Here is a 288,358-nt window from a genome sequence, read left to right as displayed (position 1 = left end):
GAAAATGTTTCCACTATGGGAGTATTTCTCTTTTTTCAATAATTAATTAATTAACATCCTCATTATCACCCCTCCCTCCTCTCCTCCCAGTCCCACCCTCACAAACCCCTCTTCTCTTCATTCTTCTCCTCAGAGAAAGGGAAAGCCCCCTTAGGTGCCACCTGGAACAACAAGTCACAGAAGACTTAGGTGTATCCTCTCCCACTGAGGCCAGACAAGGCACTCCAGCTAGGGATCCAATAGCAGGCAACAGAATCAGAGACAGCTCCCACTCCAGTTGTTAGGGGACCCACATGAAGACCAAGCTGCACATCTGCTACATATGTGTAGGGGGGCTGGGTGTTTTATTTCTGCAGCCAAGAGCTTGCTACTCACTTGTGTGTTCCAGGCACTTACTGACGGAAAAGGAGATGTGATGCTGAGCAGTTTTTGAAGGGAAAGGTTCAGATCAAGCATGGTTGTCATATTTAATATCTCCATAGTGAATGGCTCCAGAGGAGATGGAATGGATATGTTGTGATTTATTCCTTTTTAATCAGACTTTGCATCAATTATCTTTTGCTCTAAACTGCCTACCCCGAACCTTGGGGAGTTAATGAAACAACTATTTTGCTGGCTGCTACGGCACATCCCTCTATGCACTACATTAGAAGTTGAGAAAGAGGATCACAAGTTTGAAGGCAGTCAGTGGCACATCAAGAATCCCAGACTTGGGAGGCAGAGGCAGGTGGATTTTTTGAGTTCGGGGCCAGCCTGGTCTACAAAGTAAGTTCCAGGACAGCCAGAGCTATACAGAGAAACCCTATCTCAAAAAACAAACAAAAACAAAAAAACAAAAACAAAAACAAAACAAAAAAAAGAATCCCAGTCAGAAATAGAAGAGGAGACAAGGAGGTAAACGAAAGGGGGAGGAGGAAGAAGAGGAACAATTTATCTTGCTCCACTTCCTTGTGACTGGGCTCACTGGTGACATCTGGCTAACCTCGAACGGTGAAAGAAAAGGGCAAATGGTTCACATGCATCCATCATTGTAAACGTCCAGGTTCAAATGGCACTCTCAATGTCCCCATAAACACAGCAGACTGAATACACACGGTGTGTTCAGAAACTGTGAGTGCTGGATGGTGAATCTTTGACACTCTTTGCACTCCAATGAATCCTTAACCAGCCTTTGCTGAGGTCACACAGTCAGTATACCATATTGAGAACACAGTTCACTGCTCTCTGCTTAATGCTGTGTTCTTTCCATCAGAGCAAATGAACACAAGAATCAGTGAATCTCTTGGAGGTAGGGTAGGGAGATTGTACAAGGGGAAAACACTTAGGGACTGGAAGAATAAATCAGATCACAGAACAAGCTCTGCAATCTGAATTTTTTTTAGTGAATGTAGTCACGGTGGTGAATTCTACTGGGGATAAAACCCAATTTGCTTTGTTTTGTGCAGTGCTAATCATTTGCAGGATTCAGCTCGTCTACAAAGTCAAGGTTGAAGAAGACACCCATTTTGTCTTCTTACAGCTTTTCTTCTTCCTGCTCTGACACCCATCATGACCATCTATTCTACTTTGCTTCTCTGTTGCTGGGAGAAAGAATTCTGACAAAAAGGCAGCTTCTCAGAGGAAAAAGTTCATTTGGCTTACATTTCCAGGTCACAGCCCATCCACAGAGATAAATCAGGGCAAGAACTCAAGCAGAAGCCATGGAGAAACGTTGCTTACTCTCTCATATTCCCTGACTTGTGTTCAGTTAGCTTCTTCACCAGTCCAGGCCCATCTGCCTACACATGCTGCTGCTCACAGCAGGCTGGGACCTTTCTTACCAATCATCAGTAAGGACACTATCACAGACATGGCCAAGGCCAGTCTTATGGAGGAAGCAACATTTCAGTTGAGCTTCCCTTGTCCCTGGTGACTCTAGTTTGTGACAAATTAACAACAAAAAACAGGCATCTCAATACAACTTCCCAGATGTCAGAGAGTAATCCTAACACACATGCACACAAAATAGTAAACTGGTTTCTAGGAATGTAACTCAGTGGTAGAGTGGTTCCCTAGCATGTACAGGGACCTGAGTTTGCACCACCCCCAGCACCACAGAAAGATGGAGGGAGGGAGGGGACTGGGTTGGGAAGTAGTGGAGATGGGAACAAGAGGGATCAAGTTAGGGGATGGTGGAGGAAGAGAGAACTAGGAGAGAGAACTGGAATGAGGGGGCATCTCTGGGACAAGCTGAAAACCTAGGACAAGAGAAACTCCCAGGAATCTATGAGGGTGACTCTAGCTAAGACTCCTAGCAATAAGGGATATAGAATATAAAACAGCTACATCCTGTAACCTCACAAGACTTCCAATGGAGAGATGGGAACATCAAAGGAGAAAGAAAGAAAGAGAGAAAGAAAGAAAGAAAGAAAGAGAGAGAGAGAGAGAGAGAGAGAGAGGAAGGAAGGAAGGAAGGAAGGAAGGAAGGAAGGAAGGAAGGAAGGAAGGAAGGAAGGAAGGGGAAGAGAGAGAGAAAAAAGGAAGGAAGGAAGGAAGGATGGAAGAAAGAAAGAAAGAAAGAAAGAAAGAAAGAAAGAAAGAAAGAAAGAAAGAAAGAAAGAGAAAGAAAAGAGGCAGAGAGACAGAGAGAGAGAGAGAGACTGAGAGAGAGAGAAAGACAGAGGGGGCACCTATAATAAAGAAATAGAAAGAAAGGAAAGGAAAGGAAAAATATAAAGCACACTGTTCCCTCTGAGGACATTTGCTTTATTACAAGAGTTTGTACTGCAAAGAGTGTTCTGTCACAGCAGGATCAACAGGATCCTCATTTAATACCTTCAGCCTTCCATCACTCTTATGCCATGTGCAAACTGTGACAGCTCCAGCCACAAGTTTGGGAAGGCCAAGAATACAAACAATAAAGAAGGTCACAGAGCCAGGCCCACATAGTGTGCAGGCTTGTGTATACTCAAGGGTCAGTGTTCACATCTGTAAAGTGTAAATCAGAGCTCTAACAGGAAAGTAACATGAAGGTCTGGACGGAATCAGTATCTGAATAGGATTTGACATACAGCTGCTTGTGGTGTTCCTTAAATAATTGACCTTGCTGTGGTTAGTTATGTTATCATAATGCAAATCATTTGGAGGGATTGGTTCACAGACTGAAATAGTAGGGGGGAGATCTGGAAGACCAACCTCTAAGGAATTCTATGGTAGTCTTTTTTGTTTGTTTTCTAAACTTCATCAAATCTAGTTTACAACAAGCCAGCACTATTTCCTGGTGTCCTCTGATGCATTAATTAGTTTTCCCTGTGGCTCCCCTCCCCCTACTCACAGGGTAGATGTTATTGACCCCATTCACAGCCACCAGGAAGCCGCATAGCCTTCCTCACAGCCCCTGATGATCCTTCTACAGAGTTTTAAAAACACCACAGGGATAAAAAATTGGGCTGATAAAAATGCAGCCTAGTGCTTTGTTCTAAACAGTCCTATTTCTGAATGAAGATGAGAGAGTTCTGTACTAATATCCTTGTTGAAAAAAGTTATGTTTTTTCTATAGATCTAAGAAACAGAAAGCAAAGCTTCAGCAAGGGGCAAGCAAAGTTTCAGCAAGGGGCAAGTCCCATTTCTCTTTGGGTCTCCATTGTCTTTTAAGCAATACCATGCACACACTGAAAGGAAGATCTCTCCCTGAAACAATAAATATTCCCTGAAGAACTCAAAGACCACTGAGGAAATAACTATTAATTTGTTTTCATTCTTTGTGTGAGCAATAAAGGTCTCAGATTCACAGAATTACAAAATCTCTGGAGTCAGGTGACAACTGCATAGGAAAAGGCCCCAAGGGTCTACTTCCTAATAATATCTTGGTTATCATCATGAAGGGTTATTTTTAAAAATAAATACCAACAGTTCAGAAACTTTCTAAGATATTCTGAAGAAAAGCTTCCAAAGAATATAGACAATTTTGATTTCTTTAGGTGGTTACTCCAAACTTGAAAATGTATGGGTATCTTAGTTACTTTCCTATTGCTCAGATGGCATACCATCACCAAGACTTATAAAAGAAAGCACTTAACATAGGGCTCACAGTTGCAGAGGTTTAGTCTATGGCCCTCATGGCAGGGGGCATGGCAACAGGCAGGCAGGCATGATACTGGAGCAATAGTGGCAAGCTCACATCTTGTAGGAGACAGAGAAAGTTAACTGAGAATATCATGGGCTTCTAAACTCTCAAAGCCTACCCACAGAGGCACAGGTCCTTCAACAATGTCATGCCTTCTAATCCTTCCCAAGAAGTTCCACAAACTGGGGATCAAGTATTCAACCACAGGAGCCATTTTTGCTCAAACAACTATAATGGGCCAGAGAGAAAATGCTGAAGAAATAAAGCAAAAGACATTTAAGAAATAAACAAGATCCAAGTTCAGATCCCAGCACCTTCTCTGAGGAGGTTGTGAGCTGCCCAAAACTGTAACCTTAGTACTAGGGAATCTATCACCCATATCTGTCATCTTCAAACACTGCACTCACATGTACAAATGCACACACCAACATATATAGTTACATACAAAAGCTTTAATTTAAAGAGAAAGAACAATAGGTTATAGCTAATTTTGTCCTTCTAACAGAGAAGCAACAGATATTGCATAAATTAGAGATCATCTATATAAAAGTGATTAAGTGATTGAGGTTATAATAAAAAGTATTTTCTCCATCAACTCCCCTTCCAATTTTAATTTACAAACTCCTATATAAGTATCTGTGGAAAAGATATCACAAGTCATTGTTAATAAAATCTAATTTGTTATGAATTGAATTATCCAAAGAAAAACATTAATTCTTTTTCTTCAAGGAAAGAGTGAAGACACACAGATTCAGAGTGTATCTGCTGAGATGTCATAGTGATGAGTCTTAAGCAAGAAAGAGACGGTAAAGGACATGAGCACAGTCAATATCACATGATATCAACCACTCAGAACTTCCTCAGAGCCTCAACTTCCCCCTTCACAATACAGGTATAATTCTGCTGATCTTAGTTCAGGAAGTCACTGTGAAGATTATATGCAAACATATTATTGAAAAATGCTACCATCTCGTTCAAATTGAAGAATTAAGGAATGTTTCCAACAGGTGAAACAAAAGGTCACAATGACAAAAAAAAGTGCATTACTATAGGAATAGTCATATAAATAAACAAATACAAAGATAATAGAAGAAAATCAAGAATAATGGTGCCAACCCCTGTAATCCCAGCACTAAAGAGGTGGAGACAAGATGAGTAGTTCAAGGCCAGCCTCATTTATATGGAGAATTTCAGGCCAGCCTGGGCTACCTGAGACTCTTTTTCAAAAGTAAAACCTTTAGAAAACAAAGTTAAAATATAGATTGGTAGTAGAGAGATGGCTCAGGAGTGAGGAGGACTGACAGTTCCTCCACAGAACATGGGTTGGGTTTCCAGCACCCACATGATGATTCATAGCTGCCTGTAACGTCAATTCTAGGGGTTAGAATAAACAACCAGGTAATTGGTTCTGTGTTTCCTGGAGCGTGTTGTGTTTTTCTAATTTGTATGTAACTATATGTGTCTATGTGTGTGTTTGTACATGTGAGTTCAGTGTTTGAAGATGACAGATTAGGGTGATAGATTCCCTGGTACTAAAAATTCCCTGGTTAGTAAAAATATTAATTTTTAAAAATATAGTAAACACCAGTTACATATATCCTCTGAAGCCAAAAGAGAGCATAAAATCTCCTGAACTTGAGTGACAGACAGTTGTAGGGCACCTGATGTGGGTTCTAAGACCTGAACCCAGGTCCTCTGCAAGAGCAGCATATGCTCCTAACCACTGAGCCATCTCTCTAGCCCCATGCTATGAGCAATTTTCCTCACTCACGTTGACCTGCACCTTAATCAATAAAGTTGTAGATCTGATTAACTCTTTTCTAGTCAGCTTTAATTAGAAATGTAGTGCAACTCCAGTTATTTGGAAGCGTGCGGTTAGTGTTGATGACCTCTCAGATACCCCCATTAGAAAAACACAACACGCTCCAGGAAACACAGAACCAATTGCCTCCAATTCCCTAACTCTGTAAGTCTGTAATATTTAGTCACAACTTTGCTTTGAACAGAACCCTGCTGTTACAGGTTGTGATGGCTAATCTCAGTTATCAACTTGACTACATCTGGAGTCAGTTAACTCCCAAACATCTGGGGATGCCTCTGAGGAATCTTCATTGGATCATTTGAGGTGGGAAGTCTCATGCTAAATTTGGGCCATACATTCTGGGGGCAACCAACATGAAAAGAGGAAGCTTTTACTCTTTGCCTGTTTGCCCTCACTTCCACTGTCACTTCTATCTTGTTGATGACATGTTCCTGGGCTGGAGTTGGGACCTACTTATTTATGTGTCCAATGCAGACAAAAGATCAGCAGCTCTCTGGGAATCTTCCAGGACTCCAGCAACAGAATGGAACTGCGAAAACATCCAGTCTCATGGAATGAACAACTCCAGGATTGTTGGCCTGTCCATCAAGAGACAGTCATTATTGGACTCCCTAAACCACAGCCTATAAACCACTCTAATCAGTCCTAAAAGTATATTCACTTGTTCTGTCAGTTCTGTTCTTTCATAGAATGCTAACGGACTGATGATCTGCCCACGCCCACGCCTAGGCCACAGATGCTTTTCACATCAGGTCTGTTGGCTACACTGATCACCTGTTAAGTGCTGCAAAAGCTCATGCCCTAGAGTCAGAAATTCCAGAGAATACTCGTTTGATCCTCCATGCAAGGTCCCATGTGACTCTGAGTTCCCAAATTGTGAGACCCGCTGATTTAAAACCATGACACGGAGCAGCCAGCACTAAGTCATGCAGGAGACCCCACTGTGACCATTTTCCATGCCCTGACAATGATTTCTGTTATCAAGATTTATCTGATGCACTTCAAAACTCATACAGAGTTCATAAGGAAGGCTCATGAAGATTAAAGACATCTGGTTTTCTGAATCTCTGATGTACCATTTATCAAACTCTGATCACTCTCATTCCCTAGTTACCCCCTGCATGATTCTTCTTCACGTGTACAGCCTCTGTTGTGCACCCAAAGTTTTTCTTTAAATAACTTGGTTTGTTTACTCTAAGAAATGTGCTTATTTATTAGTTTTATACTTTTTAATATTTATTTTTATTTAATTGTATGAGTGCTTTGCTTGCGCATGTATATGTGCACTACATGTGTGCCTGGTACCCAAGGAGGTCCAGAAGAGATCCCCTGGAACTGGAGTGTGAATGGTTGTGAACCACCATGTGGGTGTTGGGAACTAAACCTAGGTCCTCAGCAAGAGTCACAAACACTGGTAATTGCTAAGCCATCTTTCTGGCCCCCCAAAACATGGTGTGTTGAAATAACATTAACTACCTCACGTTTTCTGTAGGACAGAAATTTGTCCATGACTTGTGTTGGACCTGTGTTTCATGATCTCTCACAAAGCTACACTCAGAGTGCTTGCAATAAACTTGTGCTCTCCTCTGAAGTTCCCATCCTGAAGATCCATGTGCTTCTCCAGAAAGTCTGCCATCCCTGGAAGTTTCTCTGCCGCCTCTGGGATTGACAGTTTCCTTTGGAGGCAGCCCTTTACTTCCTATTTATGGATTCCCCAACTTAGCATCTTGCTTTATCAACATGCATAAGCCAAGAAAACCAAGCATATAAGCTAGGAGGGGAAATTACCAATATTTTATAGTCTCATGATGAAAGTAACATGCTTTCCTCAGTGTTACCATGGATAGAAAGAGGTGGAGATTGCTGGCAGCTGTTCCAGAGGCTGCCTGTGTGCTCAAATGTAGCTAGAGTCTGAAACTCTGTGCGAGCTCCTCAATCTGCAGATGAAGAAACAGGCTCAGAATGGTTGCATTCTCCCCTGCAAGTTAATGCTGATCATCATGGTCCTCTGAGCATGGCTTCAATATTCTGGGTGTCTGAACGGATGGGGGCCAGAGGTTTTATTTTTCGGAAATGCCACACCCTCCGAGACATGCCTTTTATTACCTGGGAGCTCCCTGAGTAGGCTAGCCTAGCTGACCAGTGAATACAGGGCTCAGTTCTAGGATTACAAGTTCATTCCACCATGCTTGGCTTTTTCAATGTAGGTTCTGAAGATCAAACTCAGGCCTTCCTGTTTCCACACCAAGAACATTTCTGATTGTGCTATCTTCTCAGCTCAGTTTCAGTCTTCTTTATTCCACACATCAGTGTGGAATAAATCATTACTGCACATAGCCCTGCCATGAGGATTCAACAATACCAGGAAGTTTCTATATCACCTGTATGGTGTTTGATCAAAGAGCAATTCATGTTCTGGGGTGGGTATCTTATCTCTTCCCCCGCAACTCCCAACTCTGCTCACAGCAAGAACTGTATCTTATGCATCTTTATTTCACTTTAAATTCAGGGAGCTTCCTGTCCATGGAAGAAACTTGGTGAACATTGTGCTGACAGACAAAAGCTTAAAAACTGCAAGGAAGCATAAATGTTAGAGGAAGAAAAATGGTGTAGTTTGCTATTGAGAGTTCTCTAATACCCCCACAGTGTCAAATAAAAATTCCTTAAGTAATGTTTTATGGACTACTATGGGGTCAATGAATTCACAGGAGCAAAGGTCAGCATTGCTCATCTCATAAAGTTCAATAGGAGGAAATGTGGGAACCAAGCTAATTCCCACCCGCCAGTCTCGGGCTCTAGGCTGGTTAACATTTCTACTACTCTATTCCTTCATTTGCATGAGGAAAACCTTAGCTACTTTGTAGGAGAATAAAAGATATGTGAGTGACAGAAAGATATGCTTAGCATGTTTAGAACAATAAAAAAATCTGAATTAAAGTTTGATGCTTGAAAAGAAAATAATCACTATTTCTTTTTCTTGCCTGCCCTAATCCACTCCCCTGTGGTAAAATTTTATTTTATACAAAATAAAACAGATCCCTAAATACCCTGGAATATTATGACAAGTACTTGCAGACACCTCAGCAAAAACGTCGAGAGCATTATGTCTTCCTCCACCTTTTAACGTTGCATCTACAAGGAAATAGAAAGTTAGGTTTTATGAAGAAGCTGTTTCATTTTTGTAACACCTAGGAGTAAAGGAAAATATAATTTAAATCTTCTTTGAATTCAATCTTAAAGGAAATGGTCTACGGTCATAACACCCTGAGCACAACCAATCCCATAAAACTTAAAGGAGATATTGTAACAGCTGTAGTTACTAACTGGTAGACCAAATCTCCTAAACAATTGGTATAATAATTTGTTGCTGTTAAAATAAGTCATTTTAACATGGGCAGGCTAGTTGAGAGAATAACCGTATAGCAATATATAAGCAATTTAATTGTGCTATTTCTAGAGAAGACCAAGAAAACATCAGTGATATACCCAAAAATCTTTAGAATATTTCTACTTTTCTTTTTTAAAAGCTCTTTCTCATATTTTCTATACACCCAATTATCAACTGGAGCCTACATTTTTACTCAATGAAATGGACTTGTTCTCACACACTTTATAAGACCTGTACATGTAGTCTCTAGCTGCATATGTAGCAGAGGATGGTTTAGTTGGCCATCAATGGGAGGAGAGGCCCTTGGTCTTGCGAAGAGCATATGCCCCAGTACAGGGGAATGCCAGGGCCAGGAAGCAGGAGTGGGTGGGCTGGGGAGCAGGGCGGGAGATGGTATAGGGGACTTTCTGGATAGCATTTGAAATGTAAATGAAGAAAATATCTAATAAAAAATTGTTTTTGAAAAAAAATTAACCTTAAAAAAAGATCTGTACATGTCTTTCCTTTCTTCTTTCTTTTCTTCTCTCCTGCAGTAGCATATTTACAATAATGAGCAGATGTGTGATTAGCTTGGCAGCACAGTGACCAAACACACCCTTCCTCCCCTTGGGTTAATATAGTTCTTGACATATCTCTGAACATTTGAATTCTTCATTTCCATAAAAGCTTCAGGAAGAGAACATGGGAAACTACCATCAATGCCGGGCTTCTTACTTCCCCAGGCTTTATCCTTCCCATTCAAAATAAGGGAACAGAAATTCTGATCCCTTCACTTCATGGGTGCCTGAGCCAAGGCAAATCAGAGACTGGAGAGAAAATGTGACACTTTGAAAAATCCTTTATGACCAGGGATGGAGAGATGGCTCAAAAGTTAAGAGCACTGACCCCTCTTCCAAAGGTCCTGAGTTCAATTCCCAGCAACCACATGGTGGCTCACAACCATTCGTAACAGGATCTGATGCCCTCTTCTGGTGTGTCTGAAGACAGCAACAGTGTAGTCCCATACATAAGATAAATAAATCTTTAAAAAGAGAAAGAAAGAAAGAAAGAAAGAAAGAAAGAGAGAGAGAGGGAGGGAGGGAGGGAGGGAGGGAGGGAGAGGGAGGGAGGGAGGGAGGGAGGGAGGGAGGGAGGGAGGGAGGGAGGGAGGGAGGGAGGAAGGAAGGAAGGAAGGAAAGGAAAGGAAAAGAAAAGAAAAATCCTTTACATAAATAAAAATCTAAGTTTATCAGGATTGTTTTCATTAATATATGTTCACTGTACGAAATGGTGGTGTCCCTAGAACATTTTCACATGTGCATAACATGTGCTGAGCTTGTTGTATCAGGATTTAAATATCCCTATCTCATCAAACACAAATAACCAACCGCACAAAGTTCATGTGTTGGAAACATAATCTCCAATGTGGTGATGGTATGAGGTGGGACCTTTAAAAGGTAGTTATCATGAGAGATTTTTAATATTATGAAATTTAAGATTATGCCACCATCATGTGAGTGGGTACTTATTGCAAAAAAAAAAAAAAAGGAAAAAGTATCTCTCCCTCTTTCCCTTTCTCCCACACATCCTCTCCCTTCTCCTCTTCCTTCTTTCCTTCCTCCTCCCCACTACCCTCTCTGTCTCTCTGACTCTCTCTCTCTCTTCCCTTCTCTCCTTTTAGCACATTATGACACAGAAAGGAGGCCAGCATAAGGTTTTGTCACTCCATCATGGACATACTGGTCTCTAAAACTGTGAAAAATAAATTCATTTTCTTTATAAATGTTTCAAACCTGAGAATTCTGTTATAGAAACATAAAACTGACTAAGACATCAAGCTAAATTTATCTTATAAAATTTTCACACATTGATTCCCTAGGGTGGAATAGTTCAAGTTAACAGTCATAATAGTGGTCTTTTACAATACTAGATCTAAGACAAGTTTATTTTCCTCATCAGTAATAACATAAATGATATATCTAAGACTTAAAATAAAGTAATCCTCACTATATTACCCATAATAATATTGCAAAAACTCAAGAATAATTAAGAAAAGTTTTCTAGCCAATTAAACAACATTAATAGAGATCTTGGTTTTTCTTGTGGGGTGTGTAGGGTGGTTGGGTTTGGGTTTTTGTTGTTGTTTTGTTTTGTTTTGTTTGTTTGTTGGTTTTTTGGTTTGTTATGGGTTTGGGAGTTTTTTGTTTTTTGTTTTTGGGGATGGGGGGCTTTGTTGTTGGTGGTGGTTTTTTGTTTTTGTGTTTGTTTCTTTGTTTGTTTCTTTGTGAGACTGGATTTCTCTGTATAGCCCTGGCTGTCCTGGATCTCTTTGTAAATCAAGCTGGTTTCAAACTCACAAACTTCCACCTGCCTCTGCCTTCTGAAGTGCAGATTAAATACTTAATCCTGCTGGAATTAAAGATGTGCACCTGTGGAGGAGTTATGGGGAGAAACAACTAAAATTAAGGGTCATTTGAGAAGTAGTATGGAAACTTTATAGAGTAGAAACTTTTTAAAAATATGAACATATATGAAGGCAACCTAAATAAAATCACCAAATAATGAAGGAGACAGAGTTTCAACTGGCCATCCCCTGTCATCAAATGAAGCTGCCAGTACTGGGGTTGGGTTACATCTGATTGCGTTGTTAGCCAAAGGTTCCATGGGAACCCCCAAACAACCCATACTGTTGCCAAAACAGTTGCTCTCTACAAACTAAGAGCAAAACTCCATTGCTGATTACAAAACCTGCACAACTCATTGAACATGAAGAAGTCAACCTGGTGCCTACAAAGAGCCTTCACCCCTACTTTCTAGTGTCTTTGGTACAGGAAGGTACTCAGCTGCTACCAAAAGAGAAACATAAATACCAAGCCAATCATGAAACTTTTGATCTACAATGGTGAGCTGCCTTCAAGATATGCTAGGGTAACAGTATTTCAAAGATTGTAGGAGTAACCAACCAATAACTGATTTGACTTAAGGCTAACTCCTTAAGATGGAACTCGTACCCAACACTGCTTGAGTGACCATGAACCTGAGGCTAGATAGCCCAGGGATCTAGAGTAAATACAAGTACTACTGTTCTACTCCAAGAAGGCAACAATAAAATGGTTCTTAAAGACATTCTGCTATAGTCATAGATCCATGCCTTGCCCTGACATGATCAGAAACTTCCTCCTATAGAAAATAAAAACAGACTCACAGCCAGACAATATGCAAGGTCTCTCAGCCTTAGAACACTCAGCATTAAGTGGTATGTCTCCATCAAATCCCTCCCCTCATCGATCAGGGAACCCTGTGGGAGTGGAGTTGCACAGTGTAAGAGCCAGAGAGGATGGACAACACCAAAAGAGCAGGGCCCTCTAAATCAACAAGATTAAGGTATAGGAACTCACAGAGACTAAGGCGACATACACAGGGCCTGCATAGGCCTGCACAGGTCCTCTGTATATATGGTACAGTTTTCAGTTTTGAGATTTTATAGGATCCCTGAAAGTGAATGAGTGACTCTATGATTCTTCTGTCTTCTCTTGGGCCCTTTTCCATCTGCTTGTTTGTTTTACCCTACATTGTCAATTCTAGGTCTGTGAGAGCCTTATCTCACAAATGAATGAATAAATAAATAATAAATAAATAAATAGTGTGTAGCACCTGAGGAATAACACTCAAGGTTGTCCTTGTAAAAGTGCAAGGACACTTGTGTGCATACACACATAGAGAGAGACATATTCAAATAGTAGGTGATTTAAAAAAAAAAGATAATCTTAACTGAGTGGAAAGAAGAAACAAAAATGCATGGCACAGGACTGCTTCTGAGCCCAAGATACCCTGATGTGCACTTCCAACTCCTATTGAGTTTTTGGTTGGTTGGTTGGTTGATTTTGTTTCTGAGATTGAGTGTTACTGTGTATCTGAGGCTGGCCTCATTCATGATCATCCTGCCTCCACCTCCTAAGTGCTGAGGTCACAAGCATGCACACACATACACACACACACACACACATACACACACACACACACACACACACACACACGATGATTCCTATGTGATCTCAATGTTACTCTGGATAGAGCATGACCTCTGCTTAACTCCCTCTAGAACATCAAATAGTAGCTTCTCCTACATTCATCTCATTGGTTCTGCAATCAAAGAAATGCAAAGCAGATAAAAAATTTCTTGATGAAAAATTGACTCTCAAGAAATAAAAAGGTTGCACAATAGAGGCATATCAACTTTTTAAATTCAAGTTTGTGGTCTTGAGCCTGGTTCTCTAACTGAAAATACTCTCTTCCATTGTGAGGAATTGACTGTATGTTGATTGGTTCTGGCCAGCATTGGATCAGGGACTCTAGGTTGTAGGTTAGGGCTGGCTGCTATGCATGTGTCCTAGCTCATCTTACAGAAGTTCATGAATAATCCTATAAAAGGTTTTACTTGTCTCTTATTTCATTCCAGTTAATGAAGCAACCAAAGACTCTTCTCAAGAGATCAATGGAATCAGGATGTTAGAACAAGTGCCCTTGGCTAGATCTCCATGATAAAGATGTATGACCATTCAATAGATGTGGCATATATTTTATTCTAGTATCTGACCAGTTATGCTGCTAATAAATGTTAAGTAGTCCTAGAAACATCTTCTTTTATGTCAGAGAAGATAACTAGAATTTTCCGGGTCCTGTATGTGTCAGGCACTGTGCTAAGTGCTTTGAGGTTTGACATGCTATTTAATTTAGCCTTTGTAACCCTATAGGGTAGGTATTTCATTCTAGTTTTGCATACGGAAAACTCAAGCCTCCGAGAAGGGCAAAAGCCAGAAGCTTGGTGATAATTTCTCAAGTCAGATTATGAATAAGGCATGAGCTTCTCCTCACCAACACCTACAAAGGCAGCCGCTCTAAATGTGAATAAAATAAATGCATTTCTCTTTTTAGATGAAACAGTGCAAGTTTTAAACACTACTTAACAAATACAGAATAAATGAACTAGATGTGCTTTAATCTAGAGATACAACTAACAACTCCAAATATTCAGTGAGTTTTAACTCAAATAACAGAAGCCTTGTTCAGTATTTCTTCAAAAAGCTAAACTTGAACAAAGAGATAAATTTAATCAACCAACAGGCTAGAGAATCATTGTACAAAATACATCGCTTTTCTTAATGGCCTCAGCCCCTGTAATGCATTTCACATTAAGCTGTTCCCTTCTTCTGAGAGGGAGCATTGCTTCCTCACAGTTCATAAAAGCCTCAAATAACTTATATTTTCACCATAAGTCCTCTGTTGACAGCCATAGATGTGCTCAGACTATTGGAAGCAAAAAATAAATAAAAGGTAAACTTGGCAAACTGGTTTACTATGAAAATAGTGCATTTGGTCCTTCCAAATATCTTAGGACTCTATGTTAGGAAATCTCTTAGGTGGAAAGAAAAGGAAGCCCATACCTCAAAATGGGTGAAGCAAATCTCCAGCATCAGCCATGGGGACAATGCTTAGCAAGCCCCTAACAAATCACCTCAACCATCAGGCAATGGCACAAGTGGAAGTCAAGTTGGCAGTGTGCTGCGACAGGCAAAGGCAACTAATCCACATGAGGTAGGGAAATATAAATGAACCACACCACACTGACAGGTTCCACCCAAGTCACTAAACAGTACAATGAGAAAATGGCTTCAAGTTCCTAGTATAGTATTTAAGGACAACATCCATATACAATATTTTATCTTATACACACTTCTATCGATATCCAATGTCTGTCTCTTCTCTCCCATCATTGTATCAAATAGCAATAGAAATCTGCCTTACAACAAAAATGTAAACAAGATATAAATTCTACTGCAATAAATGATGAAAATCAGAGAATCCACATGTATAAGGGAGTACTTAGAGTGTGTCAGAATGCATAAAACATTGTCCCTTGCCAACCAGAATTAATCTGCTGCTTACAGAGCACCCTTCCCAGCAGTATTCAGTTAAAAGTAATAACGCAGTATCCCACTGAAAAGAGGGACTCCAGTGACACAAAATTCCTGTGCTTTGTACTTGGTAAGGAAGTCTGGCCTGCTCTTATACTGATGCTCACGCAAACAAGCACCCCTGACCTTTCAATTCATATGTGAGCATGCACTCAGGTTGGGGAAGCTGGCTGTTGGGAGTTAGTGAAGGAGACCTCTGCTCCTTTACCTGTGCTCATGGCTCCCTGTACCTCTTCCATTCTCCTTAAGTGATCCTGATACTTCTGCAATGCAATTCACCCAACTGGGCACCTTAATTTCTTTCAGCAATTTTCCTTTTGACATTTCATCAGTGGTGCTGCCAAAAATAGGTCTGTCCCCAGTAACAATATAGCCTGTGGCACACTGAATATCGCCACAAATCCCTTCCCCTTCCCTTGCGTGCAGTGTCAGTAATGCCCACAGCACCTTCAAAGGCCAAGTAATTGACAAGGAAGAAGGAAGAGCCATCAGTTGCTTGTGTAGTGACTCTTTCTTAAAGCCTCCATAACATAAAACCTGTGAACATTTCTCAGAACACTAAAAGTGAAATTTATATAAGTAATTTTTAAAGAAAGAAGCCTATGGATATTTTCATCACATGCTTTTGGTATAAACCTGGCATAAGGCTGTACATTAAGTTAATGATTAATGTAACAACTGTTTATCACAACCAAGATAGGGCTAATAGAGTGGCTGATTAGAGTATGAAATAAGTTCATTACATCTTTTGTCATTTCTGCATTGTTCGTTGAGTGGCAAAGAAGATTACCAGTGAGGTGCTGCCATATAACACTTCATGGAATGAGCTTATAAGACTGGAAGTCCAGCATTGCAAGGTAGATGACTAAAACTGAACAGAGAGCAAAGTCACATTGAGCTCTTTAATAATGAAATGGTGACTGATCATAAAGGCAGGCAGCAATAATCAAGATCAGTTTGCCAGTGAAGGAAAACCCAACATTTCCTCTTATTCCACTAGCCTATATCCATCACTTTATTTAAAACCCAAGTCAATGATGCAAAACTACATTTTCAACCTGTAACTCACACCAGGCATCTCTTCCAAATTTAGCAGAAATAATATCTGAGTGTTTGCAACCTTCTATAGTATTTAATATGAAAGTAAATTTTAATTAAAGAAATACTTCACTGGGCATGGTTTTATGTGTCTGTCTGTATTCCCACAATTTGGGAGATGGAGGCAGGAGGATCAAAGACTCAAGGTCATCTTCAGTTATGTAGCCAATTCAAGACCATCTTTCCATCATTCCTATCTGCAACAGTGTACCTATGAAAGAATAGACTCAATTCTTCCTCATGGTCACTCTGAATTCAGTCCACATGTAATTAATTCATACGGTATTTGCACTTTTGTGTCCAGTATCTTTCACAAAGCATCATGCTTTCATTTTTTAAATAGCCAGAGGTGCTTGGGAAAAAAATCTCTACATATTGCAATTAATAGTAGTTAGGGGGAAAAAAAGTCAACCAATACAAATCTAAATGTACAGCAAAGGATAAAAGGACAATGAAATTTTCCTCAAGGGGTAATCTTCCAATTTAAAAAGAGGTGAAAACATAAAGATCTTAAGATATATCTTCCCTGTGATGTCATTCCTTGGGAGCTGTGTCTGTCATTTTCTGAAAACTAATCAACATTAGACAAGGCTTTCCAAAGGCTTTGCTTATGTTTAAATATCAGGAGTATGCCAAACATCACAGAAGCCATTGATGCTACTGTATAAGATCTACTGAAACAAGAGCTTAGACAGAGGAGCGATGCTTTCAGGTGTCCGTCCCAGCTGGCCACTTTTCAAGTCCTAAGCAGCGGAACCATAGCCTGATTGGTATTCGAATATCCAAGGGAAAGGCTATCTTGCTTGCTGTTCAGGAAAGCCCTTGAGAAAGGAGCAGAATAGAAAGAAGAGTGCTTGAAACAAGGAAGAAAAACCAAGGAGGATGGAGATATCAGGGTGGGCTACTTTTTCAGAACAAGCTTACATCATTCCATTTCTTGACCAGTTATAAAAGCAGTCCTAATTGGTCTCCTGCCTTGGCCGGAACACCCTAACTTTGATTCACTCTTTCTTGTCTCTAAACCATCCTACATGGGGTAGCCAAATAATCACCACAAGTTACATATCACCATGGTAGTTTTCCTTTGTCAACATCCTTATATTCTAAAAGATACTGTGATCTATAGATCCAAAGTCCTCAATCATTCCACTCCTTTACACAGGGTTTATACACAGGGTTTTTAAAACAGGTCTTGCTGTGTAATTCCCTCTGGCCTGGAACTGACAGGAATCCTTCTGCTTCAACTTCCTAAATAACCAGATTTCAGGCCTGCATTGCCATGCCCACCCCTCTCATTTGTGCAACAGCTCAAATTCCTGGAAATCAGCCATAGCATCTTCTGCCTTTCCACTGCCTACTCCCTGATTGTCACAAGTTGCTACTGGATGCAGACATTTACAAGTGCTACCTTTTAAGAAGATAGATGAGCTGAAAAAGCCATTCTACTTACTGTCTGTATGACAGAGGGCTGGTTGTTAAGTCTCTCTGTTTCTCGGTCTCTTCCCTCAGAAACACGGAGAAATGACAGTGTTCCTGTCACTGAATGTGCATGTAAATTACACAAATTAATCTGAATGAAATATTTAGAACAAGCTTGAGTGCTCTTGACAATGCTGAACTCAGTGCTGTGTGTGTCATGCATGTGTCATGCATGTGTCATGTATGTGTCAAGCATCATACAACACTCTACAGAACACTAACAGGTCTTTTGACTGCAATTGTCAGCTAGAATTAAACAATAATGTGGCCAAATGGCAGGGGCTTGTAATCAGCACCTTCCTTATTAAATATTTTTTAATTACTTACTTGTTTTGTTTGTGTGTATATGTGAGAGGGCATGAATGTGTATATGTAAAGGTGAAGGGTTCTCTCCTTCTACCATATGAACCCCCAAAGTCAGGTCAGATTTGGTAGCAAGAGCTTTTACCCTCAGAGCCACCACACCAGCCTGCAAACTTTCTGAACTAGTAAAGGATACTTACTTTTTAAATTATCATGTCCAGAAACTAAATTCTCATCTGTTTTTTTTTAACTCACCTAAATAAAAGAAAAATAAAACAATCTGACAGGAAAGAAACAGCTGCCATAAATGGTTCTCTCTTGTACTTCCTTGGAGTGTTATGCAAGCCCTACATGCCTTCTGATTGATCCAATCTTCTCAGAATTATGAAGAACAATCCTCCAGATAATCAGTCACTTGGCTTTCTCACCACTGGGAAATTCCAATTTATTCCTAGGGACAAATATCACTCTCAAACTTTTCTAATGGAAGAAGGCATCAAATAATAAAAATGGGTTAATATACACATTGGCCCCCCAGTGTTAGCAATTAATTACCTTTCCCTGGCCATCCCCAACTTGAGTGACTGCTGTCTGCAGCTGCTACTGTAAATCTAGATAAATCTATCTCATCCTGATTGTTCTTTTGGCTCTGACATTTTTTATTAGTTCTTTGAGAGATCATACAATGTGTTTTGATCCTACTCACTTCCTCCCCAGCTCTTCCCATATTCATCCCACCTTCCCCACTCAGCCAATTGTGTATACTTTTTTAAGCCTCCAAGAGCAATCTGTACTGCCTAAATACTCCTAACTGTGTGATCTTCCGATGGAGAGTCATTGACTTACCAAGGGTTCTATATATTCACTGATCTCTAGACTTCTTGCTTGGCTTCCAGCATCTATAATGAGTATATCCAATACAACTACTGCTTGTTATCCTTGGGCTAAATTCATATATTTAAATCTATACTTTTGAACTTGGAAATAAAGATAAGTGACCTACAGTAAAGAAAGTAAAAGAGATTCATAGTAGGGCATGTTGTCTGTTACATTCTGTTCCCTTCCATACTCCTCAGAGGCAATGAAGACTCCCTGCTAACCCTAGCATCCTCTCAAGTAACTTAGCTTGGTTCAAATTTGGTTGCTTTTCAAATAGCATGACTATTTTTAGGTATTTTTATGTCTAAAAGTAAAAAATGACATCCCCCATGGTAAAGGCACTTGTTGACCTGATGTGATTCCTGGGAAACAAGGTGAAAGGAGACAGCCAACTCCTACACATTGTCCTGTGATCTCCATATGTACACCATGGTGCATGAACCATATAAAAGCACCCACCATAAATAAATGGAATTATATTTTATAGCCATGTCCTATATCTACAGACAGCACAACTGACCTATCAGCATCATGCATCTTTAAGAAGAAAATGCAGTCAACTTCCTACTGTGTGACAAGATCTGCTCTCGAGTCCAAACAGTCCCACTGATATCAGATCCAAGTTTGATACTCTCCTTCCCCTAACTCTGTTACAAACATTAGAAGAACCCAGTGATTATCCAAGCATCTCAAACTAAAGATGGAAATAACTAAAATTAAGTAAGTGTTAAATATTACCAACCAAAGTAATTGAGTACCCTTAACCTGAACTACCTTGTCAATCCTGATGCCAGATAGGCAGATATCTTTTCAATGCCTTTACCAATGACTTTCTATTCTTTCCAATCCTTGATGTATGAATCTTTTTTTCTTCTGTCAAATCTGGCTATCAATCTTCATTCTCTAGCACATATATACTTATTTCAGCACCTGACCTGACAGGTGCTAAAAACCAAAAAGTCACTGCAAGAGCAGGATGAAATCTTAACCACTGAGCTACTTCTCTCTCTCTCTCTCTCTCTCTCTCTCTCTCTCTCTCTCTCTCTCTCTCTCTCTCTCTCTTTCTCTCTCTCTCTCTCTCTCTCTCTCTCTCTCTCTGTGTGTGTGTGTGTGTGTGTGTGTGTGTGTGTGTGTGTGTGTGTGTACATGTTCAGGTTGTATGCCTGTGCATGCTCTCCATGCTTACGTAGCAAGCATTTAACTTTAGCAAGCAGAACATGAATAAGCCATAGTCCCAGCCCTCTCCTTCAGAACTCCATGCATCCCTTTGCTTTCTACAAAATAAGAAACTTTTATAATAGTTCCACTTCAACTACCTTTTAAAAAGTAGGAGATATAAAACTCCAGTCTCTTTTCATGGCTTGATCTCAAATTTGACAGAAAGATAAGCCAATCCCTCACTTCAAGAAAAAAAAATCCAACACATCACTCTCACCAAAAAATAAAAATTGGGTGTGAATTTTTATAGCCAACCAAATCAAATTAAACATTTGTGTCCTATCTCTCTGATTTATCTCCCAAGAAAGATCTAGCAGTCTTAATAAAAACAGCCACTAACTTGGATTTCATATGATTTGAGTGTGTCCACATAGCTCCCAAGTGACAAAGATATATGATTTGGAGATATTTGTTCTAAAAGGAAAAATACACCATGAAAAAGAACACTGAATGTGCTTGAGGCAAGACCCACGGTCAGCTAGATGGTGGGAGATGTATACCATCAGGATCCACGCTCACCCCCTCTCTTATTGATATAAGACTCCTACGAACTTGCCCCTTCCAATTTCACTCATGTTCTATGTCCCCCTGTGAGCAGCCATGTTGGCTAAAACTAAAACGTCACAATGATGGATCACAACTAGATGCTCCATCTGGGGTCGCCTAGATGCCTGTGATCTATCATTATGTGAAAAATTCCCTTCTCCCTGGACCTGGGAAAGATAAAGAAGATAAAAGTCACACATTATTGTATGTCCTGTTTTAGCTAAAGAAACATGTAGCCTTCTTTAAGGCATCATGGGACTCAGTGGGGGCATGTGAGCCCATGAAATGAGCAAACTAAAATCTTCTCAGCCCTAGGGCTGGTTCCTCTTTTGTCTGGCTTTTCAGGTATACAATTGTGCCCCAAAAAAGAAACACCTAACACCATTTAACTTAAACTCTACTTCATATCTGTTCCCTTTGTGCTTGAACTCTTCCCACATTCCTCCTCTTCCGCCAGAATCACCCAGATCCTAATCCACAATGATCCCTTGGGTTCCTTGCAAATGGTTCCATTTCATTTCCAGCAGGAGCCCTGGGGAAAGGCTCAACTCTATTGCTTTATCTCCAGTGAATATCAAATCACATTTCACCACATAAAACTTAGAGAGACTTTTATCGGCTTTATTAAAGCCGTAAATTTTTATTTTAAAGCCTGCCAAAGCCTGTGCTCCTGGAATCCTCTAAGAACAAATTAACTTCTTGTCCTTGATGCTCAGCTTAGTCTTCCCCAGCCAGTCAGACAAACAGGATGCTCCAGGAGCAGCATGTGGGGAATTGGCCTGTACTTCCAGATAGCTCAGTGATATTTCTCTTTATACTATCTAGGTTCAGACTGAGCAACATGGTACAAATCAAAGTAGAGAAGCAAACAGCATGTCTAAAAGCTGTAGGTCACGCAACATTGTTGGAGGCTCTGGTCTCATAAACATAGAATAGCTACTTTAGATTGCTTGCAGTTTTCTACCCAGGAACTCCAGCTACATGCCTGCCACTCCTGTTCCTTGTTCTGATCTCTCCTACCTTGTTGTAACATAGGCAGACCCATTCTGGACTGGATTCCCCGATGCCTCGCTCCTTCTTACCCTTAGGTCTTCTTGCAGGGTCTTTCCCAGCCAATGAGACTCCTGAACACAGAAGGACATACTTTTTTGAAGGTATTTTCTTACCTTTTGAGTCTATCATAATTTATTCTCTTTATCTTCTTTTCTGTCTTCTGAAATTCAATTTTTTTTTAATTTCAATTTCTCTTCTTTGGGGCTGGACAACTGAAGAGATGTGGTTGAGATCACTTGCTGCTCTTTCAGAGGCCCTGTGTTAGGTACACACAGCACCCATATCAGGTAGCTTACAACCACTGGTAACTCTAGTTCTGAGAAATCAGATGCCCTCTTCCATCCTCCATTAGATACCCACACACATGTGGTATACACTCACAAAGACAAATACATATACCCATAAACAAATATCAAAATAAATCTTAGCCAGGCAGTGTTGGTGCTCACCTTTAATCCCATCACTCAGGAGGCAGAGGCAGGTGAATCTCTAAGTTCAAGGCCAGCCTGGTCTACAGAGTTCCAGGACGGCCAGGGCTACATAGTGGGACCCTGTCTCAAAGTACAAAAAAGACAAGACAAGACAAGACAAGACAAGACAAGACAAGACAAGACAAGACAAGACAAGACAAGAAAATTTTTAAAGAAAAATTTAAAAGTCTAAAAACTTTTAAAAAGATTTCTTTCACTCCTGTTTCAGTGTGTGAGTGTCTGTGTGTGTGTGTGTGTGTCTGTGTGTGTGTCTGTGTGTGTGTGTGTGTGTGTGTGTGTGTGTGTGTGTGTGTGTGTTGCATGTGGATGTAATCCATGAGTGTACCCACTGAAATCAGAAGAGCGTTTCATCTCCTGAGACTGCAGTTAGTGGTGGTTGTGAGCCATCTGCTGTGGGTTCTGGGAACTGAACTTAGCTCTTCTACAAATGCAGCAAGTACTCTTCACCACACCCACTTCTCTGGGCCAAGTCTCTCTTTCTCTCTCTCTCTCTCTCTCTCTCTCTCTCTCTCTCTCTCTCTCTCTCTCTCACACACACACACACACACACACACACACACACACACACACACACATCCTGGTCTCAATGGACCCTAACCTTCTTATCCCCTTCAAACTTTGCGCTCTCCTTCTTTGCCTCCATCTCACCAGCAGATGATGCTCACCATCTTCATCCTCGTGCCCTGGCACCTGCCCTGGCCTTCTGACCCTGAGAAGGAATCGCTAAGGCAGCTCACACTGAGAACAAAGTGATAGCAAGTTACCAGGAAAGGCAGAGTGTGTGTGCTATGGTGGTGTTCTAAGGTAGCCAAACAATAGCTGTGTGGCTATCATAACCCGCCTGTCCCACCCATATATTATCCGTCAGCCTCTTATTCCATTTATTCAACTAGCTAGCCAACATTTTAGAAAACTGAAGCAATTTTTTAAAAATCTAGATAAAATGTACTCCTAGTTGACATTACAAAACCAGAGTTCTTTTTATTTTTTTATTATGTCTATTTACTGATTGTGTGTGTGTGTGTGTGAAAGAGAGAGAGAGAGAGAGAGAGAGAGAGAGAGAGAGAGAGAGAGAGAGAGAGAGAGAGCACCACAATACATCTGTGGCAATCAAAGGACAACCCCCAGGAGTTGTTTCTCTTCTTTCTAGGTGTCAAACTCAGACCATCACGCTTGATAACAAGCATTCCTCCCTAAGGAGAATTACCATTCTCCCTACCCCCAAAAAAAAACTATAGTTATGAAGCCTAAATAAAAATCCCAAATGCATGCAATTTCTTAGTATTACTAAAGAAATAGACTATGTCATCAGCATGGCCAGCTGGTGATGATGAGAATGCCCAACATGGAGATACTTTCTTCTTTGCTAGTTGTAGATGCTAACACTGAGAGCACAGAGCAGTGGGGTTATGTGTGTATCCCCTAAGCCTTTGCTTAGGTGCTGTCGGTACCCAGACACCACACGAAATCTGTGAGTAGAAAACATTCTAAACTATCAGTTGAAGCTGGGCATGATGACTTCTTCCTGTAACCCGTTCAAGAAGAGGCAGGAAGATCAGGAATCCAAGGCTAGCCTTGATTACAACCACGAGTTCAAGGCCAGCTGGAGCTACATGAGGCCCTGAATCAAAACTAAAATGAGTTAACCAGTATATAATGCACAACAAGCCATGTTTTGAATTACATTTAAAAGAAAAGTGTGGGCGGCAGAGCTGCTGGCCTGCTTTCTTCATTGTCATACATTACAGCAGAGAGCGACTGAGCCAACTCTCACTAGATAGTTCCGAGTAAATTATTAAATGGAATGAAATCCTGGAGGTCCTCAAAACCAGGTTAAATTTGGGACTCTGTCTTGCTATTAATCAGAAGTCATTGCGAGGCTTTCAGCCAGAAAGCTATATGATTTGGTTCCGTTTAAAAGCCCATCTGGTGGCAGAATAAGGAAATACAAAAGCATGCTGGGCGAGTACAAAGCTGTGTCGCGTCGCTACGAAAATAGAGCAACTCTTCTGGCTGGAGTAGCAGCCACCGGGTTTGCAGGGAGGAGGGCTGATTTCACAGGAGTTTTCCAGGGAAAGCTGCTTTTAAACTTGGTGCAGATGACAACAAACGTTGACAAGCTGTGCACATGTGAAATATTTATGTGTGGCACAGTATAGAAAAGATTTCAGTTCTTGTTTTTTAAAGACTTCATGAAATTGTACAGTGTTTGTGAAGCTTGGCAGCTCCACCCACTTTAGGTGCTAGTAATAACACAATGTTCCTTTTATGGGTCGATCTACACTGTGTGTTCCAGTGTCTTCTTTGTGTATGTCTCGGGGGTTAGGGGAAAGGAGAGGACTTTAACATTTACCCTTTAATAGGTCACAACAAGGAGATGACTTGGTACTTGGACAAGAACACTGAGTTGTCAAAGGAGCTGAGAGGGTTAGAGCAAGGGATCCGGTGGTCAAGACATCGATTAGGCAAAGGAGTGGGTTTCACAGCAAAGACTGTGTGTGGGGTTTTCTGTGTGTTGATGGTGATCTGCAATACTGACGTAGATGTCTAGCAGGAATCTGGCTACTGAGGTAAGGCACTATAAGGAGAAATTGTTCCTAGAAGTTAAGACATAGGTTAGCAGTAGTTACAGGCTAACAGCCCAAGAGCCAAGTCTTGCCCTCGGGATACTTTTTAGCCAATGGGGAATTTTGAAATACTTTTTGGCTTAGCTGAAAACGTTTTCAAATGAGAGGATATCACATTTTAAAATTTAAAAATAAAATTTTATTTCAATGCCTCATGACAGTTGGAGATCTGGTAAGATGAAACCCGTGATCTCTCAAGCTAGTCAAGAGCAAGGTGAGTCTGATAGGAATGGTCCCAAGGTAGAACATTCTCTACCGGTCCCCACAAGGCCCTCATTCGGAGCTGTGCTCTCCGCACTGATGTTTACACTGGCTTCACGGCTATGTGGTTGCTCTCCTTGGAGAAGAACTAGGGGGAAATGAAATCTCTCTCACACTGCTCCCTCTATGGGGAGTCAGTTGGGAGTCAGAAAATTAAAGCTACTGAAGGATGAAGCCGTTCAAGGATCCTCCACTGCCGCATACCCTCCCTGTGTATCTGTCTGGTTCCTAGAAGCTGTTGGCTTTGGAGCCTCTGGCACAGTTTCAAAGTATAATCTGGACCACCCTTGTGATGATCAGCTGTGAGATTCACTGCCCAGAAGCGCAGCACAGATGGCTCTGTCTTGTAAGCTGACAGTGTTCCAGGGTCAAGCTAAGCTCTTCTTTCATCGTTTTCTTTAAGGCCATAGAAAGCTATGCCTTACATTGCACCAAATTGGTAGAAAGTAATTTATAATAAAAGTATATTGCTTGTATGCATCTACGCTAATGTCTATGATGATTAAGCTGTCTCCTGGCTGGTGAGGTGGTCGAGTGGGTTACAGCACTTGCCACAAGCCTGCGACAGCTAAATTCCATCCCCAGAGAACCCACAGTGTTGAAGGAGAGAACAGACTCTCCCAAGTGGTCCATGGAACTCCAACATACACTCTGCAATGCACATATGCCTGTACATGATAGATAGATAGATAGATAGATAGATAGATAGATAGATAGATAGATAGATAGATAGATGATAGATAGATAGATGATAGATAGATGATAGATAGATAGATAGATAGATAGATAGATAGATAGATAGATAGATGATAGATAGATGATAGATAGATAGATAGATAGATAGATAGATAGATAGATAGATAGATAGATGATAGATAGATAGATAGATAGATGATAGATAGATGATAGATAGATAGATAGATAGATAGATAGATAGATAGATAGATAGATGATAGATAGATAGATAGATAGATAGATAGATAGATAATAGATAGATAGATAGATGATAGAGAGATAGATAGATAGATAGATAGATAGATAGATAGATAGATAGATAGATAATAGATAGATAGATAATAGATAGATAGATAGATAGATAGATAGATAGATAGATAGATGATAGATAGATAGATAGATAGATAGATAGATAGATAGATGATAGGTAGGTAGGTAGGTAGGTAGATAGATAGATAGATAGATAGATAGATAGATAGATAGATAGATAGATAGTAAATTCCCTTAACAGTTTACCTGTAAGAAAGAATTCTAACTACTTGGGAAGCTGAAGCAGAAGTATCATAGTTTCAAGTTCTACATGGGCTTTATAGGATGAATTCAAGGTCATTCTTGGAAACTTAGTGAGATAATGTAGGGTAATTGGGGCCTATGTCCCGCTAGGGACCTCTCCTGGAGGTGTGACCTGGGAGTTTTACCCCACACTGGCATCAGGTGCTTATCAGGCTATGGCAAGTCGTTGGACACTGCTTGTGGGTGGAGGAGCATGGTCTGAGGTTCCCGGGGGACTGCCGGAGCTAGCTTGTGAGTCCCTGTTCCTGCAGGGAGGTTAGGTCATCTGGTTCTCAAGCTCTTGGGCACCCAGGCATCTCAGGGAGCCCCGGAAGAGCTGAGAACAGAGTGGGGCTCTGCAGGATGGATCTAGCCCCGAGTGGAAGGGGAAAAGAGGGGTGAGCTGCAGCTGGATCCCGCGGGGAGCAGTCATTGGTTTGTTCAGAGGGTGTCTTGGCTTGGTGGAGGGCGTAGCTGGGACTCTGAGAGGCCTTCTGCAGGAGATTAGAAGGTCAGCTCTTTAGGTGAAGGCCTACTGCATTGCTCCTCATGGCAGATCTCGATGAAAAGAGGCAGTCTTTGGTTTTAAGACATTTATTGTCATGGTGGAAAGTAGATGAGTAAAACCGGACCCCACTATCTCAGGGTAGGCCTAAGGTTAAATACCTTTTGCAGGTAGGAGTGCCTGGGAAGGAAAAGTTAATTGGCTAAGCCCTTCAGGCCTTTAGGTACCTTACTAAAATGGAGATCTGTCTTGAGCCTACATTAACTCTACATGTAGAGTTCACATCCTCTACATGTGGAGGGGCTTTGGACATTGTCTTTATGTGACTGAGAGCCACAAATGTATGGAGGGCTGCAGCCTTGTGTCAGGAGACTGGTGTCCAGGAACATAGCAAATCACCTTCCATCCCTCAGGGTCGCCGGGGTTTCCAGCCCGTGTTCAACCAAAAACCAGGCTGCCTTTTACGATCCTACAAGATAATGAAACCATCTTTCAAATATTAAGTGAAGGGGTGCTGGGGATACAGCCCAGTGGTAGTGCCCCTGTCTAGTAGACACAAGACCCTAGATTCAATTCAGAGTGACAGACAGACAGACAGACAGACAGAGACAGAGACAGAGACAGAGATAGAGACAGAGACAGAGAAGCAAGGGAAAAGACGGAGACAGGGACAGACAACTTGGGTAAGCTGACTAATCCTCCTGTATCACATGGTTAAATACCTAGAAAATCTATTTCTTGGATTTCAGGAAATTAATATGTAAAGCGCTTTAGAAAACGTTGTAAGGCAAAATGGAGTGGGGGGTGGGGTGGGGTTAACAAATGATTTTCATTGTTTTCTGGAGATAGCAAATAACCTAAGTTGAGTTGAAATGGTATCATCCAGAAAAATGCTCATCAGCTTCCTTCTGTGTGTTAATATTCTATTATAAACAGTTTAACATCGGTATTTAATAAGAACCTATTGTATAGGAAACTATTTCTGTGCTCAACTGCCCCTTCAGAGCTTTGTTTATTTTGCGTAAGTGTCCCATGGGGGGTGGGGGGAGCAGCCACAATTTTGACATGTTTTCCTGAAGAGCCTGTCCCTGAGATGCTAGGTGCATCTCATGGAAACTAGCTAACAATTCAAACACCATGTGTGTAACCCAAGTACTACAAATCCACCCACCAGCCATAAAAGTATTTTCATTGCTATTTCATAACTGTAATTTTGCCACTGTAATGAACTGTAATATAAACATCTGGTATACAGCATGCTCTTAGGTAAAACAAGGTCTTTCCAACCTCCCCACCCCCACCCCCACCACACACACAATGGTTTGAGACCCACAGGTTGAGAACCACTGTTTTAGAGGGTGTCTTTAGCCCAGGTAGAGCTGGCTGAATTCTTTTGTTAAGTGAGCTCTCAAGTGTGGGACTATCTGATGGTGATTCTATTATTTAACCAACATAGCAATTAGAAATTGCCCTACCACACTTTATGTTCATGGACATATCAAAACCTTGTTAGGAGACAGAATTTTTTTTAAATTTTATTATTTACTCACTTTACATCCTGCTCACTGCCCCACCTTTTCAATCACCCTCCTAAATCCTTCCCCCTTTCCCCCCACCCCCTCCCCCCTCCCCTTCTCCTCTGAGTGGGTGGAAGTCCTGACTATCCCCCAACTCTGCCACTCCAAGGGAGACAAGTTGTATCTTGATTCGATATTTATTTGTTTAATAAGTCATCAGAAATCATTGAGTGAAGATGAGATTGAGCCATCTGACTGCAAGAAAATGAACATTATGAGACGTTTTTAATGTAATTTAATCATATACTAATCAGACTGGGGAGGGGGTTTAAAGAGACCTGGTTTTACTGTGTTAGCCCAGACTCGCCCAAAAACTTCCAGGCTCTAGAGATCTTCACAGCTCAGATTTCAGAGCGCTTTGGCAACAAGCAAATGTTACCACACACAGCTTGGTATGACTGACTGGACATTAACTACATTTTTATGTGTGAGGAAAATTGGGGCTCAGAGAAATTAATACTGTGGTGTCAGGGAAATATTGGTGATCCCCAAAAACACAGACAGGAGCCAATCTGATCAACTCACAACAGGGTCTTTATTCTATTCAATCTAGGTCGCCTCCCCCCATTCACTGCTGTCATGAAGGATAGTTTTGGTGCTAGGGGAGCCCCAAATATCTATCAGGGCAAGGTTTTGTAGTAAGCAGCAAGCAAGGGCTAACTGTGCAAGCATCTAATTGGAAAGCTACTGTGGCCTTTAACATAATTGGCTGGTGCTGGGAGTCATATCATAAACTTAATTTTGCTCCCCTCTTCATTGGTGATCATTAGGCTTGTAACATGGGGGTGCAGGTTTGGTGGGGGAATAACCTGGAGACTCTGGTCTTGTTGAGGGTGCAACCTGGAGATGCTGGTCTTATTGGGGATTAGCCCAGAGACTGGAGTTAGGCTTGGATTTTTTGGGGAGGAGGGGGCAACTTGGAAACTTTTTCTAGGTACCATCCTGTTAGTTTACCTGAGTTCAAACTTAGGTTAGATTCTCTAAAACAGAATGTGAACTTAAAAGATTTGGCCTCTCATTTCTCCTCTTTCTCTTGTGACTAGAAGTCCCAATCGTGTGACTTCCTGAGGCTTCATGAAAACAATAACAGGGTTGTGTCTTTGTGGTGTCCCTGGCTCTTGGGTAGGGACCCATCAGTGGGAGACAGGAGGGAGTCTTGAGGCTGAATTCTCCTCCTGCTGGCCAGGGTCTTCTTCAATTGTAAATGGATGTGTGGTGGATCTGTGCTACAACTCTGAAGCACAGGGACCCTTTCAGGAAGCTCTAGTGACCCCTGGCAGTGTCTCTTGACCAGGGCCTGATCTCCAGGCTAAAGTTGGTGGAGCTCCAGAGATGGCTTTGTTTTATGGAAAGCACAAAGTTTAAGCCAAACATATTTGCATACCCATTGGACACCCTCGAGATCCTGTAATAACTTCTGTCAGTAAGTGAACCAAACATAACTTTAAAAGGTGTGAGTCCCATCTGGTATGAGGAGTTCCATACTCTATAAAGGATGAAGAGGAGAAGAGTCACCCAGCCATCATTAGTCTCTAAGGACAATTTAGTTAAGGTCTCTTTTAGGGTTTTATTTATCTTTTCTACCTGTCCTAACTCTGGGGTCTGTAAGCACAGTGAAGTTTCCGATCAATCCCCATAATATTACCTAATCTCTAATTTATCTGGGATACAAATGTAGGTTCATTGTCTGACTATATAAACTTAGAAAAAAAACAATACCTTGGAAGAATTTATTTTAGTAGTTTCTTTGTTCCTGTCTCCACAGTCTCATGATTAGTTGGGAAAGTTTCACTCCATCCTGAAAGGTATCTATGAGCACCAGCAAGTATCTGTATCTAAATTTTCTTGGTTTTATCTCTTTGAGGTCCATTAGTCTGTTTCCTGATAAACTCCTGGCTTGATGCTCTGGTATTGAGTACCGGGGTTCATCACTTAGAGGTGCAGCAGCGCTTGCCTACATAGTGAGTTCCAGGATAAGGTCCATTCTCAAAGTAAGTAACTGATCTGCAGCCAGGAAACCAAAATGCCAGCATGTTGATGGCTGTGGTGGTGCACACCTTTAATCCCAGAACTTGGGTGGCAGGAGCAGGCAGATCTCAGTGAGTTGGAGCCAGCCTGATCTACAGAGTGAGTTTCAGCACAGCCATGGATACAAAAAGAAATCCTATCTTGGAAAAAAACCATCTCAACATGTTGTAGTTACTGACATGTAGACCAAAGCACAGAAGCCCTGATCCAGAAGATGCTTTCTCTCAAGGATGACCCCAGAACACAGGTATACCACAGGGGCGGGAGAAGGAGGAGATCCTCCTTTCTCAGACCAAACTTCATCGAACTCCAGCTTCATCCTACTCACATAACTGAATTGAAATTCAAATTAAGAATTAGAAGCTGGGCTGGAGAGAGATGGCTCAGCGGTTAAGAGCACTGACTGCTCTTCCTGGAGGTCCTGAGTTCAAATCCCAGAAACCACATGGTGGCTCACAACCATCTGTAATGAGATTGGATGCCCTCTTCTGCTGTGTCTGAAAACAGCTACAGTGTACTTACATATAATAAATAAATAAATATTTTTAAAAATTTTTTTAAAAAAGGAAGTAGAAGCCTAGGTGCAGGAAAAGCAGCTCAGCAATCAGGAGCACTTGCTGTCCTTGAGGAGGAGCCGGGTTTAGTTTCCAGCACCCACACTGGACAATACAAAAATCACCCATAACTCCAGCTCCAGGGGGCCCAACACATTACTCTGGCTTCAAGAGAAACACGCACATACACTATAAACTCTGTGTCATTGTCACAAAATGGCTGGCATCTTATAGGAGGATTTATTTTACTTTATGTTTTCAACTACTTCAATCCATAGCCTTCCTTGCCCTGTTGATCCTGGCCAATAGAGAAGAATGGTACTTATCACATGGCTGAAGGGGGAAGAGGATGCAGGGACAAGACACTCTCAAGGGACCCTCCCACACACACACACCAGTGACCTCCCAATAACAGTTACCTCCCGTACAGTACCAGAATCTGGGCAGCAAGTCTTCAGTACGTGGGCTTTTAGGGAAAGAACGTTCTCGATCTGGACTGCACACCCTCCTCCTCCCACTGTGTCAAGATGGCCACATTAGGAAAAGAAAGAAAGAAAAACATGTCTGCACCTTTTCAAGGCACTGGGTTTTTGGTTTTGGTTTTGTTTTTTTATCATTTTATTGACCAGACATGCACATAAAGCTATGCCACAGAGCTGCAGGAGTGGCTGGGATTGTACTATTCCACAGTACAATGGATAAAGTTAAAAAGCAGAGAACCGGAAAAAAAGTGGCCTAAAGTAGAAACTCCTGGTTTCTTTGGAGACTCGTTTGTGTCATGTGATTTTTTTTTTTTTCTGGAAACTGTCTTATGAGAGAATGTTTTTCCTGAAGCACACACACGGAAGGATGTTTTGCTGAGAACAGACATGTGTTTTTTTCTGGAAGCCGCCTGGAAAGGGGGCTTGTGATGTCTTGCTAGAGTGGATGTTGAGAGAGCACGTGATGTTTGGAAGAGGTAGAAACATAACCCAACAGACGGTGGACAGTACTGAATGGTATTGGTATGCCTTGCCATTCTTTGCTGGTCATTGTAAGGCTTTGCTGATGCTGCTCTTAGCTGACAACACTGTATGGTATTGGCTCACCTTGCCATTCTTTGCAGGTCATCATTTGTGGTGACTTCACAGAGAGAAATGTTCATGAGCTGATTGGTAGAATCTCAGTTTCTTCTAGATCGAATTGCCATTGCTGATTCGTGAATAGTGTTTGTGATTGGATCGAGATACTACTGTTGATTCATGTTTACCAAACTGTTGATGTTCTGATAATGCAGACTGGATTTGCTCCAAAGAACTATTTCTAAACAGGTTAACATCCTCCTTTGCCCTATTCACCTTTTGTTTCCACTACCTCTTCTGGGTGGTGGGCTAGAAAGGTGGTTAAAACATTTTACTACTCTTGCTAAAAGTGGGTTTTGAAAAATCTAAACCTACAGTGGCTCAGCAAGAAAAAGTTCTTGCTACCAACTTGGGCAACCTGAGTCTGACTCCTTAGAGCTCACAATGAAAGGAGAAAACTGACTCCCACAATCTGTCATCTGACCTACACACATAAACTATCACACACATACACACATATACACACACACATAAACTATCATACACATACAAATAAATTAAATACATAAACCTAAAGGAAAATTACGACAAGATCTGGCATGTGGGTGTACACTCCTACCATCTTAGCACTAGGGAGGAGGAAGTAGAAGGACTAGAAATTCATGGAGCTGGACTCCACCTGCCATATGTCAGAATAAAGCAGGTTTTCTTCTCTCCCATGGTGCTTGAGAGAATCTACTAGAAGTTCCTCCCAGATTTTATGCCCCAAGTTTTTTATAAATAGTTTTATTCTACTAGTAAAATGTTTTAGGTAAAGCACCATCATCATCAATAACAAGATCAATGAATTATATCAAATAAAAGTTGAAGAACTAAATGGTCAAATGAAATATTACTGGAAAGAAGCTTAGAATATCTTTTTTTTCCCCATTACTAAGAGCATCATTTTAGCCCCTGGAGAATTTTGCCTAAAACTATTCTCTCATCAAACAGCATGTTTTCTCTTATGGAACCTAAATGTAAGTCTCTCTCTCTCTCTCTCTCTCTCTCTCTCTCTCTCTCTCTCTCTCTCTCTCTCTCTCCTTCCCTCCCTCTCTCTGTGTGTATATGTGTGTGTATGTGTGTTCAAATATCTATAAGTCATGAAACTGGAAAGGGGGTCATGAGAGGAGAGAGAAGAAGTTCTTTTTCAAAAGTGGTCATTTTAAAAGGTAAAGAAATATATGGAGTAAGAAAGCAGAAGTTGGGCATGAGAGGTGGTTTAGCCAGTAAAGGCGATTGCCACAAAGTCTGAGAATCTGCGTTCAATTCCCAGGATACACATAGTAGGGGGAGGCCTGATTCTCACTGTGTGTTCAGTGACCTCCACTGCTGCACTATGGCACATGTGTATACAATGAAAGAAGGGAGACTAGTCCAGAGAAATTGGAAGAACAGGAGAGGACCTGAAACAGGCAGTGGGGTAGGGGAGAAGTGAAAACATGATATAATGACATATGGATAAAGATGGTGTGATGAAGTCCATTGCTTTGTATAACTTAAAAATTAGTTTTAAAGCACTGTTTCTTAAACAATATGGATTCATTAGTAAGCAAGACAGCCTTCATTGCTTAATACAAGTAAATCTCTATTTGAGCAGATTAGTGGATATGTACTAAGGACACATCAAGTCACTGGCAACAGCCTCAGAACCAACAGTTCAGGTCGCTACAGCTGTTTACTTTAAAACACCGTTATAGTCACATTTTTCCCTCTTTCTAAGAGCATACAGGCTTTGCTGGGTCATGGTAATGACTTAAAAGCATGGGTGACTTCCAGCACCCTTTGTGTGTGCTCACCTGTGCATATCTGTAGGGAAGCCAGAGATCATGGTCTTCCTGAATTCTGTTCCACCTCTCACTGAACCTAGAGCTCACCAATTGGTCTAGAGGGGCTGGCAAGGCAGCCAACACCCACCTTCCTGTCTAACCACAAGCCCTGGAGTGAAAGACACTTGCCTGGTTTTTACTGCGACTCCCAACTCAGGTACTCATGCTTGAGAGGCAAGCACATAGTGCTAAGCAATCTCCCCCAAATCTGAAGCTCCCTTTAAGTCATATAAGTATATGAGAAGCTCTAACTGAAAAACCCAGACACACTGGAAATTTGTCCAAGAAAATATATTTACACTCCAAAAAGAACCTACTGCTAAGTCATCTTTGAAGTTCAATTATGGCCAAACCACCAAATCTGAAGAAAGACACACACATACTAAATGTGTAAACATTTAATCCACTAACGCTGGCAAAGCTGCCTGCAGGGAGTCTAGAGTCTGTTTCCCATAGTCTGAAGCTCTGAATGCAGCCTTGCTCCCTGGGCAAGGACCTACAGCCACATCCTGGCTGTGCTCAGCTGGAGATAGAGTTCCTCCTCCGCTCAGTCTTTCCTCCTGGAAGGCATGCTTACTAGGTAGCCTGTGAAGTAAGTCACTGGAAAGTTTTATTTTTGTTAGCAAAACAAAAACGCTTATTCCTTTTCTATTGCTGGTTAAAAAAAAAAAAATACCAGAAGCATGACTATGTTGGGTCCCATTTTGGCCCTGATTTGGGCCTTGAGGACAAATCCGAGCCTGGCTCGATTTTTGAGTTTTGAGACCTGCCTCAGTCACTTCCATATCAGGATGACTCAGCAAGACCTGTTTGGCCCTGACTCTGCCCAGGCTGTTGCTGATGTAGAGCTTTGCCATTGGCCCTGTCAGTCACTCCATACCCTCCATCACCCTTCCCCGACTCCTATGTCATCTTACCCCACCAAAAATCCCCCTCCCTATGTTCTGAACTTATATAAGCAAAACACTGATGCCATAAAGTTGAGTTCCTGCTTTGACAGACTCCTAGCCCTAGTGTATTTCTTGTCAGCACTCACCATCCTGCTCAGCCCCCGAGAGACCCCAACAGAATTGGGGCCTCTAGCCTGGACCTGCTGTCAAGGAGATGGCATGGTTGCATAAAGCAATACAGATTGAGTAGCTCACAGGAACAAGCCAGAAATTGTGTCCATGGCCACGTTCTATAGTCAGGCTGATTGATAGCTTTTCAGGAGGGGTTTCGTACACATGATGATTAACATCTATAATACAAGTGCTTGTGGTGTAGGAGCAAAAGACTGGGAGTTCAAGGTCATACTCAGCTATCTAGTGAGTTTGAAAACAGCCAGGGCTACATGAAGCCCTGCCTCAAAGACAGTGTGAAAAATAAGAGGTTCTAGATTTGTGTGAGTTAGGGAACTATACTGGCTAGTTTTGTGTGTCAACTTGACACAAGCTGGAGTTGTCACAGGGAACGGAGCTCCAGTTGAGGAAATGCCTCCATGAGATCCAGATGTAAGGCATTTTCTCAATTAGTGATGAAGGGGGAAGGGCCCCTTGTGGGTGGTACCATCCCTGGACTGGTAGTCTTGGGTTATATAAGAAAGCAAGCTGAGCAAGCCAGGAGAAGCAAGCCAGTAAGTAATATTCCTCCATGGCCTCTGCATCGGCTCCTGCTTCCTGACCTGCTTGAGTTCCAGTCCTGACTTCTTTTGGTGATGAACAGAAATTTGAAAATGTAAGCTGAATAAACCCTTTCCTCTCCAATTTGCTTCTTGGTCATGATGTTTGTACTCACCTAACATCTGAATCAGACCTGCCAGCAGTGGCTTCCCTAGGGAAATGAAAGTTAAGAACTCACTACAAAAGTTAGAATTTTCACCTGTCTCCCAGCCTCCCCTGCCTGAGTTACATTCATAATGAATGTAATGATGCTGGCCATGATTTTCTACTCTACTAGTGTAAATGTGCGGAATGGCCCATCCTTTAAAAGTTTAAAGGTTATAGATGTGGTTGGGGCCATGACATGAGGCTGTGATGTTAGCTTTTGCTGCCAAGCCAGATGACCTGAGTTCAATTCCTGTAACCCCCATGTGGGAGATAGGATCTGACTCCTACAAGTTGTCCTCTGACCTCTACGTGTGTATGTGTGCCACCTGGGTTTATGTGTACCACCCTTGTGCAGGAAGCCAAAGGATCAAAAGAGGTCTCCAGGACCCTGAAACTGGAGTTACTGGAGTTACATGTAGGCAGCCATTCTATGTGGGTCTGGGGGACCAAATCCAAGTCCTCTACAAGAGCAGTACGTGCTCTTAAGTGTCAAGCCATCCTCGCCCCCAAATCAAGTTGTTTTGTTTTGTTTTTTGTTTCTAATTCTTGGTATTTAGTTTAAATTATTTGGTCTGTAGCCTGTTGTATTTGATTCTGAGCCAAGTAGTACTTATGTTGTTTTGCAAGAGAGAACTTCAGGGATTTGTTTTAGCTATTGGCTTGCTCTTCATATAGAAAAAGAAATAATCTAATGGAAAATAAGAAAAGAAAAAGATTGAAACCAAATAAATGAGGAAAAAATACACCAAGGCAGTTTCTAAGAGTGACTGTTCAGGGCATCATTCCCAGCACTTAGCTAACAACTCTCTGTAACACTACTTCAGTGTATCTAGTGACTTTTCCTGTCCTCTGTGGACACAGCACTCATGTGATATGTAAACATACATACAAGCAAAACACCTGTCCACATAAAATAAAAGTAAATCTTTTAAAAAAATAAAAAGAAACAAAATGTGTTTGCTTTACCTCAGAAAGACCCCAAAAGTTAAGGCACAAAACACAAAGGACAACAGAAATGCAGGGCTATTTGTCAAGCTCCTATTTATCACACACATTCTGTTAGATATAGAGATGAAAATGTGTGTCTGGATAGAACTTTTCTTCAGATAGATAATTTGCACTCTATTATACCATCAGTATATAGAAGATAGATGATGATAATAAAGAGGAGATAGATAGATAGATACATAGATAGATACATAGATACATAGCTACATAGCTACATACATAGATACATACATAGACGAACAGATAGATGATAGAAAGATGGTAGAAAGATAGAAAGAAAGAAACAAAGAAATATAGATAGATAACAGACAGACAAATGTTAGAGAGATGGTAGATAGGTATAGTGATATAGATACATAATAGATGATAGAGAGAGATGATAACAAATAGATGATAGGTGACAGATATAGTAGATAGATGACATAGATAGATAGATAGATAGATAGATAGATAGATAGATAGATAGATAGATGACAGATAGACAGATAATAGATAGACAGACAGGCAGGCAGGCAGGCAGACAGACAGATAATACACAAATTAGATACAGGATAGCAAGCTGTCACATAGTAACAAAGTTGTAGGAAAGAAAGCATAAGTGCATAAAGAGAGGTGGCAGAGGTACGAACTTTCTGGAAACCCAGAAAGTGTCGTCTGAGCAGAGACTGAAAAAGTACGAGGTGCTGACCAACTATTAGATATCCTGTATGCACATACAAAGCCCCTGGGAGTGGGACCTCACTGCCCTTGCTGTGTCAGAGGCCAGTGTGGTGGAGATTAGACTCAAAAAAGAATATTTATTTTTATAGAGGTAAGCACAAGGGGCTGGAGAGATGGCTCAGTGATTAAGTATATACACTGTTCTTACAGAGGTCCTGAGTTCAGTTCCCAGTCCATAGGTTACAACACTTCCATCCACTTCTAGCTTCAGAGGATCTGATGCATCCACTGGCACCTTCGCTCCTGTGTACATACCCCCCTACATACACACACACACACACACACACACACACACGATTGAATATATGTTTAGTCCTTTCTTAAGGTAGGTGTGAGAAAGAAAAGTCAGAAGTTAACAAGGACAACTTGGAAGCTGTGTTAAGGACCTTGGGCTAAGAGAAGGAAGTGTTGGAGCATTTGAATCAGAAAGCTGGAGAGTTGGTTAAATGTCATGAGAGTGTGGTGCGCAGTGACTCTTGTCTAATTGTGAGGCAGGAAGGTCATGTGGTCAAGACTAGACCAGGTTACACAGTGAGACCAGAAAGGGAAGGAGAGAGGGAAGGGGAGGAAGGAAGCAGGGAGAGAGCAGATCAGAGCAAATGGTTTGAATAGAACTGGGAATCAGAACAGCATGTTGAGACATCCGGGCACCTTCCCTGCCAGAGGATAGGTGTCCGCCTGGCCCGGGAGGGTTTTGCCTGAGCATCTGAGGGAGACATCTTGACTCCCGGACTCCACCGAGACTAGTCTGCACAGGTGAGAGTGTGGACTACAGAAGCTAAGAGCTTCTGGGACAGGTCCTGTTTTGGGCCTTCATCGTCTGCCAGGAAGCAAGTCTAAATGCCAGATATCTGTGCACCTTCCCTGATAGAGGAGAGCCTGCCTGCAGAGAGTGCTCTGACCACTGAAACTCAGGAGAGAGCTAGTCTCCCTGGTCTGCTGGTAGAGAATAACAGAATCATGAGAGGAATAAGCTGTAACCAGAGACAACTATAACAACTGACTCCAGAGTTTACCAGATGGCGAAAGGCAGACGTAATAATCTTACTAACAAAAACCAAGACCACTCATCATCATCAGAACCCAGTACTCCCACCTCAGCCAGTCCAGGGCACCCCAACACACCCGAAAACCTAAACCCGGATTTAAAGGCATATCTCATGATGATGGTAGAAGACATCAAGAAGGTCTTTAGTAACTTACTTAAAGAAATACAGGAGAACACTGGTAAAGAGTTGCAAGTCCTTATAGAAAAACAGGAAAACACATCCAAACAGATGATGGAAATGAACAAAACCATACTAGACCTAAAAAGGGAAGTAGACAAAATAAAGAAAACTCAAAGTGAGGCAACACTGGAGATAGAAATCCTAGGAAAGAAATCTGGAACCATAGATGCCAGCATCAGCAACAGAATACAAGAGGTGGAAGAGAGAATCTCAGGAGCAAAAGATTCCATAGAAAACATCGGCACAACAATCAAAGAAAATGGAAAATGCAAAAAGATCCTAACTCAAAACATCAAGGAAATCCAGGACACAATGAGAAGACCAAACCTGCGGATAATAGGAGTGGATGAGAATGAAGATTTTCAACTCAAAGGGCCAGCAAATGTCTTCAACAAAGTTATAGAGGAAAACTTCCCAAATCTAAAGAAAGAGATGCCCATGAACATACAAGAAGCCTACAGAACTCCAAATAGACTGGACCAGAAAAGAAATTCCTCCCGACACATAATAATCAGAACAACAAATGCACTAAATAAAGATAGAATATTAAAAATAGTAAGGGAAAACGGTCCAGTAACATATAAAGGCAAGACTATAAGAATTACACCAGATGTTTCACCAGAGACTATGAAAGCCTGAAGAGCCTGGACAGATGTTATACAGACACTAAGAGAACACAAATGCCAGCCCAAGCTACTATACCCAGCCAAACTCTCAATTACCATAGATGGAGAAACCAAAGTATTCCACGACCGAACCAAATTCACATATTATCTTTCCACGAACCCAGCCCTTCAAAGGATAATAACAGAAAAAAACCACTACAAGGACAGAAACCACGTCCTAGATAAAAAACAAGAAAGTAATCCTTCAACTAACCTAAAAGAAGACAGCCACAAGAACAGAATGCCAACTTCAACAACAAAAATAATAGGAAGCAACAATTACTTTTCATTAATATCTCTTAATATCAATGGTCTCAACTCCTTAATAAAAAGACATAGACTAACAGACTGGCTACACAAACAGAACCCAACATTCTGCTGCTTACAGCAAACCCATCTCAGGGGAAAAGATAGACACTACCTCAGAATGAAAGGCTGGAAAACAATTTTACAAGCAAATAGTCTGAAGAAACAAGCTGGAGTAGCCATTCTAATATCTAATAAAATCGACTTCCAACCCAAAGTCATCAAAAAAGAAAAGGAGGGGCACTTCATACTCATCAAAGGTAAAAACTTCCAAGAGGAACTCTCAATTCTGAATATCTATACTCCAAACACAAGGGCAGTCACATTCATTAAAGAAACTTTAGTAAAGCTCAAAGCACACATTGCACCTCACACAATAATAGTGGGAGACTTCAACACACCACTTTCACCAATGGACAGATCATGGAAACAAAAGCTAAACAGGGACACAGTGAAACTAACAGAAGTTATGAAACAAACGGATCTAACAGATATCTACAGAACAATTTATCCAAAAACAAAAGGATATACCTTCTTCTTAGCACCTCATGATACCTTCTCCAAAATTGACTACATAATTGGTCACAAAACAAGCCTCAACAGATACAAAAATATTGAAATTGTCCCATGCATCCTATCAGATCACCATGGATTAAGGCTGATCTTCAATAACAAAATAAATAATAGAAAGCCAAAATTCACGTGGAAACTAAACAACACTCTTCTCAATGATACCTTTGTCAAGGAAGGAATAAAGAAAGAAATTAAGGACTTTTTCTAGTTTAATGAAAATGAAGCCACAACATACCCAAACTTATGGGACACAATGAAAGCATTTCTCAGAGGAAAACTCATAGCTCTGAGTGCATCCAAAAAGAAACTAGAGAGAGCACACACTAGCGGCTTGACAACACACCTAAAAGCTCTAGACAAACAGGAAGCAAATTCACCCAAGAGGAGTAAACAGCAGGAAATAATCAAACTCAGGGGCAAAATCAACCAAGTGGAAACAAGAAGAACTATTCAAAGAATCAACCAAACGAGGAGCTGGTTCTTTGAGAAAATCAACAAGATAGATAAACCCTTAGCCAGACTCACTAGAGGGCACAGGGAGTGCATCCTAATTAACAAAATCAGAAATGAAAAGGGAGACATAACAACAGATCCTGAAGAAATCCAAAACTCCATCAGATCCTTCTACAAAAGGCTATACTCAACAAAACTGGAAAACCTGGATGAAATGGACAAGTTTCTAGACAGATACTAGGTACCAAAGTTAAATCAAGATCAGGTTAATGATCTAAACAGTCCTATATCACCTAAAGAAATAGAAGCAGTCATTAATAGTCTCCCAACCAAAAAAAGCTCAGGACCAGATGGGTTTAGTGCAGAGTTCTACCAGTCCTTCAAAGAAGATCTAATCCCAGTTCTTCACAAACTATTCCACAAAATAGAAGCAGAAGGTACTCTACCCAACTCATTCTATGAAGCCACAATTACTCTGATACCTAAACCACAAAAAGACCCAACAAAGATAGAGAACTTCAGACCAATTTCCCTTATGAATATCAATGCAAAAATCCTCAATAAAGTTCTTGCTAACCGAATCCAAGAACACATCAAAACAATCATCCATCCTGACCAAGTAGGTTTCATTCCAGGGATGCAGGGATGGTTTAATATACAAAAATCCATCAACGTAATCCACTATATAAACAAACTCAAAGACAAAAACCACATGATCATCTCGTTAGATACGGAGAAAGCATTTGACAAAATCCAACATCCATTCATTATAAAAATGTTGGAAAGATCAGGAATTCAAGGCCCATACCTAAACATGATAAAATCAATCTACAGCAAACCAGTAGCCAACATCAAAGTAGATGGTGAGAAGCTAGAAGCAATCCCACTAAAATCAGGGACTAGACAAGGCTGCCCACTTTCTCCCTACCTATTCAACATTGTACTTGAAGTTCTAGCCAGAACAATTCGACAACAAAAGGATATCAAGGGGATACAAATTGGAAAGGAAGAAGTCAAGATATCACTTTTTGCAGATAATATGATAGTATATATGAGTGACCCTAAAAATTCCACCAGAGGGCTGGTGAGATGGCTCACCCGACTGCTCTTCCGAAGGTCCGAAGTTCAAATCCCAGCAACCACATGGTGGCTCACAACCACCCGTAATGAGATCTGATGCCCTCTTCTGGTGCGTCTAAAGACAGCTACAGTGTACTTACATATAATAAATAAATAAATAAATCAAAAAAAAAATTCCACCAGAGAACTCCTAAGCCTGATAAACAGCTTCAATGAAGTAGCTGGATATAAAATTAACTCAAACAAGTCAATGGCCTTTCTCTACACAAAGGATAAACAGGCTGAGAAAGAAATTAGGGAAACAACACTCTTCACAATAGTCACAAGTAATATAAAATACCTTGTCGTGACTCTAACTAAGGAAGCGAAAGATCTCTATGATAAGAACTTCAAGTTTCCGAGGCAAATGGATGGACCTGGAGGGCATCATCCTGAGTGAGGTAACCCAATCACAAAACAACTCACATAATATGTACTCACTGATAAGTGGATTTTAGCCCAGGAACTTAGAATACCCAAGATATAAGATACAATTTGCTAAACACATGGAATTCAAGAAGAATGAAGACCAAAGTGTGGACACTTTGCCCCTTCTTAGAATTGGGAACAAAACACCCATGGAAGGAGTTACAGAGACACAGTTTGGAGCTGAGACGAAAGGATGGACCATCTAGAGACTGCCATACCCAGGGAACCATCCCATAATCAGCCTCCAAACGCTGACACCATTACATACACTAGCAAGATTTTGCTGAAAGGACCCAGATATAGCTGTCTTTTGTGAGGCTATGCCGGGGCCTAGCAAACACAGAAGTGGATGCTCACAGTCAGCTATTGGATGGATCACAGGGCCCCCAATGGAGGAGCTAGAGAAAGTACCCAAGACGCTAAAGGGATCTGCAACCCTATAGGTGGAACATCAATATGAACTACCCAGTACCCACCAGAGCTCATGTCTCTAGCTGCATATGTAGCAGAAGATGGCCTAGTCAGCCATCATTGGAAAGAAAGGGCCATTGGACAGGCAAACTTTATATGCCTAAGTACAGGGGAACGCCAGGGCCAAAAAGTGGGAGTGGGTGGGTAGGGGAGTGGGTGGGGGAGCGGGTGGGGACTTTTGGGATAGCATTGGAAATGTAAATGAAATAAATACCTAATAAAAAAAACAAAAATAAAAAAAAAGAGAAAACTGAAAAAAAATAAAAAGAACAGCATGTTAACACATCAACTGCCTTGCTAGGAGCTTGACTTCTACATCATGCCTTTAAAGATGAGACAGTGATGTCCGATATAAACATCTATACCTGGTGCACCAGGACTGTTCTATTAGGGTATCTCTTAGTAACTTAATAGATACCTGGTGGTATCTTGCCTTATGTTAATTTTGGTATAAGCCAGATCCCAAACACAACATAATTATTGCTCTCAGAGATAAAATAAAGTATGGTGAACTTATAACATCCTTACAATTTGTTTTTGTTGTTTTGGTGGTGGTGGTGGTGGTCTTGCTATCTTGGAACTCACTATGAAGACCAAGCCGGCCTCAAACTCACAGAAGCAGATGTCTCTGTCAACTGGGTACTGGGATTAAAGGTGTTGCCACTACGCCCTACCCTCCTCACAATTTAAAATTATTCATTCAACAAATGTTATGAACAATTCTAATTACGTATTAGAATTTCTTTTTCAAATTCTAAGTAAGAGTTGGCTGTAATTTAGTTAGTAAAATGTTTGCCCACCATGTATAAAGCCCTGAGTTCCATCCCATGAACTGCATAAAACTGAGCATAGTGGCACACCCCTGTAACCCCAGCACCTGTAACCCCAGCACCTGTAACCCCAGCACCTGTAACCCCAGGTGAAACCAGGAGGATCACAAGTTATCCTTGGATAACAATGAACTTATGGTCACCCTGTGCTACGTGAGATCCTGGGTATTGTTGTTGTTAGTGGTAGTGGTAGTTTGGGGTTGTTTTTTGTTTGTGTTGTTTTATTTTGTTTTGTTTTTTGAGACAGGGTTTCTCTGTGTGGCCCTGTCTGTCCTGGAATTTTCTTTGTAGACCAGACTGGCCTCAAACTCAGAGATCCACTTGCCCTTGCCTCCCAAGATCTTGTTTTTAAAAGTTCTAGATAGTAATTCACAGTATAAGGGAATTTTTATGAAAGGATGCATATATACATATAAATAACACATAAAATAGCTAGGAAGAGAAAAGTCATCACATCTTTGGAGAGCAATGCCCAGGCAGTCAGACAGAGACAGAAAGAGAGGAGAGAGCAAGAGAGAGGGGGGGAGAGAGAAAGAGAGAGAGAGAGAGAGAGAGAGAGAGAGAGAGAGAGAGAGAGAGAGAGAAATATCTACTTCAGTTCTCTGTGAAGGTAGCACCATCTAGTGGTCTATGCTAGCTTGGCTTTTTAAAGATATTTCTTTAACTTTAAAATGATTTCACAACTATTCAAAACACAGAGTTGTAGAGCCCCATCCCAATGCATATATCTACAATACACCTCCTGTACCTAAGGTTCAAGAGTCATTGCAGAAGAGGAGCGAGGAAGATTGTCAGCTCCAGAGAATCAGGGAATCTGTTATGAGACTATGCCTCCTATGTCAGACACTACACCAATACAGCTCACCAACATGACTGCACATACATGACTGGAACAAAGATGACAACACTAGGCATGCCGAAGTGGATGGGGAAAGCCCACAAGACCGAAACCCTACACAAAGAACTACAGACAACTAAGGAGTGCTGGGAGTGGGAGGGGCTTCTGCTGGGAGGAGCACAGCAGCTGGTTATCAATATGTAATGGTCATCCCTGAAGACATGTGCAGGTAACATTACACATGCTGAGCAGGTTAAAAATTAAGGAACATGAGCCCATGAGTCTGAAAGAGATCAAAAATGCAGGACATGGGAGGGTTTGGAAGGAGAAAAGGGAAGGTAAAATGATCTAATTATAATCCAATTTTTGAATATGTTAAAGAATAGAAATGATGTGATTGTCAATATTTTAGTATGACAATAAAGGTAAACAACCACATCAGGTGGGCTGAGAGCAGTGTATCTAAAGTGTAGCAACTTAAAAGAACATCTCATTGGAATAGCAGCTCAATAGAATAAGAACATATCTCAAAACAGACGTAAATATCAAAGATTTCAAACTAATATGCCTTCATAACTATGTAAAGTGTTCATGGCATAGGATAATCTCCAAGATGTAGAAAACGGAAGTTTTAAATATTAAAAATTACGAGTTATAACATCCCTACTGTGCCTTTTTAAGGCACACTATTAGATTATATGCATAGAATCTCTGTGGATGGGTACACTGGCCAAGAACACTACTTCTCTTCAGTGAGAATAGCGGAACCACCTTTAAAATAGGAATGAAAACAAGAAACTTTTCTCCTGTGACATTTTCTGAATTTTAGCATTATTACTATGAAGTAAAAAGTTTTAGATTTTTGCTGGGGCAATATAGGTGCAGAGCATGTGAGAGTGGCCAACCAGTATTTGGTTTAACTGAAACCCATCCCAAGAGAGGGAGCCCCTGCCCTGCACTGCCTGGATGATAGAGACTGGATGTTGGATACCTAGTGTTACGATAAAACAACGCATGACAGAGACGGGGAAAGGGTCAATGAAATGTCTCCTAATGATACTCTCCACACTAACAGGTCAGTGCCTGGTCCAATCGTCATTTGAGAGGCTTCCTGCAGCAGCCTATGAGAGCAGGAACAGAGACCCACAGGCAGATATTATGGGGAGAGAAAGTCTAAATAGAAGGTCTCTGTCAGGTGCCTCCCCTCAGAGATCAGGGAACCCAGGGGCAAAGGTGAAGGAAAGACAGCAGGAGTCAGGGGAGATGGATAACAGCAGGAGAACGTTTTCCCACTGAATCGTCAAAGCAGGGCTAACATGGGCTCACAGAGACTGAGACAGCAAGCCCAGGACCAGCATGGACCTGTACCAGGTCATCTCCGTATGTCACAGCTGTTATAGTTCAGTGGGGCTTGTGGGATTCCTAACAGTAGAGTGGCTATGTCTTTGGCTCCTTTGTCTGCTCCTGAGACTCTTCCTCCTACTGGGTTGCCTTATCCAACCTCATCCTGTGTTATTGTATCCTGTGGTGTCCTGTTTGGCATTCCTTTCTTAGGAACCTGCCCCTTTCTGAAGAGGAAATGGACAGCGAGTGGATCTGGGGAGGAGAGGAGGCTGGAGGGAGCTGGGGGTGGGGGGTGGGGGGCGGTGGTTGGGATGTATTATGCGAGAGATGACTCTATTTCCGAGTTTTAAAGGTTTTATACTTTTATGTATATGTTTTCCCTGACTCTATGTATATGCCTGGTGCTGGGGAGATGAGACGAGCGTGTCAGATACCTCGGAACAGGAGTTGCAGGTGATTGTGAGCCACCATGCAAGTTGGAAACCCAACTGAGTTCTCTGCAAGAGCAGCAAGTGCTCTTAACCACTGATAAATTCTCTACTCCCCAAAAGATTTGTTTATTTTCCATGAATGTATATGCATCACATGTGCATAGTGCTGTGGAGATCAGGCTGTTGGATCCACTAGAACTGGAGTTATATGGGTCTGGGTCTCACCCAGAACCTCTGCAGGAGGAGTAAGTGCTCTTAACTGCTGAGTCGTCTCTGCAGCCCTGGAGTAAAAAAGCTCTAAATACATAAAAAGTGAGGGAATTTTCCTGTGCTGCTGTCAGAACCTAGTGTTATGTATCTCCTATTCACTAGATGTAGTATCTGACCACAGGTTAAAGTGGGCTTTTTCTCTTTAGGGCGCTAGTCTAAAAACTATTCCAACTACCCTGAGACAAACCAAACAGACAGTACTCTACTATTTAAAAAAAAAAAAAAAAAAAAAGCAACAACACAAAATATCCACATACCAACGGCATTAGACCATCCCTCCATCATACACTGACTACTGAAATAGTGTGCCTGGCTGTCATCAAGCCCTCATCATGACCTAATCAGAGATGCTTCAGTGGGTGGCAATGTCCATGCAAAGACTAGGAGCTGTGTGGAAAATACAACCAACAGGAATAATGATCAAAAGGTTTTAAGTAAGGTGGTAGGTTTTTTGTTTGTTTGTTTGTTTTTTTTGCTTTGTTTGTTTGATGGTTTGTTTATTTGTTTGTTTGAGACAAGGTTTCTCTGTGTTGCCCTGGCTGTTCAGGAACTCACTTTGTAGACCTGAATTCACAGAGATCCATCACACTGTGGGTGCTGGGATTAAAGGCATACACCACCACACCCAGTGTATGTTCTATTTTCTTCATTTAATCATTTTTGGACATGATCTCAAGTAGCCCAGGTCAAAGACTCTACCATATGAAGGGTGACTTTGAACTCACGATCCTCATGTCTTCTCCTCCCTAGTGCTGGTGTGCACCACTCAGTCTGTTTTATGCAATGCTGGGAATTGGAGCCAGGTCTTTGTGCATGTCGGGCAAGCATTCGACCTACTGTGCTGCAATCCCAGCTCCTGTAATGGTACCTTCATCCCATGGTTTTCAACAGCTTTCACAGTAACTTGACACTTAACCAAGTCTGTAAAAGACACAAAGCCATGAGTGAGATGGTTACAGGGACCCAAAATGCTGGAAAAACTAATAAAAAATGAATTGGAAGAAAGAAGAACCCTACATTTATTTTCAAGTGAAGTTATTGTTCCTGGAAAAGGGAAGAGAGGCCTGGGTTACTTGCAACAGGATTTTAAAGGATTGGGAATGTTAATTTTCTTAGTTACTTTTCCTATTGCTATGATTAAAAAAAAAAAAAATACCCTGACCAAAAGCAACTCACCCTGGCTCTCAGGTGCACTCCATTATGGCTAAGTAGCCCTGGAGGCAGGAGCTGGGGAAGCCTCTCAGCCAGGAAGCAGAGTCATGAGCTGGTGTTCAGCCAGCTTCCCCATCTTTATGCAGACTAAGACCCAAGTCCACAGAATGCTGCTGCCTACTTTCAGGGTGGATCTCCCTCCTCAATTAGCCTAATCTAGATGATCCTCTCAGTTAACCCCAAGATTTGTCTCCAAGGTGATTTCAGATCCTAGGACATTGGCAATATTAACCATTATAATAAGTCACTGTGTAAGTGAATTAAACATTTAAATGTATTTTGGAAGTAAATTATATAATATATATTGGTAAAATGATATTTTATGTTTCCTGATTAAGGAGATAGTCACCCTCTAGAGTGGAGAGGAAGCATCAAGGCTCGCTACTGGCACACTCCAGCAGTCCCCACATGAGAGACAGCACTGATGTTTTCTTGTGTGCTGAGCATAGGCCCTGTAGATCCCCCAGAGTCTTCGGGATGCTGTACTTTCTCAGTAGACACTGAGCATCCTAGAATACCTTAGAATATTCTTACCATGCTAGAATAGTTTTAAATTATAAGAACCAGAGATTTGGCCAGTTGTGATGACTCATGAATTCTACCCTAACATTCAGGAGCTAGAGGCAGGAAGATCAGGAGTGTGAGCTCATACTCAGATATGGTGGGAGTTCAAGGCTGGAGTGGTAGGAAGTCTTGACTCAAATAAGCAAACCAAACAAAAAGCAGAAGAACTACAATTTTTGAATGCTTTGATTTTATGGCAAACAAAAGTAAGAATGCTTTAACTGTCATCTGGACGGCACAACTGCTCTCTGGTGGAAAATATGGTAAAGTGTATGTGCCTCAAAGCTTGAAAATAAGCTGTTGTTAGCAAATGTGCTTGAAGTGGATACTATGTCCTCCGGGGAACAACATTCAATGTTTCACCCTTAGGATGGTATAAACAGTAGGGTTTTTTTTTTTTATACTCCTTCTGTTCCTAATTCACTGAGGGGTTTTTTTACATAGAAGTGCATTGAGAGGTTGGACATCGGACTCATATAACCACACAATGTCCTGACCAGCCTGAGCTCTGAAAGGCCTTGAAGAGTCCCAATCTCAGCTGCCAGGAGCTGCTTTTTCAGACGGAGGCAATGTTCCCAGTGTGAGGGCGTGAGAGAGATTTACATGCTCCAGATTTTGCCAACTAAAGACCTTCCCAGACCAATCCCATTATACATTCAGAGTGTGTGGAGATTGCTTATTTTTCCTCACAAAGAGTTTTTCCCCCTCAAGATAGGTTCTCATATATCCCGTATTGCTCAGACTAGCCTCAAACTCAATATGGAGCCAAGGATGAGTGACACTGAACTTTTGTTTTTAATAGAAGAAAGAGTTTACTTTGGCATTTGGCTCAAGGGGGCATGAATCCGTGATGGCAGAGTAGAGACATGGTAGCTAAAGCAGAAAATTAAGATATCATATCTTCAAACTGAAAGCATGAAGCAGAGAGAGTGAACTAAGAGTGGCTGATGGCTTTGAAGTCCATCCCGATCTGATGATGACTACATGCCAACGTGTATGGAAATCTGTGATAGCAGCAGAAATTGGCCTTGATGTAGGGGGGAGGACCAAATCTGGGTGCATGAAGAATGGGGTGGATCTTGAAAGAGTAAGTAAGGTGAGGTATGGTGAATAGAATTAAAATATAAGGGGCTAAAGAGATGGTTTATAGAATGTAAGATTATATATATTACATTCATGTGTGTGTGTGTGTTTTATTAGAGTGACTTACAGGGTGTGGTCCAGCTATTCCAACAATGGCTACCTATAAATGGAAGGTCAAAGAATCGAGTAGTTTTTCAGTCCATGAGGCTGGATGTCTCATTAGTCTTCAGTATGAGCCAGAACCCTGAAGAAGTTGGCTCTATTGCCAGTGAAGGAGTGGACTTGCTAGTGAGGATGAGAGCAAACAGGCAAAAAAAGAAAGCTTTCTTCCTTTGTATCCTTTTATATAGGCCACTATCTGAAGGTGTGTCCCAGATTAAAGATGTATATACTCTCCTGAAAAGATCTGGATTAAAGGTGTATTTTCTTGCCAAAGGACTAGATTACAAGTGAGTCTTCCTGCTTCAAAAGGTTTAATTAAGAAAAAAAAAATCCCTCAGTGGTGTGACCAGCCATTTAAATTTTAGTTAATTACATTTGTTATTAAGTTGAAAACCAACAATAGTCATCACACTGTCCATGAATTAAACAGACAGAAGTCCAAACAACAAGGTGTACACAAAGCAAGTAGTGTTTGATAATTAAAAGACAAAGCTTTTAAAAGTCTGCCAAATAATGTCATCGCAGAAAGACACTGAGCAACCAAGCAATTCGAGTCAAAGGGGAAGTTGTAAACCTCTACCATTTGTGTTTATGGAGAAATTCTTGTGATGAAGCCATATCCCAAAAATGAGCTCCCGCTGGGCCAAGTGAACATTAGAACTGACTGTATTCGTATATAGTATTGATGATGAGATTGCAAAAGGCATATAGGGTACTGTTCTCCAGAGCTCAGGATCAGTTAGCAACTAGCCATCTTGCCAAAGGAGTGACTCTGACAATGAGTCAGAAGTTTCTCTTACCTGTTCTCCAACCTCACTTGACTCTCTACTGTTGGCTTAACTCCAAGACATAGAAGATACACAACAGAATCTTTTGAAATTTCTAAAACTCTAAATACATTCTTGTACAGTAGAAGGAAGGAAGGAAGGAAGGAAGGAAGGAAGGAAGGAAGGAAGGAAGGAAGGAAGAAAGGAAGGAAGGAAGGAAGGAAGGAAGGAAGGAAGGAAGGAAGGAAGGAAGGAAGATAAAAAGTCATACTTTTAAGAGTTAAGGGTGCAGCTTGCTACTAGAGCATGCATTTAATATGTGGAAAGCCCTTGGCTTGTTCCCAGCAACAGATCAAATTTTCTGTTTCTCTGGAATGTGTAAAGATAGAGCTCTCTAGCATCTGAAAGTGTGTCCCAAAAGAGAATGAATGGTTAATGGTGTTTCACTTCCTAACTTGTCTGGAGACATCGAGGATATTTGGCCAAGACTTAGTTAAAGAGGGAAAGCCTTTGATTCTATCGATATGACTGTAACAGTGAAGGTCTCTAGCGGGCCCAAGCAGAGCAAACATGGTACCAACAGCTTTTTCTGTTTACCATTCTCTCTCCTTTCCTAACAGTAGATTACATTCCTAAAGTTAGGCCCCAAGGTTTCCTTATTTCACCACTGATTGACTCTGAAACAAAACATCAAAGTCCAATAATCAAAAGTCATTGTTTACCTAATATATCCACTCAGGACTTACCAACTTGCCCTAGCACAGAATCCCTTTTTTCTCTTTAACAACCAACTTCTGTCGGGTTACTTACCTCAACTCTTAGTTGTCGGTAACAGTAACTGGGACCCAGTGTCACCCTTGCCCTCTAACCCTTAGCTATCATACACGAGTGCATCTCCATCCATATTTACCAGGCCAGTGTCCAGATCAGCAGTGACTGCTGGGAGCTCTACTGCCTGGAACATGGCATCCAGCCTGATGGCCAGATAGCAAGTGACAAGACCTTTGGGGGAGGAGACGGTTCCTTCAACACTTTCCTCAGTGAGACAGGGACTGCCAAGCATGTTCTCTGGGCAGTGTTTGTAAACCTGGAACCTACAGGTATTAATGAAGTTCACACTGGTACCTACCCTGAACAGTTCATCACAGGCAAGGAAGATACTGCTAATAACTATACCCTTGGCCACTACATCACTAGCAAGAAGATCATTGACTTTGTCTTGGACAGAATTTGCTAAGTGGCTGACCAATGCACCAGTCTTTAGGACTTCTTGGTTTTCCACAGCTTTGGTGGGGGAACTGGCTCTGGGTTCACTTCCCTGCTGATGGAATGGCTCTCTGTTGATGATGGAAAGAAGTCCAAGCTAGAATTATCCATTTACCCAGGCCCCAGGCCTACAATTCTATCCTCACCATCCATAACCACCCTGGAGCACTCTGATTGTGCCTTCATGGTAGAAAACGAGGCCCTCTATGACATCTATCATAGAAACATCAACATTGAGCACCCAACCTACACTAAGCTTAACCACCCTATTAGCCAGATTGTGTCTTCCATCATTGTTTTTCCCAGACTTCATGGGGGCAAGAGTGTTGATTTGACAGAATTTCAGACCAACCTGGTGCCTACCCTATCATCCACTTCCCTGTGTCCACTTATGCCCATGTCATCTCTGCTGAGAAAAGCCTACGATGAGCTTTCTGTAGCAGAGATCAATGCATGCCTTTGAGCCAGCCAACCAGATGATGAAATGGTAAATACATGGTTTGCTGCCTGTTATACCGTGCTGATGTGGTTCCCAAAGACGTCAATGCTGCTATTGCCACCATCAAGACCAAGTGCAGCATCCAGCTTGTGGAGTGGTGCCCTGCTGGCTTTAAGGTTGGCATTTATTACCAGCCTCCCATTATGGTAGCTGGTGGTGACCTGGCCAAGGTGCAGAGAGCTGTGTGCATGCTGAGCCATTGCTGAAGCCTGGTCTCACCAAGATCACAAGTTTGATCTGATGTATGCCAAGTGTGCCTTTGTATACTGGTATGTGGGTGAGGGCATGGAGGAGGTGGGGTTCTCTGAGGACCATGAGGACATGGCTGGCCTAGAGAAAGATTATGATGAGGATGCTGTGGATTCTACTGAAGGTGAGGGTGAGGAAGAAGGAGAGGAATACTAGTCCATCCTCCAGTCCCTGTATCATGCCAAACTCGGACCATCAGCTCCAGCATTAGCTGCAGGCATTGATTCTTCTGTGTCATTTCCATGTCTACTCCATGTGTAAGTTTTCCATGATGTCTCAAAGTAAAAGCTTTAAGAAAAGGGAAAAATACTGACTCCTGCAAAAAAACAAACAAACAAACAAACACACCTGCTTGGTGTCTGGGTGTGTCCTGTACTGACACTGAGGGGCCAACCCGACCCCAATCCCTTCAGTCAACCTTCAAATTGATTGAGCTCACGTAGAGCACACTTCTACCAAGGCTGGATGTGGCAGCCTGTGCTTCATACCCCACACCCTGTTGTTTTCATTCCAGCTGTTTCAGGTGCCATCAAAACAGTTCCATTGAGTATTTAACTTGAGGTCCTACCTACATTTTCTGAAACTCTTTTTGCTTTTAAATTGTGTGGTGTGGTGTGGTGTGTGTGTGTGTGTGTGTGTGTGTGTGTGTGTGTGTGTGTGCATGTGGAGGGCAAAGGTCAACTTGCAGGAGTTAGCTCTCCCCTCCTGCCTTGGAGGTCTTAGGGATGGAAGTCAGGTCATCAGGCTTGGCAGAAAGTACCTTTACCTACAGAGCCATCATCATCACCAGCCCATCTTTATTTGTCTTCAGTTTATTCTAAGTTTAGCTTGATGTTCTTGTGTGGCATTGGCAACTCTTCCCATTACATTAATAATTTATTTCATAAGATCTGACTGGTCTTTCCCGGGACCTTTTCCTTCCTCCCTTCCTTTCTTCCTTCCTTCCTTTCTCACTTAGGCTTTACCCACATTTTCACTTGGATTTTGTTTTTGTTTTTGTTTTTTTGTTTGTTTGTTTGATGAGTTGATTGTTTTTTGAGACAGGGTTTTTCTGTGTAGCCCTGGCTGTCCTGGAACTCACTCTGTAGACCAGGTTGGCCTCAAACTCAGAAATTCGACTGTCTCTGCCTCCCAAGTGCTGGGATTAAAGGCATGAGCCACCACTGCCCCCACTTCACTTGTTTATATACTTATGTATTTACTGTTTATACACTACAAGTTAAGATCTTCATATGAAAAAGATATGCATTTTTTGTCTGAGTTTAGGTCACCTTAATTAATATAATACTTTCCAGATCTATCCAAATACTTTTCATAGCCTGCAGATTCCACTAATAGAAAATAAATATGATGGACAGTCGGGGAGCTCCTCACTGTGAGACAATCACAGAAAACACTGAGAATATCCTGGAGAAGACAAAATCCAAACTCAGTAAGTAGCAACAAAGTCTGAAAGTTGCCTGTTCCCGAAATTCTAATCATCCCAGCCAGGCTGTGTCCTTAAAGTTAATGAATTGACCACAGGCACATACGTCATGCCTCTAAGTTGCTTGCGTTCCTGCTCATGGGTAGTGTTTGCTCGCTCCGGGTTGTATATATTAGTGCTGTTTGCAGATAGGTGTGTGGTAGAAAGAGCAAACATCTGAATGTTCATACCACTTCCTGGTTCCTTGTCGATCCTTCACAAGGAAATGAGTTTTTAATTTATTTATTCTTTGCCTTGAGAGTACAGATTCACCTTGAGGGAGTCCTGCTTCAAAGCCGGCAAGATTAGTGAGCTTAGGACGGTGAACTAGCACCGTGAAGTCAGCATTTGCAGGACCTGGAAGAGAGCAAAAGAGAATGCTTACTAACTGCGCAACCTAGTCCTGACCCAACACGAGAAAGACTGTCTAACCAGCCTCACGGGCTCCGTCCTGGCTTCTCTCGGGAGAGGAATGTTTCTGGTGAGTGTTTACAAGATTCCAGTACTTTCTTTGCCTCGGAATGAAACTTTTCTTTTTTACTCATTCATGTTGACTGTTAAGATGTTTCCCTTATCCAGATACAAGAGCCTATTGCTTGTGCCTTCCTGGATGGTTTCCTCCTGAATATTTTAGCTGTAAAAGAAATATGGCTCAAAATGAAGGAGGCGAGTGCATGCTTTGTTAGAAATGCCTCCTGGAAGGACTTTCCTTCTCCTTTGCTAAGTTTCTCTTGCTCTTCCTGATTTTTCTTCCCCCAAGTTAGAGAATATGTATTTTTATTTAAGTCATGAGCAGTTAGGCAAAGTAAACTGAACCACAAACCTTTATTCAGTGCTTATGAATAAATAAGGCCCTTCTTATTTCAATATTACAGTAAAATCAAATAAATGGTAGCATTCCTTTTTGAATATGTCTGTTACCTTTTATAACAAACAGCTAGTAAACATTATTTTTTTTCTTCATATTCAACCTAGAAATTTTAGGGAAGATGCGAAGGCATGCACGTGTCTCCAAGATTAAAACTGACATATCAGATTTGTACACTATGTGATAAGTGTGGAAATTTTGTTTGCATCAGAACAGAGTGGAAAAAAATATATTTTTAACATTTTTTAAAGGCCCTTTGGGAAGAAATACTTAAAGTAAAATATCTCTGTGTGTGTGTGTGTGTGTGTGTGTGTGTGTGTGTGTGTTCACTGATAATGCTATTTTTTGCTACCTAGAAGTCTAGCCTTGGGTCAGTTATTTAGGCCTTCAGTAGTAATGCCTTTGTGTTCCCAATATTTCATTTTGAAAATTATTTAAGCATGGAAAAAATGAGATGACTGCACCAAGACTGTGGTTAGCACAATGCCACGCTAGCTGCCTCGCCTGCTGTCTCCATCTGTCTAGCCGTGCATCCATCACTTTATTGTGCTTATTTCTCTGATGTATTATAAAGTTAACAACCTCAGGAAACTTCAGTCTGAGTATTGATGAAGGGAGGTATATCACTAGAGTTCATCGCATTACCTTTCTCCTGGAATAAAAGTTCCTGCCCACTGGCATTAGAAAGGAGACATGGTGAGGGGGGTCTAGAAGGAGTTTCAAGGAGTGGAGAGGTATGATCAAAACATCCATAAAATTCTCAAAGAAGAAATTGTTAAAGGCCCTTCAAAAACTTCATGACTAGTCAGGCATAGTGGTATACACCTTTAATCCTAACACTCAGAAGGCCACGATCGGTAGTTTTCTAGGAGTTTGAGGCCAACCTGGTGTATATAGTAATACCCTCCCCTTCCCCAAAAGCAACTCACATCCATTTTAATGCACAAACATTTAATGTAGCAATTGGTGTTTTGACCAATGTAATACAAACTTGTGTCAAGATATAGAATGTCACTCTCACTCTGTGTCTAGAAAGTTCTTCACTTTCCTATCTAGTCAGTCATTGCTCATTCCCTAATGGCAAACACTGTTTTCTTCACTATATTGTACACACACACACACACACACACACACACACACACACAGTGTTTTAAAGACTTATGTTGTATCAGTATTTATTTCTTTTTTATTGTTGAATGGTATTGCATTATGTGAATACATGACAGTCTGTATGTGAATTTTCTGGCTGATAGGCACCTGAGTATAATTCAGTTTTGGCTATTGTGAATAGCCTGTTATGAATCTATGAAATGAATGCATATGAATCTATGTATTTCTCTGGATGTGTTTTCAGCCTCTTGTGCAAATATATAGGAATAGAATTGCTAGGCTCTAAGGTAACTGTCATTTTGATTATACAAGACACTTTGCATAATTTTAGCACCCTCAAAAACATTGAGGGTGCTAAGCACAGTAGCACACATCTTTTTTTTAAATTTTTTTTAAATTTACTTACATTTCAAGTGTTATCCCTTTACTCAGTTTGCCTCCTCCCAGAAGCCCCCTATCCCATTCCCCTCCCCCTGCTTCTATGAGGGTGTTCCTCTACCCACCCACCCACTCCCACCTCTCAGCCCTGGATTTCCCTACACTGGGGCATCCATCAAGCCTTCACAGGACCAAGGACCTCTCCTCCCATTGATGCCTGACAAGGCTGTTCTCTGAGTAACACATATCTTTAATCAGGCAGGCTAATCTCTGTGAGTTTAAAGCCAGCCTAGCCTGGTCTGCAGTGAGATTCACACTAGCCATGGCTACATAGTTAGGCCCTAAATAATAATAATAGTAATAATAATAACTAGTAATTGGAGTTCAGGACACAGTATAAGTAGAATACTCTCATCACTAAAACTACTACAAAAAAGTAAACAAGCAATTTCATCTTAGAAGCTACAGGTAACAAAAAGAATGGTTTAATGAATTTCTCTCCTTCACATAATTCCACATTAAGTCCATCATTAAACCCATCATTACCATGAAACAATTACGTGCAATCTACTTTTGAACTTCAGCAGGGCTTACTTATCACATCGATTTACAAAGCTAGGATGCCCTTTGGAATTTAGTAATCTAGTCTTAACACACTGATATGCACACTGAGAGGAGTCATGGGTAATTTTCATACCTGTATAATCTGTAACTACAAGGAGGTGGGTCAGTACAGACTCTGTCAGCCAGCAGTGCCAAGTACAGGAGGCAGGCTGCACATCAAACTCAAGACTCAAGTAAATAAGATGTCTATTCCTTTGCTTTGGCTCTGTCCCCCAACCTCCAACCCCATGAACCATTTCCACGGTTTTAGAAAGTAGTGTCTATAAGAGAAACAAAAATACAGCCCTCCTTCAGACCCTGCACAGCTCCTGACTGTCGGAGAGTTGGACACAGGTCAGGAAGTCATGAGATGAGAGACTCAGAAGCACTCAGGAGGCAGAGAAGCAAGTAGATCTCTGTGACATTGAAGCCAGCTAGGTCTACACAGCAAATTACAAGCCAGCCAGGTCTACACAGTGAGACCTGGGCTCAAAAGAAAAAAAAAAAAAAAAAAAAAGCTTAGGGCACTCCAACATCAACCTGGACTCTGGAATCCCGGTCTAATGTCCTAAATAAACAGTGCTTCTGTATTGGGTGTGGTCCTGCACTCCTCCTGTCTTTAACAGTCTGATTCCTGTGAGATACCTGAATGAATACCTAATCTCATTAAAATGACTAAACACATACTTTTAACAACCCTTAAAGAGAGCCAGGCCCAGTAGTCCACAAAGTTTAAAGTCAACCTGCCTCAAAACAAACAAATAAAAAGTTCCCAGGAGCTAGAAGCAGGAGGATCAGAAGGTGTACTGGCTGGTTTTGTGTGTCAACTTGACACAAGCTGTAGTTATCACAGAGAAAGGAGCTTCAGTTGGGGAAGTGCCTCCATGAGATCCAGCTGTAAGGCATTTTCTCAATTAGTGATCAAGGGGGGAGGGCCCCTTGTGGGTGGTGCCATCCCTGGGATGGTAGTCTTGGGTTCTATAAGAGAGCAGGCTGAGCAAGCCAGGGGAAGCAAGCCAGTAAGTAACATCCCTCCATGGCTTCTGCATCAGCTCCTGCTTCCTGACCTGCTTGAGTTCCAGTCCTGACTTCCTTTGGTGATGAACAGCAGGATGGAAGTGTAAGCCGAATAAATCCTTTCCTCCCCAACTGCTTCTTGGTCATGATGTTTGTGCAGGAATAGAAACCCTGACTAAGACAAATTGGTACCAGCATAGTGGGGTATGCCTGTGACAACCTGACTATGTTTTGGGGAGGACTATGGAAGGACTTTGGAACTTTGGGCCAAAAGATCCATTCGGTGTTAAGAGCTCTGTCGAATGTTGTGTAGGAGCTTGGAAGATAATGTTGAGAACAGTGCAGGAGATGGAGGCCTGGCTTGTGAAATTTCAGAGGGAAGATTAAAGACTCTTTTCAGGGCCATTGCTATTTGGATTGTGAAGATTCTGTGGTTCTGGTTAGCTGGGACTGAAGAATCGGCTGTGATTAACAAGGTACCAGAACTATTAAAGCAAAAAATTTGCATTACTGGGACTATTGATGCTGGTTAGCTGGAGCTAAGAAATTAGCAGTGATTGAGAAGAGACCAGCATCATTGAGGTGATATCTTCGGGAAAGTGTTTTCTGAGAGCACAGAGGCTATGTTCCAGAGATAGCCAAGGTTGTACCTTGTGCTGTGGCTGGACTTGGTAATGTGTAAGAGTTACCCAGGTGGTACTGGTTTTGAAGGCATGAAGGGGTCATGCAGAGCAGCTGAGGCTCTGCACTGTGAGAGGCCATGGAAGGCCATTGGTGAAGGTGCAGCCTCAGTTGCAATTGATGGCCCAGGACTGAAGGGATCATGGAAAGGAGATGAGGCTTGGCACCATGAAGAGAGCCGATGAGAGGCTATTGGTGAAGCCTAGTTACAGTGGAAGACAGCAGCGCTTTGGAGATGCCAGTACCATGAGATGACCACCAAGAACAGCAGCAGTAGTGGAGTACAGGCAGCTGGAGCCTAGAAGACAAGGTGTGTGCTACAAAGGGCATAGCTGGAGGAGCCCAGAAGATCGTGAGTTGGATCCCAGACATTGGACGGTTGGAGATTGATTTTGCTTTTGATTGTGACTGTGCCCTGATATTTTTCCCTCTTGAAGAAAGTTTTTTAGTGAAGCCCACAGTTGAGAGACTTTGAATTTTAAAATACTTTGAATTTTATAAGATATTGGATATTTTAAGATGATTGAACTTTTAATATGTAAAGACTGTGGAACTTTTAAAGTTATTTAGCTCTTGGGGATGAATAAGAAAGTAAGGGTTGAGGCTTAATAGTGATGTGTTTGTGTGTCAAGTTGACAAGGGGTCAATTGTACTGGCTGGTTTTGTGTGTCAACTTGACACAAGCTGTAGTTATCACAGAGAAAGGAGCTTCAGTTGGGGAAGTGCCTCCATGAGATCCAGCTGTGGGGCATTTTCTCAATTAGTGATCAAGGGGGAAGGGTCCCTTGTCGGTGGTACCATCCCTGGGCTGGTAGTCTTGGGTTCTATAAGAGAGCAGGCTGAGCAAGCCAGGGGAAGCAAGCCAGTAAGTAACATCCCTCCATGGCCTCTGCATCAGCTCTGCTCCCTGACCCACTTGAGTTCCAGTCCTGACTTCCTTTGGTGATGAACAGCAGCATGGAAGTGTAAGCCGAATAAACCCTTTCCTCCCCAACTGCTTCTTGGTCATGATGTTTGTGAAGGAATAGAAACCCTGACTAAGACAGAAGGCCAAGGTCATTATATATATATATATATATATATATATATATATAAGTCCAAGGCTAGCCTGGGCTATAGGATAAAAAGCATTTCTTCATGTGTGGCCTACAATTCACCTCAATCCTGTCAGACTAAAGAGCACAGGGGCTGCTAGGCTCTGGAGAGAGATGATTCTACCCTGCCAAAAGAATGACTGACTGCTCTGAGGGTTGGAGAGATGGCTCAGTGGCTAAGAGCACTCACTGTTCTTCCAAATGTCCTGAGTTCAATTTCCTGCATTCACAGTTCACAATTGTCTGACACCATCTTCTAGTATGCAGATATATATGCAAACAAAAAAATATATAAATAATGTATAATGTGTACGATAGTAATAACTTATTATATAATATACTACTGGTTATATATACTATTAACATTATATATACAATATATTATTTATATATTTAATATTTTTTAAATGAGCACTCTGAAAAGTTTGTAAAAGGGCAATTCTGCAGATCCCTGCTTTCATGCTCAAGACTGAGTTCCAATGACTCTAAGTTAAAAAAGCCCACGGAGAGCAATTACTTTTCGTTACAGAAGCATTCTGATGATTTCCCTTAAGGTATGACTGGTACCTAGAGTTAAAGGGGTTTAGAAAAAGAAAAGCAACGTTACCCTTCCCAGCATGAACCTGAGTACAGTGAGTGTACACCTAGGAAGAAAGCCATGAAGATCTAGGAATGCATACCTTGGAGAATTGCAAGCTGCTGAGACTTCTTTCAACAGAATAAATGTCTACTGCCTGAAGACTTTTGTGAGAACAGCCAATGAGAAGCACAAAACGCTTGCCTGATTTTTAATTCTTCCAAGTTTTTATTTGCCAAGATTCTCCAACAATTGTTCCATCTCTTATAACTATAAATAATTTGAAAAGGCAGGTTTAAAACAAACAAAAAAAAAGAACAGCAACAACAACAAACAAAACTATAATAACAATGTAGGAATTAATAATAAACTGAAAATCAGCCAAGTATGGCAGCACAAGCTTTGAATCCAATTATTCAGGGTCACTCAATTATAAGCCAGCCAGAGCTACATATGGAGACTGTCTCAAAAAAAAAAAAAAAAGTATTAGTAAGTAAATAAACTGAAAGTCAGTATACTCTGTAAAGGTTTTGCTAGGCAAAGTGGCACAGGCCTGGAATCCAAGTACTTAAGAGTCAGAGGCAGGAGGATGGCAAGTTCGACAGGCATGCATGTAAATCTGTAAATCAGCACTTGGAAAAAATGTGTGTGTGTGTGTCTGTCTGTGTGTGTATGTGTGTGTGTGTGTCTGTCCGTGTATGTCTGTGTGTGTCTGTGTACCTGTGTGTGTCTGTGTCTATGTGTGTGTCTGTGTCTGTGTATGTGTGTGTGTGTGTGTCTGTATCTGTGTCTGTGAGTCTGTGTGTGTCTGTGTGTGTGTGTGTGTGTGTGTGTGTGTGTCTCCATGCACATACGAATGGGTACCACAAAGTCTAGAAGAGGGAATTGGATCCCCTGTTGAGAGCATATCACTCGAAGGTCCTTGTGCCCACAGATCTCCAGAGAAATCAGGAATGTCCCTCCAGACTGACAGTGTGTTTGAGGACAACCTGGTATACAGTATGAGATCCTGTCTCAGTAAATAATAATAATAACAATAATGATGATGATGACAATAATAATAATATAAAATATTGGAATAAAACACAATATGTACACGGGTGAGAATACTTTTTTTTTCATTCTTACTTTATTTTGGAGACAGGGCCTCACAATGTAGCCCTGGCTAGCCTGTAACTCAATATATAGACCAGGCTAGTCTCAAACTCATAGAAATCTTTCTGCCTGTCTCTCCAGTCTAGGACTAAAAGTGTGTATCACCAAAACCATCCTGTCACTTTTAAAATGACCATGTAGGGGGCTGGAGAGATGACACAGTTCTTAGAACAGCTCGCAGCTCTCTCAGAGAACCTGAGTTCAGTTTCTAGCACGACTGCCTATGACTCTAACTCCAGGAGATCTGACTCCCTCTCTCAGCCTCCTAGGACAGTCACAGCCGCGTGCACGTACAAACAGACGCACACATACACATAAAATAGAATGTGTCTTTAAAATCAAGTAAGCCGGGCTGGAGAGATGGCTCAGTGTTTAAGAGCCATCTCACTGCTCTTCCAGAGGTCCCGAGTTCAATTCCCAACAACCACATGGTGGCTCACAACCATCTGTAATGGGATCTGATGCCCTCTTCTGGTGTGTCTGAAGAGAGTGACAGTGTACTCACATACATAAAATAATAAATAAATCTTTAAAAACTGTAATTTAAAAAAAATTCCAAGCCTAAAATCCAGTAAGCAGAGCTGAAGTTTCCTCGGTGATTAAGAATACCTGTTGCAAGCCAGGCGTGGTGTCACATGTCTTTAATCCCAGCACTCGGGAGGCAGAGGAAGGCGGATTTCTGAGTTCAAGGCCAGCCTGGTCTACAAAGTGAGTTCCAGGACAGCCAGGACTATACAGAGAAACCCTGTCTTGTAAAACCAAAAAAAGAAAAAGGAAAAGAAAAAGAAAAAGAAAAAGAAAAAGAAAAAGAAAAAGAATACCTGTTGCTCTTGTAGAAGACCTACTTTGGTTTTAGAACCCCTGTCAGGTTCTAAAACCAAATATTACATACATATTACAAATACATATAATTACAAATACAAAATCACAAATATATGTAATTTCAGCTCTAGGGGACTGTGGGGGTCCCTGCACACATCAATGCAGGCAGTGATCCAAAAAGAGATAAGAATGAAAACTCAGTACAGACTGACTTTCCTCACCCTGGATCAAACTAGGGAGTCTAATGCCAAGTGGTTTATTCACAATGTACTTAAGCCTAGTATAATTGGGAGGTGAGGAGTGGGGAGTCCCTGGTGTAAACCAATCACTGGTCCTAAGGAGTCCAATTACACTGAAACTCAACTCACAGAACATGGCATTTCTTCCAAGAAGGCGGGTTCTTGAGATATGCTCTCTGTACAGGCTTAAGTGCCTTAGAGTCTGGTCTGATCTCAGTTGTACAGATACAGAATAGCCTCTAGCTATAAGAATCATTTGGATGACCAGGTTTCTCAGGTCCTAATGTGGGAGCTTGCTATGGCCCGGTCCAACAGATAACACGGATGCCAAGCTAGTAATCACCTCCACTTCTCAGTTTTCAGGGTGGAAGAATAGGGTTTTCATCTTTCTCACTGGAAGGACAAGCCTGGGCGCTTAACATTCCTCACTTCTCTGGAGATCTGTGGGCACAAGGATCTGTGTGTGCTATGCTCACAACAGGGGATCCAATGCCATCTTCTGGACTCTGTGGACCTCATGGAGACACAGACATATATATACATTCGTGTGTGCATAGAGATGCACACACACACTAATTCGTTAATTAATCAATCAAGTAGACTAAATGTGACAGCACACTTATTGTCCTAGCACTCAGAAGGCAGAGGCCAAAAGATCAGGAATTCAAGTCAATCCTGGACTTGGTTTTATAGTAGGCTCAGAGCCAGCCTGAGCTATATAACAAACTGTCTCAAGAATGTAATAAAAATAAACACACACACACACACACCAAGGGATAAATTCATAGAGCGAAAAGAAAATGTTAAAATAGACCAAATACAAATTGAGACTAAATTTAAAAGAATCACTTAAAATGCAAATCTGCAATTCTTGGCAGGCACTGGAAGATAAATGAATGTCAATGACTATGTTTATTGAGACCTAACAAATGTAGGTGCCATTCCACATGTCTCATTTCATATGACCCTCCCTAGAACTCTAAAAGCTGACTTTCTAAACTTCCTGAGTAAACAGGCCCACTAATAACAGTGTATGGTGCTCCTATAGAACAGAGAATCTTATTCCAGGCAACGTTTTTAGCATAACAAAAGTGAAGGCAAAAAAGGCTTGCTCAGTAAGCATGTGGGTGTATATGTATAGGAAAGCATCAACAAGGTCCCTTAAATATGTACAACTTTTATATGTAATTATACTTCAATAGAGCCAAAAAGAATTTTGTGGGTAGTATAAATCTCAAAAAAAAAAAAAAAAAAAAAAAAAAAAAAAAAAGATCTGAAGCTATGGGATAATTAAAGAATAATACAGAAAGGCATTACATGGGTAGGATAGGTAGCTTTCGGCCTGGAGATATGAAATTAAGTGGATGTGAAAACTCTGGGTGATGGTGACACCTGCCTTTAATCCCAGCACTCAGGAGGCAGTGGGGAGGGGTCATATCTCTGAGTTTGAGGCCAGGCACTTCTACAGAGCAAGTCCCAAGACAGCCAGGGCTACACAGGGAAAAATTACAAAAATAAAAACAAACAAAAAAAGATACTAGGGATTAGAGAGTTGGCTTGGCAATTAAAAGCATATTGCTTTTATAGAGGACTCAAGTTTGATTCCCATAACTCATGCCGGTAACTCCTCAGGGATTCGACACTCTGGCTTAACCAGGACCTGAACATACCCACATGTAACATGCATAAATATACATACATCATAGTTAGCATTATTATTGCTGTGACAAGGTGCCATGACCAAAAACAACTCAGGAAGGGAAAGGTTTATTCTACTTCCATACCTACATCACAGTCCCACCACAAAGGAAGTCCAGGTAGGAACCAAAGCAAAGACCACTCAGAAATGCTGCTCTCTGGCTTGCTCAGCTGCCTTTCTTAATACAGCCAAAGCCCACCTGCCCAGGGAGCACACTACCTATGGTAAGTTCACCCCTTCTTCATTCATTAGCAATAAGGAAATGTCCTCTGCGCATGGTGCCCACACTATCACCAGTGCCAGGAGGATTTCTGAGTTCAAGGCCAATCAGACCCTGTCCCCCACAAAAAGAAAAAAAAACAAAAAAACAAAAAAAAACCACCCTCATAGACATGCCAACAGGCTAACCTAACAAAGATAATTCCACAATAGTTAATATTCTCATCATCCTAGGTGTGTCAAGTTAACAACAAAACCAGCCAAGGCACAAACAATTTCAGTCCCAAGAGATCTGATGATGTTTTAATTAGGATTACTATTGCTGTGATGAAACACCATGACCAAAGCAACTTGGGGAGGGAAGGGTTTATTTGCTGTATGCTTCCATATCACTGTTCCATGACTGAAGTTCATCTGAGCAAGAACATGGAGACAGGAAGTGATGGAGAGGCCATGCAGGGGTACTGCTTACTGGTTGGCTCCTCATGGATTGTTCTGCCTGCCTTCATATAGAACCTGGAACTACCAGTTCAGAGATAATAGCACCCACAGTGGGCTGGGCCTTTAACCACTAATCAATAATTAAGAAAATGTGCTATAAAGCAATCCCACTAAAAGCAGAGACTAGACAAGGCTGCCCACTTTCTCCCTACCTATTCAACATAGTACTTGAAGTCCTAGCCAGAGCAATTCGACAACAAAAGGAGATCAAGGGGATACAAATTGGAGAGGAAGAAGTCAAAATATCACTATTTGCAGATGGTAAGATAGTATATATAAGTGACCCTAAAAATTCCACCAGAGAACTACTAAACCTAATAAACAGCTTCAGAGAAGTAGCTGGATATAAAATTAACTCAAACAAGTCAATGGCCTTCCTCTACACAAAGGATAAACAGGCTGAGAAAGAAATTAGGGAAACACCACCCTTCACAATAGTCACAAATAATATAAAATACTTTGGCGTGACTCTAGCTAAGGAAGTGAAAGATCTGTATGATAAGAACTTCAAGTCTCTGAAGAAAGAAGTCAAAGAAGATCTCAGAAGATGGAAAGATCTCCCATGCTCATGGATGGCAGGATCAATATAGTAAAAATGGCTATCTTGCCAAAAGCAATCTACAGATTCAATGCAATCCCCATCAAAATTCCAACTCAATTCTTCAACAAATTAGAAAGGGCAATTTGCAAATTCATCTGGAATAACAAAAAAACTAGGATAGCAAAACTCTTCTCAACGATAAAAGAACCTCTGGAGGAATCACCATGCCTGACCTCAAGCTGTACTATAGAGCAGTTGTGATTAAAAACTGATGGCACTGGTATAGGGACAGACAAGTAGACCAATGGAATAGAATTGAAGACCCAGAAATGAACCCACACACCTATGGTCACTTGATCTTTGACAAGGGAGCAAAAACCATCCAGTGGAAAAAAGACAGCATTTTCAACAAATGGTGCTGGCACAACTGGCGGTTATCATGTAGAAGAATGTGAATTGATCCATTCCTATCTCCTTGTACTAAGGTCAAATCTAAGTGGATCAAGGAACTCCACAGAAAACCAGAGACAGTGAAACTTATAGAGGAGAAAGTGGGGAAAAGCCTCGAAGATATGGGCACGGGGGGAAAATTCCTGAATAGAACAGCAATGGCTTGTGCTGTAAGATCGAGAATCGACAAATAGGACCTCATAAAATTGCAAAGCTTCTGTAAGGCAAAAGATACTGTCAATAAGACAAAAAGGTCACCAATAGATTGGGAAAGGATCTTTACCAATCCTAAATCAGATAGGGGACTAATATCTAATATATATAAAGAACTCAAGAAGGTGGACTCCAGAAAATCAAATAACCCCATTAAAAAATGGGGCTCAGAACTGAACAAAGAATTCTCACCTGAGGAATACCAAATGGCTGAGAAGCACCTGAAAAAATGTTCAGCATCCTTAATCATCAGGGAAATGCAAATCAAACAACGCTGATATTCCACCTCACACAAGTCAGATTGGCTAAGATCAAAAATTCAGGTGACAGCAGATGCTGGCAAGGATGTGGAGAAAGAGGAATACTCCTCCATTGTTGGTGGGATTGCAGGCTTGTACAACCACTCTGGAAATCAGTCTGGCAGTTCCTCAGAAAATTGGACATAGTACTTCTGGAGGATCCCGCACTACCTCTACTGGGCATATATCCAGAAGATGTTCCAACCGATAAGAAGGGCACATGCTCCACTATGTTCATAGCAGCCTTATTTATAATAGCTAGACGCTGGAAAGAACCCAGATGTTCCTCAACAGAGGAATGGATATAGAAAATGTGGTACATTTACACAATGGAGTACTACTCAGCTATTGAAAACAATGAATTTATGAAATTCCTAGGCAAATGGATGGACCTGGAGGGCATCATCCTGAGTGAGGTAACCCAATCACAAAAGAACTCATATGATACGTACTCACTGGTAAGTGAATATTAGCCCAGAAACCTAGAATACCCAAGATATAAGATACAATTTGCAAACCACATGAAACTCAAGAAGAGCGAAGGCCAAAGTGTGGACACTTTGCCCCTTAGAATTGGGAACAAAACACCCATGGAAGGAGTTACAGAGACAAAGTTTGGAGCTGAGTCAAAAGGATGGACCATGTAGAGACTGTGACATCCAGGGATCCATCCCATAATCAGCCTCCAAATGCTGACACCATTGCATACACCAGCAAGATTTTGCTGAAAGGACCCTGATATAGCTGTCTCTTGTGAGACTATGCCAGTGCCTGGCAAACACAGAAGTGGATGCTCACAGTCAGCTATTGGATGGAACACAGGGCCCCCAATGGAGGAGCTAGAGAAAATACCCAAGGAGCTAAAGGGGTCTGCAACCCTATAGGTGGAACAACAATATGAACTAACCAGTATCCCAAAGCTCGTGTCTCTAGCTGCATATGTGTCAGAAGATGGCCTAGTCGACCATCATTGGGAAGAGAGGCCCCTTGGTCTTGCAAACTCAGTACAGGGGAACGCCAGAGCCAAGAAGTGGGAGTGGGTAGGTAGGGGAGTTGGGGGGAGGGTATAGGGGACTTTTGAGATAGCATTTGAAATGTAAATGAAGAAAATACCTAATTAAAAAAATACTTCTGTTCTGAATAGATAGATAGATAGATAGATAGATAGATAGATAGATAGATAAATAGATAGATAGATAGATAGAATGATAGATAGAAAAGAAAGGGAAAGGAAAGGAAAGGAAAGGAAAGGAAGGGAAGGGAAGGGAAGGGAAGGGAAGGGAAGGGAAGGGAAGGGAAGGGAAGGGAAGGGAAGGGAAGGGAAGGGAAGGGAAGGGAAGGGAAGGGAAGGGAAGGGAAGAGAAGAGAAGAGAAGAGAAGAGAAGAGAAGAGAAGAGAAGAGAAGAGAAGAGAAGAGAAGAGAAGAGAAGAGAAAAAAGAAAAGAAAAGAAAAGAAAAGAAAAGAAAAGAAAAGAAAAGAAAAGAAAAGAAAAGAAAAGAAAAGAAAAGAAAAGAAAAGAAAAGAAAATGTGCTATAGTCTTGCCTACAGTCTACTCTTAGAAAGCCATTTTCTTTTTTTTTTTTTCTTTTTTTTTTTTGTTGTTTTGTTTTTTTTGTTTGTTTGTTTTTCCAGACAGGGGTTCTCTGTAAAGCCCTGGCTGTCCTGGAACTCACTTTTGTAGACCAGGCTGGCCTCAAACTCAGAAATCCACCTGTTTTTTCCTCCCAAGTTCTGGGATTAAAGGCATGCGCCACCACCTCCCAGCAGAAATTCTTGACAAGTAACCATACTAGTTTTGCATTAATATATGCACTGTGATAAAATAAACTGTACACAACATCCCCAAAAGTGGAGAGGAAGCTTTAAACAAACTAACAATTACTGATTGCTGAGTAGCAGAAAGCAGTATTAATCTCTATCTTTAAAAGTTCCTGTTAGACAAAAGATGTCCACTATAAAACAGGGACATGTGCTCAACTATGTTCACAGCAGCCAGAAACTGGAAACAATCTAGAGGCCCCTCAACTGAAGGATAAAGAAAATGTGGTAGTATTCACAATGGAATACTACTCAGCTTATAAAAAGAAAGACATCATGAATTTTGGTGGCAAATGGATAGAACTTGAGATTGTCATCCTGAGTGAGATAACCGGATGGACACATCTGGTATGTACTTATAAGTGCACATTAGCCATAAAGTGCAGGATAACCATGCTACAATTCACAGACCCCAACATAGTTAAGAAGAAGGTTCTAAGGGAGGATCCTCGACTTTAAATCCGAATAAGAGGAAGCTAAATAGTCATTGGAGGTGGATGGAAAGACCATAGGGATTTAGTTTCATTTCTCTGTATGTGAATATAAAATTTGTTTTAGAGACTTTAGTTCTTCTTTTTTTTTCCATTTTTATTAGGTATTTAGCTCATTTACATTTCCAATGCTATACCAAAAGTCCCCCATACCCACCCACCCCCACTCCCCTACCCACCCACTCCCCCTTTTTGGCCCTGGCGTTCCCCTGTACTGGGGCATACAAAGTTTGCGTGTCCAATGGGCCTCTCTTTCCAGTGATGGCCGATTAGGCCATCTTTTGATACATATGCAACTAGAGTCAAGAGCTCCGGGGTACTGGTTAGTTCATAATGTTGTTCCACCTATAGGGTTGCAGATCCCTTTAGCTCCTTGGGTTCTTTCTCTAGCTCCTCCATTGGGAGCCCTGTGATCCAGTTTCTTAACTGAGACTTCCTCCTCTCAGATGTTTTTAGCTTGTATAAATCTGAGCAGGCAAACCACAAATACAAATAAATAATTTTTTAATTAAAAAAAAACGGAGGCTAAGGTGTAGCATAGTTGGTAGAGTACTTGCTTAATATTCATAAAGCTTAAGGTAAATTTCCAACACTGCATAAACCTGGCATAGGAGAGCACACCTATAATCATGCCAGAGGTGGAGCAAGAGGATTGTGAGTTTAAGGTCTCCCTCAGAACACAGCCAAGTTCAAGGCCAGCCTGTAATATCTGGAAAAGTAAACTGGGGGCTAAAGAGACGTCTCTGTGATTAAGAGCACTGGCTGATTTTCTAGAGGACCTGGGTTCAGTTCCCAACACCCACATGGCTGCTCACAACCAATTGAAACTTTAGTTCTAAGGAATCAGATACCCCTTGCTGGCCTCTGCAGCTACCAGTAAAGTACGAGGTATGCAAGCATGCAGGCAGACAAAACACCCTTGCGTAGGGAGGACGATGATGATGACGATGACGATGACGATGACGACGATGATGATGATGATGATGATGATGATAACAATTTAACAGACATTTATGAGGCTTTATTGGGAATCAGGCTATGGACAGAAAGAGAAACTATGAGAATGTAACTTTCTACCTCCATACTGGGGAACCAAATGGTACTAGCTGCTTAGAGAAGGATTTCTGCTCATCTGAAGAAAGTTCTGATGTGCATTTTAGTGATTTGCCTCCACTGATGAGGAATCCCTGGTCACTAGGGAAACTCAAGCACAAGAAGTGTATTGATAAAATCTCTAAGAGACAATTCAATGATTGCATGACATTGGAGATAACTGTGTTATGTAATGGGTTAGTGCCAGTCTCTGCTTTAACCAAAGTCTGTGGGAATATCTGTGCACAATACAACTTCCTTCCCAAGACCCTTGAAGCTGAGGAAGAGGGCTGGGCAGTAGGAGGCAGAGACAGGGGTAGGACAGCCAGGGCTGCACAGAGAAACCTTGTCTCAAAGTGAGAGGTGGGGGTGTGTAGGGAGAAGAAGGGGGAGTAGTGTCACATGGGATTGAGGGCAAGGGGTGTTGGTCATTTTTTGAGGTAGCCAACCATTAGAATTCCAATACCAAAACTATTCCTTGGTAACCAGAAAGTTTACTTATTTGCCCTGGGTTGTGAACGAGCCCTTTATTTGAACTCTGGCAGATGTCTTCTTCAGGTGAAGGCATTCATTTTACCAGGGACTCCAGCCCTCAGTGCATACACACAGCCCTCACACAAAGAAGGACAAGAAGGATCTGCTGGACATCAGAGAGAGGCAGAGAGAACAGGAGAGTGCCAAAGGAGAAGGGCACTCCCTCTGATGAGAGGACAAGGGTGGGAAGGAGAGCCAAGCCCTCCCTGCACATCACCGGTACTGTTGAAACTGTGAGGCCTTTTCCAAATTTCTGTCTTATTCTCTGGCTGAGGTGCTAACAGGCCACTGACTGCCTGATCTTGCTGACATTTCTGGACATATCTACAGCACACATTTTCCATCCCCGTGAAATTCAGATTTTTACACTGAGTTGCATGTCCCTGGACTTCTTTCATCGATGACCAATCAAATCAAGGAATACTCAAAGAATTATTTATTATAGGCTGTGTATGTAGCTCAGTGGATAGTGTGACCAGGATTTGAGCTCCAGAGTCCCACACACCAAATATAGTTGTGTAGACCATGACCACAGACAGCACCCAGGGAATGGAGGCAGGAGAATCCGCAGTTCAAGGTCATACGCCCTATATAGAAAGCTTGAGGCCAGCCTGGGCTACATGAGATGCTATCTCAAAAGAAGAGACAAAGAAAGAAATTTTTGCTACAAAGAAGTCATTTTTTTAAGCCCTCCCAACATGGAGGTGAACAACAGAGAGCTGTTTGTGGGGCTGGACAGACAAATAACAAAATCTAGTGGATCAGTTCTTAAGGCCAGTAAAGTAGGGTGGTGGAGAAGTTGGTTTGGCTTGTCAAGTGCTCTTGTAGCCCAAGCTAGTCTTCTATTACTAAATACGCAGGTAGCCCTCACCCTTAAGAGAAGCTGCAGGGAACTCGTGGTTCATTCTGCATCAAGTATCCTGATTTGCAAACTGTGTAAAGGCATGTGTTTCTCTAGTAAGCAAGGAGACTGATAAGATGGGCACATGGGCACAGGCCCTTGAGCACTCCTAAGAAGCCCCGCCCTCCTCCGGGCGTGTCTGACCCATACTGCTTTGCTTTTGCATCAAGTTTCCTTACTACTTTGCAAAAGAGAAAAGAGAAAACTAAAGATTCCACAGAACCAGTGTGGGTGGTACGCAATCCAAGAAAAAAAAAGCCACTGTTTTTCAAGTGTGCCTAAAAGAATTTCAAAAATGTGGAATGATAAGGAAACACCAGAAATAATACAGTGTGTGTGTGTGTGTGTGTGTGTGTGTGTGTGCATGTGGTGTGTTTGTGTATATATGTGTGTGGTGTGGTATGTGTTTTTGTGTGTATATGTGGTATGTATATGTGTGTGGTATGAGTGTATGGTATATTTTATCCTGTGTATGTGGAATGTATATGTGGTATATGTGGTATGTGGAGTGCGTGAGTGTACGTGTGTGTAGTAGGTATATATATATATTGTGGTGTGTGTATGTAGTATGTGTATGGGGTGTGTGTTTATGTATTTGTATGTGGCATGTGTATGTGGTGTATGTAGTGTGTGATGTATATATGATGTGTGTGTATGTGTGGTATGTGTGTTGTATGTGTGATATATGTTTATTGTGTGTATATGGAACATGCATGTGACATATGTGAATGTATGTGTTTGTGTATGTAAGTGGTATGGTGTGTGGGTGTTATGATATGTGTTTATGTGTGTATGTAGGGTGTGTGTGAATAAACACACTGGAAACTGAACCCAGGACAGCAGGTATGCTAACTATACATTCTACCACTGAACTGTGCCTCCCCCCCCCCCCAGCCTGAAGACAATACATGTTGACTAGTTCTCACATCCAGATGATGGTGGTAAGAGCTTCTTTTGTGGAATTAAGGTCATGGTGGTAGAGAGTGCCTGTTCATGGGCTCTTTGCCCTCAAACCTCCAACAGACCTAAAGGTTCCTCCTTGAGAAGTCAAAAGCGTCTGACAGTATCACCCACCTACTGTGTCTTTTCACCCAGATTTTCCCTTCTCAACAGAAACAATGCTACTTTTGTGTATTGTTACTAGAATGACAGCCTGAGGGATGCTGGCACAGAAAGAGCCCACTGTATGTGACCTATGTCCAGAAAACATCCGTGATTCCCTCCATCCTGAACGCCTACACTAACATCAGTGTTTCACCTAAGGCTACAACTCAGCTGTAAAGCACCTGCCCAATAGACACAAGGTTCAGCCCCCTAGCCACTAAGTAAGCAAATAGATAGACAAGTAGAAGGTTATATAAAGCCAGGCATGGAAGCACAAACCTAGCACGGGGAAAGCTGGGGCAGGACAAACATAACCAGTTAAAGGCGGGCCTGGGCTATGTGACACGACCCTGACTCAAAACAAACAAGCTAAAGTGGGTTTTTATTTTGCTTTTGTTTCAGGGTTTTGCTTTTTTTTGGGGGGAGTGGGGGGGTTGTTTGTTTGTTTACTTTGAAACAAGGATTCACTCTGTAGCCCAGGCTGGCCTAGAACTCACAGAGATCCACCTACCTCTGTCTCCTGAAGCTAGGATTAAAGTCCTGCACCACCACACTCAAGCAAGAGTGTTGTTCCAGGCATGGAATGAAGCTGGGGGGTCTGTAAGGTCATTTTACACTAGTACGTGGTATCACACAGGCAATCATGTGGCATCCCTGAATTCAGTCCTTCAGTCACTTCCATCTCTAACCACCTGCATGCAGATGCCAGCAGGTGGCGCCAGACTTCTCTTTTCTTGCCTCCTCTGTTTTCCTGGACAGTGGCAATCAAAATAAATTCTGGTTTCTAGGGCTCCATAGCAGGATTAACAATCTTCACAGTCCGTGAAAAACAGATGTGATCCATCTCATTTCAAAATATTAATAAGTTACAAGATGTGCATGACCGTGTTTCTCTGCTGACCGTGGGATTGACATTCTCCACACTCAATTCACACAAGTCTGTGAGATGGTTTTAGTGGTGAGCCTCATATCCTTCCCGCTTGAATGAGCCTTGGGGTCCCCTCTGCTCCCTCACTTAGCCAATAAAAAGCCCTCATTCTCCTGTATGCCCTTCAAAATGAATCCTGTGATATTTCCCAATTACAATTTTTCCTTCGATCTTCACTTTCTTACCAGGGGTCAGGGAAATGACTCAGCAGTAAAACACTGCCCAAGACTCATGGCCTGGGTTCCATCCCCAGAACTCACAGAAAGATGGAAAAAGAGAACAGAACCCACAAAGTTGTCCTGGGACCTTCATACACACACTGTGGCTTGCACACATGCACACACACACATACACACACACACACACATACACACACATACACACACACACACGCACACGCACACACACACACATACACACGCACATACACACACATACACACACACACACATGCACACACACACACATGCACACACACACACACACATACACACACACGCACACGCACACACACACATACACACACACAAGGGGTGGAGGGAGAGGGATGAACAGACAAACAGGCAGAGACAGAGAGACAGACGGGCAGACAGATAGACCTAGCCCAGAATTCCACCTAGAGAATGTGTTGAGATCATTTGAATACCACACTCAGAGGAACCTGAGGCCTTAAGAAAGAGACTGACAATTACTTCCTCACAGAGCAGATGAAGGACTTGAAGTGAGTTGTGGTAGGAAGATGTGGCCACTCTTTCTGTGTCTTCAAAATTCTTCTAGGCTCTTGGCAGTGTTTCAAATAGTTGGCACTTGTCTAAAAGACATAAAAAGATAGTCAGCAATTGTTCCAAGCAAGATACTGCAGCTTTGTGTGTGTGTATGTACATGTGTGTGCACACACGCACCTGTGTATACTAAGGTGTGTGTGCATGAGCTCTGACAGATCAAGGACACTGAGTCCTCCTCTATCACCTGCCTCCTGCTGCATTTACAGTGCATCTCACTGCACCTGGGGATAGACTGTCAACCAGCAAGCTCCATTGCCCCTCCTGTCTATAGCCACAATACCGCTGGTGTGTGCACAGCCACATTAGGCTTTTTTCTTTTTTTAAGATTTTATTATTTTCAATTGTTCGTGTGTGTGTGTGTGTGTGTGTGTGTGTGTGTGTGTGTGTGTACAGGAAAAGACAGAAAAGTCGGGCCCTGAAGCTGAAGTCACAGGCAATTAAGAGTCACTCCACTAGGTGGATGCTAGGAATCACCTCAATGCATACTCTTAACCACGGAGCCATCTCTCCAGCCCCAACATGTGGCTTCTTGCAAGGATTCTGGGATCAAAGCTCAGATTCTCGTGCATGTTTGCCGAGTGCTTTTACCTCCAACCCTAGTACTATAGTAATCTTTCTGTTTCTTTTTAACATTTATTTATCTTGATTTTATGTATGAGTGTTTTGTCTCTGTGTATGTATGTGTACCATGTGCAAACCTGGTGCCTGAGGAGGCAGAAGAGGGCCTGGGATCCCCTAGAATGACGTTAAAGACAGTTGTGAGTTGCCATGAACGTGCTAGGAACCAAATCCAGGTCATCTGTAAGAAAAGCCTGTGCTCTTATCCACTGCGTCATCTCTCCAGCTCCCTTGTCTTGGCTTTTGTTTATACACTTGTTTGGGGGTTGGGCTGGGCTGGGTTTCTTAGACAGAATGTTGGCTCTATAGACTATACTGGCCTCAGCTCACACTTGTCCTACCCTGGCCTCCCTAATACTGAAATAACAGCCATGTGCCACCACACCTCGTCATACTTCATTTTTACCAAGGCAAAGTACATTGCGCTGGGTACATGGGTATTTGGGTAAAGCCTTACTGCACATGTGTTTGATTCTAAAGTAAATATTGCTGGGCAGTTCACTGGATCACCGTGTTCTAAGCCAATGTTTGTTTCCTACTGTAGGTGAAAACACCGTTAGTCTTCCATGGAGCTACCATTCACCAACTTGGAGGTGGCGTTCATTTTACTGGCTTTCTTCATCTTTTCCTTGTTTACTCTGGCTTCCATCTACACCAGCCCTAATGAGAGGAATGAAGGTAAAAAGAAAGGGGGGGGGGGGTGCTTCCTGGATGCTGGTTTTTTTCTTCACAATCATCTTTCTGTACAGCTGGATTTGGTTTCATTTCTACTCTGCGTATGAGAATGAGTCTGCTGGGTGATGTGCGCACGTGTGCGTGCGTGCGTGCGTGTGCGTGTGCGCGTGCGCGTGCGTGCGTGCGTGCGTGCGTGCGTGAGGGTTCATTTGGGAAGGATCAGCATTAGGAGTCTTAAAACAGCTTCTTCTCAGGTTCTGAAAATGTAGCTTAGTCGCTGCTAGGGCTGCAGGCCCAGCTGATGTGGTGCCTACCTAGCATATAGGAAGCCCTTAGAAGTTCATACGCTCTGTGCAGTGGCATAGATCTCTAATCCAGCCCTCTGAAGGTAGAAGCAGGAGGACCAAAAGTTCAAGATCTAGCCTGAAACACAAAAAACTCTGTCTTAAAAATTAATTAATTTTCATCAAAGCTCAAACATGCAAAAAAATGTATTTTAAACCCAGTATCATGTTTTTGGCAGTAACAGCAAAAAAAAATTTTTTTGGTTTGGTTTGGTTTGGTTTTGGGTTTGGTTTTGGTTTTTCAAGACAGGGTTTCTCTGTGTAGCCCTGGCTGACCTGGAACTCACTTTGTAGACCAGGCTGGCCTCGAACTGCCCAGCTGTAACAGCAAATGTTAAGACAGAGGCGTATCATCTAACTAGTATGCTAGGTAGCCTAGGTCCCACCAAGATTTATGCAGAATCAATGATAAATTATACATGTATATATAAACACATCCCAAGGACATTTTCCATATTTATAGGGAATAAAATAAACTCATAAACAAACAGTGCTTGTAGATTTTCGTTTTTGTTTGTGGTGGAGACAAGGTCTCACTATGTGGCTTTGACTGGCCTATAACTTATTATATAGACCAGGATGGCTTTGAACCCTCAGTGTTCTTTACCTCCCAAGTGCTGAGATTAAAGGCATGAGCCAATAAGCCTGTCTGTCTTTGTGGTGATTTGTTTTGTTTTAATTTTTTACGTTTTGTTTATTAACGTTTTTCCAGCATGTATGTAGGTATTCACATGCAAGCCTGGTGCCTGAGAAGGTCCAAAGGGGCATTGCACTCCCTTGAACTGAAATTACGGATGGTTCTAGGACCCTGAATGGGAACTAGAAACCAAGCCCAGGTTCCCTGCCCCACAAGAACAGCAATTGCATTTAAATTCTGGGCTATCTCTACTCCTCCTCCCCTTGTTTGTGTGTGGGTTGTTTGTTTGTTCATTTGTTTTATTTTATTTTTTTAGTGGTTTGATAATTCTTTTTTTATTAGATATTTTCTTCATTTACATAAACCAAACCTTCCTCATAGGTTCTTGTCTTTAAGAAGTGCTGGCTATGAAATACATTATGTCTCGGAGACATGCAGTGTTTACATAACCAAGTAGAAACACAACAGACAGCGATTAGAACTCAAAACCCCCATTAAATTGATACTCGGATGACGGCTGACACCCAGAGTGGGAAGCCTAATTGGAACCTATGTAGCCTTGTTCCTGGTTCACAGATTGTTTCAACTATACTGTTTAAAATGAACTTGGCTGACAGACAGGAAAGCCGCACTTACTCTAACCAGATAACAATGTATTTTCTTTACGAGGTGGTAAACTTGGGGCTGGCACAGCCTTCCTGGTATCTTGAACCAAGACTGTTTCTACATTGATTTTCTGTGACCACTATCCTCTTACTCCATGTTATGATCCAATCCAGAAGACTGAAATCAAATTTTGGTCTCAGAAGTCAAACACCAAGTCAAAATTTTGAGTTTACATTTGTGAAGCAATAAAGGTAAAACCACTAATGCTTGGTTGTATATGTATTTATATATACACATCTGTGTGTGTGTGTGTGTATGTGTGTGTGTGTGTGTGTGTGTTCACATGCATGTATGTCTCCATGTGCACACATGTGCACATGTATTTAATTTTTGTTTTATTTATTTATTTGTTGAGGCAGGATCTTATGATGCTATACCCTGTCAGGCCTGGAACTCACTACATAAACCAAGTTAGACTTGAACTCACAGAGATCTGCTTCCTCTGCCTTCTAACTACTGTAATTAATGCTGTGCACCACAGAGATCTGCTTCCTCTGACTTCTAACTACTGAAATTAATGGTGTGCACCACTCCCAGCTTACTTATTACTTTTCAAAATAGTACTTTATACTTTGAGAATTTCACATGTGTGTACAACATCCTTAGAGCACATCCATCCCTTGCTTTCCTCTTCAACTCCCCGACATCTCTCCAACAGGCTCTCTCCCAGCTCATGTCTTCCTCTTCCTTCCTTCCTTCCTTCCTCCCTCCCTCCCTCCATCCCTTCTCTCTCTCTCTCTCTCTCTCTCTCTCTCTCTCTCTCTTCTTCTTCTTCTTCTTCTTCTTCTTCTTCTACTTCTTCTCTTTTCTTTTCTTTCTTTCTTTCACCACTGAGTTTAGCTATATTGCCTATATGTGGATGTAGGGTCATTCAGTGGAGCATGTTCAACTACCAGGGGCCACACCCTAAAAGAAATATTCTTCCCCTGCTCCCAGCAACCACCAACTGTCCACAGTGTTTCTGTTAAAGGTGGGGCCTCAAAAGCCAAAACAAAACCCATCACTTTGTACGCTAAATTTAAAAACTAGTTTTAAAAAAATGCATTTTGAGGCCGGTGGTATATCCCAGTTGGTAGAGTGCTTGCTAGGAAGCACTAAGTTCTAAATTAATCTTCAGTATATAAAACCAGGTGTATTGGTGGAACCAGTAATCTCACTACAGGGGAGGTAGAGGCCAGAAGACCAAGAATATCCTGAGCTTTCTGGGGAGTTTGAGACTAGCCTGTGCCAGAGATCCTGCCTCGAAAAATAAAGACATAGGGGAAAAAAAAGTACACTTCCTCTTACAGAATTATATAGAGAGTGATCATTTACCATCTGAGAAACCTGCAGACACACATGTAAATATACCCACAGTGACTTCCTTAAACCTAACCCAGGTAGACATCTGAAACGCCCCTCAGACACTGCACCCAGCCTTCTGTTTTAGGGACCCCCCACTCTCATGTTTCACAGCAGGCTTTATCAGGAAGAACTGTGTACCCCACTCTTGCTAAGGCTATTAGCTTTTGTTATGGGCTCTGAGAGCCGCTGGAGGACCTCGTTTACCTGATGCAGGACAAACAGAGGCCGCTCCAGCTTGTCTCTAGCAGTTGACACAGACTCTCACACACTCCAACTCTTTGTCTTGCGGTTGTTTTCACTGAGATTAGAACTGTTTGTCCTTCTGAAGCTAGCTGGAGAAGGATATAAATGTTTCCTGTAAAGACCAATGATTGCAGGGGTCCCAGGACTCAGTCACTCACCTGCACCTCCAATACTCTTCCCTGTACCAGGATGAAGGAAAGCCACCCTGCTGAGACCAGGCAGCTCTGCATTTGGCATATGGCCTACACAACACTGGGTTGACTCAAGCCAATCTCTTTATTTGTTCATTCTTCTTTTTCTCTTCTCTTTTTCACAAAAAGAAATAGGGTATACTTCCTAAGGATGATCCTCTCCAATGGGTCAGATGCAAGATCACATAGTCTCAGGTGAATATAACTATTGCTTTTCTGGAAGAAAGAGGGGAATGTTTAGTATAAGAACCTCACTAGGAAGAGGCCAGTGTGGTGGCTAAAGCCTCCTGCTATCAAGCCTCAAGACATGCATTCAATCCATGGAACCCACATGGTAGGAGAGAGCTGATTCTCATGGCATATATAGTTATTCACAGTGCACACATTCACTGGCTTTCTCTCTCTCTCTCTCTCTCTCTCTCTCTCTCTCTCTCTCTCTCTCTCACACACACACACACACACACACACAAACACACACACAAATAAATAAACAACGTGTAATTTTTTAAAATAATCTCCCTTAAAACTATAACTCAGTGAAAACAGAATTTAGGGACTAAAGTCCACCTCCAGAGAGCTGCTGCTTACCACAATTCATGCATCGTGATTAATGTCTCCTGGAAGAGGGACAACAGGAAAGAACAAGATGAATCACATCCACATAAGACGAGCTGGTAAGATGGTACTTGCTGCCAAGCGTGTTAACTTGAATTCAAATCCCAGGGTGCTCATGCTGAATAGATAACATCAACTCCTGCAAGTTGCTCTGCTGTGCCACATACTTACATAAGTAAATAAATGTAATCAAATTTTTAAAACTTCAATGCTTTAACTCCACTGAACCATTTCCTTGGGGTGGGGGTGGGGTCAATAAAAAACAAACCAGGTAAAGCAATATTTTACACAAAGTAAGATAAAGCTCGGTGCACGCATACCACTGAGAACGTTCTATTATGTGTAGAATTGGTTGGTTTTAGTGTGTGCTCCAGCCAGCTCTTAGAACACTGCCTGGTATAGAGCTCATCACTGAATGTCACAGCGAATACACTCAGCTTATTTCTTTAGGCAATTTCACTGTGCGCTTTCCGAATTCATTAGCATGATGTATTCTTTTCTCTCTCACGCTGTAGCTCTGCCTCCTAACTCTTCCATAATAATACTTTATAGCTACTTAATCTTTTAAGCCTGTCTAAATCTATGAAGCAGATAATGTTATTATATCTAAAAACCCTAGACATACTCACTGTATGTCTTTTTATAACATTCCATGTCCTCATGAAGGAGCAGAAACCATGATAGGCTGGTGTGCACACAGAGACATCACCCAGTATGAGTTAGGCTGGTGGCTTGCCCCTGTAGTCCTGGCTCTAAGGAGATGAAGACAAGATGATCAGGACTTCCAGGTCAGCCTGGGCTATATAAGACCCAATCTCAAAACAGGGGTGCAGTTGGAGAGATGACTCTGTGGCTAAGAGCACTTACTGCTCTTGCAAAGAGACCCAAGTTTTATTCCCAAGTGGTGACTCTATCACCTATAACTCTAATTCCAGGGACTCTGACACCATCGCCTGGCCTCCTCAGGCACGAGGCATGTACATGATATGAATACATACATGCAGGAAAACACTCATACATATAAAATAAAAACAAATAAGCCTTTAAAAATAAGAAGAACTGGATATATTGGTACTTGCCTTTAATCCCAGCACTCAAGAGGCAGAGCCTGATGAATTTGTGAGTTTAAGGCCAACATGATCTACACAGCAAGTTTCAGAACAGCCAAGGCCACACAGAGAAACCATGTCTCTAAAAAATATAATGATAATAATAATAAATAAAGTTTTAAGAAGATATTATCTGAGTTAGCAATAAACACCCTCCAGTAAACAGTGTCACACAGATCATATTAACTCAGAACAGTACAAATCTATACAGATAAGCATTGAATGCTCACCATCAATGTACATTTGATGACCCATCTACAGCATTCACAAACAATATGCTCATGAACGACATATTCTAAACTCAAATAAAATATCAGGAGCATGAGCATATGTGCTTGACAGAAGAAATCATGTCATGAATGCCGGAGTCAAATGCAGATAGGTCTGGAGGTGGGATGTAAGCAAGTGAAGGAGTATTCACCCAGTGCAGCACGGGGCCCTGCGCATCATGCAAAGCATCTGTGCATGGATAGGTTTGTAGCTCTCCATTGTTGGTGCTGTGCAGAGCACTGTGGACTTTCTTGAGTCATAAAGAACCATTTCCATCTGTTTCTACCCTTGGTTTTCTGAACCTCATGCTGCAAAGCTACAGCATCAGTTTAGGAGAGACCAGAGTCATGGCAGGTGTCTCCTTCAGAGACTACTAACCCACTGGGTAGCAGGTAGGAGCCATTTCCTGCCTGGGTTATATTGTCATCCACCTACCTTTGAAAGCTGTCTTGTCTAACGAGCAGGAGGAAGTGATAAATTGTAAGTGGCCCAGGAGGGAATTATAAGGATATTCTAGATAAGTAATGATCCTCCATCAAAGGTGTGTGCACAGCCTCCCGACAAACAGAAGCCACCCACATCCCCATGTCAGACACTCCCTTCCAGGGGAGCTGTGGGAACTGCCAGGTAGAGTCTTTGTTACTTCACCCATGACGCTTAGAACACCAGGTGAGCAAGGAAGCCAGAAGCTGCAGGTCATGTGTCACCAACTCAGATTAAGAGGAAACTTAAATTATCTTAGGGTTCTTTAGCTAGAATTGAAAGCTTTTCATACATTAAGAATTCACTTGAAGTCTATTATAGTGGTGCACATCTTTAGTCCTAGCACTCCAAAGGCAGAGGCAGCCTGGACTACATAGAGTTTCAGGACAGCTAACTCTTAACTAAAGAGACCCTGTCCCTACAACAACAACAACAACAACAATATAAACTTATAGAGCTAGAGAGATTGCTTGGTGGTTAAGAGCACTGGCTGCTCTTCCAGAAGACCAAGGCTTGGTACAAAGTACCTACCAGGCAGCTCACAGCTCCAAGTCTAGAGGACTAGCACTCTCTCTGACCTCCAAAGGCACACACACACTTGATATATATATACTACATGCAGGCAAAAATACCCATGTGTATTAAATAAATAAATAAATAAATCCTTAAAGAATTGATTTATAAGGCAGGGGAGATGGCTTAGCAGTTAAAAGCACTGCATACTGCTCTTCTAAAGGACCCGAATTTCATTCTCTGTACCTCTTCACAAACTGCCTGTAACTCCAGCTTCAGAGGTACCTGATGCCTTTGGCACCTATTTACACACACACACACACACACACACACACACACACACACACTAAAGAGAGAGAGAGAGAAGTAGACCTTTAAAAATCATTTTGAGCCCTTGGTGATAGTATACGGCTATAACCACATCCATCGTTTGAGAAGCAGAGACAGTAGGATTATGAGTTCAAGGCCAACCTAGGCTACAATACATGGCAGGGAGGAGACCAAACAAGTTACTTATGTGTTTCAACTGCTGTTGTTATGCTGTCCCAATATGACCAGAAAGATAAATTGCCCCCACAGAGCCGCTGTGTGACCGAGTAAAACATGATCCCATGTTTAAAGCACAGCGTCCCTTTTTCAAATTGCCTGACTTTAGTGTTGGTATCTCATTCTCGCTCAGGTCATCTGTGGCCTTCGATCTTTTCTGTAGTGTGTTCTTGTCCGTGTCTCTGTGTTACAGAGTCTGTGGCCTCTTGAGCAGACTGATGTCTTTGGTGTTTTCAACTGAATTTTCTTTGGGCATTTATCTTACACACACATACACACACACACATAACATAACACACTCCACAACACACATACACACATACCACACTACACACACTACACACACTACACACACACACACACACACACACACACACACACACACATACACACTCCTCACCATACAGACACACTACAAAACGCACATACACACACATACACTACACTACACACACAAACTATACACATACTACACACACACACATACATATACACACACACTACACATACATATACATACTATACACACACTACATACACGCACCACACCAAACACACACACACATACATACTATACACATACTACACACATACTACACACATGCACCACACTAAACACACACATTATATATACACACACCACACTACATACACTACTCACACACACACATCACATACACACTACACAACACACATATATACACATACACACTACACACATACTATACACACACATACACACTACACACACACCACACCAAACACACACATATACACACACACTACACATACATATACACACACACACACACACACACACACACACATACACTTTTCTCAACTCCCAACAGGTTGAAATGGTTGTAATGAGTTTCACATTTGTAGTAGTTTTTCTAAGCTTTTCTGGTTTGGTTATGTTAGGTTAGGGGTTGGGGTTTTTCAGGGGGCTTAGGGAGTGGTGTTGTTTTGAAGGGGAGTATGCTATTCAGCTTTGGTTTTAAGAAAACCTTTTGTAACACCAAATGCAACTTGATGGCAAGAAATATTAGTGGAGAGTATGCTCGTAGCTATCATAGTTCAAATATTTGTTGAGAACCTCTCATAGATAGTATAGTTTTTCCAAAGAAACAACACTTGCTTTGATCTGGAAGGACTGGCTAATTAATACCAACAACAACAAAAAAAAGTTCCAAAACACGCGTATGAATTCTAGAATCTGGGTGGTCATATCCTTAAAGGAATATTGACAAAGACAGACCAGCTTTGAACAAACAATTGCTCTGCCTCCATCCCGACTGACTCAGACTGTCTTCTTATAAGGCCTGTAAATACCTGCATAGTTATGTTCACTCAACAGTTGGCCACCAGGTCCCTCTGTTGACTGATGGGTTCACTGGCCTGACCACAAGCTTTTAAATATTCATGAGGCAAAATTCCTGCAACAAGCCAGTGAGCACGTCATCTTTCAGTGCTGACATGATGCCAGACAATCATATTGGCCTCTCTCATAGGAAGATTTTATGCACCTTGAACCACGTGTCACATTACCCTCTCCAGTGTCTGTGCCCTCTGACAGCCATCATTGTAGATTACCATGTAAACACTACTGTAGCAGAAGTCAGATTTGTTTTGTTTTGTTTTTTCTGTTTTGTTTTGTTTGAGACATGGCTTGAAATTTGTTAAATAGACAAAAATGGCTTCAAACTAACAAGAGATCTACCTGTTTCTACTTCCCCAAGCACTAAGATTAAAGGTGCGCACTACACCCAACCCTGCAAACATTTGTATAGTAATCAATGTCTAGAGGGACATTTCTGAAGGCAGTGTACCATAGAGCACCTGTTATCTATCATTACTGTTGATTGTCATCATTGATAAGTAAAGAATCAGTAAAGAAATCTTGCACTGGGTATGGTGGGACACACCTTTAATCTAAAGAAAAGAGAAAGTTGGGGGAGGAGGGAGAAGGAGGGAGACCTTGCAAAATATTCCTATCTGCATTTATTTCTGGTTGTTTTGGTAGTCATGGTACCAATTCAATAATAGTTGAAAATAATTACCTTATGACATCAAAAAATGTACACTGGGAGAAAGGGGGGAATAGAGGTAACCCACATATGAAGAACATGATTTCCAACAGAAGGCTTCTTCAATCTTGTTTTGTTTCATTACATTGTATTTAGTGACTGTGGGGGATGGGGTAGGGTGGGGATAGGTATGTGTGTAAGTGTGTATTTGGGGGATTTAGGTGTGTAGGTTGGGTGTGTGTGTGTGTGTGTGTGTGTGTGTGCGTGCCTGTAGGTAAGAATACCAAAGAACACTTGTGAAGGCCAAAGAAAACTTTTGAGAATCTGTTCTCTCCTAACGCCATGTGAGACAAAAACTTACCTCAGACTGTCAGGCTTGGCAGGAGGTACCTTTACCCTGTGAGCCATCATGGCCTCCCAACAAGTCTCTGTATTCTTCTCTATGAACTTCTCAGTGTTGTATTTGGGATGAACTGGGTTTGGTTAAATATAAATGACACGTCTTTGGTAGCAGAGGAAATCATCACTAGGAAATGTACAGCTAAGAGGGCATGATCTTAAAGACGTAGGGAGAAGTGTACTTCTCAGCATTCATACTACCTGGAGGTAGGCTTGGGTTTCTGTCACCCCTGGTATTTCCATACTGGGTAGTGACTGCTGGGTTTGCTGAGTGAAGGCTTCCAAGCATAGTTCTGTAAATACCAGAGGCCAAAAGGCTCAGTGGTTTCCAGTGTTAGAAATAGACTGCCAGACTGCCTGGACCCCAAATTAGCATTCCCCAATTTACTGCATAAAAATGAGGAAAACTCATATTAAGAAAAGACTAAATGGCCCCTACTGGCTAATTTGTAGATGTTTTTACTAATACACACATTGTTAAAACTTGTTGTATTTTCCTGCAATGTTTCTGCTTTTCACTGGACCTGACCTGCCTTCCGCCTTTATGAACAGAAAGAATTATGAAACTGAGGCCATAAATGGTACCAATTCGTCTTATCAGTTCACTCACCCAGAAGCCATTAACTTAATAGAAAAGAGATAAGGCATAAGGCTGCCTTGGCTTATTTCTGAAGCTAAGCTTCAAGTTTGTTTTAGATACAATCAAGACATCAGCACTCCTGACACGCCTGTTTGGGGGAGACAGGGTGATCAGTAAAGTTCTACGCATACAGGGTTATCAGCACAGTTAATTGCAGACTGATAGATGTGCAGACACAGCACATTTTTGAAAGCTGGTGACATATCATTCCTCCACGTATATTCCAGAATGCAACCGTAGCATCCAGCCAGTAAACAGAAATGTCTGCCAACAAAATCCAGGAAAAACAAGTCATTCCTGCTGTGTTCAGTGAACCCTCTCTGGAACTAAAGTCCCAGCAAATACCGTGCAAGCCCACATGCATGCACCAGCTCCCAGGAGTCCCTTTTCAATATGTATGATGCAGATAATTTCTTTCTTTGTTCAAAATCTTGAGTGTGGTCTGGGGCTGAGTAAGGTATGTCTTAAGGGATTAGGTTAAATGATGTCCCTGGTAACCTGGGTTCTTTTAAATGGAGGCTTTTTTTTTTTTTTTTTTTTTTGATCATTAAAGAACTCCTTTATCTTTTTTTTTTTTCCATTTTTATTAGGTATTTAGCTCATTTACATTTCCAATGCTATACTAAAAGTCCCCCATACCCACCCACCCCCACTCCCCTACCCACCCACTCCCCCTTTTTGGCCCTGGTGTTCCCCTGTACTGGGGCATATAAAGTTTGCGTGTCCAATGGGCCTCTCTTTGCAGTGATGGCCGACTAGGCCATCTTTTGATACATATGCAGCTAGAGTCAAGAGCTCCAGGGTACTGGTTAGCTCATAATGTTGTTCCACCTATAGGGTTGCAGATCCGGTTAGCTCCTTGGGTTCTTTCTCTAGCTCCTCCATTGGGAGCCCTGTGATCCATCCAATAGCTGACTGTGAGCATCCACTTCTGTGTTTGCTAGGCCCCGGCATAGTCTCACAAGAGACAGCTACATCTGGATCCTTTCGATAAAATCTTGCTAGTATATGCAATGGTGTCAGCGTTTGGATGCTGATTATGGGGTGGATCCCTGGATATGGCAGTCTCTACATGGTCCATCCTTTCATCTCAGCTCCAAACTTTGTCTTTGTAACTCCTTCCATGGGTGTTTTGTTCCCAATTCTAAGGAGGGGCATAGTGTCCACACTTCAGTCTTCATTCTTCTTGAGTTTCATGTGTTTAGCAAATTGTACCTTATATCTTGGGAATCCTAGGTTTGGGGCTAATATCCACTTATCAGTGAGTACATATTGTGTGAGTTCCTTTGTGAATGTGTTACGTCACTCAGGATGATTCCCTCTAGGTCCATCCATTTGCCTAGGAATTTCATAAATTCATTCTTTTTAATAGCTGAGTAGTACTCCATTGTGTAGATGTACCACATTTTCTGTATCCATTCCTCTGTTGAGGGGCATCTGGGTTCTTTCCAGCTTCTGGCTATTATAAATAAGGCTGCTATGAACATAGTGGAGCATGTGTCCTTCTTACCAGTTGGGGCATCTTCTGGATATATGCCCAGGAGAGGTATTGCTGGATCCTCTTGTAGTACTATGTCCAATTTTCTGAGGAACCGCCAGACTGATTTCCAGAGTGGTTGTACAAGCCTGCAATCCCACCAACAATGGAGGAGTGTTCCTCTTTCTCCACATCCACGCCAGCATCTGCTGTCACCTGAATTTTTGATCTTAGCCATTCTGACTGGTGTGAGGTGGAATCTCAGGGTTGTTTTGATTTGCATTTCCCTGATGATTAAGGATGTTGAACATTTTTTTCAGGTGCTTCTGCGCCATTCAGTATTCCTCAGGTGAGAATTCTTTGTTCAGTTCTGAGCCCCATTTTTTAATGGGGTTATTTGATTTTCTGAAGTCTACCTTCTTGAGTTCTGGATCAATAATGCTACAGCTAGAAAAAGAATCTTGAAGCTACAGAGGTGACAAGAGCTACTGGGTCTGGTGGCAAAGGCCAATACCCCACAGCTACTGGGATAGCCAAGGAAGGAAGATCATTAATTCAAGGTCTACTGGGGTCATAGAGTGAGTTCAAGGGTGTAAAAAGAAATAGACTAAGAATGTAGCTCACTTAAATTTTTTTTAAATATTCTTTTTAAAAACCATTTTAAGAATATAATTCACTGATGAGCTCTTGCCTAGCTAAAACTCCCATAGCACATGCAGACACGGAATTAGATTTATTAAATGTGTTATACAATACAGACAATGTACATTAAAGTTGGTGAGATGGCTGAGTGAGGGTGCTTGCTGCCAAGCCTGAGGTCCTGAGTCCTCCGGGCACACGTAGAAGGAGAAAACAAACTCCCAAAGTCACGTTGTCCCCTTACCTATATACACACCACACATGCCTCTTAAAATATAGTTTCTTTTTAGAGTGAAACATTGGTACATATTTCCAACATTTAGGAGAAGGCAAGAACACCAGTTTAAGGTCAGCTTGGGCTACAAAATAAGAGTCTGTCTTGAGAAGAAAAAAAAGTAAACAATTATCATATGCCCAAGAAACTCTTTATGCCCAGTAGTTATATTCACACAAAAATATATACCGCTTTTTCTACCATTATCTATAACTGTTGTGGATGGGCCTGGCACTGGTCTTGTGAACCAATCTCCTATTGAATAAAGGAGCCAATCACTGGGCAAGTGGGAGGGACTTCCGGTTGGACAGAGGAAGAGAGGAAACAGGAGAGAGTTAGGTCCTTTTTTGGATAGGGATAGAGTGAGGACAAAATGTAATTACAAGTGTCTCCTGGTTTCAATGGCAGATCCATCAGGACTTGCCACCAGAGGATTGAGGCTTACAAGTTAGGATTTTAATTGCTGCATCCAGTGGTTAGTTACTGTTGTTTCTGAACTAAGTTTGTGTTGCATTTTCCTTTACACAGTGGCTCGTCTGGGTTCAAGAGAGAACGGTACAGTGGTGGCAAAGCAGTTATATTACAAAAGTCTCTAGGGAAGGGGAGAGGAGGATGTTGAAGCATGGGATGGCATGGTAACAACCTGCCAGTGGGAACCTAGCAAGCTGGGTGGAGAGATTTTGGAGCTCTGAGTCAGAGATAAAAACATGTCAGCCATTGCCCACCAGTGCATGGCTGGCCAGACCGCCAGGGCAGAGAAGTGCCCGATTTGTTTTTTGTTTTTTGTTTTGTTTTGTTTTTAATATGTCCCACAACATATAACTACTGAATGGCAAACAAAAGCAAAACAACAACAACAACAACAACAACAACAACAACAGACATGGGATGAATATGATCAAAATACTTTATGCATAACTAAGAAAATGTCATACTGAAACTCGTTTTTGTGTAAAGTTTCCATATGCTTATATAAAATACTTTTCTAATGTTTCCCTTTTATTGTAAATATACTTTTCTCATGAAGCATATGCTATTTAAAATTTCCCCTCCCTCTACTCCTTCCAGTTCCTTCCACCTCCCCACCTCCTTGGGGTCCACTTCCTGTCTGTCTCTCATTAGAAAACAAGAGGCTTCTAATGAATAACAACCAAACATGACAAAATAAAAATATAATAAGATAAACCCAAAACTTTCACATCAAAGTTGGAAAGGACAAGCCAACAGAAGGAAAAGAGCCCAACAGAAGGCACAAGGCTCAGAGACCCAATCCTGCTCCAGGAGTCCCATAAAAACACTCAGCTGAAAGCCATAATATATACAAGGAAGACCTGGTGCAGAACCACGCAGGTTCTGTGCTCTTCTGTCTTGGTGAGATATAAAACATTTCTTAAAACTGGAAACAAGCCAAATACTTTTCACAAGGCACAGAGATAATTACAGGTAAGGAGGCTAAGATGCAGCCATTCTTGATTGTTATCGTTTTAAGACAGTTGTACTGCACAGCTCAGACTATCCTGGAACTCACAATGATTCTCCCATGCCAGCCTTCCGAGTGCTAGGATTACAAGCAGTTGCCACTATACAGCACTCTAGCCTCCCCTCAGCCCTGCCAATCGACACTGGCAGTCTCCTGAAAGGCCAGGTTTCGGTCCATGTCTGCAATTGCAGCATTTGGTTGATAAAAGAAAAGGGTTGCGAGTTGGAGACTAGCCTGGGCTAATTAAGGAGATCCACACCCCTGCCCACAAACCCCCCACACCCACCCTGTCCTCAAACAACTCAAGGCAACTGTCAAATATTCCCTCTGGGACCAGTTATTTCTGATGAACTGTACCATGCTCAATAAAAGAAGTGCTAAAATGAGCATCATCTTCCTCCTTGGAGAAAAATTATGAGCTGCCTGACAGGCAGGTGATCACCATCGGCAATGAGCAGTTCCAGTGTCCGGAGGCACTCTTTCAGCCTTCCTTCCTGGGCATGGAGTCCTGTGGCATCCATGAGACCACCTTCAACTCAATCATGAAGTGTGATGTGGGCATCAGTAAAGACCTGTATGCCAATACAGTGCTCCCTGGTGGTACCACATGTACTCAGGCATTGCTGACAGAATGCAGAAGGAGATCACAGCCCTAGTATCCATCCAGCCTGATGAAGATTAAGACCATTGCTCCCCCTGAGCGCAAGTACTTACTCTGGATTGGCGGCTCCATCCTGGCCTCACTGCCCACCTTCCAGCAGATGTGGATCAGCAAACAGGAGTATGACAAGTCAGGCCCCTCCATCATCCTCCGCGGATGCTTCTGGATAGACTGAGCAAGTGCCAGGCATCTGTTGCTGGTTCTAAAGTATCGATTTGCCCTGGCAAGTGTACACACCTCATGCTAGCCTCATGAAACTGGAATAAGCCTTCAGAAAAGAAACTGAAGCTTGTATCTTGATATCAGCACTGGATCGTAGAGCTTGTTGCTAATTTTTGCCCTTGTGTTCAAGTTAACTGTTCCCTGGGTATATGTTTAATGCCCTGAGCATATCTTGACTTAGTCCTTAGTTCATGTGGCTCTGTCACTTGGTGGCTGGGGACAGCACAATGTGGAAGAGAAATCCCCAGCCTGGTGATCTCTGTGAGTACCACGTGCAGGGTATTAACTGACAGCAGACTTCCAGGATTTCCCGAGGCTGGCAAGGATTCCCACACCAGTTACCACTTCCTTCTTGCCAGTCTAATATGGTGGGAAAGTTCGAACCGTAGGACCCAGTTTCCGTTCTGGTTTTTTTCCCTCCTGACCGCCATGTTGTTATTTGCTTTGATTTGAGAACATTTTATCGGCACCTGTAAATGTATCCATCCTTCTAATCTATGGAAGGGGTCTTTTTGTACTCAATTCTTTAAGAAATGACAAATTTTGGTTTTCTCCTGCTCAGTGAGAACATTAGGCCCTAGCAAGCCGTCATTGTGTAAAGAAAAATGAAAGTGCTACAGTAACAAAAAGAAAAGAAAAAAAAAAAAAGATTGCATTGTGGATGCTTGTGTTTACATGGAAATTGACCAGCAGCTGCCAAGCAGAAAGGTTAACTAGAAAGGAGCAGGGGAATTCTGGGAGGAGAGTCTTGTTCCCATCCCGATGCTAAAGATGAATTCTTCACTGTGTATGTCTCAGGACTCATGGACCCTGCTGCCTACAAAACCAGCTTTCCCTTATATAAAAGATAAGTTAAAAACACATTTTCAAGCACACAAAATACTGAACATTATAAAAACAAACTCTGGAGTGAGCTTCTCCTCTCAGTGGTCGGGACCAGCCGAGCGTGCAGAGCCCTCACCACGCCCCTGGCTAGAGAACTATTACACCCTTCCTTGGAAGAGGAGAAGAAAAAACAAGAAGAAATGGCTGGTTCAGAGCCCAAATTCTTACTTCATGGATGTGAAATGTCCAGGTTGCTACAAGATTACTACAGTTTTCGGCCATGCACAGACAGTAGTTCTCTCGTGAGGGTTGCTCAACTGTGCTGTGCCAGCTCACAGGAGGAAAAGCCAGGCTCACGGAACGCTGTTCATTTCAAAGAAAGCAACACTAATCGTCTATATAAGTTCCTGAATTTGTGTTTTTCACAGGAAGCCTTATCAACTTCAGATACCTTACCAAGACAATGTAATTATTGTTTGATTTTATAAAGTCTTCAACAACGATCTCCTGTTTTGGTGTCAGTTTTTCAATAAAGTTTTAATTATGGACAGGTTTGTCTCTCAAAAAATAAATAAATAAAAACAAATTCTGAGGTTGAGATGTACGGCTTCAAGGGAATACTTTCTAATCCCACACTAACTGGTGAGTTCTCATATCAATATCAAATCAATTCACCTGAAATGACAATAAAACAAAAACAGGGGCCAGTGAGCTGAGTCAGTACGTAAAGTCCCACTAAGACTGACCACAGTGTTTGATCAGCAGGATTGACACGGAGGAAGCAGAGAACCAACTCCCCAAGTTTTCCTCTGACCTCCACATGGGAGCTGAAGGAGAGACACAAGCATCACACATGCCACATACAGTGAGACCGTGTGTGTGTGTGTGTGTGTGTGTGTGTGTGTGTGTGTGTGTGTGTGTGGTCTAATTGAATTTATCTGTGAACAAAGTTTAACTGAGGTCTGGAGAGATGGCTCAGCGGTTAAGAGCACTGACTGCTCTGCCAGAGGTCCTGAGTTCAATTCCCAGCAACCACATGGTGGCTCACAATCATCTGTAATGGAATCCAATGGACTCTTCTAGTGTGTGTCTGAAGATAGCTGCAGTATACTCATATAAATAAAAAAAATTTATTAGGTATTTTCTTCATTTACATTTCTAACGCTATCCCAAAAGTCCCCCATACCCTCCCCCCCCCACTTCCCTACCCACCCACTCCCACTTCTTGGCCCTGGCGTTCCCCTGTACTGAGGCATATAGAGTTTGCAAGACCAATGGGCCTCATTTTTTTAAAAGAATTTAACTGAATTTATCTTTGAGCAAACATAGGTATTGTCATAATAGATATAAATATAATCAGGAGATTCTACTCCATCTTAGATCAGTCGGTTCCCAGATAGAAGACACAAAACCTTTATACTTATAATGAGCCTCTAAAGCACTAGAGCTGGAGAGATATCCACGCTCTAAGCTCTTAGTATGTACTCCCCTATCAATAACCCCGAGTTGTAACCTGCCACGTTCCATCTGAGCCACTCAACTCCAATTGGCCAGCCCTCATGGCCGTGTTTTCATGACTCACCTACCCCATGGCATCTTCACTTCTCTCTACCTTCTCTCTCTCTTCTCCTCTCCTGGTCTTACCTCTAACCCAAGTCCAGGAACCAAAATTCTGCCTAACTCTCTTCTGCCCAGCTATAGGCTGCAGGCATCTTTATTCAACTAATAGCTTTAAATTAAGGACCAAGGTTACATAGCATCACTTGGTGTGTGTGAGGATTTTCTTGTCCCTAGGGACAACCAGATCTTGGGAGCCAGTGTTTAGCACCACATTATACTTATTACAACAGGGTATCAGTACATAGAGGGTTCCTCTGTAGACTAGACTGCCCTTTAACTCAGAGATCCCAAGTGCTGGGTTAAAGGTTTGTGCCACCCCTGTACCTCCTGAAAGTAATCTTATAGCAAACAGTCAATGAAATAAATTTAGAGAGATCTCTTTTGTTTCATTTTGTTTTACTTTTGCCTTTTTAAGACAGGATTTCTCTGTGTAGCCCTGACTCTCCTGGAACTCACTCTGTTGACCAGGCTGGTCTTGAACCCCAAAGATGCCTGCCTCTGCTTCCTCAATGCTGGGATTAAAGGTGCCACCACCACCCAGCAAATTTATAGATTTTCATTTCTATAATTTCATGAGATTGCATGTCAATAGAAAAGAATCTACTCCTTGGATATTTTAGGAAATATAATATATATCTTGCTTCAGGGGGAAAATCAGTATGTACAAGTACTTCCTTTTTATTTATATGAACCTACTCAGAAAAACTTCAAAACTGCAAAATAGAGAAGCAGCTTTCTTGACTTTAGGTGAGCTGGGAGTATTGCTTGTTGACAGGACATATGCTTTAACATAGGGGAAAGCACTGCGCTCCCTTCCCACAATCAAAAATATGAGTTTTTTTAAAATTAACCCTCAAAGTACAGCTTTAGAGACAGGAATAACTAGAATTCCAGACATGACTTCCCCTCAATCTTCCATAGTAAACCCTTCTGCCCACAGTCTGCTAACAGGCAAAGCACGGTGGCCCTAAAAGCAAGCAGGGGGTGCCAAGCTAGCTACAAAGAGAGCTGGGGTCAGAAGACCAGCTGGGAAATAGGCCTAAGACTGTAGGAGCTGTAACTAGGCCGAACTTTCTCACTGTTCCCTGGAGAGAGGTAAGATATATGGCTGGTGGACAAAAGACATTCCAAGCTAGACACCAAGACCACCCGCCTCTGAGTCCTCCTTTCTCAAGCTCTGCGCGTACGTCAGAACAATGAACAGTTTTATTTATCTTTGGTAAATAAAAAACATTAAATTACCACTGGATCTTGATATTTTTGTAGAACATGTTACATGTCCAGATAAAGTATTCCTTTCGACTCAGAAAACACCATTTGCTAAGCATAAAAAAGCTTTTGAAACGTAGCTTAATGATTATAAACAGGAAGTTAGATACTTGATAATGAATTTCATAGAAATAGCAAATAGCTACTAGGCCAAAAGGCAGAGGAACAAAGCTTGTGCAGGCTACAGGATGCGATGCTTTGAATGAGATCTGTAAATGTTTCCCTTCCCAGGGGACTGAGGTGCAAGGAAGACTAGCTTGGCAGTCTCATGTTTCCCAGAAGTACCTGGGAACGAGGATGATAGTCACTGTTGGACTGCTGAGAGGGGTGTGCCACAGCTGACTAAACTGCATTGATGGTGTGTCGCTTTGGAGTCCTGGCATGCTCAAAATGAAGCCATCTCTACCACCATCCGCTGTTCTGTAGTCATTGCCTATATGGGGGCTTTTGTCTTGGTTTTAATTCTCTGTATATTACAAATACTTTTTTTTTTTTTTTGGTTTTTTGAGACAGGGTTTCTCTGTGTAGCCCTGGCTGTCCTGGCACTCACTCTGTAGACCAGGCTGGCCTCGAACTCAGAAATCTGCCTGCCAATGCCTCCTGAGTGCTGGGATTAAAGGCGTGCACCACCACACCCAGCTACAAATGCTTTTTTAATTCTTTAAGACAGTGGCTCACTCTGTAGCTCTGGCTGGCCTGGAACTCGTGGAAATCTGCCTCCCAAGTGCTGGGCTGAAAGGCAGGCACCACTATGTCTGGCATACATTTTTATTTAGTTTTGGTTGTGTGTGTACACGCGCGTGTGTGCTCGCATGCGCAGGTGCAGGTGCAAGCATACCACAATGAGAGAGTGAGGTTGGAGGACAGCTATCAGGAGCTTCCCTCCCTCCTTCCTTGCTAAGGTAGGTCTGTCTTCTTGTTTCTGCCATGCTGTGGAAACCCACCACATCCATGTTATCAGTTCACTTCTCCCAGGGCAAGGCATCTTGCTGGCCTCCAAGAGCTAGTTTGTTAGAGTGGAACACGCCTTTAATCCCAGCAGTCGGGGAGGCAGAGGCAGATGGATCTCTGAGTTCGAGGCCAGCCTGATGTACAACGTGAGTTCCAGGACAGCTAAGACTACAGAAAACCCCTGTCTTGAAAAGCAAAAGAGAGGGGCTGGAGAGATTCCTCGGTACATCTAACTGCTCTGCATTTGCACACACACACACACACACACACACACACACACACACACAAGCTAAGTCTTCTTCTGATTAACAATACTCAAAGTGGAACTACTGAGACAGTTCATCAGGGAAGGGCACTTGCAGCCAAATCTGAGAACCTGCGTTCAGTCCCCGTGGGACCCGCATAGTGAAAGAAGAGAAACAACTCCTCTAACTTCTACGTGCGTGTGGGGCAAGTTGAACGGTTTCGCCAGACAGATCAGATTAAGGAACCCTGGCAATTCTCACAATTGAGAACGGTAGGTGTTTGAATCTGCTCCCAACCTGGTTCTTGTCCTAGAGCACGTGACCACAACACGCTAAGAGAGGACTATGACAACTAGTCACGTAGCAGAGAGCCCAGAGTGCTCCATGCTAATGAGGCATCTAGATGGGCCCCGAGGGTTTAGCCAATGAGCTTCCCTTTCTGGACTTTCCTTCCTGCAAAAGGTATTTAATCTCTGGTCTGCCCTGGGTATGTTGTATGCACCATGTTCATCAGTTTGGACAAGCAAGGACTATCTCTCTTATTAAGAACCACGGAGGGGACAGCCTTTGTTATTGAGCTACACTGCCTAAGTCTCCTACATACGGCCCCTGCGTGCTCCTGACATTCACCTCTCAACTAAGCCAGATTCACTCCTCAAGTTTCCCAGCACGCTGGCTGGGTGCCCAGGAGTGTGGGAACCCCAGCCGAGCTCAGCTTCAGTCTGTGCCCTTTCTCACCCGGGCTGGGCTCCCATCTTAGGCGTCTTCTGCTGGCCTTGAGGGGTTGTCAGCAGGTTCTAGAGTTTAAGGTCATTCCCAGTTATACAGTAAGTACCAGACTAGGCTGGACTACGTGAAACTCTGTCTCAGCAACAACAAAAATGATAATTTGAGGATTTCTCCCAAACATCTGCATGGGGCTGGAGAGATGGCTCAGCAGATGAGAGTCCTGGCGGCTCCTCCTGAGGACCTGGGTTCTAGTCCCCATATACATATATGATGGCTCACGGCATTTTATAACTCTAGTTCCAGGGTCTCCCATGCCTTCTTGTGCCCTCCTTAGGCAACAACAGGCACACAAGTGGTACACAGACATGCATTCAGGCAAAACAATCATACACATAAAAATAAATAAGTAAAACATGTGGTGCCATGTGACTGATACTACAAATGGAAATCTGAAATCGTATGAGCTGAACAGACACTTCACCTGGCATTACGCCGAATGACTCTATATCTAAAAGTTCTTTTTAAATGGATTACTCTTCAAGCATTAACTCAAATTCTAAAATTAAATTATTTACACATTGTACAGATTGCAAAATCCCAATTAAAGTAATCTAATAAATGGTGCCATACAAGTAAGTTGCTTTAAGTAACTTCACATGAACTTGTAAATTCTTAAGGCTACAAATAAAGTTAATTAGCATCAGTTTTGACTCTCATTACTCTCGTAACCATGGTTTCTAAAAAACAAAAGAAAACCTCAATGAGAACAAAGTCAAACTTTAACAAGAAAAATAAAAATGCCCAGGGCTAGTATTTTCCAGTTAAATAAGAAATAACTTTATTCATTGGTTTGGAGTGAGTAAAAGTGTGTGTGTGCATGTGTGTGTGTGCATGTGTGTGTGTGTGTGTGTGTGTGTGTGTGTGTGTGTGTGTGTGTGTGGAACTTACTATGTAGCTCAGTCTGGCCTCAAACTCATAAAAGTCCTCTTGCCTCATTGTCCTAAGTGCTGGGATTGCTCACCAGCCTGACTAGATCTTCTAGCCTCTGTGAAATGCACACAGTCTGCAGTCCAGGGATTCACCACCACAGCCCCACTCTGTCTTCTTTCTGTCAAAGGGTAAAGCTACATTGTACCCAAGTCCTCCAATAACTAAAGTCAGTTTCTACTTGTTTTCTCAGTGGTTAACTTTGTTTGTTTGTTTGTTTGTTTGTTTGTTTGTTATAGACGATGACTTCCACCTAAAGGAAAAGAGAAGGAAAAGAAAAGAGTTTAAAGGGAAGAAAAATTGCTCAGATGAAGAACACAAAATTGAAACAATGCAACCATGACCTCAGCCACCTGTGAGTGCACAGTCGCTCCCCTAAGAATGCCTGCTGGGATTGCTCGCAAGACCAAGGACATTAAAACAGCCTTCAGATCATAATCGCTAGGACTCAACACAGGGAATGGGGCTTCATACTCTTTTTTTGACATCCTTGTTTATAAGACCAATTATGAGCACTAGCTGTAATAAAAAGGAATACAGTCAAAGTAAGATCTTTCAAGAAAGAGAAAATACATAAGTATTATAATCTAGTTAAAGAAAACAGCAGTCTCTGGGACTGTGGCTCAGTGGTAGAGTGCTTGCCTAACATGCTTAAGGCTCTGTGTTTGATTGCTAGCTCTGACAAAAAAAAGGGAGGTAGATAAATAAATAAATAAATAAATAAATAAGGTGCTGGTGAGATGGCTCAGTGGTTAAGAGCACCTACTGTTCCTCCAGAGGTCCTGAGTTCAATTCCTAACAACCACACGGTGGCTCACAACCATCTATAAAGGGATCTGATGCCCTCTTCTGGCATACAGCTGTACACACAGAGCACTTATTCATTTAAAATTAATGAATAAATGAGTGAATGAATGAATGAATGAATGTACAATGACATTTTAAAATCACATACATATGTATGTATCCATACGTAAATATGTTCACATGAGTGCAGATGCCCACAAAGGCCAGAGGAGGGCACCAGACCCTCAGAGCCACAGAGGGCTGAGTCACCAGGATTTTGACAACTGAACTCAGGTCCTCTGCAACAGCAAACGCCCTTAACTACTGAGCCACTGCTCCAGCTCCAAGAACAATGCATTTTTACTGTTTTTCTTTCACTTGGTTATGCAAAGTGTGACTTAGAAGCTACAATTCTTCTGTTGTAAAACTACAACTAACCATGTCTCTGCTGCTTCTATAATAAGGACTTAATAAGGACTTCTGAAATAAATACTAAAGACAAAACCCTATTTTCACTGCCCAAATGTAGAAATTTGAAGTGTTCCTATCAAATAGAAATATTATCATTGCTTCAAAATTTTTAAGATTTAAAGTGATACAGTTTACAGACATAAGGGTCTTGGGGGAGAGGGCTTTTTAAAGTGTTTATTACATTTCTTTCCTTGCTTACGTTGTGTGCATGCACATGCGACTCAATCTGTGTATGGAGATCAGAGGACATCTTGCTGGAGTGGGAGACTGAACTCAGGTCGGCAGGCTTCATGGCAAACGCTTCTAGCCTCAGTTCCATCTCAGCTGTCCCATAGGAGCTGCTGCAAACATATGATTCTAACCCTACGCAGAGCAAAGTTCATAAGCATGGAGTGGAGCCTGTCATTCTTCACCCTTCTAATTCCTGAAATTTCAATTTCTATGTTCATCATGATGGTGGATATTAAGTGTCGGCAGTACCACAGAGACAGAAAGAAGGCATGAGATTGCCAATCGTTAGCCAACTGTCCTGAAGTGAGAATCATAAAATCACAGGTACAGATCTCCATTGCTGACCACAGAGTTCCAGCAGTGTGAGACCCACCCGCCTGTGTCCCTCTCTGCTCTGTGCTTCTTGTACTCAGGCAGGATTTAATACAAATGGAACCCTACCATACATTGATAGACAGAAGAACTGTGGACCAACTATTTAACAGACTTAGCCAATTACTTCTCAGGTCCGAATCCCAAAAATTTAAAGGCACTCACTATATAGAAAAAAGTAGTGGAGGAAGGGGGCATTGCATCGTTTTTTAAGGCAAGCAGAAAATAGCACAGTGGTGCATGCCCATAATCCTGGTATTCAGAAAGTGGAGGCAGAAGGGTCAGGAATTCAAGCTCACCTTTAATACATACAGAGTTTGAGGCTAGCAGAGGTGAAATGAGACTCTGTCTCAAATAACAAACAGAGCAGACAAGCGTAGATAAGGCTGGGTGTTTTCTACCTTATCTAGCTGCTACAGAATTGATTCACTTAATTTCAATGTTCCCCCTAAAGACTAGGGTAGGAGAGACCTTGGCAGGGTTCTTAAATAAATAAGAGATAGCATGTTAGTCATTGCTGGGGACAAGTGCTGCTAAACAAGACTGCAAACTTCGAATGCATTTATGTTCCCTTTAAGTCTATCAAGTATGACTATCTGGGAAAGCAGAATGACCTAGAACAAAACACGTGGCCACTGACCGATCCACTCGAGTCACCTCATCTTATGTCATTCTGTGTTGATTGGAATGCGAAGCTCTTGGCAATTCTTGAAGAACACCATCTGGATAGATTTGAAGAGAGAGATAAGAGGTCTTTCTAACATTCTACAGGATGGCAGCTAAAACCTTGGGTTAAGCTGGGAGTAGTGGAACATGCCTGAAATCCCAGCATTCTAGATGTGGGGGCAGGAGGGGCAGAAGAGCAAGTCATCTTCAGCTATAGGGGAAGTTAAAGGACAGCCTGGATTAGAGACCCAACACACACCACACATGTGCACACTTCTAGAAAAATCCAAATTTTAAAAAAGTCCCACTATGGAGTTTGGTGTTTATTGTCACTCTCAGGCCTTAGGGAGTCTACATCACAAATGCTTCCTGTTTCACTGTGTACAAAACTCTCGGTTCCAGCATGCTTCTCCTTGCAATTCGCTTATAAATGTGAAGTTACAGCATGTGATCTTTCCCTGTGTAAGAGAACATTAGAAATAGAAATCCTCTTTGAATTTAATCACTCCTAATAAAAAAATAAAAATAAAAATAAAAGTCCTCCTGACTTGAGAGCCAAATGGTCAAATGGTCAAATACGAAACCATGAAACTGCTGCTCAGTTTAACTAGCCACCACCCCAGGGGACGAGCACTTATTATTCTCTCATCCTGTGAAGCATTTCAGAGGCAGTAAACAAAAGCTAAGAATTGGAGAAATATGATGGCTAGGCATTGTATTTAATCAGTGGCCTCTCTCACATCCATACAGAGAGTGAGCATCAAAGACAGAAAAAAAATGTTTACACAGATAAGAGAAAGATCGCACCAGGGACAATGAGACCACAAGCTAGGAATGAGCCAGGGACAGACTCTGAGTAGGTGTCGTGTTCCCAGTAGGTAAACACTTTATTTGTGCTTTACAATAGACAGAAAAGCATTCTGCTGTGTGCTCTGCTCATTCCTCACTATCAGAGATTTAACTGAGTAAAGGCATGCTCGCCCTAATTGGGGAAGAGAGGTCAAAAGCAGAGCTTACAGATTAGCCTTTGTCCTCCAAGTCTTTGTATGCCAGGTATCTGTGACCTAATGAAACATTGAAATATGCAGAGGGCTCCATACTGACTCTTCAGTGCCCACTGGAACACAGTGGACAGTGACCAACCGTGACAACAGCAGCAAGTTTGAAGCAGAGTAAAGCTGCCTATTCCTTGTTCGTGGTGCCTGAACACAGAAAAAGAAGAAACTTCGTGGGCTGACACAATGGCTCAGCAGGTAAAGGGGCTTGCTGCCAAGCCTGATGACTTGAATCTGATCTAGAAAGAGCCACGTGGTGAAGAGAACTGACACATGACCACACACACACACACACACACACACAATCTTCCAGTCTCCCACTGTTATTAGAAGGCACCACATGAACTCGCTGAATTTTCACAGTGATGTCATTCTCATTTGTATCTTTCTCCTGGCATTTCTTTTTTTCCTGAAGTATTAAGTCTTAGCTTACTTATGCAGGGTCTCAAAGACCTTCCCCCACCAAGATTCCTCCTTCATTTATAGCAGCCAAATGTGGCTTCAAGGACCAGAGAGCAAGTGCAAACCACTTTGCTGTTGTTTTGACACAGGATAGGATTGCTCTACATAGCTCCGAATGTACTGGGACCATGTAGACCTGGCCAGCCTTAAACTCAGAAGAGATCTGCCTCTGCCTCCTAAGTGTTGAGATTAACAATCAGCATTGCCATACCTAGCTACATACTACTTTTAAAAGGCAGAAACATACTGAACTCAGTGAAGTTTTATTACAGAAAACAATACTCACACTTTTCGTCCCAAGGCAGGCTTACATGTACTGCTGACTTGGTCTATACGTGCCTGATGTCCTTCATGAAATGGTGTCTTACAGAAAACAAGGTTTTTCCTTCCAGCAACAGCATTTAGTTCCTTGATGTCTAATTAACATGCAGTTAAGATTAGTTAATTGACTGATTTAGTAGTATCTGTCTCAAAAGACCTTTTTCTTCTAGGTTATATATCTCCCCCTCCTCCCCCTCTTCCCTTTCCTCCTCCCTTTCCTCCTCCTCCTCCTCTTCATTTTTCACGGATTTGTTCTGTTTTTGCTGTTTTGAGGCCAGGCCTCACATAGTTCATGCTGGCTTTCAACTTCTATGTAGTTAAGGATGACTCCTCAAACTTCTGAGCCTCCTGTCTCCATCCACCCTGGATACTGGGATTACAGGAGGCTCTTACATACCTGGCTCTCTCTCCACCCACCCTGGATACTGGGATTACAGGAGGCTCTTACATACCTGGCTCTCTCCACCCACCCTGGATACTGGAACTACAGGAGGCTCTTTCTTACTTACCTGACTCTCTAGGTTACACTCCATATTTACTCTCATCACATTTTATTCTAAAATATGAGGAAAACCAGATTACATTCATCTTTGTTATAGATCTACCCATTAAAGATGTACTGCTCCCAACATGCGCCAGAAATTGTGTAGGCAAATAGCTGTGCAACCTAAGGGACACAAACAGGCTGGCCTTAAGGGATGCTGGTCTTCAGGGGAAATGCTTCATAAACACATAACACACTATGGTAAACACATATAATGTCAGAAGTACAGTGAGCCTGGGATGATCTGGAACAATAAAAGGAGAGAGTAGAGAAACAGGATCAGCAAATGTTCCACTAGAAATAACAACACATACATACATACATACAACACACACACACCCCACATTCTCCTGTCATTTTTTATTTCCGGTCTTCATACTTGCTAAATGCACTGGGTGTGATTACCTTCAACAAATAAGGAGAATAAAGGGAATGATACTTTAAAAAAAAATGATTTTAAAGTGGTTTAATAATTTTTCCAAAGATTTGTTTTATTTTTAATTGTATGTATATGCGTGTGTTTATCTGCAAGGGAGCACACATGAGTGAGGTACCCTTGAAGTCCACAAGAGGGAATTATGTCCTCTAGACCTAGAGTTACAGGTATTTGTGAGCCCCCTCACATGTGTGCTGAGAACTGAACACAGGTCCTCTGCACGAACAGCAACCTCTGTTAGCCGCTGAGTCTCCCGTCAGCCCTCCTGGCAGTCCTCCCTGCAGTCCTCCCTCCTGTCCTCCCTGCAGTCCTCCCTCCTGCCCTTCCTTCCCTCTTCCTCGTGCCCCTCCCCCAGCCCAGGGTCAATAAAGTTTTTAACAGATAACTTTAGGACACATTTTAAATAAAAGTCTAGAAAAGACAGGATGACCCTGGGCTATGCTGGAAAGAAATAGAACACGCTTTCTTGTCGACTCGCATGTCTACAGCCTGGAACTCTTCCCATACAGGAAACCCAATGTGTCAAAGCTGAGTGATGACTAAAACCTCACCAGCCCTTGACAGCCATAGAAAATGTCCTTCAACAATGAAAGCGTTCTCTTGTGCTTGGGCGAAAACACACAGCACGAGTGCTTTGCTTTTGTTGTGATTTGTTGTGGTTTACATGACGTAACTGGGCCACAGCCATGTGGAAAGCACATTTCAACATGTTGAAGATCCAGTTATTCAGACTCTCTCCACTGTGTGCATCCATCAGTGCTGAATCGGATGGCAACACTGTTATCAACTGCCTCAAAGCTTCATCGTCTAAGAAATGGATCCTGGCCAGGGAGCGATCTGTTTTGTTTAGATTTTCAAGGCCGGGTTTCTCTGTGTAGCCCTGGCTGTCCTGGAACTCATTCTGTAGACCAGGCTGGTCTTAAATCCAGCAATCCACCTGCCTTTAATTCGACAGAGCTGGGATTAAAGACATGTGCCACCATGCATGGTCTAACGTATAGTAATTTTTATTTAGTATACAATTTATCACCCTTAATACTAGACTATGTCTTCTGTGACCTATTCACACAAGGAAGTTTAAATCAATATTGAAAAATGCCTGAATTAATTAACTTTAATTTCCTTAATTTCTTGATATATTTTGTTGCATGTTAAAAAAAAACAGTGTCTTAGTCATAATTTCTATTGCTACACAAAACATCATAACCAAGAAACAAGTTGAGGAAGAAAGGTTTTATTCAACTTCCATTTCCACATTGCTGTTGGTCACTAAAGGATGTCAGGACTGGAACTCAAGCAGGTCAGGAAGCAGGAGCTTATGCAGAGGCCATGAAGGAATGTTACTTATTGTCTTTGCTTCCTCTGGCTTGCTCAGCCTGCTTTCTTATAGAACCCAAGACTACCAGCCCAGAGATGACAGCACCCACAATGGGCCCTCCCACCGGATCACTAATTGAGAAAATGCCTTACAGCTGGATCTCATGAAGGCATTTCCTCAAGGGAGGTTCCTTTCTACATGATAACTCCAGCTGTGTCAGGTTGACACACAAAACCAGCAGTACAGTTTGAGTTAGTTTTCTATGTTTTGAGCTGGGTATCCACATCTTTAATACCAGAACTCAGGAAGTGGAGACAGGCAGATCTCTGTGAGTTCAAAGTCAGCCTGGTCCCACAGAGCAAATTTCAGGGCAGAGAAACCCTGTCTTAAAACACCAAAAAAGAAAAAAAATTTTTTTTCTATTTATTCCAGTTTTCCTAAAATGATTTCTATTTTGTCCCTTCAACACTATAGACTCCAAAGATCATATCAAAGATCAAGCGACAGCAAGGGAAGATGACTTATACCTTTAATCCCAGCACCCAAGAGGCAGAGGCAGTGTCATAGTTAGGGATTTACTGCTGTGAACAAACACCATGGCGAAGGCAACTCTTATAAGGACAACATTTAATTGGGGCTGGCTTACAGGTTTAGGGATTCAGTCCATTATCATCAAGGTGGGACCATGGCAACATCCAGGCAGGCATGGTGCAGGCAGAGCTGAGAGTTCTACATCTTCATCTGAAGGCAGCTAGGAGATGACTGACTCCCATATGGCTAGGAGGAGGGTCTCTAAGACCAACCCTAACATAACATACTTCTTCCAACAAGGCTCTCTTCCATTTGCTGGCTGCCAGTGACCTTTGCCAAACATCTGTTCTTGGGTCTAGAGAATTGGCTCAGAGGTTAAGAGCACTTGTTGTTTCTTTCAAAGGATTCAGTCCTTACCATTCACGTGGTGGTTCACAACCATATCTAATTCCATGTCCCAAGGGATTCCTGGTCCTTTTCTGTCCTCTGCAGGCATCAGGCGAACACAAGAGACACAGACATACAATCAGACAAACCGTCAATCATATACAACAAAAATAAATCTTTTTCTTTCTCATCTGCTCAATAGTCAGCTAACCCCCAGTCACCCTCTCTACCCCTCCTGCACACCTTATCCTACCAGGTACCCTCCTGCCTTGACGGTCAAGTTAATCCCTGAAAGCCACCAACAAGATCCTGAAAATAAATCTGATATCTCTGAGATGGCCACACACATCTCAGGCTGGGCTCATCTTCACAGGCTTGGCCACATTGGCATTCAAATCCCTTACACTGTACCAGGCCTGCCCTGTAACCACTCTGGAGGATGGCTAAGAAGACAGCCCAGAAGAGAGTTTATAACACTAGAGGGATATGGTTGCTCTGGATTGTTTAATTGTTTTTTGTTTTTTGTTTTTTGTTTTTTGTTTTTTGTTTTTTGTTTTTGTATTGGGTTTTTTGTTTTGTTTTGTTCTGATTTTTGGTTTTTTCGAGACAGGGTTTCTCTGTGTAGCTCTGGCTGTCCTGGAACTCACTCTGTAGACCAGGCTTGGCCTTGAATTCAGAAATCTGCCTGCCTCTGCCTCCCAAGTGCCAGGTTTAAAGGTGTGTGCCACCACTGCCCAGCTGTTTAATTGTTTTGTAACACAATTGCTCATGTTGATGATTTGCTTTAGGGGTGTGTGTGTGTGTGTGTGTGTGTGTGTGTGTGTGTTCCCTACATGTATGTATGCCTGGTGCCCATTCAAGTTAGAAGGTGTCATTATTTGAATATGCTTGGTCCAGGGAGTGGCACTATTTGGATATGTGACCTTGTTGGATTAGGTGTGTTGCGGGGGGGGGGGGGGGGGGGCTTTAAGACCCTCATCCTAGCTTCCTTGAAGCCAGTATTCTTCTAGCAGCCTTTTGATGAAGATGTAGAGCTCTCAGCTCCTTGTGCACCATGCCTGCCTGGATGCTACCATGCTCCCACCTTGATGATAATAGACTGAACCTCTAAACCTATAAGTCACAATTAAATGTCATCCTTTATAAGAGTCATGGTATCTGTTCACAGCAATAAAACCTAACTAAGACAAAGGGATATGTGGAAATTCCCTGTGACTGTAGTTGTAGAAGATTGTGAGCCACCATACAAGTGCTAGGAACTGAACCCAGCTCTATTCTCCAAGATCAGTTAAGAGCTCTTAACTGCCAAGCCATCTCCCCAGCCCTGATGACAGTTTCTTAACATGAACTCTGTAAACACTAAAGGCCTGGGAAACAGCTCAGTCAGTAGAGCACTCACAGCTCAAGCATGGAACTGGGTTCGATTCTCAGCATACTTGTCAAGGGCTGGTCCAGTGGCCACACTTGCAATCTCAGAGTGCTGGGCGGATGGAGACATCACTGGATGGAGGCAGACAGGATAGAGGGTCCTGTGGGACTGCTGGCCAGCCAGGCTATTCTAATAAGGGTACATCAGGCCAAAGGAGGTCCATAGCATTTCCAAAGATAATAACCAAGTTTGTCCTTTGGCTCTACATACATACACTGTCATGCTTACACAAGCACATGTACACACAGGCATTGAAGAAAAAGGTGGAGCCGAGCAGTGGTGGTGCACACCTTTAAACCCAGAACTTGGGAGGCAGAGGCAGGTAGATTTCTGAGTTCCAGACCACCCTGGTCTACAGAGTGAGTTCCAAGACAGCCAGAGCTACACAGAGAAACCCTGTCTCGAGAAAAAAAAAACAAAAAGAAAAGAAAAAAAGGAAAAGGCAGAAAGGCTGGGTAGGCTGCTGGACTTTTGACTTACGCTTTCATAGGCCTGAAATGTTCTTGTCTACCTGAGTGACTCAGCTCTTTAATTTTTTAACGTTTTCATATTTGCGATATATGTGTATGAGTGTGTTATGTGTGTGTTCATATATTTGTATCTATGTTGTGTATATGTTACAAAACATAAACATTTAAATAACACAGAGCACCCACTGTCACCCTATTGTGCTGTAAGTTCTCTTCTGGCTGTATTCATAGAGAGCATGGGTGCTATAACACATAGGTGCCACAACACATGTGTGGAGGTCAGAGGTTATCTTTCCAGGGACCTAATTCAGTCCATTAGGCTTCTGGGCAAGCACTTCTACCTGAGGAGCCATCGCAAAACAAGCCTGGTTCTACTTTTTTCTTTCTTCAAAATGTTTTGTTTTGTATTTTCCTTGTTTTGGTTTGGGAGACCAGGGCTCACCAAGTAGCCCAGGATGGCTTTGAACGCATTATTTAACTCAGACTAGCCTAGAACACATGCTAATCCTCTTGCCGGCCTCCAAGGACTGGGAGTGTAAGTGTGGGCTCTCACAACCAGCACTGATTCCTTTGGAGCTCATTTCCACAGACCCCAGTGCTCTGTGCTTTTAATACATCTCTAGTAGATTCGGGGTGGTTTTCTGCAGTCCTGTGGTTTGAACCTAGGGCTCTGTCCTACATATCCACTCTACCACTGAACCATCCCCTGCGGACTCCTTCAAATTCCAGCTGACAAGTCTGTCTTCGCAAACTTTTCTCCCTCTCCCCTCCCCCCTTCTCTTTCATATAATCTCATATGACCCTGGATGGCCTACAACTCCTATATAACTGAGACTAGCCTTGAACTCCTGTTCCTTGGATCTCTACCCACAAGAACTGGGCTAACAGGTCCATGTCACCATGCCCAGGAAAGCCCTTACTTCTGCCGCCTTTGTTGATGCAATCTATGAAGCGCATTTGAAGCTCAATTGTACTCAACAGTGCTTTATTTGGTTCTGCTTCTGAAAGCGTGAGATGAGACCCACTTTGGAGGAAAGCAAAGCTGGAGCTCGTGGGCAGGCTCTCTCTAACTTGCCGTTCTCACGAACCTCTCTATGATCAAAAGAAACAGAAACATGAAGGCAAACGAAATGAGCAGCTAACTCGGGGAGTTGGGGGGGGGGAGCCCACCACTCACGTGCCATAATAAAGACCTGAATGTCCCCAAGTGTGGGGAGGGCTTATCTGGACCTCACCTTATAAGACCATCCTGCATTAGTTAAATGGCTCCCCAAGAGGAAACGGACCTTGAATTATCTAAAGAAACTAAGTCCACCATTAACCTGAGCTTTTGATGATCTGGCGCGCTACTGGGTGGGGATCCGAGCAATGGAGGGGGCAGGGGAGATCTTTTTCTCTCTCTTCCTGAAGAATGAGGGCCTGAAGCTTTTCCAAGAGCTAAAACATTGCAGAAGGCCCTCTGATGTCTTATCAGTGTTTACTCGCCTCTGCTGGTTAATGGTGGTCACAGGGAGGACGGCCAGATAAACTCTCATGATTGTTTCAGTGTCTCTAATGTGAGCGGCAGGAGGTCTGAGCATGTAAGTCAAAAGACAGCTAAGTGATTGGACGGAGACAGTATACAGAGGCTACAGAGACCAAAAGTCCCTCCATGTGCATATTAACTGAGAGTTTCTGAGTAGTGCTTTAGGATCATATCAAATAATGAACTCTGTGGCAAACTGTTCACATTCATTGTGTTTTGTTGATGGAATGGCTGTCATGATTTACTTCCTCTTTTAAATCATGATCAGTAAAACATGATTGAAAAAGTGAGGTCTTCTGGATCTAGAAACATATTCTCCTTTGACATATAAGATGTATGTGCCATGAAGATGTTCCAGTATAAATGGCACCCGCACCTTGAGACGCTCCTGTGTAAAAGGCACACGCGCCATGCGATGCTCCAGTGTGAAAGGCGCATGCGCCATGCGCAAGTGGTACTGGGTTATACTCCTTTCAAAGCTCACTGAGAAAAGTCTTTCTTTCCAATTCTGGTGATACCTCTTTAATTTATAAACTCTGGTGGTTCATCAAATAAAACAGTAGTGTTCTTTTTTATCTGAAAATTATCCTTTTGAAAGTGAATCTAACTAGGTGTGATAGCTCAGTCATATAATTACAGAACTCTGGAGACAGAGGCTCAGCTACAGGCTGCAGACCATTGTGATCTATGTTATTGAATTCTGGGCCAGCCAGCACTAAATAACATTTAGCCTGGTCTTTGAAGAGGAAAAAAAAGCAGATACCCTGATAGAAAGTGAGGACATCCAAGATTGCCCTGTGACTGCCACGCATGCGCCTTCACACATAAATACACACACACACACACAGATTAGTAAACTCTAGCTCAGTAAGGGAAGGTTTCAAACTATATATTTCAGATGATTATGGCAAAGACAAGTCTAAAAAATTGTACTTTATATTTTACTTAGCTGTATAGTAGTGTTTAATAAAAAAATATAAACCATTCTGTTATTTGTCTCTTTTTCCAGAAAGGGTTTCTCTGTGTAGCTCTGGTTATCCTGGAACTCATTCTGTAGACCAGGCTGCCCTCAAACTCAGAGATATGCCTGCCTCCAGAACTCTGGGATCAAAGGCACACACTACTACATCCAGCTAAAACTTTGATATATTAGTAAAGCAATAATGTATACACATATAATTTAATCTGGAATACAATTTCCAGGGTATTTCCTAGTTTGGTTTATGGTTTATTACATTAAAAAAAAAAAATCTTGTACAAGGTCTTAAATTTAACCTCCATTCAAAACCACCATGAGTAACATAATGAAATATACACATCTTAAAATAAAGATAAAAATAAATATTTTTATAGATTTGTATATCTTGAGTTTTATAACGAAAGATGGTGATTATAATGGGGAAATCTTGTTTTCACTTATTCAATAACTCAACACACACTAGCAATTTCAGGAAATGGAGTCGGCAAACGCCATAGTTGCCGTGATGTCCTAACTCATGACTTTTGTTGTACATTGATAGACTAACAGAGTTCTGGGCTCATTATTCTGCCCCATGGTAAAAGTGGACTACTTCATTTGTCATCTCTCTGCATTATGCCTTAAGCTCACAGAAGACATGGATCACGCTTGAACATTCACAGCAACCATTTACACATGACATCAAACAGCATTCAGAAAAATAGTAGTTCTCCAACTTAACAATATTTTTATATTTTTTATTTTCTCCTAAGTGTGTGTGTGTGTGTGTGTGTGTGTGTGCGCGCGCGCGCGGGCGCGCGCATATGGGAATGCAAGTGCTTAAGCTACAGCTGTTTGTGGAAGACAGTTCCTTTTTTCTACTATATAAAAGGTTAAACAGGGTCCTCAGGATTGGTAGTGAGCACCTTTAGCTCCTGGGATAGCTCAGTACCTCATTACACCATTAACATTACTTATATTGTCAAGAAACCTTCACAAGATGCTGGGCCTAGGGACCTCTCAGTTCTTCTCTGAATCCTATCAGAGTCTGGTTGCAGGAAGGGGATATTTTATGATGCACCAAATCTTACAGAAGTAACTAAAGGCATAAGGATAGTTAAAACGTTTCTCCCAAAATTAGGTTTAATATTTAAAAAAGGAAGAACTCAGTCCAGAGTAGAGGTAAAATTGATTTGAATATATTGGGTCATGAAGAGATTATTCGCTGATTATCTAGGAGACCTCCAAGTGCCTGTGGAGACATAAGAAAACACTAAAGACTCTGATGCTTCTAGGGGTCTAATTTCTTCCCAGAGACTGCATCACAATCTAAAGATATAAAACAGTCGAGGGGTGTAACTCAGCTGGAAGAGTGCTTGCCTGCCTTGTACAAACCCCTGGGTTTATCCCAGTATTGTATAAAAACAGGGCAAGGGGGCTGGAGAGATGGCTCAGTGGTTAAGAGCACAGACTTCTCTACCAGAGGTCCTGAGTTCAATTCCCAGCAACCACATGGTAACTCAAAACCATCTGTAATGAGATTTGATGCCCTCTTCTGGTGTTTCTGAAGAAAGCAATGGTGTATTCATATACATAAAATAAATAAATAAATTTTTTAAAAAACAAACAAACAAAAAAAAAAAAAAAAAAAAAAAAAACAGGGCAAGGTAACACCGCTCTGGAAACCTGACAGTGAAAGTTAGAGGTAGGAGGACCAAGAATTCAAGGTTATCCTCAGTTACACAGCAAGTTTGGGGTTAGCTGGGGCTACATGAAACCTTGTGTCAGAAAGAAAGAGGAAAGGAAGGAAGAAGGGAGGGAGGGAAACTAGTTGATTGATTTTAAGGTATATAATACTTCTTCTAGAGACTAAAGAGATGTCTTCATGCTTAAGAGCACAAAACCAAAACCCAAATGTAGTTCCCAGCACTCACATCAGGCAGCTTACAATCACATTCCAAACTCCAGCTCCAGGGCTCTGGTATTCTCTTCTGACCTTCCCATGGGCATCTTTACTTACATACATGTACACCCACACAGAAACATGCCTGCACATAAATACAAAATAAATCCTCTTCATAATCTTTAAAATAGGGGGCTGGAGACATAGCTTAGTGGCTAAGAGCACTTGTTCTTGCAGAGGACCTACCTGAATTCCATTCCCAGCACCCACATGGTGGCCCACAACAATCTATAACTCCAGTCCCAGGGGACCTAATAATCTCTTCTAACCCTCATGAGCACAAGCTATGATAGTGAGGCACAGATATACATTCAGGCAAAATGTCCACACACATCAATAAAATAAACCAACCTTCTCTCTCTCTCTCTCTCTCTCTTAAATATTTACTTACTTATTTATTTATTTATTTATTTATTTATTTATTTATTTATTTATTTATTGCATATGAGTACACTATAGCTGTCTTCAGACACACCAGAAGAGGACATCAGAATCCATTATAGATGGTTATGAGCCACCATGCGGTTGCTGGGAATTGAACTCAGGACCTCTGGAAGAATAATCAGCATTCTTAATTGCTGAGCCAACCCTCCAGTCCTCTCTCTCTCTCTCTCTCTCAAATACTTGTTATTAAAGTGGCCATTTTCCAATGTGGTATTTGGGGGAAACCCCAAAGATTGTTCTTCCCTTCCGGAAAAGCATCCTTTAGTAGAATGCTACCTCAGGTTGAGGATAGGACCCGAGTTTAACCCCCAGCCCTGCCAAAATAAAGCAACAAAGCTCAGACTGAACCATCCCATCCTCTCTTTCCTGTACTGTCCTTTAGTGGCAACGTTTATGCTTTCAGCTATTATCACAATCCCCAAATTCAAGAAGTCTGAACATCAAGCTTCATCTTCCTTCATAAGACCTGGGACTCTGGCCACAGACTAATAAGGTCTGACTTGAAGCCATTCATAGTCTTTCCTCAGCCAAAGGACTACTAGAACTGTGATCCTCTAATCAACACGGTCAGCAGGGCGGTGGGCAGTTAAGAGTTCACGCCAACTCTGCCACTCCCTTTAAGACCACAGACAAGCTATCCCACCTCTCCTGGGCTATCTGTGTTTCTCCCTTCCTAGAAAGCACAGAGACCTCAACTCACAGGTATCCCTGAAATGGCCTAAAAATGTAAAACCTGTAATACACATGTACAAAGCATAGCAACAGGCACACAAGGAAAGCTGTGTAAATGGTCAGTCCCATCTCAGGAACTATTTTGATAATCTCCCTGTAGCCTCTAGTCAACTTGAGTCTCCATGGCGGTTTTGTTATTTAAATTCATCATTTTCATTTAAAAATAAACAAACTACATAAATGAATACAGTTTGTGTTGGACTGCATATATCCTAATTTATGATTGTTTTTCTTCTTCAGAACTATTCCTTCATTCCACCATTAAACAGACTTTCTTCCATTTATGTCATCCGCTGTCTGTGTGCATCATAGATAAACAAAGGGACTTCTGAGGATCATCCAGATGCAAACAACAAAAGCCCCTTTCCTCCTTCCCATACAGTCAGAGCAACAGGGAGATCGTCCCTCTAAAACTGGGGAATAGAGAAGCGCCTAAAAGCACTGTGTAAGCAAACCCTACAGCTAACAACCCTATGCACCAATACCAATCCTAGTCACATTTCATGCATTTAATTGGCAAGACTGTGCTGGAATGGGGGGGGGGTGGTATTAGGTGCCTTTCAATGGCCAAATTGCACATCACGTGACAGGAAGAGAAGGGAGCAATGTGTCTTTGTAACAAGTTTGCAAACTGCCCCGCTAAACTATTGGAATGCGGTTTTATAGAAGCTGTGATCACTCAGCCTCACAGGACATGGCAATCATTCTGTTTACTTGGAGTTGTTTTCCTGCTTTCTCCTCAGTGCTATTATTCTTTTTAAAAAAACTTTAAAAAAAAAGAAAAAAGAAAAAAATCTTTTTCTAATTTTACTCAGTGTCTTCTAGACAATAAGGGCAAGATGGATAGCTTCTGAATTCCTCTCAGAGTGAAATCCCTGCAGTATTCTCTTAGCTGGAATGCTGTCAAAGAAAATTCACCTGGAGAGTTTGGGAAGACTAAAAAAGAAAAAGAAAAAAAGGAGCACCTGTAATCTACCTTAGCCTGAAAACAAAGCACTGTGGATATAGCTGAGAGGGAGACTGTTTACCCAGCATATGTGAGGCCGGGGTTCAATCCTCAGTTCTGTAAGTAAGTAAATATGTAAGTGAATAAATAAATAAATAAATAAATAAATAAATAAATAAATAAATCTTTAATGGATCTAGCAAGATGGTTCCGTTGATAAGAACGGACCATTGCACACCCCAGCATCCACACCTGAACAGCTCACAATGGCCTATAAAATTCCAGGTCCAGGGGGATCCCACACCAGGAATTTTCCACTACTTGCCTTCACATGCTATACACATAATTAAAAAGAAATCTTTTAAAACAAAAAAGTGGATGTAGTTGCTACTAACAAGAACTACACTTACGTCACTCAGGAGGCATCATTGTTGGGTTGGAGAGCCAAGGAAGGCCACAGTCACACCATGCAACACAAGTGATGTACTGGGGGGCTGGGTACATACACAAAAGGCCACCTCTGAGCAGGGACTAGTGCAGGGCAGGGAGGCACGGGCTTTATAAAGGGTCTGGTACATTCACAACGGGCAAGTATGCAATCGTGGTGACAGTGGAAACGTGTCGCATGCGGCAGCTGCCACTAAATCATTGAAGGCAGGCCTATGCATGGTTCTCACTTTACCAACAACTGTCATAAGCTTACGATAGAAATCTAAAACTGTCTGCCTGTCTCTGCCTCCCCAGTGCCACATTAAAAGTGTGTGCCACTTACCAGGCCCAGAAAACTAAGTCGTGAGAACAAACTGGTTTCATTCAGTGCCTTGTAGTTATTTTTGACATCAGGCAGATTTCATAGATAGCAGGGAAAGCAAGCCTTTGACTGGGTAAGAATTACTTTTATCTCAACATCCACTGGACCCTCATCTGATCAAACCATGGTCCATGCTTAGGTCAATCTACCATTTTGCTCTAATTACACGAGCATGAATGTGATTTTCATTATCTGCATCAGAAAACTATATCCCTGAGCCCTATAAGTGTTCTTTAGCTATCCTATGTGCCTAGCTGTCAGCCTACAGGTGGGCAGGGCCACTCAGTGTGTTGAAGAGTCATGGCTTGGGATAATGATCCACAAACTGAAGCAGAAAGAAAAGTCTAAACAGCAAGTACAAGACCAAAGTGCTTCAGCTACATTTTAACTCTTCCAAAATGATCTCTAACAATTATTTTAGATGCACTGTTTTCCTTTTTTAGGATTTACATATATATATATATATATATGTAAATCCTAAAAATGTATATATACATATATATGTACATGTAAATGTATTTACATGTACATATATATGTATATGTGTTATATATGTATATGTGTGTGTGTGTGTGTGTGTGTGCACTTTATCTGCATGTACACCTGTATGCCAGAAGAGGGCATCAGATCACATTATGGAGGGTTGCGAGCCACCTTGTGGTTGCTGGGAATTGAACTCAGGACCTCTGGAAGAACAGCCAGGGCTCTTAACCACTGCGCCATCTCAACAGCCACAGATGCACTGCCTTTGTTCTCCCCCAAATCAATGCATAGTCAAGTTACAAATTCCTATTTTCAGTAAGTGATTTATTATCTGCAGGGTTTTGCGTTGGTCTTTTGTTTGTTTGTTTTTTAATTTTTTCTTTTCATCCACATTTGTCTCAGCCTACAGAAAACACTCTGACTTGTAGCCCAAGTGATAAGCAGGAAAAACCAAAAGTTTTTACCGAAAACATCTTTGTCCTGCCTTATGCGGGGGAGGGGGGGGATATCTCATTCTCATGACCACATAAGAGGGAGGCAGGGCTGAGGGGGTTTTAGCCTGTCTGCCAGTTAAACATCTGGAGATCCACATACAAGTATTAACATCTTCTTTAAGTTGTGAAGTTATTTTTCTCTTTGCTTTTTTGCAAACTGCAATATTTACTTAAAATACATTGTTCACACGTGGCCAGGCTTACACTATTTTCTTCTCTAAAACTTAGAACTTCCTATTTTAAAATATTCTATAAGATATATGTGTGTGTGCGTGTGTGTATATATATATATCCATATATATATATATATACACACACACACACATATATATATATATATATATACACACACACACACACACACACACGCACACGCACACACACATATATATATGCCCTTACTAAGATTAAGATGGCTGGCATGAGCTCTAGGTTGCAATGCAGCTAACTGCACTATTCAGCTTGGTATGCAAATGAGGGGTTCAATATATTCTATTCTGTCTCGGTCCCTTTCCTTTCTGGCTACTCAGAAAGGCTTACTCCAAGAGTCTACATTTTAGCTTTTCTTCTTTTCACCCCTTAAATGGACAACCCTGCCTAAAACTGTCAAAAAAAAAAAAAATTACTTTGGTTTGTTAGAATAAGCAGGGCAAGATGAATAGCACCAAACCTCTGGGCACCAACTGGCCAAGTGTTTCTCATTCAGCCTGAATTGCTTTGACAACTCGCTCCTGGGTGGGGGGCTGGGGTGGTGGGAGGAGTCTCATCAATGGACTTGAGGGATTAAGCACTCGCTCTGAACTGTAGAGCATCTTTTATTAGCCTTCCCTCCCGAACTTTCCTTGACCAATCTCCTCTATTGTATCTCTCTGTGTACCTTTGAGAGCTAATCTGCGTTTTACAAGCCCACTTCTTGTTCAAGGAAAACATAAAAAGGAGTTTGTTTCTGGGCCTGGATAACGATGGGATTGCGGAATGGGAATGGAATCTAGTTTCGGTTCAGATTTCCCAGACCCTCACCTTGACCGTTCACCTCAAGCTGGGAAAAGTCACAAGCTGTGGCAGGAAGTGAGTCTCTCTCCAGGGAGTTTCTAGCGGTTACTCCACAAGGAGAACTTTCCATTCAGGCGTACTCTGAAAGTATTGGCAATATTATGCTGAGTCACCATGAATTCTCCAAACTAAGGCCAACAGATATAACCCAGCAGGAAGGCAGAGGACACAAAATGTGGGGAGTGTCACTACTACATATGCATATATACTACATATCCTCAACATATAGATCCTGATTCCATCCCCAACACCAGTGAAGGGTGGCCAGAGATCCACCAGAAGTCAAACCTTTCCCCTCACTTTCTGATGCATTGATGAAACAAATTTTAAAGTTTGTTTCATTTTTATCATTTTATTATTTTAATTTATTTATGTATTTGGGTCTTTTGAGACAGGGTTTGTGTAGCTCTGGCTGCTCTGGAACTCAATCTGTAGGCTGGCCTTGAACTCATAGATTTGCCTGCCTCCACCTCCAGATTGCTGAGATTAAAGCTGCATGCCCCCAGGACCAGCATGAAAAAAACAGACTAGTTATTTGGATTTTGGCTTTGTCTTATGGTGTTTTGTATTTGGATCTCCTGTAACCCTGGCTGGCCTTAAATTCACTATGTACGTGTGGAGAACTCAAATTTCAGATCCTCCTGCCTCCAACTCCTGAATTCTGTGAAGACAGATGTGTCTTACATTGCCCAGTTTTTGTGGTACTTGGGTTAACCACAGGGCCCTATGGATGCCAGACAGTCACTCTACTAACATAAGCTACATGTTCAACCCCTTGTATTTTGTTCTTGTTTACGGATACCGGTTTGGAAACAATCTCTCATGTGCAAACATGTACCCTCTAGGATGTTGCGTGACAAAAATATAATAATAATGTAACCATAATGTTAATACCACCAGGCAAGAATAAAACCACTATTCTCTAGCAAGCTTTAATTAAATACTGGTTGGGATGGACTCTGGCCTGGGAGCTTCAGGGCTTATGATTCATGCTCACTACACAGCGAACATCCATGTACACGAAAGAATCCTTAAAGCAGCACCACGGTAAACAGGCGGCACAGGAGAGCAGGATTGCCGCCAGAATCCCCAGGTTTTGGCAATCGCAATCCCAACGGGGGGGGGGGGGGGGGGGGGGGAAGCTGGAGAACTGACCACCCTAGCTGTTGTTTGTTTGCTTGTTTTTTAAGAGTTTTCTAGGGACCTGGTATGGTGGCCAGTGCCTTTAATCTCAGCATTTGGGAGGCAGGGGCAGAGACAGGAGGAGTTCTGAGTTCAAGGCCAGCCTGGTCTATACAGGCCAAGTTTCAGAATAGCCAGGGCTACAGAGAAACCCTATCTCAAAAACAAATAAACACACAACAACAACAACAAAACAAAAAGCAAAACTGACCATCGTAGAGCATGTGTTTAATTCTAGCACTTGGAAGTCAGAGGCAGGTGGGTCTCAGAGTTCAAGACCAGCTTGGTCTATTAATCAAGTTCCAAGACAGCCAGGGTCAAACAGAAAAACTGTGTTTTGAAAATAAAATTAAAAAAAAAAAAGATTTTGCAAGGGGCTAGAGAGATGTCTCAGCAGTTAGGAGCACTTGCTATGCATACATATAATCAGGCAACATACATACACAGAAAATAAATACAAAAGAAAAAACAAACAAATATATACATATGTATCACTTTCCATTTAGTGTGCTTGTATGCTTCATACACCATGCTGCATTCATGGAGGTCAGAGGACAGTTGCAGGACTCGCTGCTCTCCTTCCACTCCATAGGTTCTGGGAATCAAACTCAGTCAAAATCAGTCTTGGCACCAAGCACCTTGAACCACTGAGCCATCTTGTCAGCCCCCACCCTGGAGTCGCAGGGTGTGGTGGCACACGCCTTTAATCCCAGCTCTTGGGAGGCAGAGGCAGGCAGATTTCTGAGTTCGAGGGCAGCCTGGTCTACACAGTGAGTTCCAGGACAGCCAGAGCTACACAGAGAAACCCTGTCTCAAAAAATAAATAAATATATTATTATTATTATTATTAAATAAAAATAAAAAGTAAAAAAAAATCTAAGGGTCACTCGAAACACTAGAGTAAAGCTTTAAAGACCGTTCCGTCCCCAACATCACAAAGACCAGTCATGGTGGCTCACATCTTCAACCCCTGCACTCTGGAGGTTGTCTCAAGAAGATCAGAAGTTCAAGGTCACCCCTATTGTGTAGCCACCAGTTGGAGGCCAGCCTGAAATATATGGGGCCCTGTCTAAATATATAAAAGCTGTCATTGACTTTATTCAAAGAACACACACTGGAAAGTAAACTTGAACAACTCCTGTGGTCATGACAGGCTGCTCAACAATCACAAAAGCCTTGTTTTTCTTATTGGCATTGTATCTGGAAAAGTGTAGGAATGAAGAAGACCCTCTTCTGCCTGTCCTATGAAAGGCCCCAGACAGCAGCCAATGGAAAGAGATACTGAGACGGACAGCCAAACACTGGATGGAGCTTCAGGAGTCCTGTGGAAGAGCTGGGGGAAGGACTGGGGAACTGGAAGGGAACAGGGACTCCATAGGAAGAACAGTAGAGTCAACTAACCTGGACTCTTTGGGACTCTCAGAAACTGAACCAACCAAAGACCAAGTAAGGGCTGGACCTAGGCCCCATGCACATATGCAGCAGATAAGCAGCTTAGTCTCCATGCAGGTCCCCCAACAACTGGAGCAGGGGCTGTCCCTGAATCTGTATCCTGCCTGACTGCCATTACCTTGGCTGGGCCACCTTGTATGGCCTCAGTGGGAGAGGATAATAGGGGAGGGGAATATCTAGAGAGGAATTCCCCCTCTCAAAGGAGAAGGGGAGGGAGGAATGGGGGAAGGATCTGCAGGGGGTACTGGGGGGAGATGGGGGCTGATATTAAGGTGTAAAGTGAATATATAGATTTCATAAAATTTATTTTTAAAATACCCTCTAGAGTGGCAAAGGGTTCTATACTTCACAACATATAAAGATCTCTTCAGAAAGCCTAGAAATGCTACCATGACAGATTTGAACATTTAAGGAGAGCCCTAAAGGTTTTTCTTTTTTCCTAACACTGAAAGGAGCTAGATTTATTATGGAATAACACAAATCAGAGCCAAAAGCAATAGCTAGATATCTCACAGAAGGATAGTTTAAATTTACTAATTTTAAAAATAACATTATTTAAAATCTATAATTTTTAAAATTTAAAGAAAATGCATTTTTAAAGGTAAATCTATCCAATCAACCTTTTGGGGTTGTCTGTCTGTCTGTTTGTTTCCTTTTTGCGACAGCATCTTGGCCTGAATGCATTTTGTAGCTTAAGTCAACTTCAAACTCACACTCTTCCGGCCTTGGCCTCCCAAGTGCTGGAATATCAGGCAGGCACCACCAGCCCAGGTTCTCAAAACAGTTTTGAACTACCAGCCCAATTCCTAACCTTATGTTAAACAAGTGCATCTTATCTAAACACAAAACTGAATTTAAAAACCTACCTACCCCCAAAACTAGAAACTTGCACTGTAGCATGAAATAAAGGGTTAACTCGAGAGCTAAAGAATTGAGGCAGAAATTCCAGACCCACTAAGTCTTACCTCCCACAGATAAAATTTAATAGCAAACAAATTGTGTCATTTAAAAAATATTTCTTTCCTGTAGAGAGTTGCAAGTTCACTTCCTATAGGGCTTTGTCTTGCTTCTTTTATTATGCTACCCTATGCTAATGGGTCCCAAAGCCAGGTTTGGTATTCTGCACTTCAGAAGGTTTCTCTGAATGCTAGTTAAAATGCCTGTGTTTACTGCAGTCTTGAAAATTCTGAGAGAGTCAAGGTCCCTGGTCACAACCTCAGTGCTGAAGGTCCCTTGAGAATTCACACGATGACTTTATTTTCTCAGGAAGGTAAATGTGGGTCTTTCCTTTAATATTTTTTTAACCATGCTTCCTTGGATCATTTAGCTGAGAGCCACTATATGAATAAAATCAGTTTTCTCTCTTCCAGTAAAGTTTACTTTGGATGACAAGACATGGAATTTGGTTGTGATCTCACCATATAGCCCAGACTGTCCTGGAGCTTACCATATACTGTTTGTATCTTGACCTGGATGCACTGTCTAGACCACCATTCTTCACGGCCCATTTGAACCCTGTAGGAAAAGCTAAAAGTCACAGATCCATAATATTGTCCTGGTGGGAAGATCTCCCTCTATCCTCAAGACTCAGAAGTTTCTGTAGGATTTCTTGAGAGTGAAGAAGGTAAATGAGAACGTTAACTCTGACAAAGTGTGGCTTCTGATACAGCTGTGCAGGTGGCTGGTCTGTATGAGGGTAAATCTAAGCTCACTTGGGATAAGGCTGAGAATGCAGCTCAGTTGGTAAAGTGCTTCACAGCATAAAGGAGACCGAGTTTAGCTCGCACATCACATAAACTGGAGATGTTGGCAGATGTCCACAATCTCAGCCTTTAGGAGGTGGGAACAACAGGATCAGAGATTTGAGGACATCCTCAGCCACATAGCTTGCTTCCAGACATCCCAGGATGCACAAGATCCTGCCACAGAAAAGGGTTTTCTCATTTTGGATGTCACTTCTCTTTCCCTTGATTGAAATGGCTGCTGGCATCATGACTATCCACATGAAGGACCAGACTATCACTATCTACAGACAACCAACCAAATATCTATACTCTTTCCAATACATGACAGTGAATTGAGGACTCAGCTCTGCTGGTAGAATGTTTGCTAGCTTGCACAAAGCCCTGGACTGGAATTCCCAACACACCATAAAGAGCACAGTGACAGCCGGGCATGGTGGCACACGCCTTTAATCCCAGCACTTGGGAGGCAGAGGCAGGCGGATTTCTAAGTTCGAGGCCAGCCTGGTCTACAAAGTGAGTTCCAGGACAGCCAGGGCTACACAGAGAAACCCTGTCTCGAAAAAACAAAACAAAACAAAACAAAACAAAACAAACAAACAAAGAGCACAGTGACATACATGCACAGTGGGAGAGGAATTGGCTCCTAAATTCAATCATGAATGAGTCTGAGGCCAGCATGGGCTACGTGAGCCCCTGTCTTAAGAAGAAAAAGGCCAAGCAAACTAACAACAACAGAAAGATATAGGTATGTGATAGGCCATAACCAAATTCTGAATCTGCTCTGTGGGTAGAGAGATGGCAAAGAGGTGGAAGAGCAGTGACTGCTCCTCCAGAGGACCTGGGTTCTATTCCTATTATCCACATGGCAGCTCACAATCAACTATAATTCCAGTTCCTAGCGATCCGATGCCTTCTTACAGACTCCCGGAACACTGAATGTATGTGGTGCATGAACATGCATGCAGACAAACAACCCATACATATAAAACAATAAAAACAAAAATTTTGAAACAATCTTTTCTTAGATTTTTGTTTTGTTTTGTTTTGTTTTGTTTTGTTTTGTTTTGTTTTCCTCAAGACTGGGTTTCTTTATGTAGACCTATCTGGCTGTCCTGGAATTCACTCTGTAGACCAGGCTGGCCTTGAATTTGCAGAGATCCAACTGCCTCTCTCTGCCTCGTGAGGGCTGGGAATAAAGGTACACAAAACTGCATGACAATTAGCTAGGGTTTTACTGCTGTGAAGAGACACTGACCACGGCAGCTCTTATAAAGGAAAACATCTAATTGAGAATGGCTTACAGGGTCAGAGATTCTGCATCTAGATCCAAAGGCAGCAGGAAGAAAGAGTGATACTATGCCCTGCGACACGCTTCCTCCAACAGGTCCACACCTCCTAATAGTGGCACTCCCTGTGAGCCTATTATAGGGGCCATCTTCATTTAGACCATAACAAATCTGTTTAACACGAATGAACACACAAGGCTATTTCCTAAACCGGGTGGTGATTCTCAGAAACTCCTTCCATTTATTCATTCATGTATGGTATTGCTATTATTTTTTTGAGAAAAGATCTCATTAGATAGTCCTATCTGCCCTCTGACTACTCATAATGTAGATGAAGCTGGCCAAATTTGCAGCACTAGTACTTTCTCAGTATTCCAAGTACTGTGATTGCAGGTGAAGGTCACTACATCCAGCTTCAAGTCACTTTCAGTATTGATCTCCCTGATAGTCTCAATAGCTCTGTCGTATAGGAGTATAGGAACCAGGCATGGTTGGTCCTGCCTTTAATCCCAGCACATAGAGGCAGAAGTAGGCAAATTTCTGTGAGTTTGAGTCCAGCCACATCTATGTAGTGAGTTCCAGGACAGCCAGGGCCATGTAAAGAGACCAGGTCTCAAACAACAACAACAACAACAAAAACAACAACAAAAACAAAAAAACAAACAACAAAACAAAAACAAAAAAAAACAAAACAACAACAACAAAAAAAAAAAAACCTAGGAAGCAAAGTTACCATCCCCAAAGACAAGGACTTTTTGAGAAAAGAGGATGTGGAGGGCATGGTCCAGGTAGCTGAGACACACAAGGCTAAAGTCAGGAATCAGAGAGGCAGAGTCTGACATTCAAGACTTGTCTTGAGTTCAGTACATATAGATGCTGAACGTGAAAATGACTGTTGAAGACCAGACATGTCAAGACAAGACCCATGATGGTAAGCAGAAGATTCTTGACCCTATCAGTTGACTGGATAAGAACTAGGTGGCAGGGCTGAGCTAGAGTTCTCGGTTGGTGGCCTGTTCACCCAGCCTGCAGGAAGCCCTCAACACATAAACAGGTATTGAATGCATGCCTAGAATCTGAGTAGTTGAAGGCAGGAAAATCAGAGCTTCAAAGCCATCCTCCAAAACATATGCAGTTACAGACCAGATGGGGGACACTTGACATTCACCAATGGCCAGTGACACAAGAGGAAAAAGTAAAAATGAGTGGGAAGAGATTGGAGAGCAATCCTGGCAGATGGATCCCAGTGGGAAGGGCAAGAGCCTCTGCCATGAAGGTAGAAATAGCAGGAAGACTGGGATCCAGAGCAGAGATGAGGACATGCATGCCTCTGTAGAAAGACTAGGTTTTGCTTTCCAGGTTGCTAGGAATCTAAAGGATTTTTAAGTATTAAAGTGGCATGTTAGATCGAGTTGTGTTCTAAACAACAGATGACCAAAGATGAATTTAATTTAAAACATGAATCACACACACACACCCCTTTTGGTATTTAAAAAAAAAAAAATAGTACCCAAACTTTCAGTGTCTACGTACATTTCTTTTCAATGACATATTACATGTTTTTGAAAATTCTTTGGTTAGATGTGGTTGCAAGCATATTTGTAATCCAAGCACTCTGAAGCTGAGGCAGGAGGATCATGAGCTCAAGGCCAGCCTGGGCTATAACATCAAAATGCCAAAGAGGGGAGTGGGGAGAGAAGGGAGGAAGGAAGGAAGGAAGGAAGGAAGGAAGGAAGGGAGGGAGGGAGGGAGGGAGGGAGGGAGGGAGGGAGGGAGGGAGGGAGGAAGGAAGGAAGGAAGGAAGGAAGGAAGGAAGGAAGGAAGGAAGGAAGAGAAGGAGGGTGGGAGGGATGGAGGAAGAAAGAAAGATTTTTGAAAGAATCTCACTATCTGTTGTCACTATACCATGACACCATCATCAGAAAGAACAATTTTTATTCTTTGTGATTTTCGTGTAAGGAAGAAATAGCATCTTACAATAGCATTTTAAGTTGTATTTACTGAACTTTTAATGGGAATACACATTTTCACACATATATTCTCAAATCTATTTTACTATGTTTCTTACTTCACTGTCAGATATGTTTTATTGGAGTTGAAAATAAAGTTACTACATGATGTCTTAAAACCTCAACTTTAAGTAAAACTTTAAGTCGTTCCTTGACTATTTCATTATCAGTCCAGACTAAAAGGCCTAAGCTTTTAAATCCAGGTAAAAGATTTCGTCTTCAGTATCTAAGCACAGAATAGAAGCTGCAAGCTCAGTCACAGAGGGTGGGAGGGGAAACTCCCTTCTGCACGCCATGTTAAGGTTCACAGGGAGTCTGTCCTGCGATGTCTCATTAGCCAATTATTCCAACACATACTTTCTGCTGGTATGTTGTGGGAAGCTTTTATAACTATCAGATACAAACATCATGTGTGAGCTTTAATTCTTGAAGGGAAGCACTAAACACACATTAAACACAGTCTTGAAACAAAAGAAAAAGGAAGGAAGGGGCAAAAGCACCAATTTTGGGTTATTGCAACTTAGCTCTGGCTTAGTCTTCAAAGATATTAAAGCACTGGTTCTAATGAAATGCCTATCTAAACATCTCATACGCCCTAGAATGGAGGGGACACATAATGTTATTTTACTGCAATACAAGAATGGAAAAGCTTTGTCTTAAAAGGACCAGAGAATGTTTCAAGCTTTGTTGAAATGAATCTACTTTAATGTTGTACTAAGAAAAACAGAAACAAAAACAAAAACAAAACAACAAAACAACAACAAAAACCCCATGGCTATGTTCTGGCAAAATTTTAATAAAAGCTTCTAAAAAGTTGTACTTTCTTTTTTTTTTTTTCTTTTTAAAGATTTATTTATTTATTATATGTGAGTATACTGTAGCTGTCTTCAGACACTCCAGAAAGAGGTGTCAGATCTCTTTACGGATGGTTGTGAGCCATCATGTGGTTGCTGGGACTTGAACTCAGGACCTTTGGAAGAGCAGTCAGTGCTCTTAACTGCTGAGCCATTTCTCCAGCCCAAGTTGTACTTTCACAGAACTTTCACATGTAACAAGATGCTATTCTTATTCTAATTTCTTGCCTTCAAGTACTAGGAACTGAACCTAGAATTTCATGCATGCTAAGAGCACATATCAGACCCTGGAACCACATCTCAGTCCTTGAATTACTTTCCACCATATGAAAAGAGCAATCAAGGCTGGGGATGGCTCAGTGGGTAAAGACGCTTCTCTCTAAGCCTGAAGGTCAGAGTTCACTCTCTAAAACCAGTTCCCAGAATTTGCCCTTTGACTTCTGAGAACATGGACTGTGGCACACGGACACACAAAATAAAAAGAAATGAAAGCAAAAGTTATTCTCAGCACTTTGATTTTATACACACACACACACACACAAAGGGGTTCAGGCTGGTGCCTACAGTCTGAGGTAACAGGCTGCCTATTTTTTAAAAATAAATCAGTATTTCTGAGGGGCTTTGAAGGTGGACAGCTCAGCCTGCTCCCTGACTGAAGATATAATCCTAAAAACCACACAGATGACGAACTACAAAGTGCAGATGAGCACGAGTGTCTCTGAGTTAACGGCAGCATTGAATTCACGGATTCAAACAATTCACTAGACTCTGCTGATTTCAAAAGACAACGAGATGACATCCTTGTCTAGAGTGGCCATGATGCATCCCTGAAGTCATCCTAGCACGACAGTCGGTCACCACAAGCTCAGACAAGCTCAATCTACACAGAGAGTTCAAAACTAACTACAAAGTAAGACCCTGTCTCAAGGAAGAAAACAAGACTTAGAAAGTTTTGTCTACATACGTCAGTGCTTGGCAGTAAGATGAATGTTCTCGGATAAAGACTAGGAGGGGAGCTCATAGCTGTCCTATGAGCTGCAATATAAGATATGATAATGGCAGCAAATCACTAAAACTCTCTAGACACACGGTTCCTCCTCTGTAAGATAAGACCATTAAGTTAGCCTGAACCTGAAAGTCCTGTCAGCTGTGAGACTTCATCAAGTCTATTTAGTTACAGCATCAATCCAGCCCCATAATCTTAGAATTTATGGGTCCTGAATGTGTGGTAGATTACCAAATGACTCCTGATGGTTGCTTTGCCCTTCACAAATGTACCCCAGCTTGTATACATTAACACACATAAAATAAATAAATATAATATAAAAATTATACAGTAAAATATAAAATAAAAGTTGTTTCTATGTCTCTGATTCTGATACATTTAAAAAAATCTATTGTATTTAATTATTGTGTGAAGGGAAGCCATGCATGTGTAAGAGCACGCCTGTATCAATGGTCAGGTGTGGTCGCACTTTCAGGACTTGGGAGGTAGAAGCAGGCTCTGTGAGTGCAAGGATAGACAGGCCAACATAGTGAGTGCCAGGCCAGCCAAGGCTACAAAGTGAGACCCCAACTCAAAAAAATAAGAACACTGAAGGGAACTGGAGGAGGGCAAAGCCAGTAGGATCAATCGGCTTAGATGTAAGAACTAGATATGAAACAGGAACAGGGAATTATGAAGGGTCACTCTCTTTATTTTTAAGTGTGTACACACACACACATCATATATGTCTGTCCATCTGTGTGGTATTTGTACATGAGTGCAGGTGCCCGTGGAGGTCAGCATCATTAGGTCCCCTGGAGCTGGAGTTACAGGCAGTTGTAAGCTGCCCAATGTGGGTGCTGAGATCTGAACTCTTGCCCTCTCCAAGAGCAGTACACACACAACTCTTGAGCCATCATCTCTCCAGCCTCCAGGATGAATAATTCTGAGGTCTCTAGATTTTGTAAGGCAAGATCATGACACTGTCAAACTAGGCGGACCATCTGAGGATAGCATTGCTATGGTTTGCTGACATTGTAAATCAGATTCAGAAGACAGACTCCGTTTGCCCCTGAAAATATGAAGTAGTCTGTATATTTTTTTCTCCCCCCACCCCCTTTTGGTTTTTCAAGATAGGGTTTCTCTGTATAGCCCTGGCTGCCCTGGAACTCACTGTGTAGACCGGGCTGGCCTCAAACTCAGAAATCCCCCTTCCTCTGCCTCCCAAGTGCTGGGATTAAAGGTGTGCACCACCACTGCTCGGCTGTATATTTCATCATGTATGACTATAGACAATTTTATCATGAACTAGAGTATAAACCAGGTGTGGTCTTGTAACTGTAATCTAGCATTTGGAAGCCGGAGGCAGAGAGATTACTGAGAATCTGAGATCAGTCTGGGCTGAGAGTGAGACTTTTGTCTCCTATGAGGAAACAAGAAGGGCTCTGTTGGTTGAGTGCTTGCCTAGCCTGTGTGAAGCCCTGGGTTCGACCCCCAACACTGCAGAGATTGGGTGATGATGTCACACACCTGTAACCCCAGCACTCAGGAGGTAAAGGCAGGAACATCAAAAGTTCAAGGTCATCCCTAGCCACACAGAACCAGTGCCACTCTAGGATGCATGAGACCCTGTCTGGAAAAGACAGAAAGAAAAGAACAGGCACCGAAGTGACCGGGCTAAAAAGTTCAGCGCAGCCTGCTGATCTCTTCAGTTTCTCAGTGACTACTCCTACTTTATGAGTGGGAAAACAGCAGAGCCAAGTTAAGAAAAGAATTCAAGGGGCCTGGAGAGATGGCTCAGTGGTTAAGAGCACTGACTGTTCTTCCAGAGATCCTGAGTTCAATTCCCAGCAACCACGTGGTGGCTCACAACCATGTGTAGCCAAGTGATTGGTGGTGGTACACGCCTTTAATCCCAGCACTCGGAAGGCAGAGGCAGGCGGATTTCTGAGTTCAAGGCCAGGCTGGTCTACAGAGTGAGATCCAGGACAGCCAGGGCTACACAGAGAAACCCTGTCTCAAAAAAACAACAAAAAAAACCAACAACAACAACAACAACAAAAAAAAACAAACCAACAACAACAACAAAAAAAACCAACCACCTGTAATGAAATCTGATGCCTTCTTCTAGTGTATCTGAAGACAGCTACAGCATACTCACATACATAAAATAATTTAAAAAAAAAAGAATTATTCAAGGGATGGTAGTTCAATGAATAAAACACTGCACACACACACACACACACACACACACACACACACGTTTGATCCCCAGAACTCATGTAAAGCTAGATACAACAGAGATTGTTCCCGGCATGCCTGTGTGGGGATAAGCAGATGAACAAGAAGAGAGGCAGATAGAGAATCCCTAACCCTGTGGGCTGCCAACCCAGGCATTCACAGTGTCCAACAAGAAACTCTGTCTCAAACAACGCGGAAACTGAGGAGCAATGCCTGTTATTGTCCTCTAATCTCCACATGCTTTCAACGGCATCTAAACATCCTCACCCATAAACACACACATACAAGCGCATGTGCACACATACACACACACACACACACACACACACACACACATACACACACATACACACACAGAGAGGAGCCTATATAAATTGTACACAGAGAGGGACAAAAATAAATGTTTTTAAAGCAATTTGACTCAGTATGAGTCATTCATACAACAGTTAATCACTGTGGACCACACAGTCTTTGGTTTCCAAACTATAATTTTAAATGCTTTCCTAAAGAAAGAATTCATCATGCTAAACATCTACCATGTTTTACTGCATAGGCTGCACTTAGATTATTTTTTATTACATACTTAAACATATTTTATGAGAAAATGTTAAAAGTATATATAATAAATCTGTAATCTTACCATCCAAAAATCAAATATTACTAAAATTTTATATATACTTTTCCAGATAATGGTATACCCCCTGTATATACTTTATATATATTCTGATCTTCAACAAAATGAGTTTATATTTTGTATCTAGTTTGTTTGGTTATTTGGTTGGTTGGTGGTTGGTTGGTTTTCTTGAGACAAGGTTTCTCTGTGTAACCATAGTTGTCCTGGAACACACTCTATAAACCAGGCTGGCCTTGAACTCAGAGATCCCCCACTGCTTCTGCCTCCTGAATGCTTGGATTAAAGGTGTGTGCCACTACTTCCAGGCCCTAATTTACGCATATACATATATATGCATATATACATATATATGTACACATGCATATATATATATATATGTATATACACGCATATATAGTTGGAAAAACAGACACCTATAAATGGCTAAGCAAACAAAAAGAGATCATGTCTAAGCAGGATGGGAATTGAGGACCAATGCCCTATGTTGCTCTCTCACCTACACACACACACACACACACACACACACACACACACACACACACACAAAAGCTGTTGACCTTCAAAATCTTCACCACCCCATTTTTCCACGCCTATAACTTCAAGCCTGTGTGTATAAGGCAGAACTCCCACCTATAAAGACATCTGTGAGTACACAATCACAACATTTTGTTTATTTCCTCCACTTTCTATTGCTGCCACTGCCATGACTAGAACAAAGAACTCTCCCCAGGTCTCCCAGTCTTCCCTTGACTTCTACTTGAAATATTCCTCATAAAGTAATTCAAATGAACTCGACAGCTAACAGAAGACACCTGGGAACAACTTCCCAAAAGAGCTGTTGTGGAAGTTGTTAAGCTCATATAAACATAAGTAAACAGAACAAATAACAGCTTGAAATATTTAGCTTAACCCTCCTGAATGCACCGGATGTGAGACTCCGTTTGTGCTGCAATTACCTCCCATCTCCTCAGCACGAATTCATCCACTTCAAACATTACCCAGCAGAGCAGCCTTCCCTTCCACTCATCTCAGAACAGTTTAAAGAAAAAACAAAACAAAAGAAAACAAAACAAAAGAAAACAAAAAAAATCTATGGCTTCCAGAACTTGGTGCAACCACCTATAAAGACAAACTTGCAATTTTCTCAACAGTTTATCTCCACCCCAGCCTCTTCTACTGTAAGACGAGAATTTTGTCTTTCAAATGCAAGCCATATATACAAATCCTAAAATTTGAACTCCTTCCTTAATGTGGCTGCTGAAACCAGGGAGAAATTCCAACATTTTACTTTGAAATGTGGTTTAGCAGAGGCTGCAAGGCATTAAAGGCAGCAGAGCTCAGCACCTGTTCAGTAACGCTTAATGAAAAGCAGAAGCCGGTCCCTTCAGCCATGAATTCGGGCAATTGTAAATTATTACCAGTAATGGGCCTGAAAGCCATTATAATGAAAAGTGTGGGGTTCTGTACCCTGGAATTTATCTCATCAGCAACTCCCCGGAGCGGCTGGAGGTTTGGCTGCATCAGCAAAAAGGACCAGGAGTCCACAACTGCCTCTTACCACACTAGCCAATCAGGGAGAGCCTAGCCAATATAGGGAGATGTTTTCTCTTCTATTCAGCCATGGGCTTCATATGTGAGACCCAAATTCAAAGTCAGGCATGCTGGAAAACACCTGTAATCTAGGCACTCAGGAGATAAAACATAGGAGAAGCGGGAGTTCAAGACTTTCCTTGGCTATCTACAAGTCCTAGGCAAGCCTGAGCTTAATGAAACTCCATCTCAAATGCCAATCAAGCAAAGAAAGGCTCAAATTCAGGCTTCAAAGTGGTAGTGCACACCTATAATCTCAGCACTCAAGAGCTGAGGCAGGAAGATCACAAATTCAAGGCTAGCCAGGCTATGTAGTTAACACCCTATCTCAAAACAAAGGACTGGAGGATGATGGCTAGGCAGTTAAGAATGCTTTCTGCTCTTCCAGAGGACCCTGTCACCGCACGCTAATGGGTGGCAGTCTTATTTATGGTTTCTATTGCTCCAGTGAAACACCATGACCAAAAAGCAAGTGGGGTTGTTAAGGATTTATTTGGCTTACACTTCCACAGTACTGTTCATTGAAGGAAGTCAGGACAGGAACTCAGCCAGGCCAGGAACCTGGAGCAGGAGCTGATGCAGAGGCCGTGGAGGCTGCCGCTGCCACATGGTTTGTTCAGTCTGCTTTCTTTTAGAACCTAGGACCATCAACTCTGGGATGGCACCACCTACCACGGGCTGGACCCTCCTCCATTGATCACTAATTGAGAAAGTGCCTCACAGCTGGATATCATGGAGGTGTTTCCTCAACTGAGGCTCCTTCTCTGATGACTCTAGCTTGTGTCAAGTTAACACAAATTCAACCAGTACAGTGACTTACAACTGCCTTTAACCCGAGCTCCAAGAGATCCAATACCTTTTTCTGATCTTATTGGACACACACACACTAAAATAAAATAAAATAAATTCTTTTTAAAGTCTCATCAAGCAAATGTTACTTCTCCATATTTTATCACTTTAACGATAATGACAAAATAGCACACAATTTAATTTTAAAAAAAATCCTATCTAGTATCTATGGCAAATGTAGGAAGTGAGACTCTTTGCAAACAGTCAAATGCCTGCTAGATGGAGAAGGGAAACATAATGCCGATCACTGCTGAAAGAACTGGAGAACGTGAGTGCTCCTAGGAGCAGAGGGTGGAGGAGAGAGGTCTCTGCTGACTTTCAGAAAGCATTTGCTAAGCTCCCACACACATCCTTCTGGTAGAGGACATACCCAACAATATCTAGCTCATCTTTACAACGTATGGAGTCAGTTAAGGGCCTCGGAAATCCTGAGGAAAAAAAGTCACCCATTCTGTTCAGACACTTTACTGTCAAGCCTCTAATCTTTCCTCATACCAGGCAGGCAAATCGAGGAGGAGGCGACGAGACTGAGAGCCCTGTAAGCAAGACTCAAGAAATCTTGCACCCTGCAAGACAACAGTCATGGGGCTCACAAAACACTCAGTCACCACAAAGTCTGATGCCCTGAACTCAGTTTCAGTGTCTACCAGGTACAAGGAGACAACCGACTCATGCAACTTGTCTTCTGACCTCCACAGGAACATGAACACTCACATTTTTCAACTGATTTTTTTTAAAAATCCCACTCATGTTCAGTAGTTTACCCATCAGCCATTGTCTCAATTTTAATACTTTTAAAAATTCATTCTCATTTTTACGGATGTGTGTAAATGTCTGTGTGGGGGCTGTGCAGGAGAGTACAGGCACTGCAGAGGCCACAAAAGAGCACCAAATGCTCTAGAGTCAGAGTTTCAGGTGACTGTGAGCCACCTAACTTAGGTGCTGGGAACTGAACTCAGGTTTTCTGGAAGGACAATATTGCCTCTTAACCACAACGCCATCTCTCTGGCTCTCAGCCTTGTTTTCTTCCAGAACTGGGATTGAGTTTTGGAGCTTGAGCATACCAGGCCAGTGTCCCCTTAGCCCTTCAGTCTGAATCCAAGAGTAATAGACTAATGAACCACTAAGAAACAAAACAAGCATTCAGCTCATAGGCCTGGTCCCCAAGCATTCTGTATACCCTCTCATCTCTCCTCCAGCCCTTCCAGACACACCGTAGTATGCCCACTTACACAGGTGACATTTAATTACTGAGATAGTTAAAATTTGCACCCAAGTCTTTCTGATTACAGATCTTAGGGCTCTAATACACTCTATTATACTGTCTCTACTGAAATAAAAAATGGGATACCCAAGAATCAGAATTAGTGAGAAGAGGAGACGGGAAACAGAAATGAGAAATGCATGCAGAACTAACCAAATTCTTCTCAAAAAGGCAAATTCCATTCCCATGTGAAACATGCAGATGGTGTTTTCTGCTGCATACATAGAATGTCGCTGTAAACGACTCAAGAGAAATGTTTCCATGCTACACACGTATCTCAGCATCCGGGTGACTGTGGCATCGCCTGGGACCAGCTGCTGCCGATAGCTGGAGGAAGTGGAGACTCCAGTGTTCTTTTAACTAGTGTTCTTTTATTTTATTTTATTTTTCCACAGGAAAAATACATCAAAGCCTTCTCACAGGAAACCAGGGCTTCTTGATTTAGTGGGCAGACTGCAAATATGCAGTGTACAAAGGAGTAAAGAGATACAGGCATGAGCCACTTGGGGAAAAAAAAATCTATTATTATCTGCATTCCAAAGTGGGAAAGTACTGCCCTTTAAAGGATAGTTATGGAGCATGGCAAGAATAATTCCATTTGATGGGGTGAGGGCTATCACCATCCAAGGAAGCACAGGATGCCTCATAGCTGTCTTATAATTATATCAATATTATTGATCAAACTCGGTGCTCTCAGACTCATCATTAATGTCCAAATGATCAAATGAAAAAGTTTAGGAAACAAAATAAAAAAGATGGCTAAATGTACCGTGTAAAATCATGATGTTTGATACATTTAACTAAGTATGGTGTGCTGGCTAGTTTTATGTCAACTTGATACAAGCTGGAGTCATCAGAGATGAAGGAGTGTCAATAGAGAAAATGCAACTGGAAGATCAGGTTGTAGGCATGTCAGTCATTGATGTGGGACTGGTCCTGGGTTCTATAAGAAAGCCCACTGAGCAAGCCATGAGGAGGAAGTCAGTAAGCAGCACTCCTCCATGGCTTCTGTATCAGCTCCTGCCTCCAGGTTCCTGTCCTGCTTCAGTTCCTGCCCCCACTGCTTTTCATGAACTGCTACATGGAACGTTGAGTGAAATAAACCCTTTCCTCCCCAAGTTGCTTTGGTTATGGTGTTTCATCACAACAACAGTAGACCTAACTAAGACACTCAGCTTTCTCAAAATGTCAGATACTAAAATAGCATCACTAGCCTTAATCCTAATACTTGGGAGGCAGAATCGGGAAGATTTCTGTGAGTTCCAGGCCAGCCTGGTCTACAGAACTAGCTCCAGGACAATGTGATCTACACAAAGAGTCTCAAAAAACAAAACAAAGCAAAACAAACAGAACAAAACAACCTAAACAAACAATAATAACTTAGTAATTAAGAGAAACATAAAATTACTTGTGTTGTTAATATCTGTGTTGGCTACTGTGTGACAACAGCTAACTACTTCAAGATGTTATATTCTGTGAGATATGTATGTATAAAATGTCATAATGAAATTCATTCTTTTGTACTAAATTTTTTTAATAAAAAGTATTTAAACCAGGTATGATGACTATTCACAGTTGTCAACCTGACTGTATCTGGAATGAACCAGAATTCAGAAGTGGAGGGCATACCTGTGATCCCGATCTTGAGGTAGGAAGACAACATGCCTTTGGTCCCAATCCTGAGGCTAGAAGACATGAACTTTTGATCCAGGTCCTGAAGCAGGTTAGTGCATGCCTTCAAACCAGATCTTGAGGCACACCTTTAACTTGAGCTGTACCTTCCGCTGGAGGCCTAGATAAGGACAATAGAAGATGGGCAATTCATTCTCCAGCAGCTTGTCTTCACTTTCCCAGCATACCCATTCCTTCGTTGGTGTTGAAGCCTACCTCTTTGGGATTTCAGCTTTTACAGAAGAACCAGTTGAGACACCCAGCATTGTGGGACTGAGCAACTACAAGATTCTTGGACTTTCCATTCACAGTTGACCACAGTTTGATTAGTTGGACTGTCCCATGTAAGTCATTCCAATAAATTCCATATAGATGGTGCATAGATAGATGATAGATAGATAGATAGATAGATAGATAGATAAATAGATGATTGATGGATTCATTTATGGATTTATTTCATAAGTTCGGTAACTCTAGAGAACCCTGCCTAAGACACCAGGTACATGTCTCTAATCCCAACAACTGGGGGTGGAGGCAGGAAAATCAGGAGCTCCTAGGCAATATATACAGTAACCTTGAGTCCTACTTAGGCTTACATTTTTTTCAGATCACTTGTAATGAAAAATAGAAATAGCCCCACTGAAGAACACTATATGGAGTAGAATAAGTCTAGGAGACACTTATCCAATGATATGGTTTAATTCATGACCTTTATCCGTGTGTACGAGTGACAACTAAAAAGAAGTTGAAGTCTGATCTTGAGTTACGCGTGAAGGGGCTATTTTCAATTAGCTGGAAATCATTATCTGTGCTTTATTTATTGTTTGTCTGTTTGCTTGCTTGTTTGAGACACATCTTAATGTGTAGCACTGGCTGGCTTGGAACTCAGAGACAGCCTGCCTCTGCCTCTCCAGTTCTGGGATTGACCAGGTTTGGCAGAGTGTCTTAAGGCTGTATATTGTGGGACAAAATGTAACCAGTCTCCCACTCTTACGCCAGTATCCCTCCATACAAAATGTCAGCTCAACAAGCAACATAAGCATCAGAACTGCGCAGAGGGACATTCATTCATTACAAGACAGGCACAGCAAGAAAATAAAGACATGTCTGAAGAAAGAAAAGGACACTCAAAAATGTTGATAACAGAATCCCCAAAAAGGTGGCCATTATTTTGTTCTTTGTCACATCTCTATTTTATGAGTCTGGTGTCTATGGTATGGATTGAGTACAGAAAGACTAATGGTTTGAACCAGGCATGGTGGCACATGTCTGCACTCCAGCATTTGAGAGGTTCAGGCAGGAAAACACGAGTGTTTGTGTGTGTGTGTGTGTGTGTGTGTGTGTGTGTGGTGTGTGTAAGGCTGTGTACATGACACAGTGCACACGCAGAGATCAGAAGACTGCCTACCAGGTCTCTCTTTCCACATTGTGGGACCTGGGAAATGAACTCAGGTTGTCAGCCTTAGCATACCCAGGGTCCTATCACAATGAAGCATCTCACCAGCCAGAGATCAGGAGCTCCACCTTAACCTGGGCTACATGAGGTCCTCATGCAGGATCTCCAATAAACAGAAGCAGCAATCGACGGCGCAAATACTCAAATGGGAAAGAACAGTGCTTCGATGATTTTGATTGTTCCCACTGGTCAGGCAAATAATGTTGTCCACCACACGTTTAACTCTTCCACTGATTTAGACAACTGTCACAAAAGTGCAGGCGGTTTTGGCAATACAAGATAATAATTGAGTTACAGTCGTCCCTGTGGGGTTGGAGCCATGGCTCAGGGGTTACAAGCACTATTGCCCTTGCACCCAGGTTTGGTTCCCAGTACCCACATGGAGGCTCAAAACTGCCAGTAACCCCAATTATAGATCACCAGATGGACACACACGGGGTGCACATCCATGCTTAAGTACCCACAGGCAAAACACTCAGACAGGTAAACATAAGTAAATAATTATTTCTTAAAGAACGGTTCCTTGTGTTTAAACTTCAAGCTTTTTTAAAACATTAATGTCTCTCTTTTTTTTTTTTTTTTTTTTTTTTTGGTTTTTCGAGACAGGGTTTCTCTGTGTAGCCCTGACTGTCCTGAAACTCACTCTGTAGACCAGGTTGGCCTGGAACTCAGAAATCCACCTGCCTATGCCTCCCAAGTGCTGGGATTAAAGGCGTGAGTCACCACACCCAGCAAAACATTAATGTCTTAAAGAAAACAAAAAGGATACAATAACAACAAAATAACAATGCTTTTATTGTCATTATAATCACACTTGGAATCACAGAGGAGACTGGAGGGCCTGTCTCAAGCTGGAAGACAGCCAGGGCTACATAGGAAGACTACCCCTCCACCCCCCCAAAAATTAAGATGTGATCATGGAAAGAATATTTTTAAGTTTTATTTATTTTATATCGGTGCGTGTTCTGCCTGCATGGATGTGTGTGTACTATGTGCATGCCTGATGCCCATGGATGTCTGAGGGGCTGGATCCCTTGGGACTAGAGCTATAGATGCTTAGGAGCCACCATGTGGGTGCTTGAAATCAAACTCAGGTCCTCTTTGAGAGTAGTAAGTGCTCTTATATGCTGTGCCATCTGTCCTGCCTCTGGAAAGGAATTTTTTAATGTTTGGGTTTTAAATAGTGCTAATAAAACTGTTGCTGTTAAATGTGGCTGCATTTACTCAGCTGCCATGTTTATCCAAATCTTAGAATCAGTTTAGTCCATTGTCCTGTTTAATTCCCTATAAAATGCACACAAGCTAAGCAGCTGTAGAACAAAGACAATCTGGTGAAGAAATTCCTGATGTCGCAAGCCTCAATCCACCACAAAATCAGATTTTTGCTCAACTCCACATAAGGGCGCTCCTCTCGGGCATGGGCCATTCGCTGCTCACATGGGAGAATGCCTAACATGCTTTGGGTTCAAAGTGCACCTCAAAAAATATAGCAGTGCTCCCTCATCTTTTTTTTTTTCTTTTATGTCTTCCTTTTAAGAGACACCAATCTCAGGCAGGTCAGATGTGGTAGCAGAGGCAGGCAGATTTCTGTGAGTTCTAGGCCAGCCTGGTCTACATTGCAAGTTCCATGACAGAACTACATAGAAAAACTCTCTACATAAAGAAATAAGCAAACAAATGAATAAACAAACAAAGAGGAAAAGACAGACAGACAGACAGACAGAATCTCAGGCAGTTGTGGTGGTTTATCCCTATATTCTCAGAACTTGGGAGACCAGGAATTCAGGAGGTCAGGGCCATCTGGTTAACTGAGACCAGAGAGACTCTCTGGAATAGGGAGGTAGGGAGGCGGAGGGTGGGGGTGGGGGTGAGAACCGGGTCTATTGAAGTCTACATTGTCTCCAGTAGACCACTGACTGCTCTTGCTCTAAAGCTTCCTCAGAGGCTCCGCTTCGCCTCCCCTTTCCTCTGTTGACCAGGCACCACACCCTTGTATGGAAACCGCATTTGTAAAGTAGACCTTCCCCCAGAGCAAACAAACAGAGAATCTGTTGAAATTCCTCCAGCCCAGCTTCCAGCCCAGCTCCCAGCCCAGCTCCCAGCCCAGCTCCCAGCCCAGCTCCCAGCCCAGCTCAGCCCAGCTCCCAGCCCAGCTTCCAGCCCAGCTTGCTTGCCCTTTGTCTTCCTTGTCTTCTTTCTCTCTCCTCAGCAACCTGGGTTCCTCCTCTGCTTTATTCCCTTCACTCTCGGCCTTTTCTAATGAATAGACAGGAGACATCAGTCCGTCTCTTAGTCTTTGTCTGTCTCCCTCTCTCAACTGCTCAGGCTTCTTCCTAAGACCGCAGATGGTCAGTGAGAAGAGCCGTCGCTCAGCTTGCGTGCAGAGAGACAGGGCAGGCTGACCGAAGCTAGAAGTCCTTAACTATCACCGCAACTCTCTGTGGACTGCCTTGGAGGGTTTTACAAAGAACTTAATTCCCAGGTGTTGCTCGGCTTTCAGTGAGCAAAGAGAAGCCATGTGCATTCCTGCAATGGTGGATCTGAATGGCCCACTGATACGTTAGCGCACAGGTCTGAAGACTTTAAACCCGTTTATGTGTTACAAAGTAACTGGATGTTTAAAATCACATACAAGATAGTAGCCTTACCTGATCATTCCGTTTCTTTTCCTTCCTTCCTTCCTTCCTTCCTTCCTTCCTTCCTTCCTTCCTTCCTTCCTTCCTCCCCCTTTCCCTCCTTCCCTCCCTCCCTCCCTCTTTCCTTCCTTTCCTTCCTTTCTTCTTCCTCCCCTCCCTCCCTCTCTCTCTCCCTCCCTCTGTCCCTTCCTATTTCCTTCCTTCCATCCATTGTCTTTTCAGGTTGGGGTTCATTGTGTAACTAACCCTGGCTGGTCCCAACCTCTGCCTGTCCCAACAACACATGCACAAACTCAGAAGCAAAAACAAGTTTGGAAACACATACACAATAATGGTGGCAAAATGCTACTGCCACCTAATAGATTTTATTTTTAAAAGATTTATTTTAGTGGCAAAAAATGATTTATCTTACATTATGCATATGCGTGTTTGTGTGGGGTCCTATATTTGTGAGTGTGGGATCCCACAGAAGCCAGAAGCATAGAATCCCCTAGAGTTAGAGTCAGGTGATTCTGAGCCACCTGAGATAGATGCTGGGAACCGAACCCCAGTTCTCTGTAAGGGCATTCCTAATCACAGAGTATAATTTCTCCTGCCTCATACCCAAATATATTTAAGACAGGAAAGCTTTGTCATATTCAGTTTTTCCTCATAAAATGTAGCAAAATTCTTGTATCTACTAAGCACTCATTTCACATTTATTAAATGAATTTGGGGACTTTAAAATTTTCGGCTACGTTTTTTGAGATAGGGTCTCACTGTATAGTTCTGGCTGTCCTGGAACTCATTATGTAGACCAGGTTGGTCTTAATTCCCACAGACCTACCTGCCTCTGATTCCTGAGCACTGGCATTAATGCACCACCATGCCTGATTTCAATATATATATATATATATGTGTATATATATATATATATATATAGAGAGAGAGAGAGAGAGAGAGAGAGAGTATGTGTGTGTGTATATTAGTGTGTACATTCATGTATGTGTGAGTATGCATGTGTGTGTATGTGTATGTGTGAGTATGAATATGTGTGTGAATATGCATGTATGTGTATGTGTGTGTGTATTCATATACGTATGTATGTGTGTGTGTGAATATGAGTGTGTTGTGAGTGTGTGTGTGTGTGTGCCACAGAGGCCAGAGTATCTGAATCCCCTGGAGTTGGAGTCATAAGCAGCTGTGAGCTGCCTCATGTGGATGCTGGAAATTTTGAACTCAGGTCCTCTGAATGAACTATGTACTCTTAACCACTGAGCCATATCTCTAGCCCCTCAAAGACAAAGTAGAGGCAAAAGTTAGGGTATCAAGGTATAGTGGTCCATGACTTTAATCCCATCACTTGGGAGACAGAGACAGGCAGATCTGAGTCTAGTCTATATTAGTTCATATACTGAGTTCCAGGCTAGCCAAGGCTAAATAGCGAGACTTGATCACAAGACCCTATCTCAAAAATGGGACAGGATAAATCATAGACCTTTGTAATGTCAACTTAAAGTCTAAATGCTTCACTTTAAATTTTTTTTTACAGATTTTTAGTTAATATAGAACAACATCACTTCCACATAATTTTTAAAATGTTTTATTTATGTGTATATATGTATGTTCGCCATGATGTGGGTACCCTCTGAAGCCAGAAAAAGACATCAAATCCTATGGAGTGGGAGTTACAGATGGCTGTGAGTCTCCTGATGTAGAGGCAGGGAATCGAACTCAGATCCCTTGGAAGTGCAGCCCACTCTGTTAAACTCAGACCATCTCCTGCCCTCCCTCACTTTTTAAGTGGAGTGTGATTTGAAAAACAATATTGTTTTTTCTTTTGACTACAGGCAAATGCCTCAGTGACAGACACCAAGACAAAAAAAAAAAAAAATCAGAGCTATTTAAGCCCTAAAATGGCTTATGTCATACCTAGCTTCTTTCAGTTTGGGACAGGAGCTGAACCTCCAAGCTTAAGATTCACATAAGAGAGGCCGGGCGTGGTGGCACACACCTTTAATCCCAGCACTCGGGAGGCAGAGGCAGACAGATTTCTGAGTTCAAGGCCAGCCTGGTCTACAGAGTGAATTCCAGAACAGCCAGGACTATACAGAGAAACCCTGTCTCAAAAAACCAAAAAAAAAAAAAAAAAAAAGATTCACATAAGAGGTTCTTTCTGTTACCTGCTTAAAGCTAAACACTCAGTTGGACTTCAGACTCTATAGTTAAACAAAGACAAGAATTACATATCTTAAAGCCACTGAGGAATCTTGACAGTTTGTTAGAAGTTTTATTTCATGTGTAATTATGTAATAATTTATATCATGTAATTATGATAATTATTGCCTAGGAGTAGCTGAGGTTCATGACAAAAATTCCTGAGACTGTTTTTGGTTTAAAAAACAAAAACAAAACAAAAACAAAAACAAAACAGCCAGCCCACGAGTAAAGTCACAAGTGGGAAGGACGAGGGTAGACCCAAACATGTCTGACTGTAGTGGCTTCTCTTCTAGTCAGCAAGTTAATACATCATGTGTGTTACATGTATATTCATATAACGTGTATATGTGTATGTGTGTTACATGTATATGTACATAGCATGTGTATATGTGTATGTATGGAAGCCAGAGGACAACCTTCCTCAAACACTCAACATCTTAATTTTTGAGATAAGGCCTGAAATTCTCTACTACAGGAAAACTGACAAGCAAACCCCAGGGAGTCTTTCTGTCTCCACTCTCCCAACCGTGGGCTCACAAGCACAGGATGCTACACCCAATGTTCTACAGGGGTCCTGGGAACCCAAACTCTGATCTCCACATTTGCCCAACAGGCCTTTTAATACGTGAGCCGTCTCCATAGCCCCACTAGCGTGATTTTAAATCTAATTTGTTCCTCACTGGAATATTATGTACGGATCCCTAATCTTACTTACACTGTATCATCGTAACAAAAAGATCTTGGTTAGCTGTTGTAGCTCAGCTGGCTGGATATGAATCACCCCGAGTGATTTTTGTATGTGACAAAGTTGGGAGTCTATTTACCCACGGACCACATTATGTTTGTCAGGTTCACCAGATATATGAGGCTTAGAAAGATAGTCGTATTCTCAAAAGTGTGTCCTTTTTTTTTGGCATTATGGGTTCTTGAGAAAATATATTTTTTGGCTCAGATATTAACTTGATGCTGCATTTATGTTCAGTAATGTTTTTTCAACTAGCACATGTGCCCAAGAAGATCCTGGGAAAATTTTTGAGCAAGTATTGTACTGAGTAAATGTTTTTACCACACTCAATATTCTAATTTTATGTATTTTATGATATCTCCAACATGTCTAATTTGCCATTTCCTCTAAGCAGGGAGAATGCCAATTTTGATTACACAAGTTTTCAAAACTATTCATTTCTCATTTTTTATTCTACCCTCTATCAGCTTGGGCACCCACATCAGTGCCGGTTAGAGGCCTGGTTAAATGGTTCAGTGAGCAAAAGGGCTTGCTGCACAGGCCTGGCAAACTGAGAACCAATTCCACACACTTGTCCTCTGACCACCATAAATGCCCACACATCACAAACCATACACAAAACAACAATGGTGATGATGATGATGATGAGAAGAATAGAAAAAACCTGACAGAAACTTCTGACCACCATTGTTGTATAAATGAGCAAGCACATTTGCACAGACATGTGCATATACACATATACACCCCCCCTATACACACATAAACACACACACACACACAAATCAGAGTGAGCCAGTGAGATGGCTCAGAGATAAGGGCACTTGCCACCAAGCCTGACCACCTAGGTTCAACCCCAGAACCCACAAAGTGGAAGGAGAAAGTGAACTCACCTAAGCTGTCCTGCATTTAAGTGCTTATGCGTATGGAAATAAAGAAATAAAAGGGAGGAGTCACAGAGTCAGAAAGGACTGGAAAGACCAAGACTTCATGCTCACTTTGTGTTTGCTTACTTAATTCAGGACAAGTACCTACACTTTCGGTACAGTTTGTTATTTCCTATGTAGATGGAGTGTAAAACAATCATAAGATGATGGTTTCACATGCACCACATAATACCATAAAATATTCCTTAAATTAAGTAGTAGCAAGGTTAGTGTGGTGGAGTCTACTGGTAATCCCAGCACTCAGAGACTGAGGCAAGACAATGGCAAACCCAGGACTAGCCTGGGGTGCACAATGAGACCCTGCCCAGAAAATAAAAATAAATAAAAACAAATTACATACTCTATAGATATATAGGATATATGTATATATTGAAATATATCAGTTTCAAGGACTGATTTAACAAAGTATCAGAAACTCAGTGGCTTAAAACAATAGATATTATTATTATTATTATTATTATTATTATTATTTATAGGTCAAGAGACCAAAAGTCCAAAATCAAGGTCAGTAGAGTGGATTGGGGGATGGGGTAGGTATTAAACAATGGGCCTGTTCCACGTCTCTCCTGACATCCCTGGCATTCATATCTTGGTCTGTAGTAGCATAGTCAAATCTTATCTGGCACTTGTTTTTGAGATCTAGACTAATGTAGCCCAGGCTGGCCTTTATCTTCCTGCAGCTATCTCCCAGATTCTGGGATTACAGCGAGAGCCAATACCCTCAGCTTTAATTTCTACCTCTGTTACCTAGTGTTCTCTGTGTTTATGGTTGAGTGCCTCTTTCTCCTCTTCTTCCTCCTCCTTTCCTTCCAAGTATTTCTTCGAGTTTCCAGAATTTTCCACAGCAAACTATCTCTCACTATATAGCCCTGACTGTCCTGAAACTCATTATATAAGTAGGCTGGCTTCAAACTCACAGAAATCCTGCTTCTTTCTCCTAAGTGATGAGATTAAGGGCATATGCCAATGCATGACAGATGCACTACCCTTTTTCCTATAAGGACAGATATCACATTGGATTTAAGAGTCACCCTATTACCATATGGTCTCAATGTTGATTATACTTGCAAAGACCCCATGGGGATCTAGCTAAGTGGTAGATCAGTTGCCTAGCATGTGCAGGGCCCTAAGTTCAAACTTGACTACCACAAAACAAGCAATTTTTGAACAGAGCCATGCTCTGTGTTTTATCATTAGTTATAAGAAAAACAATCAGGGCTGGCTTACAGGTTCAGAGCTTTAGTCCATTCTCGTCATGGCAGGCAGGACAGTGGCACACTGGCAGACATGATGCTGGAGAAAGGACTGGACCAGCAGGCAGCAGGAAGAGAGAGACAGACGGTGGGCCTGGCTTGAGCATTTGAAACCTCAAAGCCCACCCTCCAGTGACACACCTACTCCACCAAGGCCACACCTCCTAATAGTGCCACTCCCTGGAGACCAAGCCTTTAAACACATGAGTCTATGGGAGCCATTCCTATTCAAACCATCATACTCTGAGTTCTAGACTGACACACACTTTGAAGGGACTCTACTGACTGACCTTTATTCAAGAAATAGATTATTAAGGGACTCTACTGACCTTTATTAAAGAAATAGGTTGTTAATGTATCTTTAAAAACCATATTCTTTGAAGTTATCATCCATGTATATCATGAATTTTAGTCCTTTTCATCCCCATTGCCTGGTCTTACCCTGTCCTTCTCCCATGGAAACCTGTCTTGTTCTCGACTACTTCTCATCCTGTTTTCCTGTCTTTGTGTATGGCTAGTTAGTTTAGCTAGGGTTGCTGGGTAAGACGAGGTGGTGGTGGGGGGATGACTTGCTGGAGCAGGGGCAACCTCTAAGTAGCTACACCAGTGAAGAAAACCCTAACCCTAACCCTCTCCTCAGCCACCATTAACTAGCAATAGTCCCTCAGGAAGGGGTGGGGTCCCAGTAGCCCTTCTCCCTTCCATGATGAAATGTTGAAGGATGCCTTGTGTGGATAACCACATTTGTGCTGAGTTCATGAGCTCATCAATCATGTTATGTCCAGAGGACACTGTTTGACTGCCTCCCCCCGCACCTCCCCCCCCAACCTCTGGCTTCTTTCTAGCTCTTTTCTACCATATTCCTTGAGTCTTGTGGTTAGGGTGATACACCATACCACAGTCACATTCTCTGTCCTTCCTCCACTGGTGACTCTCTGTATGGGCTACTCTACTCCATCACAAGTGAAGCTTCTGTGGTATTCTCTGATAAAGGCTTAGAGTTGCGTTTATCTAGGGGTAGATAAAAAATCTAGACGGCAGTTTGGATATCTTTTTTTTTTTCCTTTTAAGAGAGGATCTATACATAGTTATTGAGCCTAGAAATCCTATATAGTGAAGAACAGCCTTGAATTCTTTCTCCCTTTTATCACTGGAATTAAAAGTATGCCCTAGCACATCCAAGAAATACTCTCATTTTTACAATCATTTTTGTTTTTTTAAGATAAGGGTTTTTTCTGTGCCCTGGTTGTCTTGGAACTGGCTCTGAAGTCCAGGCTGATCTCAAACTCACAGAGATTGCCTGCCTCTGCCTCCCAAATACTGGGATTAAAGGTGGGTGCCACCAGGCCCAGCCTACCCTTATTGTTATACTGGCTTTTGTAAGCTACTTTTAAGATAGCATCTAGAATTCGAACATTAAAGAAGAAACTAGAACAAAACGGCTGAAAACTCAGATCATGGAATTGACCCTATCCACTCTTCTTTCTTAGCTATCAATTCCTTCATCAAGGAAGCAGGGAGAATAATAAATACTTTAACTACTTTGATCTCTCTTCCCTCCCTCCCTCCCTCTCCTCCTCCCCTTTCCTCTTCATCCTCCTCTTCTGGGCAGTTTCCAAGACTTAGACCTTGCCTGTCTTATCCTTTTGTTCCCCTTAAACTCTAATAAAATGATCCTTGAGCTTCCTTTTATCCATTCTACTTTAAAATTCTTTTATTGATCAGGCTAAGAATTCATGAAAGGGAACCCCAGTTTCTCCAGAAAGAACAGGGTCTCTCTATAATCTAAGCTGGCCTGGAACTCCCTATATAGTCCAGAATGGCTTCAAACTCATCAATAACAGCCTGGACTCTGTCTCCTAGGTGTTGGGCCACCACACATGAGAATTTCCCTTAAATCAACACTTGCTGTTTAGCTAAGGCCATTATTTCAACTATAAAAGACTATACTAGGGCTTAAAATACAGCTTGGTCGTTAAGAGTACTTACTACTCTTCCTGACGGTATGAACTGTGTTCTCTGTACCAGTGTCAGGGGATCCAACGCCCTCTTCTTACCTCCTTGGACAGACACACACACACACACATACACACAGTTCTTTGTTTTTGTTTTTGGTGGGGTTTTTTGGTGTTTGTTTCTTGTTTTGAGACAGCATTTCTCTGTGTAGACTTGGCTGTCCTGGAACTTGCTCTGCAGACCAAGCTGGCCTCAGATTCTCAGATTAACCTGCCTCTGCCTCCTGAATACTGGGATTAAAGGTGTGTGCTACCACATCTGGCTTATACCTTAAAATTTCTTTTAAAAACAAACAAAAAGCCCAACAACAATAACTATAAAACAGGTCTGGAGAAATGGCTCAGCAGTTAAGAGCAGGTGCTGCTCTGTCAGGGGACCTGAGTTCATTCCAGCACACACACAGGGGCTCACTACTGCCTGTAACTACAGCTCAGGGGACCTGATGTCCTCTTCTGGACTCTGTGGGCACTGCATACGCACGGTGCTCAGACATACATGCAGGTAAATAAATAAATAAATAAATAAAATCTATCTATCTATCTATCTATCTATCTATCTATCTTCTATCATCTATTTTTGAGATAGGGTTACTCTCTTATATAGCCTTGGCTGTACCAGTACTTGCTATGTAGACCAGGCTGTCCTGGAACTCACAGAGATATGCCTGCCTATGTCTTTTGAGTGCTGGGATTAAAGATAGGTGCCACCACATTTAATAATTAAATAATTAAAAAAAATTTTTTTAAGAATTTTTTAAAGTTCTGTATAATCTGGAATAGCTAGGCAGATATGGAATTGTACAGACTAATTTGTAAAATCAAAATAATTTTTGCATTTCAAACCTTAAGAAGCCCAAGATTGTGTGTGACCACCACCTGACTTTAAAGATGCCAAAATGGAACAAAATTCCTGACAATTCACAACCGCTTACATGTGCTTGGGTCTACTTATCTGTCAGAGTATAGCTACATAGCCTTCTTCATTAGAATAATTACAATACTTCTCAGATCCAACAGTCTTGTATTACAGGTAAGAAAGCCCTCAGACAGGAGATGCGGGTGGATGTGCAAGACAAAAACTAGACTCCTTTTGTTTCTTCTGACTGTTTAGAAACCAGCTACAACATTCTTTCTCCATCTGCAATCTGGTCTCCGTGCCGGTGACGTTTACCTGACACGCCACCACTTACAAGTTTACAGCAGAGCATTTTATGTCTGTGGCTTGCCTGAACTCCCTTTGAAAAACTCTTGAATGTTTGCAGATGAAAATGACCTTCATCACTTCTTAAATTGCACTTAAATGAAAAGATAAACATTTCACAGATTTACTTCTGAACCTTCTAAACTCCAGGAATCTCTGATGGTGGGAACCCACACACATTAAGCCATTTGGAGATTTAATATAAATAGGCGCTACTTTGTAGTAACTCTGGCAAAGAGGAAGCGCTCCAACCCAGAGTCCATACAAAGCATTTGGGAATCCCTCAGTTAGAGCTCTAGCATTCCTTCTGCAAGAGGACACAAGGGAGACTTCCCGTCCTCTCCACTGCTTCCTGCATGTGGGATCAATATGGGCAATGCAAAGCTTAAACAGATTGCAATGGAGGGGAGCGGAGGCAGGCAATGCTTCGTTTTGCATAGTTCTTCGTAAACAGATTGAATTGGAGTGACTCTCCTTGGAGCTTTGCAGAGACTTCCCGCTTAAGTTACTGCGTGCCTGAATGGTCCATTTCACCAATATTTGCTTATGGAAATAAGGGGGAGTGGCAGGGAGCCGCGGAGAGGGATGGAGGAGGGGCTTGAGGCTTGGGAGCTCTGGAGTACCAGTAACCTTGTCTGATGTGATCATTAACCTTTTCAGGAAAAGGCAGCTGGCAGCCCTCTGAGTTCTGGCCATAGGATGTGGGGTGAGCCGGACAGATACTGCGATTTACAGACGATTTCTCTACTTGAAGAGCTATTGTTCACTTGCGTGTAAGAAAAAAGAAAAACAAAAGGAAAGAAAAAGAAGAAAAGAAAAAAGAGAAAGAAAAGAAAAGATGCGATTCCAGCCCCTTTTTTGGGTATTTTTTATTTTTGCCATGAGTCTCCTTTTTATCAGTGAACAGAAACCAGGTAGGTTTTTGAAATAACTGGCTAGGGTAACTTGTTTGTTTGCCTGTTTGTGCTTCTGGGTCTCTAAATGTGCTTATGCTGAGAACTATTTGGGTATACTTACAGTTAATAGGACTGAGGAAAATATATAGGATTTCTGAAGTACATTTAGCAATCTCATTGTGGGATACTATTTGGACATTTTAAAATATTGTTATGTATTTTACAATTATTTTTCCAAGAAAATAATTCTCAAAACTATTATCCATACAAGTAAATAGATGGGAGAATGTTGGTCTACTAATAAACCTAGATTTTTTTTTAGGTAACATGCAAAATCTAAGCAGATTATCAAGAGAGCATGCATGTTGCTGATTGGAGGAGGGCATTGTAAGTTGAGGTAGCCAAAATCATGATGTAACAATGTAAAATGATAAAACTGGCCCACTGACTGCCTGCCATCTCTGGTTATTTAATTACACAAGACAAGGTTTTGTTTATTTGTTTGTTTATTACTGTTTGGTTTTTTTATCATTATGACGTTTAAGGCAAAACTGTAAAAGGTATGTTGTCAGCGTTAAGTTTTCTGACACATAAAGTTGAAGGGTCAAGTTTCAACCAAAAGATGACAATAGTCATTATCCAAGGGTGTCAGTACAGACGTGATAAAATGTTCCTTTAGTTAGACGGAAGATGGAGTGTCTTGGCTGAAAAGTCAGCCGCTGCTTTTAATTAGGACTTTGATTGCTCTGAGGTTATTCAAATCATTCTTTTTACATACATAAGGGGAAAAAAAGTTACAAGGTCCTTCTTTACTGCCTATAGTAATCGCTACTCAATCCAAAAAATAAAATTCGGATCTCTAGTTTTCTAAAATATAGAGTATCCTGGACGGTGTTCTTGTAAAACAACTTACATTAATTCCTTAAAGAAGTGTGAGAATTGGGTGTAAGAAATATGTCCAGAAGGCTGCCACGGCCGAGGTCTTACTGCCAACACGGGCAGAAGGAATGTACCTGCGTGTCTGTGTAGCCAAGTGATTTGTTTACCGCTTAATCTCGGATGAAGGGATAACAAACGACCTCAGAACGGTTTTGCTGTGCAGATGCTGCCCCTTTCTCCTTTTTAAAACTGACCTTATTTCTCCTTTCTTCAGTTAACTTTCCCAGGAGAAGAAAACTATACAGACACAACTGCTTTCGCAGGAGATGCATTCCACTTCATTCTCGAGTGCCCTTCCCATGAGGTATTCCTGTCCCCGCGCCCCCGCCCCGCCCCGCCCCCGCCCCCCCCCCCGCGCCTTCCCCCTCCCCTTTTGCCCCCGCCCTCCCGCCTCCCCCCTGCGCCCTCGCCCTCGAGCTTCCCCCACCAACTCCCCCTGACCCAACTCAGCTACACACAGGTAGCCCTAGTTTGTGACGGTATCATGACTTACAGTGATGTAAAAGTGTAAGAGTTGCACGCATCACGCCTGGAAGAGTGAAAGGAAGAAGAGGAGATAGATAATGTGAAGATACCGATGGCTGTTGAGTCCGGATGATAGTTATATGAAGCCAAACACTGTACACGTTTGAGAACTTTAACAATTTAAAGAAAATCAAGCTGTGGGAGGATGTAATTATAAAAGTATCTCTACACATGGATTTAGCAAACACTGGCTAGGATATGCACAAATCCTCTTTAGAGCAGTGTGAGCCTGAAAGCATTTGGAGATTTTTAACCCAGCCTCTTGGCAATGACGGGACAGCCTTAACTCTTCAAACTTAATGTATAAAATCAACTTAATAATAGCAGCAGCTAGACAGCTTTCCAGCCTTGTTCACAGCAATAGACTTGATGGTTGCATCTTTCAGAAAAATTTTGCTCACCCCCCTCTGCGTTCTTACACTAAAAGGCCAGTGATTTTTCCAACATACCTCCAGTAACACTACTATATGACTAACTTTGATTACTCCCAGGTGCTGTCCATGTTAATCTAAGAGAGAGGAGAGAGAGATAAAGAGAGAGAGAGAGAGAGAGAGAGAGAGAGAGAGAGAGAGGGGCTAGACATCCATTTATAATTAATTTTACCTCTTTGGTTCGTTTAAAGTATGTCTTGAGGAAGAAAAATAGTATAGATAACTTCCCCCCACCCCAAGCTGGTTAAGGCACACAGGCATTTGCTAAATGAGCTTATTCAGTTGGTCTGTAGACTGTAGCTTTTATGGGTCTATTCATTTGGTGTAAAGAATGGTTGCTACGTCTATTGTTTAATACGAGCTTTTCAAACCCAGGGAAAGCCTTAGAGAGGAAATGAAGAAAGAGCAAGTCAGTAATGAACATTTATTAGAGGAGGGGATGGGAAGCTAAGGCCTCTATGTGCATATCTGAGACACATTGCTCTTTATTATCAAAGTTCTGAGAAGTATGTTTGGTAGGGGACCTGGAAACTTACAGTAAGTACAAGGCAGGCTACTGAGCAGTGGGTGAGAAGGGCTTTCACAGGACTGAATATGTTAAAGCCTTGTCCTTTGGTGTCTGCTGGTCTGCCTCACCTTGGAAGACAGCAGTAAAATGTGTTTGGGAGGAGTGAGGGAGTTGCAGATTCACCCCAGAGTTCCTTCATAAATAACAAAGGCAGTGGTGGAGGTGGTGGTGGGGGTGTTTCACAGTAGCAAAAGAATTCCTGTATATACAAAGAAGAGGCCCGGAAAAACACAAACACAGGCCCATAGTTAGCCACCCTTTATCTTGGCGGTCTGCACAAATGCCCTACCATAAAAATCAGGGCCATAGGGAAGCTTGATAAAGCCAAGCAATGTGACTGGTCAAAGTGAAGCGAAAGTTTGACCCAGACGCCAAGTTTACAAACCAAAGGGAAATTTGAATAAAAGCAGTAAATGCCTGTTAGTAGCAAGGATCCTCAGTAAAAGTGAGCGGGTGGCTCTGTAGCCTACTCATGTTACAGCATCCATTTACCCAGAGTTTACATTAGCTCTATATCCAGTACACAAACGTCACCTGTCGAGATCCTGCAATTATTATAAGAGCCTACATAAGATAAACATTAAGATAACTTCCCAAGGTCCTGCTCGGCCAGTGCCAATTGTAAGTCCCACCTTGGCTTTGAGGACAATTCTCAAGGGACCTACGCTGTCACAATTTCACATGTAAATGTTGTAACAAAGACTTGTTGACCTGGGTGACGCAAGCCTCCATGGACTCAGGTAGTAGATACCGAGTTGAAATCTTCCTTTCATGTCTCCACATTTTCTGCATGCTTTCAATGAAATCTCACATGCTCATTTTACTCAGGATCCAGTAAGAATGCAAAGGGGTTGCTAAGGTAAACAAATTGACTGCAGACATGTTGCGGATTATTAACCTTTGGGGGTTGAGACTTTTAGCTCGTCTACCAGAGCACCCGTTATCTTTCTTCTGTTCATTTAAAGCGCCTATGGTGTTCCTTGCTGACCCTCAGCACGACACTGAGCCTTTAAAACGGATTCAATTAAAGGTGCTGTGTGCGGCGCATCGCCTTGATACATTTGCTTTTTCTCATACTTCCACATCACCCGCCAAGCCTGTACTACATAGTGAGACCCTTTTCATAATAACAAAATGAGAAGCAAAACGATGGTATTCAGCTTCTCCTGACCAAGCTGCCGCACCCCTCCCCCTCAAATGTGTCCCAGTCTTCCTCGTTCCATTCTTCCACCTTTGGCATAGAATTCCTTTCAAACTGGTGTGTCCATTGTACACCGCGAAGAGACTCTGCCTAGGTGGATCACATCCTCTCCAGTAAGTGTTCTCCGAGGCAAACCCTTCTCCTCTCCTCCGTCATTCAGCATCTATGTATCCCACCTTCTGTCACTTCTAGTTCTCACGTGTGTATGTGTGTGTGTGTAAGTGTGTATGTGAGTATGTGTATGTGTGTGTGAGTATATGTGAATGAGTGTGTATGTGTGTGAGTATGTGTGTCTGAGTGTATGTGAGTGTGTATGTGTGTGTATAAGTGTGAGTGAACGTGAGTGTGTGTAAGTGTATATGAGTGTATATGTGTTTGTGTGTGTGTGTGTGTGTATTTGTGTGAGTGTGTGTGAGTGTGGATGTGTGTGGTGTGGCTGGGAACCAGGGCCCCAATATGCTAGGTAAATGTTCAACTGTGCTATATACCCAGTTCATTTCCCTTCCCTCCGGCCATCTCTCTGGGAGCCAAGACCTGTGCTTGCTAACAAAGTGCTAAGTCACCAGGTCAAATCTCCAAGTTCTGTTTTCTTTTGGCCTTTCTTTGGGTTTTGTTGTTGTTTCATTGTGTGTGTGTGTTTTTTTGTTTGTTTGTTTTTTTGTTTTGTTTTGTTTTGTTTTGATTCAATGAACTCTCGTTTGAGACTAGGGAGATGACTTCGAGGTTAAGAGCCTGTGTAGTATCAGATCTCCTGGAACTAGCCTTACAGTGTTTGTGAACCACCATGCAGTTGCTGAGAATTGATCTCAGGTAGTCTGCAAGAGCAGCCACTGCTCTTAACCACTGAGACATCTCTATAGCCACTAATTTTTATTTTTAGTTATGGCTAGGTGTGTGTGTGTGTGTGTGTGTGTGTGTGTGTGTATAAAACTGGGTTTGTGCGTGACCTGGAACTGAGCCTAAAGGCCAGGTTGTGAGTGAGCCTCCTGCTGTGGGTGCTAGGAACCAAACTCAGTCCCTCCTAAACAGCAGTACATGCTCTATGACTGAGTCCTTTTTCCTGCTATGAGTTCTTATTGTTTTATTTTTTAAATGTATTTATTTTTATGTGTGTTACTGTTTTGCCTGCATATATGCCTGTGTGAGGGTATCGGATTCCCTTGAGCTAGAGTTACAAACAATTGTGAGCTGCCATGTAGATGCTAGGATCCCTGGTCCTCTAGAAGAGCCATCTCTCTAGCCTATTATTATTATTATTATTATTATTATAACATTTCAAAAAAATAAAAATAACAACAACAAAAAATTCAAGTGGTTCAGGCTGGCATTGAACTTCCAACCCTCTTACCTCCTCCTGCCAAGTGCAGAGAATACAGGCATTGCCACCATCATCTCATAGAATTTTAAAGCTATTTGTCACACTTCACTTTGTTTCTTTAGATTTTTAATGGTATTAGGTTAGAAGCCACCCTGAAGACAAGATTTGTCACTTTTTTTAAAAAAGATTTGTTTTATTTATATGAGTACACTGTAGCTGTCTTCAGACAAACCTGAAACCAGAAGAGGGCATCCCATTATTACAGATGGTTGTGAGCCACCATGTGGTTGCTGGGATTTGAACTCAGGACCTCTGGAAGAGCAGTCAGTGTGCTCTTAACCACTGAGCCATCTCTCCAGCCCAGGATTTGTCACTTTAATTGTGGGATACAAACCTTTTCTTAATATAAATGATCTGAAGAGCTTGCTTAGGGGTTCCCGTGTGCACTGTAAAACCTGTAGCATATCCATACAATTCTGTGAATTTAACACAGAAAAGGCTTTGTTGTTGTTGTTGTTATTGTTGTTGTTGTTGTTGTTGTTGTTGTTGTTTGAGACAGGGTCTGAAGATCCAGCCTTGGCTGGCTTGGCACTCACTGTGTAGACCAGGCTGGCTTTCAGCTCATAAAATCCGCTGGCCTCTGCCTCTTACAGAGTGCAGGGACTGTGAGCATGTGCCAGCATGAACAGCTGGAAATGACTAATTTTACAGTCAGTCCAGTGCTCATGCCCAGAGAAAATCCTTAACAAATCTAATATATAGTTAAATTAAACGTTTTTGGCAGAAAATGAAAATATATACATATACATATATAAATATATATAATTGCAATTCATGTTTATAATAAACATGTAGATGTTTTATATTTGCATATGACATATGTGTACAAAAAATATCTGCCACTAAGGCAAATAATGAAAATTCTTTATAAGGCAGGTTACCCTCCCCTGCTAGTCCACTGATCTTGTGTAGACCCAGTCTGTCTTAAACTCACAGTGCTGCAGGAGTACGGGCTTGAGCTACTTTGGGTTTATTACTTTTCATTTTGCTTTGAGGAGTGAGAGTGTGTATGTATGTGTGTGTGTGTGTGTCTGTGTGTGTGAGTGTGTGTCTGTGTGTGTGTGTCTGTGTGCGTGAGCATGTGTCTGTGTGTATGTGTGACTGTGTGTGTGAGTGTGTATGTGTCTGTGTGTGTACCTGTGTGTGTCTGTGTGCCTGTGTGTCTGTCTGTGTGTCTGTGTGTCTATGTGTATCTGTGTGTATGTCTGTCTGTGTGTATGTGTGTGTGTCTGTGAGCATGTGTCTTTGTGTGTCTGTGTGTGTGAGTGTGTCTGTGTGTACCTTTGTGTGTGTGTCTGTGTGCCTATGTGTTTCTGTGTGTGTATATATATATGTGTGTGTGTGTCTGTGTGCCTGTGTGTGTATGTGTGTGTCTGAGTGTGTGTCTGTGTATGTGAGTGTGTGTCTGTGTGTATGTGTGCCTGTGTATGTATGTGAGCGTGTGTGTATGTGTGAGTGTGTGTCTGTGTGTGTATACACGTGCGTGCCTGTGTGTGGGGAGGCAGAGGGTATTGCTATATCTACCAGCTGGTCTCAGACTCACAGGACACATATTCACTGTATAGCCTTGAACTTCTGACTCTCTGGTCTCTATCTTTCGGGTGCTTCAGTCTTCGAGTACCAGGGTTTACAGTAGGCACCGCTGCACCTTTCTCTATACCTTTTTTCTCTGTTGCCCAGCTGACCTTGAATTCCTGGTGTGAGCGGCACTCCTGCCTCAGCTTCGGGTTGTGGGTTCATGCTGCTGCCAGAACCATGGGTATATAGCCTTGTGTCCAGCTCCTATGGTCTTAGTTACTTTTTTAATTAGTCAACTATTAAAACCAGGCGAACTGGGTTAGAACTGGACGCAAATGTGTGGAATGTTACTGCAGTCAGAGAATTCCACAAAGTCAGTTGGAAACACTTAATTTCATCTCTGGTCTGTTGTGTTTGGCAAGCTATTGCAGCTCTCTGGTCAAGCTGCCTCTTTGCCCTCCACAGGAACCATTCCTTACCTTTTCTGCTCCATTACCTTAAAAAAAAAAATCCAGTTTCATATTGTACATCACAGGGAAAAACAGTTATCAGGTGTCCATAATCCCACCCAATCCCCCTCCGCCCTGTTCATCGTTACCCTGTTTTTGGTGCTATGAAAGGAATCGCCTCCATGGGGCCACAGGTACCTGAGCCTCTCACTTTGTCCGCCTCTTTTTTTTCTCTCTCTTTGGGCTGGATGTGAGCACGGGAGTTTAAGTGCTAACAGGCCTGCATCCTAAAACAAACATATCCGCACGTGTATGTGCCTCTGGCTTAAGGGCATTTCGGCGTCTCATGACTGGTCCGCAGTCACCCTTTTCAACTCATCCTTGTGCAGCCTCCTCTAATCTGTGTAAATCCCCTGTAAATGGTTATTACTGGGCCAGTGGGATGGCTCAGCAGCTAAAGGCACCTGCTGCCATGCCTGACTTGAGTTTAAGCCCTAAGACCCACAGGGTGAAGGAGAGACCAGATTCCTTTGAGCTGTGCCCTGGCCTCTGCTCTCAGGAGCATCCTCACCTGCTATATTTGCTTTCTCCCTTGTTGAGAGATACTTGGATTACTTGCTTGTTAGATTAGACACCTGTAGCAGGGTAGGGAGATGGGTCAGGAGTTAAGGGAACTGGCTGTTCTTAAAAGTATACCCAAGCAGGCTCATAGCCATCTGTAACTTCACCCCTAAGGGAGTTAACGCCCCCTTCTGGCCTCCACGGGCAAAGCACCCACATGCATGAAACACACATAAAAATTAAAAGTAGTTGAAGATAATAAATAAAAATGAAGCCTAGGTAAATCGATGTATCCAACAGCAGCTCGTACTATACCATGTTTGTTTCTCCCTTGCCTTCCGAATAGAAAACCTCTAATTTCCTTGGCTCTACCAGAAGAAGGGTGAAAGCAAAGATACCCAATCACCGGAAAAACAACCTCAGGATGGCAACAGGATGGCAGCTCAGGAGTTACTACGCAACAGAGGCTGTTTCAGAGTACCGTGGATGGCTTTTCAGACTGCTCTTCCTGGATTCTCTTTGACAAGAAAATGATAGAAAGGGAAAACAGACGAGGTTAAAGCACATGCGTTTGTCTGAATAACAATCTCTCCTGCTGTTCTGCACGTTCTTTGCGTATAATGTATGAATTACACATAGTGGTGGGTTTCACAAAGGCATTTACATACCAGTACATCACGTCCTATGGCCGTCTTTCCACACATGTGCATCATATACACCGATTCTTTACAGGCATGCATGCCATATACACTGACTACATTTGCACACACATACCTTCCCCTTTCTCTCCCCTCACCCTCCTGCAGGTCTCTTTTATTCACCTGGGCAGTTTTGTTTCTATTTTAATGGTTTGTACACATGAATGATTTTATTGCACATTATTATTCTTACATGGATTAAAAAGAAAACTACTTTAATATATTTATGAGTTTATTGTGTGTGAATGGGTGCCTCTGTGTCATGGTATTGGGTGCAGCTCAGAGGACAATTTTCAAAAGGCAGTTTCCTTCTACCATGTGGAGCCTGTGGATCAAAGTAACATTGTCAGGCTTGGCAACAACTCTTTACCTCCTGAGCAATCTCCCTGGCTCAAGAAGGAATGAGGATGCTCAGTAGAGCACTTGCCTAGTGTGCTCAAAGCCCTAGTTTAATTACCAGCACTGAATAAAATAAAAAACGGTGGCAAAACACCTACCATACCAACATTGACTCGGGTGGAGCGGTAGAGGCAGGAGAATCAGAAGATCCAAGGTTACCTCTGGCTATATAGTTGGTGGTGGTGGAGCTATCCTGTGCTACAGGAAACCCTGTCTTAAGTAACTAGAAGTTAGGCTGAGTGAGGTAGCACACTCCTCAGCTCTGGAGGCTGAGGCTGGTGGACCTGAGTTCAAGGTCAGCTTAGTCTACATAGGGAGTTCTAGACCACCCTGGGCTCATAGTAAGACTTATGTCAAAGAAGAAAACAAAATATTAAAACTTAATTTTGTTTATATTCCTATAATTATTCAATTTTATATGTTTGGGTTGTTTCATGTGAGATCTAAAATCAGCTGCAGCCTAAATATGGTGGTGTTGACCTATAATCCTGGTACTCAGGAGATAGAGGCAGGAGAACCAGGAACTATCAGCCTATAAAAAAAAAAGAAGAAGGAAACAAAGAAAAGATCATTTGCATTGCTACTGTTTTATATTGTTTTAATTAAGGGCTTCTAAAAGTATACTTTTATGAGTGATACCCACTTAAGGTTATAAAAGTAAGTGTAAAATAATAACTGTAGGTCATTTTAATGGAAATGTTCATTCCTCAGTGTTTCATGTAATTTTCAGAAGCCAATTACCATTACCATAAAGAGGAAAAATAGAATTGAGGTACATTGAATGCATATAGAACTTAAAAAATAAATAGCTATTTTTTCAAAAGAAAAGCCAATGGCATTTTATATTATATATATATTTCGTGTGTACTCATTTGTATGTGTGTGGTCCATACATGTCAGCAGACTCACAGAGAAGTCAAAGAAGTCTCTATTTTCTCTTTCCACTATGTGCTTGAAGGCAAGCACCTTTCTCTCAGCTGTTCTGCCAGCCTGTGTGTTTGAGACATGGTCTCCCAGTATAGTCTGTGCTGGCCCCAAACTCAATTGTTCTCCTGCCTCAGTTTCCCAAATCCTGAGATTATAGGTGTGTGCCACCACACCTGGCAAGGACCCAATGACTGATACTCTTTGAAGTTCTGCTCTGTGTCTGAGAGTATTTTATAGCTAGCCTAAGGTCTAGAGAGATGACAGAAGACCCAAATTCAGGTCCCACCACCCACATCAGGTAGTTCCTATCTACACTCAAGTGCACATACCCACACATAGGCACATACACTTACATAAAATTGTAAAAAAAATACAAAACAAACCTTTAAGAAAGAGAGAGACCTGCCAGAAGCTAGGTATGATGGTACCCACCTTTAATGGCAACACTCAAGAGGCAGAGGCAGGTAGATCTCTGAGTCTGAGGTCATTTAGTCAACATAGCAAGTTACAAGCAGCCAGGGGTACATAATAATACCCTGTTCACTACCTCTCTCTCCCCCTCTCTCTCTCTCAAAAAAAAATCTAGGTGCCAGCAAGATGGTTCTGTAGATAAGGGTGCTTTCAGCCATGCCTGAGGACATGAGGCCACCCTTGGGGCCCACATGCTGGAAGAAGGAAACATTGACCTCCATATGTGCACCATGATATAAAACTACTCACAGATACACAATAAACCAGTGTGAAGAGCAGATCTGCATCTGATAGATGCCTGCCCATCATTCTGATTAAACTTTGGTGCTAGCCAGTAATGAGAAGACATGCAAATAAAAAATAAATCACTAAGAACTTAGACTATCCTCTCTACGTTTTAACTAGTTTCTAAGGATTCCCAAGTGATCAAACTTGTTCTTAGTCTGTATCCATTTAAAGACTGATGATGGCTTTGTATCACACATTTTTAATTCAGTTTCAGATAAGAAATTTACAAATTTGGGCTGGAGAGATGGCTCAGTGGTTAAGAGCATTGACTGCTATTCCTGGAGGTCCTGAATTCAAATCCCTGCATCTACATAGTGGCTCACAACCATCTGCAATGAGATCGATGCCCTCTTCTGGTGTATCTGAGGTGTGTGTGAGCTACAGTGTACTTACATATAATAAATAAACCTTTAAAAAAAGAATCATTGTCCTTATGGATATGATAAAAATATGATATGGCTTCAGCAAACCTTCAAAAAAAAAGAAATTTACAAATTCAAACCAAGTACAGTAGCATCTGCTTGTAAATTCATTACTCAAGATGACTGAGTCAGGAGGATTATTGGGGGTTGGAGGCCAGAGTAGGCCACACAAGGAGGCCCTGTTTCAAAAGCCAAATAAATTTACAAATTCACATGTTTGCTAGAATTTTTGCTTTGTACACATATCAGAATGAGAGAAATCACTAAAACATTCGCCCTTATTTATGAATAAAGAAGTCTGAGCTTATTACGTAAACAGTGTGTCAGGGTGTGGTAGCACAGGTCAGGAAGATGTGTTGAAGAAGTCATGACAGGAGGATCATGCATCTAGAGAAAGGCCAACCCGGGCTACACCTACAATAGAGATACATTGTTTACATGTGTGAATCATCAAAGAATAAATTAAAAGTGCTCTAATTAAAAAAAAAAAAAAGAATTTACCATCCATAGCACCACCACAAAGTTGTTTTGAAATTAGGAAATCTGACACTATCCTGGGTTTTTGGCTTGCTATCAGAGTTTTATTACATGTATTTGGGAGTGGGGTATGGTGGCTCAATGTCTGTAATCCCAGATTTTAGAAGCTGAGTGTGGTGGTTTGAATATGCTTGGCCCAAGGAGTGGCACTATTTGGAGGTGTGGCCTTATTGGAGTAGGGGTGGCCTTATTGGAGGAAGTGTGTTACTTTGGGGGTGGCCTTTGAGACCCTCCTCCTAGTTGCCTGGAAGGCAGTAGTCTCCTGTTTGCCTTTGAAGCAAGATGTAGAATTACTCTGAGCTCCTCCTGTACCATACCTACCTGGAAGCTGCCATGTTCCTGCCTTGATGATAATGGACTGACACTCTGAGCCTGTAAGCCAGCTTTAATTAAATATTGTCCTTTATAAGAGTTGCCTTGGTTCTGGTGTCTCTTCACAGGAACCTAACTAAAACACTAAGGCAGGAGGATTGTTGTGAGTTTGAAGTTAGCTTGGGCAACATGGTAAGTTCTAGACCTGCCTGCCAGGGCTACAGATAAAAACCTTACCTCAAAGACAAAACTAACAAAAAACAAACAAACAAACAAAAAAAGCCAAGTAAAACCAAGCACCCACAAACACAAAGTAACAACAACACCTCAAAACAAAACATCCAAACAAACAAAAACACTGTCTTTTAGGATGGAAAAAGATTATAAACAAATGTTTAAAAAAATGCCCTCTCTTATTTGTGGTATCATCAGATCCCAGTTGGAGTTATAGGTATTTGTGAGCCTCTTAGCATGGGTGCTAGAAGCCAAGTTCCAGTGCTCTATAAGAGCAGTAGAAATACACATAAGCCAAAATAGAAATGGCTGTAATGCCTCACATCTGCTAAAGCCTTTAGTGCATTTTGAAAAACCAAAACCAAAAACCTTCTAAACCTGGGGCTGGAGAGATGGCTCAGAGGTAAGAGCACTGACTGCTCTTCCAGAGGTTCTGAGTTCAATTCCCAGCAACCACATGGTGGCTCACAACCATCTATATAATAGGGTCTGATGCCCTCTTCTGGTGTGTATGAAGATAGTTACAGTGTACTCATATACATAAATAAATCTGTTTTTTTTTTAAAAAAAAAAACCTTCTACACTTGTAAGTTAAAAGAGAATCAAGATATTTCCCTTGAAAGATATTCAGATGTGGGGCTGAGAGGTGGTTCAGTGGTTAAGAGCTCTGGTTGCTCTCCCAGAGTTCCTAAGTTCAGTTCCCATCAACCACATGGTGGCTGACAACCATCTGTATAATGGGGTCTGATGCCCTCTTCTGTCATGCAGATCTTCAGGAAAACAGAACACATACCATACACACAACTAAATAAATCTTTAAAAAAAAAAAAAAAAAAGGATATTCAGATATTCTAGTTAGCTGGGCCTGGTAGCACATATCTGTGGTAACAACACCTGTGATGACACTCCTGTTGCTCCCAGCCCTTGAGAGGCTCGGGCAAGAGGACTGAAGCAAGTCCAGCCTAGTGTATTGTGGGTTTGGCCTAATGCTGCTTAGTGTCCTAATGCTAATATGGATCCCCAAAGTTGTTTGCACAAGAGAGTCTGCAAATCCGTGCATAAGACACTGAGGGACCCTGCCTCCAGTTGGTTCTGACTGGTAAAGATGCTGGTAGCTAATGGCTGGGCAGAGCAGACAGAAACAGGGCTTTTAGGACTTCCCAGGCTTGGGACAGAGAGGAAGGGAAAGGAGAAGGGGATCTGCCATAATGAGCTGCGAGAGTGAGGGGAGGAGAGACGCCATGCCTGAGAAGAGTGCAGGACAGAGAGGCATGGCCACCACGTGATGGAGCCAAGAGAGGGCAAAACAGAAGGCAGCTCTCTGGGTGTAGGGCAGCCAAGATAGAATATAGGGTTTAGTAAGTAATAACTCGGGATTATCAGCGGGAGGTGGATTAACCACATGGAGGTGAGGAAATGGTCCAGCTATTGTGTTGTATAAGGCACACCAAGATATAAAGGCTGTGTGTGTGTGTCCTTCATTCAGGAATGTAAAGCACTAGGGTGGGTAGAAAAACCACTCCCCTACCAGGATTTAATTATTAAATATTATTGTTATGGCCTAGGATACATAATGAGTTTAAGGCCAGTCTGGGATATTTAGTGAAACCCTGGTGAGAGAGGAAGGAAGGAAGGAAGGAAGGAAGGAAGGAAGGAAGGAAGGAAGGAAGGAAGGAAGGAAGAAGAAAGGGAGGTCAAACCATAGAGAACAGGGCAGGGTTGGATTTGAAGTCCTGGAGACATGGTTGAAAGGCAAAGCTAAGCCACCTCTATAGCATAAAGTACAAAGACATAACTGTTTGTGCCGGCTCGTAGACATCCATTTTATACAGCATACAAAAAGTCTGCCGTGTGTCCTTGCAAGGAGATGGATCTGCTACAGTCAGATGGGACAGCCAGAGAGCACGGTTACAGAGCATTGAGGAGTAATAGCCATGAAAGATATTTCTTGACTGAGGAGCTAACTCACACGGTGGTAAACTCTGCAGGCTCACTGAAAGAGGAAGCATGAAAGTCAGATTGCCACAAACTCTCTCTTCTTCGTATGTATGTATGTATGTATGCATGTATGTATTTGTGCGCATGCACACATTTGTGGACTCGCACAAGCCGCAGCATGCACGTGGATGGAGGTCTTAAGGCTTGGGTTTTTCTATCTGGGATGGAGAAATCGCTTCAGTCCGGTTGACAACTTGAGTGTTAGCTAGGCGCAGGGCTGTAGGCTGTAATCATAGCAGTTGGAACGCTAAGGCAAGAGGATAAAAGCTGGGGGTTGGAAAGATGGTTCAGTGGTTAAAAGCACCTGAAGTTCCACTCTTTAGCAACTACACAGTGGTTAACAATTTAGCTCCAGTTTCGAGGATTCTGATGCCCTCTTGTGGTCGCCGTGAGGACTGCATAGATAGTCCTGCATAGACATAAACAGGTAGACAAAACACCTACATGCATAAAACTAAATAAATCAATCTTTAAAATAAAAAAAAATTAAGAGGAAAAGTTTGAGACTAGCCTAGGCTGCATGAGAGTCTCAACGCACACACACAAACACACACACAACCCCAAATGGATAAGTACCAGGCTTGGCTTGGTGACACATGTCTTTAATCCTTGTTCTCAGGATGCATACAAGATCTCTACTAGTTTAAGGCCAGGTCTTCTATAGCGCAAGTTCCAGGCGGGCCAGGCTATACAGTGGGATCCTGTCTCAATTACAAAACAAAACAGTGTAAGTGGTGTGACTGGTACTAGCTGCCAAGTCCCTGGGACACACATGGTAGACCTGCACACTCACACAAATGCTTAAAGACCTAGGACTCTATCAGCACCACATCACTACTCCTCTGGTTCCTACTACCTTCTGTCTATCTTCTCACTTTTATATTATTCATTTTATTGTTTGTTTTTTTTTGACTTGGTTTTGTTTTGTTTTGTTTGGGTTGGATTTTCTTCTTCTTCTTCTTCTTCTTCTTCTTCTTCTTCTTCTTCTTCTACTACTTCTTCTTCTTCTTCTTCTTCTTCTTTTTAGGGTTTTTGTTTTTGTTTTTGTTTTTTTTTTTTTTTGAGACAGGTATGTTTTATGTAGCCTTGGCTACTCACTATGTAGACCAGGCTGGCCTTAAACTTACGGAGATCTATCTGCCTCTGACTCCCTGCTTGTATCTTTTAAGGGCATCAAAATATTCCTTTCAGTTTTTTTTTTTTTCATTTTTTATTAGGTATTTAGCTCATTTACATTTCCAATGCTATACCAAAAGTCCCCCATATCCACCCACCCCCACTCCCCTGCCCACCCACTCCCCCTTTATGGCCCTGGTGTTCCCCTGTACTGGGGCATATAAAGTTTGCAAGTACAATGGGCCTCTCTTTCCAGTGATGGCCGACTAGGCCATCTTTTGATATATATGCAGCTAGAGTCAAGAGCTCCGGGGTACTGGTTAGTTCATAATGTTGTTCCACCTATAGGGTTGCAGATCCCTTTAGCTCCTTGGCTACTTTCTCTAGCTCCTCCATTGGGAGCCCTATGATCCATCCATTAGCTGACTGTGAGCATCCACTTCTGTGTTTGCTAGGCCCCGGCATAGTCTCACAAGAGACAGCTACATCTGGGTCCTTTCAATAAAATCTTGCTAGTGTATGCAATGGTGTCAGCGTTTGGATGCTGATTATGGGGTGGATCCCTGGATATGGCAGTCTCTACATGGTCCATCCTTTCATCTCAGCTCCAAACTTTGTCTCTGTAACTCCTTCCATGGGTGTTTTGTTCCCAAATCTAAGGAGGGGCATAGTGTCCACACTTCAGTCTTCATTCTTCTTGAGTTTCATGTGTTTAGCAAATTATATCTTATATCTTGGGTATCCTAGGTTTGGGGCTAATATCCACTTATCAGTGAGTACATATTGTGTGAGTTTCTTTGTGAATGTGTTACCTCACTCAGGATGATGCCCTCCAGGTCCATCCATTTGGCTAGGAATTTCATAAATTCATTCTTTTTAATAGCTGAGTAGTACTCCATTGTGTAGATGTACCACATTTTCTGTATCCATTCCTCTGTTGAGGGGCATCTAGGTTCTTTCCAGCTTCTGGCTATTATAAATAAGGCTGCTATGAACATAGTGGAGCATGTGTCCTTCTTACCAGTTGGGGCATCTTCTGGATATATGCCCAGGAGAGGTATTGCTGGATCCTCCGGTAGTACTATGTCCAGTTTTCTGAGGAACCGCCAGACTGATTTCCAGAGTGGTTGTACAAGCCTGCACTCCCACCAACAATGGAGGAGTGTTCCTCTTTCTCCACATCCACGCCAGCATCTGCTGTCACCTGAATTTTTGATCTTAGCCATTCTGACTGGTGTGAGGTGGAATCTCAGGGTTGTTTTGATTTGCATTTCCCTGATGATTAAGGATGTTGAACATTTTTTCAGGTGCTTCTCTGCCATTCGGTATTCCTCAGGTGAGAATTCTTTGTTCAGTTCTGAGCCCCATTTTTTAATGGGGTTATTTGATTTTCTGAAGTCCACCTTCTTGAGTTCTTTATATATGTTGGATATTAGTCCCCTATCTGATTTAGGATAGGTAAAGATCCTTTCCCAATCTGTTGGTGGTCTTTTTGTCTTATTGACGGTGTCTTTTGCCTTGCAGAAACTTTGGAGTTTCATTAGGTCCCATTTGTCAATTTTCGATCTTACAGCACAAGCCATTGCTGTTCTGTTCAGGAATTTTTCCCCTGTGCCCATATCTTCAAGGCTTTTCCCCACTTTCTCCTCTATAAGTTTCAGTGTCTCTGGTTTTATGTGAAGTTCCTTGATCCACTTAGATTTGACCTTAGTACAAGGAGATAAGTATGGATCGATTCGCATTCTTCTACACGATAACAACCAGTTGTGCCAGCACCAATTGTTGAAAATGCTGTCTTTCTTCCACTGGATGGTTCCTTTCAGTTTTTTTTCTAGAGGTTCTTTCAAGACTCAAATATTTCCAGGTATGGTGATAAGTGCTTTTAATCCCAGCACTCAGGAGGTAGAAGCAGACAGACCTCTGAGTTCAAGGTTAGTCTGATCCACAGATCAGTTTCTGGGACACCCAAGTCTACACAATAAGACCTTGTTTCAACAATAAAAAAAAAGGTTTAATTTTTGTGTTAATGACTTATTTTTATATGTTTGAGTGTTTTGCCTGTATGTGTGTCTGAACCATTTTTCTTTCCAGCACTTTTGGAAGCACAGAGGGCATCGGGTCCCCCAGAACTGGAGTTATGGTTAGCGTGAGCTGCCCTGTGGGTGATGGAAACCCAATGTGGTCCTCTGCAAGAGCAGCAAATGCTTAAGCCATTTCTCCAACTCCAGACACCACATCACATTTAAGCTACTTCACTGTCTTGCCCTCTACTTGATGATGGTGATGGTGATGATGACGATGATGATATAGCCCAGAAGAGCCTCAGGCACTGACTTGCCCATCTCAGCATTTTGAGTTCCCTATGTAGGGCATGTCCCTACTTCCTGATAGTGTCCCCGAAAGACCTCTTTCAGACCTTTGAGAACCCAATTCCCTTGAAGCCAAGACGATTTTACAGGCTCTGCTCAGCCTTGTAAACGTTTTACCCTCAAATTTCTCCAACCATTTCATAACCATCCATCTACCCTGGTGAATTTGAATTTTGGAGTGGGTCATAATTCTGCAGAAGGGTAGACTGCCCCACTTGCTGGTCCATGAAGATGGAAACCTACCCAGGGAGGTGCTGGTTCCTGTTCAGTTACCTCACCTTGCCCTCCAGGCTGTGTGAAGAAGCTTTGCTGCAAAGCTCTCTCTCGTTCTGAGACAATGGGTTTAGCTTTTTTTGATTTTACAGTCGGGGGTTGTTGCTTTGTTCTTTTATATCTAGATATGTCGTAAGGCAATAGATACGCTCCAGCAGACCGCAGTCTTCCCTTGGTGCCCATTAAGGCGTGTCTCTGGGTCGAGGTGATGCACCTGGGCACAATCACCTTCTCTTTAGCTTCGCCTTTTTCTCTGCCCTTTCCTTCACCTGTTTTAGGAAGCTGTGTTGGCTAGATACTCAACTCTAAGGTCTTGGCAAGAATCCTGCCCTTAATTTTAGCTAGTTTAGATCCTTCCCGTTTGCCATGGAGACATCGTTTCTTTTGAACCGCCTCATCTATGTAGTCAAAGGAACAACTCCGTAAGCTCTGGAAGGCCCAGAGAACAAAGATTCAGTGCTTCTCTCTCCAGTTGTACTTGTCTTTTTTTAATGAAAACGGCCATTCTAAACGAAAGTAAGTTTCTAAAACAGCCTGCATGTCTTGACATGGCCAGCTGCCCTCGAAATCAAACCCACTGTAGCAAGACTCGGAGAAGGTGGTGGCCAGAAGCAATTCAGTGATTGGCCAATTAGGGAAGCCACCTGATGCTCTTCAGGAACAAAGCAAGCAGAGAAAGTAAGAGGGGGTATTGGGCATGCGCAGTTCCAAGCCTCGCTCAATTTCCCAAGGAGCTGCCCACAACTGAGCAGGCAGGACCAGCCACAGCAGGAATGGCCCACGTAGGCATGGATGCAGTGTCTGGTGTAAGCTGCACCACCCGCTTTCTCTAACAGGTAAAGTGGGAGCTCTGTGTCTGTGAGGCTTCTGACAGAATTTATGACTGGGTTGAGATGAATTGTTTTTCACCATATTGTTACATAGGCAGTTGTGGTTTGAATGTGAGTTTGAATGTGAGGTCTGTGTGTTTGGACGCTTTGCCTGCAGCTGTGATGCTATTGGAGAAAATGGAGTCCCAGTGGAAGATTGGATTGCTCAGTGGCAGCTCTTGAGAATTTGAAGTCCAACCCATTTCATGGTCATAGTCAACTCCAGTTTCTTCTGATTGTGGGCGAAAGGAGGGTATGTGAGGGTCAGAGGACAGCTTGTGGAAATTGGCTCTTACCTTTCACCTTTGGTTGTTCGTTTTGGTTTTGAGACAGGGTTTCTCTGTCTCCCCAGCTGTCCTGAAACTCATTATGTAGACCTGGCTGACCAAAGATTCCATGATAAACCTGCTCTGTGCCCCGCACCCCAACCCGGTGCTGGAATTATAGATGTGCGACACACCTAGCTGCCTTCCAACATTTTTGTTTTGTTTGTTTGTTTGTTTGTTTGTTGAGACAGGGTTTCTTTATGTAGCCCCGGCTGTCCTGAACTACCTTTACAGACCAGGTTGGCCTCAAAGTCAGAGATCTGCTTGCCTCTGCCTCCCAAGTACTGGGATTTAAGGTGGCTGCCACAGCCAGCTCTGCCTTCCACCTTAAAACATTTGTATTTATTAATTTATGTGTGTGTGTGTGGGGGGGGGGAATGCATGCATGCCATGGTCCAGGTGTGCAGATCAGAGGACCGCTTGTAGTGTGGGTTCTCTTCTTCCACCACATGGCTCCCAGGGATTAAGCGCAGGTTGTCAGGTTTGAAGACAAGTGCTTTAAGCTGTTAAGCCATTTTGTTAACCCAACACCTCAGCTGTTTGGGTTTTCGTTGTTTATGTGTGTGAGGATTTTGCCCACATGTATTTAAGTGCACCATGTAAATGCCTAGGGCCTGCAGAGGCCAGGAGGAGTTGGAGTCCCTAGAACGGGGTGACACTTGTTGTTTTTCTTCTCTTTTGCTTCCACTCAAGAGCTAGGATTGAACCCTCAGAAAACAGCAAGTGCTCTTGTGAGACCCCGACTTAGAGCGTTTCTCCCTGGAAGGTAAAGCCCCTGGATGTTCCCCAAGCTTGTTTTCCCTGATCTCTAAAAATACAGCCAGAAAGACGCTCTTTGTTCTCTATAGCCAGCAAAAAGCCTTTTTGTTTCTGTGCCTTACAGCCAGAGATGCGATAATTGTAATTTTACCAAGGACATCCGGGCAGAGAAGAACTCTCCTCCCAATTCCTCCCAACCCTTCCCAACTCTTCCCAACCCCTCCCAACTCCTCCCAACTCTTCCCAACTCCTCCCAACTCTTCCCAACTCTTCCCAACTCCTCCCAACTCTCCTCCAGACTCTTCCCAACCACTGCCAACTCCTCCCAACTCTTCCAACTCCTCCCAACCCCTCCCAACTCCTCCCAACTCCTCCCAATTCTTCAGCTAGCTGTTAAAAGCCCCCTATTGTCACCACTCAGAGTCAAACTCCCCTGCCCTGCACAGTGCGAGGATTTCGTCCTCAGCTAGCTGATAATAAAACCTCTTGCAGTTTGCATCAGGTGTGGTTTTCTCTCAGGTCATTGGGGTGCTGGCCAGCTCATCCCGGGACTTGAGTGGAGGCCCAGCTTCGGGGGTCTTACACTCTAAACTGCTGAGCCATCTCTCCAGTCTGTACCCCCGCCTCCACACACCCCATTGTTTTCTGAGGCAGGGTCTCTTGTTTCTTCTGATGCACAGAGTGCTATAGGCTTCCCGACTCTCAAGCTCTAGCCAACCCTCCTGCTTTCACTTTCCATCTCACTGGGAGGTGGGATTATAAATGGCAGGCACTGCATCTGTATGCTGGGGATTGAACTCAGGTGGTCTGGCTTGCCGTGCAAGCACTTTTACCCACTGGGCCCTATACCCAATCTGTCATTTTTATTGTTTTAATGATTATTTTTATTTAAGAAAAAATTTAAACTTTACATGCACGGTGTTTTGCCTGCATGTATGAGTGTGTGAAGGTGTCAAATGTTGGAGTTACAGACTGTTGTGAGCTGCCATATTGGTGTTGACAATTGAACCTGTGTCCTCAGGAAGAAGAGGCCCCTGGTGTTCCCAACACTGAACCCATTCTCCAGCCCTGACTGGTATTTTTGTTTATAGATTCTTGGTTTTGCTTCTTTGAGATAGGGCCTCACATACTTCAGACTGTCCTGGAACTCACAGACAAGCCAAAGCTGTCTTGAATTCCTCATCATCCTGCCTCCACCTTCCTACTGATGTAAATGTAGAGGTTGCAGGTCACAACCATTTTTTTATTGTTTTAAATTTTTATTTATTTTTTTGAAGCAATGAAAAACTGGGTAGACTGACCTGGTGGTCGGTCTAGAAGGCCTAATCCCCAATCCTCTTGTCTCTACCTCCCAAATCTGCAGTTACAGGAATGCACCACTAAGCCTGGCTTACAATGCTGGATTTTGTGTTTTGTTTTGTTTGATGTTGTGTTAAATTTGTTCATTTTATTTTATGTGTATAGGTGGTTTGCTTGAATGTACGTATGTGTACCACAAGTGTGTCTGCTGCCCCCGCCCCCCCCCCAATTCAGACTACCTGATGGTTGATCAAAAACTTCCTTTCTAGACAGTTCAACTGACAAGAAGGACAGGAGACACTACCCTTTAGATCCTTCTAGAACACACTCGTGCAGGACAGACAGACTTTATGGCCACACTCCATGGTCCCTGGGTTCTTGAAGTATTCCTTACAGGCAGGACGACGAGCCTCTGCTTGGAGATCGACCAGCCCTGCAGCAAGCTCCATTGAGCCCTGAACAAAGGTTGTGGGAGAAGACACATTGATGCTGTAAGGCCCGGCCCCCTAGAAATGGAGTTATAGAACCATGGCCCTCGGAAGAAGAGCCAGAGCTCTAACCACTGGGCAATTTTACCTGCTTGTGTTGCTGCCTTTCCTTTTGTTTTGATTTTGATTTTTTGAGACATGATTTCTTTGTATAGCCTCAGCTATCCCACAACTAGCTCTGTAGACCAGGCTGGCCTCAAACTCATAGAGATCCTCCTGCCTCTGCCTCCTGAGGGCTGGTACTAAAGGCATGTGCCACTACTTCCCAGCATGTGTGGTGCTGTTTTGTTTTTGCTTTATAACTTAATTGTGAGTTAAAGCTCTGCAGGAGAAGTGCCCTGTATTTCCCTGTATTGAAATACCTTCAGCCCCTGAATTTTTGCCCATTGATTTTTGCACTCATCAATTTGTATTGATATTCATTTAGCGCATGTGTGAATATGTGTGAATGTGTGTGCTCTCGAACAAGTATGTGTACATAAGCATCGTCACGGAGGTCAAAGGGCAAATTTCAAGATTTGGTTCCTTCCACAATGGGGGTCTCAGGGACTTAACTTGATCCCATCTGCACTGGGTTCCTATGTGGGTGCTTTAATGCACTGGGGATCACAAAGCCTGCTTTTTAAACTCCTGTCTCTTATGTCACCCACAGGAAGGACTTAGTTCCTTGGATGTGAGGCACCTTACTTCTATTGACTTCAGGTCACTGAGCTGGGAAGGCAACAGCCTTGTTGAAATGTTCTGATATACAGTCGTCTGTGGGGGCTGGACTCTGCCATCTGACTCCGGTGCTAAGGCACAAGGGACTAAGCAAGTTTTCAGAGACCATCATCAACAAGGCAGTGAAGCTAAAAGCTGGTCGGTCTTCCAGAGCTAAGGGAGGACCAGAGAGTCAGGCCTTCTGGAAGCAGTGTGTCCTCTCCCACAACCTTTGTTCAGGGCTCAATGGAGCTTGCTGCAGGGCTGGCCGATCTCCAAGCAGAGGCTCGCTGTTCTGTCTGTAAGGAATACCTCAAGAACCCAGGGACCATGGAGTGTGGCCATAAAGTCTGTCTGTCCTGCACCAGTGTGTTCTGGGAGGATCTAAAGGGTAGTGTCCCCTGCCCCTCTTGTCATTTGAACTGTCCAGGAAGGAACTTTTTGAGTAATCAGCCACCAGGTGAGTTCACCGAAGTTGCCATCTTGCCCCCTGAAAGAACTAGCAGGAGTGGAAGGCAAGAAGGAGAGCATCCATGGGAAAAGCCACAACAGGTTTCCTGTCCACTGCGCAGCTTCCCCCCGAATCACTTTGTTTGGCCCGTGGAAAATGCTATCGTCTGCCACAGGAAACAAATTGACTGTTACATTAAGCTGTGGAGGGAGATGGTGGAGCCAATCCAGAAAGCAATTAGCACACAAAGGAAAGGATCGCTAGAACTGAGAAAAAGGACAGAATGCAGAAGAGAAAGAGTGAGGTCTCAATATGAACAGAATAGGTTGTTCCTCCAGGTTGAACGGAAGAAGATTCTTGGGCACTTACAAAGTGAAGAGATGGATGGGCTATCCAAACTAAACAAAAACCTAGCGAAATTATCAGATCACGCCTCCTTGTTAAAGAGTCTGTTGAAAGATCTAAAGAGCCAGTGTGAAAAGTCAGAGCTGGCATTGCTGGCAAGTGTTAAAGATTGGTACGAGAGATACAAACAGTCGGGATGGCCTGAGATGGCCTTAGTAACATTGAAAGGGTACGACTACAGGTTACCTCTACAGTATTCTGACTTAGACAGAATTATCAAGCGATTTCAAGTTGATGTCATTCTGGATCCCGAAACAGCAAACTATAAGCTTACAGTCTCAAAGGATAAAAAAACAGTTAAATATGGGAGTTGGGAGAGGGTGCCCTATAGCTCAAGAAAATTTTGTTTTGACCCTGCTGTTCTGGGATCTGAGGGATATAGTTCTGACAGACAATACTGGGAGGTTGATGTGGAACTCAAGATGGAATGGGTTCTAGGGGTCTGTAGGGAGCCTTTTCCCAGGAGCAGGTATGCCGAACGGTTCTCTGATGAACAGTTCTCAGTGCAGGATGGATTATGGGGAGTTGGGCTAGACAATTCCCAAACTTATGTTGCATTGGGTGGTGAGAAAATCCATCTTCTTCCCAAAGTATCACCTACTAGGATTGGGATTTTTTTAGATTCTGAAATGTATGAGGTTTCGTTTTACAATTTGAGGGATAAATCCCTGCTGTACAGGTTTAGCGACTTACCTCGGGGCACATTTTGGCCTTACTTCTACACTGGATATGACTACGAGCCTCTGAAGATTTGCACAGTTGCAGATCTTGAGTGACAACAAGACAGAACAGCCGGTGGACAGGGCAGGAGGTGGCTGGCGTGGGCAGTGGATAGGATAATGGGGGTTTTTGATTTGCTTTTTCTTTGTTTTGCTTTCCTTGTTTTTCAGTTTTCACTATAACAATCACAACAGCTATTTTGTTTTTAATCTGCGTCAGGAGTAGCCTGTTTGATGAAACAACGTCCAATAATGACAGACACATCCTTAGAAATAAAAATTAAAACGTTAAGTTTTTTTGTTTCTTGTTTTCTCTTTAATGTAAACGAATGGCAAGCATGTATGCTCTTTTATATAGTCACTGTATTTCTTAAAGGTGTCGCTATGTAGTCCAAGCTGGTGCAGAACTTGGGGTCCTCCTGTGTTTCTTCCAGTCATTATATTTAGAGGTACATGCTGGCATTTGAAGGTAGGAACTTCCAACACTCAGTGGTTTGCCTCAGCATTTCTCACCAAAATGTGCTCCCAGTTTTCTGGTCCCTCTACCTCTCCCTCTCCCTCCCTTCTTTTCTTTCTTTCATTTTTTGAGGTAACACTGTGTGGAGTAGACTGGCCTTGAACACAGGGAGCTACTCCAGACTATCCAGTTTTCTGCCGTGCTAAGGACTGAGTTGGTGGTCCGTTTTATTGACTGGACTCTACTATGGACAGAAGGGAGCTCGCACACCACTTACACTGATTGCAGTATACATACAATAAACTCTCTGACAGGAAGGAACCTTGCAGTGCCAACCACTCCAGGAGCTAAAGGAGTATGGGAAGTTAGATGCCAGCCCAGGTAACAGCAAGCTAAGGAAGGGACCTGTTGAAGTTGAGCATTGGTGGCATGCCCCTGTAATCCCAGTACTTGAGAGGCTGGGGCTACATAGTCTCAAAACTCTTATACCCCTAAAAAAACAAAAAAGTTGCTGTGTTTATGACCCATGCATAGATGGGGCTTGGCCAGGAGAATACTTGAGCACTAGTGTTCTTACCTAGTATAGGTAAGGTCCCAAGTTCAATTCCCAGCACCACAAAATATCTTTCCACGAGTGGGCTCCAGATGTTGAATGCCCTGTTTCAGTTTTGAAGGCTCTGCTTGATGGTGTAATGGTTGTGCCTAAGAAGGCCTTGAGCTCGAGGCCAGTTTGGGCTCCATACAAGAACATGGCTTTGTTTTGTTGTTTTAAGATAATGTAACCTTATGTGTAGGTAGGTGTATTGCCTGAATCTGTGGCTGCACACCATGGGTATGCAGTGACCGAGGCAGCCAGAATCAAGCTTTAGATCCCCTGGGAATGGAGTCAAAGGCATTTAGAGCTACTTTGTGTAGCTGGTAGTTCCCTAAATCTTCTGGAAGAGCAACCATTGTTCTTGCCAGACCCTGTTCTGTTTTGTTTTTTGTTTTTAAGACCCATCTGGAACTGTCTAAATAAATAAATTCCTGGACATTGGAGGCTAGAGAGATGGCTCCAGGGCTAATAACACTGGTGACTCTTACAGAAAACCATTAACCAGCACCCCATGGTAGCTTAAATCCCGGGGATTCATGTCTTAATTCAACTGGGCACCATAAGCCGAGTGAGGCCCCAGAGCCAGCAGTGTCTGTGTTCACTGCACCCCAGTCTTTGGCACAATGGAGAACTATGGAATGTACCCCACAGCTCAGACTTAGGGTATCTCAGAGCTACAGACTGAGACCAAGACACACATGTGCAAGGAACTGGTGGTCCACTGGGCATGCCCGAGCCCGGTTCTGTTCTAGTATCCTAGAATAAGATGACATTTCTCTGAGCCAGTTAGACAGATAGCACTATCTCAGGCTGGTGGCACTGAGCACCTCTGACTGCAGCCCCTGGCTTTCCAACCTGAAGCCTAGGTGTTAAGTTTCCTTCAAGCCTGAACTCCAGCACTCCAGAGCCCCAGTTCACCCTAGGGCTCAAGGTTAACTGAAGATCAGCATTCCAAGGCCGCAGCTCACACTAGGACTCAGGGTTCAAAGCCTTGGGAGGAGGGGTTCAGGGAGACCCATGCAGCAGCCTCTCCCTCCCCACACCCCAACCCAGCGTAGTTCTGATGTCCAAGATACACAGACCAGGTTATGGAGAGAGTTTTAGACTTAGAGCATTTGCCTTTCATTTGCGAAGCCCTGGATATCATTCCCAGCACAATCAGTATATTTTAATATCCAGTAACCACTGTTATAGGGGAGACTCCATGTTTGAATTTGTGGAAGCTTACTGAAAGCAAGTCAGCTGTTAGGATATACAGTCAAGCAGTGTTTCTTAGAGATTATATGTATTAATTGGAGCAGTGCGGGGGGGGGGGGGGGGGGCGGCGGCAGGTAGCAGGTGATGGGTGAACCTCTACACAGGCAGAGACCAGAAAAGGGCAGTACTGGACTCCTTTGCTGTTCTTCCTCTTTGCCTCTGGGGCTTGGATTATGCATCCCACTGTCTCTGCCCAACTTGGATTGGTGTGCCAGGTGTGTGTAGGCACAACACATGGTTTGTTATATCTGTTATAGATGCTCAACTTTGGTCTTCATCACTTAACTTAAGTACTTAAGTACACTTAACCACTGAGCTACCTCTCCAGCCTGGGCTTTTTGTTTTATAGTCACGGTTTCACTATGCAGCTTTGACTGACCTGAAATTTACCATCTAGACCAGGCTGGCCTCCAACCCAGGGACCTACCTGCTTCTGCCTCTGCGTGGTTTAAAGATTTTAAACCAAGCCTTTTCTTTTTTGAATATGGGAACAAAGGTCTATTCACCCCAGACAGACCAAAGATTTCTCCCAATTCTTGGTGAAGCAGTGAACACAATTGGAGTTACACACAGGCATGTAGCTAAGGGTATGCCTGTTGGAACACTCACAAATAACAGATCAAGAAAATCTCAACCATCCAGCAATCCTTTAGTCTCTTATAATCTTCCACGACCAAAGGTTAAAGGGATCCAATCTTGGCAGGTCTTCTGAGAGTAATTATAGCTGCCAAATATTTATGTAATCTATAGCCAAACCCGACGCTGAATTTCTGATACTCCTGCCCTTCACCTCCCAAGTACTGGACTACAGGCAGGTACCACACACAGGGCCTTTGAAACATACGTTATATATTTTTTAATAAATTCGAGTTTCCAATCAGATAAAAGTAGTTTTCCAGTCTGTTTCTACATTTTAAATATGGTCCCCTCCATTTTATTTTGGGAGGAACTTGATATATGTCACAGGTAGCCCCTCATCATCTTGTTCCAAAACCACTTTATTCAGTATTATGAAAATTACAGTTCTCTCCTGTGGCCATGTAGAGTTTGAGATGCTGAGACTGGCCTGGAGCAAACCACTTCACTGCACCTTGAGTGGCTCCCCCATGGCGCTGAGTATCAGGGCCTTTGCTGCCAGAGGCACAGAGTCAGCAGAAGGAACCTAGTGAGCACATGCTTTTAAAAATAGATATAGCTGGGGCTGGAGAGATGGCTCAGTGGTTAAGAGCACTGCTTGCTCTTCTAGAAGTCTGAGTTCAATTCTCAGCAACTACATGGTGGCTCACAACTATCTCTAATGGGACCTGATACTTTCTCCTGATGTGTCTGAAGACAGCTACAGTGTACTCATCATATATACCAAATAAATTATATATATATATGGAGAAGGGGAGGGGAGGGGGAGAGGGAGGGGGAGGGGGAGAGGGAGAGAGAAGTTAAAGGCATACCTCTACTACAGAGTGAGTTTGAGTTCAAGGCCAGCCTGGGTGACTTGGAGAGGACCTGTCTAGTAGCAGATTGGGGATGTTGATCGGTGTAGAGAGCTAGATTAGCAGAAGTAAGATGCTAAGAGGGGAACAAGAGAAGGAAGCAGGGGAGGAGGGGAGGGAGGTAGTAAGTATGGGAAGGAGGGAAGAAGGAAAAAAAATACTCCAAACAACCTGGAAGAAGACCACTTCAGAGGAAGGACTATTGAGAGCGAAGTAAGCTGTCTCACACAAGGGCAGGCACCAGAAGCTGGGCATGATGGGTATTCTTTTATCTTTCATTTTCTATGGTTTACCTTCAGCCCTTGCATACACATCTCACGGTGACTTCCCTTTGCTGCATTGTTCAGATACATTTTAGGTCTGTTTCTCTTTCTTTATTTAGTACATTGTAAAGTGTCCTTTACCTTCAGTCGAATCTCATATATGCCCCACCCCATATTCCCGTCTTTTCCCTTTCATCCTTTCTACTCCCCCTTGACTTAATTACAGCCTTCTATGACTTCAACAATCCTTAAAATCCACAGCCGCTAACACTGTCTCAGTGTTCCCTGCTTAGCTATGTTACCCACATTTGTAAGGTTACAGTTTCTTTCATTTTCTTCAGAGCTGATTTTCTTTTATCTAATACTTAATCCACACCCTTCCTCATCCTTATATCCTTCCTATGTCAATCCCAGAAATCCGAAGAGAAAGACCCAAATCATCGTGGCCAAATTCATTAAAGCAAGCAATTGGTTAAAACAAGCTTTTTTATTCCTGTACACAGCTGTCTGTCTCTAAAAGTGGGGTTCCAGAGGTCAGCACTGGATGTGAGGAAGACAAGGCTTTTATAGCTCACGGGTAGTGGGTAACAAATGGGGGTTTGGACGGCAAAATAAGGGAAGCTACAGGAGCAGAACATAAGCATAGCAAGTTAGTCATAATGACCTGAAACAAAGACATCACAAGGTGGGCATAGCAAGCTCATAACAAGATAGTCTCAACAGCCTTTTGAAACAAAGGTAGAGTTGCAAAATGGTTTTGAAACAAAGGCATGGTCACCATTTCCTGGAACAGGCATTACGGAACTATTTGTAGTTAAGGTTATAGGTGGGGCATAGCCTAATCTTTGAGAAACAGAGGTTTAATCATAAACAGGAATGAACCTAATTTGCCGTTAGTGTAAGATGGCTTTTAAGCCTAAGATGGAATTGTGAGACCCCGACTTAGAGCGTTTCTCCCTGGAAGGTAAAGCCCCTGGACGTTCCCCAAGCTTGTTTTCCCTGATCTCTAAAAATACAGCCAGAAAGAAGCTCTTTGTTCTCTATAGCCAGCAAAAAGCCTTTTTGTTTCTGTGCCTTACAGCCAGAGATGCAATAATTGTAGGAAGACCTACAAGGACATGGAGATAGACGCCAGAGAGGAGGCTGTAGCTCACTCCCCTCCCCCTCCCTCCACCTCGCCAGAAAGGAGCTTGTAGCCAACTCTCCTCCCAACTCTTCCCAACTCCTCCCAACTCTCCTCCCAACTCCTCCCAATTCCTCAGCTAGCTGTTAAAAGCCCCCTACTGTTACCGCTTGGGGTCGAACTTCCCTGCCCTGCACAGCGGAGGGACTTTGTCCTCAGCTAGCTAATAATAAAACCTCTTGCATTTTGCATCAGGTGTAGATTTCTCTCCGGTCATTGGGGTGCTGGCCAGCTCATCCCGGGACTTGAGTGGAGGCCCAGCTTCGGGGGTCATACAAAATCAGGCAGGTTCTTTACCTACTCCTAATCTTATTAACTAAACTCTGAGTACACTCTGTACTATGCTTGCTTGTTTACTCTCCAACAGTGTTAGAAGTCTAAGAGGTTACTGTTATTAGTTACTTAGTAGGTCAATTCCACGATGGTAATACCAAACACCTATAGTTGCTCTCCTAGTTAAGATTCTACTCAAGAAGCTGGGCGTGGTGGTGCATGCCTTTAATCCCAGCACTCAGGAGGCAGAGGCAGGCAGATTTCTGAGTTCAAGGCCAGCCTGGTCTACAGAGTGAGTTCCAGGACAGCCAGGGCTACACAGAGAAACCCTGTCTCGAAAAGACCAAAAAAAAAAAAAAAAAAAAAAAAAGATTCTACTCAAGGGATAATCAGGAGTATACCCCAGGTACCAGAGCTTCTGGTCTGAATAATTATTTACAACTGAAAGAATAAACACGAGCCATCACGCCCGAGTTACTCTATTATTTTTTTTGAGACAGTGGCTTCCCATGTAACCCCAGCTGGTCTTGATCTCCCATTTGTAGCCAAAGCAAATCTTGAACTCATACAGATGCACTGTATCTGCCTCAGGAGAGATGGTATTCAGGGAATGCGCACTCACCCCAGCCACTGACATCTCATATGAGTCTTGCGTGTAGCCTTGGATTGGAGTATTGGTGAGAGGGTCTGGGATCACTTCATGCAAATCCCTTCAGACCACTCTATTTGGCTCTCCCACCTAGAAGTGTCTTCTCAAGTCCATGGGTAAGACGGAATGCTTACTTCCATAAGTGGCACCAAGCAGAAATAGGGCTCCTGGGTTTTAAACACTGCTATGTAATGTCCTTCATGTCTCTGATTCTTTGTGAACTCCTGCTCATTTTGAAACTTTAATTTCCCTTTAAAACATCCAATCTCAGAGCTCAGTGCCGTGAAACACACTTATAATCTCAACCAAGAGGATTTTGAGTTCAAGACCAGCCTAGGCAATATAGAGAGACCCTGTCTTAAAATGAATGAATAATTAATTAATTAATTAAAAAAGGTGCTTAGACTCCCCTGAGAATTAGAATGGAGCCCAGCTCTTTGCCTCACTGTTCTTTTAAAATTATTTTTTATTAAATTGACTTACTTGCCTGTGTCTCTACACCAGGGCCACATCCTGCTTGTGGAGGCCAGAAGACAATTGTTTCCACCACCTGGGTCCTGGGGATCCAATTCTTATTACCAAGTTTGGCAGGCAGCAACTTATCCATTGGACTATCTTGCTTTGTCCTTACTGCCTTTTTTTTTTTTCTTTTAGATTTTTTTTTTCCAGTTATGTGTAGGAGTGAGTGCAAGAGCCTGTGCAGGCCATAAAATGGTGTTGGATCCCCAGGAACTGGGGTTATAGGCAGTTGTGAGCCACCTATGTGGGTTCCAGGAACCAAACCTGTGTCCTCTTCAAGAGTAGTGTTCTTAACCGTTAAACTCTCCCTCCTGCTCTTGTGTTTGGTTTTTTATTTTATTTTATTGTATGTGCCAGTGTGCAGTGGATGTGCACGCGCAAATGTGGTGGCCCACATGGGGTCAGAGGACAGCCAGGGAGTGGCAGTCCCAACCTTCTACTTAGTGACACTCTCTTATTGCCACTGAGTAACCAGTCATAATGGCTGCCTCCTACATCAGTTAGCAATCAAGAAAACTCCCAGATCAATTTCTTAACAGAGATTCCTTCTCCCCAGGTGGCTTTGGGTTATCTTAAGACCATAGCTGAAACTGACAACCATCAACAATGGGGCCTCTCCTTTTTGGATGTGAGTCCCTGCCACATTCTCTACACTTTAAGAACTTCTAGCTGGCACCCTGTAGTACCAGTTTTGGATAAAAAGTCGGCAGTTCTCAACCCAGAAGAGTGCCAGAGGCTCCCTTCAAATGGTTAAAATGTGATTATGGACACGGCTCAGCCCACAGTCTCTGCAGCTGCTACTGGCTTGATTACGGTTTTTAAATCGATGCTTTATTTATTTAGATTTTATTGTATTTATGTGTGTCCGTATGAGTGTAGACAGATGCTATAGGAGTTCAGAAGAGGATGTTAGATTCCTAGGAACCTGAGAGATATTTTGGAGCTACATGTCATGAGTGTGAGAAATTGCTTTCTGGTTCCTCTGCAAGAGCAGCCAACACTCTTAACAGTTCTTGGTCTTCCTGTCTGAGTAGCAAGTACGCTTAGCCACTGGGCCATCTCTCCAGGCCCTAGGTATTTTATTGTTAATTAACATGTAGAAATTGCATACTATAATTTATAATTTATAGTATGCAATATGACATTTCAGTGTTGATGTGTAATGATCAGATCTGTATAAGGAATGTCTGGTTTGGTGGTGGTGGGGGGTATTTTACTTTGTTTTTGTTTGTTTTGTTTTATCTTTTTCCTGCTAGGGATTAAACCTGAGCTTTATACCTTCGAGGCCTGTGCAGTGTGGACCTCAGAGAAGCATATTGAATCCCCAGGGCAGGTCACCATGCGGGTGCCTTAGCTACAGATTTATTTCAAGGCCACTCGGTATCTTATTTGTGAGAGATGTGTGTGTGTTGGCATGTGCATACCATGATGCTTGCAGAGGTCAAAAGACAAAATTTTTTGGCGTTGTTAATGCAAATAAGGACCTCATCATCATCAAAGCAGCTGCGGGTCTTTAGCCAGGCCTATTGGGCATGCGCAGATTCTTTCCCCTCCCCAGTATTCAGTCTGCAACTGAGAGGTCTGTGTGCTCTGTGCTGAGCTCAGCTTTTCTGTAGGGCTGCCTGCGTGCCTCCTACAGGTAAAATGTGGGGGTGGGGGACATAGAAAGGGCTGATGGGAGCATAGCTCAGTGCAGAAACCGTCGGGGCGCAGATTGTGTGCTGTCTGATCTCCTTAGACTCTGGAGCGGCTTTGAAGAGCGGGGCACGCCTTCAATTCCACCACTTGGGCAGCTGAGGCAGGTAGATCTCTGGGAGTTGGAGGCCAGCCTGGTCTACATCATGAGACCTGCTCTCAAAAATAATTATAAAGTAATTAAGACACGATTACTTGTGGCTCTGCATGCAGGCCAGCAGGTCAGCTTCCGACCACTATAGAGGCTCAAGCAGGAATATCCAAAGTTTAAAGCCTGACTTAATTATTCGTAATGAATTCAAGGCCAGCTTGTACAAAACCTAACCAAATCACTTTATTGTTGTGTCCGTGTGAGATTTGTGGGGACGCGTGTGTGGATCCTGGTTCTTGTGCAGGGTCAAAAACAACTCTGTGGAGTTTCTCCTTAGAGCTTTTAGGTAGGTCTTGGGGATTGAACTCAGGTGGGCCAGTGTATCGTGTGGCTGCAAACACCTTACTCGCTGAGCCATCTCGTTGGTTGTGAGAAGTTATTTCAAGGTTGAAATCTGCGAGGTGTTTGGGAAAACTGTGACCTGTAGGATGGTTGGGAGTTGGGGAGTGTCCAAAGTAAAGTTCTGGGTGAAATGTGTACTGACAGATCATAGCATACTATTGACACGGGAAAAAGAATTCACTGGCCCTGAAAGGGACCTGCGTTTGTAGAGGGGACTAAGAGACTTTAAGGGCATAAAGGAGGGCAGGGAACGTCAGGGAACTGAATATCTGTGAAAAGGAGGATAAAGGATGATGGACTTCCTGTCCTCAGGCTGCATCCTCCTACCCGCTTCTCGAGGTCTGGGAATTCCCCCCGGATCCCCCGGACCAACGTGGTAGAAAGAAAGGGCCAACTCTCAGGAGTTGTTATCTCGCATCCGCAAGGGGACCATGACATGGGCATGCCCCTCCCCATACAAGCCAACAAGTAAATAAATATCATTTAAAAACTTAAAAAATATCTCTGTTCTCATAAGGGAAGCTGATGATCCCTTCGGACTTGGCAAGGATCTCGCCTCAGTTTCCTTCCCCAGTGCTGAGGTCACAAGTGTGCTCCATATGCCCTTCCCCCACCTTGTACTTCAGCCTGTATGCTCTACACTCCCCACCCCTACCTTACAGTCAGCCTGTGTGCTCCACACTCCCCACCTCTACCTTACACTCAGCCTGTGTGCTCCACACTCCCCACCCCTAGCTTACACTCAGCCTGTGTGCTCCACACTCCCCACCTCTACCTTACAGTCAGCCTGTGTGCTCCACACTCCCCACCCCTACCTTACACTCAGCCTGTGTGCTCCACACTGGCCACCCCTACCTTACACTCAGCCTGTGTGCTCCACACTCCCCACCCCTACCTTACACTCAGCCTGTGTGCTCCACACTCCCCACCCCTACCTTACACTCAGCCTGTGTGCTCCACACTCCCTACCCCTAGCTTACACTCAGCCTGTTTGCTCCACACTCCCTACCCACACTTGTATTTTACAGCCAACTTGCTGATCATTGGTCTCATTTAATGCACCCAACTTCCTGAATAGAGACTCAAGTTCACAGAGATTCAATTCATCAGTACCATGTAGCTACTTTGGTAGTAGTGTGGAGTGGAACACTTTTATTAGAGCCTACTCTCTACTTGGATCTGTTTATGTCATCATAGATAGTATACAATGTTACTCATCATGTGAAATCCTCCTGGGATGTATTTTGGGAACTCCAACCAATGGAATAGTCAGTATTGTATGAAGCATTTCAATATTAAGGGTTTTTTTTGGAGGTTGTTTTTGTTTTTGCTTTTTTCCTTTTTCTTTTTGTTTTTGTTTTTGTTTTTTTTTTTTTTGAGACAAGACTTCTTTTTGTAACAGCCCCAGCTGTCCTGGAACTCGTCCTGTAGACCAGGCTGGCCTCAAACTCACAGGCATCTGACTACCTCTGCCTCCCAAGCACTGGGCTTAAAGGTGTCAGTCACCACTGCCCCCACCTGGCTCAGTATTAGTTCTGAAGGCTGTACAGTAATATGTGAGTATACAAAGGACAATGAGCCCAGTATGTCATCTATACCAGCTAGTGTGTCAACCTGTCCGTCTGTCTGTATATCTATCTATCTATTTATCTATCTTTAGAGAATGTGTCATGTATCCCAAGCTGGCCTCAAATTCCCTATGTAGTCCAGAATGACCATAAACTGTGGAAGGATTGGGTTGGTTGGTGGTGTACTGCATTATATTTTGTTTTTCTTGGAGACAAGTTCTCTCAGTGTAGCCCAGGCTGGCTCCTACCTTGCCATCCCCTTGTCTCAGCCTTCCAAGTGCTGGGATTACAGGTGTCTACCCAGTGTATTCTATGCAGGATCAAATCCAGAGCTTGGTGCATGCTAAGCAAACACCAACTTACTGAGATGCCACTCTGGCCTTGATTTTTTTTTTTTAATTGGTTTTTTTTTTTTTTTTTTTTTCTATGTGACAAGAAGGAGAGATGAGTTCAGGAAGAAAGTAAAGTGACCAAGAACATGTGTGTAGTTTTCTCTAAGACAGTCACTTAGTTCTTTTTTTTAATTGATATTGTTTGTCTATACACATAGATATGTGCTTGGGTGTTCAAGCCACAGTGTGTGCATTTGGAGTTGGTTTCTCCTCGTACCTTTACCTTATTTTGAAGTAGTGTTTTAGCTTGTGTGTGTGTGTGTGTGTGTGTGTGTGTGTGTGTGAGCTCAGAGCCCACATGTGGCTGCCAGAGTACAACTTTTGGTCCTTCTTTCCATCATGTGCTTCTGTGGAGAGAACTCAGATCACCATGGTTGGCCGCGAGCTCCTTGACCCACTGCGCCATCTTGCTGGCTCTCCTCTGCATGCTTTGTTGGGCTCATGGCGACTTGAAATTCCAGCTCCAGGGGGACCTGACACTCTGGCTTCCCTAGGCACCTGCACTAATGTTCACTTTCCTACATGTAGACACACACTCACATGTAATTAAAAACAATGAAAATAGATCGAAAAATAATTTTTTTCTCATCCACAGGAACCCTAGGTCCATTACAGCCATGTCTGCTTTCTAAACCAAGCTCGTGATCTAACCTGTGAGACAAGCAGAGAATTCTGCTCACCGTCTGAGCTAAGTTAAAGCATTTTGATTGGACGTCAGTGAATACCATCCGAGTACTAGACCAGTGACACCTACGAGGACTTGGAAGGACACAACGGCTCACAGTTCCTTGAGCTCCTGGAAGGCAGGCCCTGCCAAGGAATTTCTCCATTTAGTTTCCTCTCAGACCAATGGACTCCACAGCCCTAAAAATCTTGCAGGACAAATGTATCTGTTACATTTGTTCGGATTTCATGGAAGACCCAGTGACCAGTAGGTGTGGGCACAACTTCTGTTTTGCCTGCCTCCGTTTGCTCTGGGATGATCTACAAGGCAACATCTTCTGTCCCGTCTGTCAAACCCCCTTTCCACCGAAAAGCTTCAGCAGGAACTACCAGTTCCGTAACATGACTGAAACCATTAGGCTCCTGCAAAAGAGACAGAGCAAGAGGAAGAGGCAGGAAGAACACACAGTATGTCCGAAGCATGATCAGCCTCTGGTCTTGTTCTGTGTGAGGGATCGGGATGTCTTATGTACCCAGTGTAGCCTCTCTGTCGAACACCAGGGCCATTACACCTGCCCCATTAAGAAAGCCAGCTCTTATCACAGGAAAGTCCTAGAGAGCGCCATTGCAACGTTAAAGTTCGGAGTGAAACAAGTTGAAGAAAAGCTAGCTGTGCAGCACAGAAGGGTTCTTGGACTGAGGGAGGAGGCTCAATATCAAAAAATAGAGATACGTTATGAAATTGGGCAAATCAAACTGTTCCTACAAAGTGAGTACGAAGCGCATCTAAATGAGAGCCACATGGAGGAGCTGCGGAGTTTCTCAGAACTGAATGGATATCTTGAGACCCTGTTAGACCATGTTTCCACAGCAAAAGATCTGTTGAAGGAAGTGGAGGCCATACATGAAAGGTCAGATGTCACACTCCTGAGAGCCTACCACAAGTTGCAAAACCTTAAATCCCCCAAACCGTGGTTATTTAGGACAAAGCAATATGGCCTCAGTCTCCCAGCGCAGTATTCTGGCTTGAGCAGAATCATCAAGCAATTTCAAGCAGATGTGACTTTTGATCGTGACACAGCACACCCTCAGCTGGTTATTTCTGAGGATAGAAAATCTGTGTTTTATAAAGAAGCATGGCCATGTGTGTGTGCTAGCCCTCAGAAATTTCACCTCTGGCCCGCTCTCCTGGGATGTAAAGGATTCGATTCTGGTCGACAGTACTGGGAAGTCAAAGTGGGAGACAAGCCCAGATGGACACTGGGTGTGTGTCAAGCCCACTTTTCTGGGGACTGGAGCAATCAGTCCTCAGGTTTCTGGGCAATTGGGCGGTATGCTGAGAATAGTTATGTCACCTATGGACCTCTAAGAACGGAGTTTCTGCCAGTGGTGCGACCCAGCAAGGTCGGCATATTTTTGGATTATGAATTGGGTGAGCTCTCCTTTTATAATATGAATGACAGGTCTCTTCTCTACACTTTCAGGAATTCTTTTACCAGCACCCTTTGGCCTTATTTCTATATAGGAACAGATTCTGAATCTCTTGAAATCTTAACCCACCCCACCCCAGACACAGGGTCTTACTAAGTTCTAGGCTAATTTAGCCAGCACATTTAAGCTAGTAATTCAGCAAGCAAACAAACAACAAAATCCACCACCCACAAGACCCCCCAAGTCTTCTAAATTTAACCACTGAAAACCAGACTGTGTTTTTAACTATCATTCCCAGTAACTCTAAGAACATGATGGCTGCCACAAGTGTGACACATGCCTGCCCCATCCTAGCACCCCCAGAGATTTAGGTACCAAGAGTAAGGCAGCCCAAGCCAATATGTGACCCTGGGATGGCAGCTGAGGTTGTCCTCAGCCTCTGCCTGCACACACACTTCCCCTCATGCCATACACAATAAAAAAAATGCATGTCAGAAAATAGAATATTGGGGAAGAGGCACCGAATTGGCAGTGATTTAAGGAAGAGCTGCTGCTGCCCTATTTAGGAGACAAACTGAAGATGAACCGGCTTGACCTGTGTGAGTGGACATTTCATTCATTGAAGTAACCACTGTATGTTAAGATAGGAGACCTCATGCACTATGTGAAGGATTAGTGACTGAGAAGATGGGTTAGAACAGCCAATAGGAGGTAGGGTGTAGTCACAGGTAGAATGTATGACTGCCTTATGCCCAGGGTCCAATCCTCAGTACTGGGTTGGGAAATCGAACACAAGGTTGCATTTTGTTGGGCTAGGTGGCATCCCAGCCCTCAGGACGCTATGTCTAACAACAGACCCTACCTCACACAGGAAGAAAGCGAGGACCAATCCTCAAGGCTGTCCTCTACCCTGAGCATGTACCCTATAGCTTGTCATGTCCATCCTCACGCACAAGAACACACACATATCATATAAGCACACCAACAATTTAAAAATGAGGAAAGTGGGGTCTCCAGTCATCTACTTCAGATGGTCCTATCTTGAAAAAAAAGAAGCAAAAACATCAGACAACTAACTCATTTCATAACTTCTGTGAGGCTGACAGGCCCTTGTCTGGTCTCATATTGGCCTGGAGCTGTATAGTTCGACTAGAGCAGCTAGCTAATGAGTCCCAGATATTCTGGCTCCTGCTTCCCAGCATTGGGAAGACAGATGCATGCTATAATACTTGGGATTTTTATGTGTGTTTTGGGATTGAGTTCTGGTTTGTATGTTTCAAGGCAAGCTCTTTCACAACTGGGCCAGCTCTTAAACATCTGATCCCTTAGCTCATGCAGTGGTGTCGGCCTTAATCCCAGTGCTTCCAAAGCTGAGGTAGGGGGATTGTGGGTTACAGAGCAGTCAGGGCTCTATAGCAACATCCTATAAAATACAATACATACAGTAAAATAAAAGCCTGTGTTCCCAGCACTCATGGAGGTAGATCCAATGTTGAAGACTCTCCTCAACACACAGATAGTTCCAGGCCAGCCGAGGCTACGAGAGACCCAGCTTCAACAAACCAAACGGAACAAACGAATAAACAACAAAGCTCACTTGTAGTTGTTGGGATGAATATTTTGATCCTGTAGTTGGTGACTGAAGTATGGCAGAAAGGTGGCCTTCCATGGTAAATTAGCTGTACTCACATGAATCCTTCATGTTTCTGTATATATGTATGACTTTGGTGGGAGTAGCAAACTTATTAAAAAGGATCAACATGCTGGGTGTGGTGGTGCACACCTTCAATCCCAGTACCAGGGAGGCAGAGGCAGGTGAATCTCTGTGTCAAAGGCCAGCCTGGTCTACAGAGAACTTTCCAGGCTTGCCAGAGACACCGTGAGACCCTGTCTCAAAAACTAAAAATAAAAATTTAAAAATTGGCAAACATGGCAGATTGTTTTCCCTCCACATTTATTTTATAGGTGAAACTGAGAACTGTATTTGGAAGAAGCAGACGGGTGGGACATGGTGCCCCACACCTAATCCTAGCATGCAGGAGGCAGAGGCAGGGGAATTGCTGCAAGTTCCAGCCGAGCTGGGCTATGTAGACGATCTGAAAATGAGTTTATACAGGCAGCTCTCGCTTTATGACCTCATACCCACACGTGGCATGTCTCAGGCTTTCTGGCTTCACAGAAGGTCAATTCAGGCTTTCCTGTGTGGATTACTTCGAGTGCTTTTAGTCCTCTGCATTTTTGTTTGTGTGCGTTCGTCACCAGGGTGCACACATGCAAGAGTCTGGCATGGGTGTGCAGAACTCAGAAAATGTGTATTAGATCCTCTGGGACTTTAATTACAGGTGATTGGTAGACACCAGACTGGAACCCCTTTGAAAGAGCAGCAAACACTCTTAAACCACTGAACCATCTCCCTCCTTTATAATTAACATCCCAACTGCTGCCCCTTCTCTTGGTCCACCCCCTTCCCCCTCCCCTTCACCTCTGAGAGGGTGCCCCCTCCCACCCCCATATCCCCTTACCCTGGAGAATCAAGTCTGCAGGATTAAGCACATCTCCCATTGAGGCCAGACAAGGCAGCCATCTGTTATATATGTGTTGGGGGGCAGCTCAGACCAGCCTGCATATGCTCTTTAATTGGTGACTTAGTCTCTGGGAATTCTCAGGGTTCCAGGTTAGTTGACACTGTTGGTCTTCCTATGGGATTCCCAACCCATTCAGGACCTTCAACCCTTCCCCTAACTCTTCCACAGGGGTCACTGACCTCCATTCAATGCTTGGCTGTGGGTATCAGCATCTGTCTCAGTCAGCTGCTGGTAGAGCCTCTGAGGAGACAGCCATACCTGGCTCCTGTCTGCAAGCAAAGCATAACATCATTAATAGTGTCGGGGATTGGTACCTGCCAAAGGGATGGGTTCTAAAGTTAGGCTATCTATTTCAGTCTCTGGTCCGTCTTTGTGCTGCATTTTTTTTCTAGACAGGAGCAATTTTGCATTGAAAGTTTGTAAGTGGGTTGGTACCCCCATCCCTTTACTGGGCCCATATGGCTACTAGAGGTGGTCTCTTCAGGTTCCATATCCCCATTGTTGGGCATTTTAGCTAAGGTCACTTGCAATGACTCCTCCACTGAACTATATAGCCCTTAAGATATCTTTACTAAACCTCAACTTTTCTTCATTAAAAAATATTACTACACACAGGCAAAGCTTACAGGGCTACAAGGCTGCAAGTCTGCCCAATATTCAGAAAAGTGTAACTTCTATTTCTTTTTTCTCTATTGTAAGCACACATTTCCTTAACAGTTTGTGTTGCATGCACATATGTGTCTCCTGTGTATGTCTGTGTATCTGTGTCTCTTGCCATCGCCCCCCATGACCCTCCCTTCCATTGTGTCTCCACAGCCACTCCACAATATCTGCCACCTTTCGGGCTTCATTATGCTCTTTATAAAGCCTCCCTTCCCATCAGGCATCTGCCTGCCAGCCACGATCTGATCTCCATCCGAGCTTTTGTGGTATGGCTTTTCTCTTCTCTCCTCCATCTTCCTCCATTAGGCAGCAGCTCACCTGCCCCAAAGCTTTTCTTTCAAGCTCTAAAGATGTTCTTGTGATTCAAAAAAATTAAATGAAGGCAAGCAGGCATACACTTTTTTCTTAGATCAGGTCTTACTATGTATCTCTCACAAGCTTGGATTTGGTCTGTAGTCCAGGCTGCCCCTGAGTAGGTGGTGATCCTCCTGCCTCTGATTGCCAAGCGCTGAGATTAGATGAGCCATCATTCGGGGATTTTTCTTCCCCAACCTGTCCCCACCCACAACTTGGGTTTTGACTGTTTGTTTGATGAGACCAAGTTGACCTCACCAGCATGTGTGTGTGGTATACGGCATGTGTGTGTGGTATGCAGTCCATTCCATGCTGTGCATGTGGAGAGCACAGAGGATAACCTTTGGCCTCTGAAGGGACCCATACCACTCACACACATACTCATGGACATGTATACATGTAAATAAAATAAATTCTAATTTTTTAAAATAATAATTTATTTTACATACATAGGTACACCGTATGTTGTCTTCAGATACACCAGAAGAGGGCATCAGATCCCATTACAGATGGTTGTGAGCCACCATGTGGTTGCTGGAAATTGAACTTAGGACCTCTGGAAGTGCTCTTAACCACTGAGCCACCTCTCCAGGTCTAATTTGTAATTTTTTAAAGCACATAATGTATTTTGTATAATTTAATTTGTGAATATAAAAAAAAAAAAAACTCGATACTGTGAAAGCGTCCTTTAGGTACAACTTGGTCATTGCTGTGTTTAAATCAACCCAGTTGGAGTTACCCCTCACTTTTGCTTGGAGGAGAGGGTGGGTGGCACACTCATGAGGGCACATTGAAGCCTCTGGAGACAACTCTGTACTCCTGCAAAGTCCTGATGCTCCCCAAGTGTCTGCCAGTGGTTAGTCGGCGCAGCTGCAATGACTTATTTTCTTTGGTGGTATAACCACCCACACATGTGCTTTGTATACAACTTCCATCAAATTAATTGGTCCTTCAAGCAAGACTTGGATGAGATCAATCCTTTGGGCTGTCTGAGTCAAAGATATATTGGTTCACTTCACCCCAGGAAAAGCTAACACAACTGGGGGGAGAAGTTCTTTTTTTTTAATTAAATATTTTCTTTATTTGCATTTCAAATGTTATCCCCTTTCCTGGTTTCCCCACTGGAAACCCCCTACCTCATCCCCCCTCCCCCTGCTCACCAACCCACCCACTCCCACTTCCTTGTTTTGGCATTCCCCTACACGGGGGTGGGGGGTGGGGGGGCATCAAGCCTTCTCAGGACCAAGGGCCTCTCCTCCCATTGATGTCCAACAAGGCCATCTTCTGCTACATAACTGGAGCCATGGGTCCCTCCATGTATATTCTTTGGTTGGTGGTTTAGTCCCTGGGAGCTCTGGGTGTACTAGTTAGTTCATATTGTTGTTTCTCCTATGGGGCTGCAAACCTCTTCAACTCCTTCAATCCTTTCTCTAGCTCCTCCATTGGGGACCCTGTGCTCAGTCCAATGGTTGGCTGTGAACATCTGCCTCTGTACTTGTCAGGCTCTGGCAGAGCCTCTCAGGAGATAGCTATATCACGCTCCTGTCAGCAAGCACTTCTTGGCATGCACAATGGTGGTTTGGTTACTGTATATGGGGTAGATCCCCAGGAACCAGGTTCCAGAGATGTTGATCAGAAGCAGAGTGGAAAAGCTGGGAATGACAGCTCATGCTTCTAATCCCAGCACTTGGGAGGTTGAGGCAGGGAGGTTGCTTGGAGTTCTAGGTCAACGTAGGTGACAGTACTGTCTCAGAACAAAACTCTGAGTCTCCCTTTTCCTTGGGGGACGTTGGCTACTGACCTATGAGCATCAGCAGCAAGCAGGGTTCAGACAGTCATGAGTATGATGGAAGGACTTCCAGAAATCACTTCAGTGAGACAGCTCTACTTTACTGCTCCAAAGGTAGTGTGTATAAGGGTTTGGGGGTTAGGGACAGGAAGGACTGATTGGTCATAACACAGTACCTAGTTATCATATGGCAGGAAGGGTTGACAGGGACTTGGGTGCTGTAGCATGCTGTGTGCTTGCAGGAAGCTCTGTGCAGGGTCATTCTTCAGATAAGATCAGGCACCTGTGCCCAGAGACGCTCTGCAGAGAAGGTCAGTGGAGAAGGGGAAACCCCACTGAGAAAGGGAGCCCTCCATTTTTGCACCCAGCTTGGAGAGCTATCTGGACATGGTGGACTGCTACCTTAACAGCAGGGTTTTCCAACACAAAACCAAAGAGCATGAGACATGGATCATCAAGTAAAGAAAGACGTGTGCTAAGTTCAATGACCTGGCTGATGAACTGGGACCTGGGAAGTGATAGATTCACTAACAAAGGCAGGCTGCACTACTGCCAACAGAGCCCCAGAGAGTTGTCCTAGGAAACACACAGTTGGAGAAGGTCACCAAAACCCAGAGTTGATGTACAGCTGCTTCGTCAGCATGAGAGGTGTGGATATCCAATGGACATCCTGAATGGGGGCTCTCTGGGTCTGAGCTCTTTGTGGCATCTAACTTTTTCCAGGTAGTGTCAGAACTGAATTAAATTACAGACAGTCAGCCACTGTCAGGAGTCCTGCTGGTGTGAGGGAAATCTTAGGTATCTACTGCTGAAGTATAGGTAGATAAACCATGTTTCAGAGGTCTGGAGGTGCAGCTCATTTGGTAGAGGGCTTGTCCATCATGCATGGAACACTGGGTTCAGTCCATAGGACTGCATGAAACATACCTGATGGTACACGCCTGTAATCTCAGCAATTGATCAACGGAAGCAGAGAGTGCAAGGTCACCCAGGAATACATAAGATCTAGGTCAGCCTGGAAGACGTTAGACCTACCTACGCCTATCCCTGCCTCCCCCCCATACACCAGAGACAGACAGACAGACAGACACACACACACACACACACACAGAGAGAGAGAAAGAGAGAGAGAGAGAAAACCTATTTTTCTCCAAAATCAGTCTCTTCATCTATCTTTGCATCATTACACATAGATTCAGCTCCCATTGTTCCATCTGGGCTACCACCTGTGCATGACCTTTCTACTGGTAAACCCAATGTCAGGCCAGCCATAGTGACCATCCCTGTAGCACTCCCGAGACAGCAGGATCTTGATTACTAGGCTAGCATGGGATACATAGCAAAAAATATTAAGAAATGAAAAAAAAAAGATAAGAAAGAAGTCTTTGAATTTTTAAGCCTTCTGTCTCAGAATTAACCTGTTTGCCAAAGACGATGAGACCATACCATGCTTCTTTGTATAAAGTTATCTAAACAACTAAGGACAATAAACTTAAATTCATAGAAAATTTCAAGGTACACAGAGCTTTTGTTTATTCTTTAAATAGATTCATATAACCTATTCATCAATATTAAGTAACTAATGTTTATGTATTGACTTTTGTAGCAGACTATTAAGCACATATTAGTTATCTTGAGTTCAAGCCCAGCCTGGTAGAGTCAGTTATTTCCTTCACCTTTATGTGGGGTTCAGAGATCAGACTGGCATCATCAGACTTGGAGGGTAAGCACTCTATTCACTGAGCTGTCGATCACCTATATGTTATTTTTGAGACAAGCTGCCTCTAGCCTTGAACTCAGGATTCTTCTGAGTAGCTACAATTACAAATGTACAATATACCCTTGCAGTTACAATGAAGTTACAGCATTAATTTCTGGGATAGAACGTTTTAAAAAGAAATGAGGACGTCCGGAATTGAATGAGCTGGACCAACAAAGAGTCCATGATATGAGAAGGAAAAAAAAAAATCACTGAGCATCGACTGACATACAAGCCTGGAGTCCAGTCATTTCCGTCAGCTACAGGCTATGGAACTTAGCATTCTGTGCTTCCACAGAGAACTGAGAAGATTGTGAGATTTATACATAGTTATCTAAAGGGGTTCCCAGAGAATTGGCTATAGAACTTCCCCCCCAGTACTCAAACCTTGGATATCCAAGGCCTTTACATAAAATGAGAGGGAAACTGGAAGCCAGTGCCTCCAATCCCAGGGAGCAGGAACCGGAGTCAGGAAGATCGGGTGTTCAAGGTCAGTTAGGCTACACAAAATAAAAGGTTTGCACAAACTCTTTCACAACCTTCTAAAACATTTCAGTGTAACTGTCTTAGGGTTTTACTGCTGTGAACAGACACCATGACCAAGGCAAGTCTTTTTTTTTTTTTTTTTTTTTTTTTTTTTTTTTTACACTGCTGATTTATTTTATCCCCCTCCTGGTCCATCCTCTGACTGTTCCACATCCCATACCTCCTCCCTATCCCCATGAGGATGTCCCCATCTACTGCCAACCCTCACCCCACCAGACCTCCCCACGTCACTTGAGGGTTGGGTGCATCTTCTCTGACTGAACATTTTTCTGCATCAGCTTATAAAAGCTAAAACTGCAAAAAAAACACAATGAGCTCATACACTAATTCTGAAGTGCTGCCCGGTGGTTGGCCCTGACTCAAGCTATATTAGACATTAACAGTTCATAATGGCATTTAATTGGATGGGACCTATGTGAAGCTTATAGTTGTGGAATTTCGGCGTGGTGGCGCATGCTTTTAATCCCAGCACTTGGGAGGCAGAGGCAGGTGGATTTCTGAGTTCAAGGCCAGCCTGGTCTACAAAGTGAGTTCCAGGACAACCAGGGCTATACATAGAAACCCTGTCTCAAAAAACCAAACCAAACCAAAAACAAAAAACAAAATCTCATAACATTCAGAACATAACAGAGTATGTGACCCTGCTCTGAATCAAGTCCTTTTTCTGTATCAATGACTTGCAGGCATATTACAGCAACAATATGAAATAGCTGACAAGCACAGAACAAAATGGCTACAGCTATGCTAGGGAGGTAGACTTCAACAACATATGTATCAAAGAAACAAAGGAAGGATTCACAGTGGTAAGCTTGCTTAAAGGAGGGCCAGGTGCCTGGAGTCAGGTGTTAAGTATTCAGAGTAAGAGGAATTCCTCCCAATGTGTTGAGGTTTGTTTTACTTTTGGTTGTTGATTTTTTTTTCCTTCCACACAGTAACTGAAGGGCTTTGTGAGGGGCACTGAGAACAAAGTATTCCTGGCCAGTACTATAAGCCATATTAAAGAGTGGCCACACTGGGCCTGGTGGCTCAGGCTTGTGATTCCAGACATTCAGGAGGGATCAGGAGGGACAGCTAGGGCACTTTCCTATTCTATAGTATAAAGACATGGGGACTGTAGAGATGGCTCAGTGGTTAAAGACACTTGCTGCTCTTGAATGTTCCACATGTAGTAGCTCACAGCCGACTTTAACTCCAGTGAGCATCAAGTGAACACATGGCACACATGCATGCATATATATACACACACACACACACACACAAACAAATCTTAAACACAGAAAGGGTGGTGTCCAGAGTGCTGTGGCTTACACCCTCAATCTCAGTACTTGGGGGTTGAGGCAGGAGGACTAACTTTAACAGGTCAGTCTGGGGTAAATGACCAAACTAAATTCCTGGCCAGTTTGGGCTACAGTAATAATGCAAAGGATATCTCGGAAAGATCTTTGCCCTTTGAGGAAGGGTCTTTGAGGAAGACAATGGACCAGTGAGATGGCTCAGCCGGGAAAGATGCTTGCCACACCAGTCCAAGCCAGAAGACTTGAGTTTGATCTCAAGTGGATGCATATGAAGGTGAAAGGAGAGAACCAACTTCAGAAAAATTGTCCTCTGACATCTCCCCCCATACTTGCGCCATGATGCCTATGCCCAGTGCCGGAGGAGGGTGTAGGAAAGCCAGAGAGAAAATCTCAGATCTCCCATGCTCATGGATCGGCAGGATCAATATAGTAAAAATGGCTATCTTGCCAAAAGCAATCTACAGATTCAATGCAATCCCCATCAAAATTCCAACTCAATTCTTCAACGAATTAGAAAGGGCAATCGGCAGATTCATCTGGAATAACAAAAAACGTAGGATAGCAAAAACTCTTCTCAAGGATAAAAGAACCTCTGGTGGAATCACCATGCCTGACCTAAAGCTGTACTACAGAGCAATTGTGATAAAAACTGCATGGTACTGGTATAGTGACAGACAAGTAGACCAATGGAACAGAATTGAAGACCCAGAGATGAACCCACACACCTATGGTCACTTGATCTTTGACAAGGGAGCTAAAACCGTCCAGTGGAAAAAAGACAGCATTTTCAACAAATGGTGCTGGCACAACTGGCTGTTAGCATGTAGAAGAATGCGAATCGATCCATACTTATCTCCTTGTACTAAGGTCAAATCTAAGTGGATGAAGGAACTCCACATAAAACCAGAGACACTGAAACTTATAGAGGAGAAAGTAGGGAAAAGCCTTGAAGATATGGGTACAGGGGAAAAATTCCTGAATAGAACAGCAATGGCTTGTGCTGTAAGATCGAGAATCGATAAATGGGACCGCATAAAATTGCAAAGCTTCTGCAAGGCAAAAGACACTGTCAATAAGACAAAAAGACCACCAACAGATTGGGAAAGGATCTCTACCTATCCCAAATCGGACAGGGGACTAATATCCAATATATATATAAAGAACTCAAGAAGGTAGACTCCATAAAATCAAATAACCCCATTAAAAAATGGGGCTCAGAACTGAACAAAGATTTCTCACCCGAGGAATACCGAATGGCAGAGAAGCACCTGAAAAAATGTTCAACATCCTTAATCATCAGGGAAATGCAAATCAAAACAACCCTGAGATTCCACCTCACACCAGTCAGAATGGCTAAGATCAAAAATTCAGGTGACAGCAGATGCTAGCGAGGATGTGGAGAAAGAGGAACACTCCTCCATTGTTGGTGGGATTGCAAGCTTGTACAACCACTCTGGAAATCAGTCTGGCAGTTCCTCAGAAAATTGGACATAGTACTACCGGAGGATCCAGCAATACCTCTCCTGGGCATATATCCAGAAGATGCCCAACCGGTAAGAAGGACACATGCTCCACTATGTTCATAGCAGCCTTATTTATAATAGCCAGAAGCTGGAAAGAACCCAGATGCCCCTCAACAGAGGAATGGATACAGAAAATGTGGTACATTTACACAATGGAGTACTACTCAGCTATTAAAAAGAATGAATTTATGAAATTCCTAGGCAAATGGATGGACCTGGAGGGCATCATCCTGAGTGAGGTAACACAATCACAAAGGAACTCTCACAATACGTACTGATCACTGATAAGTGGATATTAGCCCAGAAACTTAGGATACCCAAGATATAAGATACAATTTGCTAAACACATTAAACTCAAGAGAACGAAGACCAAAGTGTGGACACTTTGCCCCTTCTTAGAATAGGGAACAAAACACCCATGGAAGGAGTTACAGAGACAAAATTTGGAAGTGTGACGAAAGGATGGACCATCTAGTGATTGCCATATCCAGAGATCCATCCTATGATCAGTTTCCAAACGCTGACACCATTGCATACACTAGCAAGATTTTGCTGAAAGGACCCAGATATAGCTGTCTCTTGTGAGACTATGCCAGGGCCTAGCAAACACAGAAGTGGATGCTCACAGTCAGCTATTGAATGGACCACAGGGCCCCCAATGGAGGAACTAGGGAAAGCACCCAAGGAACTAAAGGGAACTGCAACCCTATAGGTGGAACAACAATATGAACTAAGCAGTACCCCGGAGCTCTTGTCTCTAGCTGCATATGTATCAAACGATGGCCTAGTCGGCTATCACTGCAAAGAGAGGCCCATTGGACTTGCAAACTTTATATGCCCCAGAACAGGGGAACGCTAGGGCCAAAAAGGGGGAGTGGGTGGGTAGGGGAGTGGGTGGGGTGGGTACGGGGGACTTTTGGTATAGCATTGGAAATGTAAATGAGCTAAATACCTAATAAAAAATGGAAAAAAAAGAAAAGAAAAGAAAATCTCAATGCTAGATGCTCGAGCCGCACTCCTCCCTCAATCTCGCCAGCTACTGGTACTACCTGGGCTTTCTAGAGGTTTCTGTCTCAGAATAAGTTATTATACTCTAGCGACTTTAAAACAGTCACTTGACACAGAGAATTCTGTTACTCTATGGAATTTGCTCAGATCTTTAAGTGCCTTGGAAATGTTCAGGATCTCTGCAGACTGTCAATGCTGTCTGCTTCTGCCAGCTGCCTTGCTGCCTTTTTGGAAGAGAGGTCTCCCTCCTTCGTAAGGCCTGTCCTGGGTCAGTGATCTGGGTTCTGCCTGTGCCTCAGTGGAGCCGAAAGGAAGCCAAATACATTCCCTCAAAGTGACAAGGTAGTGATTCTAAGGCGGAGGGAGTGAGGGGTCAGTCAGGCAACCCAGGTGTCCTTGTAGACGGGTGTGATGTTTAAGGGCACAGTGTGCAGGGGCCCACAGAACTTTCCAGTAAAGGAATGAGGCAAAGGACAGGTGCCTCAGCTGGAGCAAAGAGGTCAATGCTGCCTCAGGAAGGAGAAGGTTGGGGGAGGAGCAGGTAGTGTGTGGGAGGAGTGAGTGGTGAGGAGGAGCAGGAGGGGTAGGGGCAGGTGGGGGGCTGAGGAGGGTTGGGGTTTAGACTGGGTGGAGGTTGAGAAGGGGGTAGGAGATAGGGATTAGAGGACCAGGTACAGAGTCGGAATGGCATCTTGATTTACTTTGTGGAACTGTGAGCCTGGAGATATCAGGCACAGTGCAAACAAGATGCCCGTAGCACCCAGTCTGGCTACTGGAAAACACCCCGGCTAAGAGAAATGTTCAGCGGCTGTTACTGAGGTTTTCAGAAGAAAAGCCCATCCTAGATGGGCTCAGCAGGCTAAGCTCCTCTCTAGCCACCTCTTTCCACCATACACAAGTGAAAGCAACCAGGACCGGTGAAGAACAGGGCTGGAGATTGACCCCAGGTGTAGTAGCTCAAGGCTTTAAAATCCAGACTTTGAGGTCATCCCTCTGCTATTAATTACATAGGTCTGGCATGTAAATGAGTTGGCTCATTATTCAGGGAGCCCTGAGATGATGTTCAGCAGAACAAGGACCAGGGTTGGGCACAGGTGTGCATAATTAATTGGCCCTCATTGAGGTGTGTCTGGTTGGTTAATCTCAGTCTTGCCTTTGTAAGGCCATAAGCCCCCACCATCTTCACTCTTAAGGGGATTAAATATGGCTCTTGGAAGATGATCATTCATACTCTAGGTATGGTGCAGCCTCACCATCTTGGAAGGTACTGTTCTCATCTGGTGTGGGAAGGAGTGGAGTTTCTGTCTTGTGAGGTTTTGTTCTTCCTCAAATCCAAGGTGACTCAAAGATTACACACTTGTTTGTTGTACTTACACAACTTGTTTGTTGTTGAGAGAGGCTCTCTCTTTGTAGCTCTGGATGGCCTTGAGTCTTGAACTCAGAGAGATCGTCCTGTCTCTGTCTCCTGAAGGCTGGGATTAGTGTGGGCCAATATGCCTGGCTCATGAGTGCTCGTGCGCACTCGAGCATGTGCACACACAGGGTTTCTCTGTGTAATCCTGGATGCTCCGGAACTTGCTCTGTAGACTGGGTTGGCCTGGAACTCAGAGATCTGCCTGCTTCTCAGTGAGCGGCACTTAGATTTCTTAGAGGGGAGCAGGGATGAGCTGCATTGGTAAAGGGCTTTGTAGCATGTAGAAGAAGCCCACAGTTTGATTTCCAGCATTGCAGACACCTGCCTGGAATCCCGAGCGTTGGGGTAAGAACACAGCTTCTGGTTTAGATTGAGCTATGAGACCTCTACCAGGTCTCTCTTCCCTGCCCCTTATTCCTCCCACTCCCAGGAAACACTTGTCTGAGTGGAGTTCTCATGCCTTGCATCTTTTGCATAAATGTGGGTGGAAAGCATAGGGCATAGCTTCTGCTGTGACCCTGAGGGGCTGCCCAGAGCAGATTGTTCAAAGTAAGTTTGGAACTGGGATGAAACTGGGAGGCAGAGGCTGAGTTTCCTGTGGCTTTTCTGCATCAAAGGGGAGATCTGCTGTTTGGTGTGGCTTTTGACATCTCAATGCTGAAAAGAGCTTCATGAAGTCAGAAAGGACTGTGTTTGGCAACAGCACTTAGGGGTGCTGTGAAGGGAGGCTTCCAGGATGTTACAGAATGGCGTGGTTTCTCTTCACAGCCAGGAAGAGAGATGGGGGAGAGTCCTAATGGTGCTAATTGATATGATGCTTATGTCTGAAGTGCCTGAACATACTCAATTCTTCATGACCTTGAGCATAGCTGTTCTGGTTGCCTACAAAGGACAGCCTGAGGCCCCTTGAGGCTAGTAGCTTGTCCAAGGTCATAAAACCCATAGAATGCCCAAAACATAATTGACCAAAAGTCAAACTCAACAACTTTGGGTAGTTAGTGAAGAAACAGATCTGGACACAAAGAATTATTATTTTTGGCAAAAGAGGGTGTCTGATTGTCTTAGACTGATTGCTGTGGTGAACACCATGACCAAAATCAAGTTGGAGAGGAAAGGGTTTATTCAGCTTATGCTTCCATATGACAGTTCATCACTGAAGGAATAGTGATGTCAGGATAGGAACTCATACAGAGAAGGAACCTGGAGGCAGGAGCTGATGCAGAGGCCATAGATGGGTGCTGCTTACTGGCTTGCCTCTCTTGGCTTGCTCAGCCTGCTTTCTTACAGAACTCTGGATCACCAGCCCAGGGAGAGCACCATCCACAATAAACCAGTCCCATTTCTTAATCAGTAATTAAGAAAACGTCCCACAGGCTTGCCTACCGCCTGATTTCATGGAGGCATTTTCTCAGTTGAGACTCCATCCTCTCCACAGACTGTAGCTTGTGTTAAGCCTAGCCAGTCACCGATGAGCTACCTTAATTGGATTAAGTGGAACCTGGATGAGTGACCTCTGAAGTGAAGGAGCCAGGTCCTGCTGGATTTAGCCCTTGGGGCTAGTGCAGTGTGCTTGTTCTCTCTGCCATTAGTGTTGCTTGGTCACTAGTCCTCTCTAGACTCTACTGAGGATGTCTAAACTATCAAGCTGACTAGCTGGCACATGCCTGTAATCCCAGCACCCAGACTAGGCTGAGCTACACAAGGGGCAGCACAGAGGGATTCTATCTCAAGATGTTTTTGTGAAGTGCTAGGAGGCCAAGCATTCTACCTGGGCCTCCAGCCCCAGCACCCTTGTTTCCATGCTTGGAGACTAATTGCACACATGTGGAAGTCAGAGTCAGCAACTTGTGAGAGTCATTGTTTTCCATCATGTGGGTCCTGAGGATTGAACTCAGTCCTGAGGCTCAGAAGCAAGCCTTGTCGGTATTCTTTTCCCATGGGTTATGACATCTTTTGTTATTTTGGTGTCAGAACAAGGTCTCTGCATGTAGTCCTGACTGGTCTGGAACTCTGTGTGAACACTAGGTTGAACTAGTTTCCATCCTTCTGCCCCTGCCTCCTCAGTCCTGATAATACATTTGTGTATCACCACACCCAACGGTTTTTTTTTTTTTTTTGGGTGGGGGGTAGGATATCAAGTTGTCCTCAAGTTCAGTAAATAGCCAAGGTTAACTTTGCATTTCCCCCCTCTGAAGCTAAATCCTCCAGGGAGTGACATTTTAATAGGAAACACTTATGCTGGGCATGGTGACATATTTTTAACACCAGCACTGGGGAGGCAGAGGCCAACTTGGTCTACAAAGCAAGTTCCAGGCAAGCAAGCAAGCAAGAGTTAGTGAGACCTTGTCTAAAGGAAAAGAGGAGGAGAATATGAGCAAACACTGAAAGCATTTTTGAAGGCTTGTTGGTTCTGATGTTATCATTATCTTATCATCATCATCATCATCATTATTAGTTTTTAGTTTGAGACAGGGTTCTCTGTGTAGCCCTGGCTATCCTAAAACTCACTCTGTAGACCAGGCTGGCCTCGAACTCAGAGAATCTCCTGCCTCTGTCTCTCAAGTGCTGGGATTAAAAGTGTGCACCCCCCACCACCACCACAGTCAGGCAAAACCAGAAACAAATGTGAAAAATGAAAAACACATTTGATAGGAAGGTTTTTGTTAGAAGGCGGAGAAGGAGATAAAGGTGAAAGTGATAGGCAGGTTGTCCTCATTTATCCGATTCTGTTTGGCTGGTGGTGGAGATGGCACTTGGTGCTTGCCTTTTTTCCTAGATGTAATTCTGGTTTAGATGTAATTCTGTAATTCAAGGTAAGGCTAGGTTGTATGGATACATACACGGGCGCCAAAAGATCCAAAAATGAGCGTATTATCTTTCAGCCCAGCACTCCGGAGGCAGAGACAGATGATCTCTGTGAATTCAAGCACAGCCTGGTCTACAGAGTAATTTTCAGGATAGTCAGACCTACGTAGTGTGACCCTGTCTTGAAAAACAAAACAAATAGACAAAATCATGGGCTAGGGCTAGATATCTGTTTGTAAAGTGTTTGCTTAGCATGTTTGGGGCTGGGTCCAATACCCAGCAGGACTCTGTGATCCCTGCCTGCTGATTTTAGCACTCAGGAGTTAGAGGGAGGGATATTTAACCAAGGCCAAGTGGGCAGAGGTGCTAGGGCTCAGTATTACAGGCTTGGGAATGGCAGGCTGGGAGGGAAGTGTAACGCCACTCTGAGCTTAACAGGATCCAGGTACTGAATGGGACCATCTGAAATAAACTTATTATTTCTTTTCTTTTTTTTTTTAAATAAAGAAATTACTCTTTTACTCAAACTAACAGTGAGTTGTCGGAGTCCAGAAGAGTAGCTGTCCACCAGAGCTGTCATTAGCTGTGCAAAGGACCTTGCTGGCAGCTGGAATTATCCAGTGTAAAACCACAAAGGACTCAAGGCTTTCACCACTCTGGGAAACCCAGGAGACATCAGTGTGGGGTGACAGCTGTTTCCAGGAGGGACTGTGAGAACTACAGGACAGGTGAGCCTGACTATCCCTAAAGGGCATACCAGAGCCAACCTTCAGAAGGAAGCCCACCTGGGTCAAGACCTTTATTCCCAGCCTGATGGCACATGTCGAGGTCTTGGCCAGACTCCAGAAAGAGACCAAGTGCCCCATCTGTTTGGACGATCTGACAGATCCCGTCACCGTCGAGTGCGGACACAACTTCTGTCGTTCCTGCATCAAAGACTTCTGGGCAGGGCAGCAAGCCACGTCCTCCTGTCCTGTCTGCCGACACCAGTGCCAACACAGGAACCTCAGAAGCAATGCCCAGCTGGGAAACATGATTGAAACTGCCCAGCTGCTCCAAGGCATGGAGAACAAGAGGCACGAGAGCAGCACCAGTTGCGAGAGGCACAACCAGGCCCTGACCCTCTTCTGTGAGGATGACCTGCAGTTGCTCTGTGACCAGTGCGTGGAGCCTGAGAGCCACGGGCGCCACCAGGTGCTGTCCATTACAGAGGCTGCCTCTCTCCACAGGAAACACCTTCAGGACTATAGCAAGCTCCTGAAGTGGGAAGTGAAAGAGATTCAAGGGCTAATGAGCGCACTAAACAAAAGAACCGTGACCCTGAGGGAGCAAGCAGAGGCACAGAGGTCACAGCTAACCTCTGAGTGTGAGAAGCTCATGCGGTTTCTAGACCAGGAAGAGCGGGCAGCTTTCTCCAGGTTAGAAGACGAGGAGATGAGGCTCGAGAAGAGACTGCTTGATAACATAGCAGCATTAGAACACCACGGTTCCAGCCTCAGAGACCTCCTGAGACACTTGATGCTGACCGGAGAGCTCTCCGAAGCCAAGATGTTGTCCACGGTCAAGGATTTTTACCTGAATTGTAGGCGTCAGCTCATCAGCCCAAGCATTTTCCCAGTTCAGTTGAGAAGAGTGGAGTACAGCTTTCCTCTCCAGTATTCGGCCCTACAGAAAGTTATACAGCATTTTACAGACAACGTCACTCTAGACCTGAAGACAGCCCATCCAAACCTGCTCATTTCTAAGGATAGAACCTGCGTAACATTTACAAAGAAAAGACAACGTATTCCTGGTTCTTCAAGTTTTACCAAGAGCCCTGTTGTGTTGGGGATTCCACATTTTAATTCTGGGAGACACTTCTGGGAGGTGCAGGTAGGAAAGAAGCCAAAGTGGGCTATTGGCATTTGCAAAGCTGATTCCTCTATCGGGGAAAGGCAGTCCCCTAACCCCTGGGGGTACTGGAGGATTGTTTGGCAGGGGGACAGCTTCAACGTCTCAGGAGCTGATCCAGACTCTCGGCTGAAGGCCGCAAGAGCTACAAGCATTGGTGTTTTCCTGGACTATGAACTGGGAGAGGTTTCTTTCTATGGCATGCCTGAGAAATGTCACCTCTATACTTTCAGGGACACTTTTTCTGGTCCTGTCTGCCCTTATTTCTACATAGGGCCTCAGTCAGAACCTCTTAGACTCTGTTCTGCCACTGATTCAGAATGCTAACTCACACGGTGGCCTTAACTTTAAGAGGTTTATTCATGTTCTGCACTCTCCTTCCCCCAGTCCAGGCTGGCCCCAAGCTTGTTATATAGCTTTGGATTTGTATTCCTCTGGATTACATGGTCTTATTGATAGGATGACAGGCGTGAGCGCCTGTACTCTTGCTATGTAACCCTGACTGGCCTAGACCTTTATATGCTGATCAGGTTGGGTACCAACTGTCAGCCTGTCTGCTGTCTCCCATCTCAGCTTCCTGTATCTGGGTTTACAAGCACAGATCAACACACTGTCAACAAACACATTTTTAAACTTCTAAGTCTTACATCTGAATCGAAACCCCATGCCTAGCAGTTCTAAGCTACATAGTTCAACCTTTTCATCTTTGAGATCATCTTGGTAAGTCAACCGGGCTAGCCTTGACTAACTTTACAACCCAGCCTGGTCCAGCCCTCCCAATTATTTGGTATTACAGGTTTACATCACCAGCCCAAACCCATCTCAGAAAGTGATAGGTGTTTTCAGAATATTTTTGCCTATTTTATAACTGAGAGGGTACTATGTAGTCTAGGCTAGCCTCAAACTTGATACACAGTAGAGGCTGACCTTGAATTAATTCATGATTGTCTAACCCCCATCTCACAAATGCCCAGCCTTTGAGATTTGTATTTGAGGATACATTAGTTTCTCTAGAATCTTAGAAACACCTTAAGCATTAACAAGGAATTGGATTAAAAACAGCAGAGTTCTAAAAAGTATTTAAAATATTCCTGAGTTTTCATTTCAGTATCAAATCATCAGTGTTACCCTCCCTCCTTCCCTCCCCACTCCCCTCTCTCTTTCCATTTCCAGTACTGGGGCTTGGATTCAGAGAGCTAACTAGCATCATCAGCCCTGTCTGATTTTGATGTAGTCTTGTGTTAAATTGTCCAGGCTAACCTTGAGTTTTTCATTCTCACCCTTCAGACTCCCACGTAGCTGGGATTGCAAGCAACTTCCTTTATGCCCTGACAGATTTGGGGGATTTTATCTTTATTCTTTTAAAATTAGTATTTGTGTATATGAGAAGGAAGGGCAGACGGATGAACTATCGTTGAGAGTGTGGAGGTCAGGAAATACTTCTCTTCTCTCATCATATGTCCCGGGATTGTGTTTAGGTAATCACACTTGTGTGGCAAGTTTGTTTACCTGCTAAGCCATCTCAGGCCCTAAAATTGGTTCTTGATAGAGATGGGAAACAAAGAGGCTGATGAATGGCCGCAAGTCACAGTTAGATCAAACAGAAAGTACCCTGTCCTACTGCAACGTGGGCCAGCTATAGACAGTGAGAAGGGACTTTATACTTCAAAAAGCTGCAGGAAAGCATTTGGGATGTTGTCATCAGAGAGACAAAGGCTTAAGGAGACAGTTGTAACCTGATATAAACACTGCATATGTTCACATGTTGAATTGTGACAAGGTTCCCATTAATGTACTGTCTTTGTCTATTAAATTTAGTTTTAATAAAAAAAAATGACTTAGTAGGTAAGAAGGTCGTGCCTCGGGGTTGGGTCTTGTCACTTTTGCTTTACTCGGTTCCTAGACGATCCAGGCTTGGTGGCTCATGGATGTTCCTCTGCAGGAGAATCTGGGTTGGTTCTTTGTTTGTTTTTGTTTTTTTGTGGGCAGAAATGGTTGTGGCTTTTTGCACTTTTCTTCCTGTATCCATCTCCACTTAGTGCTGAGGTTATAGGCAGTTGCTACTAAGATGTCAGATCTTTAAAGTTCAGGCTTCATTTTAGAGAACCTGACTAAGTTTGAACTCAGGTAAACTAACAGGCTGGTGCCTACCGTTAGGTTTCAAGTGCCTCCCCCCCCCCAACACCCCCCCTGCAACAAAACCTGAGCCTAGCCCCAGTCTCTAGGCTAATCACCAACAAGACCAGCATCTCCAGGTTATTCCACCAGCAAACTTGCACCCCCAGGCTACAAACCCACTCCCTGCCTAAAGAAGAAATTGAGTTTATGATATGACTCTCAGCACCAGCTAATTATGTGTTAAAGACCACAGTAGCTTTCCAATTGGATGCTTGCACACATACTCCCTGCTTGCTGCTTACTGTAAAGCCTTGCCCCTATAGACATTTGGGGCTCCCTCACCACCAAAACTGTCCTGCATGACAATGGTGCATTGGGGGGGGGGGGGCTAGCTAGCTCAAATAGAAGATGAACTTTGACCTGGATCTGATCTTTGACTCCAGCTTGGTGCTGTCAGGAGTTGGTGGAACCTTTGTGGGCAGAGGGGAACGGGTTACATTTTCTTGGGGATCGATAACATTTCTCTGGCGCTACACTACCATACCTAGCTGTAGCACTGTGAAGGACCATGGACCCAGGGTCATGCAGACTAGACAAGCAGTCTACCAACTGAGCTGCATCTCAAGTCCAGAATCAAACTTTCTTTAATTAAAATTACACTTATTGCTGGGCAGTGGTGGCACACACCATTAATCCCAGCACTTGGGAGGCAGAGGCAGGTGGATCTCTGTATTCAAGGCCAGCCTGGTCTATAGAACTCGTTCCAGTTTCCAGTATAGCCAGGGCTACACAAAGAAATCCTGTCTCAATCACCACCCCCACCCCCACAAAATGACATTTATTGTGTGGGTTTATGCGTGGGCACCTGCGCCATGGAGGACACTGGGCAACTTGCTGTAATCAGTTCTTTCCCTGTCTTGTGCACTCCAGGAATCTAACTGTAGTTCCAGAGGATCTGATGCCCTCTTCTGGGCTCTGTAGGTATCAAGCATGTAGAGTGTCAACACACATACATACATAAATGCAGGTAAAACACTCACATATATAAAAATAGTCCAAAAAATGTATACTCTTCCTCAATCAGCAAAGGGCCCAAGATTTTACTAGTAGCACCAATCGTGAACATTAGTGCACTTGGTGCTGCCAGCTTGGTGCTGCCAGGAGTTGGTGGAACCTTTGTGGGCAGAGGGAAACAGGTTACATTTTCAGTGAGCAGACAATTGTCTTTTGTTCCTGGCTGGCTTTGTGATGGTTTGTATATGCTCCGCCCAGGGAGTAGTATATTAGAAGGTGTGGCCTTGTTAGAGTGTGTCATTGTGGGTATGGGCTTTAAGACCCTCATCCTAGATCCCTAGAAGCCAGTATCCTGCTAGCAGCCTTCAGATGAAGATGTCGCATTCTTAGCTCCTCCAGAACCTGGACACTGCCACATTCCTGGCTTGATGATAATGGACTGAACCTTGGAACCTGTAAGCCAGCCCCAATTAAATGTCCTTATAAGAGTTGCCTTGGGTTGGTGAGATGGCTCAGCGGTTAAGAGTGCCGACTGCTCTTCCAAAGATCCTGAGCTCAAATCCCAGCAACTACATGGAGGCTCACAACTATCTGTAACAAAATCTGATGCCCTCTTCTGGAGTGTCTGAAGACAGCTACAGTGTACTTACATATAAATAAATAAATACATTAAAAAAAAAAGAGTTGCTGTATTAGTCAGGGTTCTCTAGAGTCACAGAACTTATGAATAGTCTCTAGATAGTAAAGGAATTTATTGATGACTTACAGTCGGCAGCCCAATTCCCAACAATGATTCAGTCGCAGCTGTGAATGGAAGTCCAAGGATCTAGCAGTTACTCAGTCTCACGCAGCAAGCAGGTGAAGGAGCAAGAGCAAGAGCTAGAGCAAGAGCTAGACTCCCTTCTTCCAATGTCCTTATATTGTCTCCAGCAGAAGGTGGAGCCCAGATTAAAGGTGTGTTCCACCACACCTTTAATCCCAGATGAAAGGCGTAGCCCAGATTAAAGGTGTGTTCCTTAAACTCGGAGATTCAATCTTCTGGAATCCATAGCCACTATGGCTCAAGATCTTCAAACCAAGATCCAGATAAGGATCTCCAAGCCTCCAGATAAGGGTCACTGGTGAGCCTTCCAATTCCGGATTGTAGTTCATTCCAAATATTGTCAAGTTGACAACCAGGAATAGCCACTACAATCCACCCCTTGTCAACTTGACACAAATAATATCTCATGTTCACATGAAACAATAACAAGGTTGTAAATACGCCTAACATGATATAACTATCCCTCGTACAATCGCAAACGCATTAGTAAATTTACAATGGGCATTCATATTACTTTATAATCCTCGTTTCTGCAACTGGTTACGTGGCCTTAATTGGTATTTATAACTACCTTCCTCTACTACCCATTCTGTATTTCCTTCACCTTCAGCCAGCACCTCAGCAGGTCTTGGCTCTTTTCCTGGAGGATTAACCCATACCTTCATTCCTGATGGGTCTGCATCCTTTGTCATCCTGCTTGGATTAGGCTGTTGTAGTTTCCCATTGACTTTAATCACAGGACATGGTAGTACTAAGAGACGCCCTAAGGGATCTCCTACACTCCAGACATAATCTTGCTTACCACCATTGTGAAGAGGTAATCCAATTTCCCCATGGTAATCTGGATCTATCACCCCTCCTAAAACTGTTATTCCTTTTTTAGCCTGTTGGTTTAAGGGCATTAGAAGCCCAAAATGACCAGGGGGAAGTCTGAGCTTCCAGTTCAATGGAATGTTTGTTGTAGCTCCTGGTAGGAGTACTCCCCTCTCTGGAGCCAAAACTTCTAGGCCAGCAGAACCTAGAGTTATGGGGACAGGAAGCAAAAATTTTCCTAGAGGGTCACTAGGAGTGATAGTAAGTGGAACTATTCCATTTTCCACCCCTTGATTCCTGGACCCATGAATCCTGGCTATGGGTGAAACTGTACCATATATCGAGCGCTGATTCAAAGCATATACTGCCTTCTGAAGAACTCTGCCCCAGCCTTCCAAGCTGTTACCACCTAATTGGCGCTGTAACTGCGTCTTCAAAAGGCCATTCCATCTTTCTATCAGACCAGCTGCTTCAGGATGATGGGGAATGTGGTAAGACCAGTGAATTCCATGATCGTGGGCCCACTGTCGTACTTCTTTGGCTGTGAAATGAGTTCCTTGGTCAGAAGCAATACTGTGTGGAATACCATGACGATAGATAAGGCATTCTGTCAGTCCGTTAATGGTGGTTTTAGCAGACGCATTACGTGCAGGAAAGGCAAATCCATAACCAGAATAAGTATCTACTCCAGTAAGAACAAAACGCTGTCCTTTCCACGAAGGAAGTGGTCCAATGTAGTCAACCTGCCACCAGGTTGCTGGCTGGTCACCTCGAGGAATGGTGCCATATCTGGGGCTCAGTGTTGGTTTCTGCTGTTGGCAGATCTGGCAATCAGCAGCAGCTGTAGCCAGGTCAGCTTTGGTGAGTGGAAGCCCGTGTTGCTGAGCCCAAGCATAACCTCCATCTCGACCACCATGGCCACTTTGTTCATGTGCCCATTGAGCAATGACAGGGATGGCTGGGGAGAGAGGCTGACTGTCCACAGAACGGGTCATCTTATCCACTTGATTATTGAACTCCTCCTCGGCTGAAGTCACCTTTTGGTGAGCATTTACATTGGACACAAATATCTTCACATCCTTTGCCCATTTGGAGAGATCTATCCACATACTTCTTCCCCAGATGTCTTTCTCACCAATTTTCCAATTGTGATCTTTCCAAGTCCCTGACCATCCAGCCAATCCATTGGCTACAGCCCATGAGTCAGTGAATAATCGTACATCTGGCAATTTCTTCTTGCAAACAAACTGTAATACCATGTGTACTGCCCGAAGTTCTGCCCACTGTGAAGATTTCCCTTCACCTGTGTCTTTCAAGGTTGTCCCAGAAAGGGGTTGTAATGCTGCAGCTGTCCACTTCTGGGTGGTGCCTGCATAACGTGCAGAGCCATCAGTAAACCAGGCTCTAGTCTTCTCCTCTTCGGTCAGTCGATCATAGGGAACACCCCATGAGGCTATAGGCACATGTTTGGCAGCAGATGGCATTGTAACAGGAGTAGAAACCATAGGCATTTGAGCAACTTCTTCATGTAACTTGCTTGTGCCTTCAGGACCTGCTCTGGCCCGATCACGTATATACCACTTCCATTTGATAATAGATTGCTGCTGTGCGCGTCCCACTTTATGACTTGCAGGGTCTGATAGTACCCAGCTCATGATGGGTAGTTCAGGTCGCATAGTAACTTGGTGTCCTATTGTCAAACGTTCAGTTTCCACTAAGGCCCAATAGCAGGCCAAGAGCTGTTTTTCAAAAGGAGAATAGTTGTCTGCCGATGATGGTAGAGCTTTGCTCCAAAATCCCAAAGGTCTTTTCTGTGATTCACCTACAGGGGCCTGCCAGAGGCTCCAAACAGCATCTCTATCAGCCACAGACACCTCAAGTACCATCGGGTCTGCTGGGTCATATGGTCCAAGTGGTAGAGCAGCCTGCACAGCAGCCTGGACCTGTTGAAGGGCCTTCTCCTGTTCCAGGCCCCACACAAAGCTAGCAGCTTTCCGAGTCACTTGGTAAATAGGCCTAAGTAACACACCCAAGTGAGGGATGTGTTGTCTCCAGAATCCAAATAGACCCACTAAACGTTGTGCTTCTTTCTTGGTTGTAGGAGGGGCCAGGTGCAATAACTTATCTTTCACCTTAGAAGGAATATCTCTGCATGCCCCACACCACTGGACTCCTAAGAATTTCACTGAGGTAGATGGTCCTTGAATTTTGGTTGGATTTATTTCCCATCCTCTGATACGCATATGTGTTACCAATGAGTCCAAAGTAGTTGCTACTTCCTGCTCACTTGGTCCAATCAGCATAATGTCATCAATATACTGCACCAATGTGATATTTTGTGGAAGATCCAAACGATCAAGATCCCTTCTAACTAAATTATGACACAGGGCAGGAGAGTTAATATATCCTTGAGGCAAAACTGTGAAGGTATACTGTTGGCCTTGCCAACTGAAAGCAAATTGCTTCTGGTGGTCCTTATGAACAGGTACTGAGAAGAAGGCATTTGCCAGATCAATAGCTGCATACCAGGTGCCAGGAGATGTGTTAATTTGCTCAAGTAACGAAACTACGTCTGGTACAGCAGCTGCAATTGGAGTTACCACCTGATTTAATTTTCGATAATCAACTGTCATTCTCCATGATCCATCTGTTTTCTGCACTGGCCAGATAGGAGAGTTAAACGGAGATGTGGTGGGAACCACCACCCCTGCATCTTTCAAGTCCTTGATAGTGGCAGTAATTTCTGCAATGCCTCCAGGAATACGATACTGTTTTTGATTCACTATTTTCTTTGGCAAAGGCAACTCTAAAGGCTTCCATTTGGCCTTTCCAACCATAATAGCCCTCACTCTACAGTTCAGGGAACCAATATGAGAATTCTGCCAATTTCTGAGTATATCTATCCCAATTATACATTCTGGAACTGGGGAAATCACCACAGGATGTGTCCGGGGACCTACTGGACCTACTGTGAGTCGGACATCAGTCAAAACTCCATTAATCACCTGCCCTCCATAAGCCCCTACTTTAACTGGAGGGCCACAATGTTTCTTGGGATCCCCTGGGATCAGTGTCAACTCAGAACCAGTATCCAGCAGACCCCGAAAAGTCTGATTATTTCCTTTTCCCCAGTGTACAGTTACCCTTGTAAAAGGCCGTAGGTCCCTCTGGGGAAGAACTGGAGAAAGGGTAACAGCAAAACCTTTGGGTGTCTTATCAAGATCCTTCCTCAGCAGAACCTGGCCACCCCTTCATTCAAGGGGTTCTGGATCTGCAAACTGTCTCAAGTCTGGAAATTGATTCACTGGCCGAGATTGCTGTTTACCACGATCTAATGTAGCCTTTCTTTCATTTGGCGTGGTAATGTACCCTTTCTTTCATTTGTTTGAGAATTTTTCTGCTTATACAGATCAAACAAATATGCAGTAGGCTTCCTATGTATTTCATTCCTGGAAACACCATGATTGGTTAGCCAGTACCAAAGGTCCAACCGAGTCATGCCATTATAAATTTCATCTCTCCTGTGCTGACCATTACGGGGTATGTTATTATAAACATTCTTTTGTCTACCCTGTCCATTATAATAACTGGAATCACCTTGTCTCCGGCGATTCAATGCTGCCACCTGGCCCTTGTTACCTCGGAATCCAACTAAACCCAGTGAATTTAATTCATCTAATTGAGCAGAAGCATCTCCAATGCTAAGATCTGGCACAAGGAAAAGGGAAAGAACAAAACCCTTCAAATGTGCCGGTGCCCCTCTCACCAATTTGCGTCTTATAGAGCTAGTGAAAGGCATATCTTCTGGACCTTCCCATTGTGGACAATTATGCTTTACACAATATATCCACTCTAGCATTGCAATTTCCCTAAGTCTTAAAATCCCTTCATCAACACTAAGCCACGGAATATCAGGCATCTCCAAGTCATTTCCAGTAGGCCATCTTTTGATAAACACCTCAGCCAACCATTCAAACAAACTTTTGGCACCTTTTTTAACTATGCGAGCTTCCGTATTAAACCTAGAATCTCTACTCAGAGGACCCATGTCAATAAACTCAGCCTGCTCTAGTTTTATGTTCCTTCCACCCTTATCCCACACCCTTAAAATCCATTCCCACACATATTCACCAGGTTTCTGCTTGAATGAATTAGCAAACTCATTAAGCTCCTTAGTAGTGTAGCGAATTTCCTCATGGACTACACTTTCTACCTCCCCTCTAGGAGCCTGTTTTGCTTTGAGTCTGGTTACAGGTCTAGAAGAAACTATTGGTGGGCCTTGAGAAACATCAGTAGTGAAAGTCATTGCTGGTTTATCAGACTCTGCAAAATTAATTTCCTCATGTGGGGAAGGCATTATTTCAAGGGGTGGGGCTGAGGGTACTACTTCCTCAGGTGGGGCAAACCCTTGAGAATCTGAAGATTCAAAATTCTCAGCTTCAACATGGTCTTCCCACACATCCCCGTCCCATGTTGTAGGATCCCATTCTTTGCCAATTAGAGCCCTTACTTTAACTGTCGACACACTCTGAGGCTGAGACTTGAATTTTCGCTGTAGTTCAGCCAACCTTACAATGAGAGTTTCCGTTTGATTTTCTGCAACTTGAGCTCTATTGCTACAAGAGAGAAGATTCTCCTCAAGGACACACTTAGCAACTTTTAGATCGTTTACTTGTGTCTGGAGCCTTTCGATTTTATCACACAACTCCTTCCTTTCATTCATCATTTTTTCCACAGATACTAAGAGCAGCCAGCCAGTAAAATCATTTTCCGATTTTTTCCCCATCTTGTAGAAAGCTTTGTGCACTGAATCACCTAATTCATTAAGAAAATCAAGGTCATTAGCTTCTTTAAGTTCGGAATATAGTTTCAACCATGGGTCTTCAAAATTCTCTGAGCTCCCAGGAGGGAGAGAATCTGGGGAGGTTTCAATAGTTGAAAGTGCTGGTGGATCAACAAGCCAACTCCAGTATTTTAAAAGATTCATCCTTGTACTTCTGTTACTCTAGAACCACTCCTGGTACCAACTTCTGTATTAGTCAGGGTTCTCTAGAGTCACAGAACTTATGAATAGTCTCTAGATAGTAAAGGAATTTATTGATGACTTACAGTCGGCAGCCCAATTCCCAACAATGATTCAGTCGCAGCTGTGAATGGAAGTCCAAGGATCTAGCAGTTACTCAGTCTCACGCAGCAAGCAGGTGAAGGAGCAAGAGCAAGAGCTAGAGCAAGAGCTAGACTCCCTTCTTCCAATGTCCTTATATTGTCTCCAGCAGAAGGTGGAGCCCAGATTAAAGGTGTGTTCCACCACACCTTTAATCCCAGATGAAAGGCGTAGCCCAGATTAAAGGTGTGTTCCTTAAACTCGGAGATTCAATCTTCTGGAATCCATAGCCACTATGGCTCAAGATCTTCAAACCAAGATCCAGATAAGGATCTCCAAGCCTCCAGATAAGGGTCACTGGTGAGCCTTCCAATTCCGGATTGTAGTTCATTCCAAATATTGTCAAGTTGACAACCAGGAATAGCCACTACAGTTGCCTTGGTCACGGTGTCTGTTCACAGCAGTAAAACCCTAACTAAGGCAGGCTCACTATATAGCTGAGGATGATCCAAACTCTCCATTCTCCACACGCTGACATTATAGGCTTGGGCTACAAGACTGGGCTAAAACGGTATTTAGTTATGACTTGTTTTTGAGCCAGGGTGTATCTGTCTGTCTGTCTGTCTGTCTCCCTCTCTGGCTAAATTGGGACCCGCAGGCGTCCTGTTTCAGCTTCCCAGGTACTGAGATCACTGATATGAGCCACTGTGCTCGGCTATCTGTGAATTTCTTTTGCTAAAGAGATTTACATATACTACGTGTAGGCATGCATGCCTGTGTTTGGTATGTGCATGTGCCAGCTTAGAATGATTTGTTAGACTCCCCTCGATCTGTGTGGAGGTACAGCAGTTGTGAGCCACCTGACATGGGTGTTGGGAACTTCTACAGCCTTGAGGGTGAACACGCAACAGGATTCCGAGGAGGCTGTAGTTTTGACTGAGGACTGACTTTGTGCTGCAGGGATAGAATCCAACCTCTAGGTTGAACACTCTTGGCAAACACTATGCCTCTAAACTGCGGACCCAACACTAAGGCTATGGGTTGTTGTTATTACTGAGACAGGGTGCCCCATAGCCCCAGCTGACCTTGAATTACATCTCTAACTGAGATAGCCCCGAACGTAATTTTCCTGCCTCTACTCCCCAAGTGCTAGAGGAATGAATGCCTTTGTCTGGCCTTCTCGGGCAGCAGGCATGTACATGATGCATAGACATGCACGCAGGCATAACATCCACACACATACCATAAAACAGTAACTTACAAGAGAGGTCTCCAACTGCTGAATTAACACATAAATGTTTAGAGAAGTACGGAGTGGGGGTGATCAGAATCCTGGGGCCAGAGTGATGATGGCTCAGTGGTTACCAGCACTTAATGCTATCACAAAGGACCTGGTTTGATTCCTACTTCTCACATGGTGGCTCACAACCACCTACAATTCTACCTCTAGGGGATCTGACACACTTCTGTTCTCCATGGGGCACCAGACATGTACACTGCACAGGCATGCATGCGTATACATGTATGTATGTATGTATGTATGTATGCATGTATGTATATTTGCAGAACATTTACCCATAGCAGAATTAAAATTACAAATATACTGAAGAAAAAGAATATAAAGGGGCTGAACATGTAAATCACTTGATAGCATTCTTGCCTAGCATGCACAAAGCCCTGAGTCCATCTCCCATTGCCCAGAGAGGACAGGATGGGGTACCTGAAATCCTAGCACTTGAGAAGCAGAGACAGAGGATCACAAGTTCAAGGTCATTCGTGGGTACAAAGGGAGTGTGAGGCCGGCCTGGGCTACAAGAAACACCAACAAAATCACACAGGAGAATCCCAGGGGAAAGATGAGCAAAGGATTTGGGATGGGTTTCACAAGAGTTCTGAAAGGCCACAGATCTGGAATAGGTACCAATTTCACTCGTAGTCAAAGGAAAGAGCAGAGCTTCCATCTTCTGCCAGCTCTGTTATGCACATCTACCCAGCCCCTGGAAACTGTTTAGGTATAATGTGGCTTCAATATGTGACTGTTATTACTCTGTGGAGAGTCAGCTGTATTACCAGAAGGTGTCCCAGCAATGGCTGTATCTAAAGAAAACAGGACTTTACTGTCCACAAGCGAGGATCCAATAAACAGTCCTTCCCTGTCAAGCTGCAGCCACCACATCCCTAGATAATTATGTATGGCTCTGCAAAGAAGATATTGAGTAGTAGGCTAAAACCTGCAACCTGCAGAACAAAGAGCCCACTAGTAAGCCCTCAGTGAAGTCTTTCTAGCTAAGCAGAAAGGCCTGACACCCCTGATCTCACCACCTGGGAGGTGGGAAGCAAGAGAATCAGGAGTTCAAGGCCAGCCTCAAACACATGAACTCCTATCCAAGCAAAACAAAAACACAAAAACAAAACAAGCACAGTCTAAGGTGAGCATAAAGGTGCCAATTGATGAAAAGGAGCTCTAAACATGGAGAAACAGTGCCACATAGGAATACTTCATTTTCATTGCCAGAATTATCCATTTAATAATACCCATACATAAACTGACTTGGCAACTGAATCCCATTAGTTTTTAACTATAACCCAAAACTGAAAGTATCTTTTCCCTACTTAGACAATTAAAAATTTCATATTGTATTTGTGTGATGTATGTGCATGGTACACGTGCATCAGTGCATGCACGAGAGTGCCACGCTGAGCATCTGAAGATCAAGGACGATGTTCAGGACCTGGTCAATCCTCCACCAAGAGTTCCTGGGATCAAACTCAGGTAGGTCATGGGGCTTGCATAGCAAGTACATTTCCTACTGAGCCATCCTACCAGCACTACCTGGTCAAATATTAAGCCACAGATGGCTTCATTCTTATACTAAAGACATTCTTTAAAGATTTACTTCCTATGTACATAGTACATAATGTGCATGTATGCCTGCACACGGGAAGCGGAGATCACTTGGAACTCAGTATTTGGACCAGATCCACCTTGAACTTCCTGTATCTTCATCCCAAGGACAAGAGTGACAGGTGTGAGACCCCAGGCTCAGCTACTTAAACTTCCTGATTCGATCAAGGTAGAACACAGAGACATGCGGAAGCTGCTTAAAGAGGGGCAAAACCAAAGCGGAAGTGGCAGATTATTTCCTAAATCTTTAACTCTCGCTGATGGAAGGTCTTACCGCGTGACAGGTGTCACCACTTGGCCACCCATTGGCCCAGGATGCCTTTGCATTTTATTTTTCAAGGACACACTGTAGAACTTGCACAGCACACATCCTGCTGAGCTCTTGGTGCTATAATGAGGAAAGTGCTTTATGCTTTTGGAGCAAATTCTCATTCTGGGCTGGGCTGGCCTCAAGCCGGTGGTGATTCTCCTACCCCCGATTTTCAAAGACGGGGAGGACACTGTAAGTCATCATGGCTGGCTGAAGGAAATCTTTATAGGAACTGACTCAAGAGTAGGGTATTTGCCTATATCATGTGTGAGAAGGTGCTTGGGTTTGGTCCCCAGCTCTGGAAAACAAGCAAGCAAACAAGCAAAAAACAGCTTAGGAGGCCTCATCTCCCATCCAATATGCCCACACACAAAGAAAATGCCTGCAACACTCTTGAGGAGAAAACTGACCACAGAAAATAATGCCCTCTCTCAGCAGCTTAACCGTGGCAAGAACTTACTGGTTTAAAACCCTGTTTCCAGCAGATGGTCATGTCGCACGTCCTTGATAAAGAACCGCATTATTCCAGGGTACTTAAACTATACTCTGGATTCCAGAAACGTCCAGAAATTAAATTATTCACAACATACAAAACATTCGCAAGTTTTCCAGACCTTTATAATCCACTCAGAGGCTCGCCCCCATATCTGGGACATACATAGCTCTACATAGGTAGAACTGGATTCAGGTTCCCAGCATGCACTGTGGACGCGACGTCGGCAAAGGCTGGGGTTTCCTGTGGCAGCCGGGCAGTCTGCAGTCACTGTGGACTCAGCGGCTCTCATGCCCACGAGCCTCTCAAGTCCTGGCTGGCTGAGTTGCCAGCTCCAACAACCGCTTACTCAGCAGAGCATTGTGTCGCTTCAGGTACACAATTATGTCCTCTTGCTTTTCAACAATTTCTTCTAGGCTTGAAACAGTCCTGCAGAATTCAAGACATACGCGGGTTACACGGATGCACCAGCATCTTTGGTCTCATTTCACATGAGTCCTCAGAGGCATTCCCCAAGGCACACTTTGCCCAGAAGTTTCCCTCGGGTTTTATACCCCAGGGATATTCCAAAACCAGTCTTTCACAAATGAACTTAGTGACTTCTGCTAAGGAAATCAATCTGCTTATTAGTACATATTTCCTTTATTTTTATTTTTTGGACCCCAGAAAAGGTATTTAAATTTGCACAATTTAAAGTCAATACATGAATCAGGAGATGTTGGTGCATGTCTTTTATCGCAGCACTCAGGAGGCAGAAGCAGACAGATCTTTGTGAGTTCCGCGGGCCAGCCTGATCTACCTAGCCAACTTCCAGGACAGCCAGGGCTAATTAGTGAGATCCTGTTTCAATAGCTACCCAATTCCCCACAAAAAAAAAAAAAAAAAAAAAAAAAAAAAAGCAGCATCCTAATTTGTTAGGAATGAACGTGATAGCTAACCTTGGTTGTCAACTTGACTACATCTGGATTAACTCAGACAGCTGGGCACACCCACGAGGGTTTCTCAGTTGGATTATAGAGGGAGAAGACCCACTCTAAAGCCGACCACACCTCCTGGGGCAGCCCCATAAAGGACACGGAGGGAAGGACTTCTGCTTCTCACTGGCATTCTGTCTATCCCACTCTTCAGCCGTTCCTTCCTGGTATTAGAACTGACTTCTTCAGGATTCCAAAGTGGACTGAAAACTGGCAGCTCTCTAGGACTTTTCTGGGACTCCAGAACCAGACTGGAACTGCTCACACATCTAGTCTTATGGGCTAAACAACAGCCAGATCCTTGGCCTTTGTGTCAGAGACAGTCATAGTTGGTTAATAAAAATACATACATACATACATACATACATACATACATACATACATGGTCTTGGTCTAAGTAGCTCTGGCTGTCCTGGAACTCACACCCTGGACTACACAGAAACACAGAAAGAGGTACGTGGATCTCTGTGAGTTGGAGGCTAGCCTGGTCTACATAGTGAGTTCAGTACTGACAAGGCTAAAAGAAGAGAGTCAAGTGTTTGAGTCTATTTTGGGCTACATAGCAAGATCCCAGTGCCCAGTAGGTTAAGAAAAAATAGTCAAGAGTCTGAGTCTCCCCTGGGCTATAGAGCAACACAGCAAGCAAGTCTAGTGTCAAACCCAGGTGAGACGTGATCCCAAACCCAAAACAAACACAAAAAATAGCAGGGTTTTTAGCTCCAGCTCTCCCCTACACCATAATCACACCATACATGTCTGCCCTCTCAATCCAGTGAATATTACAATTTTAGGCTAAATCCGCACTCAGAATATACATTATCACTATACAAATTATTTTTTTTACAGTTAAGCTAAGGTAAAGTCTACTATTATATTTCATATATAAACTTCTATTTTCCTGAGAGTAATACTTGCTCGTTTAAAAATGTCTAGACTAAACCACCATCCAAAGAGTACACATGGAGCGACCCATGGCTCCAGCCACATATGTAGCAGAGGATGGCATTGTCAGGCATCAGTGAGAGGAGAGGCTCCTGGTCCTGTGAAGGCTTGATGCCCCAGTGTAGAGGAACACCAGGGAGGGGAGACAGGAATAGGTGGGTAGGTGGGGGAATACCCTAATAGAAGCAAGGAGAGGGAGGATGGGATAGTGGGTTTCCAAGGATAGAGGGGGACCAGGAAAGGGAATAACATTTGAAATGTAAATAAATAAAATATCCAATTAAAAAAAATAAAGATGTCTATGGATTTTGTTCTTGAATGATTAAGATACATTTTTTTTTTTTTTTTTTTAGTTTGGTTTGGTTTTGGTTTTTCGAGATAGGGTTTCTCTGTGTAATCCTGGCTGTCCTGGAACTCACTTTGTAGACCAGGCTGGCCTCGAACTCAGAAATCCGCCTGCCTCTGCTTCCCAAGTGCCGAGATTAAAGGTGTGCACCACCACTGCCCGGCGAATGATTAAGTTTTTATTGACTCTTTGTGAGTTTCATACCATGCACCCCAATTTCACTCATTTCCCCCTCCTCTTGTACCCACTTTCCACCTTTGTAACCTCCCCTTGAAAGGAAACAAAACCAACAGCCCCCCCCCCCCAAACAACAACAGAAACCCATCTCATCATGGACATAGTGTGTCCCATCTGATGTAGTGTGACACACACCAGCTGTAGTGTGTTGCAGTGTGTCACACAGTGTAGGTTTTTATCCAGACATCTTTACTGGCAAATATTCACTGCAATGAGTCACTGGTCTGGCTTGAGGTCTTGAGCTTCTGCTACGCCATCAACACTGGATCCTTAGCAGGACTCAGCTTGGATATCCCACTCTCCTGTGTAATGGAGGTCCTGCAGCTCTGGAGCCTGCACGTCAGGCCCCTGCAGGAATTAAAGCAGTTCATAGATGGTGTAGTGGTTTGAACAGGTATAGCCCCCATTATCTCCTCTGCTTGAATGCTTGGCCTATTAGGAGTGGCACTATTAGGAGGTGTGACCTTGGTGGAATAGGTGTGGCCTTGTTGGAAGTGAGTCACTGTGGGGCTAGGCTTTAAGATCTCCTATGCTCAAATTATACCCATGTGGAACCAGGAGGATCTTTGTGAGTTCAAGGCCAGCCAAGACTACATAGTAAGACCTTGTTTCAAAACAACCAAAAATACTATAAATGGTACATGGGGAAAAAAACTACTTACTTCTCTGAAATAAAATTCTCTCTGCCGGCCTCCAACTTGGGAGCCTTCCATCTTAACCTAGGTGTGTGTGTGAATGTGCAGGCATGCATGTGCATATGTGTGTGTGTGTCAGATGCTAGGGATGGACCCTGAAACTCATTCATAGAGCCTCTGACTACATCCTCAGCCTCTATAAAAACAAAAAAAATTATTTTAGGTCAAGATTTTGCTAAATTGCCCTGGCTAGGGACCCACCCTGCCTTTGCCTCCCACGTAGCTAGGACCACAAGCATGGACCATCATGTAAGTGAAGGAGGAAAAGTTAATTCCAATGTTTTTCTTCCAACCCAAGCCTTACCTGAAGCCAGTCTCTGAGGCAGTATTGCTGGGGTAAGCATAAATTTTCTCTTCTTCAAGTACATCAGGCAGTGGCTTGGCTCTGTTGAACCTCCTAATCTTCACTGAAATAATAAATCATTATTGGTCATTACCTATTTCTGAAGAACTGGCTATATTCATTTGTTCAAGCTATACTAACTGGTTACTCTTTTTGCATAAATAAAATATGAGATTGCATAATGAGTGAACAGTCTGAATATGCTTATTTATCCATGTACACATTTAAAAGTCGACTAGGAAAGGACTAGTCACAGGGAATGCCAAGATTATCATTAATAACAAACTAACAATTACAAAACAGGAGGTGACAATTACAACATATGAGGCACAGCTCGGCTGTCCTAGATGGATGACCTCAACCCACTGGCCTGACCACAACACAAAGTGAGTACTCATTTTTTTTTCTTGAGACAGGGTCTCTCTCTGTAGACCAGGCTGGCCTGAAACTCAAGAGACTTGCGTGGGTTTCCCTTCCACGTACTGGCATTAACTGTGTGTGCCATCAGGGCCTGGCCTTTGTTTTGAATTTGGATGCCACATTTACATGCAGGGCCTACTGTGCTGGCTCAGCTATAACCCCAGCACTTGGGCAGCAGAAGCAGGGAACTGGCTGTGAATCCAGGGCCATTCTGGTTGCCTTATAACAGCAGTTCTCAGCCGGTGGGTCATCACTCCTTCAGGTGGCAAATGACGCTTTCACAGGGATCAGTCAGATATACTACGTATCATATATTTACATTACGATTAACAGTTGTAAAATTACACTTATAAAGTAGCATTGAAAATAACTTTATGGTTGTGGGTCAGCCCAACATGAAGAACTGTATTTAAAGGGTCACAGCACTGACTTATAGGAAGCAAGGATGTAGTTTTGTTTTCTAAGAAAGCTTTGCTTCAGTTGGCTGAAAATTCTGTCTTCTATGCATGTAAGGGTATACTCCGTGCTTTCAGGAGCCCAGAGGCACTGAGTCCCCTGGAGTGACTAAGAGCTGTAAGTACTCTATCTCTCCAGGTTAAAGGTTCCCAAAAAAAATCTATGAATGACACAGATGTAGAAAACTGACTCACTGGTAGTGGCTGTCTCATCCTGTTGGTCTGGAAGGAGAGGTGACCAGAAGTGGTCATAAGTAAATGACAGGGGTGCTAAAGGAGTCCTCGGCTAAGGGGGAAGACGTCCGCCAAAACAGGCTGTGCTTCTCTGACTGTACAGACGAGAGGCAGGCAGAGGAGGCAGGCAGAGGTTGCAGGACAGCGGCTTCCGTTCTCACCTATATAGAGGATCAGACAGCTCAGGGAACAGATCAGCTCCAGGGCCAGGACAGCCAGAATCAGCTCAAGGTACAGCTTGCTGGGCTCAGGGAAGGAGTGCTGCACACAGAGGAGGAGGAGCAGGGCTGTGTTGCCTGAGGAAGGGAGGGAAACAGACAGCAATGGGATGGGGCTCTCCAGTCAGCATGAAGCCCCTTTTGATCTGCTTTCTGTAAGTTGTTGTCTGTCTGTCTACAGCCAGCCATCCATCCATCCATCCATCCATCCATGTATGTACCTATCATTTATCTATCTATCTATCTATCTATCTATCTATCTATCTATCTATCTATCTATCTATCTATCTATCTACCTACCTATTTCCAATTTCCTTAAGCCCTTGTAATTTCCTAAGTGAAAGAACTATGTTGTTATATATAACAAACCCATAAGACCCAGCAAGAGTTTATGCTAATAAGGGTAGCTTCTACATAGCCTAAGCATGGCCACCAGAAAGACCAGCAATCAGTGGAACTTCTGCTCCAATGGCCAGACTTGGGGAAGATCAAGAGGTAAATTCGTTAAAAAAAAATATCTGGAAGGCTGGCTATATAGCTTGGCCTGTAGAATTCTGCCCAGCATGAATGAGAGCCTGGGTTCAATCCCCAGAACCACATGAAATCAAGGATGGGCCCTGTGACCCCTGAAAATTCAAAAGGCAGAGGCAGGAGGATGAACCCTACATAGCAAGTTTGAGGCTGTGTGGGCTGCATGAGACCTCATCTCCAAAAACCAACAAGTTGAAGAGTAAGATGTTTGCCGGGGAAGTTCAAAGCCCTAGGTTTAGTCTCTAGCACCAAAAACAAAAACAGAAAAACCAAAGAATCTAACCTTGTTTTAAAACTAAGGAACGATTGGCTTTATAGAATTACAGAATTATTAAACTGACTTTTTTGGTTCTTCTGCACATGTGAAAAAAAGATTATTATTATTGAGAAAGGGTTCCAACATACTGTAGGCTAGTCTTGCATTCATTGACGACCATCCTCCTGCCTCAGCCTCCTGAAGGCTCAGGTTGTATCATATCTAGCTTAAAGTCAGATATGAAAATGGTAAAGACCAAATAATTTCTTGGTGAATTTCAAAGCTATTATTTCCAGATTTTGAAGAAAACAAAAACAAACCCAAACTATTATTTCCTAGATCATTCCTTGAGAGTATTCTTTACTCTTACCCCACATAAGGTAGGTAAAGTAGCTAAAAAGTTTCTGTTTTTATTCTTGTGTTATGGGGACATCTTCTGGTGACACAATGGCTATGCATCAGTTAGAACCTACAATCACCCCCTGTAGAGTCTGGGAGTAATAACCACTACCCTGTGTTCTGTCTGCTGAAGTGTACTGCTTCAGCTGCCACTAAGACCTCTGTTGTGTGGAAGAGCTTGTGGGTTACCCTTTGGTAATACACTAACAGAACATAAAAAAAATGTTCAAATCTGTAGAACTTAGAAGGCTTTTTTTTTCTAAGGTCAAAATTTGATACTGTGCCAAAACTCCCTAGTTCAGTTCAGTTTCACTCAAACTTCTGAAATCTGTATAACAGTTGAGAGAATCAGGCTAGACACTGTGTGTGGCTACTAACCGTGCCCTGACTGAGGACCCATGAGGCTTCTGGTGTCTGTCTGTGTAGGGTACCAGTGATTCAACCTAAGGCCTTGTCAAAGATAGGCAAGTACTCCATCATAGGATATCTTGGGTTCTATTTGTGCTTTGTTTTGTGACAGGGTCTTTCTAATTGTGATGGTTTCAATTAAAATAGCCCCCATGGGCTCACAGGGAGTGACACTATTTCTAGGAGCTGCAGCCTTATTGGAGGAAGTGCATCACTGGGGGAGGGCTTTGAGGTTTCATGTGGGAAGCCACATGTGCCGTTGCAGAGTGGCACTGACTACTGCTGGCCACCACGCATAAGTTTGGACAAACAACCAATGTGTACATATGCAGTAAAGTTTTTTGCAAAGACACTGCCTGGCCCGGGCATGATAATGAGGCTTTGAGAGTATGACCAATCAGATGTGAGACATGCAAATGAGGTATGATAATGAGGCTCTGTGAGGTACAGAGAGAGAGAGAGAGTAGCCAATCAAATGAGGAACATGCAAATGAGGCATAGTGCATAACCAATCCGGGTGTGAGACATGCCTCTCCTAGGCCTATATAAGCAACACCAGTTCTGGGCTCAGAGTCTTTTTGCCTCTGCAATCAAGCTCTCCCAATAAACGTGTGCAGAAGGATCCTGTTGCAGCGTGTCATTCTTGCTGGTCGAGTCCAGCGCGCGCAAGAGTTTCAGATGCTCAAGCCAGGCCTAGTGCCTCTCTCTTCCTGCAGCCTGCTGGTCCAGATGTAGAATTCTTGGCTCCTTTGCCAGCACCACATCTCCCTGTGCACTTCTCTGCTTCCTGCCATGATGACAGTGGACTGAACCTCTGAACTGTAAGCCAGCCCCAATCAAATATTTCCCTTTATGAGAGTTTCTGTGGTCTTGATGTCTCCTCACAGCAATGGAAACCCTAACAAAGACACTAATGAAGTAGAATAAGGTAGAAAAGATCAATCATGAGATATTGATTTATTGGTTTAGTGACTTGCTTAAAGAACTGTCTATACTGCCATTTGCCAAGCATGACTTTCAGTTGCTACCTGGAACACACTGACTGGAGGAACAGCTCAAACAATGGGCTGTTGCCAGCCACGTACACCTCTATAAAATCACCTTGTGGTTAGAGTATAAAACACGAGTGCAGCCAGGCAGTAGCATACACCTTTAATCCCAGCACTCTGGAGGCAGAAGCAAGTGGATCTCTGAGTTCAAATCCAGCCTGGTCTACAGAGTAAGTTTGTAGACAGCCTTGTTTGTTTGTAGACAAAGTGAGTTCCAGGACAACCAGGGCTACACAGAGAAACCCTGTTCTGAAAAACAAACAACAAAACAACAAAGGGCATGAGTGCAAACTGGACCAGGGACGGAGGTCTTTCCAGAGCTAATGCAACGTTGGTCCCTTGGTGACATCTTTCCATTCTCACTGGTGTCTGAGTGCTTATTCTGGAAGTATTTCGATAATTTTTACCGCAATACTGAGTGTCTTAATTGGATTTTACTGCTGTGAACAGACACCATAACAAAGGCAAGTCTTTTTTGTTTTGTTTTTTGTTTTGTTTTGTTTTGTTTTTTGTTTTGTTTTTTTGTTTTTGTTTTTTTGTTTTTTGAGACAGGGTTGCTCTGTATAGCCCTGGTTGTCCTGGAACTCACTTTGTAGACCAGGCTGGCCTAGAACTCAGAAATCTGCCTGTCTCTGCCTCCCGAGTGCTGGGATTAAAGGCGTGCACCACCACCGCCCGACCCAAGGCAAGTCATAAAAAACAACATTTAATTGGGGCTGGCTTACAGGCTCAGAGGTTCAGTCCATTATCATCAAGGTGGGAGCATGGCAGCATCCAGGCAGGCATGGTGCAGGAGGAGCTGAGAGTTCTACATCCTCATCCAAAGGCTGCTAGTGGAAGACTGACTTCCAGGCAACTAGGGTGAGGGTCTTAAGCCCACACCCACAGTGACACACCCATTCCAACCAGGTCACACCCATTCCAACAAGGCCACACCTTCAGATGGTGTCACTCCCTGGTCCAAGAATATACAAACCATCACATTGAGTTACCCAGAATAGCACTCTGTAGCTCAAGCAGGCCAGTCTTTAGCAGCCTTCCAGGAGGCTAGACTCATCAGGCACAGCTTAAGACACAGTGTTTAACCTTTTCTAATTTGAATAATATAGCTTATTTTTCTGTTTCCTAGCAACTTCCTGACATTAGTTCCCATAGCAAAAAAATTCATGGAACTTAATTTTAAAAATCCTTCTTAGGGGACGGTGAGTTTTGGGGTTTTGTTGCTGTTTTTGTTGTTTGGGTGTTTGTTTTGAGATAAGGTTCCATGGAGCCCACCCTGGTTTCTAACTTGCTATATACCCGAGGCTGGCCTTGAACTCCTGGGCCTCCTGCTTCCACCTGGTGAAGATTTTCTAATCTTTTTAAATCTAACCTTCTCTAATCCTCAAAGTGTCAAAGATTATCGGCAGGCACTCTTCCTCTTTGAGCAAATGAGACAGCTGATAGTAAAAAAGACTGAAAATCTATTTTAAAAAGGAATACACTGGTATTACATCTGTATCAAATACAAACTTCAAGTGGAATTTGAAGGCTGTATGCCCAGGATGGTGACACACCCCTGTAATCCTAGCACTTACTTGAGAGGCAGAGACAGAAGGATTGTGGTGAGGTGGAGGCCAGCCTGACAGAAAAGAGAATTCTAGGAGTGCCAGCCTATAAGACACGGTGAGATCCTATTTCAAAACAACCATGGAGACTATGTAAGAAGAGCTTCAAGAGGTTCGTGGGACATAGCTAGGTAGCAATGTGCTTGTTTAGCATGCACAAGGCTGTAGGTTCAAGCCCTCTCTCGTCACATCAAAAGAAAAATTCAAGATTGGGGCTACAATACATCTCATTCTCAAAAAGAGAATATATTTTTATTATAAACTCAATAAAATCAAGTTCCACATGTCCTTTGTGGGTCATTTTTGGCACTCAAGCCACAGAGCAGATAAGAGATGCTGTACTTGGGCTAGAGAGATGGCTCAGCCATTAAAGACTAGGCTTACAACCAAAAATATAAGAGAGACGTGGTACTCACCAGAAGAGTGGATGGTGAGGGCCAGTGTTTTGAGATGCCTCGTAGAGCGGTAGATCTGGGAATAGCCTCGGCTCCTGACTTTCCTGTGGTGATACTGGACGTAGCGTTCAAAAAGCAAATGCAGAATCCACAGGATAAGTTTCCCAAGGATTATGGCCGTCTGAACCTTCAACGGGCTGGTGTAGTTTTCTGGGCACTTGTCTTCAGTTGGATTAGGATACAAACACGGCACACCCGTTAAAAATGCTAAAACAACAAACACGACCTGGGGGGAAGAGAAGCAGCAGGGTTCACGGTAAATATGAAGGTTGTGGTCAGGGACCGTGAGGCGGCTCAGCGGGGAGAGGCATTTGTCACCAGGACTAACAGCCTGAGACTGACCCAAGGATCAACAAAGAGGAACTGATTCCTTCGAGTTGTCCAGATGTCTCTGTGTGCTGTGGCACACACACTTCCATGCATACAGGTATGACCATGCACACTCACACATCAATGTAACAAAAAATTGTAACAAACATATGGGTTTAGAAAACAGACACTGGTGTTTCCTAAAGGAATCTATGACTTACACGATCCTATTCTTTTTTTTTTTTAGCTGTATTTATTTTTATGTACACTGGTGTTTCGCCTGCATAAATGTCTGTGGAGGGTACCGGATCCCTTGGAACTGGAGTTACAGAGAGCTGGCAGCTTCCGTGTGGTTGCTGAGAACTGAACCCAGGTCCTCTGGGAGGAGCTCTGAGCCGTCTCTCCAGCCCCATGCTACTCTGCTCTTACAATGATTTTAGATTTGTTTGCCAAAAGCATCATAACACTTTGTAGAAGCTGAGCAGAGAGGCACACAGCTGTAATCTTAACACTCGGGAGAATGGAGAATTTCAGCTTAGCCTGAGCTACACAGGCAGATTGCCTGTCACAGCTGAAAAAGAAAAATACAGGATATCACAGACAAAAGCACAAATAAGAAAGTGAAACCAGCCTAAATCCCACTTATGGAGATGCTCACTTAATGTTGAGGTTTTATGTCTTTCTCATTCATGTGTATGTATAATGTATATGCATACACACACACACACACACACACACACACACACACACACACACACACACATATATATATATACGCCTAGAAAGAGTTGATTATGTCACAACCAATTGCTATGCGTGGGAGAGGTGCTCTGCAGCCAGGAGTGCAAACAGCTCTGGCAGAGGATTTTAAGGATGCAGTCCCCAGTGCCCATGTCAAGCTGTTCTCCCCGACCAGCCCCGGGGTCACATCCTCTTCTAGCTTCTAGGACATTTGCAGTCCTCCTCACCACATAATTGAAATACATATTTTTAAAAAGAACTATAAAAGTGTGGTTTAAAAGTTTACTTCCAGGAGGCCTGGGGAGATGGCTCTGTGGTTAAGCACATGCATTGCTCTCATAGAGGTCCAGACTTTAGTTCCCGGCATCCTTGTTGCTGGGCGCTTCACACTACCCCTAACCTAACACCAGCTGCTGTGGAGTCTGACATCACTTACCCCTGAGGGCAGCAAAACACACACAGGACGGGACGGGACGGGACAAAGGGAAGGGGAGACAGACAGACAGTCTATGCCTCCGTTTTAGGAGAACCAGTATCTAAAGAGATTGACAAAGGTTTAACTGGTGCCAGGGCACAGGGAATGAGACTCTTATGTATTGCTAACCAGGCTGGGAATCACTTTTAGGAAATGATTTGGAAATATTTTGACTCAAGTAATTTGGAAATATCTTAATTCAGCAATCTTCCTGTAAGGATTTTATCCCTCAAAAACAATTCAATAGCTAGCATGTGGGAAGCAGAAACAAATGGAACTCTGAGTTCTAGGCCAGCCTGGTCTACATCGTGAGTTCAAGGTGAGGAAGGCTACAGAGTGAGAGCTTGTCTTAAGAAGGGGTGTTAAAGAGCATTCCATGTGTATGTCCAAATATTTGAAGGGATTATCAGTCACTGGCCCATAGCTAGTCTCTACTGATGGACAGGGGCCTATAACACAGAAAAGGGGTGAGCTCCAGGGCAGCGGCTCTCAAATGCTGCATGCAGACAAGTCAGCAAGACCCAGGGCATGCTAGAAATGTACTCTCTAGCCACACATGCAGACAAGTCAGCCAGACCCAGAGAATGCTAGAAATGTACTCTCCAGGCACACTAGTCCTCTGGTGCCAGCCTTGTGGAACACAGTGCACCTTCTAGTGGAGTGTGATGAATGAGGAGCTTAGAAAAGTAAGAAGAGTGCTAAATGATGACATTAATTAATTAAAATTAATATGGATCTGTATTTATGCTAATCTCTGCATGAATTTGGCAAAAGGCTAAGGTCTTACTATGTGACACAACTGACTTCTAACTTTTGATCTTCCTGCCTCTGCCTCTAGTTACTGACATTACAGGAATGTTTTTAGTTTTTTTGTTTTATTTTTTTTGTTTTTTTGAGACAGGGTCTCACTGTAAAGCTTAATTGGCCTAAACTTGATTTGTAGCTCAGGCTGGCCTTGAACTCACAGAGACTGCCTGCCTCTGCCCTCCAGGTGTTGGAATTAAAGGCTTGTGCCACCTTGCCTGGCTTTATTTATGTATTTATTGTGCTTGTGAGTGTGCACTTTTCTACAGCAGGAATGTGGATGCCAGACAACATATGCAGAGTATATTCTCTCCTTCTACCTTTGGAGGCAGTCTTCGTGGACCAGCAAGCCTGGAATTCAGGAGCAGAGACAGTAATTTGTGGTCTCTTAGTACATCAAGCAACACTGCCACTCACAATGTCCTTACACGTGTGGGACAGAGGACAATGCAGGCGCTGTTCCTTAGAGACATCTACCTTGTTGTTTTGTTTTGGGGATGGGGGTCTCTCAGAAGGATCTGGGGCTCACTCCTACTAGATGAGGCTGCCCAGAGAGTCCCAGGGATCCCCCTAGCCCCACCTCCCCATGGCTGGGAGTGTACCCATCCATCCCCTAGTTTGTCCAGGGTGTTGGAGGTGGAACCCAGGTCCTCAAGCATCTTGTGACTGGGCCATCTCTTCACCTCCACAAGCTCTGCAGTGAACTCACATGTATAAGCAACAGAAGGTTCGCTATGATGACCGTGGGGAGAGGATGGAATCTGGGTCTAAACTGAGCTTGGAGAGAGTGGTGTGGGAGAGGCTGGGTATCCAGAAGCGGGTCGTCATCCATACTTTGTAGGATATCCAAGGAACTCTGTGAGGGAAAAACACGCAAGCTATAGTCAAGACGTTCTGCATCATGTCTCTAAGACACATCTAATAAAGCTTTAAAAGAAAGAACATTTTTGGTTGTTTGAGATGTTCTACTGTGACAGCTGTCATAGAAATGTCATGTAGCACAGTCTAGCCTTCAAGTGTGGCAGTCCCCTGCCCTAGCCTTCGGAGTGTTGTGACTCCAGGCATGAGCTACCACACTGCAGCTTTCAAAGTGACTGCGTATGATTTCTGAGTTTGATTGCTGCACACAGCAGTGATCCCAGTTCTAAGGCGCAGACGGAGTAATCCACGATCTGAAGTATGGGCAACAGAGCCCCTTCCAGGCCAGCCCAGAACGCTGAGCACAACCTTTCTCCAAGAAACCAAACAAGCCAGGGATACAGCCGAGAAGCAGTGTGCTCTCTTAGCATCTGTAACCCCTGGGTTTGCTCCTCAACATGGCAAAGCCCAAACCCCGAAAGGAGCTGGGGTGTAACTTGGTGGAAGACAGCTTCCTGGACATGCATGAGGTCCTGGCTCTGATCCCTACCACCACACGCAACAAGATAAAAACACTGCACATATCAGAGGCAGAACAGACCCTACCTAAAGCCAACTTTGAAAAATTAGCCCTCTTTAGGAAATGATGCCATATGACTTGGTGAAACTTTTATTTAGTTTTTGGTTTGGTTTTGTTTTGTTTTGTTTTGTTTTGTTTTTGATATGGGTTTTTCTTGGTGTAGCCCTGGTTGTCCTGAATCTAGCTCTGTAGATCAGTCTGGCCTTGAACTCACAGAGATTCTCCTGTCTCTGTCTCCCCAGTGCTGGGATTAAAGGTGTTCATCATTGCCTGGCAGCAAAGCTTCTATTAAAGCTGAGTCCTTCACAGAGGTCCATCTGCCTACTGAGTGCAGGGACTAACAGTGTATACCACCTGGCTTGAAACAGGGTTTATATCTGCTATACTTCGTGCTGATTTTGAACTCATTGTGAAAACAAGACTGGCTTCCAGTGCATGTGCTGGAAACCTCAAAACCTTTTTTTTCTTTTTTTAAGACAGTGCTTCACTCTGTAGCCCTGGCTAGACTGGTCTTGCTATACAGACTAGATGACCTCTAACTCAGAGATCTCTACCTGCTTCTCCATCCCAAGTGCTGGGAGTAAAAGGTGTATGCTACCACCACACTTCGTCCCATAGAAGTAGTTTTATTTCATTTTCTTTCTTTCTTTTTGTTTTCGAGAAAGAATCTCCCTACAGAGCCCCAGCTGTCCTGGAACTCACAGGTCCACCTACCTCTGCTTCTGAAGAGCCAGAATTAAAACTGTGCACCAACATGCCCAACTATTCCATTTATTTCTGTAACTCCAGAACAAAGTCATACAAGATAGAATTTAAGCAAATTTTTTCATTGTAATAAAGCAATACAAATTAAGCAATTTTTTTTTTAACTGTAATAAAGTGTCCCTACTTGGCTCAGGCTGGTCTCAAACGCCTGAGCCACAGCGGTCCTCTCATCTCCAAAGTTCCAGTACTGAGATTAGAGCATATACCACCATATCCAGCTTCAACCTATTCCACCAACCCTTCAAAAGGTACAGCTACAGCAGGGCAGCGGGGGCGCACACCTTTGATCCGGTACTCAGATGCTGGGGAGGGGAAGCCATTCTGTTCCAAGTATGGCTGCTGGTGGATGGCCCGTGCGCCCTCAATGGCCTCACACCCGTGCACCTGCAGGCAGCACTAATTAAAGCTCCGTGGACTATATAAAAGGAAGGGAAGCACTGCAGGGGAAGACTGGAATCAGAGGGAGGATGAGGGGCGGATATGATCAACTTATACCCTGCACGCATATGGAGCTCAGGCTGGCCTCACGTTCACTACGGGGCTGAAGCTAGAGCCTTGAATTCCTGATCCTCCTGCCTCTGACCACTGCAACTGTAGGCATGCATCGCCACACTCGGCCTCAAATGCAACTATTAAACTGTCTGGTGTCCTACAGTACTTTGAAAGGAGACTATTAAGAATGTCTGGTGGAGGGAGGTATAGCTCATTGGTCAAGTGCTAACCTAGTATATGAGGGCTCGGGGCCTGTCCCCAGCACCACCTATTTCTCCCAAAAGTGACTTAGACATGCTTTCAACTTAAACAGAAATATTCTAAGTACCAGGAGAAACATAACCCAGTGGAACTATCAGGGAGACATCGGTGTGTAGGAACCAGTTCCCCCCAAGCCATCCAGCTGCCAATCACTAAAGCAGTGAACAGTTGTCAAGCCCTGGGTAGTACTCTTAAAATCCCAGGTGTGTTTAAAGGTGCTGTTTCTGCAGTTAGTTCTCTGCTGCACACAGATGAGGTACATCTCAGGCTCAGACTTACTGGACACTGTTATGTACGGGATCAGTGCCAACTGCCTAGAATCTCAGCAGCCGGGAAACAGGATATAGAACCAGTGCTTACTGAAGCCCGGCCTGGACTATATAGTGAGTTCCAGGCTAGCATGGAAAAGGTATTGAGATCCTTTCTCAAAAATAATAAAGTAGGCAGGAGCTATGGCTCGACAGTTAAGACCACTTTTTGCTTTTTTTAGAGGACTTCAGTTTGGTTCCCAGCACCGACAGGGTGGTTTGCAACTCCAGATCCTGAGTTCCCAGGGATCGGATACTTCTTCAGGCATGTACATGGTACACATACACGCATGCATTCCAAAGATTCATATAGCTAAAGTAAATCTAACACACACACACACACACACACACACACACACACACACAATTTATGTTTTTAAAAGACTAATCAATGAGAGGGATGGTAACAGCTCAATGACAGAGCTCTTGCCTAGCATGTATGAAGCCCTGGGTTCAAACTAGACTTAAATATGGGACTCTAGAGTGTCACTCGGATCTGGGTGCTACTGCTCAATTTTGAGATTCAAGCATCTGCTAATCCACTCCAGTAGTGACTCACATGACAGGCCTGGAAAGCCTGGAAGCAGCCCCAAGGCAAAGAGTTTCATGGAAACTTAGCCTCCTGGAACCTTGGCATTCCCATAGCTAAAATGCCCCCAGATTTGTCCCTGCTATATTGTGGAGGGTCTTGCATGCTTTCTTACAGTATTTTACTGGATAAGAGTTAGAAATCTCAGAGCAAGCTTAGCAATCTTCATTACAGTCAGGTATAGCTGACTACATTGCATATTAGAAAAAAGTTGGTGAATTCTTCTGACAAATGGAGATTTCCTACAGATACTTAAAGAACAGTCAAGTTACTCTCATATGCAAGAATTTACCAAGGCCTAGGAAATAGGTGGGTTGTGATATTGCATTATTCATAATAAGGTCTGCTAGAGCAGAACTCCCTGGTGCAAGCTTTCACAAGGTTCAAAGGAATAGCACAAATTGTGACTAGGGTGTGAAATCCTTACCTGGCCCCTGCCATTAGCTGACTCTAGGCAGGGCTGTCTTATCTTTACTGTAAACATTGCCTAGTTCCTGCCAGTCCTTTGAAGGCATTCCTCTGTTTTGTGTCAGATACTTTAATGTACCTTGCCTGCTGTGATACCCTACTCATTTGTTTTCTGTATTATGTAAAACTGATGCTAACTTTGACAAAATTACATTCAGATACCACACTCCCTTGTGTTCGTATTTGTTTGTCATCCATGCCAACTCCTTGCCTGCCATTGACTGGGCCTAATAGATCCCCCTCAATCTATGGGAATCAGGGGTTAAGGCAGATGGGCATAGAGTCAGCGGGAATTGACAGACAGACACAGACACAAGAGAGTGTGCTGGATCTGAACGTAATGTCCAAACAAACACCAGACTTTTTTATACAGAAGAAAAACAAAAAACCAGGTGAACACATCCGCCAAGTTACAGTGACACAAAACAAAAGGAATACATTCATCAAAAGATGGTGGGAGCCAGGTCCCCTTTACCACTTAAAATGGAGCCAGGTGAATGCTCTGATGCAGTGCTAGCCTAGTGAGGAAACCTGTACCAGGGGAATTCCCTTCCACTAGCTCTTTTATGGACAACCCACCAATTAGCTGGGCCCTTGTGTATTCCCGTGTTTGGGTATGAATCGGCTATTGTCCTAAGTAATTACTAGCTCGGACTAACCCTCAGCTTTCCTACGTGTGTTCTTTGTAATGCCTGATTATTTTCACTGACTCTACTAGAAGTGAATTTGAATGTTACTGAATAGGTAACATTCTTACTGAATTCCAAGCTCAGGGTCGGCTTCAAGGATTTTCTAGGAATCATTCGAACACTGGTGGAGGCTTAGCTACATGTCAAAAAATCAATCCTTAAAGGCACTTATAATAAAACAATACTGAAAGAGAGCACATGGACTCATACACCAGACTAACGTGGGGACAGGGTTTGAGTATACGGGCTATGGGAATGCCAAGTTTCCAGGAGGCAAAGTTTCCTTGAAACTCTTCGCCTCGTGACTGCTTTCAGGCCCTTAGGCCTACCAAGCAGACTGCACTGGAGTGGACATAGCACTTGCCTACCTGTCTGAAACCCTAATTTTCCACGGATTGAGAGAGACTGACTGGGGCCAGTCCGTGGCAAGCACCTAATGCTGCTACTGTGCCCTTTGTACTCAATTGCTTAGAAGTTCCCACTTCGTTTGCCACAGTCTATGGTATAATTCTGGTTAATTTGCTTGTGTTTTGAGGGGAGGTATTGCTAACTTCAAGTCAACTTGCGGTGAGCCTCTTGCCTTTATTTCTGGGTCCTGGGATAATAAGCATCGCCACCAGGCTGGCTTACAATTCTGACTGTTTCTGTTCTCAACACCCTCCACCTTGAGCATTCTCTGCCCAGACAGGGCAAATCCCATCAGGGCACCTTCCTGGACACCCAAGATCTGGAACATGCCACTTCTGTTTCCATAGCACTGTGTGTGTCTCCCTCTCATACTAGGCAATAATGGCCCTTCCCCATTTCCTGTTTCTCCCTTTTGACCAAGGCCCATTTAATCTATCTTTCCTGGTAGACTACGTTAGATTCACTAATTCCTTGTCTGTCACAGGGACTCACTCAGCAGAGACTGATGCATGAGTCTATATATGGTCCATATATATCTTTGCAGGTTTGCACAACTCACTTAGCAGCATCAAACTCGCATCACAAGAAACTAGGAAGCAGGGAGGAGGGATCAACTCTGACCAGAGGTAGTAGGAACTGTGGGTATTGGGATGGCAGGGCCCAAGTTAAACCGAGACAAAAGTCAAGTCCTACTGCTTACTGGCTGTGGGTAAGTTACTCTACTTCTCTATTTCTGTTTCCTCTTTATTTTAAGATTTATTTTTTATTTTATGTGTATGTATTGTATGTAAACCCCATGCATGGAGGTGCTCAATGAGGCCAGAAGAGGGCAGCAGAACCCTAGAGAAAGCTGTGATGCCGGGGATGTGGGTGCTGGGACCTGAATCTGAGTCCTCTGCAAAACCAACAAGCAATGTCTCCAGCTTCAATTTCCTCCTCTGAAAAAACACACTAGTAAAAATCAGACAACTGTGACCAACCTTGGGTAGGAAAATTAAATGAATTACTACACAAAACCCTGCTTAGTACAGCACTTAGTTGACTGAGCAATCAATATGTGTGCCATTATTTTCTTCTCTTTTAATTCTTTTGGTTTTTCGAGACAATATTTTTCTGTGTGGTCCTAGCTGTCCTGAAACTCACTCTGTAGACCAGGTTGGCCTCAAACTCAGAGATCTGCCTGCCTCTGCCTTCAGGAGACACCTGGCTTGAGCCATTATTATATTATTATTAATAATTTTTTTTAGATAACCCTGCTGATCTAGAACTCACTAGGAAGACCAGACTTGCTTTGAACTCACACAGACCCACACCTTTCTGCCTCCCAAGGGCTGGGATTAAATAAGGAGGCCACTAAGTCTGACCTCTATATCAACACTCCCACCCCTGCTTTTGGAGCTAGAGTCTCAAAATGTGGGCCAGACTAGTCTTGAGCACACGATCTTCCCACCTTCTTCTCCTAGGGGCTGGGATATGTTTGTTTATTCTACTAATTGGTTATTTTGTGCCCCTGGGAGCTGAGCCTTAGAGCAGTGCTCTGTCACTGAGATACACACCAGAGGCTATGAACTCTGTTACTCTCCTGGTCGTTACATGATCACTGATCTCTACCATCCTTCCCACTCTGTCTGAACCCAGGTTCTCCCCATTTTCTTGGTCTTCTGCTAGAACCTTTCAGTATCCTGACCTCAGGAGTCTTCCGATGCTCTGAAGAAGTCTACAATACCCCTCAGGTTAACCCTCACAAAACCTGTGAGTACTTCCCCATTACCCTCAGGGCAGAACCCAAATGCTTCACCAGGCTCGCTGCACCCTGGAACTGCTCTCAGGAAACTCCTTCCATCTCTACACCATGCCTACTTGTCTCCCCACCTACAATGCCTATCACAGCAAACGCCACCGTCTCCTTCACTCATTTCTCCACTAGTAAAAGGGCAAGTTTCAGCTCTACAAAGTTCAGCTAGAAGTTTCATTCTCTCTTTGCTATTTCTATGTTCTTCCTTCCTTCCTTCCTTCCTTCCTTCCTTCCTTCCTTCCTCTCTCTCTCTCTCTTTCTTTCTTTTTCCCCAAGACAAGGTGTCTCTGTCACCCTGGCTACTGTAGAACTCACTAAGTAGACCAGGCTAGTCTCCAACTCAGAGATCCACTTGCCTCTAGTTCCTGAGTGCCGAGATTAAAGAGTGAGCCACCACTGCCTGGCTTGAATCATTTTCAATCAATTCATCAATCAACTTTTCTATCTTCTTACAAGTCTCCCCCCACCCCACACCTAGGACCTCATGTGTGTTACACAACTGCTCTAACACTGAACTACATCCCCAGAACCTCAAATCATTCCTTCACTTCCTCTATTTTGGTCTGTAACTCCCTAAGGCCAAGGGTGACCTTGAATTTAAGATTCCCTCCCCTTACTTCCTCAGTGCTGGGACCACAGGTGTGTGCTACCATGCCTGGTTTATGTGGTGCTAAAGACTGAGCTCAGGGTTGTGTGGATGCTAAACGAGCAAGAACTCTACCACGTTCGCCCAACCCATTGCCATGACTTATGATCGAGTGAGTTACTACCAAAGAACTCAGCTATTGTTTTGACCTCAATACTGTCTCTTCATTTTCTTCCCCCAGTAACTGCTTCCTTTGGGGACTTGATGTCTATGCTGTATTAAGCCTTACTGGGACCCAGGTATAGTGGCATGTGCTGTTTATAATCCCAGCATGTAGGAGGCTTCAGGAGGAGGATTACTGTAAGCCAGGGGCTAGCCTGAGTTACCTAGTATGAGCCTGTAAAAAAAAAAACAAAAAAACAAAAAACAAAAATCCATGTGGGAATATCTTTAAATATTTCCCCTCTCCCTCTCTTGGTCTGATGGTAGTCATACAACAAAAGGCCGTTTGTAGACGACAGATCTCAGGTAAGGAAACAGCAGCATATTCAAGTTGGGGTACATTCTGTGAAGGTGTGTCTCTGTGTTTCCAATTGCTAATTCTGGACCAGCAGAGAGCTAAATGCTGGCAGAATCCTGGTCTTGCCATTTCTACAGCCCATTACTGGGTTTCTATTTTGTAAATATTCATTCTCCCCATCTGATCTAGAATCGTATCTGATTGGCTGTAATAAGGAGAGGAGAGACAAGAGCTAGGCAGGAAGTGGAGGGTGGCTTTTCCAGGAGAGAAAGGGATTCTGGGAGAAGAAATCAGAGGTGAGGGATTCAGCCAGCAGACAAGGGGGTAAACAGGACCAGAGCTGAGCAGAGAGGTAGAGGTGGCCATATGGCATGACATAGTGCCAGGATTAGTCTGGTTAGGGCAGCTACAAGACTGCCCTCCATGAGAGGCCTAAGTATTAAGTTTCCAAGTAGTAGTTGCTTTCCCATTTTCTCAGTTGAAAAATAACTAGATTAGTCCTGCTGTTAGAAACATATTTCATCAAGAAAATGTAACTAGCTACATCATCCTAGCATTAAAATGGGTTGAGTCAGGGAAGATAGGCAAATCTGAGGCCAGGTTAGGCTATATAATGAGTACCAGGCCAGCTAGGGCTACATAGCAAGTCTTAAATAAACAAATAAATAAATAAATGACTGCAGGACCCAAACACACAAGAATCTAAGCCCTTACAGTTCTGGAACCTTGCTATTATTAATTATTATTATTATTATCATTATTATTATTATTATTTTGATGTACTTTTATACTAAGACCATGATAATGTTTTTATTAGTTATTAGCTCAGGTCACTGTGCTAAGATAATGTCAGCCTTGCATTTCTCAAGGGCAGGAATTGTATTATGCCACTGGACAAAACAGTTTGTTCTGGAAACAAACGCATGTTTCCTCCCAAAGTGTTTCCCCCGCCCCACACCCAATTTCAAATAAATCAGTGTCTTAATGAGCTTGCAAACTCAAGATTTTTGCAACTGTATTATTCTATAATGGCTACATCATGAACTGGGCAACCGAATACTTTTTTTTTTTAAAGCAACCAAGCACTGTTCCTATCATGCCTACATTCAAAACAGCACATGATAACTGTTATGCGCCAATCTGCGTTTCCGGGAGATGAGAGCTACAAGTCCGCCCGAGGGATGCTGGAGGTTAGAGTCACTCCAAGTTCCGGGTGCTCTCCGACCAACGCAGGAGGGCCCACAGAAGCCGGGTCACCCGGGCTTGCAAGCCCGCCTGTCAGTCTCTCCCAGGAAGGACAGATCAAGCCAGCTCGCATCACGTGAAGCTCCCATTTCCGGAACCAAAGACGCGCACTGCACGTGAGCCGCCGAGTGAAGGGTCCCGCACGCCCACCCTGCCGTGTCCCTCCGATCGTTCAGGAAGACGTTCCCGGGGTCCGCGGTCCCCGCCCGTCGCGTCACCCCGCACCCTGCGTCCCCGATGGTCGAGCCGCTGCGGCTCTGGTTAGCTCCTAGCCCGCAGTCTCCGCCCCCTGAGCCCAGCACAGGAAGCCGAATGGCGGGGACAGGGCTCGGCGCCTCACTCACGTCCTCCAGCCGGCCGGCCGCCGCCATGACCCGCCGTCGCGGGCCGATGCCCCGCCAGCCTGACCTCTCCACCAGCGCCCGGGCGCCGACGGCCCGGGACAGTCGCACCTACTAGGACCTGCGCGCCCCGCCTCGGACACACCCACTCTGCGCTCGCCCCGCCCCGGCCGCCGAAGGCCACGCCCCTCCACCTAGATCAGCCGATCAGCAGCCAGGGGCGTGGCCCCCCCTGCAGACTCCAGCTTTGAGCTGCAGTGTAGCCCAGGCGGTTGTTTTGGGGTTTCCCCTAAACTGTTGCTTCATCCATTTATCAGAGATTTGGAAATTAAAGGATGAATTTCTCGAGCAACCATTTAAACCAAGTAAACTACTTCTCTTTAGAATATTAACTTATTTCTGTTGGCGCAATTTTTGTTTGCAACAATATAGATAGCTCTGTTTGGAAAAAGACGCAGTAAAAATCGCAATTCCACCTGTAGAGGGACTTAATTAGAATAGATTCCAATTTCTATAACACGATTTACAGATGTCTCCACAGGAAATTTCTGTAGTTTTTTTTTTTTTTTAAGGTATTCTGTTTCTGTTTTCCCCTTCCCCATCTCTTCTTTTTCTGTCCTTTGATTATTTTTGGTTTCAGTTTTGTTTTTATGAGACAGGGTTTCTCTACATAGCGCTACGTGTTCCGGAACTCACTATGTAGACCAGACTGAACCCTCGGAGATTCGCCTGTCTTTGTTGCCTAGTGGAATGCTCGGATGAGCCGCCACACTTGACCCAAGATTAAGTCAGTTCTTCCACTATGTGAATCCTGGACTTGACAGCAAAAGCCATTCATTGCCCAGTCCTCATTTTTGTAAAAATTAAAACAAAGTCTCAAGTAGCTCACACTGACCTAGAAATTGATGTGCACTGAAACGGGCCTTCAGTTCCTGATCCACTTGCCTTCACACAGTGAAATCTGGCATCGCTAGTGTGCATCATCGCAACGGATGAGTTGTTTTGTTTTATATACAAAGTATTTTTAAAATGCTTTTATTTTATGCATTTCAGTGTTTTATTTGCATGTGTGGCTATGCACTGTGTGTGTGCCTATTGCCCAGGGAGGCCAGATGAGACACTGGAGTTAGACAGTGGTTCTGGGAATCAAACCCAGGTTTTTTTTGGAAGAGTGGTTAGTGCATTTAAGCACTGAGCCATCTCTGCAGGCCAAGTTTTAAACACACACACACACACACACACACACACACACACACACACACAGAATCCAACTGGGGAAGTGGGTGTGGTGGCACACACCTGTAGTCCCAGGTCTTAGAGGAGACAAGAGAATCGTGATATCAAAGCCAGGCTTTGCTTTATAGTGCGTTAGAGGCAAGCCTGGGTTACACGAGATATCTCATGAAGAATGAAGAGAGATTTGAGGAAGAGTCCTCAAGGTCTGTGGTTGAAGAGGAATTGGAAGGCAAAGATGTCATCAACGCCGAGCAGACTGGGCCCCAAGGACAGTGACTAGACTTGTCCATTGGAAAGAATGCCTGTCCTCGTGTCCTGGAACAGCTAGCTGAATCATGTTGGCTCCTTCCTCTCTACAACCAGCTTCTCCACAGACCCTGGGAAGGAACAGCCCTGAAATCCTCAAAGGACATTTCCTTATGTACTGCACACTTTTAACTGGCCTTTACTCTTTTAAATGAGCATTTACTGGCGTCTGTTAATTATATGTAATAACAGGTTTCATTATGGCATTCTCATACGTGTGTGTATAAGGTATTTTAGTTATATACAGCGCCCGTTGCCTTCTCTTGCCCCCTCCCACTCATTCCCTTTCTTTTCCCAGCTAGTCCCCTTTCTGATTGCAAGGCAGCAATGTGAAATGTGTGTGTGCATGCTTGAGCATGTGCCTGTTTGTGTGTGATGTAATGAGTGTAAGATTACATACTTACAGGATCATGTGTCACTTAACAATCCCTCCCTCTCTCTCACTCTCCTCTCCCTCTCCCCCCTCCCCCTCTTTCCCTCTCCCTCTCCCTCCCTCTCCCCCTCCCCTCTTTCCCTCTCCCTCTCCCTCTACCCCTCCCCCTCCCCCTCCCCCCTCTCCCTCCTTGATTAATTCTTTATTAAGAATATAGAAAGTCAGGCCATTGAGTGGCTTAGCAGGTAAAGGTGCTTACTCTGAAAGCCTGACCTGATGACTTTCGTTCAATCCCCTAAACCCATGAAAAGTAGCAGGAAAGTGTTAGAGAGATGACTCCGCAGTTAAGAACACTGGCTGAGTTCAATTCCTATCGACCACAAGGTGTCTCAAAACCATCTATAATGGGATCTGATGCCCTCTTCTGGAGTGTCTGAAGACAGCAACAGTCTACTCACATGCATAAAATAAATAAGTAAATCTTTTTTTTTTTTTAAGTAGCAGGAAAGAACCAACTCCACAGTGTTTTCCCCGACCTCCATTTATTACACCACACCACGGATACCCCACCCCACAGAGGAATAATAAACAAAACAAAAAATCTAAACATACTTTAAAAATAAGTAAAGTTGGATTCAGATCTAGTTTAGCTGTGTTGGACTTTTTTTTTTTCTTTTGTGTTTTGAGGCAGAGTCTTATGTAGCCTAGGCTGGCCTCCAATTCCTTCTGTGGCTACAGATGACCTTGAACTTGTGATCCTGTCCTGCATGACAGGTAAGAAACACAGGATGCTGAAGAATGGGTTAGCAAGCAGCCAGAGAAGTAAAATGAGAGCCGTGGTAAGGAACAGAACAAACAGGGCCTGTGTGTGCAGGTCGCTGAGAGGACGTGAAATAGGCCAGGAAGGCTGAGGACATCAGATTGGCAACCACCCTCTGATTGTCTGTGTATTTCCTGTCTGTCCTTCTGTCCGTCCTTCCTTCCTTCTTGCCACCTTTCCCTTTCCCTGTCTTGTCATCTCTTCTTAGGTTTTTCTTCTTTTTCAGCACAGACTGGCACGGAGCTCCGGCTGGCCTTGAACTTGTTGTGTAGTTGACAGGATGACCTTGAATTCCTGATATTTTTTGTTTCTGTTGCCCAAACACTGGGATTACAGCTCATCACATAATTCACTCTTACTTATATTCACTATTGTTACTGTGTGTGTGCACACTCACAGGCATGTGAATGTGTGCCTGTGTGCATGCTACACCGTGCATGGAGGGCACGGCTATTCCTCTTCTCCCACCGTGGGTTCCAGGGTTCAGACTCAGGTCATCAGCTGGCATGGCTCGAGCTTTGACTGGCTTGGCTATTGTGCCAGCCATGTCTTACAGTTTTAAGAACACCTTTTATTCTGAGCACATTTTCCTGTCTGTCTGCAGTCCATCCAAGGCTAACCAGTGCTGAGCAGAGAGCCTTAGAATAACCAAGCTCAACTTAAATTCGACTTCCAGCACTTTCCTTGTCTGTAAAGTGGACAGACGGACATTTATAAAGGCAGAGTAAGTGGTAGAAGCTTGCCTCACGAGCTGGAGGAAGAGTAGCTTCAATCTCCAACACTGAAAAAGAAATATCTTCCTTTGCATGAGACTGCTATGTTTGAGGACCTCATGAAATTCTGGCTTCCTTCCTGTCCCGTCCCCTCCCCTCCCCATCTCTCCACTGCTCTATATTATAAATTGCTGGGGTGGAGGGGCCAGGTGCACACAGTGCTCTTTGTGGGCCTCCAGCACTGCACTAAGTGCAATTAAGTATCTAATAAATGCCTTTTGATTAATTTCAGCATCATCCTAAGCAAGTGAAAATCACTCTGCCCAATCTCCCTGATTAGATGTTTCCCCTGGAAGAAGTTCAGATGGCATCGATGCTAAATTCAGCACCGGTGAATTTTAGCAAATGGCCTTATGAGGCTTCGGTTCATCTCTCCTCAGAGATGGGATGATCACCCTCACACCTGCCTCCCAGCCCCACCTCTATGCTTTTGGACATATTTATCTCTACACCTGGAATATGAGACCCTGCCTTTTGATCAGTGTATCATATACTTTTCTTGTTTTGGAGACAGAGTATCAGGAAGACTTAAGGAAGGAAGGTTTATTTTGCCTCATAGCTCATCTACATAGTCCATCCCGACAGGATCCTCACACAGCGGGAGCTCCAGGCAATCGCTCATCTCAAGAGGCAGGAAGCATGGGTGGGGGTGGAGGGTGAGGCTGGTGCTCACAGGGGATGTGGGGTGCAGCTGGTGCTCAGTTCCCAGGGGGTGGAGGATGTAGCTGGCGCTCAGCTCTTAGGGGAGGGATCTGGTGCTCAACTCTCAGACGATGAGAGTGCTCACCTTTAGAGGTGGTGCTGGGGGCTCAGTTCCAGGATCCCAGCCCATGGAATGGTGCTGCCCATATTTAGGGTGAGGGGAGTCTTCCTATTTCATCCTAATCTAAAAGTGCCCTCTACACCTCCCCAGAGGTTTGTTTCCATGGTGATCGTAAAGCCCATCAAATTGACACTCAAGACTAATCACCACAATCCTAGAGTTATGTAACCTAGAGCCAAAGGGGCTGAGAAGCTGAGGGCTCATGGGTGAGACTGCTGAGCGCCTGTGGCTTATCACTGCCCCCGCCCCACAGCAGACGGGCAGCAGATCGCTCAGGAGTAACCCTCATTTCTCTTTGTTCACCTGCCATTGCTCTTCTGCAAGAATCCAGTCTCTGCCGGGTGTTTGCTGATTCTGCAGATTTCCTGAAGGGCTGGGGAGGGGGGGGGGGAGTGCAGGGTCCTCACCTGTTTCCGCTGTGCCGCCACTGCCCTGCTTCTCTCCTCCGGATTTCTCTAATTGGCGAAAACCCCAAAGGAACATTTCTCCTTGTTTCCTGCATCCGTGTATAGCTCACATTTTGTTGTCTGCGCAGTTTCTCGACGCTGTAGCCCCTTCCCCAAATAGTTTATCAAAATATATTTGTTGTTTTACTTTTGTTGACACAGGGTCTCATGTAGGCCAGGTTGGACTCCAACTAAGTATGTGGCCAAGGATAGCATTGGCCTTCTGATCCTCCTGCCTCCACCTCACCAGTAAGTACTGGGACTGTAGGTGTGTGTCACCAACCCCCTCAGGCCCGCCCCACAAGTATTTCTTCCCTACAAAAGAAGAACTCTTTTCTTATCATATATTAATTGTATATAATAACGCTGCATTATGACATTTTTATGCACTAATGTACTGTGCTCTACCATACCCTCCCGTTAGCTCCCCCCCAACTTCTTATGTTCCCTTACTGTCCCCTCAACTTTTACTTTCATGGATGTGTGTGTGTGTGTGTGTGTACATGCCTGTGTGTATACGTTTCTGTTCTCTTTCCTCTTGTATTTAAAAAAAAAAAACATTATTTTTTATTTATTATGGTGGACGGGAGGGGTGAGGTGGAAGGGTCACGAGAGTATTACAGTGCACACGTGGAGATGAGAGGACAACCTCTAGAGTCCGTTATTTCCCTCCACTATTTGGGTTGCCAGATGGAACTCAGGCCATCTGCTCGGGACTAACTCCCAGGCTCTGTGAAGATACAATTTCTCCACCTCTTTACATCGCTCTCTACTGAGCGCTGCATCCCTACACCACACCAGTAGCTGCTTCCTAGATTCAAGCAATGGAGTCAGGGCAGGTCGTGATTTACACTGTGTGTTTTGGGGCACTGTGAATGATGTGGGAGATTAGAGGAGGTGACTGGCAACGTCGTAGACTTTAGTGGTGCAGTTCCTATGATCACCACTGAGTGGCGCTGTTCCCATGTTAGTCCGACAAAGATAACGCTGCTGTAGGCTATCAAATTTTCAGTTTCTGGCTAAGCCCTTACAATGATGGTCCTGATTCCTTTTAGTGGTATAGTTGAGAGGCTTTAAAAGTGACTTCTAAGAAAGCAAAGTGAGCTAGACTTTGAAAAGAACTTAGTGCCGCACTTGGTGATAGGACACTAATAGAGCCAAACGTCTAAAGACAGAATTCAATTAATTTTTCATCTTTTTGCTGGCGTGGAACTCACTATGCAGAGCAAGCTGGCCTCAAATTCGGATGATCCTTCTGCCAAGTGCTGGAATTGCAGCCTCACTACCATGCCCAAAGTTGTAATTTTAAAATGTAAGAGTTCCATGTGACAGAGTAATATATACTTAGAAACTGAGGCAGCTAGCGGCCAGTCGGGGTAATACAGTGAGATGGGCATCACGCTCCTTACATAAGGAGGAGACCCCTACTACCGGTGCCAATATCACCATGTTTAGGTCACCAAGGCCAGACTTTTGAGCCCCGCATTAGCAGTCACTGTAAGTCTTACAGTGAGGGGACAGACACAAGAAGCCAGGGTGAACAACCAAAATTAAGGAATATTTCAAACCTGTGGCTTTGAAAAACTACAGTGTAGATGACTTTGCTTTCCCTTTAATAAGACCAGGAAAAGAGAATTGATATTCATGGCATACATGCTAATATCAAGCGTTGATACAGTAATGGATATTACACTCAGCGAACAATGAAGGTTACTCCTGGGGGCTTCCTATGCAGAGAGATCTGCTCCCTGTCTGTGGCCAGAGCTCCAGCAAAATGTAAGCTCACGTGAGAACAACGTCCTAGGCTTTCCACCGCCTACGTGAAGGTGTGGTTTGACTGAGAATGCCCCATAGGCTCATATGTTTGATATCTAGACCAGCAGTTGGTGGAACTGTTAGGGAAGGATGGGGGTGTGGCCTTGTTGGAGGGGGTGTGTCACTGGGGCTGGCTTTGAGGTTTCGGAAGACTAGCACCATTCCCAGTGTGCTCTCTCTGTGCTTCCTGTTTGTGGATCTGGATGTGAGCTCTCAGGTTTCTCTCTCTCTCTCTCTCTCTCTCTCTCTCTCTCTCTCTCTCTCTCTCTCTGTGTGTGTGTGTGTGTGTGTGTGCGTGTGTGTAGGTCAGAGTACAACTTCCGCTACTATCATCAGAAACACTGTCCACCTCCCTTGACACAAGATCTGCCATTGCTTATGTATGCGAGTGGTTTTCTTCTCCAGGCACACTGTGTCCACAGAGACACCAGAAGAGATGCTTGAATCCCCGGGAACTGGAAACATGGCTGTTTGTGTACAACTATATAGATGTTGAGAACTAAACCCCAGCCTTCTGGAAAGCACGCTTAACCACTGATCTATCTCTCCAGCTATCTCTACTTTGCTTGTTTGAGACGGAAGCTCACTCTCCCAAGCTGGAAAAAAAACCTTTTTGTATGATGCACGCTTGCCTCTAACTTGTGTGGCTCCTCCGTCTGCAGCCTCCTAAGTGTTGGAATTACAGGTGTATACCATCAAACCAGGCAAAACAGAGCGAGCGAGCGAGCGAGCGAGAGAGAGAGAGAGAGAGAGAGAGAGAGAGAGAAATTCTCCCTACAGAGCCCTGGCTGTCCTGGAACTCACTGTACACACTGACCTTGAACCCACGGAGAGTTGCCTGCTGCCGCCTGAGCTCTGGGACTTTGGGCAAGCACCACTACACCCAGACACTTGCCATTTTATTGTATGCAGTGTACTTTGAACACAGGAAAGTGGGTGTTTCTGATGGAAGAAAAAGTTTTCATCTGAAATTTACTTTTTAAGACTTTTTAAATTTATGTGTATGTATACATGTGTATACATGCCTATGCCTTGTGTGTGCACAGGTGCCCACAGGGCAAAAGAGAGCATTTAGATGCCCTGGATCTGGAGTTATAGGCAGCTGTAAATTGCTCACTATGGACTGGGAGCTAAACTTGGCCCCTATGGAAGAGAAGAGGACATTCTCTTAGGCTCAGCAGAGCCTTCTTCTCAGCCCTTTCTGAAATTATTTTAAAATTGCAAGATTGAGACAACAGAATAAGGTTGCTACGTTGCCGAAGAGATGATTTTGCACATGCATTCTTTTTAAATTGTCTTCAATATTGCCTTTATAAAGAAATCTTAGATGACATTTTTATTAGATTTATTCATTTTATGTGTGAGTTGTTTGCCTGCACATGTGTGTGTGTTTGTGTGTGTGTGTATGTATATATATGTATATGCATGCACCATGTGTGTGCTTGGTACTCATGGATGTCAGAAAGGGCATTAGCTACCCTGGAGCTGGAGTCATCAGTAGTTGAATCACCCTGTGGGTACTGGGAATCAAACCCAGATCCTCTGAAAGTGCAGCAAGTACCCTGAACCTCTGACCAACTCCCAGCTCTACATAATTGACAATTTTAAGGCATGAATGGAAAGCAACAGAAAACAGGTTCACTTAAGGCTTTAAGTATTAGCCTCCCCCACCCCCATCTTTCTTCTCTTTTCTTTTTCTTTTTTTTTCTTTCTTTCTTTCCTTTTTTTTTTTCAGAAAAAAACAAAACAAAACAAAACAAAACAGGGTTTCTCTGTGTAGCCCTGGCTGTCCTGGCATTCACTCTGTAGACCAGACTGGCTTCGAACTCAGATATCTGCCTGCCTCTGCCTCCCAAGTGCTGGGATTAAAGGCGTGTGTCACCACTGCCTGGCCCATGGCAATCTTTCAACTGGATATACTCAAATAATTGCAAATTTTAGGGAGTTGCACAGTCTGCTCTAGGGGAAGAGATGCAGTGATTTTATATGTGAGCATCCCTACATAATAAACATGGAGGTATAGTATTGACGAACAGCCTCAAGCCTTCTTCAATCTGCTATAAGGCTAAGAAGGGAACCGGAGGCCTGGCTCAGCAGTTAAGAGCACTGGCTACTCTTACAGAGGACTTGGGTTTCATCCCCAGTGCCCACATAGCAGCTCACAAGCATCTGTAACTCCAATCCTAGGGATTCCAAACGTTCTCTGACCTTTGAGGACACCAGGCACACATACAGCACATGCATGCAGGCAAAAATATCCATATACATAAAATTTAAAAAAGAAATCCAAAAAATATCCATATACATAAAATAAAAAAAAAATAAATCCAGAAGTGGTTGTTGGGTCCCCTAGACCTGGATCCAGGAGCCAGTTGCAGGCAATTGCAATCTGCCCAATGTGGGTTCTGGGAGCCAAACTCCCATTCTCTGAACTGGCAGCAAACGCACTTAAGCAAGTTGTGAAGCTGGGCGTGGTGGCACACACCTTTGATCCCAGCACTCGGGAGACGGAGGCAGGCGGATTTCTGAGTTCGAGGCCAGCCTGGTCTACAAAGTGAGTTCCAGGACAGACAGGGCTACACAGAGAAACCCTGTCTCAAAAAAGAAGCAAGTTGTGCCTCCAGCCCCACCCTTAGCGTGCTAATGAGCTTCTCAAATACTTACCCCTCATAACTAGAGAACAGTGACAAGATGAATCGAAGCAAAGTTGTTTGAACTCCAGTATTATAAACACTCTCTCTTGCTTCATCTACTTATGAAATAACATTTAAGATTTTCTGTCATCTGTTTCTAAAAAAGGAAGGAAAGGGAAGTGATTTGCAAGTGTTTGAAATATGGTGTTTATATTTAGATTAGGATTGGATCTCACATTTCTGCAGTTTCTATGGTTTGAGGGGAAAGCTTTGGCTAGTTACTGTTGCTCCAACTGACAAAAAAAAAATTCAAGTTTCTACTACTTTTTAATATGTACACGTGTGCCTGAATGGGAATGTATATCACATACACACAGGAGCTCGGAGAGGTCAGAGGCCAGGTGCCCTACAACTGGAGCTACAGAAGATGGTGACTGCTTGCCGTGTGGGCACTGGTACTGAACACCAGTCCTCTGCAAGAGCACCAAGTGCGCGTCGCGTGTGAACCTTCTCCCCAGCCCCGTCCTTTCTACCCTTCTTTCCTGGGGATTCCTCCGCATCATCATCGGATAGAAAGCTTACCTTTGCTCCCTGGATCCTGACTTCACTGTAGCAGCGCTACAAGACCCGCTGCGGCGCCAGTGACGCCCTGTCTTCCGCAAACTTCCTTCTCCAAGACCTTTGCTCTAGCAGGAACATGAGCAACAGTCGCAATACTGGTGACTGGTCAGAGATGTGAATTCTGGGGCCCTGCTTCAGATCACTGGGGGTGGGGTTTTGTTGTGTTACAGTGTCTCACACAGCCACTGCTAGCTTTACACTCGCCACGTTGTTGAGACTGATTTGTTTTGTTTTGTTTTGTTTTGTTTTGTTTTGTTTTGTTTTGTTTTGTTTTTGAGACGGGGGTCTCTCTGTGTAGCCGTGACTCTCCTGGAACTCACTCTGTAGACCAGGCTGGCCTGGAACACAAAGATCTGCCTTCCTCTGCCTCTCACTTAGAGACATACAGCTCTCTCTTTTGGCCTGAGGTTGACTTTGAACTCCTACTCTTCCTGCAGATTCCGCCTTCAAGTGTGAGGTTACACCTGATCAGCACACCCAGGGGAGACTTGATTTGAGGCCCAACAACGTGCATTTCTCTATGCAATTCAGCACCTAGGTTGTGCTCCGAATGTTTAAGTTTTAGTACCTAAGAATCAATTAAGATGTGTTAATGAATTTGTTTAAAGAAAAAACTTTTTGTTTTATCTTTTTGCAAAAAGTTAAGTCGACCCACATTTAACATATAGTTTCAAAATACCTGGGAATAAAAAATGTATGAACTGTGCAATTATAAATACTCTTTTGTGGATGGATCATCTAGAGACTGCCATATCGGGGGATCCATCTCATAATCAGCTTCCAAACGCTGACACCATTGCACTCACTAGCAAGATTTTGCTGAAAGGACCCAGATATAGCTGTCTCTTGTGAGGCTATGCCAGGGCCTAGCAAACACAGAAGTGGATGCTCACAGTCAGCTATTAGATGGATCACACGGCCCCCAATGGAGAAGCTAGAGAAAGTACCCAAGGAGCTAAAGAGATCTGCAACCCTATAGGTGGAACAAAATTATGAACTAACCAGTCCCCCGGAGCTCTTGACTCTAGCTGCATATATATCAAAAGATGGCCGAGTCGGCCATCACTGGAAAGAGAGGCCCATTGGACACGAAAACTTTATATGCCCCAGTACAGGGGAACGCCAGGGCCAAAAAGTGGGAGTGGGTGGGTAGGGGAGTAGGGGGGAGGGTATGGGGGACTTTTGGGATAGCATTGGAAATGTAAATGAGGAAAATACCTAATAAAAAATATTAAAAAAAACAAAAACAAAAAATAAATAAATTCTCTTTTGTAAGAATCTGAAAATCGCTGAAGGGAGACCTCAGACTCAGTATGCAAAAACAAAGAGCGTTTATTCTGCAGAAACAACTAGTGTGCAGGGGTTAACCATCTTTTGAGATGGTGACTACTGACAAATGTGTGCAGGCACATAGGGAACTGGGGAAACTCTCTAGAGGGACTAGGAAATCTAAAATTTCATTGGTGGGTGCTATGGGGTCACAGGTGGTCAGTGGTCTGCATTCCTGTCATGAATGTTTAACCATAGGATAAGAGAGGGCTGCCCAGCACAAATGACCCGTTCTGAGATAAGATATTTCCCCATTTTTGTCGTTACCCCCAGGCTGTTCTTTAGGAGGGTGTTTATGATCTTGTTTTGGATTTTATAGTTGGTTCCTGGAGCTGGTGCCTTACGGCCGTTTTTTGGAAATCAGGCCTGTTCTTTAATGGAGACAAGTGGGGTTTATGGTGTCTTTTCACTTTCTGGTGAAAAGCAGAAAAGTTAAAAACTTTCTTTTTAAACAGCCATGAAGGCCTAAAAACTTGGAGCTAGTCCAGAGCCTAGCCAACACATAGGCCCTGTTGGCTCTAGTCACAAAATGTATAGAAAACCCATTTTCTACCCCATCTTTTGCTTTTCCCCTTTTCCAGGATGTTTATTCTTGTTACCAGGACTAGTTGTGTTTATTTGTTTGCTTGTTCTTTATTTTGTCATGTTGTCTCACAGCCCAGGCTGGCCTGGAGCTCCTGCCTTTGGCTCCCATGGGCTGAGATCACCGCCTGAGCCACATGCCAGATGCTCCTGGGTATTTCCATGGCTTTGTAAGCAATTTCTTTGTTTCAGTCTCAATTCTCATCTCAGTCTGTTTTCTATATATTAGTCAGAGTGATCTGTAAGAAGAAAAAAAATCAAATTATGATGTTCCTTTGTTCAGAATGCTCAAATGGCTTTGCCCTCACACTGAATAAAATCAGACTCTGTTCCGGGCCTTTCAGGTCATGAGACTTTCCATCACTTACTTTAGTCTGAGACGTTCTAGCTCCCCACCCACGGGATTCTTACAAAGGCATGATGGTCCTAGAGCATTCAGATAAGGCATTTAAGGTAAAGTACCTTAGAACTGACTACTGAGAAAGAAAGAAAAAACCCTGAGCTTCCATATTTCAGCTTCAAAAATGAGACTGCAGGGAGAGGGGAGTAACTCACCAAGCCCCCCTGCTTTTAGATTTTGAGGTTTCCCCCTCCCACAAGTACTCATACCAAGCCACACCCACAGTCATGCCCACCAAGTGGTACTAGGGTCCAAATTCAAGGCCTTGCTAGGTAAATACTTTGCCACTGAAGGATGTAAGAGGCTGTCTTACAGAGCGGTGGTGGTGCACGCCTTTAGTTCCAGCATTCAGGATACCCGAGTACCAGTGCATCTCTGAGTTTTAGGCCACCCTGCTCTATGGAGAGTTCCAGGACAGTCAAAGCTATAGACACCCTGTCTCAAAAACCAGCCTTTTATTGACCTTTATGAGATTTTTAGGTTAACATCCGGTGTCTCAGCAGGGCATCGTCGCACATCTGTGTCACTATACTTTGTCTTTGTTCTGTCTTCAACTGTCCCTCCAACTGAATCCCTTACCCCAGTTAGGTTTCCTTTTTGTAGCAGTGTCTTAGTGAGGTAATTCAAGCTAGCCTTGGACTTGGTACAGAATTCAGTCTGGTCTTGAATTCACAGCCTTCTGAGCACAGAGATTACAGGTCCATGCCACCATGGTTGCTCTTGTCTTACATGGTTTGTTTGTTTGTTTGTTTGTTTGTTTGTTTGTTTTTGGTTTTTCGAGACAGGGTTTCTCTGTGTAGCCCTGGCTGTCCTGGAACTCACTTTGTAGACCAGGCTGGGCTCGAACTCAGAAATCCACTTGCCTCTGCCTCCCAAGTGCTGGGATTAAAGGCCTGCAGGCCACCTGGGCTGTTTGTTTGTTTTGAATTGTTGCCTTTACTGGCTAACACCTAGATTACTCTTTTTTTAATTTAGGAAATGGAAATACTAATCACATCTACCTACAGAGTTGTAGGAAAATTCTAAATAAGTTAGTAGTATACATTAGATAAGATACTTACGACCTTTTTTGAGACAGGGTTTCTCTGTGTAGTCCTGGCTGTCCTGGAACTCACTCTGTAGACCAGGCTGGCCTCGAACTCAGAAATCTGCCTGCCTCCCAAGTGCCAGGATTAAAGGCCTGAGCCACCACTGCCGGGCTTACTTACTACTATTCCTAATGCATGGTAGGCATTTCGTGAATTTTTATCTAGTATTAGAAGAACAACAGCTTTTTGACCGTAGCCATGGGTGATTGATGGGCCTCGTTTCAAGCAGGTGCTGTTTGGATGCACCCGCCGCTCATCACAGGCAAGGCTTTTACTCAGGCTGTGACAAGGACGGACAAGCTTATCTTGGAAAATGTTGATGAAGCATGACAGGCGATCGAAAATGTCTATGAAGTTTGCAAAGCCGAAGTTCAGAGTCCTCTGCAATCTTCGAACCACCAGGATGGTGGGCTGACTCGGGGGTACGACTAAAGATGCTTGCAACGTAAGCACAGCGCCTTGTGTTCTGACCTATAAAATGGCATCTATAAAGGTAGAAGGAGAGAACTGGTTCCTCGGAGATCTCCTCTGACCTCCATATCTGTGCCTAAGCATGAAAGGAAGAGGTAGTGGGGAAGAAGTCGTGGGTGCACAAGCAGGTGCACACAAGCAAACAGAAGGAAATAAAAGCAGGCTTCTCCTTACAGTGCATCACATGGGTGTATCCCCCGGTCTCAGAAGTGGGATGATTTTATATTTTCCTTCAAAAAGACCTTTATTTTCTCATTAATTTCTTTTCAGTGGTAGAGCATGCTATTGATCCCAGCTCTTGTGCGCTGAGGCAGGTGGATCTGTGTGAGTTCGAGGTCACCCTTGTCTAGAGGGAGTTCCAAGACAGCTGGAACTACACAGAAAAATTATGTTTTCATAAACCAAAAAAAATTATACAATATATTTTGATCATATCCTTTCCCCTACCCCAACTCCTCCCAGGTCCCCCCACCTCTCTACCCACCAAACTTTATATTCTCACTCTCTCTTTTGCAAAAAACAAAACAAAACAAAACAAATACAGCACTGGAGTATAGAGTCCATCTTGTGTTGGCCAACTGCTGGGCATGGGGCCCGCCCTGGATTATTTTTGATATAACCAATGACACTCTATGGAGAAAACTTTTTCCCTTTGCCAGCAGTCATCAATCAGGAATGGCTTCATGGTTAGAAGTGAGACACTATGGCCACTTCCCTTTCCCAGTGCCGCCACCCTGGCTGGCTTAAACCTGTGCAGATCTTGTGCTGTCACAGTCTCTGTGTTCATGTGTATATCGGTCCTGTTGTGTCTGGAGAACACAGTTCCCATGGAGTCATTTACCACTTCTGTTCTTTCCGTCTCTTCTGCACCTATCCCTGAGCTCCGACAAGATGAGTTTAATAAAGATATCATATAAAGGGCTGAGTGCTCTTAGGTCTCTCACTCTCTGCACATTGTCCAGCTGTGGGTCTCTGTGTTAATTACCAAGAAGAAGTTTCTCTGATGAGGGCTGAGCACTATTCTGATCTGTGTGTACAGCAATAATACAAAATGATCATGAAAAGTTGTTTGGAAGATCTAGCTGGAGAACGAAGGTTGACCCTCAACCCTTGACTCCTGACCGAAGAACAGCACAGAGGAAATGGCTCAGTGGGTAAGGTCACTTGCTCAGTGGGTAAGGTCAGTGGGTAAGGTCAGTGGGTAAGGTCACTTGCTATGCAAGCATGAGGACCTGAGTTCAGGTATCCAACACCCATGTAATAAGTGGCTATCGTATGTGGAGACAAAGATGGAAGAATCACTGGTGTTTGTGGGCTGCCCACCTACTTCCAGGTTTGGTGAGATACCCTGTGTCAAGGGAATAAGGCAGAGGCTGACAGAGCAGGAGTCCATATGACCTTCTCTAGCTTCTGCATGTGCATGCAACATAAGACATATCTGAAAACACACTTGCACATTCACCACACACACACACACACACACACACACCACCACCAAACCCCCAAAAGGGTCAATCTCTGATCATGGACCCTCAGAGGCACACACATGGAACAATGAAGGAGGAAAGGGGCATCAGCCTAGTCAACCAGATTAGCCCAATCAATACAGGCTATCAACTGGGTGACAGATATCTCAGCCAGATTGTCCTCACATCTTACTATGTAGACCAGGCTGGACTTGAACTCATGGCCTGCCTACCTTCACATACCAAATGCTGGAAATATAGTTGCATACTGCCATACTTAGGTAATATTCAGCTTTAATTCTAGATGGAAATATTGATACTGCTACTACTATTATTATTATTATTATTATTATTATTATTATTATTATTATCTTGCATATTAGTAAATATCCAGTCTGTAAAGTTGAACCAGTGATTAAGAAGAGCATTTACTACTTTTCCAGGGGACAAGAGTTTGGTTTCCACACCCACACTGGGCACTCATAATTGTAACTGTAGCTCACAGGGATCTGATGCCTTCTAGCCTCTGTGAGCACCTGTACACACCACACACACACACACACACACACACACACACACACAACATGGAGGGAAAGAAAGAAAGAAAGAAAGAAAGAAAGAAAGAAAGAAAGAAAGAAAGAAAGAAAGAAGGAAGGAAGGAAGGAAAGGGTGAGAGAGAGAGAAGGAAGAAGAAAAGAAGAGAAAAAGATGGCTAGACGCCTTTCTAAAGAGTTCATTTTCTCAAGATACTTGGTCTGGCATAGGGACTAATTTAGGGACAGCTTTCTTGCTTGACTGCCTGTGCAATACAACTGAGGCCCATCCCAGCACCCTTAGGAAGCCCCATCCTGTCATCCTGTAATATGGCAAAGATTCAAAACATTCTCCGTGTACTGCTTGGGGAACAAAGAGAAAGTTAAGCCTTGCGATCAGCCACTAACAAGCAAAGGGTGGGGAGAGTCTTGTCAGTGATTAACGGTCCACTTTGGAAAGCCATTAATAATTTAGCTTTGTTACAAGACTTGTCTTTGGCTTTCGATTCAATGGGAAACAATTTGTTCTAGGACCAGGGTCCAGGCTTGGTGCACTATGGTGACAGGGATGAGACTGAAGGTCAGTTTCAGTACTGTACCATTTCCTGAACACTGTCCCATCCACACACCTTCCCTTCTCCTCTCCTTTCTTTGTCCTCCCCCCCTTCCATTCCTTCTTCTCAAAATTAGCTTACAAAATAACAAGAGTCCTTACAGTGCATCCGTAGGGTCAGAGGACAGCTCTCAGGAGTGAGTCCTCCTTCTACCACGGTGGGTTACAGGCCGGGACTCTGCTCATCCTCACCCAGCAGCTGTTGGCCCCACTGAGCCATCTCCCAGGCACACAAGCTTGGTACTTGCAGAGAGTGTGGTAGATAAAGGGGTTGGGATGAGTATGATAACTGGAAGCATTTTGTCTGAAAGTCATGGCATGTACAGAGTTGGGGGTGGGGAGAGACAGAGACAGAGAGAGAGAGAGAGAGAGAGAGAGAGAGAGAGAGAGCGCACAGAGAGAGAGAGCACGCACAGAGAGAGAGAGCACACACAGAGAGAGAGAGTGCACAGAGAGAGAGAGACAGAGAGACAGAAACATAGAGACAAAGAGACAGACAGAGAGAAATGGAGACAGAGACAGAAAGAAAGACAGGCCCACGATTCAGGGATATACAGTTGACTAGAGTGGCAGCCTGTAGCATTACCATGAACCAAGTATTTCATGGGATTTCTCCTCCCACCGAGCACCTTTGTTGTGGCTGACAAGGTTCCCTTTCCTTTCCAGTGCTGGGATGGAACCCAGAACAGTGACTCTGCCCATTAGCACTCAAATCTTGCTTTCTTAGCCTACAGGATTAGTAAGTCACCAACAGGACTCTCCGTTAACAATGGGGGTTTGCTCCTTCGGGCACAGATGCCCATGGCATTGACAGTCACTTAAGTAGATTTGTAGAGAGAAAGTTTCCAGAAGACAAATCTGAGAAATCAAAAGGCTTGCATTGGCAGGGTGGGGTGGTAAAAGCCTAGCACCAGGAAGGTAGAGGAGGGAGGATCCAGAGCCATTCTTAGCTTCATAGAAAGTTCAAGGCCAGCCTAGACTATATAAGGCCTGTGTCCAAAAACAAATAAGTGAAACAAAGCAACAATAACAACAAGAACTGTGGCCAGGCTAGAGTGGAAGTCTCAGCAGTCAAGAGCATTTATTGCTCTTGCAGAGAATCAGGGACCAGTTCCCACCCACCTGGTGGCCCACAGCTGCCTGTAACTCCAAATCCAATACCCTCCTCAGGTCTCCACAGGCACCAGACACACACACGGAACACATACAAATGCTCATACACATAAAACACAACAAATCAGAATTTGTTTTTAAAATGGGGTTCATGTTATAATAATCTTCAAGGTTCAGTCCATATAAATGATGATTCATGTTTCAGAGTTCTACATTTCTCTATCTTTACAACTTCTAGCCAGGAAAAAAAAAGTACTGTCAGCTTTGATTGAAGATTGATGTTGCCAGCCTGGTCTACAGAGCGAGCTGTAGGACAGCCAAGGCTACACAGAGAAACCCTGTCTCGACACCTCCCCCACCCCTGCCCCCCACAAAAGGCCAAACAAAATCACAATGTTCAGTGTCTTCTTTCAGACTTGAAGAAAGCAAGGAGCTTACTCAGTCTTAACTGAAACAAGAAAAGATTTGGTCTGGGAGTGAAGGTGCACACCTTTTAATACCAGCATCGCAGGTGATGAGTTCAAAGCCATCCTGGCCGAAATAGAGAGACTCAGCCTGAAGACAAAAAAAGACATGGGTCTGTTTGCTGTAGTCTTTGGATGAGCTGACAGGAAGGCTGACCAGGGACTAGCACTCAGGATAACAGAGGCTCTGTTACTGGCTGCATCTCAGGTGTCCACTAGAGTTTTCCGTCCTATCATCTAAATAATGAAGAGCTACCGGGAGCAGAAGCCAAATGCCTTTATTATGCAGATGTGAGCCTACAGGACTTGAACAAAGCCCACTTCTGCACACAGCATCACTTCCAGGAGTCTAGTTTGTTACAGTTTGCCTTAAGAAGGGATTTGAAAAGTGGTGTACGAGGGCCAGGGAGAGGGCTTGGTGTGTAAGGTGCTTGCTGTACAAGCATGGGGACCGAAGTTCTGATTCGCCAGCACCTGTGCAAAACCTGGGCACGTGTCTGTAATCCCAGTGCTGGGAGGTGCTCGAGGTAGGTGGATCCCAGGGAGTTGCTGGTCAGCGAGCCTAGCTGAAAACATCTCCCATAAGTTCCATGTTTAGTGACGGGGAGAGACTCCATCTCAAAAAAATAAGGTAGAAAGTAGTAGAAGATGTCTAACTTCAACCTCTGGATTCCACACCCATGCCCACATATGTACACAGACACCCCACACACGTGTTGTACTGTCTGGTTTCTGTGTCAACTTGACACAAGCTATGGTCAGCACAGACAAAGAAGCCTCAGTTGAGGAAATGCCTACAAGAGATCCAGCTGAAAGGCATTCTCTTCAATTAATGATCAGTAGGGGAGGACCCAGCAAATGGTGGATGGGGCTGTCCTTGGGCTGGTGGTCCTGGGCTCTATAAGAAAGCACACTGAGCAAGCCAGCAGAAGCAGTATTCCCCCACATCCTCTCCTGCCTCTAGGTTCCATCCCTGCTTGAGTTCCTGCCCTGATTTCCTCCAATGATGGACTATGATCTGAACGTGTAAGCTGAATAAACTCTTTCCTCCCCAACTTGCTTTTTGGTCTTGGTGTTTCATTGCAGCAATAGAAATTCTAAGACACATGTGTGCACACTTGTAAAAGGTTGTCTGTGGGAAATGTATAGCTCGGTTGCTAGAATGCACGTCTGCATCCACAAAGGCCCAGGTTTCTAGCACCACATAGATTGCGCACAGTGACACAAATCTGCAATCCCAGCACTCAAGGGGTAGAGGCAGGAGCATCAGAAGATCTTATCTGGTTACCTCAAAAGTTTGAGGCCATCCTGAGCTACACATGTGAACATGTGATCTAGAATCACCTACCAAGCTGCCTAGGTCAGCCTGTGGGTATGTTTTGAGAGACTGTCTTGATTGCACTAATTTAAGTAGGAAGATCAGTCCACTGTGGGCAACGCCATTCTCTTGGCTTCAGTCCTGGATTCTATAAGAGGAGAGAAGATGAGCGGAGTATTTGGCACACACGATTCACCCTCTTTCTGTGCTTTACTATGGGTGTAAATATAGCCACCGGTGGCAGGCTCCAGCTTCTGTGCCTTTACACAGTGAGGACTAGAACTGGATTCTCAGCTAATCTAAAACCTTTCTCCCCTAGGTTGCTTTTTGCCAGGACTATTTGTTTGTTTCTTTGTTTGTTGTTTTAAATTACAGCTTCAGCAATGAAAACAGGACACCAGCAGAGTAGAAGCACTTATGTCTGTCTGATTTATGATGTATACTCAACAGGCCAGCTTGCTTAGGCTTTTACAGCCATGTCTGTCCCTCCATCTTGGACGGTATGCTCTAAAACCCTGAACCAAATAGAACCTCCCTCCGTTGGTTGTTTTTGTTACAGCAACAAGAAAAGGAACAAACACAGCTATGGAATGACAAGGTTCCCACCGCTCGCCCACCTCTTGCACTTACATTGGTATGGTTTGCTTGTACGCACCCCACCCCCTTCATGTCCACCCTCACGTTTATCTATAATTTGACAAGAATTGGCAGTTGTCATTTTGTAATTTGTTTTACTTTGCTTGGTTTTTGTTGTTGTTGTGTTTGTCTGTAGCCCAGACTGGCCTCAACTTCCCTATCTAGCAGAGGGTGACCCTGAACCTGACGCTTCTGCCCCCTCCTCACAAGTAATAGAATTTCAAGTATTTGATATTACATCTGGTGGAACACCGTGTAAATTAGAGCCTTTCCATTTTCAGTGTGACAGCTGCGTTTTATCCATATCTGCACAACAGATTTTAAAATCCTGTGACGAATGCAAGGCCGCTCATTCACCTCCTCTCTACCTAGTTCACTAAGCCTTTGTACCTCACTTACCATCCCGTGTCTTCTGCTCCTACACGAACCATCTACTGTCTATCCCTTACACCACTACACAGATACGATCCGAGGAAAAACCAAACACGTTCACTGTTTCTACCCGGGACCAGCTAGGCCTGTTGTGAGAGCCACCTAGGATAATCCTGAGATGTCGTTTTATCTAAACTGCTAGGCTACAGGAGTTATATGAAAATTCAAACAGACAGCTAAAGATCAAGAACTAGAATGTGATATTTATCTGGAATAGCGTGCATCAAACAAAACAGTTGTTGGTTTTTAAATAAATAAATAAATACTAGACTATAATAAAATGCCTGACTTGTCAAGGCACACCCCCCCCCCCTGTTAGTCTCTGACTTTTTCCTGAGAATCCATTCTGTGCCCAGCATCTCCCTTCATCATGACAAGAAAATCCCAGCTCCTTAAAAGTTGGCAGGCAAAATTCTTGTCTCAGGGGATATTTAAATCTTTCTTGGCTCATGATTGTTCCTCTTGGGTGTTGAAATGAAACGATGCCTCCCAGCCTCTTGAAATAGAGCTGTAAGAAACACTCTCCGTGCTCGGGTTTTGACAAAACAATCTTCATAAATCACAGATGTAATGAGCTGTGGTCACAGGGCACAGCTTCAAGGTCTCTCTAATTTTCTACTTTGGTTTAAGGTTCTGGCTATTTTGATATCCTCTCTCTCTCTCTCTCTCTCTCTCTCTAACTTTACTTTTAATTAACTGAGGATATTGACTTGATATTTTTTTCCTATGTTTTCCTCCTAATGCTTGCTTCCCACCCCACTGTTCTGACAGGCCATCTGTCAGATTTTTTTTCTGGCTTCTTTGAAGCACCATGCTATTTCCCCCCTTATCTATTATTAAAATATATATATATATATATATATATATATACAAATATGTTATCATTGCAAGTGGTTCACACAGTACTAAATTTATAAGGGGGTGATCATAATCTACCTCATTCCCACTCTTAATTTTCCTCCAGAGTTAACCGCCACTGACAGTTTCAGCCATATCCCTCACTTCGTTTTTTGCACACAGATATCATAGGCGCACACATCTGTTACACATGGCTTGGTGATGCATGCTCATTCTATTGCCTTTTTATTAGGTTAGCATGTACAGTAATGGCTTTCCTTATAGCTTTGGCATACATATCTGTTCTCCCCCACCTCTCTTTCCCACTGTGTCTCCTGCCAAGATTCCTCCCTATCCCTTTTTTTTTTTTTTAATTGAGACAATCTCGTGTAGCCCAGGCTGGCCCTTTCACTCTGCAGCTGAAGATAGCCTTGCATTCCCTTGTCCTGTCTCTGTCTCCTGGGTGCTGGGATTATAGGCATGTGTCACCATGCCCAGCTTTTGATGTCAGACTTTGATTGGCCCCCTAGCTCCCTATCTGTACTCTATCACACCATGTTGCTAGTTGTTCTTCAAGATAGAGAATGCGGGCAGGACTTTATTTGTGGCTATGTGGGTTTTAGGATGTATAGAAAGCTGAGCGTGGTGACTCACACTCATAATCCCAACACTTAAGCACTTGGGGGGGGGTTCAGAGAGGCTATCCTTGGTCAAACAATAGGTTTAAAGCCAGCCTGTGCTTTATTTCACGTCATCCCAAGAAAATGAAAATGACTAAAAGAAAATGGAAAAAAATTCGAACAGACTCAATACAATATTGAGATCCATCACAGAATAGATCCCTAGAGCAGAAGTGGTGGGTAAGCAGATCTCTACCATGCACATTTTTGTCTTTATTCTTGATTTTGAGACAGAGGCTCACTGTTCAGCCCAGGCTACCCTCAAACCTACACTCCTCCTGTCTCAGCTAGCCCCAAATGATAGTATTATAGGTGTGTGTCCCTGTAACTGGCTATAATATACAATTAATAAAGACAAATAATTTGTGTAAAATGTCTTCCACTGGAATACCCAGGGCTTCAATTAGGGATTGATATATCATCAGCATTCAAATGTCTTTAATTTGTTTAACACTTAAAACCATATTAAAACTGTGTTTTTCAGTGATGGAGATTGAACCTGACACTTTACCTCATATTTGTATCTATTATTTTTAAGAAATTCAGAAAGAGTGGGACAGTGGTGGCACACGCCTTTAATCTCAGGGTTTCTATGTATAGCCCTGGCTATCCTGGAACTCACTCTGTAGACCAAGCTGGTCTCAAACTCAGAAATCCCCCTGCCTCTACCTCCCAAGTGCTGGGATTAAAGCCATGTGCCACCACTGCCTGGCTTCTTTTTCTTTTTTGTCACAGGGTTTCATGTAGCCCAGGCTATCCTCAAACTCATTCTGCAGCCTGAGGCTGGCTTTTTGTCCCTGGTTTTCCACTCTCCATCTCCTAAGTGCTGGATGACAGGTGTGCACCACGCCCAGGTAACTAATATTTGCTTCCTAGTCTTCCTGCGAACATCCTGCACCCCCTCCTGTATATTGTTCTTCACACGAACCTCCACCTGACAATTTATCAGACTCTGAGACTTCAGCTTGCTCATCAGCCTGACATCCATCCACACAGCTGCCTTCGTGGGTCTTCACCTTTGTTCTTTTTCATTCGTTACAAACAGGAAGCCTCTCTTCATCATCTCTTTGGTACAGCAGTGCGTGTCTGTAATCCCAGCACCCCTGAGGCATGGATAGGTGGATCATAGAATGTTCAAGGCTGGTCTACAAAGCACGTTCCAGGTCATGCAAGATAGTATTATAAGATTCTGTCTCAGCCCCTCCCACTCCTGCTCAAAAAAGAAAGATTGGCATTTATGATTGAATAATGAGATAAAACTGAAGAAACGGGTGCTTGAGTTGTAAGCTATCCCCATCTATGCTTTTCACTGAAATGAGACCCACTCCATCCTTTTTTATCTTCCTCATTCATTTTCTTTTAAAAATTTTTTTAAGGAACCAGTGAGATGGCTCAGCAGGAAAGGGTGCTGGCTACCAAGACTGAGGACCTCAGTTCATCCCTGGGACCCACATGGTAGAAGGAGAGAACTGACTGTGGCAAATCTCTACGTGCACAAGTGTGTGTGTGTGTGTGTGTGTGTGTGTGTGTGTGTATACGTGGGTGTGTGTGTGTATGTATGTGTGTATGTGTGTGTATACACATGTGTGTACACGTATGTGTGAGCTCACATGTAATTATAAAAGGGAGAAAATATTAAAAGATTTTCTTCCTCTCTTCTTTCCTGGTCCTGGGAATCAAACCTTGCCTCCCCACTGAGATACATCTCTAGATCTAAAATATTTTGAGCATATGGACTGAGAGGATGCTGCTCAGTGGGAGAGTGCTGACCTCCATTGTGTGATTCCCTGTTTTCAGTTACTCCCCCACCCACCCACCAAAAAAAACTTCCCAAAATGATTTGGATGAGAGAGCCTGTGCTTTAGCTAAAATGAGACCAAGGCAGAAAGAGATCTGGAATCCAGGAGCTGGGAACCGGCAGGGGCAACATCGTGGAGCTCTTTCTTTAAAAGCAATCTGAACCTGATTCTACTAGAACTGCCTCTCTCTGGGAGGTGCTGAGTTAAAAACAAATCTTGCACAAGTCTCTACAGATGGGCCAAGGTGCCTGGGAATTGCCTGCAATATTGTTAGGGGAATATCTAAAAGCAGCTTGAATCCAGAAATGTGATGTAGTTCTGGTCTTACGAAATGGTTCCATGAAATGTAGCAGAGACAGCAATAAAAATAGAGATGGTTAGCAATCAATTTTCTAAGGAAAGAACCCTCTATTCTGCTTAATATAGTTTCTCAATCATTCTGGTTATAACTTGGGCTTTTTTTTTTTTTTTGAAATAGAGTTTAGTTTTATTTTCTGTTGCTTTTGTCTGCTTTAGGCACCAAGTTCGACAACAGCGAGACAGCTCTCTGTGTCTGAGGACTTCTGAAACTGGATCACGGTTCTCAGACAGCCCCCAAACAAATGATTATACAAATACGCAAGCTTATTTGGCACAAACATTAAAAAAAAACATAATGGAAAAAAATCACCTTAAAATAAGGTTTGTGTTGGGCCTGGTGATGCATGCCTATAATCCCAACACTTATGAGGCTGTGAAAGTAAGACTGGGAGCTCAAAAACAAACATGCTTGGGAGACCAGGGATCTGCCATTATTATCTATTGCTTTTCCTTATCAGATGGGTCTAAGTCTGACAGGTGCAGCTGAAGGATCCTTTTTGAGACAGGTTACCTTTTTGAGACACCGTGTCTTCTGGTAGGGGAGAGAAAGGGGACATGAGGTTGGGGTTCCCTGGGTCTGCACGTCTTGGGAGCAATTCCAGGATACTTAGGCTGAGGATGAAGAAGAAGAAGGGTCTGGACAGATGCTCAGAAGTTGCAAGCAATTGGAGAGGACCACAGTTTAGTTCCCAGCACCTGTGTTGGGTGGCTCACAACCGCCTGTAACTCCAGGCCAAGGGGATCTAATGGCCACTTCTGGCTTCTGCTTGTGCCTGCAAACCCAACACATAAATAAATAAATAAATAAATAAATAAATAAATAAATAAATGAAGGAAGGAAGGAAGGAAGGAAGGAGGAAGTGAAGTTTCAGAGAAAATAAAAATTAGAAGACACGGCTCAGTGTGACAGTCTTATACTATGCTTGTTATGATAAATGTAAAAAAATAAGATGGGGTTGGTGCCTCTAATCCCAGCTACGCTAGGAGGGTAAGAAAGATCACAGGTTTTAAGGCCTGCCTTCATGGCACAAGGAGTTCAAGGCTAGCCTGGGGAACTTTATGAGACCCTGTCTTAAAATAAAAAATCACCAAAATTGCACCTAAGGATAGGTCTTAGCATTACGATGTCGCCTTTGGTTCCATTGTCAGAGCTAAACAAACAAGCAAGCCACGAAAATAGGACTGTATTAACCAAACCAGAAAAATAAGTTTCCTTTAACACAGCAAGACCAAATAGAATTGAGAGATGAACTTTAAAACCTGGGTGTGATTTCCCTGTTCCTTTTGAGTTTCTTGGTTTTGCCTCAGTAACCTGAGGAGCACCTTCTCTGACGTCTGACGTCATCATGCTTCCCTTCCTGCGTTCTCAGAAAGCTGTGTCCTACACCGGGTACCCAGCTTTGCCTGCCCTTTTCTTTCTTTAATATTGTTCTCAGTTAAAAAGCAACTAGGACTTTTCAAAATACCTAATCCTACATCTTGGGAAAGGAAAAATCAAGATAAACCCGGGCCTTTTCTTCCCCCAGAAAGCAAAGATGCTTTCAAAGGTACTCTGTATTAAATGGGTAAAGAGGCCAGCCTGAAGAGAAGGGGCCCCTAATGAAAAGCTGAGACACAACAGAAGCAACCGAGCGAGGGAGCGAGGGAGCGAGGGAGCGAGGGAGCGAGGGAGCGAGGGAGCGAGGGAGCGAGGGAGCGAGGGAGCGAGGGAGCAGCTCAGTGGTTGCCTAGTCAAAGCCCTGGGTTTGATCACCAGCACCAAATAGCACCCGGCACTGTAGGACAAATGCCTGCAATCCCAGCACTTAGGTGAACAGGGACGATCTGAAGTTGTACGTTATTCTTGGCCACATACACAGTTCAAGGCCAACATGGGCCACATGAGAATTTATCTCAAAACAAAACCAAAATTGGAAATAGCAAATACCATTAACCACTCTATCGCTGTATCTCTGTGGGTCTCCCTCCCTCCGTGCCTCCCTCCCTTCTCAGACTGAGTCTCCCATAGCCTGAGTCGACCTTGCGCTTTCTGTATAGCTGAAAGACATCAAATTCCTGCTCCCCTGCCCTCCACCTCCCAAGTGCTGGAATCACTCGCAACATGTATCTTAAGTAACGTGGTTTCCTTTAACACTCCGAGTTCTTACAATTTGTTAAATGAAATTAAATTGTTTTTTGATCTTTAGCACAAGCATTTTGGAATTTCCTTCAACATATGCAGGTCCAGATGAACCTCTCTCAGCAGCCAAACTACAAATGTGACATGAACAGCCAGCATAAATAAGTGAAATGAACAGGAAAATATGTTAATATCTGACAAGCAAATTATTTTTAGACTGCTTTTTCTTAGGATGTATTAATTTTACACATGGGTTTGCATGGCATTTACCTATCTTTATCTATTATACTTGGACCATATCTACTTCCATTCCCACTGGGCATGCTCAGTCTGGGTATAAAAATGGCGTGCAGGAACACCCCTCAATGTGTGCATTTGTATTCCTTTTAGCTGAAAATATGAAAAGACACTTTAAAGATGTGTCAATAAGGGAGCTTGACCCTAGGCTGGAGAGATGACTCAGCAGATAAGAGCACTGGCTGTTCTTCCAGAGGTCCTGAGTTCAATTCCCAGCAACCACATGGTGACTCACAACCATCTGTAATGGGGTCCAGTTCACTCTTCTGGAGTGTGTCTGAAGACAGCTATAAATAAAAATAAATAAATCTTTAAAAACAATAAGGGAACTTGACCCTAAAGGTGCCTGTTTCACTTAACTTCTAACAATATATCCAGACTTGTTTCAAAAAAAAATTAATGACTTTGAATATCTGATCCTCCTGCTTCCACATAATGACAGCTGGAATTATGGAATTATGAGCTACAATGCTCAGTTCCTGAGGTGCTGGGGATAAACTCAGAGGACCGCTCATGTTAGCAAGAACCTGTACCACTTAGGTACATCTTCAGCTCTTATATGATTCTTTTTTTTTTCCCACCGACAGGGTTTCTCTGTGTAGCCCTGGCCGTCCTGTCAACTCACTCTGTGGATCAGGGTGCCCTGGAATCACAGATCTGCCTGCCTCTGCCTCCTGAATGGACTGAAGGCACCCAGTCCTTACATGATTTTAAAACTTCATTTTATTTTGAATTGTCTCTATTTGCATGTGGGTGCCCATTCAGGCTAGAAGAGGGTGTTGACCCCTTGGGAGATGAAGTTACCGGTGATTGGGAGCTGTCCTACCTGGGTAAACACTAAGTGCCTTTTATCCCTGAGACACCTAGCCAGCCCCACTTATATCTTTTTATGCTATGTGGTGTGATTTGCATATGTGTGCATGAACACACACACAGATTCATGATTTCTTATACAAATGGAATATGGCATAAGTTGACTTCAGCTCCTGCTGGTATGGGAGCTTAACAGATGGGGTCAAACATGCTAGTGTCCATTTCTGTTCCTTCTAAGTCTGGAGGATTTTAGACCTTAACACAAAATAGAAGAACATCAAAGTAATATTTCACTTGTGGCCAGTACACAACTCATTATAATTTTGAGGGTGGTTTTAATGCCATCAAATGAGAACTGGGTAACAGTTTGTAGACCTGCTATGATTTCATTCTTACTTGAAGTCAGAGTCTGATGCTGGAGTCCTTCAAGGGACCCAGCACCTCACCTGGTCATGTGTCCTCCATGTGTGTCCAAACATTCATCCTTCTCTTCCATACTTTTTCTTAGAGACAGGGTCTTGAATAGTCAGGGCTGGCCTCAAACTCCCCACGTAGTTGAGGATGGCCTTGAACATCCGGATCCTCCCACTGGTACCCAATAACTGCAGGAATTATGGATGTGCACCTCCTGGACTATGTGCTATGGGGATCAAAGCCAGGGCTTCACGCATGCTAGGCAAGAGCTCTACCGACTGAGCTCCTCTGCAGCGCCAGCCTGGTTGCAATTATCGTTTTAATTTCTGCAGCTCAGTGGCACACATGCTTTCTCATGAGTATTGACCACTTAAGAGAACCAGCTAGTGTAGATGGCCTCGGTAGAGCACGCCTGCCATCGCAGTTGCTGCGGGGCGGGGCAGGGAGTAGAAAGATGGAGCACTGAAGGCCATTCTCTCTTACATACTGACTTCATGGCCAACCTGGGCCACATGGGATCTTGTCTCAAAACAAAAGCCAAAATGAATCATTGAAATGGCTCTGTAGGTAAAGGTGCCTGCTACCCAAGCCCGATGACCGAGACCAATGCAGGGGAAGGAGAGACCTGTCTCCTAAACACTGCCCTCTGACCTTATCGTCGATGTATGTTTGTGCCCAACCCCAACAAAGACAAGATAGATAAAAGTGATAAAAATATTTTTAAAAAGCAATACGAAACATCAAGCAATGTAAGTTAGTATCCATACCCTACTTAGAGCAATGTACTTTATCTGTCAAATTACTCTGGGGGCTTGGTTTACCAGAACAATAGCCAATCATTCCATCCTGCTGGCAGAGAGGGCTTACGGTAGACCGTTAAAAGCACAAGTGTGGATAATACATCAGGGGAGGGGTGGGCCTCCCTACCACCAGTAGATCTGTTCTCATTAGAAGGAAGCAAGCCAATTGCAATTGCTTTGATTCTCTGGTAGCTGGCTTGATTTTTGTCCTTAAAAGAATAGCTCCTAAAATGTCATCTTCATGATTGTGAGGTCTTGTAACTGCCCTGCCATCCAAAGGTGTTTGCAGATGTGGCCGTGAAGAAAAACTGGCTTAATTTCATAACTACACTTGAACCATAGGGACGGAGTAAAAATTCCAATAGCAATCTAGGAAATCAAAACATGGTTTTTCTTTATGCTCCCTCATCTTTTGTATTATTCTTTTTTTTAAGATTTATTTATTTTTTATATGTAAGTACACTGTAGCTGTCTTCAGACACACCAGAAGAGGGCATCAGATCTGATTACAGATGATTGTGAGCCATCATATGGTTGCTGGGATTTGAACTCATGACCTTCAGAAGAGCAGTCGGCACTCTTAACTGCTGAGCCATCTCTCTAGCCCTTTATTATTCTTTTTAAAAAGGAAATTCTATTAAATTATATGTGGGAGCATTTGCATGTGTGTGTGTGTGTGTGTGTGTGTGTGTGTGTGTGTGTGTGTGTGAGTGCACGTGCGTGAACATGTGAGTATGAGAATGTTAGTACAGGGCCCGAGGATTGGATCCTCTGTTGCTGCAGTTAAAGGCAGTTGTGAGCCACCTGACATGGCATTGGGAATCTAACTCAGGTTCCCTGGAAGCAGTAAGTGATCTTAACCACTGAGCAATCTCTCAGCCCCCAGGTTCTGTATTATTGTCTGAAGGAAAGTCTGCTGGTTTTTCTTTGTTTGATTGATTGATCCCTGTGTCAATATGTGTGTAGACACAAGCATGTCACAGCACTTTTGAGAGTTGTTCCCACTTTTTGGAGGCAGGACCTTGCTTGTTTTTTCACACTCTGAGGTAGCTAGCTGTGACATTTGAGCAGAATCTCCTATCTCTACTTCTACTACAGCCAGCTAGACTTTTTAAATTCTGTTGCTTTTCAAGAGTAAGCTTGGCGGTTGTATTAGTTGTGTCCATTGTTTCCATGGTGATAAATACATAGCAGAAAGCAGCTTAAGGCAGGAAGGCCTTGCTCTGCCTGACACTTCCAGGGAATATGGTCCACCATTCTTGGGAAGGCGCGGCAGCCAGAGCCTACAGCACTTGGTCACATTGAGTCTGCAGTCAGGAAGCAAAGTGCGATCAACACTGATGTCCAGAGCCCATTCCCCTTTTGATTCAGTCCAGGACACACACACACACCCATCCTGCCTATGGAATGGGGCCACCACCTTTCCATTTTCCTGATCTGGGTAATCTCTCGAAGCTACACCCACAGCGTTGTCTCAGAGAAGAGTCCAGATCCGGTCAAGTTGACAGAGCATCTGAGCTTCACAGTGCCTGCATCTCTCGCTTCCTGCACACATCTGAAAAGGGACTAAAAGACAAATGGGAAGAAAGGATCATGCTGCCATCTCCCAAACTCTCTTCTAATGAAGGCTGGCAAACACCGGTGTGAATTGCTATGCTGTCTACTCTATCATTTTAATTTGTGCCAAAATTAAAACAGTTGGCACAAACTAAAATACACACATATTTTCCTACTACTGGTCTACTCTCTATGGGCCTAATTTTTTTAATTCCTTAACAGTTTCCTGCATGTACATAATGGATTTTAGTCATTTTTCATGCCCCATTACCTACCCTCTTCCTTCCCCGCTGCTGTCTTCCCAGAAAGCCCCCCCCATACACTTTTATGCCTTTCTTTCTCACATGTGACCCACTGAGTTTAATTAGAGTTGCTCGCACGCGTGTGGGTGGGAAGGTGTTCACTGAAGCATGGGCACTCCTTCTTCAGCAACCATTAAATGTCAATAGTCCCTCAGGGAGAGATAGGGGCTCATGAACTCCTGTATGTACTTCTTTTTATAAAGCTGTCTCACCAAACTGGTACATATTGTCAACATACCAATGAAGAGTACATTCATCGTTTTGTATACATAACAATCAAACACTGAAGAGAACATCTCTGCCTCTCCTTGCAACCACCAACTGGTTAGAGATCATCAATAGTGGATAGGGACAAGCCTTCATAAGCCCCTCCCTCCTATGTAGATCCTGTTCAGGTAGTCACAGTTTCTCTGAGGAAACTCAAGAGTGTAATAGTTGGTCAGAGTCCAGTTCCCAGCACGCTCATCTGGTGGTTCACAAAAGCCTATAACTCCAGTTCCAGAGGATCTGATACCCTCTTCTGACCTCTACAGTACACGGACATACATGTGTATAGAAATAAAATTAAGTAGACCTAAAATTAAAGAGAACATATCAATTATGTCATACCCGGAAAACTGTGTTCCAAACATTCTAGAATTTCCTCCAGCTCATATGTTCTTTCCATGCTCTCCCCTGTGTCCTTTGCCTTGGAGGGGGTGAGCTAGATGTCTCATTTGGAGCTAAGCATTCGACAATGATTTATTTTAATCACCTTGACCAGTCATGAGTCTCTGCCGTTATTGCTGATGACTGCAAAAGGAAGCTTATCTGACTGCGATGACCACAACACTAATCTGATTGCTGGAGTCCATCTTATGTCTCCTGGCATCCCTCCTTGGCTCCTAAAATCCTGTCTTGTAGAGGAGAACTCCTTTCTGTTCTTATATCTATCAGTATGAATTCGTTTACTGTGGGAACTTAGAGAAAAGAGAATTTTAAGGCATTTCTATTGTCTGCCTTATTTTACTTTGCATGATGTTTTCAAGGTTCAATCATGAATCAGTCTTTCATTATTTTTCAGATGAGCAATTTTCCACTGCAAGTAGGATTATATCACATCTTTTAAAAAACACACTGATCTTCAATCCATCTCAAGATCCAGCTATACCACTCCTGGGCATATACCCAAAGGATGCTTCATCCTAATACAGAGAAACTTATTCATCCATATTCATTGCTGCTCTATTTATAACAACCAGGAACTGTAATCAACCTAGATGTCCATCAGTGGATGAATGGATAAAGAAAATGTAGCATATATGCACAATGGGATATTGCTCCACCACTAAAAAAAGGAATCATAAAATTTGCAGGTAAATAATGGAACTAGAAAATTCATCCTGTGTTATGTATCCCAGAGCTGGAAAGAAAAATGTGGTATGTGTTGGCTTACATGTGTATGTCAGGTGTTATAAGTCAAAGATAATCAAGTTACAATACGGAGAACAACAGAGATAATGTATAGAGTAAGGGATTTTGGGTGTGTGGGGCAGATCTCCCTAGGAAGGGGAAATATAATGGATAGTCATCCATGGATAGTGTGTATGTAGGGTGTAGAGTCTAGAGTGAGAAGATCAGATGGAGAGGGGGAGGGAAAACAGGAAGAGACATCGAAAATTAAGAGCCACACGAGGTGTAGTATGAAAACCCAACACAATAGAAGCTTCCTAAGATATATGCATATATGAAGTTGATCTAAACAAAATCACTAAATAGCAGGAGAAGCGGAGTCCCAACTGGACATCTCTCATCAGCACATGAAGCTTCAGCACAGGAAATGGGTGACACTTAATCGAGTTGTTGTTCACAGTGGTGCCATGGGTAACCCAGAGCAAAGGCTACAGGCTACTCTCCACAACATATTGCTGAAAATAACGCCTGCACAATTCACTGAACATGGAGAAGAGGAACTGGTGCCTATGGAGAACCTTCACCCCTACTTGCTAGTGTTCTTGGTCCTAGAAGGTACTTTGCATGCTATCAAAGGAGAAAGGTAAACACCAACCCACATAGAAAACCTTCAACCTATAATGCTTTCTTGCCTGCAAGATACAGGAGCTTGTGGAGTAACCAACAAGGATCTAACTTGACACCCCAATGGATGGAAGCCAGACCCAACACTAGTTGGGTGACCAAGAACCTGAGACTACATAGCCATGGACCTAGGCAAAAGCCAAATACTACAGTTGTATTCATAGACTGGTGCCTTGCTCAGCCTTCACCAGAGGAGCTTCCTCTTGAAGCAGATGGGAACAAATACAGAGACCCATAGCCAGACATTATGGACAGAGAGAGAGAGAGAGAGAGAGAGAGAGAGAGAGAGAGAGAGAGAGACCTTGTAATACTCAGCCCTAAATGGGATATCTCCATCAACCCCTTCCCCTTGGGGCTTTGAAACCTTTCAGAAGAAGAAGAAAGAGTGTAAGAGCCAGAGAGGATGGAGGACACCAAGAAAACAAGGCCTTATAAACACAGGAGGCCTGACTTATATATGAACTCACAGAGATTGAGGCAGAATGCAGATGGCCTGCACAGGTCTGCACCAGATGGGGTCCAGGAGTTGAAAGGAGAAGTGAACACATTCCCTTATCCATAACCCAGAAGTGATCTTCAATTATAACCACTTTCAAATGAAAACTTAGTTTTCTCCAAGGGAGCCTCCTTGGTAAACAGACTATTCTTTTTTTTTAAGATTTATTATTATATCTAAGTACACTGCAGCTGTATCTCATTACAGATGGTTGTTAGCCACCATGTGGTTGCTGGGATTTGAACTCAGGACCTTCGGAAGAGCAGTCGGTGCTCTTAACCACTGAGCCATCTCTCCAGCCCGAAACAGACTATTCTTAAGGGTAGGATGCATGCCCAGCAAAAAAATGACCAACAGAGAATGAACTCAATAGCATCTTGTGTCATGATGTCATGTCATGGATCAAATTTATAGGATATGGTCTAGCAAGTTCAACAGTGGCTGTCTACTGAAGGTCCAAGAGTCCAGTAGTTGCAATGTTAGATATGTCAGCTGATCCTTAGGACACACCAGAATCCTGAAGAAGTAGATTCTCATGCCAGTGAAGGAATGAACTTGCTATCAAGAGGGGGAATAAGCAAGAGAAAGCAAGCTTCCTTCACCCTTACCCTTTATTTAGGCTTCCAGCAGAAGACGTGGCCTTAAAAGTGGATCATCCAAGCTCAAAGATGTTGATTAAAAGTGGGTCTTCTGGGCTGGAGAGGTGCCTCAGTGGTGAAGAGCACTGACTGCTCTTCCAGATGTCCTGAGTTCAATTCCCAGCAACCACATGGTGGCTCACAACCAGCTATAATGGGATCCGATGCCCTCTTCAGGTGTGTCTGAAGACAGCTGTGAGTTTATGAGTATAAACATATAATAAATAATTCTTTTAAAAAAAAGTGGGTCTTCCCTGAGCTTTATCACTCCTGGGCATATACCTAAAATACATTCCACCATCCCACAAAGACACTCTCTCAATTATGCTCACAGCAGCTTTATTCATAACAGCCAGAAACTGAAAACAACCTAGATGTCCCTCAACTGAAGAATGCATAAAGAAAATGCAGTACATTTACACAGCTAATAAAAACAAAAATATCATTAATTTTGCAGGCAAATGGATGGAACTTGATAACATTATCCTGAGTGAGGTAGCTCAGACCCAAAAGGACATGCCTTGTATGTACTCACTTATAAATGGCTATTAGCCATAAAATACAGGATACCCATGCTGCACTCCACAGACCCAAAGAAGATAAACAAGAAGGAAGGCATAAGCAAGGATGTTTGAATCTCACTTAGAAGGAGGAATAAAATAAGAGGCAGATGGAAGGAGGGAACTAGGAGGGGGGATGGGGAGGGGAATGAGGGGGGTTCAGAAACAGGTGTAGAGAAAGATAGGAGAGTTGGCCAGATGGCCATGAGAATGAATGGAAAGTGTGTTAGTCAGGATTCTCTAGAGTCAGAGAACTTATGGATAGTCTCTATATAGCAAAACAATTTGTTATGATGACTTACAGTCTGCAGTCCAACTCCCCAACAATGGTCAGCTGTGAATGGGAAGTCCAAGGATCTAGTAGTTGCTCAGTCCCACAAGGCTAGTAGATTCCAACTGATGTGCTGGTAAGTAAATGCAAGCAGGCAAAGAAGAGCCAATCTTCCTTCTCCAATATCCGTAAGTCTCCAGCAGAAGGTGTGACCCAGATTAAAGGTGTGCACCACCACATCTGGATCTGGGACTATTTTTGTTCCAGGCTGACTTTGAACTCAGAGATCTCTTTACCTTAGTCTCTTGGGATTCATAACCACTATGCCACAAGATCTCCATGCCAAGATCCAGGTCAGAAACTTGTGTTTCCCAGCCTCAAGATCTGGATCACAGGTTTTTCAATTCTGGATTGTAGTTCATTCCAGATATAGTCAAGCTGGCAACCAGGAATAGCTATTACAGAAATCTACAACTGATTGGGATGGGGAGGTTGGTGACATCTCTAGGAGGGGCGACAGAAAGATCTCAGATAAGGGAAGCACCCAAGAATCAATGGGGGTGACCTTAGCTGTAATTCACAGCATTGGGCATATGGAACCTGAAGAAGCCATCTCCTGTAGCCAGGCAGGAACCCCAGTGGAGCAATAGGGACATCAACCCACTCACTAAACTTTCATCCCAAAATTTATCCTGTCTACAAGAAATGTAGAGACAGGGGATAGAGCAGAGACTGAGAGAATGGCCAACCAATAACAGGACCAACTTGAGATTCATCCCATAGGCAAACTTCATTCCCTGACAATAATAATGATACTCTTTTATGCTTGCAGACAGGAGCATATTGTCTTCTGAGAGGCTCCACCCAACAGCTGACTCAGGCAGATACAGATACCCACAGCCAAACAGTGGATGAAGCATGGAGACTCTTATGGAAGAATAGGAGGTAGTATTGCAGTACATTGAGCTCCATAGAGACAGCACCGGGGCAAGCACGAGCTGGACGGGCACTGGGCCACTCTGTGCCTCTCGGAGGAAAATCAACTAAACATGGGCAAAGGAGATCCTAAGAAGCCGAGACACAAAATGTCCTCATATGCATTCTTTGTGCAAACTTGCCGGGAGGAGCACAGGAAGAAGCACCCGGATGCTTCTGTCAACTTCTCAGAGTTCTCCAAGAAGTGCTCAGAGAGGTGGAAGACCATGTCTGCTAAAGAAAAGGGGAAATTTGAAGATATGGCAAAGGCTGACAAGGCTCTTTATGAAAGAGAAATGAAAACCTACATTCCCTCCCCTCCCCCAATGGGGAGGTCAAAAAGAAGTTCAAGGACCCCAATGTACCCAAGACGCCTCCTTCGGCCTTCTTCTTGTTCTGTTCTGAGTACCACCCCAAAATCAAAGGCAAGCTGTGGGAAGCCACATGTGCCATTGCAGGGTGGTCCTGGCTACCGCTGGCCACCACGCATACATAGGCAGTAAAGTTTTTTGCCAAGATGAGGTTTTGAGAATTAACCAATCAGATGAGAGACATATTAACCAATCAGATGAGAGACAAGTTAACCAATCAGATGAGAGAGAAGTTAACCAATCAGATGTAGGCATGCAAATGAGGTAGTAAGCATAACCCATGCATAACCAATCCAGGTGTGAGACACGCCTCTCCTAGGCCTATATAAGCAGCACCAGTTCTGGGCTTGAGGGGTCTCTTCACCTCTGCAATCAAGCTCTCCCAATAAACGTGTGCAGAAGGATCCTGTTGCAGCGTCGTTCTTGCTGGTCGAGAGCAGGCGCGCTCAAGAGCGAATTGGTGATGTTGCAAAGAAACTAGGAGAGATGTGGAACAGCACTGAAGCAGATGACAAGCAGCCCTATGAGAAGAAGGCTGCCAAGCTGAAAGAGAAGTACAAGAAGGATATTGCTTCCTGCAGAGCTAAAGGGAAACCTGATGTGGCGAAAAATGGGGTGGTCATGGCTGAAAAGAGCAAGAAAAAGAAGGAAGAGGAAGATGATGAGGAGGATGAAGAGGAGGAGGAAGAGGAGGAAGACGAAGATGATGATGAATAAGTTGGTTCTAGCGCAGTTTATTTTCTTGTCTATAAAGCATTTACCCCCCCCCCCCCCGTACACAGCTCACTCCTTTTAAAGAAAAAAATTGAAATGTACGGTTGTGTAAGATTTGTTTTTAAACTCTACAGTGTCTTTTTTTGTATAGTTAACATACTACTGAATGTGTCTTTAGATAGCCCTGTCCTGGTGGTATTTTCAATAGCCACTAACCTTGCCTGGTACAGTCTGGGGGTTGTAAATTGGCATGGAAATTTAAAGCAGGTTCTTGTTGGTGTACAGCACAAATTAGTTATATATGGGGACAGTAGTTTGGCTTTTTTTTTTTCTTTTGGTTTTATTTTTGGGTTTTATTTTTTTTTCATCTTCAGTTGTCTCTGATGCAGCTTATACGAAGATAATTGTTGTTCTGTTAACTGAATACCACTCTGTAATTGCAAAAAAAAAAAAAAAAAAAAAAAAGCGGCTGTTTTGTTGACATTCTGAATGCTCCTAAGTAAATACAATTTTTTTTATTAAAAAAAAAAAGAATAGGAGGTAGGACTACATCTGTAATTAAGTAAAACCCAGTAAAGGGATAGGAACTCCACAGGAAGACCAACAGAGTCAACTAATGTGAACGCTTGGGGCTCTCAGAGACTGAACCGTCAGCCAAAGAACATACACAGACTGGACCTAGACCTCTATGAATATATGTCAAAGATGTGCAGCTTGGTCCTCATGTGAGTCCCAAACAACTGGAGCAGGAGATATCCCAAAAGCTGTTGACTGTGCCTGAAATATGTTCCTCTAGCTGGGTTGCCTTGTCTGGCCTAAGTGGGAGAGGATTGTCTAGCCTTGCAGAGGTGGGGGGATATGCAGGGGGGGAATCTGCTCAGAGGAGAAGGGGAAAGGGCAAAGGATTGTGGGAGGGTGTGACCAGGAGGTGGCCAGCAAGTGGGATATAAAGTGAATAAGTAAAAAAAAAAATTAAATTAAATTTTTTAAAAAAGTGCGTCTTCCACTTCAAATGATTTAATTAAAAATAAATCCCTCATAGGTGTACCCAGCCATTTGGGTTTTACTTAATTACAGATGTAGTCAAGTTGACAACCAAGAATAGCCATCACAAGAGGGGAAACTATGATTAGAATATATTGTATTAAAAACCTATTTTAAATTAAAACAAAACAAAAATTAGTGCTTTGCATATATAATAGATGTCCTATACCTAGTTCTTTGGTTATTGAATGATTTTTTTAGTACATTAAAAAATCCATAATAATACTGGTATGGTGTTAACCTACAAGTATTTATTTAAAATGCCTGGTCTTAAGATTATACCTAGAAGTAGAACTGCAGGGTCATGTGGGAATTCTATTTAACTTTTTCTGGAACTGATGATGCTGTCTCAATGCCATTGATTATCCCCACCATCAAGTGCATGGCTTCCAACTTCTGCATTTACCAACAAACACTTATTTTGTAATTAAATAATAGAACCATCAGTTGGTGTCACTGTTTGAGGGGAGAGTGTGGAACCCGAGGAGGTGAAGCCCTTGTGGAGGAAATAATCACCAGGATCGTTTTTTTGAGAGTTCGTTGCTTTGCTCAACTTCTGGTTTGCCCTCTGTGCTTTGTGTCTGTGGTTGAGGATATGATGTCTCAGCTTCCTGTTACACCTCTCTGCAACAGCGCCTTCCATACTGTTTAGTTAGGGTCCCCATCACTGTGAACAGACACCGTGACCAAGGCAACTCTTATAAAGAAAAACATTTAATTGGGGCTGGGTTATGAGTTCAGAAATTTAGTCCATTATCGTCATGGCAGGAGGCATGGCAGCAGTGCAGGTAGTCGTGTTGCTGGAGGAGCTGAGAGTTCTACATCTTGACCGAAGGCAGCCAGGAAGAGACTCTTCTGCATTGGGCAGAGCTGAAGCATTAGGAGACCTCAATGCCTGCCTATAGTGTGACACACTTCTTCCAACAAGGCCACACCTATTCAAAAAAGGCCATACCTCCTAATAGTGCTGCTTCCTATGTCAAGCATGTTCAAACCAGCACACATGCCCTTATGGACTCTTCTTTGGTATATAAGCCAAAATAAACTGTTTTTTTTTTTCCTTAAGTCACTTTTGGTCATTGGTATTCTATCAACAACAAAATGTGACCACTACAGAAATCCATTCTATTAAGCGTGAAGCGGCCATTTTAATCTTTTGTAAAATACACGAGTCAAAACCTACCAGAATCACTTGTTTTCAGGTTTCATAACTTTAATTTGCAGGAGGCATGGAGATCTTTGTGTTCCCAGATAAGCACCAGGGGAACCCGGAATGGTAGGCACATGGGCTTGTTCCTTTGAGGGAAGGAGTGTAACACTGTTCTCCCCTGGGAAGGCTGGGAGCGGACTTTACGAGCTTGGTGACCTTTCTTTGCCTTATCTGTGTGGTTAGAGACTTTTCTGACACTGGATCATCCGCCAGTCTCATCATGACCTTGTTTTTCTCAGTCAATCTATAGAGCCCATCTTTGTGGAGTTTCCAAGGGGCTTTGATATAATCATGTCTAATCCCTGTTTAGCTTACTTTGCTCTTCAAGGATACTTTTTTTTAGGAGTGCTTTGTTGTACTCAAGAGTTTGAGTTAATTATCACCAAAATAATTCTCACCAGTTGTGCTGTGGCTAAATATGTCTAAAATAAACCACTCAGGGTCAGACTCCAAAAGTTTAAACCAACACCAGTTACTTAGTTGTGTTAAACTGAACAGCCTTTTTACGTCCTGGAGACTGTCATTCTGCAGGCTTGGAAAGGTCCTAGAGACCCCAGTCATCCCCCACCCCCAACACACACAAACACGCACGCACTAATTAGTGTAAAATGTATATATACAAAAAATATAAGAACCCTTATTTTCTTTCTTTTCATCTCTTCTCCAGCCCCCAGAGTCCTGCTATGTATCCTTAGCTGGCCTGGAATTTGTTATGCAAGCTAGGCTTATACTCACAGAAATCTACCTGACTCTGCCTCGTGAGTACAGGGGTTAAATTCTTGTGCCACCACCACACTAAGCTAGAAACATTTTTCATCAACATATTATTAGATACAGAATTGTATAAACACAGGCATAAAAATCATATAAAAACTATCCAGCCTCTTGCTATGCAAGATGATTTTGAGATGAAATGTGACTTTCTAAAGAAATAAATATTTACGAGTTGAAAAGTCATTACACTCCTCTCCCCGGCTTTGTTTCATTTTTCTCCATCTGCAGAGATAATTACTCTAGTGAATATGCTTCTAAGAATATTCTAGTGAATGTTCTATGAGTAAGTTTCTAGTTAATATTTACATACATTAATGCCCACATGGTTGCTGTATTGTTAGCAAGAACACGGACTGTGAAGTGCAGATATGAATCTTTGTCCTTCTACTTAATACTCATTTCATCTTGGGGGAAATTCTTTAAACTCTCTGTACACCAGTTTTCTTGTCTGTAATAAGAGATTTACAACTGTATCCTCTAGAAAAAAAGCAGATTGTAAGATGATGTTGAATGAAAAAGATTCCTTAAACAAAACATATGTGAGGAAAGCCAGCTAATGGGCCTCACTGGCCACTACAACCCAGTCGATTGCCCTAGATTGTAGTGGCCAGCCATAATGCACACTTATAATCCCAGGTTTTTGTAGATCAGGAAATTGGGATTGGCTCAGGTGGTCTCCTATTCTTCAGTCTCCCACAAGGCTCCAAAGAGAGCTTGCTTGCAGGTTCTAGCAAAGGAGCACGGCTACTTGTCTACCTTTAATTCCAGAATGATCCTCCTGAGGTTGGAGAGATGGCTTAGAAGCGTGACTCCTAGCAGACACACTGAGCTGTGGGCTCACAAACCCCTGTAAGTCCCATTCCAGGGTATCTGATGCCCTCTTCCAGTCTCTATGGGTACTGGAACCCATGTGTACTCACATGCACACACAGGTATACACATAACTAAAAACGAAGTAAAATCTTAAAATAACAGTTTCTTCTCTGTGGGAAGGTCTCTCTCTTCTTTATGCTCAGCTTCAGGAGTAGTACAAGGAATGTTGATGGAGGAAGGGGACACCTATCCAGTGATCAGTGAGTGACAGTTGTTGGAGTTAGATCACCCTCAGATTCAAGTTCTCAATGTCAGACAGACCCGTGGTCTCTTTTTCTGATCATACTTGACTTGGAGAGTAGATACATCCAATTTCACTTATGATTTTCCTATCAGAAAGATAAATTGTAATAAACTGACTATATATTAATTAGAATGATAGGTTTACTCATTACCCAGATGGCCATCCTATTAGGTTTCTCTGATGTCAATGGCTTTGTTGGGGGACACAGATCTCAAGATAGAATCAGTCATCAGCTGCCTGGCCTGTCAAGTCTGAGAGGCCCTCCTGAGGAGGAGGAACTTGGGAGAGATAACCTCATCTGTGTTCACAATTCAGACTAGGCCCTAGCATTGGGTAAGTCACCGAAGCAGATAATTCCGGTGATTAGCATACCATAATTCCTGTGGTATCCTTTGTTGCTGTGCCCTTTTCTTCTTGGAGACCTTACAGGGGGCGGGGTGTCACTGTTAGGAATTGGGAGTCTCTGTCTGTTATAGGAAATTTAAACATATTAAATGCCATATTCAGTGGATCTCTAATTAGTTTAAGGGCCAGTACCTACCTAGCATATCTGAGTTAAACAATCTTTGTCTGTTTTAGTTATCTGTGCTAGACTGTACCTTGGAAACATAAAACAGGAGTCTAAATAAAGTTTTAATTTATAATTAAATGTATCAGTTTTTTGCCTGACTCTCAATTCCTGTTAAGTTTGACACCCACCCCCCCTCCATTCAAATATCTGATATCTAAGCATTTTGGGAAAATTTCTCTCCCAATAGATCGGTTAGTTGGGAGTGCTCTGTCTGTATCTGTAAGCCATTTCCTTTAAGATTGAGAATCATGAGGTCAGGAGTTGTAACACAAGCCTATAATCCTAGCATTGAGATTGCTGGATGGTCATTCCTTCAGACTCTGCTTCACACTTTGTCTCTGTAACTCCTTCCATGGGTATTTTGTTCCCCCCTTCTAAGAAGAAACAAAGTATCCACACTTTGGTCTGCCTTCTTCTTGAGTTTCATGAGTTTTGCAAATTGTATCTTGGGTATTCTAAGTTTCTGGGCTAACATCTGCTTATCAGTGAGTGCATATCTAATGACTTCTTTTGTGATTGGGTTACTTCACTCAGGATGATATCCTCCAGATCCATCCATTTGTCTAAGAATTTCATAAATTCATTTTTTAATAGCTGTGGAGTACTCCATTGTGTGAATATACCACATTTTCTGTATCCATTCCTCTGTTGTGGGACATCTGGGTTCTTTCCAGCTTCTGGTTATTATAAATAAGGCTGTTATGAACATAGTGGAACATGTGTCCTTATTAAACATTGGAGCATCTTCTGGGTATATGCTGAGGAGTGCTAATGCTGGATCCATTGTACTATTATCAATTTTCTGAGGAACCACCAGACTGAGGAACTGCCAGACTGATTTTCAGAGTGGTTGTACAAGCTTGCAATCCCACCAGCAATGGAGGAGTGTTCCTCTTTCTCCACATTCTCACCAGCATCTGCTGTCACCTGAGTTTTTTATCTTAGCCATTCTGACTGGTGTGAGGTGGAATCTCAGGGTTGTTTTGATTTGCATTTCCCTGATGACTAAGGATGTTGAACAGTTTTTTAGGTGCTTCTCAACCATTCAGTATTCCTCAGTTGAGAATTCTCTGTTTAGCTCTGTATACCATTTTTTAATAGGGCTGTTTGGTTCCCTGGAGTCTAAATTCTTGAGTTCTTTGTATATATTGGATATTAGCCCTCTATTGGATATAGGATTGCCATGGACTCTGAGGCCAGCCTGATCTACATACTGTGTTCCCAGTCAGCATGAGATATAAGACCTTATCTTAAAACAAAACAAAAAACCTAAACTAAAAAGCTTGGGGTGGGAGATGGAGGGGTGTGTTTCAGGAAGATGACTGTCTTAGATAGAATTTTATTACTGTAAAGAGATTTCATGACTAAGACAACTTTTATAAAGGAAAACATTTAATTGGGACTGTCTTACAATTCAGAAGTTTCGTCTGTGTCAGGGAATAGGTAGACATGGTGCTGGAGAAAGAGATGAGAGGTCCTTAGACAGACCAGCAGGCAGCAGGAAAAGAGAGATACTTGGGTCTGGGTTGAGCATCTGAAACCACCAAGCCTAACAAACACTTCTCTAACAAGGTCACACCTACTTCAACAAGGCCACGCCTCCTGATAGTGCCACTCCTTGAGCCTATAGGGCTCATTCTCACTCAAACCATCACCATGGTGTTGAGGCATTTCCTCAACTGAGGCTTCTTCCTCTCTAATGTTCTAGCTTGTGTCAAGTTGACACAATATCAGCCAGTCCAAACTACACCCCCAATCCCTCAGTTGGCTTGTTGGTGTGTAATTTGTCAGGTTCTGTTCCTGTAATGTACTCTCAGCACTGATATCCCCTCTCTCTGTTGGTTTCTATTAGCTGAAAGCTCATCTCCAGGTCCCGTCAGTTTCACAGAGGAGGAGGAGTCATGCAGAGATATGAGTACCAGATGGGCGAGATCACTGGATGCCACTTCCGAGGCTGCTAGCTACAAGCTGGCAGATTTGGGAAGAGTTGTGTGTAATCTGGTTAGGTTTCTTCCTGCGAAGGGCAAAGGGGAGGAAGAAGAGTTGGACAGAATGGTTTTGGACTGCAGCAACTTATGTGTTCTTTATTCCACATCCCTGACCCCATAGCACAGCCTTCAGAATGTTTTAGCTAGGATAACACTGAGTCCTTAAGCCAATATCACCACCCAACAGGAAGAAACTCGCCTGCAGACACTGTCTTACTCATCCCTGGCTGAGAGCAACAGATGATTAACTATGGCTTCAGAGGTGCTGGTTCCAAGTATAGCAGCCAGGTTCCATTCCCAGCAGCAGGCATAAGTGGCACATTCTGCACTGAATGAAGATAACGTGTTCCTTGCACGACTGGAGAATTAAATGAAGGATTATACAAAGAGCACATTGTGCCCTATATACAATGAGATCCAAATGAGCTCATTATTATTGCCTCAAAAATACTGTAGTGCTTTGTGGCTATTGTTGACCCAAGAATTCTGTTTTCTTTTAATGAGATGGAATCTCATGTAGTCTCAGGGTGGCCTCAAACTTGCTGTGTTCCCAAGAACAGCCTTGAACTTCGGATCCTCCTGTCTCCGGCTCCCATTGTGCTGCGACTGTAGGTCTACGCAACAATGCCTGGTTTCTGTGATGCTGGGAGGATTGAATCCAGGACTTCATGCAGACTAGGTGTCTTAGTTAGGGCTTCTATTGCTGTGGAGAGACACCACGACCACAGCAACTCTTTTAAAGAAAAACGTTAAACTGGGGCTGGCTTACAGTTTCAGGGGTTTCGTCCATTATCATCATCGTGGGAAGCATGGTAGCACACAGGCAAGACATGGTGCTGGAGAAGGAGCTGAGAGTTCTACATCTTGATCCACAGACAGCAGAAGAGATGCCACACTAGACCTAAAAATCTGAGAACTCAAAGCCCGCCCCCACAGTGGCACACTTCCTGCAACAAGGTCACACTTCCTAATAGTCCCACTCCCTGTGGGCTTACAGGGGTCATTTTTCTTCAAGCTACCACTCTAAGCAAGCACTCCAGTGAATGAGCTACATCCACAACCTCTTTTTTGCTTGCCGGTTTTTTGTTTGTTTGTTTGTTTGTTTGTTTGTTTAAAGCAGGGTCTCACTACATAATCCAGGCTGTCCTTGAACTTGCTACGCTCCTCTTTCCTCAGCTCCCTCCTTGCTATGGTCATCAGTGAACCACCAGGCCCTGCTCTAGTGTTAGTTTTTATTTGTTTGTAGACATTCTTGATTATTTCTAAATGCCTTATATATTTATTATAATTATAAATGATATCTTCATTTTTGTAACATTTTCTAATGCAGAGAAACAATTTTGATTCATAAAAGTTAATGGCACATGCAATAACCACGGGGAATCAATTTCTATATTTCTATTAGTTTCTCCAGTGATTCTGTTTTTTTTTTTTTCCTAAGTGGGAATACACACTATAATATTGCGGTTTTTGTATCTTACTTTTTTCATTTTCACTTTTTTTCCCTTCCTTTTTTTTTTTCTTTTAAAGTCTCACGTATCCTTGGCTGGCCTTTGAACTCAGTATGTACCTTAGGATAACCTTGAACTTCTAATCCTCTGGTTTGTAGTTCCTAAGTGTGGGCTTAAGGTGTGTGCCATCACACCCAGGTGTATGTGGTCCAGGGCTCAAACCTAGGGCTGACACATGCTAACCAAGCTTTGCAAACCAGCTGACAGATGATAGCATTCCTGTTTAACTCCCGCTAGCCTGTCCAGGGCCAATAGACTGCGTTAAACACGAAGGAAAATGAGGATTATTTTTCCTGGTGTTTGATCTTTAAGCAAAGCATCCATCAGACTAATGCTGTAAGCTGGTGTCTGGCCTTTATGCGACCTGTCATTTACTCCTCTTTACGAATTGCCTGACCAGCGAGCAGCTGTTGAAAACCATCAACTGCTTTGTTCTGCATTGATTTCTGTAATTGTACTTTCTCCGTCTTCATTCTTCTGATGTTGCACGTTACACGTTTCCCTGACGTTGAATCATTCCTGCTTTGAAAAGATGACTCCAGCCGGTCCGTGATGTATGACTTTTTAATAACCCACTTGGACGGCAGATCACTAATATTTTATTTAGGTTCATGAGTAACGTGGCCCGTTGCTTTCCCTTTCAATCATGATTGTTTGGTTTTGGATTCAACACTGACGTATCCCATGCCTCCTCCTCTCTTTGCACCGTTTCCTGTTTGTGGCATTAATCCTATTGAATGAGATAAATGCCACCCCCTAAACCAGCCAAACTTATAGCAAGCTTTATTATATGTGCACAACATAGCTGGCCCAGCAACTGCCTCTCCACAAGTGTGAGAGGTCATCCAGAATATTGAGGTGGGGTTCTTAGAGCCCCAAAACTGCAAGCCTAGGGAATTTCCAAAGGTTGGGGGACTTCCAGAAAAACTTGGCAGAATATCTCAAAATTATTTGGCAGAACATATAATCTTATAAGGTCGGAGGTCAGGCTATAGGGTATGGAGCATGTCAAATTCCAGAACTTATTTAGAATTTGTAATAAGATGGTTTATGATCTTAAGATGGAGACAGGCTGGTCCATCAGTGATTAGCTTTATTCATGTTCTATTGAATGGTCTGCCATTCAAAGTGCTATCAGAAACGGTGGAGAATCTTGCCCCTCCCCGTTCTTCTCTCAGCTGCCACAGATCACCAGCAGGGAGGGGACTTGGGCTCTGCATCTGCCTTTTCACTTTCTCTGTTGACTAAGACCAGAGGTTTTCCAATCACGAGGACATCTAATTCATAAGGTTTTTAATTTATGGCTTATACTTTGTTCTCTGAGAAATCTTTATCTAACCCAAGTTCACAAATTATTTTCCTATGCTTTCTTCCAGAAGCGTTAGTTTTGAGATTAATTAAAATTGGCTTGTGATGTGTATGGCTGTGTTAATTTTCAGTCCCTGTCTTAGTTCTTTTATTGTTGCTGCGATAACAATCCCCTGAAAGAAGCAACTTAAGACAGGAGGGTTTTATGGTAGCTCACAAGTTAAGGCTTTATAGTCCTCCACAACCAGGAAATAGAAGAATGGGTGTGTGATGCTGCTCAGTGCACTGTCTCCATTTTTAACATTGTAGTTTACATTTTGTGTGTGTGAGTGTGTAAGTGTGTGTGAGAGAGTATGTGTGTGTGTGTGCATTAGCATGTGCAAGAGCTCACATGTGCACATATGCATGGATACTCCTGCATGGACCTGTAGAGACCAGAAGTTGGTGTTGGGTGTTTTCTATTGCACTCCACATTCTAGCTTTTGAGACAGGGTCTTTTGTTGAACCTGTACCTTGTTGTTTCAGTTAGACTGGCTAGCCAGCAAGCCCTCAGACTCTGCCCCTGTGTGCACTCCCACCCACAGTACAAAGGTTACAGGTATACACTAGCCAGCATTCACATGGACTCTGTGGATCAAAATTCCAGTCCTCACATTTGCACAGAAAGCCCGTGACACGCCCGCCAGACCATGTCCTCATCCCTATTGTCCTTATGGGCCTCACCATCTTTGTTCATCTCTCACTAAGACTCACAGAGTTTGAGGTTGGGGGAAGTTGAGAGAAGGAATGGTATAGTAGAAATTATTTGTTGATTGACCCCATTTGAACCATAACTCTGACCTTCCCAGTCAATATTCTCCACGCAGCAGCATCTGTGTGATATCTAGGTGACACAGTTCTGATTCATGAGTTATGAATTCCAGTTACAACACGTAACACACAAATTTTCCTCTGGTGAAAAAATGGCAAGAAACAAATACAGGTCAGAACACTGTTAATAGAAAAGCCTGTTAATAATGAATGGGGCAGGTGGGGGTGTGTGATCTCTTAGGTCGTTAGTCCTAGCACTTGAGAGCCTGAGGCAGGTAGATCTCTGTGAGTTCAAGGCTATCCTGGTCTACATACCAAGCTCTAGGCCAGCCTGAGTTACATAGAGAGATTCTCTCATTCTCAAAAAATAGATGAAGAAGAGGAGGAGGAGGAGAAGAAGGAGAAGAGGAAAGAAGAAAAGAAGGAAAGAAGGAAAGAAAGAGAGAGAGAGGGAGGGAGGGAGGGGGGAGGAAGAAAAGAAGGAAGGAAGGAAGGAAGGAAGGAAGGAAGGAAGGAAGGAAGACTGAACAGGATGCAGTCATGGAGTTGCCCACCTAAAAAGCCAGTATCTGGAGGTAGAGGATCAGAAGTTCTAAGTCTTTTTCTTTGTTTTGTTTTTTGGTGTTTTTTTTTTTTTTTTTTTTTTTTTTTTTTTTTTTTTTTTTTTGAGACAAGGTTTCTCTGTGTAGCCCTGGCTGTCCTGGAACTCACTCTGTAGACCAGGCTGACCTCGATCTCAGAAATCTGCCTGCCTCTGCCTCCTGAGGGCTGGGATTAAAGGAGTGTGCCACCATCGCCTGGCTCTAAGACATCTTCTGCTATATAGTGACCTTGAGGCTAGCCTGAACTACTGGAGACTCTATCCACAAACCAAATACAAACAAAAATAGTGAATGGGTGATGGACAAGTGTCTATCCATGAAACCCTAAGCTTGAAAAACAGCACTGGTAGGAAGGCAAATGGTACCACGTTCAGCCTTAGAAGATGTATCTCACAGTAGCTGCCCCTCTGGTGCCCGCGGTAATAATAAACAACCCAGACACCTTCATTTGATGGCTAGGGGTCCTTCTCCTTTAATGCACAGACAACCGGGCCTGTGAGTATCACATAAGAGCAGGCTAGCTATCTGTAATGGCTGAGTCGCTATTCTTTTACTACCCAGAGTGCCGTTGTGGTATGTCACAGAGCTGCACTTTTTATTTAAATAAAAGAAATGGTTTATTTGTTGTTTCTCAAATCAGATGCAACAGAAAAATTAAAGCCAGCTGTCCTGAAGACATGTGGCCACGTGCACGGTGCTTGCAGGGGAGGGCAAACACAGGTGGATTTTTTTTTTTCCTATCCAAGAACTGAAATCAAAGCTACTGCACCCTCAGGCACCGTAAGTTCCACATTAGCCCAGCTCGTTAGCATATCCCCCTGAACTGGGAATTTAATATTAAATGAAGATTTGATTACTTCTTCCTAAGAGGTCCCTGGACCAGATTCTGATTACTTGGTCATAACAACAAAACGGTGAGTTGGGTGTCTTTTTTTCCTTTGCTTTTTAATTTTTTTTTTGAGAGAGACAATGTGTGTGTGTGTGTGTGTGTGTGTGTGTGTGTGTGTGTGTGTGTGTGTGTGTGTGTGTGAAAGAGAGAGAGAGAGTCAATGCCAAAGGTCAGACCCGAGTGTAGCTAGCTCCTCAGGAGCTGTCCACATCGGCTTTGAACATAACTTGTTAATGAGTGCTTTGCCTGCCTGTACAGCTGAGGAATGCGAGTAAGCCTGGCATTCCTGAAGTCAGAAGAGTGCATCGGATTCCTGGAACTGGAGTTACAGGTGTTTGTGAGCTGCAGTGTAGGTGCTGGGAATTGAACCTATGTCCTCTACAACAGCAAGAGCTTTTAATCTCTGAGCCATCTCTCTAGCCCTTACTTGGTATTCTTTTATTATATATATATTCTATATATATATTCTTTGAGGCTTTTATACATGTGTACAATGTATTTTGACTATATCATCCTTTGCCTCCACATTTCTTTCCCAATTTTATTTTTCTCTCTCTCTCCCTCCCTCCCTCTCTCTCTCTCTCTCTCTCTCTGTGTCTTTTTTTCTTTCTATGTGTGTCTGTCTGTCCATCTTTGTATATGTGTGTGTGTCTCTCTCTATGTGTGTCTGTCTGTCCATCTCTATATGTCTCTCTCTCTCTTTCTCTCTCTCTCTCTCTCCCTCTCTCTTCCTCCTCCTCCTGTCTGTCTCTCCTTCCTCCCTTCTTCTTTCTTTTCTTCCTTCACCTTCTCCTCCCAAGCTACACTCATTCAGCTTGGCACTGCTCATGTTCCCATGGGAGCAGAGCTGTTCACTGGAGCATGGGAATCTATGAGGGGCCACACTGCTGAAAGAAAACTGACTCCCCCTCCCCAGCCACCATCAGCTGCAGAGAGCTAGCTCCTCAGCTAGGGGTGAGGCTGAGTAAGTCCTTTCTCCCACTTTGTCTCTAAATACATGGTCTCTCTTTGGTCTGGAGCCTCCTGGTTAGGCTTGGCAGGTTGGCCAGTGAACCCCAGGGACCTGCCTGTCTCTATCTCCTCAGTGCTGAGATTACAAGGATGGGTTCTCTGGACCAAACTCAGGCCTTCATGCTTGAAAGGCAAGCACTTTACTCACAAAATATTTTCCAGCCGTCTTTCGTCTTTTTTGAAACATGGTCTTGCTATGAATCTCTGAGTAACTGGTTGTTTGCTATGTAGTCCAGGCTGGCCTCAAACTCATGCAATTACCCGGCCTCAGTCTTCCAAGTGCTAAGACTGCAGGTATGCAAAACTGTGTCCAGCTATGACTTGGGTTTCTACATGAATTAAGGTATTAATGTGTACACTCACAGTGCATGGTGTTGGGGGCAAACTTGTGGGCAGGGGTCTTTACCCATTGTGCCATCCTGCTGGTCCATGATGTGGGTCTTGTTTGGTGACTTGCAAGAGTTGATGTGGCCTTTTAGGAATTGCTGTGAGGACTGGAAATATAAGGCTGGGTTTGTGGCTGACAACAGGGTGGGGAACCCTTGTAGGAAAGAGATAAAGCCTTGAGTAAATGAATGAATTGGAGAACATTCTCTGATGATGTACCTGTTTCATGCATCTCTTTGACCTTTGTGGTTCTCCTACTCATTACCCTAGCCATCCTTAGCACATTTGTCAATACTTCAATAGACAGAGCAGGAAGAGATGCAGAGGCCCAACACAGTGCAAAGCCGTGTCAAAGCTCAGTCTTTTAAAACCTAAAGACCCATGCTGACAAAACTTGGTAGACCAAGAAAATCATTCACTCCTTCTCAAATACTGATTCACGAATCCTATTTGGTAAAATCCATTAACATTGTCAGGCTATATCAGTCAAGGGAGATTTAACATTTTCTTTGTTCTTGCAGCAAAATTTCGGTATTCAACAGAAGGTGAAAAAAAAATAATTCCCAGAGCTAGCCTTTAAAAACTGAAGTAAAAAAGTAAATTGCTTTCCACCTGTGACTTAACACTTTTTCTCACATAATTTTTTTCTAACATAATAGTTTTACTGCGATGCAGTTTATGCATAATATTTTTTTAACTTTCAAATTGACCAGCTTGGTGGTATTTAGTACATCTGCAGAGTTGTGCAACCAGCATGAGTTCCTGATTTTGGAGGGTTTTATGCCTCTAAATAGAAACCTGGTGACGTGGGATAGTCTCTCTCTCTACTCCCCAGCTACCGGTGAGCACTAATTTATTTCCTGCCTCTGTGGGCTTGGCGATTACGTACATTTCATAGAAATGGACTCATAAAATTGTTTGAGTTGCTGTTGCTGGCTTCTTCCAGGTTCTTTTTTTTTTTTTTTTTTTTTTTTTTTTTTTCCATTTTTTATTAGGTATTTAGCTCATTTACATTTCCAATGCTATACCAAAAGTCCCCCTTACCCACCCACCCCCACTCCCCTACCCACCCACTCCCCCCCTTTGGCCCTGGCGTTCCCCTGTACCGGGGCACACAAAGTCTGCGTGTCCAATGGGCCTCTCTTTCCAGTGATGGCCGACTAGGCCATCTTTTGATACATATGCAGCTAGAGTCAAGAGCTCAGGGGTACTGGTTAGTTCATAATGTTGTTCCACCTATAGGGTTGAAGATCCCTTTAGCTCCTTGGGTACTTTCTCTAGCTCCTCCATTGGGAGCCCTGTGATCCATCCATTAGCTGACTGTGAGCATCCACTTCTGTGTTTGCTAGGCCCCGGCATAGTCTCACAAGAGACAGCTACATCTGGGTCCTTTCGATAAAATCTTGCTAGTATATGCAATGGTGTCAGCGTTTGGATGCTGATTATGGGGTGGATCCCTGGATATGGCAGTCTCTACATGGTCCATCCTTTCATCTCAGCTCCAAACTTTGTTTCTGTAACTCCTTCCATGGGTGTTTTGTTCCCACTTCTAAGGAGGGGCATAGTGTCCACACTTCAGTCTTCATTTTTCTTGAGTTTCATGTGTTTAGGAAATTGTATCTTATATCGTGGGTATCCTAGGTTTTGGGCTAGTATCCACTTATCATTGAGTACATATTGTGTGAGTTCCTTTGTGATTGTGTTACCTCACTCAGGATGATGCTCTCCAGGTCCATCCATTTGGCTAGGAATTTCATAAATTCATTCTTTTTAATAGCTGAGTAGTACTCCATTGTGTAGATGTACCACATTTTCTGTATCCATTCCTCTGTTGAGGGGCATCTGGGTTCTTTCCAGTTTCTGGCTATTATAAATAAGGCTGCTATGAACATAGTGGAGCATGTGTCCTTCTTACCAGTTGGGGCTTCTTCTGGATATATGCCCAGGAGAGGTATTGCTGGATCCTCCGGTAGTACTATGTCCAATTTTCTGAGGAACCGCCAGACTGATTTCCAGAGTGGTTGTACAAGCCTGCAATCCCACCAACAATGGAGGAGTGTTCCTCTTTCTCCACATCCTCGCCAGCATCTGCTGTCACCTGAATTTTTGATCTTAGCCATTCTCACTGGTGTGAGGTGGAATCTCAGGGTTGTTTTGATTTGCATTTCCCTGATGATTAAGGATGTTGAACATTTTTTCAGGTGCTTCTCTGCCATTCGGTATTCCTCAGGTGAGAATTCTTTGTTCAGTTCTGAGCCCCATTTTTTAAGGGGGTTATTTGATTTTCTGAGGTCCACCTTCTTGAGTTCTTTATATATGTTGGATATTAGTCCCCTATCTGATTTAGGATAGGTAAAGATCCTTTCCCAGTCTGTTGGTGGTCTTTTTGTCTTATAGACAGTGTCTTTTGCCTTGCAGAAACTTTGGAGTTTCATTAGGTCCCATTTGTCAATTCTCGATCTTACAGCACAAGCCATTGCTGTTCTGTTCAGGAATTTTTCCCCTGTGCCCATAT

General features: G+C 43.2%; 6 protein-coding genes, 3 long non-coding RNA genes and 5 pseudogenes across 16 annotated transcripts; 9 read left to right on the top strand and 5 right to left on the bottom strand.

The window, feature by feature from the left end:
* The window catches only part of Gm45249, a 1,474-nt pseudogene extending 1,018 nt beyond the window's left edge, over positions 1 to 456 (bottom strand).
* Gm7619 (predicted gene 7619) lies at positions 51,238 to 52,699 on the top strand (annotated as a pseudogene).
* Positions 54,025 to 97,975, top strand: Smim31 (small integral membrane protein 31). Its single transcript, NM_001352886.1, has 3 exons — positions 54,025 to 54,346; positions 75,149 to 75,282; positions 96,925 to 97,975. Exons 2-3 carry the CDS (start codon positions 75,171 to 75,173, stop codon positions 97,026 to 97,028), a joined length of 216 nt encoding a protein of 71 aa, NP_001339815.1. The 5' UTR covers positions 54,025 to 54,346; positions 75,149 to 75,170; the 3' UTR covers positions 97,029 to 97,975.
* On the bottom strand, positions 73,722 to 79,460 carry Gm39184. Its single transcript, XR_870474.2, has 3 exons — positions 79,293 to 79,460; positions 78,672 to 78,920; positions 73,722 to 74,012 (listed from the first exon to the last, which is right to left on the bottom strand). It is a non-coding gene; the product is annotated as a predicted gene, 39184 (long non-coding RNA).
* Positions 89,563 to 90,683, top strand: Gm48810 (predicted gene, 48810; annotated as a pseudogene).
* On the top strand, positions 91,049 to 91,346 carry Gm45445 (annotated as a pseudogene).
* Positions 97,976 to 103,811: 5,836 nt separating the features above from the next.
* On the bottom strand, positions 103,812 to 142,622 carry Gm39183. 4 transcript variants are annotated; one of them, XR_870473.2, is made up of 4 exons: positions 142,543 to 142,622; positions 133,294 to 133,456; positions 107,085 to 107,256; positions 103,812 to 104,364 (listed from the first exon to the last, which is right to left on the bottom strand). It is a non-coding gene; the product is annotated as a predicted gene, 39183 (long non-coding RNA). The 4 variants fall into 4 exon arrangements; XR_870470.2 differs by lacking the exon at positions 142,543 to 142,622 and adding an exon at positions 137,440 to 137,483; XR_870471.1 differs by lacking the exons at positions 103,812 to 104,364; positions 107,085 to 107,256; positions 142,543 to 142,622 and adding exons at positions 117,259 to 117,350; positions 119,655 to 119,722; positions 137,440 to 137,483.
* Positions 142,623 to 146,251: 3,629 nt separating this feature from the next.
* Positions 146,252 to 155,171, top strand: Apela (apelin receptor early endogenous ligand). 2 transcript variants are annotated; one of them, NM_001297554.1, is made up of 4 exons: positions 146,252 to 146,307; positions 146,445 to 146,698; positions 147,834 to 147,923; positions 154,597 to 155,171. In NM_001297554.1, the coding sequence occupies exons 2-3, from the start codon at positions 146,623 to 146,625 to the stop codon at positions 147,920 to 147,922; spliced, it is 165 nt and encodes a 54-aa protein (NP_001284483.1). In that variant the 5' UTR covers positions 146,252 to 146,307; positions 146,445 to 146,622; the 3' UTR covers position 147,923; positions 154,597 to 155,171. The 2 variants fall into 2 exon arrangements, with proteins under 2 accessions (NP_001284483.1, XP_011240549.1); XM_011242247.2 differs by lacking the exon at positions 146,252 to 146,307 and having other exon boundaries at positions 146,358 to 146,698.
* Positions 155,172 to 164,899: 9,728 nt separating this feature from the next.
* Trim61 (tripartite motif-containing 61) lies at positions 164,900 to 170,612 on the top strand. Of its 2 annotated transcripts, NM_153110.4 has the most exons (3): positions 164,900 to 165,130; positions 166,183 to 166,255; positions 168,688 to 170,612. In NM_153110.4, exon 3 carries the CDS (start codon positions 168,981 to 168,983, stop codon positions 170,364 to 170,366), a length of 1,386 nt encoding a protein of 461 aa, NP_694750.3. In that variant the 5' UTR covers positions 164,900 to 165,130; positions 166,183 to 166,255; positions 168,688 to 168,980; the 3' UTR covers positions 170,367 to 170,612. The 2 variants fall into 2 exon arrangements, with proteins under 2 accessions (NP_694750.3, NP_001171022.1); NM_001177551.1 differs by lacking the exon at positions 166,183 to 166,255.
* Trim60 (tripartite motif-containing 60) lies at positions 164,900 to 185,140 on the top strand. The gene is made up of 2 exons (NM_153097.2): positions 164,900 to 165,130; positions 181,739 to 185,140. The coding sequence occupies exon 2, from the start codon at positions 181,993 to 181,995 to the stop codon at positions 183,391 to 183,393; it is 1,401 nt and encodes a 466-aa protein (NP_694737.1). The 5' UTR covers positions 164,900 to 165,130; positions 181,739 to 181,992; the 3' UTR covers positions 183,394 to 185,140.
* Positions 185,141 to 195,943: 10,803 nt separating this feature from the next.
* Trim75 (tripartite motif-containing 75) lies at positions 195,944 to 201,937 on the top strand. The gene is made up of 2 exons (NM_001033429.2): positions 195,944 to 195,995; positions 199,486 to 201,937. Exon 2 carries the CDS (start codon positions 199,792 to 199,794, stop codon positions 201,193 to 201,195), a length of 1,404 nt encoding a protein of 467 aa, NP_001028601.1. The 5' UTR covers positions 195,944 to 195,995; positions 199,486 to 199,791; the 3' UTR covers positions 201,196 to 201,937.
* A 12,614-nt stretch (positions 201,938 to 214,551) lies between these two features.
* On the bottom strand, positions 214,552 to 236,439 carry Tmem192 (transmembrane protein 192). Of its 3 annotated transcripts, none has more exons than XR_001778479.2 (6): positions 236,255 to 236,439; positions 227,056 to 227,202; positions 223,979 to 224,243; positions 219,056 to 219,390; positions 217,947 to 218,049; positions 214,552 to 214,877 (listed from the first exon to the last, which is right to left on the bottom strand). XR_001778479.2 is itself a non-coding variant. In NM_028427.3 (6 exons), the coding sequence occupies exons 1-6, from the start codon at positions 236,279 to 236,281 to the stop codon at positions 214,754 to 214,756; spliced, it is 801 nt and encodes a 266-aa protein (NP_082703.1). In that variant the 5' UTR covers positions 236,282 to 236,403; the 3' UTR covers positions 214,552 to 214,753. The 3 variants fall into 3 exon arrangements, 2 of the variants coding, with proteins under 2 accessions (NP_082703.1, NP_001157219.1); NM_028427.3 differs by having other exon boundaries at positions 219,256 to 219,390; positions 236,255 to 236,403; NM_001163747.1 differs by lacking the exon at positions 219,056 to 219,390 and having other exon boundaries at positions 236,255 to 236,403.
* Positions 236,440 to 238,852: 2,413 nt separating this feature from the next.
* Gm32507 lies at positions 238,853 to 246,189 on the bottom strand. Its single transcript, XR_379050.2, has 4 exons — positions 246,059 to 246,189; positions 245,508 to 245,633; positions 240,990 to 241,136; positions 238,853 to 239,767 (listed from the first exon to the last, which is right to left on the bottom strand). It is a non-coding gene; the product is annotated as a predicted gene, 32507 (long non-coding RNA).
* Positions 246,190 to 271,582: 25,393 nt separating this feature from the next.
* Gm45405 lies at positions 271,583 to 272,624 on the top strand (annotated as a pseudogene).
* Positions 272,625 to 288,358: the final 15,734 nt, after the last annotated feature.

The sequence above is a fragment of the Mus musculus genome, chromosome 8, assembly GCF_000001635.26.
Source record: "Mus musculus strain C57BL/6J chromosome 8, GRCm38.p6 C57BL/6J".
Taxonomy (NCBI): Eukaryota; Metazoa; Chordata; class Mammalia; order Rodentia; family Muridae; genus Mus; species Mus musculus.
Note: the sequence above shows the minus strand (reverse complement) of the source record. Positions and strands in the feature narration are given on the sequence as shown.

Coding starts and splice junctions, on each gene's coding strand:
- Smim31 (NM_001352886.1), top strand. CDS start 75,171: ATGGAGCTACCATTCACCAACTTGGAGGTGGCGTTCATTTTACTGGCT. Junction 75,283..96,924: donor CCCTAATGAGAGGAATGAAG/GTAAAAAGAAAG, acceptor TGTTTGTTATAG/ACGATGACTTCCACCTAAAG.
- Apela (NM_001297554.1), top strand. CDS start 146,623: ATGCGATTCCAGCCCCTTTTTTGGGTATTTTTTATTTTTGCCATGAGT. Junction 146,699..147,833: donor TATCAGTGAACAGAAACCAG/GTAGGTTTTTGA, acceptor TCCTTTCTTCAG/TTAACTTTCCCAGGAGAAGA.
- Trim61 (NM_001177551.1), top strand. CDS start 168,981: ATGGAGCTTGCTGCAGGGCTGGCCGATCTCCAAGCAGAGGCTCGCTGT.
- Trim60 (NM_153097.2), top strand. CDS start 181,993: ATGGACTCCACAGCCCTAAAAATCTTGCAGGACAAATGTATCTGTTAC.
- Trim75 (NM_001033429.2), top strand. CDS start 199,792: ATGGCACATGTCGAGGTCTTGGCCAGACTCCAGAAAGAGACCAAGTGC.
- Tmem192 (NM_028427.3), bottom strand. CDS start 236,281: ATGGCGGCGGCCGGCCGGCTGGAGGAC. Junction 227,203..236,254: donor CGGCCGGCCGGCTGGAGGAC/GTGAGTGAGGCG, acceptor TTTCCCTCACAG/AGTTCCTTGGATATCCTACA. Junction 224,244..227,055: donor ACCTTCTGTTGCTTATACAT/GTGAGTTCACTG, acceptor TCTTCCCCCCAG/GTCGTGTTTGTTGTTTTAGC.